The sequence below is a fragment of the Somniosus microcephalus genome, unplaced genomic scaffold, assembly GCF_052327205.1.
Source record: "Somniosus microcephalus isolate GS21.2 unplaced genomic scaffold, FLI_Smic_1.0 scaffold4, whole genome shotgun sequence".
In the NCBI taxonomy this organism is placed as follows: domain Eukaryota; kingdom Metazoa; phylum Chordata; class Chondrichthyes; order Squaliformes; family Somniosidae; genus Somniosus; species Somniosus microcephalus.
Window position 1 is genome coordinate 2,815,196 of NW_028225191.1, and position 288,358 is coordinate 3,103,553.

At 48.8% G+C, this 288,358-nt stretch overlaps 2 protein-coding genes and 1 pseudogene across 2 annotated transcripts; 1 reads left to right on the forward strand and 2 right to left on the reverse strand.

Moving 5' to 3' along the window:
- Positions 1-32,075: 32,075 nt before the first annotated feature.
- Positions 32,076-55,563, reverse strand: LOC147084056 (uncharacterized). The gene is made up of 3 exons (XM_085979944.1): positions 55,553-55,563; positions 48,415-49,924; positions 32,076-32,081 (listed from the first exon to the last, which is right to left on the reverse strand). The coding sequence occupies exons 1-3, from the start codon at positions 55,561-55,563 to the stop codon at positions 32,076-32,078; spliced, it is 1,527 nt and encodes a 508-aa protein (XP_085836070.1).
- Positions 55,564-60,703: 5,140 nt separating this feature from the next.
- Positions 60,704-179,680, forward strand: LOC147084057 (uncharacterized; annotated as a pseudogene).
- LOC147084058 (uncharacterized) lies at positions 97,831-99,306 on the reverse strand. The gene has a single exon (XM_085979958.1). It carries the CDS (start codon positions 99,218-99,220, stop codon positions 97,847-97,849), a length of 1,374 nt encoding a protein of 457 aa, XP_085836084.1. The 5' UTR covers positions 99,221-99,306; the 3' UTR covers positions 97,831-97,846.
- Positions 179,681-288,358: the final 108,678 nt, after the last annotated feature.

Here is a 288,358-nt window from a genome sequence, read left to right on the forward strand (position 1 = left end):
ATCCTCCCATTCCTTTCTCCCTCACGTGGCTTCCCCTTAAATGCATCTATGCTGTTCACCTCAACTACTCCCCGTGGTAGTGAGTTCCCCATTCTACCACTCTCTGGGTAAAGAAGTTTCTCCTGAATTCACTACTGGATTAATTAGTAACAGTTTTATATTTATGGCCCCATAACTATGATGAGATTCTGTTAAGCTGCCCAGTATGATGTTGTACTTTGTCTTTTTCTGATGAATGAAACATTACTGAGCCCCTGTACCCGTGTTATGGGATGAAGTGCCAGACAACTAAAGGCACAACGTCTGGGTGTGAATCTAATAATAACCTCACGGACCGTATAGGTGTGATAACCAGACGGACTTGTGGTTATAGTCTGGTCACAGATGGACTAAATTCCCTGAGTTAGCAGGAGTTCAGGAGGCGGTCAACAGACAGGTCCAAACAATCCCATTTCCTGAGCGGTAACCAAGCTTGTGTATAATAACAGGCCACTTAAGCCGTTGTCAGTTGGAACAGACTCGAGAAGGTCGCGCGTGAATCCACTGTACTTCTATTCTCCAGATTGAGGGAATTATCACCCGATCTGTGTTATGCAGTGCTCTTAATAAAGCTTGGAGAGACAATTTGTGTTCTTGTGAGTTTGATTATCTGGTATCCGAAACCCTGGGACTCCCGATCATTAGAGTCAACCTCAGTGTGTGGAAAGGGATTCCCTGGTGTATCCCACCCGCTGACACGCCAGAGTGTCCACATTGTGACTGCGGTGGGTCGATTCCACTGTTTCCGATGCCTTTAATCACATCCAGGACTGAACCATGTTAATTCAGGCAACTGGGACTTGTTAATGTTAAAACCCCAATTACTGGACTGGATTTTTATATTCTGTATCAATAAATCAGTTTCGTTAGAAACACAGTCGATTGAGTCCTTGTTTCTAAGATAAGTCGAGAGCCAATTGATTACTTGTTACAGACATTCCCTGTCCTCAATAACTGTGTCCAGGAGAGAAGCTGAGGGGCTTCTGCTACTTTTGTGGGGTGAATTTTTGTGCTCATCGAGATTCTGGATGTCATTATGGGGAAAGGAACATTTTAACATTCTCAGCACCTGGTGTCAACATCAAACACTCCGAGGGCAGGTACAGCATGGGTTAGATACAGAGTAAAGCTCCCTCTACACTGTCCCATCAAACACTCCCAGGGCAGGTACAGCACGGGTTAGATACAGAGTAAAGCCCCCTCTACACTTTCCCATCAAACAATCTCAGGACAGGTACAGCACAGGTTAGATACAGAGTAAAGCTCCGTCTACACTGTCCCATCAAACACTCCCAGGGCAGGTACTGCACAGGTTAGATACAGAGTAAAGCTCCCTCTAAACTGTCCCATCAATTACTCCCAGGGCAGGTACAGCATGGGTTAGACACAGAGTAAAGCTCCCTCTACACTGTCCCATCAAACACTCCCAGGGCAGATGCAGAATTGACGTTAAGATCTGACAGATCGCTCGATTCATCGGGACCTGAATATCATCGGCCTTTGTACACGGAAGGAGAGAGCAGCGATCACAGCGCGGACAAACTGCACACGTGTTCCGTGTGTGGACACGGATTCAGCCGATCGCCTGACCTGGCGAGACACGTGCACCGTCACACCAGAGAGAAACTGGAACTGGGTAAAGGTGGGGACGGCGGGAAGGGATTCAGTTCCCCGTCCGTCGGATGTTCATTGGTGCAGTCACACCGTGGACAGTCTGTTCACCTGCTCCGTGTGTGGGAAGGCATTTGTTTATTCATCCCACCTGCTGACACACCAGCGTGCTCACTCTGATGAGAGACTGTTTAAATGTTCTGACTGTGGGAAGAGCTTTGAAAGCACCGGGGAGATGAAGGGACACCAGCGAGTTCACACTGGAGAGAAACCCTTTAAATGTTCTGACTGTGGGAAGAGCTTTAAAAGCTCTAAGAGCCTGAAGAGACACCAGCGAGTTCACACTGTTCCTAGAATCTTACAGCACAGAAGGTTCTTGGGCCCATTGTGATGTGCCGGCTCTTTGAAAGAGCTGTTGAATTTAGTCCCACTCCCCTGCTTTATCCCCATAACCTCCAAACTAGTCCTCTTCAAGTACATGTCCAATTGACTTTGAAAGTTCCTATTGTACCACATAGAAGGCTGGTTAACAAAATTGAGGCTCATGGAATAGGTGGGTCAGTGTGTGGAGGTAGGAAGTCGCCAGGTAGCCGCAAGGTCTGCCCGTAGACTAACTCAGCTGATGAAGACTGAAGGTCCTCCTTGGGGGCCGTCCGGAGCCCTAACAGCACCCAGGGTAATCTGTCTACCCAGTTGGATCTGCGCAGGCTGGCACAAAGGGATGCCTTGAGCGACCGATGGAACCTTTCGCACAGGCCATTCACCTGCGGATGGTAGGCGGTAGTACGGTGCAGCTTGGTGGCCAAGCTGTGTGCAACGGCATTCCATAATTTGGAAGTGAATTGTGGACCTCGGTCCGATGAAATGTCGGATGGGACGCCGAAGTGAGCCACCCACGATGACAGGAACGCCCTGGAGACATCAGCTGCAGTGGTAGCGACCAATGGAATCGCCTCTGGCCACCTGGTGGTACGGTCCACTATTGTGAGGAGATGCGTAAAACCCCGTGAGGCGGGGAGAGGACCCACTAGGTCCACATGCACGTGGTCAAAACGTCGTTCTGGCACTGGAAACTCAGCCAATGGGGCTTTAACATGCCAGTTGACTTTCGCTTTCTGACAATCAATACAATTGTTTGTCCAATCTCGGACATCTAAGTGCATGCCTTTCCACACGAACTTGCAGGACATTAGACGTTGCGAAGCCCACATCCCTGGGTGCGACAACCCGTGTATTGCCTGAAAGACTTTCTTGCGCCATTCGACCAGCACTATGGGCCTAGGCACTCCCATGGACGTGTCGCACAAGAGGGTGGTTCCTGCTGACTGGAACTTAACGTCAGCGACTTGCCAACTGGAAGGCGTGGTCCGGTATGCTTGCACCTCAGGGTTTGCTAACTGCTCTTCCGCTAAGCCAGCGAAATCGATACCCAGGTGAACTGCCAGGACAGGAGCGCGGGAGAGGCAATCGGCCACGAGGTTGTCCTTGCCCGAGACATGTCGTAAATCGGTTGTGAATTCCGATATGAAGGTGAGGTGACGCTGTTGCCGAGCTGACTAAGGTTCAGACGTTTTGGCCATTGCAAAAGTGAGTGGTTTGTGGTCCACGAACGCGGTGAACGGGTGTCCTTCTAGCAGAAACTGAAAATGCCGAATGGCCAAAAACAAGGCCAGCAACTCCCTATCAAATGTGCTGTACTTGCGCTCGTTCTTGCGCAGTTGGCGGCTGAAAAAGGCCAGCGGCTGCCAAGTCCCGTTGACCCATTGTTCCTGCACCACCCCAATGGCATAGTCAGAGGCGTCTGTCGTGAGAGCGATGGTTACGCCCGGAATGGGGTGTGCCAGCATGGTTGTGTCTGCCAACACTGCTTTGGTATCCAGGAAAGCTTGGTCCATCTGGGGAGTCCAGTCGATGAGGTCTTTGCCCGATTTCGCTTTCAGTGCTTCATAGAGTGGTTGCATCAACTGAGCTGCCTTGGGGACAAAACGATGGTAAAAATTAACCATCCCCAGGAACTCCTGCAAGGACTTGACCATGAGAGGTTGTGGAAAAGCTGTAATGGCCTCTACCTTGGTGGCTAGTGGAACGGCGCCGCCCGAGGTGATCCTGTGCCCCAGGAAGTTGATGCTGGTAAGACCGAATTGGCATTTAGCTGGGTTGACGATGAGGCCATGTTGGCTTAACCGGGTGAAGAGCTTGCATAAATGCACCAAGTGTTCCTTGGAGTCTTTACTAGCGATGAGGATATCGTCTAGACATACAAAAAGAAAAGGTAAATCCCGTAGCACAGAGTCCATGAGCCACTGGAAAGCCTGCGCTGCATTTTTTAATCCGAAAGGCATTCAGAGAAATTCAAAAAGGCCAAACGGTGTGATGACCACCATCTTGGGAACGTCTTGGGGGTGCACCGGAACTTGGTGATACCCGTGGACGAGATCAACTTTTGAAAATATTGAGTTGCCAGCCAAACGGGCCAAGAAATCTTGGATATGAGGTATTGGATACCTGTCTGGTGTCGTGGCATCGTTCAGTCGTCTGTAATCACCGCAAGGCCACCACCCTCCACCTGGTTTAGGGACGATGTGCAGTGGAGATGACCAAGGACTGTCGGAGCATTGGATGATCCTGAGGCACTCCATTGTTTGGAATTCTGCTTTAGCCGCTGCGAGTTTGCCGGGTTCTAACCTGCGTGCCCGGGCGTAAACCGGTGAACCATTTGTGGTGATATGGTGTGCCACACCATGTTTCGTGACTGCTGCCGAGAAGGTAGGCCTGGTGAGCTCTGGAAACTCGCCGAATAGGCGTGTAAACCCATCTTGCACTGGTACCGCACAGGCAACCGACCAGGACACAGCAGTGCTGCAGTGGCAGGGCACCATGTGATAAGTGGACGCGTGAATGAGGTAGCAGTTTTTGACGTCGACAAGAAAGCCGTTTGCACAAAAGAAGTCGGCACCTAGTATGGCCTGTGACACTGTGGCAGTGATAAATTGCCAGAGGAACCGCTGACCGCCGAAGGTTACATTAACAGTCCGCTTTTCAAAAGTGTGGATAGCCGCGCCATTGGCTGCCTCGAGTGCAGGACCGCGACCGCCGGATTGTTGATCCAGCTTGGAAGCTGGCAGAATGCTGCACTGGGACCCAGTGTCGCACAGGAATCGTCTTCCTGTTGTGGAATCAGTAACATAAAGTAATTTCCCTGTTGAACCGACCGCCATGGCAAATTGAACATGTTTTTCAGGCCTTTTCGTCCCTTTTGAACAACGATGGCTTGTTGAAGGATTTTTTGGGGGGGGAGAAACTGCAGGGGGGCCGGCAGCATCGAGCTTTGGCGCCAAAACGGGCATGGTATGTGCACCAGCCTGCTGGAGGAGGGCTGGGCTTCGCACACGCAGGAGAAAGGTGCCTCGTGGCTGCACAGCACTGCTGCGTAACTGTAAAAATCTTGTCTGCCTCTGCCGCGAGCTCGGCACAATCAGTGATCTCAGAGTTGGCCAAGGCTGTCTGAACAGCTTCAGGTAGCTGGCAGAGGAAAAGTTCCCAGAATAAAAAACATTGGGCTTCCGAACCCAGCAGGGTGAGCATTTGGCTCATTAATTCCAAAGGTTTTGAGTCCCCGAGGCCTGGCATGGCAATAAGCCTGCGTGCGTGCTCCGACTTATTAAGGCCAAAAATTTGCAGCAAACGAGCTTTAAGAGCTAAATACTTGCCCTCGTCTGGTGGATTGCTCAGGAGGCTGAAAACCCTCGAGGCCGTGGTGCTGTCGAGAGCGGAGACCACGTAAAAATAACGAGTCAAATCCGCTGAGATATCCCGCAGGGTGAACTGTGCTTCCGTCTGGAGGAACCAAGCTTCTGGCTGCTGTTCCCAGAACTGAGGCAATTTGAGGGCGACGGCATTTGTGCTGATGTTGAATTCTCTTCGACGGTTGTTCGACGAGATCAGGGTCACCAATGTAGGAACGGAGGTTCCTAACTAAATAACTGAGTTCAACTCGATGAATCAAAAGACTGGAATTTAATAATAACAAAGTTAACTGGAAGATACAAGGAGGATCTCAATATATGTCTGCTCAGGATGCCAGGTAGTCGAAGACTGCTGGAAAGTTCTCTCGGCTGACGTCATGATGTCATCATGCTCTTCGCGCCACTGGCGGTCACGTGATCGGCATCATGATGTCACCACGCAGGATACAGGCAAGTACATACAGTAAAGGTAACAATCAGTTTAAAGGTGCAGTCCCTGGCTGCACTACAATGCAATTAAGGGGATTATTCTAAGTTACTCTGAGTCTCTTGTGGCTCCTCCACAGAGGGGTGATTTGATAGACGTGTACAAGATTATGACGGGTTTGGATGGGCTAGATGGGGAAAGGCTGTTCCCACTAGTTGATGGTACAAGGACTAGGGGACACAGATTTAAGGTTTTGGGCAAGAGATACAGGGGGGACGTGAGGAACAACTTTTTTACGCAGCGAGTGGTGAGGACCTGAAGTGGTGGAAGCGGAGACACACAATGTTTTCAAGGGGAGACTGGATAGGCACTTGAGGGAAATAAACTTGCAGGGCTACGGGGATAGAGCGGGGAATGGGACTGACTGGATTGCTCTACAGAGAGCCGGCACAGACTCGATGGGCCGAATGGCCTTTTTGTGCCGTTATGACTCTATGACCTCTACCAACCTAGAAGGACAAGGGCAGCAGGTGCATGGGAACGCCACCACCTCCAAGTTCCCCTCCAAGTCACACACCATCCTGACTTGGAAGTATATCGGCCGATCCTTCATCGTCACTGGGTCCAAATCCTGGAACTCCCTCCCGAACAGCACTGCGGGAGTACCTTCACCACACAGACTGCAGCGGTTCAAGAAGGCGGCTCCCCACCACTTTCTCCAGGGCAATTAGGGATGGGCAATAAATGCTGGCATTACCAGCGGCGCCCAGATCCCATGAACGAATAAAAAAAAACTACCTCCCTGATTTTGTCCATTTATTTTCCTTTCCTGCTCTTTCTCTTCTTGCCTTTCCTCTCCACATCTCTCTCTAATTGGCTGCTACATTACATTCCTACAAGACCACACTTCAGAAGTCCTGCAGTTGCTGCACAGCACTTGGAGATGTCCTGAAATTGTGAAAGGTGCTGTACATAGTCAAGATCTTTCTTTCTTCGTACTTATCTTCTCCTCTCCTGTCTCATTTTTGAAATGTCAATGTTTCTTATCATCACTCACTTTCTCCTCAAATTCTTTTCTTCTCATCTCCTTCGTTTGTCTCTTTCTTATTTTGATCTTTAGTTTTTTTCCCCTTGTCTCTCATTTATTTCTAATGTCCTGTTTCGCTTCCCTTATTACTCTCACTATTACCTCAATGCTAATCAATCGGGGGAAACTCTCCACTGGCTAGAGTCAGACCGAGCACAAAGGAAGATGGTTGTGGTGGTTGGAGGTCAATCATCACAGCCCCAGGATATCACTGCAGGTGTTCCTCAGGGCAGTGTCCTCGGCCCAACCATCTTCAACTGCTTCATCAGTGACCTTCCCTCCATCATAAGGTCAGAAGTAGGGATGTTCGCTGATAACTGCACAGTATTCAGTTCCATTTGCAACTCCTCAGATAATGAAACCGTCCATGCCCGCATGTAACAAGACCTGGACAACATTCAGGCTTGGTGTTGTGTATTTTGAATGTGTATTAGAATTGTCCCACATGGGATACCGTAGTGGTGATTTGCAATGCACTATGGGAAATGTAATGCATAGAGTGAAGAAGCACATTTTAAATAAAATGGCTGTTAACTAAACTCTCCACCCCGGAGTCCTCCTTATAATTGTTATATAGATAAGGGTATAAAACCCCTTGAGACACAACAAAACTGGCGACGAGGACGACGGACTTGTGCATCACTTTGCACTGGAATCGGTGATGTTTAAAGTAAGAAGTTCCTGTCTTTTCTTAATGGCGCGCCCGCAGTTTAGTGCTGATGCAATCGCCTCGTCAAGGTGGTGGTTCATGTGTTACACAAATAAGAAGGGGGAAAGTAACGATACAGTGAAACGAAGTGGAGGAAAAGGACTGTAAAAAAAAAAAAATGGCTATGCTAACCGGCGGAGCGTTTGGACCATTTGATGAAACCGCGGAGCAATGGAGTGCTTATACAGAGTGTTTCGGATTTTTCGCGACTGCAAATGGCATTAAAGATGACGTGAAAGTGGCGACGTTCCTCAGTGTGATCGGAGCAAAAACATTTGGCTTGTTACGGAGTTTGATGCACCCGGCTAAGCCCGGCGCTAAGACATATGGTCAGATTGTGGAAGTTTTGGAAACACATTTCGCACCCAAGCCGCTGCTGATTGCCGAGAGGTTCAGGTTTCACAAACGAAACCAAGGGGAGGGTGAGTCCATAACCGAATATGTTGCAGTGCTAAAGAAGCTAACTGAGCATTGTGAGTTTGGTGAAACTCTAAATGACACTGTCCGTGATAGGTTTGTGTGTGGATTAAGATGTGAAGCAACACAGAAGCGCTTGCTCACGCCTGACAAACTGACGCTTAAATCAGCAGTGGAGCTCGCTGTGTCTATGGAGTTAGCAGCTAAAGATGCACAGCTGTTGGGGGCTGCTACGAGAGCGCACAGGGTAGCAGCTACACCGGATAAGCATGCAAGGGGCGCCAGAGAGTGTTACAGATGTGGAAGGTCAGGTCATCAGCCATCTGACTGCTGGTGTAAAGACCTGACCTGTCGGAAATGTGAAAAGAAAGGACACATTGAACGTGTGTGTAAAGGGCAAAGCAAACAATCCTACACAGAGACACACAAAAACAAACAAGGAAACACATCCAACTGGCGTTCTAAAAAGAAAAACCTACACATGGTGAAACAAGTACAGGAAGACAGTGACACAGACTCTGATGGGGAGCTGAATCTCCATGTGTTAACGGTGAATGGAGGCTCATCAGGCTATGGAGTCACTCCACTACTAGAGGGAATACCGGTCAAAATGGAGCTGGATACGGGGGCCGCTGTTTCCTTGATCTCAGAGAAGCTATTCAAAGAAAAACTGAACCACCTGTCACTGACGCCGGCCAAGCTCATCTTAAAGACCTACACTGGGGAAACAGTCCCAATGCTGGGTAAGACGGAGGTCAAGGTGGAGCTTAATGGACAAACCGTGATGCTGCCAGTTTACATGGTCAAGGGTGACTATCCATCCCTGATGGGCAGGCCATGTTTGGAGAAAATTCATCTGGATTGGAAAAAAGTGAATACGGTGTCAGTCGAAGAGGCGGGGCTAGCGGCAGTGTTGACTAAGCATGCGGCTGTCTTTGACGGAGAATTGGGGAGTATGAAGGGGATTACGGTCAAACTCAAGGTGAAGCCTGACAACCAGCCACGATTCCTGAAGGCCAGGAACGTTCCCTATGCCCTCAGACCAAAGGTGGAGGCTGACCTGGAGCGTCTGGCCAAGATAGGGGTCCTGGTGCCGGTTTTGCGCAGTGAGTGGGCCACGCCCGTGGTACCAGTGATGAAGAGTGATGGCGCAGTTCGCTTATGTGGAGATTTCAAAGTAACAGTGAATCCTGTGCTCTCAGCTGAACAGTACCCCCTCCCCATCATTGAAGATCTTTTCGCGGGTCTAGCAGGCGGTCAGAAGTTTAGCAAGATTGATCTATGCCAAGCCTACTTGCAGATGCATGTAGAAGAGGACTCACAGAAGTACCTCACCATCACCACCCACAAGGGCCTCTACAGGTACTGCCGCCTACCCTTTGGTATAACGTCAGCACCAGCATTGTTTCAGCGGGCTATGGACCAGATCTTAAGCGGCATTCCAGGGGTACAATGTTATCTTGACGATATCCTTGTCACAGGAAAGGACGACAACGAGCATCTGCAGAACCTGACCAAGACACTGGGAAGACTTGAAGAATATGGCTTACGCGTTCGCAAGGAAAAATGCGAATTTTTCCAGCCATCAGTGGCGTACCTAGGCCATGTCATCGACGCGGACGGCCTACACACAGCACCGTCGAAAGTGAAAGCCATTGCCGACGCTCCTGCACCTACAAATGTCAGCCAGCTGCGGTCATTCTTAGGTCTCCTGAACTATTACGGAAAGTTTATTCCACAGCTGGCATCACTGTTGAAGCCATTACATGAGTTGCTGTATCAGGGCAAGGCCTGGACGTGGACGAAGGAGTGCGAAGCTGCATTCAAGAAAGCCAAAGCAGCTTTGACTGACCCCAGAGTGTTGACGCACTTTGACCCGTCGTTGCAGATTCAGCTGGCCTGTGACGCGTCGCCTTATGGCGTCGGCGCGGTCGTGTCCCACATCTTTCCCTCAGGCGAAGAGAAGCCGATTGCATTCGCGTCAAGGTCCCTGAGCAAGGCAGAGGTGAAATACCCGCAGATCGAAAAAGAGGCTTTGGGCATCATCTTTGGAATCAAAAAGTTCCATCACTACTTGTTCAGAAGGAAATTCACCTTGCTGACGGATCATCGTCCTCGGACATCGATCTTTGGTCCACACACAGGAATACCCTCCCTGGCAGCGTGCAGGATGCAGCGCTGGGCGCTGCTGTTAAGCGCTCACAATTACAACATCAAATACCGGAGGTCAGCAGCACATGGCAATGCGGATGGATTGTCAAGACTTCTGCTGCCTGTGCCCTCTGAAGGCTGTGAGCAGAAGATTGGACAAAGTCTGGACAAACCTTTCAGCCAATCCATTGGTGGCAGGATGGTATGGGGCGGACGTGTAGTGCTTAACCCCATTGTTTTTTAAGAACTTCCTGAATTCTTCAGACACAAATTGTGGTCCATTATCAGAACAGATCTGTTCAGGCAGCCCATTCCTGGCAAATATGGTCCTTAATACTGTGATGGTTTTTTCCGTGGTGGTGGAGGACATCTTTATTACCTCCGGCCACTTGGAGTGTGCATCAACCGCGATTAAGAACATTGAGTCCATAAATGGACCAGCAAAGTCAATGTGTACCCTTTGCCAAGGAGATGAGGGCCACTCCCATGGAGGTAGAGGGGCTTGTGGTGGAGCGTTTTGGACCTTCTGGCATCCTAGGCAGCTCTTGGTCATTTCTTCGATGTCTCCATCGATACCTGGCCACCATACAAACGCCCTGGCTAGGTTCTTCATTTTTACTCCACCCAGATGCCCCTCGTGAAGCTCCTTTAGAACTTTATCCTGGAGTTTGGGTGGAATCACCACTCTGGATCCACACATCAAGGTTCCTCGGCACACTGACAGCTGTTCTCTTCTTTGCGAGAATGCTGGCAACAGTGGTTCGCCATGTGCTGGCCATCCCTTCACTGTTAAATCGTAGACTCGTGAGAGAGTCAGGTCATTTCTAGTTTCCCTTTCAATGGCAGAATTTGTTACTGGTAGACATTCGACTATGGTAGAGTGGAAAATCTCCACTGGGTCTACGGTAGGTGCTTCTTCTACCGTTGGCAACGGTAGGCGCGATAAACCATCAGCATTACCATGCTGTTTTGATCCTTTGTATTCTATGTTATATTGGTGTGCCCCTAGAAAAAGGGGCCACCTCTGTAGCCTTTGCGCTGTCATAATGGGAACACCCTTTTTAGGGTTGAATATGGAGATGAGGGGTTGATGGTCAGTCAACAAGGTAAATTTTTGTCCGTGTAGGTAATGGTTGAATTTTTTCACTCCCCATACCAGGCGGAGTGCTTCCCTGTCGATTTGGGCATAGTTACGCTCAGCTGAGTTCAATGAGCATGACGCAAATGCTATCGGCCGTTCCGAGCCATCAGGGAATCTATGCGATAATACTGCTCCTATGCCATAAGGGGATGCATTGCACGCCAGTCTGATTGGCAGTGATGGGTTGTAATGAGCCAAAACTTCTTTGGACGTGATTAAGTCTTTGCATTTATGGAAGGCACGTTTACAGTCTTCGCTCCATTTCCAAATTACTCCTGTTTGTAGCAGTTCATTAAGAGGGTGTAGAAGAGTTGATAAGTTCGGTAAAAATTTATGACAGTAATTTATTAATCCCAGGAACGACCTTAATTGTGAAACATTTTCAGGTGCTGGGGCTTTTATGACCGCTTCAATTTTTTCAGGTGACTTATTAATTATGTGGCCACAATATGATATTTGATTCTGGAAAAATTCGCACTTGGGGCGATTTGCTCGTAGGCCCCGTTCTCTCAGCCTAGTGAGCACCTGCTCCAAGTTGGCATGGTGCTCGTTGTTGTTTTCTCCTGTTACAAGGATGTCGTCTAGGTAGCATTGAGTCCCCGGAATCCCTTGCAGGACTTGCTCCATAGCTCTTTGCCAGATAGCTGGAGCTGATGCTACTCCGAAAACCAGTCGATTGTACTGGTACAGGCCTTTGTGTGTATTTATCGTGAGATACTTTTTAGAGGCCTCTTCAACCTCCATCTGTAGATATGCCTGTGCCAAGTCAATTTTGGTGAAATGTTTCCCTCCGGATAGTGAGGCGAAAATATCTTCTATCCTCGGGAGAGGATACTGTACCGTGTGAAGGACCGGGTTTACAGTCACCTTGAAGTCTCCACAGATGCGAATTTTTCTCTGTTCTTCAGATTTATCATTATTCAACACTTTCTTCATGACTGGGACGATGGGTGTTGCCCACTCGCTCCAATCTATTTTGGATAATATGCCTGCCTTTTCCAAATTCTCCAGCTCTGCCTCGACTGCTGGACAAATTGCGTATGGCACTGGTCTTGCTTTAAAAAACTTGGGAATTGCCGCATCTTCCACTTTTATTGAGGCGGTGATGCCTTTCAAGGTTCCTGGTTTCTCTTGAAACACTTCTTTGGCGTTGGCCAAGATGTCTTTTAATCGTTCAGGTATGACATCATCATTGTTTTTTTCCTTACTGGTCACCGTCAGTGCCTGAATGGAGTGCCAGTCTAAACGTATTTTCCTGATCCATTCACGTCCCAACAACGGTGGACCACCATCTTGTAGAATGTATAAATACAACTTTTGTATTTCCTTGCCGTTGTATACAACAGGCACCCTTAATTTTTCCTTTGGGGTATACTTTCTGCCCCGTATATGTTTTCAAGATAATGGATGTGTTTTTTAAAGGTATATGCAGAAATAGCCGCTCGTAATCCCGTCGATTTATGATGGTCAGAGCTGACCCTGTATCTCGCTCCATTTTAACTGGGGACCCTGCTATCGTGAGGGTAACCCAAATGGTCTGGTAATCTTCTTTGGCAATTACATTATGTAATTTGAGACTGTGGTAAACCACTGTTGTTCACTTCACTGTTGTTCACTTCACTGTTGTTCACTCTTGCCCATTGTTGTACCTGTCTGTGCATGCCTCAGCTGGCTCCGCCCCTGGCTCCACCCATATGCATTGGTATAAAAGCGGCTGCTCTGCAGTTCCCCAGGCATTCAGGACCGGTCGACCACTAGAGGCATGCCTTCGTTCTTTAGCTAATAAAAGCCTGTTTGTTACTCTCTTAACTTCCAGTCTTTCTCAGTAATTGATAGCGCATCAATTTTATTAGCTAAACTTTTTTTCGATGGAGCAAATCCTCAAACCAGTACGCCTGGAACTAGACCCTCAAGAGACGGATTCATCTACCAAGTTCGCACACTGGCTGCGATGCTTCGAATTTTTCCTAGAAGCCTCCGTCGAAACTGTTCAAAACGATGGCGACAAACTAAGGGTTCTGACCTCCAAGGTGAACCACCAAGCTTATTCGCTCATCCAAGATGCGACTACCTACAAGGGTGCTCTCGACCTCCTTAAAGAACAGTACGCACGCCCGGTAAATGAGGTTTACGCCAGACACCACCTGGGGTCCCGCAAACAGCAACCCGGGGAATCAATGGAGATATACCTACGGGCGCTGAAGGTGCTCGGCCGGGCCTGCAAATGTAAAGAGGTGTCGGCCGCGGTGTACACGGAGGAACTTGTCCGGGACGCCTTCGTTGCGCTCAGGTCCAACTACACCCGGCAGAGACTGTTGGAGCAGGGCGAACTCGACCTGAAGAAGGCCACGGGCCTCGCACTCTCGCTAGACGTGGCCCACCGGAATATGGACGCCTACTCCCCTGACCGCGCGGCCGCACCGTGGATGGCGCGGGCGCCGCCATCCTGGGACACGGTAGGACTGCCACCCTGCACCGCGCCACCCCCGTTACATCCCGCCAATGGCCCAACTTCTGCAGCGATGTCCCGGGGCCCGAAGTGTTACTTCTGTGGCCAAGCCAAACACCCCAGAGCGCGCTGCCCGGCGAAAAACGCTACTTGCTCTGGTTGTGGGAAGAAAGGGCACTACGCCAGCGTCTGCAAGGCTAAACCTACCCCAAACTCCAGCAGTGCCGCGTGTGGGCCGAGCGGGCCGCCATCTTGGGCGCCGCCATCTTGGACGCCATCTTGTACGCCTCCAGCCGCGTGTGGATCATGGGCGCCGCCATCTTGGACACCATCTTGGACGCCTTCGACCATGGGTGATCCGTTCCGGCCGCCATTTTTGCAACGGGCCCCCGACTCACCCACCGCCTCACCTGATGACTGCAGCGACACGCCTGACCCTACGCTGGCCTCCGTTGCACTGGACCAATCTAGACCTCACCAACTAGCCAGGTCCATGATGGACATTAAGGTAAATGGCCGCGCCACGACCTGCCTTTTCGACTGTGGGAGCACGGAGAGCTTTATCCACCCCGACACGGTGCGGCGTTACTCTCTCCCAGTCCTGCCAGCGCGCCACCGGGTCTCTATGGCCTCCAAGTCCCATTCAGCGGATGTCGGCGGCTACTGCGTGGTGACCCTTTCGGTGAGGGGCACAGAGTCCTGCCACATCTCTGCGCTGCCGTTCTACTGGGGTTGGATTTTCAGTGCCACCTTAAGAGTGTCACGATGGCGTACGGTGGACCCCTTCCCCCACTCACAGTCTGCAACCAGCAGTTTTCAAATTGTCCGCCACGCACCTTTTGCAGCCTCTCCACGCTTAAAGTCACCCCGCCCCGTTGTTCGCCAACCTCGCCCACGACTGTAAGCCCATCGCCACCAAAAGCAGGCGATACAGCGCTGGTGACAGTTTTTTTATTAAATCTGAGGTGAAGCGGCTCCTGAAGGAGGGGATTATTGAAGCTAGCACCAGCCCCTGGCGAGCCCAGGTTGTGGTCGTCAAGACCGGCGAGAAGCAGCGCCTGGTCATTGACTACAGCCAAACAATTAATCGATATACCCAACTGGACGCATACCCCCTCCCCCGCATATCTGATATGGTCAATCAGATCGCACAATACCGCGTATTCTCCACCATTGACCTTAAGTCAGCATATCACCAACTCCCTATCCGCTATGAGGACCGCCAGTATACTGCCTTCGAGGCAAACGGCCGCCTCTACCACTTCCTTCGGGTTCCCTTCGGCGTCACCAACGGGGTCTCCGTTTTCCAAAGGGAGATGGGCCGGATGGTCGACCAGAATGCGTTGCAGGCCACTTTTCCCTACCTGGACAATGTGACCATCTGCGGCCATGACGCCAACCTCGACAAATTCCTCCGCACTGCCCGACTCCTAAACCTTACGTATAACAAGGAGAAGTGCATATTCCGCACAACCCGCCTCGCTATCCTTGGCTGTGTTGTGGAACACGGAGTCATCGGCCCCGACCCCGACCGGATGCGTCCCCTTATGGACCTTCCCCTGCCCCACTGCCTCAAGGCCCTGAAGAGATGCCTGGGGTTTTTCTCCTACTACGCCCAGTGGGTCCCTAATTATGCGGACAAAGCCCGTCCACTTATCAAGTCCACCTCTTTTCCCCTGGCGGCAGAGGCCGGCTTAGCCTTCCACCATATCAAAGAGGACATCGCTAAAGCCACCATGCACGTGGTGGACGAGTCCATCCCTTTCCAGGTGGAGAGCGATGCGTCCGACTTTGCCCTGGCCGCTACCCTTAACCAGGCGGGAAGGCCCGTGGCCTTCTTTTCACGAACCCTCCAAGGCTCCGAAATCAGACACTCCTCTGTCGAAAAGGAGGCCCAGGCCATTGTGGAAGCTGTGCGACATTGGAGGCATTACCTGGCCGGAAAACGATTCACCCTACTCACTGACCAGCGTTCAGTTGCTTTTATGTTTAATAACAAGCAGAGGGGCAAAATCAAAAATGACAAGATTTTGAGGTGGAGAATTGAACTTTCCACCTACAATTACGATATCTTGTACCGGCCCGGGAAACTCAATGAGCGCCCGGATGCTCTATCGCGTGGCACCTGCGCCAACGCACAGGTTGATAGACTGCGGGCCCTCCACAATGACCTCTGCCACCCGGGGGTCACCAGGTTCTTCCATTTCATCAAGGCCCGCAACCTGCCTTACTCCATTGAGGAGGTCAGGACCATGACCAGGAACTGCCAAGTCTGCGCTGAGTGCAAACCGCACTTTTATAGACCAGACAGGGCTCACCTGATAAAAGCCACTCGCCCCTTCGAGCGCCTGAGCGTTGATTTTAAAGGGCCTCTCCCCTCCTCCGACTGCAATGTGTACTTCCTCAACATTATTGATGAGTACTCCCGTTTCCCGTTCGCCATCCCCTGCCCGGACATGACCAGTGCCACGGTCATTAAAAGTCTGAACGACCTCTTCACCCTGTTCGGTTTCCCCAGCTATATCCATAGCGACCGGAGCTCATCGTTAATGAGCAATGAACTCCGTCAGTACCTGCTCGCTAGGGGTATTGCCACAAGCAGGACCACCAGTTACAACCCCCGGGGGAACGGACAGGTGGAAAGAGAGAATGTGACAGTTTGGAAGGCCGCCCTGTTAGCCTTAAAGTCTAGGGGCCTTCCGACCTCCCGCTGGCAGGATGTGCTCCCCGATGCGCTCCGCTCTATTCGGTCACTGCTCTACACTGCCACTAACTCCACCCCTCATGAGAAAATGTTTGTCTTCCCAAGGAAGTCCACATCGGGGACATCGCTACCGCCATGGCTGACGTCCCCAGGGCCGGTCCTACTGAGAAGACACGTGAGGACCCATAAAATGAACCCCCTGGTCGAGAGGGTCGACCTCCTCCACGCCAACCCCCAGTATGCTTACATTGCGTACCCGGACGGGCGGGAGGACACAGTCTCCATACGAGACCTCGCACCCTCGGGGGCCCCTGAAACCAACATCACCGCTACCCACAATGTACCGGTGGCAACGGACCCATACCTAACCCCTGTAGACGGCACGCCGTGGCCCCGTGACCCACCATTGATCGCCAACCAACTCAACACCCAGGAGGACGACACGCCACTGCTCCGGCCCACGCGGGACTCGGCGTCGGAAGCTTCACCACGACGATCACGACGGCATACAAGACCCCCAGAAAGACTTAATTATACGAACTTTTAATACACTTCACCCCGTCGGACTCATTTTTTAAGCAAGGGGTGAATGTGGTGAACCACTATTGTTCACTTCACTGTTGTTCACTTCACTCTTGCCCATTGTTGTACCTGTCTGTGCATGCCTCAGCTGGCTCCGCCCCTGGCTCCACCCATATGCCCTGGTATAAAGGCGGCTGCTCTGCAGTTCCCCAGGCATTTAGGACCGGTCGACCACTAGAGGCATGCTTTCGTTCTTTAGCTAATAAAAGCCTGTTTGTTACTCTCTTAACTTCCAGTCTTTCTCAGTAATTGATAGCGCATCAGAGACAGCTTAGTCTCTTGTTTTCGGAGTCGCTATTGCTCTTCTGGTCTTCGGAGCTACTGTCCGTCATCATTTGTACCTTTCTGTACTTTTCTTTATTGATTTTTTTTTCCTGTCCGTGGATTTTTTTTGTCTAGATCGGCATACCCGTGCAATGTGTCCAATCTTTCCGCATTGCCTGCATGCTTTGTCCTTGAACCAGCAGTCCCTCTGGTCATGGGTGGATCTGCCGCAGCGATAACATCTCTCGAAACCCTGTGTCATTTCATGGGTGCCGAAGTCCTGTGTCTTTTGTTGTATCTCTGCAGCTCCTCTTGCGGCTGCTTCGTATGATACAGCCATACTGAAAGCCTTGTCCAGTGTTAAATCTTTTTCAGAAAGCAGCCTTTTCTGTGTTCCTTCACTTAGGAGACTGCAGATGAATTTGTCTCGAAGATAATCTGCCAGTTCTGCCCCGAATTGGCAGTGTTTTGATAGCTTTCTTAATTTGGTGAGGTAATCAGCGTTACTTTCATTCTTGTGTTGATTCCTCTTGAAGAATTTGAATTGTTCTGCTATCAGCAGCGGTGTTGGGTTTAAGTGCTCCTGTAGGGTATCAACAATTTCTTTAAAATTCTTGTCCTTTGGTTTGGCTGGAGTGATTAAGTTTCGTAACAGCCCGTATGTCTTTGCGCCCATTAGATTTAGAAGTACTGACGCTTTTTTTTCATTTTCTATTCCATTTGCGGTGCAATATACCTCCACGCTTTCCACATATGTGGTCCAATCCTCTATCTCGTTATCAAAAGCATCAATATTGCCAGACTTAGGCATCCTAGAAAAAAAATGGCGCTTCCTGCGCTTTTCTTTCTTTTCTGCAGAAAAGATATGGCGCTTCCCCACTGCTGCTGCCGATGACAATGCTGTTTCCCGCGGGTTTCCCTTTTTATTTATTTATTTACAGGTGGAGACTCGTTCCCGCCGGACTCTCTCTCTAGGTCTGAACGCCGACCTGCTTGCAGTGCCGGCCGTCTCCCGAGTGCTCTCTCCCCGTCTGTTACTGCTTGCCTCTGCTTGGCCCAGCTGCAGAGCCAGCCGCTGGAGCCCCAGCCCGATGCCCAGGAAGGATTATTGCAGTACCTGCCACCAGCTCGGCTAGCTGGTGAAACCAAGCTTTTTCTTTTTCTTGATTTTCTTCGACTTTGGACGCCAGAGGAATCGATGTCCTTGAGGTGCTGCCGAATTGCAGGTAAGTCCGTTTCCAATTCGTCGCCACTGTTGTATCCATGTGTTAATAGAGACACTGAAGACAGTTCGTTTCACAGGTGTTTGTACTAACTGATACAACACAATATACAGGCTTATATAGCCCGAGTGGCCATTACCGGCATTACAATACACAGGGGGCTCTTAAAGGCACATACACTACAATTTGGAGTTCTACCATTCACTTACAAGATCCAGCTAAAGGAGGATGCTCAGCCAGTGGTACATGCTCCACGAAGAGTTCCAGCACCCCTGCGTGACCGGCTCAAGAATGAACTGGACAGAATGACCACACTAGGAGTCATCAGGAAAGTCGAAGAGCCAACAGACTGGGTTAACTCCATGGTATGTGTAAAGAAAAAGAACAATGATCTAAGAATATGCATGGATCCAAAGGACTTAAATGCAAACATAAAACGTGAACACTACCAGATTCCCAAGTGAGAAGAAATCACCAGTGAAATGTCAGGTGCCAGATACTTTACAAAGCTCGATGCCTCACAAGGATTTTGGCAACTAAAACTGGATGAAGAGAGCACCAAATACTATACCTTCAACACACCATTTGGCAGGTATTGTTTCCTCAGAATGCCTTTTGGGATAATATCTGCATCTGAAATCTTTCATAGAGCGATGGAACACATAATTGAAGGAGTTCGGGTCTATGTTGGTGACATCTTTCAGTGTGGAGCCCCAGATGATGAACACAATGAGAGACTGACTAAAGTGCTACAGAGCATACGCCGGAATGGACTGAAGCTCAACAAAGGCAAGTGTCAGTTTGACGTCCAGGAAGTCACTTTCCTAGGAGATAATCTATCTGGTAAAGGAATAGAGCCAGATATGGAACAAGTAAACGCCATACTCAAAATGCCCCGACCCACTGACAAAAAAGGAGTGTTACGCATCATGGGGATGATAAACTTCATTGGAAAGTTCATTCCTAACTTATCAGCCAAGACAGCCTGTCTGCGAGACCTGCTACATAAAACAAATGAGTTCGCATGGACAGAAAGACATGAACAAGAGTGGATAAACCTCAAAACAGTGCTGACAACCACACCTGTACTCACCTTCTTTGACCCAACAAAAAGAATCAAAGTGTTAGCAGATGCACTATCCCGAGCACCCACAATGAGTCATGTGAGCTCTACTGAAGAAGACGTGGATGTTCATGTGAGTATGGTCACTGCTGCACTGCCCGTGTCAGACACAAAATCAAAGCAAATAGCAGAAGAAACAGTAAAAGATAGTGTTACAAACAGTAATAGAGAACATTCATCATGGTTGGCCAAAAGGTTCCTGTCTAAAATATTTTCACATAAGGTCAGAATTGAGTGTCGCAAGTGGACTATTACTAAAACAGAACAGAATAGTCATTCCATAGGCTCTACGTCAAGACATGCTCAAAAGGATTCATGAGGGACACCTCGGAATTGAAAAATGCAAAAGGAGAGCAAGAGACACTGGCCTAGAAATTGAGTGGGGTTAGCGCCCATTTTGAGGCGCTAGAAGGCCGAGCGCCGCAAGTACAGCCGATTGAAAAATTCACTTGGGCGCTGCCATCGGCGTTAGCCGGTTGCGCTGCGCCGGCACCGATGACGTCATCGGTGTGCGCAGCGTCCCGGTTGCCGTGGCAACGCGCCCGAACGCCGAAATTGAGTTGCGGCCGCCTCGCCCGTGGCAGCCGCAACCAACGATTTTTCAAAAGTTCGCTACGGGTCTTAGCGCCGGCGCATTAAGGTCGCGCGGCGGCCGGCCGCTTTCCCGGCGGCCGCCTGCCCGCAGCTCCCTCCCCGGACTCCTCCAACACCCCCCCGCGGCACAGATGCGTGTGGGCCGCGAGCCCGGCACTTCTCCGAGGTGCCGGGCTCATTTTTCTCCACAGATCAACGGCCAGCGGTCGGGTGCAGGCAGCTCCTCCTTAACGGAAGGAGGAGGCCTGCACTTCCCCAGCCTGCCGCACCGCATCGGGTGCCGCAGCGGCGGATTAGCGCCGCAATGCGGCAGTCAGCGCCCATTGCGAGGCGCTGACACCCTCCAGTAGCGCCGGCAGCCGTCTGGGCGCGGCGCTACTGAATTTTTGGCGTGCGCAGGGGGACTTAGCGCCGGCGCTAAATTTCCAGCGCTAAAGCCCTGGCGCGGCGCCAACTCAATTTCTAGGCCACTGTTTATTGGCCTGGTTCATATATTATATAACATCAGCTTCTCTCTGCTCACTACTACTGAGAGAACAGGGAATAATCTTTAAATCCAGCCCAGTTACTGGGGGCTCTTAACATTAACAAGCCCCAGTTGCCTGAATTAACATGGTTCAGTCCTGGATGTGATTAAAGGCATCGGAAACAGTGGAATCGACCCACCGCAGTCACACTGTGGACACTCTGGTGTGTCAGCGGATGGGATACACCAGGGAATCCCTTTCCACACACTGAGGTTGACTCCAATGATCGGGAGTCCTAGGGTTTCGGATACCCAATAATCAAACTCACAAGAACACAAATTGTCTCTCTAGACTTTATTAAGAGCGCTGAATAACACAGGTCGGGTGATAATTCCCTCAATCTGGAGAATAGAAGTACAGTGGATTCACGTGCGATCTTCTCGAGTCTGTTCCAACTGACAACGGTTTAAGTGGCCTGTTCTTATACACAAGCTTGGTTACCGCTCAGGAAATGGGATTGTTTGGACCCGTCTGTTGACCGCCTCCTGAACTCCTGCTAATTCAGGGAATTTAGTCCATCTGTGACCAGACTATAACCACAAGCCCGTCTGGTTATCACACCTATACGGTCCATGAGGTTATTATCAGATTCACACCCAGACGTTGTGCCTTCACTTGTCTGGCACTTCATCCCATAAGACAGGTACAGGGGCTCAGTAATGTTTCATTCATCAGAAAAAGACAAAAGTACAACAACATACTGGTCAGCTTAACAAAATCTCATCATATTTATGTGGCTATAAATATAAAAGTCACTAATAAATCCAGGAGGGAATTCAGGAGAAACTTTTTTACCCAGAGAATGGTGAGAATGGGGAACTCGTTACCACAGGGAGTGGTTGAGGTGAATAACATAGATGCATTTATGAGGAAGCCACATGAGGGAGAAAGGAATGGGAGGAGATGTTGATCGAGTTAATTGAAGTAGGGTGGGTGTGGAGCATAAACACTGGCATGGACCAGTTGGGCCGAATGGCCTGTTTCTGTGCTGTACATTCTATGTAACACCATGAACAGTCAATCGAAGGGAATCATCAGCACAACAGTCCTAAAGATTAAACAGCAGTACAAGAATTTATAAAACATTCATCCATTCCATGTTCATGTCACCCCAGCTGTCTACGGGTCTCTGCGCTACAGAACAATGTGAATTCGCTGGTGTCTCAGTAGGTGGGATGACCGAGTGAATCCTTTGCCACACACAGAGCAGGTGAATGGCCTCTCCCCAGTGTGAACTCGCTGGTGTCCATTCAAAATCCCAGCACTTTTAAAGCTCATCCCACAGACAGAACATGTAAACAGTGTCTGATCGGAGTGAAGTCGCTTGTGTACCTTCAGATCCCCAGAGGTTTTAAACCTCTTCCCACAGTCAGAACATTTAAATGGTCTCTCATCAGTGTGATATCCCTGGTGTCTCAACAGGTGGGATGGCCGTGTGAATCCCTTCCCACACACGGAGCAAGTGAATGGTCTCTCCCCAGTGTGAACTCGCTGGTGTCCGTTCAGAATGCTGGAGCTTTTAAAGCTCATCCCACAGACAGAACATGTAAATGGTCTTTCATCGGTGTGAACTCGCTGGTGTTCCTTCAGATACCCAGAGGTTTTAAAGCTCATCCCACAAACAGAACATGTAAACGGTCTCTCATCGGTGTGAACTCGCTGGTGTCCCTTCAGATCCCCAGAGGTTTTAAAGCTCTTCCCACAGTCAGAACATTTAAACGGTCTCTCATCAGTGTGATATTGCTGGTGTCTCAACAGGTCGGATGACTGACTGAATCCCTTCCCACACACGGAGCAGGTGAATGGTCTCTCCCCAGTGTGAACTTGCTGGTGTCTCAACAGGTGGGATGACTGAGTGAATCCCTTCCCACACACAGAGCAGGTGAATGGCCTCTTTCCTGCTCTCTCCAGCTGGTGTCTCTTCAGCTCCTGGGACATTTTATAGCTTTTCCCACAGTCAGAATGTTTCATCGGCCTCATCCCAGTGTGAACTCGCTGGTGTGCCAGCAGATTCGAGGACCGAGTGAATCTCTTCCCACACACGGAGCAGGTGAACAGAATCTCTCCTGCTCTCTCCAGCTGGTGTCTCTTCAGGTCCTGGAACCTTTTAAATCTCTTCCCACAGTCAGAACGTTTAATCGGTCTCTCATCACTATGAACAAGCTGGTGTCTCAGGAGGGTGGCAGAATAAGAGAATTGCTTCAAAAACACGGAGCAGGTCTAAGGTCTCTCATCAATGTGGACAAGTTGGTGTCTCAGCAGCACGGAGGGTGCAATTAATCCCTTCCCACACACGGAGCGGGTTAAAGGTCTCTCCCTAGTGTGAATTTGCTGGTGTATCATCAGAGCGGATGGCTGAGTGAATCCCTTCCCACACACGGGGCCTGGGTTTCCCCCAGTGTGTGGCCACTGGTGTCGCTTCAGGTATTTGTAGATTTTGAAGCTCTTTCAGAACATTTAAAAGGTCTCTCCGCAGTGTGAACACACGGGTGTGCCAGCAGATTGAAGGAGCGACTGAATCAGGTCCTGAGGAATCACGTAACTCTGTCAGATCTTGAGGTGATGTTTGGTTTGAGCTTCCTGTCTGTAAATGCTCCACTTCTAAAACCCTGTAAAAGGAGTGTAGGAAGGATAAGGGGGGAAGCAGGAACTTTTTTGGCTTATTTTGCCTCAAAGAACAAACAGGGCAGAGCCGGTCCCACTGGTGTCCAGCCGTGCCCACAATAACCAGCGGGCCAGAAACAGCCCAATCCACCTCACTGACTTGGCCCTGAAGTCAAATCAAGTCTCATCAAATGACATCCTTTGTGACTGTGACAAAGGTAAACTATCCCTCCTCGTCCTTCCTGACTTGTCTGCAGCCTTTGACACGGTTGACCACTCCGTCCTTCTCCAACACCTCTCCACTGTCGTCCAGCTGGGTGGGACTGCACTCGCCTGGTTCCATTCTTATCTATCTAATCGTAGCCACAGAATCACCTGCAATGGCTTCTCTTCCCGCTCCCGCATCGTTACCTCTGGTTTCCCCCAAGGATCTATCCTTGGGCCCTTCCTATTTCTCATCTAAATGCGGCCCCTTGGTGACATCATCTGAAAACACAGCGTCAGTTTCCACATGTACGCTGACGACACCCATGTCGACCTCACCACCACTTCTCTCGACCCCTCCACGATGTCTAATCCGGTTCTGGGTGAGCAGAAATTTTCTCCAATTAAATATTGGGAAGACTGAAGCAATTGTTTTCGGTCCCTAGCCACTGACTCCATCCCTCTCCCTAACATCTCTCTGAGGCTGAACCACTCTATTTGCAACCTCCGTGTCATATCTGACCCTGAAATGAGGTTCCGACCGCATATCCACAGCATAACAAAGACCGCCTATTTCCTGGCACCAGTACTGGGACAGGAGAGAGCTGTTCCGTTGGGACGGAGTTATTCGATTCACCAGGATTCTAGTCCCAGCACTGGCCAAGTCAACTCTGTCCCAATGGCACAGCTCTCTCCTGTCCCAGTACTGGTGCCAGTGTCCCAAGAAGCAAAACCCATTTCTCCCACACCAGTCTTTGAGCCACGCATTTAACTCTCTGATTTTATTTACCCTAGCCAAATTTGCTCATGAGGGCAGGTAGAGTACGGGTTAGATACAGAGTAAAGCTCCCTCTACACTGTCCCAGGCAATCTTAGATCTGGTCCTGTGTAATGAGACAGGATTAATAAAAAATGTCCTAGTAAAAGATCCCCTTGGAATGAGTGACCATAACATGGTTGAATTCCAAATTCAGTTGGAGGGTGAGAGAGTTGGATCTCAAACCAGCGTACTAAGCTTAAATAAAGGAGACTATGAAGGTATGAGAGCAGAGTTGACTAAAGTGGACTGGGAAAATAGATTAAGGTGCAAGACGGTAAATGAGCAGTGGTCTACATTCAAGGAGATATTTCACAACTTTCAAGAAAATATATTCCACTGAGAAAATAGTGGCGTAAAAGAAAAGACAGCCATCCGTGGCTAAGTAAAGTAATAAAGGATAGTATCCGACTGAAAACAAGGGCATATAAAGTAGCCAAATCTAGTGGGAGGATAGAAGATTAGGAAGTATTTAAAAGCCAGCAAAGAATAACTAAAACATTAATTAAGAAAGGGAAGATAGATTATGAAAGTAAACTAGCAAAAAATATAAAAACAGATAGCAAGAGTTTCTACAGTTATATAAAAAGAAAAAGGGTGGCTAAAGTGAATGTTGGTACCTTAGAGGACGAGACTGGGAAGTCAGTAGTGGGGAACATGGAGATGGCAAATACGCTGAACAAATATTTTGTATCAGTCTTTACAGTAGAGGACACTAAAAATATCCCAACACTGGACAAACAGGGGGCTATGGGGGGGAGGAGCTAAACACGATTAAAATCACTAAGGAGATGGTACTCGGTAAGATAATGGGACTTTTGTTCCAATTTTTTTATTCATTGATGGGATGTGGGCGTCGCTGGCTGGCTAGGCCTGCATTTAGTGCCCATTCCTAATTGCCCTTGAGAAGATGGTGGTGAGCCGCCTTCTTGAACCGCTGCAGTCCATGTGGTGTAGGTACACCCACAATGCTGTTAGGAAGGGAGTTCCAGGATTTTGTCCCAGCGACAGTGAAGGAACGGCGATACAGGATCAAGTCAGGATGGTGTGTGGCTTGGAGGGGAACTTGTAGGTGGTGATGTTCCCATGCGTCTGCTGCCCTTGTCCTTCTAAGTGGTAGAGGTCGCAGGTTTGGAAGGTGCTGTTGAAGGAGCTTTGGCGAGTTGCTGCAGTGCATCTTGTAGATGGTACACACTGCAGCCACAGTGCGCCGGTGGTGGAGGGAGTGAATGTTGAAGGTGGTGGATGGAGTGCCAATCAAGCGGGCTGCTTTATCCTGAATGGTGTCGAGCTTCTTGAGTGTTGTTGGAGCTGCACTCAACCAGGCAAGTGGAGAGTATTCCATCACACTCCTGACTTGTGCCTTGTAGATGGTGGAAAGGCTTTGGGGAGTCAGGAGGTGAGACACTCGCTGCAGAATTCCCAGCCTCTGGCCTGCTCTTGTAGCCACAGTCTTTATATGGCTGGTCCAGTTCAGTTTCTGATCAATGGTAACCCCCAGGATGTTGATAGTGGGGGATTCAGCGATGGTAATGCCATTGAATGACTTAAGGTGGATAAATCCCCTGGACCTGATGGCTTACATCCTAGGGTCTTGAGAGAGGTAGCAGTGGGGATTGTGGATGCATTGGTGGTAATTTTCCAAAACTCCCTGGATTCAGGCAAGGTCCCAGCAGATTGGAAAACTGCTAATGTAATGCCCTTATTTAAAAAGGGAGGGAGACAAAAGGTTGGAAACTATTGACCAGTTAGCCTAACATCTGTGGTTGGTAAAATGTTGGAGTCCATTATTAAGGAAGCAGTAACAGGACATTTGGATAAGCATAATTTAATTGGACAGAGTCAGCATGGTTTTATAAAGGGAAAGTCATGTTTGACAAATTTGCTCGAATTCTTTGAGGATGTAACAAACAGGGTGGATAAAGGGGAACCAGTGGATGTGGTGTATTTGGACTTCCAAAAAGCATTTGACAAGGTGCCACACAAAAGATTACTACGCAAGATAAAAAATTATGGAATTGGGGGTAATATACTGGCATGGGTGGAAGATTGGCTATCTAACAGAAAACAGAGAGTTGGGATAAATGGTTCATTCTTGGGTTGGCAATCAGTAACTAGTGGTGTTCCGCAGGGGTCAGTGCTGGGACCCCAACTCTTTACAATCTGTATTAACGATTTGGAGGAGGGGACCGAGTGCAACATATCCAAGTTTGCCGACGATACAAAGATGGGAGGGAAAGCAGTGAGTGAGGAGGACATAAAAAACCTGCAAAAGGACATAGGCAGGCTAAGTGAGTGGGCAGAAATTTGGCAGATGGAATATAATGTTGGAAAGTGTGAGGTTATGCACCTTGGCAGAAAAAATCAAAGAGCAAGTTATTATCTAAATGGAGAGAAACTGCAAAGTGCTACAGTACAAAGGGATCTGGGGGTCCTGGTGCATGAAACACAGGTTAGTATGCAGGTACAGCAGGTGATCAGGAAGGCCAATGGAATCTTGGCTTTTATTGCAAGGGGGGTGGAGTATAAAAGCAGGGAAGTCTTGCTTCAGTTATACAGGGTACTGGTGAGGCCACACCTGGAATATTGCGTGCAGTTTTGGTTTCCATATTTAAGAAAAGATATACTTGCTCTCGAGGCAGTTCAGAGAAGGTTCACTCGGTTGATTCCGGAGATGAGGGGGTTGACTTATGAGGAAAGGTTGAGTAGGTTGGGCCTCTACTCATTGGAATTCAGAAGAATGAGAGGCGATCTTATCGAAACATATAAGATTGTGAGGGGGCTCGATCGGGTGGATGCAGAGAGAATGTTTCCACTGATGGGTGAGACTAGAACTAGGGGGCATAATCTTAGAATAAGGGGCTGCCGTTTCAAAACTGAGATGAGGAGAAACTTCTTCACTCAGAGGGTGGTAAATCTATGGAATTTGCTACCTGAGATAGTTGTGGAAGCTGCGACATTAAATAAATTTAAAACGGAGATAGACAGTTTCCTAACTGATAAGGGAATTAGGGGTTATGGGGAGCGGGCAGGGAAGTGGACGTGAGTCTAGGTTCGGATCAGCCATGATCCTATTGAATGGCGGAGCAGGCCCGAGGGGCCATATGGCCTACTTCTGCTCCTACTTCTTATGTTCTTTTTCTCTTCATATATCTATAAAAGCTTTTACAGTCAGTCAGTTTTTATGTTCCCTGAAAACTTACTCTCATATTCTATTTTCCCCTCCTTTGTTGAATCCTAAACTGCTCCGAATCCTCAGGTTTACTGTTTTTTCTGCCCAATTTATATGTCCTCTCCTTGGATCTTATGCTATCCCTAATTTCCCTTGTTAGCCACGGTTGAGTCACCTCTTTAGTTTTATTTTTATGCCAAACTGGGGTGAACAAATTCTGTAGTTCATCCATGCGGTCTTTGAATGTTTGCCATTGCCTATCCACCGTCAACCCTTTGAGTGACATTCCCCAATCAATCCCATCCAACTTGCTCCTCAGACCATCGTAGTTTCCTTTATTTAAATTTAGGACCCTAGTCTCCGAGTCAACAACTTGATTCTCCATCTTAATGAAGAATTCGATCATATTATGATAACTCCGACCCAAGGGGCCTCGTACAACAAGATTGCTAATTAATCCTTTCTCGTTACATAATACCCAGTCTAAGATGGCCTGATCTCTGGTTGGTTCCTCGACATATTGGTCCAGGAAACCATCCCGTAAACACTCAAGGAATTCCTCCTCCACAGTAGAGGACATGTGAGGGGGGGAGGGAGTCCCTTTAAATGTGGAGGAGGTGGGTGTCCCTTTAAATGTGGCGGGGTGGATGTCCCTTTAAATGTGGAGGTGGTGTGTGTCCCTTTAAATGTGGAGGTGGTGGGTGTCCCTTTAAATGTGGATGGGGTGGGTGTCCCTTTAAATGTGGACGGGGTGGGTGTCCCTTTAAATGTGGAGAGGCGGGGCCGCGCATGCTCATTCGGCCCCACCACAAAACGAGGCTGCCAGTGCGCCTGCGCGGGGCCTCTGGGGAGAAGACGGAAGTCGGCCCGGGAAAGAGGCGAAATCAGCGGCCGGGTAAAGTAAAGTGTTGGGGAATCGATTTAAATGGAGGTGAGGGGGGAGCGGAGAGCGAGATTATAAAGTAAAATACCAGAAAAAGCAAACCTGAGGGGCGGGCGGGACCTCCGTGGACGCCGAACGGAGCGGTTTGAACCGCGCGGAGTGAGCCGGAACATTGTGATTCTGACTGACGGGAGCTCTGACCAGTAGGAAGAGGGCTGAGCTGGGAGGACTGAACTGGGCGGCCTGGTCCTCCAACCAATGGCGGCGCGGCTAGGGGGCGGGACCTTCCCTCCCCGGCGCTGGGGCCTGGTTGTGACGTCATCACAGGAAGAGGCCATCCAGAGAAGGGGCTGCAGCCGCTCAATCCACTCCGCTCGGTGCCGGGAGGGTACGGTTTGTACTTTCTTTTTATTTATCTCCTCGCCCGCGCTTCTCTCCGCTATATATAAAAAAAACCTTCATAAAACTCACTTTCCGCCGGTGATCCGGACTCGCGGTTGCCCGGGCCGACCCAGAATCGGAGGCCCTGCGCGGTTCAACTTCGAGAGCTGGGCCCGGCGGCGCATGCGGAGTAGGAGGAGGGGCGGGGCCTGTTCATAGGGGGAGGATGATTGACAGAGGCCCAGGGGTTGTACTGAGCATGCGCGGTGCGGGCCGGTCGCCTGTGGAGCAGGAGAGGGCGGGGCCAGCTGCAACTTTAGAGTCACAAAGGGACCGAGTGTCTTCAAATCTCTCCCCTCCTCTTCTAATTTTCTGTAAAACCAGTTTATAAAAGTCATCACTGAAAGTACATAGAAGATTGGACCCGGGCCCAGTGCCTGATTGACGGGAGGTTCCGACCAATAGGGAGCGAGTGGGGCGGGGCTGGAGGAGCGAGCCGGCGGCGGGTCCTCCAACCAATCGGGGAGCCCGAGGGGCGGGACTTGTGCCGGCTGATTGGGACAGAGGAGACTGAAGGGAGATTTAATTTAAATGAATTTAATTTCCCGCCTGCTCCAACCGCCCACCCTGCCACGTCACGACGTCGCCGGCGTGCACTGACTGACACTGAGCTCTCCACCAATGAGCGAGGGGAGGCGGAGCCTGGAGGACCGACCGAGGGGCTTTGGTCCTCCAACCAATCGCGGCGAAGGAGGAGGAGGGACCTGGGATCGGCCCGCCGCCATTTTGTAAAACGGCCTGGTCAGAATCTGTGATCCTGGGAAAGTTTATTTTTAATGTTCCTTTACCATTTTACAGCTCAAACTAATTTTATTTTACAGAAGATACTTGTTTTAAACATGGAAACATGGAAGATAGGAGCAGGAGTCGGCCATTCGGCCCTTCGAGCCTGCTCCGCCATTCAATGCGATCATGGCTGATCGTAAAAAAAGCAGTTTGTTTTTAAATTGATGAAACAGAAACAAGAAACCCTGTGGAGCAAATGTGAGTGAAAATATTTTTTCTCCAATTTTCTGCGTTTTTAATTATTAATTTCAAGCACTTTAAGATAAATATGGGAGTGGTGGGGGTTCTCTTAAAGGGACAGGCACTCTCTTTTTCTATGAGATTTTCATTAAAGGGACCGCGTCCCCATGGATGACCGATTTTAAAGGGACATCGTCTCCCTTTTTATTAATGTATATGTAAGAGACTGACATTTAAAGTAGGGCTAATCCCCTGCTCCACTGAGTGCTTGGCGACAAAGCAGGTGCTGTTTGCACTCGCCCCCTCCCAATTTTCTGCCAAGGCACAGAAAGCAGAGAGTAGTGGTGAACGGTTGCTTTTCAGACTGGAGGGAGGTAAACAGTGATGTTGCCCAGGGGTCAGTATTAGGATCAATGTTCCCTCTTTTGTTTTGAGGTGCATGGCCCTTTTAACGGGCTGCGCGGCCCATTCAAATTTCCACGCATGCGCGTTTATTCCATTTATAGGGTGGTGAGCCGGCTGCGCGGGACCTCCAGACCGCTGCGCGGCCGTGCAACTTAACGTGAACATTGATTTGGACCACTGCTTTTTTTGATATATATTAATGACCTGGACTTGGGGATCCAGGGCAAAATTTCAAAATTTACAGACGACACGAAATTCGGAAATGTAGTAAACAATGAGGATAGTAACAGACTTCAGGAAGATGTAGCCAGACTGGTGAAATGGGCAGAAACGTGGCAGATTAAATTTAATGTAGAGAAGTGTGAAGTGATTCATTTTGGTAGGAAGAATGAGGAGAGGCAATATAAACTAAATGGTCCAGTTTTAAAGAGGGTGCAGGAACAGAGAGGCCTCGGGGGGTATGTACACAAATCTTAGAAGGTGGCAGGACAAGTTGAGAAGGCTGTTAAAAAGGCAGACAGGATCCTTGACTTTATTAATAGAGGAATAGAGTACAAAAGCAAGCAGGTTATGCTAAGCCTTTATAAAACACTGGCTAGGCTTCCGCTGGGCACCACACTTTAGGAAGGATGTCAAGGCCTAAGAGAGGGTGCAGAAGAAATTTACGAGAATGGGACCAGGGATGAGGAACTTGAGTTACGTGGAGAGACGGGAGAAGCTGGGGTTGTTCTCCTTAAGCAAAGAAGATTAAGAGGAGATTTGATAGAGTTGTTCAAAATCAGGATGGATTTTGAGAGAGTAAATAAGGAGAAACCGTTTCCAATGGCTGAAGGGACAGAAACCAGATTTAAGGCGATTGGCAAAAGAACCAGAGGTGACATGAGGAAACAGATTTTTACACCAAGTTGTTGTGATCTGGAATGCGCTGCCTGAAAGGGCGGTGGAAGCAGATTCGATATTATAATTCAAAAGAGACTGTGCTAAGTACTTGAAGGGAAAACATTTACAGGGCTTTGGGGAAAGAGCAGGGGGAGTGGGATTAATTGGATCGCTCTTTCAAAGAGCCAGCACAGGCACGATGGGCCGAATGGCCTCCTTCTGTGCGGCATCATTCTATGATGCTATTCTACACAGACACACATACATACGGTCACACAGACACAGATACTCACTAAAATACAGTCAGACACACACTCACATTTTTTCTGCATGAACTTTTATTATTAATTTCAAAGACTTTACCAAAAAGGTGGGAATGGTGGGCGGAGGGCTCTTAAAGGGACAGGGACTCTTCTTTTCAATGTGATTTTCATTAAAGGGACCGAGTCCCTCCTTGCCTGTGGAGGACCAATTTTAAAAGGACAGCGTCTCGAAATCAGGTGCTGTCTGCGTGTGTACCACCTCCTCCCAATTTCCTGCCGAGCGATCCCTGCGGGCACCACTCCACTCTAGGAGTGGCTCCTAGAATCATACAGCCCAGAAGGAGGCCATTCAGCCCATCGTGCCTGTGCCGGCTCTTTGAAAGAGCTCTCCATTTAGTCCCACTCCCCTGCTCTTTCCCCATAGCCCTGAAAATATTTCCCCTTCAAGTATTTATCCAATTCCCCAGTGAACGTTATTATTGACTCTGCTTCCACCGCCCTTTCAGGCAGCGCATTCCAGATCACAACAACTCGCTGCGTCAATAAAATTCTCCTCACCTCGCCTCTGGTTCTTTTGTCAATGACCTTAAATCTGTGTCCTCTGGTTACTGACCCTCCTGCCACTGGAAACAGTTTCTCCTTATAAGCTACAGCTATACAAAGCCCGGGTTAGAGCCCAGAGAGTCACAGAGTCATAACGGCACAGAAGGAGGCCATTCGGCCCATCGAGTCCGTGCCGGCTCTCTGTATACAATCCAGTCAGTCCCACTCCCCCGCTCTATCCCCGTAGCCCTGCAAGTTTATTTCCCTCAGCTGCCTATCCAGTCTCCCCTTGAAAACATTCAGTTTCTCCGCTTCCACCACTTCCATCGGCAGCGAGTTCCAGGTCATCACCACTCGCTGCGTAAAAAAGTTTTCCCTCACACCCCCCCTGTATCTCTTGCCCAAAACCTTAAATCTGTGTCCCCTAGTCCTTGTACCATCAACTAGTGGGAACAGCCTTTCCCCGTCTAGCCTATCCAAACCGGTCATAATCTTATCAAATCACCCCTCAACTTCCTTTGCTCTAATGAAAACAAATCCAGCTTCTCCAACCTGTCCTTGTAGCTAAGATCCCCCATCCCCAGAACCATTCTGGTAAATCTCCTCTGCACCCTCTCAAGGGCCTTCACATCCTTCCTAAAGTGTGGTGACCAGAACTGGACGCAATACGCCAGTTGTGGCCTAACCAGTGCTTTATAAAGGTTCAGCATAACTTCTCTACTTTTGTACTCAATTTATGAAGCCCAAGATCCCATATGCTTTGTTAACCACTCTCTCAATATGTCCTGCCACCTTCAGGGACCTACGCACATTAACTCCCAGGAACTCCCTGGAGCACTGTGTACAGTTCTGGGCACCGCACCTCAGAAAGGGTATATTGGCCTTGGAAGGAGTGCAGCACAGATTCACCAGAATGTTACCCGGGCTCCAAGGGTTAGATTATGAGGAGAGATTACATAAACTAGGCTTGTGTTCCCTGGAATCTAGAAGGTTAAGGAGTGATTGAGGATTTTAGGATTTTGAAAGGAATTGGTAGAGTAGATAGAGAGAAACTTTTTCCGCCGGTGGGGCAGTCGAGGACAAGGGGACATCACCTTTAAATCAGAGCCAGGCCATTCAGGAGAGAAGTTGGGAAACACTTCTTCACACAAAGGGTGGTAGAAGTGTGGAACCCTCTCCCACAGGAAGCAGTCGATGCCAGCTCAATAAATCATTTTAAATCCCAGAGCCATAGATTTTTGCTAGACAAGGGAGCAAAGGGATATGGAGCCAAGGCAGGTGGGTGGAGTTAAGACACAGATCGGCCATGATCTCATTGAATGGCGGAACAGGCCGGAGGGGCTGAATGGCCTCCTCCTGTTCCCATGCTCCTATTTACTCTATCAAAACCCTTCCTGTTTTGAACACCTCTATTAAATCTCCACTGCACCTTCTCTGCTCCAAGGAGAACAATCCCAGCTTCTCCAGTCTCTCCACATAACTGAAATCCTCTGTGTATTTGTCGTGGGGCAGCAGGCTATAGCAAACAGCTTTCTTAAGAACATAAGAAATAGGAGCAGGGCATTCGGCCCTTCGAGCCTGCTCCGCCATTCAATAAGATCATGGCTGATCTTCTACCTCATCCCCACCTTCCCGCCCGATCCCCATATCCCTTGATTCCCCATGAGTCCAAAAATCTATCGATCTCAGCCTTGATTATACTCAATGACTGAGCCTCCACAGCCCTCTGGGGCAGAGAATTCCAAAGATTCACCACCTTCTGAGTGAAGAAATTTCTCCTCATCTCAGTCCTAAATGGCCGACCCCTTATTCTGAGACTGTGACCCCTGGTTCTAGACTCCCCAGCCAGGGGAAACAGTCTCCCAGCATCTACCCTGTCAAACCCTGTAATAATTGTAGCTGTTTCAATGAGATCACCCCTCATTCTTCAAAATTCCTGGGAATATAGGCCCAGTCTCCTCAATCTCTCCTCATGGGACAATCCCCCCATCCCAGGAATCAGTCTGGTGAACCTTCGTTGCACTCCCTCTAAGGCAAGTATATCCTTCCTTAGGTAAGGAGACCAAAACTGTACACAGTACTCCAGGTGTGGTCTCACCAAGGCCCTATATAATTGCGGTGAGACTTTACTCTTATACTCCAATCCTCTTGTAATAAAGACTAACGTACCATTTGCTTTCCTAATTGCTTGCTGCACCTGCGTGTTAAGATGAGAAATGATAAAGGCAAGAAGTCACTTGTGGGAGTGGTGTACAGGCCCCCTGACAGTAACCACACGGTAGGATGGAGTATAAAGGAAGAAATAATGGGAGCTTGTCAGAAAGGTATGGCTATAATCATGGGGGATTTTAATCTACATATAGACTGGAAAAATCAGATGGGCAAAGGTAACCTAGATGAGGAGTTCATAGAATGTTTTCGGGATAGTTTCTTAGAACAGCACGTTCTGGAACCAACCAGAGAGCAGGCTATACTAGACCTGGTATTGTGCAATGAGATAGGATTAATTAATGACTTCATAGTGAAGGCACCCCTAGGTAGCAGCGATCATAATATGATTGAATTTTACCTTCAGTTTGAGGGAGAGAAGAATGGGTCCAAGACTAGTATTTTAAACTTAAATAAGGGCAATTAAGAGGGCATGAAAGCAGAGCTAGCTAAAGTGAACAGGCAAATTAGGTTAAGGGATAGGTCAATAGAGTCGCAGTGGCAGACATTTAAGGGGATATTTCAGAATACACAGAATAGATACATTCCAACGAGAAAGAAAATTTCCAAGGGGAGGACCCACCATCCGTGGTTAACTAAAAAAGTTAAAGATAGTATCAAACTTAGCATATAATTGTGCAAAGATGGCTGGCAGGTCAGAAGATTGGACAGAATATAAAAAACAGCAAAGAATGACTAAAAGATTAATAAGGAGAGAAAAATGAGAGTACCAGAGAAAGCTAGTTGGAAATATAAACACAGATAGTAAGAGTTTCTATAGATATTTTAAAAAGAAAAGAGTTAACAAAGTGAGCACTGGTCCTATAGAAAGTGAGACTGGGGAATTAATAATGGAAAATAATAATAATAATTCAACTTTATTGTCATTGTACAATGCACAAGTACATGAACAACGAAATGTGATCTTGCAAGCTCCCATGAGTCCAGTACAAATAACATTAACATTAAACGTAAATAGCACCGTCCTGGGAGAAGCAAAGCCGCTGCGTCTGTGCGCGCCGCCATTCCATTTCCACCATTCCTCCTGTCCGACAATCTTCAGCCCAACGCCCGGGCCTGCTCACCAGCCGCCCCTCCCGGGGCTCCTTCCGTGACCTTCTCACCAACCGCCCCTCCTCAGGGCTCCTTCCGTGACCTTCTGCACCTGGTCTTCCCTGATGGTCACCCCTCCAGGTACTAACCAGGCCTGGCTCTGCTTAGCTTCCAAGCCTTGCCAGTGACCCTGTCCCAAGGCCCAGGAATAAGGAGATGGCAGTTGAATTGAACAGGTATTTTGCATCAGTCTTCACTATAGAGGATTCAAGTAACATCCCAGAAATAGCTGTAAATCAGGAAATGGAAGGGAGGGAGGAACTCAAGAAAATTACAATCACCAGGGAAGTGGTACTGAGCAAATTGTTGGAGATGTGGGCTGACAAGTCCCCGGGTCCTGATGGACTTCATCCTAGGGTCTTAAAAGAAGTGGCTAGTGAGATAGTTGATGCATTGGTTTTAATTTTCCAAAATTCCCTAGATTTGGGGAAGGTTCCATTAGATTGGAAAATAGTGAATGTAACTCCTTTATTCAAAAAGGGAGGGAGACAGAAAGCAGGAAACTACAGGCCAGTTAGCTTAACATCTGTCATAGGAAAGATGTTAGAAGCTATTATTAAAGACGTTATAGCAGGGCACTTGGAAAAGTTCAAGGTAATCAGGCAGAGTCAACATGGTTTTGTGAAAGGGAAATCATGTTTAACCAATTTATTGGAGTTCTTTGAGGAAGTAACATGTGCTGTGGATAAAGGGGAACCGGTGGATGTACTGTACTTAGATTTCCAGAAGGCATTTGATGAAGTGCCACATCAAAGGTTATTGCGGAAAATAAAAGCTCATGGTTTAGAGAGTAACATATTGGCATGGCTAGAAGGTTGGCTAGCTAATAGGAAACAGAGAGTAGGCATAAATGGGTCATTTTCTAGTTGGCAAGATGTAACGAGTGGTGTGCCACAGGGATCAGTGCTGGGACCTCAACTTTTGACAATTTATATAAATGACTTGGATGAAGGGACCGAAGGCATGGTTGCTAAATTTGCTGATGACACAAAGATAGGTAGGAAAGTAAATTGTGAAGAGGACATAAGGAGGTTACAAAGGGATATAGATAAGTTAAGTGAGTGGGCAAAGATCTGGCAAATGGAGTATAATGTGTGAAAATGTGAAGTTGTCCATTTTGGCAGGAAGAATAAAAAAGAAGCATATTATCTAAATGGTGAGAGATTGCAGAGCTCTGAGATGCAGAGGGATCTGGGTGTCCTAATGCATGAATCGCAAAAGGTTAGTATTCAGGTACAACAAGTAATCAGGAAAGCTAAGAATGTTGTTGTTTATTGCGAGGGAAACTGAATACAAAAGTAGGGAGGTTATGCTTCAGTTATACAGGGCATTGGTGAGACCACATCTGGAGCACTGTGTACAGTATTGGTCTCCTTATTTAAGGAAGGATGTAAATGCGTTGGAAGCAGTTCAGAGAAGGTTTACTAGACTAATACCTGGAATGGGCGGGTTGTCTTATGAGGAAAGGTTGGACAGGCTAGGCTTGTATCCGCTGGAGTTTAGAAGAGTAAGAGGTGACTTGATTGAAACATATAAGATCCTGAGGGGTCTGGACAGGGTGGATGTGGAGAGGATGTTTCCTCTTGTGGGAGAATCTAGAACTAGGGGTCACTGTTTAAAAATAAGGGGTCGCCCATTTAAGACAGAGATGAGGAGAATTTATTTCTCAGAGGGTCGTGAGACTTTGGAACTCTCTTCCTCAGAGGGCGGTGGAAGCAGAGTCTTTGAATATTTTTAAGGCAGAGGTAGATAGATTCTTGATAAGCAAGGGGGTGAAAGGTTATCGGGGGTAGGTGGGAATGTGGAGTAATCAGATCAGCCATGATCTTATTGAATGGCGGAGCAGGCTCGAGGGGCCGAGTGGCCTACTCCTGCTCCTAATTCGTATGTTCGTATGTAACCTGTGCAGCAGCTGGGGTCTGAAAATCAGCTTCACTGCCCCTGGGCTGGGAAAGGGGGACATGAGGCAACATTCTCCCTCTTACGCCTTTCTACACTCCTTTTACAGGGTTTTAGAAGTGGAGCATTTACAGACAGGACGCTCAGACCGAACATCACGTCAAGAACAGACAGAGTCGCTCGATTCATCAGGACCTGATTCAGTCGCTCCTCCAATCTGCTGACACACCAGCGAGTCCACACTGATGAGAGACCTTTTAAATGTTCTGAGTGTGGGAAGAGCTTCAAAATATACAAGTACCTAAAGCAACAGCAGTGGCTACACACTGGGGAGAGCCCGTTCACCGGCCCCGTGTTCCAGAAGAGATTCACTCAGTCATCCACTCCGATGATACACCAACAAGATCACACTAGGGAGAGACCTTTAACCCGCTCCGTGTGTGGGAAGGGATTAATTGCACCCTCCGTGCTGCTGAGACACCAGCTTGTCCACACCAATGAGAGACCATTGACCTGCTCTGTGTTTTTGAAGCGATTCTCTCATTCTGCCACCCTCCTGAGACACCAGCTTGTTCACATTAAATGTTCTGACTGTGGGAAGAGATTTAAAACGTCCCAGGATCTGAAGAGACACCAGCTGGAGAGAGCAGGAGAGATTCTGTTCACCTGCTCCGTGTGTGGGAAGAGATTCACTCGGTCAGCCCACCTCCTGACACACCAGCGAGTTCACACTGATGAGAGACTATTTAAATGTTCTGCCTGTGGGAAGAGCTTTAAAAGCTCCGGGGAGCTGAAGCAACATCAGCGAGTTCACTCCGATCAGAGACCATTTACATGTTCTGTCTGTGGGAAGAGCTTTAAAAGCTCTGGGAATCTGAACAAACACCAGCCAGTTCACACTGGGAAGAGGCCATTCACCTGCTCCGTGTGTGGGAAGGGATTCACTCAGTCATCCAACCTGTTGAGACACCAGCAAGTTCACACTGATCAGAGACCATTTAAATGTTCTGACTGTGGGAAGAGCTTTAAAACCTCTGGGGATCTGAAGGAACACCAGCGAGTTCACACTGGTGAGAGGGTGTTCAGTGAGAGGGCGTTCACCTGCTCCGTGTGCGGGAAGGGATTCACTCGGTCATCCAACCTGCTGACACACCAGCAATATCACACTGATGAGAGACCATTTAAATGTTCTGACTGTGGGAAGAGCTTTAAAACCTCTAGGGATCTGAAGGGACACCAGTTGGTTCACACCGATGAGAGACCATTTAAATGCTCTGACTGTGGGAAAAGCTTTAAAACCTCTATCGATCTGAAGAAACACCAGCGATTTCACACTGGTGAGGGGGCGTTCACCTGCTCCGTGTGTGGGAAGGGATTCACTCAGTCATTCAACCTGTTGAGACACCAGCAAGTTCACACTGATGAGAGACCATTTAAATGTTCTGACTGTGGGAAGAGCTTTAAAACCTCTTGGAATCTGAAGGAACACCAGCGAGTTCACACTGGTGAGAGGACGTTCAGTGAGGGGGCGTTCACCTGCCCCGTGTGTGGGAAGGGATTCACTCGGTCATCCAACCTGCTGACACACCAGCAATATCACACTGATGAGAGAGCATTTAAATGTTCTGACTGTGGGAAGAGCTTTAAAACCTCTGGGAATCTGAAGGTGCACCAGTTGGTTCACACTGGGGAGTGGCCGTTCACCTGCTCAGTGTGTGGGAAGGGATTCACTCACTCATCCAACCTGCTGACACACCAGCTTGTTCACACTGATGAGAGACCATTTAAATGCTCTGACTGTGCTAAGAGCTTTAAAAGTTCCAGGGAGCTGAAGAGACACCAGCGAGTTCACACCGGGGAGAGGCCGTTCACCTGCTCCGTGTGGGAAGGGATTCACTCGGTCATCCCACCTGCTGAGACACCAACTTGTTCACACTGATGAGAGACCATTTAAATGCCCTGACTGTGCTAAGAGCTTTAAAAGCTCCGGGGAGCTGAAGAGACACCAGTGAGTTCACACTGTTCTGTAGCACAGGGCCCTGGAGACAGCTGGGGTGACATGAACATGGAATGGATGAATGTTTTATAAATTCTTGGACTGCTGTTTAATCTATCAATCTGTTGTGCTGATGATTCCCTTCGATTGATTGTTGATGGTGTTACATAGAATGTACAGCACAGAAACAGGCCATTCGGCCCAACTGGTCCATGCCGGTGTTTATGCTCCACACCCACTCTACTTCAATTAACCCGATCAACATATCCTCCCATTCCTTTCTCCCTTGTGTGGCTTCCCCATAAATCCATCTGTGCTGTTCATCTCAACTACTCCCTGTGGTAGCGAGTTCCCCATTCTCACCATTCTCTGGGTAAAGACACTTCTCCTGAATTCATTACTGGATTTATTAGTGACTATTTTAAGTTTGTGGCCTCATAAATATGATGAGACTCTGTTAAGCTGACCAGTATGTTGTTGTACTTTGTCTTTTTCTGATGAATTAAACATTACTGAGCCCTTGTACGCGTGTTATGGGATGAAGTTTTTTTTAAATTCATTCATGGGATGTGGGCTTCGCTGGCAAGGCCAGCATTTATTGCCCATGCCTAATTGCCCTTGAGAAGGTGGTGGTGAGCCGCCTTCTTGAACCGCTGCACTCCGTGTGGTGAAGGTACTCCCACAGTGCTGTCAGGGAGGGAGTTCCAGGACTTTGACCCAGTGACGATGAAGGAATGGCAATATACTTCCAAGTTAGAATGGTGTTTGACTTGGAGTTGGTGGTCATAGAGTCATAGAGTTATACAGCACAGAAAGAGGCCCTTCGGCCCATCGTGTCTACACCGGCCATCAAGCCCTGTCTATTCTAATCCCATTTTCCAGCACTTTGTCCGTAGCCTTGTATGCTATGGCGGTTCAAGTGCTCATCTAAATGCTTCTTGAATGTTGTGAGGGTTCCTGCCTCTACCACCCTTTCAGGCAGTGAGTTCCAGATTCCAACCACCCTCTGGGTGAAAAAGTTTTTCCTAAAATCCCCTCTAAACCTCCTGCCCCTTACCTTGAAACTATGCCCCCTGGTTATTGACCCCTCTACTAAGGGGAAAAGTTCCTTTCTATCTACCCTATCTATGCCCCTCATAATTTTGTGCACCTCAATCAGGTCCCCCCTCAGCCTTCTCTGCTCTAAGGAAAACAACCCCAGCCTGTCCAGTCTCTCTTCATAGCTGAAGTGCTCCAGTCCAGGTAACATCATGGTGAATCTCCTCTGCACCCTCTCCAATGCAATCACATCCTTCCTATAGTGTGGCGACCAGAACTGCACACAGTATTCAAGCTGTGGCCTAACTAGCGTTTTGTACAGCTCCATTATAACCTCCCTGCTCTTATATTCTATGCTTCAGCTAATGAAGGCAAGTATCCTATATGCCTTTTTAACCACCTCCTCTACCTGTCCTGCTGCCTTCAGGGATATGTGTATTCGATCAGGTGTTCCCCTGCACCTGCTGCCCTTGTCCTTCTAGGTAGAAGAGGTCGCGGGTTTGGGAGGTGCTGCCGAAGAAGCCTTGGCGAGTTGCTGCTGTACATCTTGTAGATGGTACACACTGCAGCCACGGTGCACCGGTGGTGGAGGGAGTGAATGTTTAAGGTGGTGGATGGGATGCCAATCAAGCGGGCTGCTTTGTCTTGGGTGGTGTCGAGCTTCTTGAGTGTTGTTGGAGCTGCACTCATCCAGACAAGTGGAGAGTATTCCATCACACTCCTGACGTGTGCCTTGTAGATGGTGGAAAGGCTTTGGGGAGTCAGGAGGTGAGACACTCGCCATGAATACCCAGCCTCTGACCTGCTCTTGTTGCCACAGTATTTATGTGGCTGGTCCAGTTAAGTTTCTGGTCAATGGTGACCCCCCAGGAAGTTGATGGTGGGGGATTCAGCGATGGTAATGCCGTTGAATGTCAAGGGGCGGTGGTTAGATGCTTGCTTGTCGGTGATAGTCATTGCCTGGCACTTGTGTGGTGCGAATGTTACCTGCCACTTATCAGCCCAAGTGTTGTGTCTCAAGGGGTTTTATACCCTTATCTATATAACAATTAAGAAGGACTCCGGGGTGGAGAGTTTAGTTAACGGCCATTTTATTTACAATGTGCTTCTTCACTCTATGCACTACATTTCCCATAGTGCATTGCAAATCACCACTACGGTATCCCATGTGGGCAATTCTAATACACATTCAAAATACACAACATATTTCCTCCCCCTTAAAATAGAATGTCCACAAAACAGAGTAACTGAAAATGACTATAACTTTGGAAGAGATGGTAGACTGCCTCTACACTCCGCTAACCCTGGGGATTATTCTGCCCCATACACACAGGTTAGCACTAACTGTAACTAAGGTGCTCTGGAGGCTGCCTTTCTCTTTGGGGGTAACGCCTAGTCTCAGGAGCAGGCTCTGGCTGGCTCTCCCATGACCCTGCAGGCGTGGCTTCCTCCCTCGATGGCACAAGAGTGGATGGTGCCACCATCTCGGTCAGACGACCAGTCCCGGCTGGAGCCCCCAGCAGGTCCTTGATCCTATGTTTCTTGGGTAACCTGTGGCGACTGTCTTGGCAGTAACTGGTCTACATGCCGTCTCCATGTTCGGTCGTCTCCGGTGCGGACTCGGTATGAAACGGGGCCCGTCTTTTGAATGACCGTAGCCGGGACCCACCACTCCGGGGTGGTGTAGTTATGCGCGAGGACTTTGCCCCCCACCACAAAGTGTCGTTCTTTGGACCTCTGAGCTCGTCTGCTGACTTGATCAAGGCGTGTCCATAGCTGCCTTCCCATGAGTAGGTAAGCAGGAGATGCTCTAGTCGTAGCATGAGGCGTGTTTCGGTATTTCAGCAAGAAAGCATTCAGGCGCTGCTTTAGAGGAGCATCACTTCTTGCAGCTTTCAACGCGCATTTCAGCGTTCTGACAAATCTCTCCGCCAATCCATTCATGGATGGATGATAAGGTGCGGAGAATGTGTGCTGGATTCCATTGCTCTTGAGGAGCTCCTCCATCTCCTGGGATGTGAACTGTGTTCCATTGTCGGTTACGATCTGCTCCGGCAGACCAAATCCCCCGAACATCTCTCTGAGTCTCGAGGGTTTTCTCCGTAGTGGTAGTGGACATTACTGCAACCTCCGGCCATTTGGAATGGGAGTCCACCGCGACCAGGAACATCGTTCCTTCCACTGGTCCTGCGAAGTCCAAATGGATCCGTTGCCACGGTGTCGCTGGCCATTCCCATGGATGCAGTGGCGCTGCTCTTGGCGTATCCCTGGTTGTCTCGCATGATGGGCATGATTTCGCTTCAACTTCAATTTCATGATCCAAACCGGACCACCAGAAGTAGCTTCGTGCCAGCTCCTTCATCCGGACAATACCACAATGTCCTGAGTGCAGCTCGTTGAGGACATGTTTCCGCAGCTTTGGTGGTATGATCACTCGCATGCCCCAAAGGAGGCATCCTGATGTGACAGACAGCTCCTTCCCTCTTGACAGGTAAGGTAGGAGCTTAGGTGGTGCGTCTGACACCCGTGATCCCGCGGCACTGGGCCCCAACTCCACTAGGTGTATCGAGGAGGCTCAAGCACATGGGGTGGTCCCGTCCGAACTGACCCCCGTTCAGACGGAATTCCTCATCAGCGCACGGCCCCAAAACCCCTCTCGGGAACCGGCGCCTCTCAACTTGAGCCATCTCAGGGAAATGCCCTCCGTGATGTTTAGTTCTGCGCGGAGGGGTTTCCTGTATGGGCTGCTCCTGCACACTCTCCACTTTGTCATCTTCGCCTGCTGTCCGGACACGCCTTGGCATGCCATCTTGCCGTCCAGCAGAGGCAGAGGTCCCCAATGGAGGGCTCTCTGTGCGGGAGTCCTCCCTTTATCTATTGGGGACTTGGCCTGGAGGGTGTTGCATGGAGCAGTCCCGTGCAATAAGATTTTGGATAAGTTCACAGACTCCCAGGCTGCTTGCTATTTCTGCGGCCTGGAGGAGTCCGTGTTCCATATTTATGTGGAATGTGAGAGGTTGCAGCCCCTCTTTCACTATTTGAAGGGGCTGCTCCTCGATTTTTGGCTGCACTTCAGTCCCATGCTCCTGATCTTTGGTCACCCGGTGCGGAGGGGAGTGGGCAGGGTGGAGGACCTCCTCATAGGACTGCTCCTGGGCCTGATGAAAGTGGCCATAAACAGGTCCAGGCAGCGGGCGGTCGAGGGGGTCCTTCGGCCTGATTGCCTGCCCCTCTTCCGTGGCCATGTTCATGCCCGGGTGGCCCTGGAGATGGAGCACGTGGTGTCTGCCGGCACACTTGAGACCTTCCGAGACCGGTGGGTGCTGCGGGGACTGGAGTGCATTGTCACCCTGGCCGGGGTGAATTTAATTTAATTTGATAAGTTTCAAAAATTAATTTAAGTTTTTAAATTTCATTACAGTCCACTTGTTCGGCCGGGAGAGCGAGAGGCTCCGCTCGGCGATGCAGAGAGCCCTGCAGATGGAGAAGAATGTCAACCAGAGTCTGCTGGATCTGCACAAACCCTCCACTGGGAGCGCCGACCCTCATCTGTGTGAATTCCTGGAGACCCATTATCCGGATGAACAAGTGAAGACGACCAAGAAGCTTGTAGAGACTGGGACCCCTGCCTTGTAAGCATGAGGGCTTGTGACTTTGTACAAAGAGCTGAGACCTGAGCTCTGTAAATGTCATTCACTGTAAATAAAATGTTCAATTTTACATTAAAAAAAATTTTTAAAAGATTATTTAAAGACAAATTTCCTCCAGTTTCAGACAGCCTTTGTCACTGCAATAATTTCTTAAATGTTTAATCATTAAATCAAAAGCATCAAAAAGGAAGAGAGTAGCAAAAGTAAAGAAAGACTTGCATTTCTATAGCGCCATTCACAACCACTGGATGTCTCAAAGCGCTTTACTTTTTGAAGTGTAGTCACTGTTGTAATGTGGGAAATGCAGCAGCTAATTTTCACTCAGCAAGCTCCCACAAACAGCAATGTGATAATGACCAGATAATCGGTTTTGTTATGTTGGTTGAGGGATAAATATTGGCCTGGACACCGGGGATAACTCCCCTGCTCTTCTTCACAATACTGCCATGGGATCTTTTACATCCACCCGAGAGAGCAGACGGGGCCTCGGTTTAAGGTCTCATCCGAAAGACGGCCCCTCCGACAGTGCCGCACTCCCTCAGCACTGCACTGGAGGGTCAGCCTAGCTTTATGTGCTCGAGTCTCTGGAGTGGGACTTGAACCCACCACCCTTTGACCCAGAGGCGAGTGAGCTGCCCACTGAGCCACAGCTGACAACGTTGGTCCCTTAGAGGTAGAGACAGGAGAAATTATTATGGGGAATAAGGAAATGGCAGAAACGATAAAACAAATATTTTGTATCTGTCTTCACAGTAGAAGACACAAAAGCATACCAAAGATGGTGGGGAACCGAGGGTTTAATGAGGGTGAGGAACTTAATGTAAAGTACTAGAGAAACTAATGGGACTAAAAGCCGACAAATCCCCTGGACCTGACGGCCTACATCCTAGGGTTCTAAAAGAGGTGGCTGAAGAGACAGTGGATGCATTGGTTTTGATCTTCCAAGATTCCCGAGATTCTAGAATGGTCCCAGCGGATTGGAAGGTCGCAAATGTAACACCGCTATTCAAGAAAGGAGGGAGAGAAAAAACAGGGAATGACGGGCCAGTTAGCGTGACATCAGTCGTTGGGAAAATGCTGGAATCCATTGTTACGGAAGGTGTATCAGGGCACTTAGAAAATCATAACATGGGTAGGCAGAGTCAACATGGTTTTATGGAAGGGAAATCGGGTTTGACAAATTTATTAGAGTTATCTGAGGATGTAACTAGCAGGGTAGATAAAGGGGAACCAGTGGATGCAGTATATTTGGATTTCCAAAGGGCATTCGACAAGGTGCCACATAAAAGATTATTACACAAGATTAGGGCTCACAGGGTTGGAGGTAATATAGTAACATGGATAGAGGATTGGTTAACGGACTGAAAACAGAGAGTAGGGATAAATGGATCTTTTTCAGGTTGGCAGGCTGTAACTAGTGGGGTGCCGCAAGGATCAGTGTTGGGGCCTCAGCTATTTACAATCTATATTAATGACCCAGATGAAGGGACCGAGTGTCATGTATCCAAGTTTGCTGATGATACAAAGCTAGGTGGGACAGTAAGCTGTGAGGAGAACACAGAGAGTCTGTAAAGGGATATAGATAGACTGAGTGAGTGGGCAGTAAGGTGGCAGATGGAGTATAATGTGGGGAAATGTGAGGTTATTCACTTTGGTAGGAAGAATAGAAAAACAGAATATTTTTTAAATGGTGAGAAACTTTCAAATGTTGGTGTTCAGAGAGATTTGGGTGTCCTCGTGCAAGAAACACAGAAAGCTAGCGTGCAGGTACAGCAAGCAATAAGGAAGGCAAATGGCATGTTGGCCTTTATTGCAAGGGGGTTGGAGTATAAGAGTAAGGAAGTCTTGCTACAATTGTACAGGGCCTTGGTGAGACCACACCTGGAGTACTGTGCACAGTTTTGGTCTCCTTATCTAAGGAAGGATATACTTGCCTTGGAGGCGGTGCAACAAAGGTTCACTAGATTGATTCCTGGGATGAGAGGGCTGTCCTGTGTGGAGAGATTGTGTAGAATGCGCCAATACTCTCTGGAGTTTAGAAGAATGAGAGGTGATCTCATTGAAACATACAAGATTCTGAAGGGGATTGACAGGGTGAATGCTGAGAGGTTGTTTCCCCTGGCTGGAGTGTCTAGAACTAGGGGTCATAGTCTCAGGATAAGGGGTCGGCCATTTAAGACTGAGATGAGGAGGAATTTCTTCACTCAGAGGGTTGTGAATCTTTGGAATTCTCTGCCCCAGAGGGCTGTGAATGCTGAGTCTTTGAGTATATTCAAGGCTGAGATCGATAGATTGTTGGACTCTAGGGGAATCAAGGGATATGGAGATCGGGCGGGAAAGTGGAGTTGAGGTCGATGATCAGCCATGATCTTATTGAATGGCGGAGCAGGCTCGAGGGGCCGTATGGCCCACTCCTGCTCCTATTTCTTATGTTCTTAAGGACTTTCAAAAGGCATTTGATAAAGTACCACACAAGAGACCTACTTGGAGAATAGAAGCACAGGGAATTAAAGGGCTGATGGTAATTTGGGTATATAATTGGCTGAGGGATAGGAGACAGTGAGCAGTGCTGAGGGATGTTTTTCTGACTGGAGGGAAGTATGCAGTGGGTTCCCCAGGGGTCGGGATTAGGACCATTGCTTTTCTTGTGATATATAACTGACCTGGACTTGGGTATAGGTGTACAAGTTTGAAGTTTACAGATGATACAAAACTTGGCAACGTAGTAAATAGTGAGCATAGTAGTAGCAGACTTCAGGAGGACAGAGACAGACTGTGAAATGAGCAGACACAAGGCAGATGGAATTAAATGAGGATAAGTGTGAAGTGATGCACTTTGGGAGAAACAACAGGGAGAGGCCGTATAATCTAAATGGGACTAGTTTGAGGGGGTGCAAGAGCAGAGGGACCTGGGGGTCCATGTTCACAAATCTTAGAAAGTGCCGCGGCAAGTTGGTGAGGCGGTTCAGAAAGTGTGTGGGATACTTGGCTTTGTAAATAGTGCCATTGAATACAAAAACAAGGAAGTTACACTAAACCTTTACAAATCACTAGTGAGAAACATAGGACAGGAGGAGGCCATTCAGCCCCTCAAGCCTGTTCCGCCATTCAATGAGATCATGGCTGATCTGTGATCTAACTCCATACACCCGCCTTTGGCCCATATCCCTTAATACCTTTGGGTAACAAAAACCTATCAATCTCAGATTTAAAATTAACAAATAATCTAACATCAATTGCCATTTGCGGAATGGAGTTCCAAACTTCTACCGCCCTTTGTGTGTAGAAGTGTTTCCTAATTTCACTCCTGAAAGATCTGGCTCTATTTTTAGACTATGCCCCAAGTCCTAGAATCCCCAACCAGCGGAAATAGTTTCTCTCTATCTACCCTATCTGTTCCCCTTAATATCCTGAAAACTTCGATCAGACGACCCCTTAACTTTCTAAATTCTAGGGATTACAACCCTAATTTGTGTAATCCCTCCTCGTAACTTAACCTTTGAAGTCCAGGTATCATTGTGGTAAACCTACGCTGCACTCCCTCCAAGGCCAATATATCTTTCCTAAGGTGTGATGCCCAGAACTGCTCACAGTGCTCCAGGTGTGGTCTAACCAGGGTTTTGTACAGCTGCAGGGTTTTGGCCTCAGCTGGAGTCTTGTGTACAGTTCTGGGCACCACACTTTAGGAAGGATGTCAAGGCCTTGGAGAGGGTACAGAGGAGGTTCACCAGGATGGTACCAGGGATGAGGGACTTCAGATATGTGGAGAGATTGGAGAAGCTGGGATTGTTCTCCTTAGAGCAGAGAAGGTTAAGAGGGGACCTAATAGAGGTGTTCAAAATGATGAGTGGTTTTGATCGAGCAAGTAGGGAGAAACTGTTCACTCTGGCAAGTGGGTCGGTAACCAAAGGTCACAGCTTTAAAATAGTTGCTAAAAGAACTAGAGGGAAATGAGGAGAATTGTTTTCACACAGAGGGTTGTTAAGATCTGGAACGCACCATCTGAAAGGATGCTGGAATCAGGTTCTACAGGAACTTTCAAACGGTAATTGTACACGTACTTGAAGAGGACTAGTTTGCAGAGTTCTGGGGATAAAGCTGGGGTTTGGGACTAAATTGGACAGCTCTTTCAAAGAGCCGGCACAGACAGGATGGGCCGAATCACCTCCTTCTGTGCTGTTAGATTCGATGATCAGTGTGAACACGCTGGTGTCTCTTAAGGCTCGTAGAGCTTTTAAAGCTCTTCCCACAGTCAGAACATTTAAAGGGTCTCGCGTCAGTGTGAACTCGCTGGTGTTCCTTCAGATCCCCGGAGCTTTTAAAGCTCTTCCCACAGTCAGAACACTGAAACGGTCTCTCGTCAGTGTGAACTCGCTGGTGTTCCTTCAGATCCCCGGAGCTTTTAAAGCTCTTCCCACAGTCAGAACACTGAAACGGTCTCTCGTCAGTGTGAACTCGCTGGTGTTCCTTCAGATCCCCAGAGCTTTTAAAGCTCTTCCCACAGTCAGAACACTGAAACGGTCTCTCGTCAGTGTGAACTCGCTGGTGTTCCTTCAGATCCCCGGAGCTTTTAAAGCTCTTCCCACAGTCAGAACATTTAAAGGGTCTCTTGTCAGTGTGAACACGCTGGTGTTTCTTCAGCTCCCGGGAGCATTTAAAGCTCTTCCCACAGTCAGAACATTTAAAGGGTCTCTCGTCAGTGTGAACAAGCTGGTGTGACAGGAGGGTGGATGACAGAGTGAATCCCTTCCCACACATGGAGCAGGTGAATGGCCTCTCTCCAGTGTGGAGGAGCCGGTGTCGCTTGAGCTCCGCGGAGCTTTTAAAACTCTTCCCACAGTCAGAACATTTAAAGGGTCTCTCGTCAGTGTGAACAAGCTGGTGTGTCTGCATGGTGGATGAATGAGTGAATCCCTTCCCACACATGGAGCAGGTGAATGGTCTCTCCCCAGTGTGAACTCGCTGGTGTGACAGGAGGTTGGATGAATGAGTGAATCCCTTCCCACACATGGAGCAGGTGAACGGGCTCTCCCCAGTGTGAACTCGCTGGTGTGACAGGAGGTTGAATGACTGAGTGAATCCCTTCCCACATTCGGAGCAGGTGAATGGTCTCTCATCAGTGTGAACAAGCTGGTGTCCCTTCAGACTCCCGGAGCTTTTAAAACTCTTCCCACAGTCAGAACATTTAAACGGCCTCTCATCAGTGTGAACAAGCTGGTGTAGCTTGAGCTCCCGGGGGATTTTAAAGCTCTTCCCACAGTTAGGACACTGAAATGGTCTCTCATCAGTGTGGACAAGTTGGTGTTGCTTCAGTTCCCTGGCGCTTTTAAAGCTCTTCCCACAGTCAGAGCATTGAAATGGTCTCTCATCAGTGTGAACAAGCTGGTGTCGCTTCAGATCCCCAGTGCTTTTAAAGCTTTTCCCACAGTCAGAACACTGAAATGGTCTCTCATCAGTGTGAACAAGCTGGTGTTCCTTCAGTTCCCCGGGGCTTTTAAAGCTCTTCCCACAGTCAGAACACTGAAATGGTCTCTCATCAGTGTGAATAAGCTGGTGTTCCTTCAGTTCCCTGGGGCTTTTAAAGCTCTTCCCACAGTCAGAACATTGAAATGGTCTCTCATCAGTGTGAACAAGCTGGTGTCGCTTCAGATCCCCAGTGCTTTTAAAGCTCTTCCCACAGTCAGAACACTGAAATGGTCTCTCATCAGTGTGAACAAGCTGGTGTTCCTTCAGTTCCCCAGGGCTTTTAAAGCTCTTCCCACAGTCAGAGCATTGAAATGGTCTCTCATCAGTGTGAACAAGCTGGTGTCGCTTCAGAACCCCAGTGCTTTTAAAGCTCTTCCCACAGTCAGAACACTGAAATGGTCTCTCATCAGTGTGAACAAGCTGGTGTTTCTTCAGATGCCCGGGGCTTTTAAAGCTCTTCCCACAGTCAGAACACTGAAATGGTCTCTCATCAGTGTGAACTCGCTGGTGTGTTTGCAGGTGGGATGAACAAACAAATCCCTTTCCACACACGGAGCAGGTGAACGGACTGTCCCTGGTGTGACTGCGCCGTTGAACTTCCAACGTAGACGGGGAACTGAATCCCTTCCCACCGTCCCCACCTTCACCCGGTTTCTCCCCGGTGTGACGGTGTATGTGTCTCGCCAGGTCAGGCGATCGGCTGAATCCTCGTCCACACACCGAACACTTGTGCGGTTTGTCATCGCTGCGATCGCTGCTTTCTCCTTCCATGTGCAAAGGCCGATGATATTCAGGTCCTGATGAATCGAGCGACTCTGTCAGATCTTGACGTGATGTTTGGTCTGAGCTTCCCGCCTGTAACTGCTCCACTTCTATAACCCTGTAAATTGAGATCAGAAAAGGATCAGAGGCAAACTGTTGTTTAATTTTCCCCTTTCTGACCCTAGGGGCAGTGAAGCTGATTTTCAGGCCCCAGCTGCTGCACAGGTTGTTTGAAAGGATCAGCAGTAATGGCGGCTGTAATACCCACAAGCCCCAATGCTCCAGAAAGCACTCTGTTGACTCTGAGTCCTGCACATGTGCTCATGGCCCCCGCGCTCTCCCTCCTGCTCCATAATCGCCCGTCCCAATCGGTCCACAACGCGCATGCTCAGCACACAAAACCCCGCGGTTGGAACATCGGGCGCGCATGCGGAGCCGCAACATCTGGTACGCGTGAGCGGCTCAGATGGGGACGAGTCGGTGTTTCGCCTCAGCCGCCAGGGAGGTGCGCATGCGCAGGACGACCCAACATTCCTCCTGTCAGCAATCACTCCCTCGTTTCTTCAATAAAAACAGAAAATGCTGGAAATACTCAGCAGGTCAGGCAGCATCTGTGGAGAGAGAAACAGAGTTAACGTTTCAGGTTGATGACCGTTCGTCAGAACTGCTTGTTCTTTAGTGTCAGCCAGTGACTCAGTGGGTAGCACTCTCGCCTCTGAGGCACAAGGTTGTGGGTTCAAGTCCCACTCCAGAAACTTGAACATTGAATGGCGGAGCAGGCTCGAGGGGCCAAATGGCCTACTCCTGCTCCTATCTTCTATGTTTCTATGTAAGTTTAGGGACCCTCCATGTTGACTTTGTCCGATCCTGTCACTTTTTTCCAAGTGCTCTGCTATTACATCCTTTATAATGGACTCTAGCATTTTCCCCACTACCGATGTCAGGCTTACCGGTCTGTAATTCCCCATTTTCTCTCTACCACCTTTTTTGAATAGTGGGCTAACATTAGCTACCTGCCAATCCATGGGTACTGTTCCAGAGTCTATCAAATTTTGGAAGAGGACCAGCAATGCATCTACTATTTCTAGGGCCACTTCCTTAAGTACCCTAGGATGTAGATTATCAGGCGCTGGGGATTTATCAGCCTTCAATCCCATCAATTTCCCTAACACCATTTCCCTACAAATACTGATTTCATTCAGTTCCTCCCTTTCATTAGACCCTATGTTCCCCGACATCTCTGGAAGGTTATTTGTGTCCTCCTTTGTGAAGACAGAACTAAAGTATGTATTTAGGACCAGTGCAAGAAAGATTAAGGCGATAATTAGTACAACTAAATCAGGAGGTACAAGCACTAAATAAAGTAGTAAGGAACCAACAACAGATTAAAGATCTAGAAAGGCAGAATGCTGGACTTAAACCAGACGAGTTGCCCAGAATAGGTCAACAAGTAATGACGCAAGTTATCGGAAGAAAGGGAATGGGGCCCGTTGGATGGGGCCATGTACTGTATTAATGACAAGTGATACGTGTGTTTGTCTACAGGAACCGATGGGTATGCCATGGAAGCAATGGACCCAGGTGAAACCATTTAACACTAAAGACCCCCATTCTACCCTCTCCTCTAGGGGAAAGAGCTCGGAAGACGACCAGACCTCTGTTTAAATTACAGATAAACATGGATCCAGTCGACCCTTTATATCAGAGGGTCCGTCTCAGGGAGAAGAAGCTCTCCCGGTTTACCCTTACACCCGAGAACTCATTTTTAATGTGGAAGCAAGTCATCCTCGGTTCCGAGGGACTGCCTAAGAAGAAGAAGATATAATTGGAGTAAGACTTCTTTACTCCTGTACTCAAATCCTCTTGTAATGAAGGCCAGCATACCATTTGCCTTTTTAACTGCCTTTCACGACCACCGGACGTCCCAAAGCACTTTACAGCCAATGAAGTACTTTTGAAGTGTAGTCACTGTTGTAATGTGGGAAACGCAGCAGCCAATTTGCGCACAGCAAGCTCCCACAAACAGCAATGTGATAATGACCAGATAATCTGTTTTTTCGTCATGTTGATTGAGGAATAAATATTGGGCTCAAAACACCGGGGATAACTTCTTCGAAATAGCACCATGGGATCTTTTACATCCACCTGAGGGGGCAGACGGGGGCCTCGGTTTAACATCTCATCCGTAGGACGGCACCTCTGACAGTGCGGCGCTCCTTCATTACTGCCCCTCCAACAGTGCGGCACTGCCGCAGCACTGTCCCTCCGACAGTGCGGCGCTCCCTCAGTACTGCCCCTCCGACAGTGCGGCGCTCCCTCAGTACTGCCCCTCCGACAGTGCACATCTCCCTCAGCACTGCCCCTCCGACAGTGCGGCACTCCCTCAGTACTGCCCCTCCGACAGTGCGGCGCTCCCTCAATAATGCCCCTCCGATGGAGCAGCGCTCCCTCAGCACCGCCCCTCCGACAGTGCAGTGCTCCCTCAGTACTGCCCCTCCGACAGTGCGGCACTCCCTCAGTACTGCCTCGCCGACAGTGCAGTGCTCCCTCAGTACTGCCCCTCCGACAGTGCACATCTCCCTCAGTACTGACCCTCCAACAGTGCGGCGCTCCCTCAGTACTGCCCCTCCGACAGTGCGGCGCTCCCTCGGTACTGCCCCTCCGACAGTGCGGCGCTCCCTCGGTACTGCCCCTCCGACAGTGCGGCGCTCCCTCGGTACTGTCCCTCCGACAGTGCAGCGCTCCCTCAGTACTGCCCCTCCGACAGTGCAGCGCTCCCTCAGTACTGCCCCTCTGACAGTGCGGCGCTCCCTCAGTACTGACCCTCCGAAAGTGCGGCGCTCCCTCAGTACTCCCCCTCCGACAGTGCGGCACTCCCTCAGTACTGCTCCGCCGACAGTGCAGCGCTCCCTCAGTACTGCCCCGCTGACAGTGCGGCGCTCCCTCAGTACTGCCCCGCCGACAGTGCGGCGCTCCCTCAGTACTGCCCCGCCGAGAGTGCAGTGCTCCCTCTGCACTGGCACTCCCACAGTGCAGCACTCCCTCAGTACTGCCCCTCCGACAGTGCGGCGCTCCCTCAGTACTGCTCCTCCGACAGTGCGGCGCTCCCTCAGTACTGCCCCTCCGACAGTGCAACGCTCCCTCAGTACTGTCGCTCCGACAGTATGGTGCTCCCTCAGTACTGCCCCTCCGACAGTGCGGCGCTCCCTCAGTACTGCCCCCCCGACAGTGCGGCGCTCCCTCAGTACTGCCCCTCCGACAGTGCGGCGCTCCCTCAGTATTCACCCTCCGACAGTGCGGCGCTCCCTCAGTACTGCCCCTCCGACAGAGCGGCGCTCCCTCAGCACTGCCCCTCCGACAGTGCGGCGCTCCCTTTGTACTGACCCTCCGGCAGTGCAGCGCTCCCTCAGTACTGCCCCTCTGACAGTGCGGCGCTCCCTCAGTACTGCCCCTCCGACAGAGCGGCGCTCCCTCAGCACTGCCCCTCCGACAGTGCGGCGCTCCCTTTGTACTGACCCTCCGGCAGTGCAGCGCTCCCTCAGTACTGCCCCTCTGACAGTGCGGCGCTCCCTCAGTACTGCCCCTCCGACAGAGCGGCGCTCCCTCAGCACTGCCCCTCCGACAGTGCGGCGCTCCCTTTGTACTGACCCTCCGGCAGTGCAGCGCTCCCTCAGTACTGCCCCTCTGACAGTGCGGCGCTCCCTCAGTACTGCCCCTCCGACAGTACGGCGCTCCCTCAGTATTCCCCCTCCGACAGTGCAGCACTCCCTCAGCACTGCCCCTCCGACAGTGCGGAGCTCCCTCAGTACTGCCCCTCCGACAGTGCGGCCCTCCCTCAGCACTGCCCCTCCGACAGTGCGGAGCTCCCTCAGTACTGCCCCTCCGACAGTGCAGCGCTCCCTCAGTACTCCCCCTCCGACAGTGCGGCACTCCCTCAGTACTGCTCCGCCGACAGTGCAGCGCTCCCTCAGCACTGCCCCTCCGACAGTGCAGCGCTCCCTCGGTACTGCCGCCCCGACAGTGCGGTGCTCCCTCAGCACTGCCCCTCCGACAGTGCGGCACTCCCTCAGTACTGCCGCTCCGACAGTGCGGCGCTCCCTCAGTATTCCCCCTCCGACAGTGCGGCGCTCCCTCAGTACTGCCCCTCCGACGGTGCAGCGCTCCTTCAGTACTGCCCCTCCGACAGTGCGGCGCGCCATCAGTACTGCCCCTCCGACAGTGCAGCGCTCCCTCAGTACTGCCCCTCCAACAGTGCGGCGCTCCCTCAGTATTCCCCCTCCAACAGTGCAGCGCTCCCTCAGTACTGCCCCTCCGACAGTGCGGTGCTCCCTCAGCACTGCCCCTCCGACAGTGCGGCACTCCCTCAGTACTGCCCCTCCGACAGTGCGGCGCTCCCTCAGTACTGCCCCTCCCACAGTGCGGTGCTCCCTCAGTACTGCCCCTCTGACAGTGCGGCGTTCCCTCAGTACTGCCCCTGCGACAGTGCGGCGCTCCCTTAGTACTGCCCCTCCGACAGTGCGGCGCTCCCTCAGCACTGCCCCTCCGACAGTGCGGCGCTCCCTCAGTACTGCCTCTCCGACAGTGCAGCGCTCCCTCAGTACCGCCCCTCCTACAGTGCGGCGCTCCCTCAGTACTGCCCCTCTGACCGTGCGGCGCTCCCACTGCCCCTCCGACACTGCGGCGCTCCCTCAGTACTGCCCCTCCGACAGTGCTGCGCTCCCTCAGCACTGCCCCTCCGACAGTGCGGCGCTCCCTCAGTACTGCCCCTCCGACAGTGCGGCGCTCCCTCAGTACTGCCCCTCCGACAGTGCGGCGCTCCCTCAGTACTGCCCCTCCGACAGTGCGGCGCTCCCTCAGCACCGCACTGGAGTGTCAGCCTCGCTTTATATGCTCAAGTCCCTGGAGCGGGACTTGAACCCACAACCTTCTGACTCTGCTATCTACTGAGCCACAGCTGACTCCAGTCTTTCACACAGTTTCATCATAACTTCCTTGCTTTTTGCACTCTACGCCTCTCCTAAAGCAGGGGAGTTATGATGAATTGTTAAACAGTGTTTTTTGCAGAGTGACCAAGGCTGTCTGTAGGAAACAATTGTGCATTTGAAAGCAGCTTGTATTGTGAAGCTTGTGCCCCTTTGCCAGGCCCGCTGCCTGTGGCCCCTCTCCCAGATTCCAGCCCCAGCTCTGTGCTGACTGAGCTGCTCTCACCTCGGGACAGCGCGTCACAATCGTCCCCAGCGCACCTGAGCTGGAGAGGCCCCGCCCCCTTGCCGCGCCGCCATTGGTTGGAGGACCAGGCCGCCCAGTTCAGTCCTCTTCCTATTGGTCAGAGCTCCCGTCAGTCACAGGCCCGGGCCGGCCTCCATCCACCTGACAGGCCTCTTCCTATGAAGACGTCACAATCGGGCCCGAGCCTCAGCGCCGGGGAAGGAAGGTCCCGCCCCCTTGCCGCGCCGCCATTGGTTGGCGGACCAGGCCGCCCAATTCAGTCCTTCCAGCTGAACCCTCTTCCTATTGGTCAGCGCTCCCGTCAGTCAGAATCACATTGCTCCGGCTCACTCCGCCACCCCGCGCAACTCAATCCGCTCCGTTCGATGTCCGCGGAGGTCCCGCCCGCCCGACTCTCAGGTTTGGTTTTTCTCGTATTTTACTTTATAATCTCGCTCTCCGCTACCCCCTCACCTCGATTTAAATCGATTCCTCAACACTTTACTTTACCCCGGCCGCTGATTCCGCCTCTTCCCCGGGCCCGGCCTTCCGTCTGCTGCTAGGAGGCCCTGGTCCCACCCCTTCCTGCACCTCATTGGCTGACACCACTGTCAATCGACACCACGAGGGGGAAGAGGGTAATTGACAGGCGGCGATTGATAGTAGCGCCTGCCCGCGCTGTGATTGGTGCAGGGGAAGGCAAGTGGGCGTGTCCGGCACCCGGGCCCACGTGGGGAGTCAAAGGCTGGCTGGAGCGCATGCGCAGCCCGCCTCGCACCGTTGGGAAGCTTTTCAAATATTTTTTTTTGCGAAACAAATTGAAAACACTCTTTAATTCCCCGAACCTCCTCCCCTCTAAAGTGCGATCATTATTATTATTCTTGCTTTTCCTCATTTGTGTGGGGTGTCTTTTTTTTACCTTGCGGTGGCGTGCGCCGATCCAAGCGACCCCTGGGCGTTGCGTGCTGGCGTCAGCGCGTAATCGGAGGGAGGGGTGATTGACGCGAGGCGCCCGCCAATCAGGAGCGCGGAAAACGCTGGGAGGACCGGGTGGGCTGACGGTCCTCCAACCAATGGCAGCGCGGGAGGGAGGGGGGCGGGACCTCGGTGGGCTGCAGGCCGCTTTCCTGCTTTCATTGTCTGCAGGAGCTGTTAAAGGGGAGGGGGTGGAAAAAACCCAGCTTGTGAGTGTTTATTCCTTTGCATTACCTTTATTGCAAGGCTATTCATCAACTGCATTCATTGAAAAATAAGTGAACCTTTTCTCTTTTCGACTTTTATCCAGAACAAAGAGCCCTGGTGCTGTGAACGTTTTGGTGGGCAGACACTTTTAAAGGGACAAAGACCAGCATTCTTCCTCCTCTCTCTCTCTCTCTCTCTCTCTTGTGAGTATTTGTGGTGGGTGGGTGAGAGAGAGGGAGGGGGGGGTGCTGAGTCAAAGGGGACTGCGGCCCCTTTTCAACAACAAAAAATGGCTTGGCCATTTAAAGGGGAATGGGTGCCCCCCAGGTATTTAAAGGGGCAGTGCCTCTCTCTGTATCATGTCAGAGCAGGGAGGTTCTGCTTCAACTGTACAAAACACCAGTTGGGCCACCGGCTAGTCCAAATCATCCTGTAGTTTCTCGGCATCCTCCTCACAGCACACACGCCCACCCAGCTTTGTGTCGTTTGCAAATTTGGAGATATTACATCTAGTTCCCTCGTCTAGATCATTAATATATATTGTGAATAGCTGGGGTCCAAGGACCGATCCCTGCGGTACCCCACTAGTCACTGCCCGCCACTTGGAAAAAGACCCGTTTATTCCAACTCTTTGCTTCCTGTCTGCCAACCAGTTCTCTATCCAAGTCAATACCTTGCCCCCCAATCCCATGTGCCTTAACTTTACACGCTAATCTCTTATGCGAGACCTTATCGAAAGCCTTCTAAAAGTCCAAATACACCACATCCACTGGTTCGCCCTTATCTATTTTACTCGTTACATCCTCAAAAAATTCCAGTAGATTAGTCAAGCACGATTTACCTTTTGTAAATCCATGTTGACTTTGTCCGATCCTGTCACTGTTTTCCAAGTGCTCTGCTATCACATCTTTTATAATGGACTCTAGCATTTTCCCCACTACTGATGTCAGGCTTACCGGTCTGTAATTCCCCGTTTTCTCTCTACCACCTTTTTTGAATAGTGGGGTAACATTAGCTACCCTCCAATTCATGGGTACTGTTCCAGATTCCATCGAAAACCCAGCAGCTTCTCCTCCATCTCCACTCCAGCTCAAACTGCTGTAACAAAAAGACCTACACAGGCGGCCAGGGACCGACTTCCGTCACCTGCAATAAAACTCTTCCCGACAGCCGCTGACTAATGGCGGCCGCAGCACCCACAATTCCCCGCGCCCCAGAAACTGCTCTATCCAACGCGCTGATTTACCTGCTGAGAGTGCGCATGCTCCCCGGGGCCACGGGCCATTCTGGGAGCCTGGCTCCTGTCCTTTGTCCCGAGTCTGACTCAGTGGAACCGGCTGAAGAAACCGGGAAGCGACGGCTCGGTTGGGGGAGGCACTGCACCTTGGGTTTCCTGGTGCCGGGGCTCTGGCCGCACGTCCGCCGGGCCCGGCCGCTCTGATTCTGATTGAGGTTTTTGATGAGGTAACAGAGAGGGTTGATGAGGGCAATGCGGTTAACGTGGTGTAGATGGATTTCCAAAAGGTGTTCGACAGCGTGTAAAGTTAAGACACATGGGATTGGGGCAAGGTATTGACTTGGATAGAGAACTGGTTGGCAGACAGAAAGCCAAGAGTTGGAATAAATGGGTCTTTTTCCAAATGGCAGGCAGTGACTAGTGGGGTACCGCAGGGATCGGTCCTTGGACCCCAGCTATTCACAATATATATTAATGATCTGGATGAGGGAACTAGATGTAATATCTCCAAGTTTGCAGACGACACAAAGCTGGGTGGGTGTGTGTGCTGTGAGGAGGATGCCGAGAAACTCCAGTATGATTTGGACAGGTTGGGTGATTGGGCAGAAGCATGGCAGATGCAATATAACATGGATAAATGCGAGGTTATCCACTTTGGTGGCAAAAACAGGAAGGCAGATTATTATCTGAATGGCAATAGATTGGGAGATGGGGAAGTGCAACGAAACCTGGGTGTCCTTGTGCACCAGTCGCTGAAGGTAAGCATGCAGGTGCAGCAGGCGGTTCAGAAGGCAAATGGTATATTGGCCTTCGTAGCGAGAGGTTTTGAGTACAGGAACAAGGATGTCTTCCTGCAGTTGTACAGGGCCTTGGTGAGACCACATCTTGAGTAGTGTGTGCAGTTTTGGTCGCCTTATCTGAGGAAGGATGTTCTTGCCATGGAAGGAGTGCAGCGAAGATTCACCAGGCTGATACCTGGGATGGCAGGAATGATGTATGAGGAGAGATTGGGTCGATTGGGGTTGTACTTGCTGGAGTTTAGAAGAATGAGAGGGGATCTCATTGAAACTTATAAAATTCTAACAGGACTACACAGACTAGATGCAGGAAGGATGTTCCCGATGGCCGGGGAGTCCAGAACCAGGGGTCACAGTCTAAGGATAAGGGGTAAGCCATTTAGGACAGAGATGAGGAGCAATTTCTTCACCCAGAGAGTGGTGAACCTGTGGAATTCTCTACCACAGAAGGCAGTAGAGGCCAATTCATTAAATATATTCAAGAAGGAGTTAGATATATTTCTTAAGGCTAAAGGGATCAAGGGATATGGGGAGAAGGCAGGGACAGGGTACTGAATTTGGATGATCAGCCATGATCTCATTGAATGGCGGAGCAGGCTCGAGGGGCCGAATGCTCCTATCTTCTATGTTTCTATGTTCAGCCTCAGACAAATGTTAGGGAGAGGGATGGAGTCAGTGGCTAGGGAACGGAGTTTGTGGGGTGTCTGTCCCTTTAACTACAATTCATAGAATTATAGAAATTTACAGCACAGAAGGAGGCCATTCTGCCCATCTTGTCCGTGCCGGCTGACCAAGAGCTCTCCACCCTAATCCCACTTTCCAGCACTTGGTCCGTAGCCTTGTAGGTTACGGCACTTCAAGTACTTTTTAAATGTGATGAGAGTTTCTGCCTCTACCACCCATTATGGCAGTGAGTTCCAGACCCCACCACCCTCTGGGTGAAGAAAGTTCCCCTCAACGCCCCTCTAAACCTCCGACCAATTACTTTAAATCTATGCCCCCTGGTTATTGATCTGTCTGCTAAGGGAAATACGTCCTTTGTATCCACTCTCTCTCTGCCCCTCATAATGTTATACACCTCAATCAGGTCTCCCCTCAGCCTCCTCTGTTCCAAAGAAAACAACCCCAGCCTCTCCAATCTTTCCTGGTAGCTAAAATTCTCTAGTCCTGGCAACATCCTCGTAAATCTCCCCTCTCGAGCAGTCACATCTTTCCTGCAATGGGGCGACCAGAACTGCATGCAGCACTCTAGCCGGTGGCCTAACTGGTGTTTTGTACAGTTCAAGCAGAACCTCCCTGCTCTTACATGAAAGAGAAAGAGAGAGGCACTGACATATGAGGAGAGATTGGGTCGATTGGGCTTATACTCGCTGGAGTTTAGAAGAATGAGAGGGGATCTCATTGAAACTTATAAAATTCTAACAGGACTAGACAGACTAGATGCAGGAAGGATGTTCCCGATGGTGGGGAGTCCAGAACCAGGGGTCACAGTCTAAGGATAAGGGGTAAGCCATTTAGGACAGAAATGAGGAGGAATTTCTTCACCCAGAGAGTGGTGAACCTGTGGAATTCTCTACCACAGAAGGCAGTAGAGGCCAATTCATTAAATATATTCAAGAAGGAGTTGGATATATTTCTTAAGGCTAAAGGGATATGGGGAGAAAGCAGGGACAGGTTACTGAATTTGGATGATCAGCCATGATCGCATTGAATGGCGGAGCAGGCTCGAGGGGCCGAATGACCTACTCCTGCTCCTATCTTCTATGTTTCCCTCACTGATCGTGGCTCTTCACCAACACCGACTTTACAAATAAAGCCCCGTGCGGCAGCCTGGAGCTCGGGCCCAGCGCGCAGGCGCGGGGGAGGATGATTGACAGGGGTCCAGGGTGTGTGCTGAGCATGCGCGGTGCGGGCCGGGCGCCTGTGGAGCAGGAGAGGGCGGGGCCATGGGGGCGCTGCGTGGTGTCAGCCACAACTCAGCGCGGTGGCTGGAGCACTTTCTGGAGCGCGGGGGCTTGTGGGAATTGCAGCCGCCATTACTGTTGATCCTTTCAACCAACCTGTGCAGCAGCTGGGGCCTGAAAATCAGCTTCACTGCCCCTGGGCTGGGAAAGGGGGACATGAGACAACATTTTCCCTCTTACCCCTTTCTACACTCCTTTTACAGGGTTTTAGAAATGGAGCATTTACAGACAGGAAGCTCAGACCAAACATCATGTCAGGATCTGACAGAGTCGCTCAATTCATCAGGACCTGAATATCATCGGCCTTTGCACATGGAAGGAGAGAGCAGCGATCGCAGCGCAGACAAACCGCACACGTGTTCCATGTGTGGACTCGGATTCAGCCGATCGCCTGACCTGGCGAGACACGTGCTCCGTCACACCGGGGAGAAACCGGGTAAAGGTGGGGACAGCGGGAAGGGATTCAGTTCCCCGTCTACATCAGACGTTCATCCGCACAGTCACCCTGGGGACAGTCCGTTCACCTGCTCCGTGTGTGGGAAGGGATTCACTTGCACATCCCACCTGCTGAGACACCAGAGAGTTCACACTGATGAGAGACCGTTTCAATGTTCCGACTGTGGGAAGAGCTTCAAATTCTCCAGGGATCTGAAGGAACACCAGCTTGTCCACACTGATGAAAGACCGTTTACATGTTCCAACTGTGGGAAGAGTTTTAAAAGCTCCAGGGTTCTGACCAGTCACCAGCGAGTTCACACCGGGGAGAGGCCATTTCCTTGCTCTGTGTGTGGGAAGGGATTCACTGATTCATCTACCCTGCTGACACACCAGCTTGTTCACACTGATGAGAAACCATTTAAATGTTCTGACTGTGGGAAGAGCTTTAAATGCCCCAGGGATCTGAAGGATCACCAGCTTGTTCACACCGATGAGAGACCGTTTACATGTTCTGACTGTGGGAAGAGTTTTAAAAGCTCCGGGGCTCTGACCAAACACCAGCGAGTTCACACTGGGGAGAGGCCATTTCCCTGCTCTGTGTGTGGGAAGGGATTCACTGATTCATCTAACTTGCTGACACACCAGCTTGTTCACACTGATGAGAGACCCTTTAAATGTTCTGACTGTGGGAAGAGCTTTAAAAGATCCGGGGCTCTGACTACACACCAGCTTGTTCACACTGATGAGAGGCCGTTTACATGTTCTGACTGTGGGAAGAGCTTTAAATACTCCCGGGACCTGAAGCAACACCAGCTTGTTCACACAGATCAGAGACCGTTTACATGTTCTGACTGTGGTAAGAGTTTTAAACGCTCCAGGGCTCTGACCAGACACCAGCAAGTTCACACTGGGGAGAGGCCATTTCCCTGCTCTGTGTGTGGGAAGGGATTCTTGCAGTCCACCAACCTGCTGGCACACCAGCTTGTTCACACTGATGAGAGCGTTTACATGTTCTGACTGTGGGAAGAGCTTTAAAAGCTCCAATGACCTGCTGAGACACCAGCGAGTTCACACTGTTCTGTAGCGCAGGGCCCTGCAGACAGCTGGGGTGACATGAACGTGGAATGGATGAATGTTTTATAAATTCTTGTACTGCTGTGTAATCTTTCAATCTGTTGTGCTGATGATTCCCTTGATTTGACTGTTAATGTTATTTTTGTTTTTCTCCTTATCACAGGCAATTGCCTATTAAAAGTCAACCATCACAACCAATAAAACCTGTAACATAACAAAAAAAGTTTAAAGGAAACTTAAATTAAATTAAAATTCTATTTTCGGTGGTGATGATACACGCCAGTCCCTCCGGTACCCACCGGTCACGGAAGGCCTCGAGCACGCCGGTGGACTGTTCATGTTATTACATCGAATGTACAGCACAGAAACAGGCCATTCGGCCCAACTGGTCCATGCCGGGGTTTATGCTCCACGCGAGCCTCCTATGTTTATCTGGCTTCTCCTTAAATACATCTATACCATTGGCCTCAACCACTCCCTGTGGTAGCGAGTTCCCCATTCTCACCATTCTCTGGGTAAAAAAGTTTCTCCTGAATTCCCTCCTGGATTTATTGGTGACTTTTATATTTATGGCCCCATAAATATGATGAGATTCTGTTAATCTGACCAGGATGTTGTTGTACTTTGTCTTTTTCTGATGAATGAAACATTACTGAGCCCCTGTACCCGTGTTATGGGATGAAGTGCCAGACAAGTGAAGGCACAACGTCTGGGTGTGAATCAAATAATAACCTCACGGACCGTATAGGTGTGATAACTGGACGGGCTTGTGGTTATAGTCTGGTCACAGATGGACTATATTCACTGAATTAGCAGGAGTTCAGGAGGCGGTCAACAGACGGGTCCAAACAATCCCATTTCCTGAGCGGTAACCAAGCTTGTGTATAAGAACAGGCCACTTAAGCCGTTGTCAGTTGGAACAGACTCGAGAAGATCGCGCGTGAATCCACTGTACTTCTATTCTCCAGATTGAGGGAATTATCACCCGATCTGTGTTATGCAGCGCTCTTAATAAAGTCTGGAGAGACAATTTGTGTTCTTCTGAGCTTGATTATCTGGTATCCGAAACCCTAGGACTCCCGATCATTAGAGTCAACCTCAGTGTCTGGAAAGGGATTCCCTGGTATATCCCACCCGCTGACACACCAGAGTGTCCACAGTGTGACTGCGGTGGGTCGATTCCACTGTTTCCGATGCCTTTAATCACATCCAGGACTGAAACGTGTTAATTCAGGCAACTGGGGCATATTAATGTTAAAACCCCAATAACTGGGCTGGATTTAAAGATTATTCCCTGTTCTCTCAGTACCCGTGAGCAGAGAGAAGCTGATGTTATAGAATCATAGAGCACAGTAGGATGCCTTTCGGCCCATCGTGCTGGTGCCGGCTCTCTGAAAGAGCGATGCAATTAGTCCCACTGCCCTGCTCTTTCATAAGAACATAAGAAATAGGAGCAGGAGTAGGCCATACGGCCCCTCGGGCCTGCTCTGCCATTCAATAAGATCATGGCTGATCTGAATCTACACTCACGTCCACTTCCCTGCCCTCTCCCTGTAACCCCTAATTCCCTTATCTGCTAGGAAACTGTCTATCTCCATTTTAAACGTATTTAATGTTGCAGCTTCCACAGCTCTCTGAGGTAGCAAATTCCATAGATTTACCACCCTCTGAGTGAAGAAGTTTCTCCTCATCTCAGTTTTGAAAGGGCAGCCCCTTATTCTAAGATTATGCCCCCTAGTTCTAATCTCACCCATCAGTGGAAACATCCTCCCCGCATCCACCCGGTCAAGCCCCCTCACAATCTTATATGTTTTGATAAGATCGCCTCTCATTCTTCTGAACTCCAATGAGTAGAGTCCCAACCTACTCAGCCTTTCCTCATACGTCAACCCCCTCATCTCCGGAATCAACCGAGTGAACCTTCTCTGAACCACCTCGACAGCAAGTATATCTTTTCTTAAATACGGAAACCAAAACTGCACGCAGTATTCCAGGTGTGGCCTCACCAGTACCCTGTATAACTGCAGCAAGACTTCCCTGTTTTTATACTCCATCCCCCTTGCAATAAAAGCCAAGATTCCATTGGCCTTCCTGATCACCTGCTGCACCTGCATACTAACTTTTTGGCCTAGAAATTCAGTTAGGGGCGCCCAGCTCGCCTGGGCGCCGGAATTACCGCTGCGCGCGGAGCCACTTGCGCCAGCGGGATATTCAGTTTCAGCGCCCCAAGTGGAAGCCGGGCGCTAAACAAGGGTTTCGGCGCTCCGCTTGGGGCGCTGAAACTGAATATCGGCGTGCAAAGTGCCGCAGCGCCACCCACTGCGGCACGGCAGCCTGCGGTACTGCAGGCCTTCCTCTCAGCCTTAAGGGGGAGGTGGCTGCAACAGCGCGATCCCCGCTCGCGAGTGCCGGCAAATGAGCCCGGCACCAAGGAGAAGTGCCGGGCTCTCTGGAAACAGCCGGCAATGCCGCGGGGGGGGGGCGGTGTAGGAGGCCGGGGACGGAGGTGCGGGCAGGCGGCCGCCCCGCACCTCCACCTTAATTTGCGCCACTACTGCCACAGGTAGGCCCCTGTGTACCGGTCGCTGTTTGCGGCCGGCACGGAGGAGGTGGCCGCAACCAAATATGGCCAGCGGGGCGCTGCGCACACCAATGATGTCATCGGTGGCGGCGCAGCGCTACAGTGTAACGCCGCCATTAGCGCCCCGCTAAATTTCGCTGGAGGTTCGGACACTGGCGCAAAAGCCCTCTTTGGGCGCAAACTTGTGGCGCAGGCCACTGATTTTCTAGGCCTTTGTGTTTCATGCACCAGGACCCCTAGATCCCTTTGTACTGTAGCACTTTGCAGTTTCTCTACATTTAGATAATAACTTGCTCTTTGATTTTTTCTGCCAAAGTGCATAACCTCACACTTTCCAACATTATATTGCATCTGCAAAATCTCTGCCCACTCACTTAGCCTGTCTATGTCCTTTTGCAGGTTTTTTATGTCCTCCTCACTCACTGCTTTCCCTCCCATCTTTGTATCATTGGCAACCTTGGATATGTTGCACTCGGTCCCCTCCTCCAAATCGTTAATATAGATTGTAAAGAGTTGGGGTCCCAGCACTGACCCCTGCGGAACACCACTAGTTACTGATTGCCAGCCCGAGAACGAACCATTTATCCCAACAGCCCTGCAAATTTCTGCCTTTAATATATATCCGATTCCCTTTTGACAGTTACTATTGAATCTGCTTCTACCTCCCATTCAGGCAGTGCATTCCAGATCATCACAATTCGCTGTGTAAAAAAAGTCTCATTTCCTCTCAAGATGCTTTTGCCAATGATCTGAAATCTGTGTCCTCTCGTTACCGACCCTCCTGCCAGTGACAACAGCTTCTCCTTGTTTGCTTGATCAAAACCCCTCATAATTTTGAGCACCTCGATCACAGCTCCACTTAACCGTCTCTGCTCCAAGTTATATTGCCATTGTTTTGTGAATTGTTGCTGTGATCGAGGTGCTGGATGTCCGTGCCTGGGGAATGGGACATTCTATCCTCGTGAGCACTGAGTGTCAGCATCCAGCAATCTCTGGTCAGGGGCTGTCTTTTTAAACTGCCTCACCTGAGCTTTTTGACTCCCTGATTACATTATTAAACATTTCAGTGTTTTTGCAGAGTGACCAAGGCTGAACAGATAAATGTGAGGTATTACATTTTGGGAGGAAGAATGGGGAGGTCACATCACTGGGAGGGTGCGAGTCTAGGTGAGGTAGAGTAACAAAGGGATCTCGGAGTACAAATACACAAATCACTAAAAGTTGCGACACAGGTTAGCAAGGCCATAAAAAAAGCAAACCAAGCACTAGGGTTTATTTCTAGAGGGATAGAATTGAAAAGTAGTGAAGTTATGCTAAACATAAGAACATAAGAAATAGGAGCAGGAGTAGGCCAATCGGCCCCTCGAGCCTGCTCCGCCATTCAATAAGATCATGGCTGATCTGATCCTAGCCGCCATTCTACTATCACAGAACCATCTCCTGAATCTAACAGAATTAGACACATGAAATAGGAGCAGGATCAGGCTACAAGGCCCCTGGGCCCGCTCCGCTACCCACAGGGCCATGTCCGATCCGAACCTAGACTCATGTCCAAATTCCTGCCCACTCCCCATAACCCTTAATTCCCTTTACTTCTAGGAAACTGTCTATTTCTGTTTTAAATTTATGTAATGATGTAGCTTCTACAGGTTTTTGGGGCAGCATATTCCATGGACCTACCACCCTCTGAGTGAAGTAGTTCCTCCTCATCTCAGTTTTGAAAGAGAAGCCCCTTATTCTAAGACTATGCCCACTAGTTCTAGTTTCACCCATCATCGGGAACATCCTCCCCGCATCCACCCGATCCAACCCCGTCACAATCTTATATGTTTCAATAAGATCGCCTCTCATTCTTCTGAACTCCAATGAGTAGAGTCCCAATCTACTCAACCTCTCCTCATATGTCCATCCCCTCATCCCCGGGATTAACCGAGTGAACCTTCTTTGTACTGACTCGAGAGCAAGTATATCTTTTCTTAAGTATGGACACCAAAACTGTAGTGTATGTACCCTTAAGAGGAACTATGTTTTTGAAGCCCCTGTATTCTGTAGTACCAGTAGTGACCACTCGGATATATAAGCCTGTGTAGCATCTTGTGTTGTTAGTTCACCTCCAGACTTTGTTCAGTAAACACTTGTTAAATCAACTTCTGCATTCCGTGTCTCCATTAACACACGGATCTAACAGTGGCGATGAGTTAGAAACGAACTTACCTGCAATTCGGCAGCACCTCAAGGGGATCGATTCCTCAGACGAAGGTCGAAGCCAGAAGCAAGAAAAAAAAAAAAAAAAACTGTGGTTTCCCCAGCTAAACGGGCTGGTGGCAGGTAGTGCACTGATCCTTCCTGGGCTGCGGCGGGCTAGAGCTCGATCGGGTGGCTCTGTAACAGGGCCGGGCAGCGAGTCGGGAAGCTGAAGCAAAGAGAGAGAGAGGGTGGAGCACTCAGGGCGCGGCCAGTGCTGCAAAGCAGGTCGGCGTTCGGACCGAGCAGAGGGAGGGGAAAGTCCCAGAGGGTCCGCTCCATGATGGGAATGGTTCTCCAAGTAACGGAGAAACTATTGAAGCGATATATAAAAAAAAATAGAAATACTGCGAAAAGCTGCAGGTCGCAACGGGAACCGCGGAGAACAGCGTTGGCAACAGCGGCAGTGGCGGGAAAGCACGGGAGGCACCATCTTAACTCGGCGGGGAAGAAAGAAAAGTGTGGGAGGCGCCATTTTGATCCATCGGGGACGGAGGAAAAGCACGGGAAGCGCCATTTTAGATTTTCAAGATGCCGAAGACTGGCAATATTACTGCTTTCGATAGTGATATAGAAGATTGGACCACATATGTGGAAAGGGTGGAGGTATATTGCAAGGAGAATGAAGTAGCGGATGATAAAAAGGCATCGGTACTTCTAAATCTGATGGGCGCAAGGACATACGGGCTGTTACGAAACTTGATCACTCCAGCCACGAAACTTGATCACTCCAGCCAAACCGATGGACAAGAATTTTAATGAGATTGTTGATACCTTAAAGGAGCACTTAAACCCAACAGCGCTGCTGATAGCGGAACGATTCAAATTCTTCAGGAGGAATCAGCACAAGAATGAAAGTAACGCTGATTACCTCACCGAATTACGAAAGCTGTCAAAGCACTGCCAATTCGGGGCAGGCCTGGCAGATTCTCTACAAGACAAATTCGTCTGCGGTCTCCTAAGCGAAGGAACACAGAAAAGACTACTTTCTGAGAAAGATTTAACACTGGACAAGGCTTTCAGTGTGACTGTATCATACGAAGCAGCAGCAAGATGAGCTGCAGAGATACAGCAAAAGCCACAGGACTTCGGCACCCATGAAATGACACGGGGTTTTGAGAGATGTTACCGCTGCGGCAGATCCACCCATGACCAGAAGGACTGCTGGTTCAAGGACAAAGCATGCAGGCAATGCGGAAAGATGGGACACATTGCACGTGTGTGCAGATCCGGAAAGAATCCGCTGACAGTAAAAAGGTCAATAAGGAAAAGTACAGAAAGGTACAAATGATGACGGACAGTAGCTCCGAAGACCAGAAGAGCGATAGCGACTCCGGAAACAAGAGACTAAGCTGTCTCAAATTACATAATGTAATTGCGAAAGAAGATTACCAGACCATTTGGGTTACCCTCACGATAGCGGGGTCCCCAGTCAAAATGGAGCTAGATACAGGATCAGCTCTGACCGTCATGAGTCAACGTGATTACGAGCGGCTATTTCCACATATACCTTTGAAAGACACATCCATTGTCTTGAAGACATATACGGGGTAGAAAGTATACCCCAGAGGGAAAATAAGGGTGCCTGTTGTATACAACGGCAAGGAAATACAGAAGTTGTATTTATACGTTCTGCAAGATGGTGGTCCACCGTTGTTGGGACGTGAATGGATCAGAAAGATAAGTTTAGACTGGCACTCCATTCAGGCACCGACGGTGACCAGTAAGAAAAAAAACGATGATGACGTCATACCTGGACGATTAAAAGAAATTTGGCTAACACCAAAGAAGTGTTTCAACAGGAACTAGGAACCCTGAAAGGCGCCACCGCCTCAATAAAAGTGGAAGATGCGGCAATTCCCAAGTTTTTTAAGGCAAGGCCGGTGCCATACGCAATTCGTCCAGCCATCGAGGCAGAGCTGGAGAATTTGGAAAAAGCAGGCGTGTTATCCAAGGTAGATTGGAGCGAGTGGGCAACACCCATCGTCCCGGTCATGAAGAAAACGTTGAATAATGATAAATCTGAAGAACAGAGAAAAGTTCGCATCTGTGGGGACTTCAAGGTGACTGTAAACCCGGTTCTTCACATGGTACAGTATCCTCTTCCGAGGATAGAAGATATTTTCGCCTCACTATCCGGAGGGAAACGTTTCACCAAAATTGACTTAGCACAGGCATATCTACAGATGGAGGTTGAGGAGGCCTCTAAAAAGTATCTCACAATAAACACACACAAAGGCCTGTACCAGTACAATTGACTGGTTTTCGGAGTGGCATCAGCTCCGGCTATCTGGCAAAGAGCTATGGAGCAAGTCCTGCAAGGGATTCCGGGGACTCAATGCTACCTAGACAACATCCTTGTAACAGGAGAAAACGACAACGAGCACCTTGCCAACTTGGAGCAGGTGCTCACGAGGCTGAGAGAACGGGGCCTACGAGCAAATCACCCCAAGTGCGAATTTTTCCAGAAACAAATATCATATTGTGGCCATGTCAATAACGAAGAAGGGTTGCATAAGTCACCTGAAAAAATCGAAGCAGTCGTAAAGGCCCCAGTGCCTGAAAATGTCTCACAATTAAGGTCGTTCCTGGGATTAGTAAATTACTATCATAAATTTTTACCAAACTTGTCGACGGTTCTGCACCCGCTTAACGCACTGCTACAAACGGGAGTAGTTTGGAAATGGAGCGAAGACTGTAAACGTGCCTTCCATAAATGCAAAGGCTTGATCACGTCCAGGGAAGTGTTGGCTCATTACAACCCATCACTGCCAATCAGACTGGCGTGCGATGCATCCCCTTACGGTGTGGGAGCGGTATTATCACATAGATTCCCTGATGGCTCAGAGCAGCCGATAGCTTTTGCGTCACGCTCATTGAACTCAGCTGAGCGTAACTATGCCCAGATCGACAGGGAGGCACTCAGCCTGGTGTGGGGGGGTGAAGAAATTCAACCATTACATACACGGACAAAAATTTACCTTGTTGACTGACCATCAACCCCTCGTCTCCATATTCAACCCTAAAAATGGTGTTCCCATTATGACAGCGCAAAGGCTGCAGAGGTGGTCCCTTTTCCTGGGGGCACACCAATATGACATAGAATACAAAGGAACAAAACAGCATGGGAATGCTGACGGATTATCGCGCCTACCATTGCCAACGGTGGAAGAGGCGCCTACAGTGGACCCAGTGGAGGTGTTCCACTCAACCATAGTGGAATGTCTACCGGTGACAAATTCTACCATTGAAAAGGAAACGCGAAATGACCCGACTCTCTCACGAGTCTACGATTTAACGGTGAATGGGTGGCCAGCACATGGCGAACCACTGTTGCCAGCATTCTCGCAAAGAAGAGAACAGCTGTCAGTGTACCGAGGAACCTTGATGTGTGGATCCAGAGTGGTGATTCCACCCAAACTCAAGGATAGAGTGCTAAAAGAGCTTCACGAGGGGCATCTGGGTGGAGTGAAAATGAAGAACTTAGCCAGAGCGTGTGTGTGGTGGCCAGGTACCGATGGAGACATCGAAGAAATGACCAAGAGCTGTCTAGGATGCCAGAAGGTCCAAAACGCCCCACCACAAGCCCCTCTACATCCATGAGAGTGGCCCTCATCTCCATGGCAAAGGGTACATATCGACTTTGCTGGTCCATTTATGGACTTAATGTTCTTAATCGCGGTGGATGCATACTCCAAGTGGCCGGAGGTAATAAAGATGTCCTCCAGCACCACGGAAAAAACCATCACAGTATTAAGGACCATATTCACCAGGAATGGGCTGCCTGAACAGATCTGTTCTGATAATGGACTGCAATTTGTGTCCGAAGAATTCAGGAAGTTCTTAAAAAACAATGGGGTTAAGCACTACACATCCGCCCCATACCATCCCGCCACCAATGGATTGGCTGAAAGGTTTGTCCAGACCTTCAAGAAGGCCTTAAAGGCCATGGGTAATGAAGACATAAATCTACAACATAAGGTAGATAACTTCTTGTTTGCATACAGGAATGCAACACATGTGGTTACAAACCAAACACCCGCCATGATGTTTCTCAATAGAAGCCTAAGATGCCGGCTGGATTTGGTCAAGCCAAACATCAGAAGGGACGTAGAGAACTGGCAATTTCAAAGCATGAATGAAAGGCCAACGAGAACCTTCCAGATAGGTCAACCAGTTTTGGCCCGGGACTACCGTATCGAGAAATGGCAGCCTGGAACTATTTGCACACGACTAGGACCACTGATGTATACCGTGGACATTGGAGAAAGCATAATAAGGCGCCATGCTGACCAGATCATAGAGTCATCCGAAAAAGGACAACCTGCACCACAACTCTATATGCCTAGTGATGAAGCAGAGATACCCATAGTATGTACCTCCGATCCGGTGATACTGGAACCAGATGAACCCGACACTGGCATTGAAGCCGAATCGACCTTGCCAAAAGAACCTACTACACCACCGAGGCATTATCCGGACCGAGTCAGGAAGCCTCCAGAGAGACTGAATTTGTAATTGATTAACTTCAGCAAATGTGTATATTATTGTTCTTGTAAAAATGTTATTTAATGATTACTTAAAATGTTATGAACTATTTATCTAAAAGGGGAGGAATTGTAGTGTATGTACCTTTAAGAGGAACTATGTTTTTGAAGCCACTGTATACTGTAGTACCAGTAGTGACCACTCGGGTATATAAGCCTGTGTAGCGTCTTGTGTTGTTAGTTCACCTCCAGACTTTGTTCAGTAAACACTTGTTAAATCAACTCCTGCATTCCGTGTCTCCATTAACACACGGATCTAACAAAAACTGTATGCAGTATTCCAGGTGAGGTCTCACCAATACCTTGTACAACTGAAGCAATACCTCCCTATTTTTATATTCTATCCCCCTAGCAATGAAAGCCAACATTCCATTGGCCTTCTTAATCACTTGCTGCACCTGCATACTAACCTTTTGAGTTTCGTGCACCAGGACCCCCAGATCCCTTTGTACTTCAGTACTTTCCAGTTTCTTGCCATTAAGATAATAACTTGCTCTACGATTTTTCCTGCCAAAGTGCATAACCTCACACTTTCCAGTATTGTATTCCATCTGCCAAATCTCTGCCCACTTACTTAGCCTGTCTATGTCCCCTTGCAGGTTTTTTATGTCCTCCTCACTCACTACTTTCCCTCCCATCTTAGTATCATCTGCAAACTTTGGTATGTTACACTCGGTCCCCTCCTCCAAATCGTTAATATAGATTGTAAAGAGTTGGGGACCCAGCACTGACCCCTGCGGAACACCACTAGTTACTGATTGCCAGTCTGATAATGAACCATTTATCCCAACTCTCTGCCTTCTGTTAGATAGCCAATCCTCTATCCATGCCAGAATATTACCCCCAATCCCGTGATTTCTTATCTTAAGCAATAATCTTTTGTGTGGCACCTTGTCAAATGCCTTTTGGAAGTCTAAATACACTACGTCCACTGGTTCCCCTTTATCCACCCTGTATGTTACTTCCTCAAAGAACTCCAACAAATTTGTCAAACATGACTTCCCCTTCATAAAACCATGCTGACTTTGTCCTATTAAATTATGATTATCCAAATGTCCTGTTACTGTCTCCTTAATAATGGACTCCAAAATTTTACCTACCACAGATGTTAGGCTAACCGGTCTATAGTTTCCAGCCTTCTATCTACTGCCCTTTTTAAATAAGGGTGTTACATTAGCAGTTTTCCAGTCTGCCAGGACCTTTGCTGAGTCCAGGGAGTTTTTCAAAATTATTACCAATGCATCCACAATCCCTACCGCCACGTCCCTCAAGACCCTAGGATGTAAACCATCAGGTCCAGGTGATTTATCCGCCTTGAGTCCCATTATTTTACCGAGTACCACTTCCTTAGTGATTTTGATCATGTTTAGCTCCTCCTCCGCTATAGCCCCCTGTTTGTCCAGTGTTGGGATATTTTTAGTGTCCTCTACTGTAAAGACTGATACAAAATATTCATTCAGTGTTTTTGCCATCTCCATATTTCCCACCATTAATTTCCCGGTCTCATCCTCTAAGGGACCAACATTTACTTTAGCCACCCTTTTTCTTTTTATATTTTTTGCTAATTTACTTTCATAATCTATCTTCCCTTTCTTAATCAATCTTTTTGTTATTTTTTGCTGTCTTTTAAAGTTTTCCCAATCCTCTGTCCTCCCACTAGATTTGCCTACCTTATATGCCCTTGTTTTTAGTCGAACACTATCCTTAATTTCTTTACTTAGCCATGGATGGCTGTCTTTTCTTTTACACCCTTTTCTTCTCAGAGGAATATATTTTTTTTGTAAGTTTAAAATAACTCCTTAAATGTACACCACTGATCATGTATCGTCTTACCCTTTAATCTATTTTCCCAATCCACTCTACTCAATTCCACTCTCATACCTTCATAGTCTCCTTTATTCAAGCTTAGCATGCTTGTTTGAGATCCAACCTTCTCACCCTCAACTTGTATCGAACCTTGGTTAGACCACACTTAGAGTACTGCGTACAGTTCTGGTCGCGATAATATAAAAAGGATATAGAGGCACTGGAGAGGGTGCAGAGAAGATTTACGAGTATCATACCAGAAATGCGAGGGTATACATATCAGGAAAGGATGAACAGGCTGGGTCTCTTTTCTCTTGAAAAAAGAAGGCTGAGGTGTGACCTAATAGAGGTCTTTAAAATTTTGAAACATTTTGATAGAGTGGATACAGAGAGAATGTTTCCACTTGTGGGGAAGAGCATAACTAGAGGCCTCAATATAAGATAGTCACCAAGAAATCCAATGGGGAATTCAGAAGAAACTTCTTTACCCAGAGAGTGGTGAGAATGTGGAACTCGCTGCCACAGGGAGTGGTTGAAGCGAATAGTATCGATACATTTAAGGGGAGGCTAGACAAGCATATGAGGGAGAAGGGAATCGAGGGTTATGCTGATAGATTTAGATGAGGAAAGACGGGAGGAGGCTCGAGTGGAGCATAAACACCGGCATGGACTGGTTGGGCCGAATGGCCTGTTTCTGTGCCGTATATCCGATGTAATCCTATGTCAAGTATCCCAGCTGGCTTAGCTCCAGGCACTTTAGCTCAGTGGGCAGCACTCTCACCTCTGAGTCAGAAGGTCGTGGGTTCAAGTCCCAGTCCAGAGACTTGAGCATAAAAATCTAGGCTGACACTCCAGTACTGAGAGAGTGCTGCACTGTCAGAGGTGCCGTCTTTCGGATGAGATGTTAAACCGAGGCCCCCGTCTGCTCTTTCAGGTGGATGTAAAAGATCCCATGGCACTACATTGAAGAAGAGCAGGGGAGTTCTCCCCGGTGTCCTGGGGCCAATATTTATCCCTCAATCAACATCACTGAAATAGATTATCTGGTCATTGTCACATTGCTGTTTGTGGGAGCTTGCTGTGCGCCAATTGGCTGCTGTGTTTCCTACATTACATCAGTGACTACACTTCAGTGGTTCTTCATTGGATGTAAAGCGCTCTGGGACGTCCTGAGGTTGAGGCGCTATATAAATGCAAGTCTTTCTTTCTCAGCAAGAGGGCGAGTGTCAGTGGTTGGAGGGAGGAGCTCAGTGTTGTCACTGGGTGGACACAGACAGATTGAAGCTAAAAGACAGAGAATGCTAAAGTTTGGAATGATAACACCCAAAGTCAGGAGTTGGGCCCTTTGCCTAGATATGGGAGCTGGTTGCTAAGAGACCCACAGACCTAATAACACTGCAAATTGCTCAGGCAGCAGACTTGTTGCAACATGTGAGGTCATTAGTGAGTTGGTGCCCAGACAACAGAGGCTTGCGCATTCCTGAGGGAGACAAACTGGTTCTGTAACCGGGAGAACAGGTTGAGGGACCACGATAGGGTTCCCCTTGTCCTCACCTTTCACCCCACCAGCCTCCACATTCAACGGATCATCCTCCGCCATTTCCGCTACCTCCAAAGTGATCCCACCACCAAACGCATCTTCCCCTCCCCTCCCCTTTCAGCATTCGGTAGGGACCGCTCCCTCCGAGACACCCTAGTCCACTCCTCTATCACCCCCAGCACCCGTTCCCCTTCGCCTGGCACCTGCCCGTGCAAGCGCAGGAGATGTAACACCTGCCCCTATACCTCCCCCCTTCCCACTGTCTGGGGCTCCAAACACCCCTTCCAGGTGAAACAGCGATTTACTTGTACTTCTTACAATCTAGTATACTGTATTCGCTGCTCACGATGTGGTCTCCTCTACATTGGGGAGACCAAACGCAGATTGGGTGACCGCTTTGCGGAACACTTCCGTTCAGTCCGTAAGGGGGACCCCGAGCTTCCGGTCGCCTGTCATTTTAATTCACCGCTCCATTCCCACTCGGACCTCACCGTCCTTGGCCTCTTGCATTGTCCCACGGAAGCTCAACGTAAACTCGAGGAACAGCACCTCATCTTCCGATTAGGCACTTTGCAGCCTTCCGGACTCGATATCGAGTTCAACAATTTCAGATCATAACCTCGGCCCCTATTACATTTTACTTATATTTTTTATCCACCCTTTGCGGTTTCTCCCTTCCCCCCCTTTCCTTTTTTCTCTCTCCCACATGGCAGCTGCCTCTCATTCTGCCAGAACATTTCACACCTAATCTGAGCCGTCTTTTGTCTCCACCATCACCATCTCGTCTGGTTTTGAATACCTCTTAATGTCTCTTCACTTCTTTTGTTCTGTCCCAGCCCTGCCTTTCGATCTATTTCATTTCCTTTCCAGTTTTGAAAAAGGGTTAGACCCGAAACATCGACAATTAATTTCTCTCCACGGATGTTGCCTGGCCTGCTGAGTTTTTCCAGCATTTTCTGTTGTTATTTCGGATTTCCAGCATCTGCAGTATTTTGCTATCGAACAGGTTGAGGGAGTCACCCTACGTGGGACGGCTCGTCCGAGGTGTTAACACAGAGTCAGCTTGGGAATGGGATGATCAATGAATCATAGAATCATAGAAATTTACAGCACAGAAGGAGGCCATTCGGCCCATCTTGTCTGTGCCGGCCGACAAAGAGCTATCCACCCTAATCCCACGTTCCAGCATTTGGTCCGTAGCCTTGTAGGTTACGGCACTTCAAGTACATATCCAAGTACTTTTTAATGTGATGAGGGTCTCTGCCTCTACCACCCTTTCAGGCAGTGAGTCCCAGACCCCCACCACCCTCTGGGTGAAAAAAATTCTCCTCAAATCCCCTCTAAACTTCCGACCAATTACTTTAAATCTGTGCCCCCTGGTTATTGACCTCCCTGCTAAGGGAAATAGGTCCTTCCTATCCACTCTATCTCGGCCCCTCATAATTTTATACACCTCAATTAAGTCTCCCCTCAGCCTCCTCTGTTCCAAAGAAAACAACCCCAGCCTATCCAATCTTTCCTCATAGATAAAATTCCCCAGCCCAGGCCACATCCTCGTAAATCTCCTCTGTACCCCCTCTAGTGCAATCACATCCTTCCTGTAATGTGGTGACCAGAACTGCACGCAGTGTTCTAGCTGTGGCCTAACTAGTGTTTTATACAGTTCAAGCATAACCTCCCTGCTCTTATATTCTGTGCCTCGGCTAATAAAGGCAAGTATCCCGTGTGCCTTCTTAACCACCTTATCTACCTGTCCTGCTACCTTCAGGGATCTGTGGACATGCACTCCAAGGTCCCTCTGATCTTCTGCACTTCTCAGTGTCCTACCATTTATAGTGTATTCCCTTGCCTTGTTAGCCCTCCCCAAATGCATTACCTCACACTTCTCCAGATTGAATTCCATTTGCCATTGTTCTGCCCACCTGACCAGTCCATTGATATCTTCCTGCAGTCTGCAGCTTTCTTCTTCATTATCAACCACACGGCCAACTTTTGCATCATCTGCAAACTTCTTAATCATACTTCCTACATTCAAGTCCAAATCATTGATTTATACCACAAAAAGCAAAGGACCTTGGAGTGCATGTCCACAGGTCCCTGAAGGTAGCAGGCCAGGCACATAAGGTGGTTAAGAAGGCTTACGGAATGCTTGCCTTTATTAGCCGTGGCATAGAATACAAGAGCAGGGAGGTTATGCTTCAACTGTATAAAACACTAGTTAGGCCTCAGCTAGAGAACAGCGTGCAGTTCTGGTCACCACATTACAGGAAGGATGTGATTGCACTAGAGAGGGTACAGAGCAGATTTACAAGGATGTTGCCGGGAGTGGAGAATCTTAGCTCTGAGGAAAGACTGGATAGGCTGGGTTTGTTTTCCTTAGAACAGAGGAGGCTGAGGGGGAGACCTTATTGAGATGTATAAATTTATGAGGGGCATAGATAAAGTGGATAGAAAGGACCTATTTCCCTTAGCAGAGGGGTCAAAAACTAGGAGGCACAGATTTAAAGTAATTGGGGGAAGGTTTAGAGGGGATTTGAGGGGAAATATCTTCACCCAGAGGGTTGTGGGGGTCTGGAACTCATTGCCTGAAAGGGTGGTAGAGGCAGGAACTCTAACCACGTTTAAAAAGTACTTGGATGTGCACTTGGGATGCTGTAACCTGCAGGGCTACGGACCAAGAGCTGGGAAGTGGGAATAGGCCGGATCGCTCTTTGTTGGCCGGCGCGGACACGATGGGCCGGAATGGCCTCCTTCCGTGCTGTAACTTTCTATGATTCTATGAAACGGCCCTCAACAGAAGTCACGAATTACATCCTCCGCGGTGGTAACCGGTGGACTATCTCTCTTCATCCTTCTCGACCTGTCTGCGAGCTTCACCACGGTTGATCACAGCATCCTCCTCCAACGCCTCTCCTCCATTGTTCAGCCCAGTGGGACTTGTTGGTGTGATTACAGGATAGTCGCTGAGCCAGACCCCCGAAACAAGCTCGTGGAACAGGAAACATTGAGATGTCTGATTGATAGACTTTATTTCACAAATCAATGGTAAAAGGTAGCTGTTGACAGTGGCAGAAGGTGGGTGGTGGTGGTCCACAAGGATCAGTGCTGGGTCCACTGTTGTTCACAACTTATATTAACGATTTAGACTTTGGAATCAAAAACACAATTTCTAAATTTGTGGATGACACCAACTTTGAGGAATAGTCAATATTGATGAGGACTGCAACAAATTACAGGAGGACATTAATAAACTTGCAGAATGGGTATATAATTGGCAAATGAAGTTCAACACAGATAAATGTGAGGTATTACATTTTGGTATGAAGAATGCGGAGGTCACTTATCACTTGGAGGGTGCGAGCCTAGGTGGGGTAGAGGAACAAAGGGATCTCGGAGTACAAATGCACAAATTACTAAAAGATGCACCACAGGTTAGCAAGGCCATAAAAAAAGCAAACCAAACACTTGGGTTTATTTCTTGAGGGATAGAATTGAAAAGTAGGGAAGTTATGCTAAACCTGTATCGAACCTTGGTTAGACCACACAGTTCTGATGAAGGGTCCCAGACCTGAAACGTTAACTCTGTTTCTCTCTCCACGGATGCTGCACTGGCCTGCTGAGTATTTCCAGCATTTTCTGTTGTTATTTCAGATTTCCAGCATCCACAGTATTTTGTTATTGAATTTAAGGGGAGGCTGGACAAGCATATGAGGGAGAATGGAATAGAGGGTTATGCTGATAGATTTAGATGAGGAATGACGGGAGGAGGCTCGAGTGGAGCTTGGACTGGTTGGGCCGAATGGCCTGTTTCTGTGCCGTATGTCCTATGTAATCCAATGTAACATAGTAAAAACATCCCAATCAGTTCACAGGAGCACCATCAGACCAAATTTAACACTGACTCTTATAAGGAGATATTAGGACAGGTGACCAAAAGCTTGGTGAAAGAAGTTGGGAACCTGTGCAGGGAGACAGAGGAAAGGGAAGCAAGGATAGAAGCAAAAGACAGGAAGGAGAAAAGCAAAAGTGGAAGTCAGAGAAATCAAGGGTGTAAATCAAACAGGGCCACAGTAAATAATAATTCTAAAAGGACTAAGAGTTAAAAAAATCAAGCCTGAAGGCTTTGTGTCTTAATGCGAGGAGCATTCGTAATAAGGTGGATGAATTAGCTGCGCAAATAGATGTAAACGGATATGATATAATTGGGATTACGGAGACATGGCTCCAGGATGACCAAGTCTGGGAATTCAACATCCAGGGGTATTCAATAATCAGGAAGGCATTGCTGGTTAAAGAGATTAACACAATAGTAAGGAAGGATATTAGCTCTGATGATGTGGAATCTGTATGGGCAGAGCTGAGAAATACCAAGGGGCAGAAAACGTTAGTGGGAGTTGTATACAGACCCCCAAACAGTAATGCTGAGGTTGGGGATGGTATTAAACGGGAAATTAGAGATGCGTGCAATAAGGGCACAGCAGTTATCATGGGTGACTTTAATCTACATATAGTTTGGGCTAACCAAATCAGTAACAATACTGTGGAGGAGGAATTCCTAGAGTGTATACGGGGTGGTTTCCTGAACCAATGTGTCGAGGAACCAACTAGAGATCAGGCCACCTTAGATTGGGTATTATGTAATGAGAAAGGATTAATTAGCAATCTTGTTGTGCGAGGCCCCTTGAGGAGGAGCGATCATAATATGATAGAATTCTTCATTAAAATGGAGAGTGAAGTAATTGACTCAGAGACTACGGTCCTGAATTTAAATAAAGGAAACTTGATGCGCTATCAATCACTCAAAAGACTGAGGTTAAGCGAGTAACTAACAGGCTTTTATTAACAAGAGAATGAAGGTGTGCCTCGAGTGGTCGACCAGTCCAGAATACAGAGGGACTGTGGAGCAGTCACCTTTATACCTGGACTCGTGGGAGGAGTCAGGCGAGGCATGTACAGACATGTACACAGTGGAATACAAACAGTGGTTTACCACATTCACCCCTTGTTTAAAAATGAGGCCGGCGGGGTGAAGTGTATTAAAAGTTTGTGTATTGGAGTCTCTCCAGAGGTTTTGTCTGCCGCTGTGATCGACGTGGCGACGGCAGGGGTAGTGAAGCTTCCGGCGTCGAGTCCCGCGTAGGCTGGGGCACTGGTGTGTAGTCCTCGTGGGTGTCGAGCGGGTCGCGGGGCCCAGGCGTGCCGTCTGCTGGGGTTGGATATTGGATCATGGGGGGGGGGTGGTAGTGGGTAGTGGGTTACTGGGGCCTCCGAGGGTGCGAGGTCTCGTATGGAGACTGTGTCCTCCCGCCCGTCCGGGTACGCAATGTAAGCATACTGGGGGTTGGCGTGGAGGAGGTTGACCCTCTCGACCAGGGGGTCCGTTTTATGGGTCCTCACGTGTCTTCTCAGTGGGACCGGCCCTGGGGACGTCAGCCATGGCGGTAGCGGTGTCCCCAATGTGGACTTCCTTGGGAAGACAAACATTTTCTCATGAGGGGTGGCGTTAGTGGCAGTGCAGAGCAGTGACCGAATAGAGTGGAGCGCATCGGGGAGCAGATCCTGCCAGCGGGAGGTTGGAAGGCCCCTAGACTTTAAGGCTAGCAGGGCGGCCTTCCAAACTGTCGCATTCTCTCTTTCCACCTGTCCGTTCCCCCGGGGGTTGTAACTGGTGGTCCTGCTTGTGGCAATACCCCTAGCGAGAAGGTACTGGCGGAGTTCGTTGCTCATAAACGATGAGCCCCGGTCGCTATGGATATAGCTGGGGAAACCGAACAGGGTGAAGAGGTCGTTCAGACATTTAATGACCGTGGCACTGGTCATGTCCGGGCAGGGGATGGCGAACGGGAAATGGGAGTACTCGTCAATGATGTTGAGGAAGTACACATTGTGGTCGGAGGAGGGGAGAGGCCCTTTAAAATCGACGCACAGGCGTTCGAAGGGGCGAGTGGCTTTTATCAGGTGAGCCCTGTCTGGTCTATAAAAGTGCGGTTTGCACTCAGTGCAGACTTGGCAGTTCCTGGTCATGGTCCTGACCTCCTCAATGGAGTAAGGCAGGTTGCGGGCCTTGATGAAGTGGAAGAACCTGGTGACCCCCGGGTGGCAGAGGTCATTGTGGAGGGCCCGCAGTCTATCGATCTGCGCGCTGGCGCAGGTGCCATGCGATAGAGCATCCGGGGGTTCATTTAGCTTCCCGGGCCGGTACAAGATCTCGTAATTGTAGATGGAAAGTTCGGTTCTCCACCTCAAGATCTTGTCGTTTTTGATTTTGCCCCTCTGCTTGTTGTTAAACATAAAAGCAACTGAACGCTGGTCAGTGAGCAGGGTAAATCGTTTTCCGGCCAGGTAGTGCCTCCAATGACGCACAGCCTCCACAATAGCCTGGGCCTCCTTCTCAACAGTGGAGTGTCTGGTCTCCGGGCCCTGGAGGGTTCGTGAAAAGGCAGCCACGGGTCTCCCCGCCTGATTAAGGGTAGCGGCCAGGGCAAAGTCGGACGCGTCGCTTTCCACCTGGAAGGGGATGGATTCGTCCACTGCATGCATGGTGGCTTTGGCAATGTCTTCCTTGATACGGTGGAAGGCTAAGCGGGCCTCTGCCGTCAAGGGAAAAGAGGTGGACTTGATCAGCGGACGGGCCTTGTCCGCATAGTAGGGGACCCACTGGGCGTAATAGGAGAAAAACCCTAGGCACATCTTCAGGGCCTTGAGGCAGTGGGGCAGTGGGAGTTCCATAAGGGGACGCATCCGGTCGGGGTCGGGACCGATGACTCCGTGTTCCACAACACAGCCAAGGATGGCGAGGCGGGTTGTGCGGAATATGCACTTCTCCTTGTTATACATCAGGTTCAGGAGTTGGGCGGTGCAGAGGAATTTTTTGAGGTTTGCGTCATGGTCCTGCAAGTCATGGCCGCAGATGGTCACATTGTCCAGATATGGGAAAGTGGCCTGCAACGCATTTTGATCGACCATCCGGTCCATCTCCCTTTGGAAGACAGAGACCCCGTTGGTGATGCCAAAGGGAACCCTAAGGAAGTGATAGAGGCGGCCGTTTGCCTCAAAGGCAGTATACTGGTGGTCCTCAGGGTGGATAGGGAGCTGGTGGTACGCTGATTTCAGGTCAATGGTCGAGAAGACGCAGTACTGCACGATCTGGTTGACCATATCAGCTATGCGGGGGAGTGGGTAAGCGTCCAGCAGGGTGTAGCGATTTATTGTCTGGCTGTAGTCGATGACCAGGCGCTGCTTCTCGCCGGTCTTAACAACCACAACCTGGGCTCGCCAGGGGCTGGTGCTGCCCTCAATAATCCCCTCCTTCAGGAGCCGCTCCACTTCGGTTTTAATGAAAACCCTGTCCCCGGCACTGTATCGCCTGCTCTTTGTGGCGATGGGCTTACAGTCGGGGGTGAGGTTAGCAAACAGTTGGGGGTGGGGGGTGACTCTGAGTGTGGAGAGGTTGCACCTGGTGCGCGGCGGGCAATTTGGAAGCTGCTGGCTGCGGACTGTGAGTGGGGGGAGGGGTCCACCGTACGCCATCGTAACACTTTTAAGGTGGCACTGAAAATCTAACCCCAGTAGAACGGCAGCGCAGAGGTGGGGCAGGACCAGAAGTTTAAAATTATCGTACACAGTCCCGTCTACTAAGAGTGTCACCACGCAGTAGCCGCCAATGTCCGCCGACTGGGACTCGGAGGCCATAGAAATCCGCTGGTGCGCAGGCAGGACTGGGAGAGAGCAACGCCGCACCGTGTCGGGGTGGATGAAGCTCTCCGTGCTCCCAGAGTCAAAAAGGCAGGTTGTTTCGTGACCATTTACCTTAATGTCCATTGTGGACCGGGCCAGTTGGTGCGGTCTCGCTTGGTCCAGCGTAACGGAGGCCAGCGTAGGGGTCGGTGTGTCGCTGCGGGTATCAGATGAGGTGGTGTTGGGGGCCTGCTGCGTCCCGGCTGGTGTCCAAGATGGCGGCGTCCATGATCCCCATGTGGCTGGAGGCATCCAAAATGGCTGCTGTTCCGGTGGTTTGCACATGGCTGGGGAGGCCCAAGATGGCGGCCCGCACGGCCCACACGCGGCGCTGCTGGGGTTCGGGGTGGCTTTGGCCCTGCAGACACTGGCGTAGTGTCCCTTCTTCCCGCAGCCCGAGCAGATCGCATTTTTCGCCGGGCAGCGCGCTCTGGGGTGTTTAGCCTGGCCACAGAAGTAGCATTTCTGGCCTTGGGACACTGCTGCGGTAGTTGGGCCGTGGCTGGGGTGGCACGGCGCTATGAGACGGTCCTACCGTGTCCCAGGCTGTCGTTCCCCGCGGCGTCCACGGTGCAGAGGAGTAGGCATCCATGCCCCGGTAGGCTGCGTCCAATGATAGTACGAGTTCAGAGGCCTTGTTGAGGTCGAGGTCACTCTGCTCCAACAGTCGCTGTCGGGTGTAATTGGACCTGTGGCCCGCCACAAAAGCATCCTGGATAAGTTCCTCTGTGTACACGGCGGCCTTTACATCCTTACAACCACAGGCCCGGCCAAGCACAGACAGTGCCTGAAGGTATTCTTCGGTCGATTCCCCAGGTTGTTGTTTACGACTCCCCAGGAGGTGCCTGGCGTACACCTCGTTCACTGGGCGCGTGTACTGGTCCTTGAGGAGCTTGAGAGCAGCCGTGTATGAGGTCGCGTCCTGGATGACCGAGTACGCTCGGTGGTTCACTTTGGAGATCAGGACATCCAGTTTGTCCTCATCCGATTTGACCGTTGCAGCGGAGGCGATCAGGAATTTTTCAAAGCACTTAAGCCGGTGAGCAAACTTGGTGGATGCGTCCGCCTCCCGATGGTCTAAGTCCAGGCATGCTGGTGTGAGGATCTTCTCCATTATAAAAAAATCTTGTTAATAAAATTGATGCGCTATCAATTACTCAAAAGACTGAGGTTAAGCGAGTAACTAACAGGCTTTTATTAACAAGAAAATGAAGGTGTGCCTCGAGTGGTCGACCAGTCCAGAATACAGAGGGACTGTGGAGCAGTCACCTTTATACCTGGACTCGTGGGAGGAGTCAGCCGAGGCATGTACAGACATGTACACAGTGGAATACAAACACACCCACAGGCAGGTATAACAGTGGTTTACCACACTGTCGATCTCCACCTTAAATGTATTTAATGACCCAGCCTCCACAGCTCTCTGGGGCAGAGAATCCCACAGATTTACGACCCTCTGAGAGAAGAAATTCCTCCTCATCTCAGTTCTAAAAGGGTGACCCTTTATTCTGAAACTGTGCCCCCGAGTTCTAGATTTCCCCACGAGGGGAAACATCCTCTCTGCATCCACCCTGTCGAGCCCCCTCAGTATCTTATATGTTTCAATAAAATCACCTCTCATTCTTCTAAATTCCAATGAGTATAGGCCCAACCTGCGCAACCTTTCCTCATAAGTCAACCCCCTCATCTCTGGAATTAACCCAGTGAATCGTCTCTGAACTGCCTCCAATGCAAGTATATCCTTCCTTAAATACGGAGACCAAAACTGTACGCAGTACTCCAGGTGTGGTCTCACCAATACCCTGTACAGTTGTAGCCGGACTTCCCTGCTTTTATACTCCAACCCTCTTTGGTAGGAAAAATAGAATAGCAGAGTATTTTTTAAATGGTGAGAGATTGGGAAATGTTGGTGTTCAGAGGGACCTGGGTGTCCTTGTACACCAGGCACTGAAAGTTAACATGCAGGTGCAGCAAGCAATTAGGAAAGCAAGTGGTACGTTAGTCTTTATTACAAGAGGATTGGAGTATAAGAGTAAAGTCTTACTGCAATTATACAGGGCCTTGGTGAGACCACACCTGGAGTATTGTGGACAGTTTTGGTCTCCTTACCTAAGGAAGGATATACTTGCCTTAGAGGGAGTGCAACGAAGGTTCACCAGACTGATTCCTGGGATGGGGGGATTGTCCTGTGAGGAGAGATTGAGGAGACTGGGCCTATATTCCCAGGAATTTTGAAGAATGAGAGGTGATGTCATTGAAACATCTACAATTCTTACAGGGCTTGACAGGGTAGATGCTGGGAGACTGTTTCCCCTGGCTGGGGAGTCTCGAACCAGGGGTCACAGTCTCAGAATAAGGGGTCGGCCATTTAGGACTGAGATGAGGAGAAATTTCTTCACTCAGAGGGTGGTGAATCTTTGGAATTCTCTGCCCCAGAGGGCTGTGGAGGCTCAGTCATTGAGTATAATCAAGGCTGAGATCGATAGATTTTTGGACTCATGGGGAATCAAGGGATTATGGGGATCGGGCGGGAAGGTGGGGATGAGGTAGAAGATCAGCCATGATCTTATTGAATGGCGGAGCAGGCTCGAAGGGCCGAATGGCCTGCTCCTGCTCCTATTTCTTATGTTCTTAAGAAAGCTGTTTGCTATAGCCTGCTGCCCCACGACAAATACACAGAGGATTTCAGTTACGTGGAGAGACTGGAGCAGCTGGGATTGTTCTCCTTGGAGCAGAGAAGGTGCAGCGGAGATTTAATGGAGGTGTTCAAAACATGAAGGGTTTTGATAGAGTAAATAGGAGCATGGGAACAGGAGGAGGCCATTCAGCCCCTCCAGCCTGTTCCGCCATTCAATGAGATCATGGCCGATCTGTGTCTAAACACCACCCACCTGCCTTGGCTCCATATCCTTTTGCTCCCTTGTCTAGCAAAAATCTATCGCTCTGGGATTTAAAATGATTAATTGAGCTGGCATCGACTGCTTTCTGTGGGAGAGGGTTCCACACTTCTACCACCCTTTGTGTGAAGAAGTGTTTCCCAACTTCTCTCCTGAATGGCCTGGCTCTGATTTTAAGGTAATGTCCCCTTGTCCTCGACTGCCCCACCGGCAGAAGAAGTTTCTCTCTATCTACTCTACCAATTCCTTTCAAAATCCTAAAATCCTCAATCACTCCTTAACCTTTTAGATTCCAGGGAACACAAGCCTAGTTTATGTAATCTCTCCTCATAATCTAACCCTTGGAGCCCGGGTAACATCCTGGTGAATCTGTGCTGCACTCCTTCCAAGGTCAGTATATCCTTTCTGAGGTGCGGTGCCCAGAACTGTACGCAGTGCTCCAGGGAGTTCCTGGGAGTTAATGTGTGTAGGTCCCTGAAGGTGGCAGGACATATTGAGAGAGTGGTTAACAAAGCATATGGGATCTTGGGCTTCATAAATAGAGGTATTGAGTACAAAAGTAGAGAAGTTATGCTGAACCTTTATAAAGCGCTGGTTAGGCCGCAACTGGAGTATTGCGTCCAGTTCTGGTCACCACACTTTAGGAAGGATGTGAAGGCCCTTGAGAGAGTGCAGAGGAGATTTACCAGAATGGTTCCAGGAATGGGGGATCTTAGCTACAAGGACAGGTTGGAGAAGCTGGATTTGTTTTCATTAGAGCAAAGGAATTTGAGGGGTGATTTGATAGAGGTGTACAAGATTATGGCGGGTTTGGATAGGCTAGACGGGGAAAGGCTGTTCCCACTAGTTGATGGTACAAGGACTAGGAGACACAGATTTAAGGTTTTGGGCAAGAGATACAGGTTGGACGTGAGGAAAAACTTTTTTGCGCAGCGAGTGGTGAGGACCTGGAACTCGCTGCCGACGGAAGTGGTGGAAGCGGAGACACTCAATGTTTTCAAGGGGAGACTGGATAGGCACTTGAGGGAAATAAACTTGCAGGGCTACGGGGATAGAGCGGGGGAATGGGACTGACTGGATTGCTCTACAGAGAGCCGGCTCGGACTTGATGGGCCGAATGGCCTCCTGTTGTGCCGTTATGACTCTCTGGGGTCTAACCAGGGCTTTGTATAGCTGTAGCTTATAAGGAGAAACTGTTTCCAGTGGCAGGAGGGTCGGTAACCAGAGGACACAGATATAAGGTCATTGACAAAAGAACCAGAGGCGAGGTGAGGAGAATTTTATTGACGCAGCGAGTTGTTGTGATCTGGAATGCGCTGCCTGAAAGGGCGGTGGAAGCAGAGTCAATAATAACGTTCACTGGGGAATTGGATAAATACTTGAAGGGGAAACATTTTCAGGGCTATGGGGACAGAGCAGAGGAGTGGGACTAAATGGAGAGCTCTTTCAAAGAGCCGGCACAGGCACAATGGGCTGAATGGCCTCCTTCTGTGCTGTATGATTCTAGGAGCCACTCCTAGAGTGGAGTGGTGCCCGCAGGGATCGCTTGGCAGGAAATTGGGAGGAGGTGGTTCACACGCAGACAGCACCTGATTTCAAGAGTCTGTCCTTTTAAAATTGGTCCTCCACAGGCAAGGAAGTACTCGGACCCTTTAATGAAAATCACACTGGAAAGAAGTGTCCCTGTCCCTTTAAGAGCCCTCCGCCCACCACTCCCACCTTTTTCGTAAAGTCTTTGAAATTAATAATAAAAGTTCATGCAGAAAAAATGTGAGTATGTGTCTGACTGTATTTTAGTGAGTATCTGTGTCTGTGTGTCTGTCTGACTGTATGTGTGTGTGTCTGTGTAGAACAGCATCATAGAATGATACAGCACAGAAGGAGGCCATTCGGCCCATCGTGTCTGTGCCGGCTCTTTGAAAGAGCGATCCAATTAATCCCACTCCCCCTGCTCTTTCCCCAAAGCCCTGTAAATGTTTTCCCTTCAAGTATTTATCTCAATCTCTTTTGAATTATAATATCGAATCTGCTTCCACCGCCCTTTCAGGCAGTGCATTCCAGATCACAACAACTTGGTGTAAAAATCTGTTTCCTCATGTCACCTCTGGTTCTTTTGCCAGTCGCCTTAAATCTGGTTTCTGTCCCTTCAGCCATTGGAAACGGTTTCTCCTTATTTACTCTCTCAAAATCCATCCTGATTTTGAACAACTCTATCAAATCTCCTCTTAATCTTCTTTGCTTAAGGAGAACAACCCCAGCTTCTCCCGTCTCTCCACGCAACTCAAGTCCCTCATCCCTGGTCCCATTCTAGTAAATTTCTTCGGCACCCTCTCTAAGGCCTTGACATCCTTCCTAAAGTGTGGTGCCCAGCGGAAGCCTAGCCAGTGTTTAATAAAGGCTTAGCATAACTTGCTTGCTTTTGTACTCTATTCCTCTATTAATAAAGTCAAGGATCCTGTATGCTTTTTTAACAGCCTTCTCAACTTGTCCTGCCACCTTCTAAGATTTGTGTACATACACCCCGAGGCCTCTCTGTTCCTGCACCCTCTTTAAAACTGGACCATTTAGTTTATATTGCCTCTCCTCATTCTTCCTACCAAAATGAATCACTTCACACTTCTCTACATTAAATTTAATCTGCCACGTTTCTGCCCATTTCACCAGTCTGGCTACATCCTCCTGAAGTCTGTTACTAGCCTCATTGTTTGCTATATTTCCGAGTTTCATGTCATCTGTAAATTTTGAAATTTTGCCCTGGATCCCCAAGTCCAGGTCATTAATATATATCAAAAAAAGCAGTGGTCCGAATCAATGTTCACGTTAAGTTGCGCGGCCACGCAGCGGTCTGGAGGTCCCGCGCAGCCGGCTCACCGCCCTATAAATGGAATAAACGCGCATGCGCGGAAATTTGAATGGGCCGTGCAGCCCGTTAAAGGGGCCACGCACCTCAAAAAAATAGAGGGAACATTGAACCTAATACCGACCCCTGGGGAACATCACTGTTTACCTCCCTCCAGTCTGAAAAGAAACCGTTCACCACTACTCTCTGCTTTCTGTCCCTTGGCAGAAAATTGGGCGGGGGCGAGAGCAAACAGCACCTGATTTCTCACCAAGCACTCAGGGGAGCAGGGGATTAGCCCCACTTTAAATGTCAGTCTCTTACATATACATTATAAAAAGGGAGATGCTGTCCCTTTAAAATCGGTCATCCACGGCGACACGGTCTCTTTAATGAAAATCTCATAGAAAAAGAGAGCGCCTGTCCCTTTAAGAGAACCCCCACCACTCCCATATTTCTCTTAAAGTGCTTGAAATTAATAATTAAAAACGCAGAAAATTAATATTTAAAAAATTAATTCAGGGAGAAAAAATATTTTAACTCCCATTTGCTCCACAGGGTTTCTTGTTTCTGTTTTATCAATTTAAAAACAAACTTTTTTTTTATGATCAGCCATGATCGCATTGAATGGCGGAGCAGGCTCGAGGGGCCGAATGGCCTACTCCTGCTCCTATCTTCTATGTTTCTATGTTTAAAACAAGTATCTTCTGTAAAATAAAATTAGTTTGAGCTGTAAAATGTGAAAGGAACGTTAAAAATAAACTTTCCCAGGATCACAGATTCTGACCAGGCCGCTTTACAAAATGGCGGCGGGCCGATCCCAGGTCCCGCCTCCTCCTTCGCCGCGATTGGTTGGAGGACCAAAGCCCCTCGGTCAGTCCTCCAGGCTCCGCCTCCCCTCGCTCTTTGGTGGAGAGCTCACTGTCAGTCAGTGCACGCCGGCGACGTCGTGACATTGCAGCGTGGGCGGTTGGAGCAGTCGGGAAATTAAATTAATTTAAATTAAACCTCCCGTCAGCCTCCTCTGTCCCAATCAGCCGGCGCAAGTCCCGCCCCTCGGGCTCCCCGATTGGTTGGTGGACCTGCCGCCGGCTCGCTCCTCCAGCCCCGCCCCGCTCGCTCCCTATTGGTCAGAAGCTCCCGTCAATCAGGCCCTGGGCCCGGGTCCTATCTTATATGTACTTTCAGTGATGACTTTATTAAACTGGTTTTACAGGAAATTGGAAGAGGAGGGGAGAGATTTGAAGACACTCGGTCCCTTTGTGACTCTAAGGTTGCAGCTAGCCCCGCGCATGCACCTCATGGCCCCGCCCTCTCCTGCTCCACAGGCGCCCGGCCCGCACCGCGCATGCTCAGCACACACCCTGGGCCCCTGTCAATCATCCTCACCCTCTGAACAGTCCCCGCCCCCTCCCCCTACTCCGCATGCGCCGCCAGGCCCCGCTCCCGAAGTTGAGCTTCTACCGCGCCTGCGCAGGGCCTCGCATTCTGGGGAAGGCTCGGGCAACCGCGAGAGTCCGGATCACTGGCGGAAAGTGAGTTTTATCAGGTTTTTTTTATATATAGCGGAGAGAAGCGCGGGCGGGGAGATAAATAAAAAGAAAATACAAACCGCACCGTCCCAGCGCCCTCCCGGCACCGAGCGGAGCGGATTGAGCGGCCGCAGCCCCTTGTCTTCTGCAGGGAGCCGGACTGGGGCACGTCATCAACTCCACGTCGGTGACTGACGGGAGCTCCGACCAATAGGGAGAGAGCGGGCGGAGCTGGGAGGACTGCACTGGGCGGCCTGGTCCTCCAACCAATCGGGGCGTGGCAAGGGGCGGGGCCTCCTCTCCAGCTCAGGTGCGCTGGGGCCGATTGTGACGCGCTGTCCCCAGGTGAGAGCAGCTCAGTCAGCACAGAGCTGGGGCTGGAATCTGGGAGAGGGGCCGCAGGCAGCGGGCCTGGCAAAGGGGCACAAGCTTCACAATACAAGCTTCTTTCAAATGCAAAATTGTTTCCTACCGACATCCTTGGTCACTGTGCAAAAAAAACTGTTTAACAATTCATCATAACTCCCCTGCTTTAGGAGAGGCGTAGAGTGCAAAAGCAAGGAAGTTATGATGAAACTGTGTAAAAGACTGGAGTCAGCTGTGGCTCAGTGGATAGCAGAGTCAGAAGGTTCTGGGTTCAAATCCCGCTCCAGGGACTTGAGCACATAAAGCGAGGCTGACACTCCAGTGCGGTGCTGAGGGAGCGCCGCACTGTCGGAGGGGCAGTGCTGAGGGAGCGCTGCACTGTCGGAGGGGCAGTACTGAGGGAGCACCGCACTGTCGGAGGGGCAGTACTGAGGGAGCGCCGCACTGTCGGAGGGGCAGTGCTGAGGGAGCGCCGCACTGTCGTTGGGGCAGTACTGAGGGAGCACCGCACTGTCGGAGGGGCAGTACTGAGGGAGCACCGCACTGTCGGAGGGGCAGTGCTGAGGGAGCTCCGCACTGTCGGAGGGGCAGTATTGAGGGAGCGTTACACTGTCAGCGGGACAGTGCTGAGGGAGCGGCGCACTGTCAGAGGGGCAGTACTGAGGGAGCGCTGCACTGTCGGAGGGGCAGTGCTGAGGGAGCGCCGCACTGTCAGAGGGGCAGTACTGAGGGAGCGCCGCACTGTCGGAGGGGCAGTACTGAGGGAGCGCCGCACTGTCCGAGGGGCAGTACTGAGGGAGCGCGGGACTGTCGGAGGGGCAGTACTGAGGGAGGGTCTCACTGTTGGAGGGGCAGTGCTGATGGAGCGCCGCACTGTCGGAGGGGCAGTGCTGAGGGAGCGCCGCACTGTCGGAGGGGCAGTACTGAGGGAGGGCCTCACTGTCGGAGGGGCAGTGCTGAGGGAGCGCCGCACTGTCGGCGGGGCAGTACTGAGGGAGCGTTGCACTGTCGGAGGGGCAGTACTGAGGGAGCGTTGCACTGTCGGAGGGGCAGTACTGAGGGAGCGCCGCATTGTCGGAGGGGCAGTAATGAAGGAGCGCTGCAGTGTTGGAGGTGCTGTCTTACGGATGAGATATTAAACCGAGGCCCCCGTCTGCCCCTCAGGTGGACGTAAAAGATCCCGTGGCACTATTTCGAAGAAGTTATCCCCGGTGTTTTGAGCCCAATATTTATCCCTCAATCAACATGACGAAAAAGCAGATTATCTGGTCATTATCACATTGCTGTTTGTGGGAGCTTGCTGTGTACAAATTGGCTGCCGCGTTTCCCACATTACAACAGTGACTACACTTCAAAAGTACTTCATTGGCTGTAAAGTGCTTTGGGACGTCCAGTGGTCATGAAAAGCAGTTAAGGCGGCAAATGGTATGCTGGCCTTCATTACAAGAGGATTTGAGTACAGGAGTAAAGAAGTCTTACTCCAATTATATCTTCTTAGGCAGTCCCTCGGAACCGAGGATGACTTGCTTACACGTTAAAAATGAGTTCTCAGGTGACTGATGAATCCAATGCCGGACCGACAGCCTCTGTCACAGGTGGGGCAGACGGTGGTTGAAGGGGCGGGTGGGTGGGGTGCTTGGGTTGACGTGCGCTCCTTGCGCTCCTTGCGTTTGGCTTCCCCTTTCTCCCGGCGGAGAGACTCGAGGTGTTCGGCGCCTTCCCGGATGCTTCTCCTCCACTTTGTGCGGTCTTGGGCCAGGGATTCCCAGGTGTCGGTGGGGATGTTGCACCTTTTCAAGGAGGCTTTGAGGGTGTCCTTGAAGCTTTTCCTCTGCCCACCTGGGGCTCTCTTGCCATGCCGGAGCTCCGAGTAGAGCGCTTGTTGTGGGAGTCTCGTATCGGGCATGCGGACGATGTGACCCATCCATCGGAGCTGATCAAGCGTGGTCAAAACTTCGATGCTGGGGATGTTGGCCTGAGCGAGAACACTGGCGTTGGTGCGTCTATCCTGCCAATAAATTTGCAGGATCTTGCGGAGGCAGCGTTGGTGGTACCTCTCCAGTGCACCTCAAATCACTGGAGAGGTACCACCAACGCTGCCTCCAATTATATAGGGCCTTGGTGAGACCACACCTGGAGTACTGTGTACAATTTTGGTCTCCTTACCGAACAAAGGATAAACTTGCCATAGAGGGAGTGCAACAAAGGTTCATGAGATTGATTCCTGGGATGGCGGGACTGTCGTATGAGGAGAGATTGAGTAAACTAGACGTGTATTCTCTTGAATTCAGAAGAATGAGAGGGGATCTCATTGAAGCATACAAAATTATTACAGGGCTTGATAGGGTGGATGCTGGGAGAATGTTTCCCTTGGCTGGGGAGTCCAGAACCAGGGGCCACAGCCTCAGAATAAAGGGTAGGCCATTCAGGACTGAGATGGGAAGAAATTTCTTCACAGAGGGTGGTGAATCTTTGGAATTCTCCACCCCAGAGGGCTGTGGAGGCTCAGTCATTGGGTATATTCAAAACAGAAGTCGATAGATTTCTGACCAGTAAGGGCATCAAGGGATATGGCGATAGGGCCGGTGAATGGAGTTGAGGCAGAAGATCAGCCATGATCTCATTGAATGGCGGAGCAGGCTCAAGGGGCCGAATGGCCGACTCCTGCTTCTATTTCTTATGTTCTTATAAATGCAAGTCTTTCTTTCTTATTGTGTCCAATTCTGGGCACCGCACTTTAGGAAGGATGTGAAGGCCTTAAAGAGGCTGCAGAAAAGATTTACCAGAATGGTTCCAGGAATGAGGGACTTCAGTTATGTGGAGAGACTGGAGAAGCTGGGGTTGTTCTCCTTCGAGCAGAGAAGGTTAAGGGGAGATTGACCAGAATGGTACCAGGGATGAGGGACTTCATTTATGTGGAGAGACAGGAGGAGCTGGGGTTGTTCTCATTAGAGCAGAGAAGGTTGAGAGGAGATTTGATGGAGGTGTTCAAAATCGTGAGGGGGTCTGGACAGAGTAGATAGAGAGAAACTGTTCCCATTGGCGGAAGGCTCGAGAACCAGAGGACACAGATTTAAGGTGATTGGCAGAAGGTCCAAAGGCTCCTCACAGCTTACTGTCCCACCTAGCTTTGTATCATTAGCAAACTTGGATACATTACACTCGGTCCCTTCATCTGGGTCATTAATATAGATTGTAAATAGCTGAGGCCCCAACACTGATCCACGCGGCACCCCACTAGATACAGCCTGCCAACCTGAAAAAGATCTGTTTATCCCTGCTCTCTGTTTTCAGTCCATTAACCAATCCTCTATCCATGCTACTATATTACCCCCAACCCCATGAGCCCTAATCTTGTGTAATAACCTTTTATGTGGCACCTTATCAAAAGCGTTTTGGAAATCCAAATATACTACATCCACTGGTTCCCCTCTATCTACCCTGCTAGTTACATCCTCAAAAAACTCTAATAAATTTGTCAAACACGATTTCCTTTTCATAAAACCATGTTGACTCTGCCTAATCATGTTATGATTTTCTAAGTGACTTGATACCACTTCCTTAACAATGGATTCCAGCATTTTCCCGATGACTGATGTAGCTTTCAAAAGCTCTTACAATAATGTGTCCCTGACTACACAAACCACTCTGGGTCCAGGTATATTGTGTATCAGTAAAACAGTCCGTGACTACACAAACCACTCTGGGTACAGGTATATTGTGTATCAGTAAAACAGTCCGTGACTACACAAACCACTCTGGGTACAGGTATATTGTGTATCAGTAGAACAGTCCGTGACTACACAAACCACTCTGGGTCCAGGTATATTGTGTATCAGTAAAACAGTCCGTGACTACACAAACCACTCTGGGTCCAGGTATATTGTGTATCAGTAAAACAGTCCGTGACTACACAAACCTCTCTGGGTCCAGGTATATTGTGTATCAGTAAAACAGTCCGTGACTACACAAACCACTATGGGTACAGGTATATTGTGTATCAGTAAAACAGTCAGTGACTACACAAACCACTCTGGGTACAGGTATATTGTGTATCAGTAAAACATTCCGTGACTACACAAACCACTCTGGGTCCAGGTATATTGTGTATCAGTAAAACAGTCCATGACTACACAAACCACTCTGGGTCCAGGTATATTGTGTATCAGTAAAACAGTCCGTGACTACACAAACCACTCTGGGTCCAGGTATATTGTGTATCAGTAAAACAGTCCGTGACTACACAAACCACTCTGGGTCCAGGTATATTGTGTATCAGTAAAACAGTCCGTGACTACACAAACCACTCTGGGTACAGGTATATTGTGTATCAGTAAAACAGTCCTTGACTACACAAACCACTCTGGGTACAGGTATATTGTATATCAGTAAAACAGTCCGTGACTACACAAACCACTCTGGGTCCAGGTATATTGTGTATCAGTAAAACAGTCCGTGACTACACAAACCACTCTGGGTCCAGGTATATTGTGTATCAGTAAAACAGTCCGTGACTACACAAACCACTCTGGGTCCAGGTATATTGTGTATCAGTAAAACAGTCCGTGACTACACAAACCTCTCTGGGTCCAGGTATATTGTGTATCAGTAAAACAGTCCGTGACTACACAAACCACTCTGGGTACAGGTATATTGTGTATCAGTAAAACAGTCAGTGACTACACAAACCACTCTGGGTCCAGGTATATTGTGTATCAGTAAAACATTCCGTGACTACACAAACCACTCTGGGTCCAGGTATATTGTGTATCAGTAAAACAGTCCATGACTACACAAACCACTCTGGGTCCAGGTATATTGTGTATCAGTAAAACAGTCCGTGACTACACAAACCACTCTGGGTCCAGGTATATTGTGTATCAGTAAAACAGTCCGTGACTACACAAACCACTCTGGGTCCAGGTATATTGTGTATCAGTAAAACAGTCCGTGACTACACAAACCACTCTGGGTACAGGTATATTGTGTATCAGTAAAACAGTCCTTGACTACACAAACCACTCTGGGTACAGGTATATTGTATATCAGTAAAACAGTCCGTGACTACACAAACCACTCTGGGTCCAGGTATATTGTATATCAGTAAAACAGTCCGTGACTACACAAACCGCTCTGGGTACAGGTATATTGTGTATCAGTAAAACAGTCCGTGACTACACAAACCACTCTGGGTCCAGGTATATTGTGTATCAGTAAAAGAGTCCGTGACTACACAAACCACTCTGGGTACAGGTATATTGTGTATCAGTAAAACAGTCCGTGACTACACAAACCACTCTGGGTACAGGTATACTGTGTATCAGTAAAACAGTCCGTGACTACACAAACCACTCTGGGTACAGGTATATTGTGTATCAGTAAAACAGTCTGTGACTACACAAACCACTCTGGGTACAGGTATATTGTGTATCAGTAAAACAGTCCGTGACTACACAAACCACTCTGGGTACAGGTATATTGTGTATCAGTAAAACAGTCCGTGACAACACAAACCACTCTGGGTACAGGTATATTGTGTATCAGTAAAACAGTCCGTGACTACACAAACCACTCTGGGTCCAGGTATATTGTGTATCAGTAAAACAGTCCGTGACTACACAAACCACTCTGGGTACAGGTATATTGTGTATCAGTAAAACAGTCCATGACTACACAAACCACTCTGGGTCCAGGTATATTGTATATATCAATAAAACAGGTTTATTAAGCATTAAACATCCGGTACAAAGAAGTAGTACTTAACAAGAAGATAGTCACAGTCTGTCCGTTCAAACCCCGGCGTTCCTTCCGAGTGTCTGCGGCGCAAGTCTCCTGATGTATCTTGCTGTGTTCCGTTGACCCATACGCGCTTCCTTGGGATCTTGCTGTGTTCTGTTGACCGAAGCTCCTATCAATCTCTGGTTACACGGTGCGCGCTTTCGATGTTCAAAACCTGTATCTTTATACCCCTTTTCCCATCTCGTTTTGCCTACGTGGCAGTAATTAACCCTCTAACACCTGGTAAAAAGTCTTGCTCCATCGTTACCCATCTTATGACCTTGTTTGATCCTTCTGACTTTTTCTCTCTACATTACAAAGTACCCTTATCTCAGATCTTCACTTTTCACAGAACACTTCCTAGAATGTTGACAAACAGTCTGTCCATCCTATAGCTGGACCAATGAAGGACGTCTCCAACTCTTATCTATCTCTCTAGTTTTTATCTCTTTAAACATAATATTGCTGAATTCCTCGTCTCCATAAACTTAGCACAACATTCCATTGCTTCAGTCATTTTAAACAGAGGTTTTTAGTCAAGTTGGCATTATCCCATCCTGCTTTGCTCTCAGTCATTCTCCATTTTATACAGGCTTTTAGGATCTTAACATACAATTTCACATATTATAGTTATATTAGAATGGTTATCGAATCTTAATAATGTTTACTAAATCCTACAGGTACACCCTATCCTACATATCCCTACCTTGAGGGCGAGGCATTTGCCGACCCCTCAAAACTAAAATCTTACATATGGATTATTTTTCTTCCGTTTATGTAACTCTAACATGTTCTGGGCTGTGATCATATTTAAATGTGATTGGGCATTGGACTTTAGGTGTTTCAGGTAGCAGGTGTAGAATAGTAAGCACATCATTACTACAAGTTGGGATATGACCAGTACATGGGAAATTATCCTAATCCAATGAGGAATTTCCATGTTTGTCCCTATGTTGTCTTATAAGTCCTAACAATTTTTGACTCCCTACCTTGTGACATTTGTGTTTAACTGGGTAGATCTCAAACAAACTTCTGATCTTACATAGTTCAAAGTTTTACTGCATGGGTTACATATCTCAAATACAAAATCATTACAAGTTGGAGAACAACCAGAGCGTGTGAAATAATACGAGCCTAAGGGCATGCTGATGTATTAAGCCCAATATCCCACCAGTGTGTGTTGTCCCTTCTGCTTTCAATTTCAATATCTATTCTCCAGTTGTCTTGCTCCAAAACATAAAAACTGCTTTAGGGAGGAGTTCAGTCGTATCATGAGCTCACTGAAACCCTCAACCAATAGGGGAATGTCGGGTCTGAATTGTGCCACATAACTGTGCAGCTCGTACTTAAAAACGTGTTGGTTGATGGGACAGGTCCTGTTAGACCCGTAAAGCATGGTAGTTGTGGTGGTAGTGACACAGGAGGCACCACCAAAATCACCTCATACTGGATTCGTACTGGTTTTTCCCCACGCTCTGTTACCTACAAAACACAATTATTACAGTCACAGTTAAATTCAGTCTTACAATCATTTCAAGCGACATTACAGTTTCACATCTACTTCCTGATCTTCCAAGTCGAGATCCTTTCTCCCTTCCGTTTTTCAAAATAGCGGCCACAGGATCTTTTACAACCAGCTGAGAGGGCAGACGGGGCAGCGGTTTAACATCGCATCCGAAAGATGGCATCTCTGACAGGGCAGCTCACCCTCAGTACTGCCCTGGAGTGTCAGCCAAGATTACTTGCTCAAGTCTCCAGAGTGGGACTCAAACCCACGACCTTCTGACTCTAGAGGTGAGAGTGTCGCTCACTGAGCCGAGGCTGACCCCTCTTAAACTCCAGCCTAGTTACTGGGGTTATTATCAGCATCTTCAAATGGCCCCCCACCCCCCCCCCCCCCACCCCGACCCCGTAATTGCCATTATTAACACAGAACAGACCTTCATGTGATTAACAGCAGAATGGGACCAGTGCGCTCAGGTGTGAACTCGCTGGTGTCTCAGCAGGTGAGATGACCTGGTGAATCGCTTTTCACACACTGAGCAGGGGAACGGCCTCTTCCCGGTGTGGGTGAACTGGTGTTTCCGAAGATCGGATGAGTGCCTAAACCTCTTCCCGCAGCGAGAGCAGCTGAACGGCCTCTCCCCGCTGTGGATGTGTCGATGCATCTTCAGGTCCTTTGAGCATTTGAAACTCTTGTCGCAGTCGGAACATTTAAACGGCCTCTTGTCAGTGTGAACCAGCTGGTGTTCCCGCAGAGTGGAGGGACGAGTGAATCCTTTCCCGCACTCGGAGCAGGAGAACGGCCTCTCGTCAGTGTGAACTCGTTGGTGTTCCCGCAGGGTGGAGGGACGAGCGAATCCTTTCCCGCACTCGGAGCAGGTGAATGGCCGCTCGTCATTGTGAACTCGCTGGTGCAGCCGCAGAGAGGAGGGATGAGTGAATCCTTTCCCGCACTCTGAGCAGGAGAACGGCCTCTCGTCAGTGTGAACCAGCTGGTGTCTCAGCAGGGTGGAGGAGAGAGTGAATCCCTTCCCACACACAGAGCAGGTGAACGGCCTCTCCCCGGTGTGAACACGCTCGTGTATCAACAGTTGGCAAGACTGGTTAAACCTCTTTTCACAGTGAGAGCAGGCGAATGGCTTCTCCCCGGTGTGAACTTGCCGGTGTCTCAGCAGGGCGGATTGTTGAGTGAATCCCTTCCCACACACGGAGCAGGTGAATGGCCTCTCCCCGGTGTGAACTCGCTGGTGTGTCTGCAGGGAGAATGAACGACTGAATCCCTTCCCGCACTCGGAGCAGGTGAACGGCCTCTCCCCGGTGTGAACTCGCTGGTGTGTCTGCAGGGCGGATTGTTGAGTGAATCCCTTCCCGCACACTGAGCAGGTGAACGACCTCTCCCCAGTGTGAACTCGCTGGTGTGTCAGCATGTTGGATGACTGAGTGAATCCCTTCCCGCACTCAGAGCAGGTGAACGGCCTCTCCCCGGTGTGAACTCGCTGGTGTGTCAGCAGGTCGGATTGTTGAGTGAATCGCTTCTCGCACACGGAGCAGGTGAACGGTCTCTCCCCGGTGTGAACTCGCTGGTGTGCCCGCAGGGAGCCTGAATGAGTGAATCTCTTCCCGCACACGGAGCAAGTGAACGGCCATTTCACAGAGTGACTGCGTTGATGAGTCTCCAGCTCGGAAAGGCAACTGAATCCCTTCCCACATTCCCGACATTTGCACGGATTCTCCTTGCTTTGTTTACACTTGTGCCTCCCCAGGCTGCACTTTCGGGTGAATCCACGTCCACACACAAGACACGTGTGCAGTTTGCCCGCATTCTGATTGCTGCTTTCCACTTCCATATGTCGATGATATTCAGGTCCTGATGAATCGAGTGACTCTGTCAGATCTTCGTGTGAAGTTTGCGTTAAGCTGCCCGACTGCAATTCCTCCCCTTGCAAGAGACAGTAAAACAAGTTTATATAAGTAATTAATGTAAATACAGGAGAGAAAATAAAGAAAGACTGGCCTTTACACAGCGCCTTTCACGATCAACGGTTTTACAGCCAATGAAGTACTTTTTGACGTGTAGTCGCTGTTGTAATGTGGGAAACACTGCAGCCAATTTGCATGATAAATAATGGCCAGGACACCAGGGATAACTCTCCTGCCCTTCTTCAAAATAGTGGGATCGTTTATGTCCACCTGAATGTCTCATCCGAAAGACGGATCACCGACAGTGCGGCATTCCCTCAGTACTGTCCCTCCGACAGTGCGGCGCTCCCTCAGTACTGCCCCTCCAACAGTGCGGCGCTCCCTCAGTACTGCCCCTCCCACAGTGCGGCGCTCCCTCAGTACGGCGCTCCCTCAGTACTGCCCCTCCGACAGTGAGGCGCTCCCTCAGTACTGCCTCTCCGACAGTGCGGCGCTCCCTCAGTACTGCCCCTCCGACAGTACGGCGCTCCCTCAGTACTGCTCTTCCGACAGTGTGGCGCTCCCTCAGTACTGCCCCTACGACAGTGCGGTGCTCCCTCAGTACTGTCACTCCGACAGGGCCGCGCTCCTTCGGCACTGTCCCGGAGTGTCAGCCTAGTATGTGCTCGAGTCCCTGGAGTGGGGACTTTGAACCCACAACTTTCTGACTCAGAGACGAGGGTGCTCCCAATGGAGCCACTGGCTGTCTCTCAAGGTCTTTCACATTCTTGCTAAAATGCGGTGGCCGGGGGAATTGTCACTGTCCCTTTAATCAGAAGAAAACACGAGAGGGGGGAGGGAGTCCCTTTAAATGTGGAGAGGCGGGGCCGCGCATGCTCATTTCCCCCCAAACGAATGCAAGGTTATCCACTTTGGTGGCAAAAACAGGATGGCAGATTATTATCTGAACGGTAATAGATTGGGAGAAGGGGAAATGCAACGAGACCTGGGTGTCCTTGTGCGCCAGTCACTGAAGGTAAGCATGCAGGTGCAGCAGGCGGTTAAGAAGGCAAATGGTATGTTGGCCTTTATAGCGAGAGGATTCGAGTACAGGAACAAGGATGTCTTGCTGCAGTTGTACAGGGCCTTGGTGAGACCACACCTCGAGTATTGTGTGCAGTTTTGGTCTCCATATCTGAGGAAGGATGTTCTTGCCATGGAGGGAGTGCAGCGAAGATTCACCAGACTGATACCTGGGATGGCAGGAATGACGTACGAGGAGAGATTGGGTCAATTAGGATTATATTCACTGGAGTTTAGAAGGATGAGAGGGGATCTCATTGAAACTTATAAAATTCTAACAGAACTAGACAGACTAGATGCAGGAAGGATGTTCCCGATGCCGGGGGAGTCCAGAACCAGGGGTCACAGTCGAAAGATAAGGGGTAAGCCATTTAGGACAGAGATGAGGAGGAATTTCTTCACGCAGAGAGTGGTGAACTTGTGGAATTCTCTGCCACAGAAGGCAGTTGAGGCCAATTCATTAAATATATTCAAGAAGGAGTTGGATATATTTCTTAAGGCTAAAGGGATCAAGGGATATGGGGAGAAGGCAGGGACAGGGTACTGAATTTGGATGATCAGCCATGATCTCATTGAATGGCGGAGCAGGCTCGAGGGGCCGAATGGCCTACTCCTGCTCCTATCTTCTATGTTTCTAAAAAGCTAGCCAATTCCTCCCACTCCCCGTACTCCCTTCCAATATTTTCAAGTCCTGGGTGCCAATATTTATCTGTCGATCAACATCACGAAAATCACATTATCTGGTCAGTGTCACATGGCTGTCTGTGGGAGTTTGCTGTGCGCAAATTGGCTGCCGCGTTTCCTACATTGCAGCAGTGACTACACATTGGCTGTAAAGCGCTTTGGGACGTCCTGAGGTCGTGAAAGGCACTATAGAAATGCAAGTTTTTCATTCTTTCCATTGAATCAGCTTCCACCGCCTTTTCAGGCAGTGCATTCCAGGCCACAACAACCCCCTTTAACCTTCTCTGCTCTAAGGGGAACAGCCTCACGTTCTGCAGTCTATCCACGCCATTGAAGTCCCTCATCTGCCAGTACCTGCACCCTCTCCAAGGCCTTGACATCCTTCCTAAAGTGTGGTGTCATAGAGTTATACAGCACAGAAAGAGGCTCTTCGGCCCATCGTGTCCACGCCGGCCATCAAGCCCTGTCTAATCTAATCCCATTTTCCAGCACTTGGTCCGTAGCCTTGTATGCTATGGCATTTCAAGTGCTCATCTAAATGCTTCTTGAATGTTGTGAGGGTTCCTGCCTCTACCACCCTTTCAGGCAGTGAGTTCCAGATTCCAACCACCCTCTGGGTGAAAAAGTTTTTCCTCAAATCCCCTCTAAACCTCCTGCCCCTTACCTTGAAACTATGCCCCCTGGTTATTGACCCCTCTACTAAGGGGAAAAGTTCCTTTCTATCTACCCTATCTATGCCCCTCATAATTTTGTACACCTCGATCAGGTCCCCCCCTCAGCCTTCTCTGCTCTAAGGAAAACAACCCCAGCCTGTCCGGTCTCTCTTCATAGCTGAAGCGCTGCAGCCCAGGTAACATCCTGGTGAATCTCCTCTGCACCCTCTCCAATGCAATCACATCCTTCCTATAGTGTGGCGACCAGAGCTGCACACAGTATTCCAGCTGTGGTCTAACTAGCATTTGTACAGCTCCATCATAACCTCCCTGCTCTTATATTCTGAAGTGGATTTTTAGAAATCATACTTAGTAGAAGTATAGCATTATGGGTAAGAATAAGTAGTCCAGGTATTTTTGCCTGACAACAGCAGGCTAAATGCATATAAGCTTTGCACACAGCTCAGCACGTAACCACAAAATGGGACAAAGATAGGAAAAGCAGAAGGAGACGTACGGAGACAACTCGCTTGACTGAAACTAGCTGTTGGGAGATTAGGGACGTCACCAGGTGGGCAACTGACGGTTCAACCACCACCTAGACTGTTAGGAGAATGTGGCAAGAAATAACTTGAATAACAAGTGACGTGAAAACATGTGATGTCACGCAAAAGTATGAATCATTGTGGTTTTAAGACATAAATACGGAAAGCTGTAAGCGTTCGGGGAGTCAGCCAGAAGTGAGTTGCAGGAACTCTAAGCTGTACTCCCTGATCAGCCCTTAGGTACCTCCGCGGACTGATTATCGTACTGTTGAATAATTTTGTGTTTTCGGTGTTTTCAATAAACTGCTTGGCTATTTTACCATTTACAGACTAGTGTGCAGATTTAATTAATTTTATTTCGCCACAACATATTCTATGCCTCGGCTAATGAAAGCAAGTATCCCATATGCCTTTTTAACCACCTTATCTATCTGTCTTGCTGCCTTCAGGGATCTATGTACATGCACACCAAGATCCCTCTGATCCTTTGTCCTTCCTAGGGTCCTACCATTCATTGGTGCCAAATTGAACACAATACTCCAGCCGAGGCCTAACCAGTGTTTTATAAAGGCCTAACATAACATCCTTGCTTTTATCCTCTATTCCTCTATCTGTAAAGCCAAGGATCCCATATGCTTTTATAGAGCGAGTGGGCGGGCGGGGGGTGGGGGGGAGTTCTCCCTGGTGTCCTGGGGCCAATATTTATCCCTCAATCAACATCGCTTAAAAAAACCCAGATGATCCAGTCATTATCACATTGCTTTTTTGCGGGAGTTTGCTGTGCGCAAATTGGCTGCCGCGTTTCCTACATTACAACAGTGACTACACTTCAAAAAGTGCTGCATTGGCTGTAAAGCGCTTTGGGACGTCTGGTGGTCGTGAAAGGCGCTATAGAAATGCAAGTTGTTCTTTGTGCGACTGTGCAGCGCTCCCGTCCCTGGAGTAGTGACTCGACAATAGCGCATTGATGATTACAATGAACTGCCGCATTTCACGAGTTTTTTCTGCCCATTTTTCCATGAATTGGAGAATAAGCTTTTTAAAGCAATAAATATTCACAAGTTTGGGGGTGGGGGGGGGTGGGAGAAAGACACCTAAACGAATGTCGGCTAATACATTCATTGAAATTGAAATGGACTATAATGTGGAGAAGTGTGAAGTTATCCACTTTGGTAGGAAAAACTAAAAAAAGCAGAGTATTTTTGAAATGGTGAGAGATTGGGAAATGTTGGTGTTCAGAGGGACCTGGGTGTCCTTGTACACAAATCACTGAAAGTTAACATGCAGGTACAGCAAGCAATTCGGAAAGCAAATGGTATGTTGGCCTTTATTACAAGGGGATTTGAGTATAAGAGTAAAGATATCTTACTGCAATTATATAGGGCCCTGGTGAGACCACACCTGGAGTATTGTGTGTAGTTTTACATAGAAACATAGAAGATAGGAGCTGGAGTAGGCCATTCGGCCCCTCGAGCCTCCTCCGCCATTCAATGAGATCATTGCTGATCATCCAAATTCAGTACCCTGTGATGCGCTATCAATTCTAATAAAAGGCTAGGCAGAGTTCAGAACAACAGGCTTTTATTAACTACTGAATTGCACTTCAGACAGATCAGGACTATGCCTCTAGTGGACGACCGAATGCCAGGAGCTGCCATGCGGCCGCTCTTATACTCGGTAGCCCAGGGGCGGAGTCAGCTGAGGCATAGTCAGGCACAACAGTGAAACAAGAGTGAACGACAACAACAACAACAACAACAGTGAACACAGTGAACTACAGTGGTTTACCACATTCACCCCTCGTTTAAAATTAAGTCCGGCGGGGTGAAGTGTATCAAAAGTTCGAGTAGGCGAGTCTGTCGGGCGGCCTCGTTTGCCGTCGAGATCTTCGTGGCGACGGTTGCGATGGTACAGCTTCCCACGACGCGTCTTTAGCGGGGTCCAGCACCGGCGTATCGTCCCCTTTGGTGTTGGGTGGGCGAGTGGGCTCCGGCTGGTCCTGGGGGCGCGGCATGCCGTCTACTGGGGTGGAATGGACAGGGGTGAGAATTGGGTCTACTGAATTTTGGGCCGTGTCGGAGGGGGTCGTGGTGGGGGGCAATGGTGGCGGGTCAGTGGACCCCGAGGGTGCCAGATCTCTAATGGAGACTGTGTCCTCCCGCCCGTCCGGGTATGCCACGTAGGCGTACTGGGGGTTGGCATGGAGGAGGTGAACCTTCTCTACCAGGGGAGCCGTTTTGTGGGACCTTACATGCTTCCTCAGCAGGACGGGCCCTGGGGACGTCAGCCAGTGTGGTAGTGAGTTACCGGATGTGGACCTCCGGGGAAAAACAAACATTCGCTCATGGGGGGTTGCGTTGGTGGCTGTACACAGCAGTGACCGGATGGAGTGGAGCGCATCGGGTAGGACATCCTGCCAACGGGAGGTCGGAAGGCCCCTAGATTTTAAGGCTAGGAGGGCCGCCTTCCAGACCGTCGCGTTCTCTCTTTCAACCTGTCCGTTCCCCCGGGGGTTGTAGCTGGTGGTCCGGCTTGAGGCAATACCTCTCATGAGCAGGTACTGACGGAGTTCGTCGCTCATGAAGGACGAGCCCCGGTCGCTATGAATATAGCTGGGAAAACCGAACAGAGCAAAGAGGTTGTGCAGGCATTTAATGACCGTAGCGGTGGTCGTGTCCGGGCAGGGGATGGCAAAAGGGAAACGGGAGTACTCATCAACTATGTTGAGGAAGTACACATTGCGGTCAGAGGAGGGGAGGGGCCCTTTAAAGTCGATACTCAGGCGCTCAAAAGGGCGGGTGGCCTTGATCAGGTTTGCTCTGTCAGGCGTATAGAAGTGCGGCTTGCACTCTGCACAGACTGGGCAGCTCCTGGTCATGGTCCTGACCTCCTCGATGGAGTAAGGCAGGTTGCGGCCCTTAATGAAATGGAAGAACCTGGTGACCCCCGGGTGGCAGAGGTCGTTGTGGAGGCCCCGTAGTCTATCGATCTGCGCAGCGTCTGAGGGTTCGTTGAGTTTCCCTGGCCGGTACAAGATGTCGTAATTGTAGGTGGAAAGTTCGATTCTCCACCTCAAAATCTTGTCATTTTTGATTTTACCCCTCTGCTTGTTGTTGAACATGAAAGCAACTGAACGCTGGTCAGTAAGCAGGGTAAATCGTTTTCCAGCCAGGTAGTGCCGCCAGTGGCGCACCGCCTCCACAATGGCCTGGGCCTCCTTTTCCACAGAGGAGTGTCTGAGTTCGGAGCCCTGGAGGGTTCGTGAAAAGAAGGCCACGGGTCTTCCCGCCTGGTTAAGGGTAGCGGCCAGGGCGAAGTCGGATGCATCGCTCTCCACCTGGAAGGGGATGGACTCGTCTACCGAGTGCATGGTGGCCTTGGCAATGTCATCTTTTATACGGTGAAAGGCTAAGTGGGCCTCCGCCGTCAGGGGGAAGGAAGTGGACTTGATAAGTGGACGGGCTTTGTCCGCATAATGAGGGACCCACTGGGCGTAATAGGAAAAGAAGCCCAGGCACCTTTTGAGGGCCTTGAGACAGTGGGGCAGGGGAAGTTCCATCAACGGGCGCATCCGGTCAGGGTCAGGACTGATGACTCCGTGTTTCACCATGCAACCAAGGATAGCGAGGCGGGCTGTGCGGAATATGCACTTTTCCTTGTTGTACGTGAGGTTTAGGAGTTGGGCCGTGCGGAGGAACTTATCAAGATTGGCGTCATGGTCCTGCAGGTCATGGCCGCAGATGGTCACGTTGTCTAGGTAGGGAAACGTGGCCTGTAACGCATTCTCGTCGACCATCCGGTCCATCTCCCTCTGGAAGACGGAGACACCGTTGGTGACGCCAAAAGGAACCCTGAGGAAGTGAAAAAGGCGGCCGTTTGCCTCGAAAGCTGTGTACTGGCAGTCCTCAGGGCGGATAGGGATTTGGTGGTATGCTGCCTTGAGGTCAATGGTCGAGAAAACGCGGTATTGCGCTATCTTATTAACCATGTCGGCTATGCGGGGGAGGGGGTGTGGTAAACCACTTTTATCGTTACACTATAGTTATCACTGTTGTATTGTTATCACCGTTATCACTGTTGTATCACGATACGAGGTCGCCTCTTGTCGCGCTGTTATACCTGGGCTGACCACCTCCGACTCCGCCCATGGCTCCACCTACCTGCCCAGGTATAAAGGTAGTCGACTGGCTGGTATTCCTCCTTGTTGGACCCGATCACCCACGAGGGTGGGCTCTGTTATTTAGTCAATAAAAACCTTTAGTTACGTTCCTAACTCGTCGCTTTTTATTGGACGAATTGATAGGTATATCAGGGGGTATGCGTCCAACTGGGTGTACTTGTTGATAGTCTGGCTGTAGTCGATGACTAGGCGCTGCTTGTTGCCAGTCTTAACGACTACCACCTGGGCTCGCTAGGGGCTGGTACTATCCTCAATAATCCCCTCTTTCAGGAGCCGCGTCACCTCAGATCTTATGAAGGATCTGTCCCCGGTGCTGTATCGCCTGCTCTTTGTGGCGATAGGCTTGCAGTCGCGGGTGAGGTTGGCGAACAGGGGGGGGGGGTGTGATTTTGAGGGTGGAGAGACTACAGGTGGGGCGTGGCGGGCAATTTAAAAACTGCTGGTTGCAGACAGTGAGTGGGGGAAAAGGTCCACCGTATGTCAAGGTGACACTCTTAAAGTGACAATGAAAGTCCAACCCCAGTAGAATGGCAGCGCAGAGATGTGGCAGGACGAAGAGCTTTACATTTTTATATACGGAGCCCTTCACCGAGAGGGTCACTACGCAGTAGCCGCCGACGTCTGCCGAGTGGGATTTCGAGGCCATGGAGATCCGATGGCGCGTTGGCCGGACCGAGAGAGAATAGCGCCGTACTGTATCAGGGTGTATGAAGCTCTCCGTGCTCCCGGAATCAAAAAGGCAAGTTGTGGCGCGGCCATTTACCTGGATGTCCATCGTGGACCTGGCTAGCTGATGGGGTCTGGATTGATCCAGTGTGATGGAGGCCGCTGTGAAGTCGGTAGCGTCGCTGTAGAACCCCGGTGAGGCGGCGGTGGTGGGTGAGTCGGGGGCCCGTTGGCAGAATGGCAGACAAGATGGCGGCGTCGGAGAGGAAGGACAAAATGGCGGCGCCCATGACGATCCCGATCCCCACGAGGCTGGAGGGAGGCAAGATGGCCGCTCCCACGAATCACACGCGGCGCTGCTGGAGGTAGGGGTCTTCTGGCTTCTGCAGACGCCAGCGTAGTGTCCCTTCTTACCGCAGGCAGAGCAGACCGCGTTTTTCGCCGGGCACCGCGCCCTGGGGTGTTTGGTTTGGCCACAGAAATAACATTTCTGGCTCGGGCGGGACATCGCTGCAGCAGTTGAGGCCAGGGCCCGTGGCGGCGCCGCGTCCCAAGGTGGCGGCGGCTGCGGCATCCATGAGGCGGCCGCGCGGTCCGGGGAGTAGGCCTCCATGTTCCGGTGGGCTACGTCCAACGAGAGGGTGAGTGAAATCGCCTTCTTCAGGTCGAGCTCGCTACTTTCCAGCAGTCGCTGCCGTGTGTGAGTGGACCTGAGGCCCGCCACGAGGGCGTCCCGGATGAGCTCCTCCGTATGTTCCGTGGCTGTTACTTGCTTGCATTCGCAGGCTCGGCCGAGTTCCTTCAGCGCCCGTATGTATGCTTCTGTGGGTTCCCCGGGCTGTTGTTTGCGAGACCCCAGGAGATGTCTTGCGTAAACATAGTTGACCGGGCGTGCGTATTGCTCCTTCAAGATGTCGATAGCCCCCTGGTAGCTCGTAGCGTCCCGGATAAGGGCAAAAGCTCGGTGGTTTACTTTAGAGTTCAGCACCCTGAGCTTGTCGGCATCGGCGGCGACGGTCTCGCCGGATGCAGTCAGAAAGGACTCAAAACAGTGCAGCCAGTGCGAGAACTTAGCAGTCGAGTCCGGTTCTTGCGGGTCGAGTTCCAGGCACTTGATCTTAAGAATCTGCAGCATCGTTTTTTTTTTCTTTTTCAGTAGTTAATAAAATTGATGCGCTATCAATTCTAATAAAAGGCTAGGCAGAGTTCAGAACAACAGGCTTTTATTAACTACTGAATTGCACTTCAGACAGATCAGGACTATGCCTCTAGTGGACGACCGAATGCCAGGAGCTGCCATGCGGCCGCTCTTATACTCGGTAGCCCAGGGGCGGAGTCAGCTGAGGCATAGTCAGGCACAACAGTGAAACAAGAGTGAACGACAACAACAACAACAACAGTGAACACAGTGAACTACAGTGGTTTACCACACCCTGTCCCTGCCTTCTCCCCATATCCCTTGATCCCTTTAGCCTTAAGAAATATATCCAACTCCATCTTGAATATATTTAATGAATTGGCCTCCACTGCCTTCTGTGGTAGAGAACTCCACAGGTTCACCACTCTCCGGGTGAAGAAATTCCTCCTCATCTCTGTCCTAAATGGCTTACCCCTTATCCTTAGACTGTGATCCCTGGTTCTGGACTCCCCCGCCATCGGGAACATCCTTCCTGCATCTAGTCTGTCTAGTCCTGTTAGAATTTTATAAGTTTCAATGAGATCCCCTCTCATTCTTCTAAACTCCAGCGAGTATAAGCCTAATCGATCCAATCTCTCCTCATACGTCATTCCTGCCATCCCAGGTATCAGTCTGGTGAATCTTCGCTGCACTCCCTCCATGGCAAGAACATCCTTCCTCAGATAAGGCGACCAAACTGCACCAAACTACCAAAAATGGTAGACCAATTAAATACATATTTTGGTTCTGTCTTCACAAAGGAGGACACAAATAACCTCCCAGAAATGTCAGGGAACATAGGGTCTGATGAAAGGGTGGAACTGAAAGAAATCAGTATTTGTAGGGAAATGGTGTTAGGGAAATTGATGGGATTGAAGGCCGATAAATCCCCAGGGCCTGATAATCTACATCCTAGGGTACTTAAGGAAGTGGCCCTAGAAATAGTAGATGCATTGCTGATCATCTTCCAACATTCGATGGAAGCTGGAACAGTACCCATGGATCAGAGGGTAGCTAATGTTACCCCACTATTCAAAAAAGGTGGTAGAGAGAAAACTGGGAATAACAGACCAGTAAGCCTGACATCGGTAGTGGGGGAAATGCTGGAGTCCATTATAAAAGATGTAACAGCAGGAATTTTCTGAGGATGTAACTAGTAAAATAGATAAGAGAGAACCAGTGGATGTGGTGTATTTGGACTTTCAGAAGGCTTTCGTGAAGGTCCCACAAAAGAGATTAGCGTGTAAAGTTAAGGCACATGGGATTGGGGGCAAGGTATTGACTTGGATAGAGAACTGGTTGGCAGATAGAAAGCAAAGAGTTGGAATAAACGGGTCTTTTTCCGAGTGGCAGGCAGTGACTTGTGGGGTACCGCAGGGATCGGTCCTTGGACCCCAGCTATTCACAATATATATTAATGATCTAGACAAGGGAACTAGATGTAATATCTCCAAATTTGCAGACGATACAAAGCTGGGTGGGCGTGTGTGCTGTGAGGAGGATGCCGAGAAACTACAGGATGATTTGGACAAGTTGGGTGATTGGGCAGAAGCATGGCAGAAGCAGTATAATGTGAGGTTATCCACTTTGGTGTCAAAAACAGGAAGGCAGATTATTCTCTGAATGGCAATAGATTAGGAGAAGGGGAAGTGCAACGAGACCTGGGTGTCCTTGTGCACCAGTCGCTGAATTTCAGCATGCAGGTGCAGCAGGCGGTTAAGAAGGCAAATGGTATGTTGGCCTTCGTAGCGAGAGGGTTTGAGCACGGGAACAAGGATGTCTTGCTGCAGTTGTACAGGGCCTTGGTGAGACCACATCTTGAGTATTGTGTGCAGTTTTGGTTGCCTTATCTGAGGAAGGATATTCTTGCCATGGAAGGAGTTCAGCGAAGATTCACCAGGATGATACCTGGGATGGTAGGAATGACGTATGAGGAGAGATTGGGTCGATTGGGCTTGTACTCGCTGGAGTTTAGAAGAATGAGAGTGGATCTCATTGAAACGTATAAAATTCTGGCAGGACTGGACAGACTAGATGCAGGGAGGTTGTTCCCGATGGTCGGGGAGTCCAGAACCAGGGGTCACAGTCTAAGGTTAAGGGGTCGGCCTTTTAGGACAGAAATGAGAAGGCAGGGACAGGGTACTGAACTTGGATGATCAGCCATGATCGCATTGAATGGCGGAGCAGGCTCGAGGGGCCGAATGGCCTACTCCTGCTCCTATCTTCTATGTTTCTATGTTTCTATCTCTTATGCGGGGCCTTATTGAAAGCCTTTTGAAAGTCCAAATACACCACATCCACTGGTTCTCCCTTATCTATTCTACCAGTTACATCCTCAAAAAATTCCAGTAGATTAGTCAAGCACGATTTACCTTTTGTAAATCCATGTTGACTTTGTCCGATCCGGTCACTGTTTTCCAAGTGCTCTGCTATTACATCTAGCATTTTCCCCACTACCGATGTCAGGCTTACCGGTGTATAATTTCCCATTTTCTCTCTACCACCTTTTTTGAACAGTGGGGTAACACTAGCTACCCGCCAATCCATGGGTACTGTTCCAGAGTCTATCAAATTTTGGAAGATGACCAGCAATGCATCTACTATTTCTAGGGCCACTTCCTTAAGTACCCAAGGATGTAGATTATCTTCTATGTATTCAATCTTTCCTTGTAGCTGAAATTCTCTAGTGCTGGCAACATCACTGGCATCTACCCGGCAATGTGGAAAATTGCCCAAGTATGTCCTGTCTACAAAAAGCAGGACAAATCCAACCCGGCCAATTACCGTCCCATTAGTCTACTCTCAATCATCAGCAAATTGATGGAAGGTGTCGTCGACAGTGCTATCAAGCCGCACTTACTCAGCAATAACCTGCTAACTGACGCCCAGTTTGGGTTCCGCCAGGGCCACTCAGCTCCTGACCTCATTACAGCCTTGGTCCAAACATTCAAGCATAACCTCCCTGCTCTTACATGATAGAGAAAGAGAGAGGCACTGACGTATGAGGAGAGATTAGGTCGATTGGGCTTATACTCGCTGGAGTTTAGAAGAAGGAGAGGGGATCTCATTGAAACTTATAAAATTCTAACAGGACTAGACAGATTAGATGCAGGATGTTCCCGATGGCGGGGGAGTCCAGAAGCAGGGGTCCCAGTCTAAGGATAAGGGGTAGGCCATTTAGGACAGAGATGAGGAGGAATTTCTTCCCCCAGAGAGTGGTGAACCTGTGGAATTCTCTACGACAGAAGGCAGTAGAGGCCAATTCATTAAATATATTCAAGAAGGAGTTAGATATATTTCTTAATGCTAAAGGGATAAAGGGATATGGGGAGAAAGCAGGGAGAGGGTACTGAATTTGGATGATCAGCCATGATCGCATTGAATGGCGGAGCAGGCTCGAGGGGCCGAATGGCCTACTCCTGCTCCTATCTTCTACGTATTCAATCTTTCCTTGTAGCTGAAATTCTCTAGTCCTGGCAACATCCTCGTAAATCTCCCGTCTGGAGCACAGTCACATCTTTCCTGCAATGGGGCGAGCAGAACTGCACGCAGCACTCTAGCCGGTGGCCTAACTGGTGTTTTTGTAAAGTTCAAGCAGAACCTCCCTGCTCTTACATGATACAGAAAGAAAGAGGCACTGCCCCTTTAAATACCTGGGGGGCACCCATTCCCCTTTAAATGGCCAAGCAATTTTTTTTTGTTGAAAAGGGGCCGCAGTCCCCTTTGACTCACCACCCCCCGCCGCCGCCTCTCACCCACCACAAATACTCACGAGAGAGAGAGAGAGGAGGAAGAATGCTGGTCTTTGTCCCTTTAAAAGTGGCTGCCCACCAAAATGTTCACAGCACCAGGGCTCTTTGTTCTGGATAAAAGTCAAAAAGAGAAAAGGTTCACTTATTTTTAAATGAATGCAATAAAGGTAATGCAAAGGAATAAACACTCACAAGCTGGGTTTTTTTCCACCCCGTCCTCCCCTTCCCTTTAACAGCTCCTGCAGACAATGAAAGCAGGAAAGCGGCCTGCAGCCCACCGAGGTCCCGGCCCCCTCTCTCCCTCCCGCGCCGCCATTGGTTGGAGGACCGTCAGCCCGCCCGGTCCTCCCAGCGTTTTCCGCGCTCCTGATTGGGGGGCGCCTCGCGTCAATCAATCCCTCCGATTACGCGCTGACGCCAGCACGCAACGCCAAAGGGTCGGTTGGATCGGCGCACGCCACCGCAAGGTAAAAAAAGGACACGCCACACAAATGAGGAAAAACAAAAATAATAATAATCGCACTTTAGAGGGGAGGAGGTTGGGGAATTAATGAGTGTTTTCAATTTGTTTCGCAAAAAAAAATATTTGAAAAGCTTCCCAACGGTGCGAGGCGGGCTGCGCATGCGCTCCAGCCAGCCTTTGACTCCCCCACGTGGGCCGGGGCCGGACACGCCCACTTGCCTTCCCCTGCACCAATCACAGCGCGGGCAGGCGCAACACGAGGCTTCCAGTGCGCCTGCGCGGGGCCTCCGGGAACGGAAGGCCGGGCCCGGGGAAGTGTTGGGGAATCGATTTAAATCGAGGTGAGGGGGGGAGCGGAGAGCGAGATTATAAAGTAAAATACCAGAAGAACCAAACCTGAGAGTCGGGCGGGGGGGCGGAGTGAGCCGGAACAGTGTGATTCTGACTGACGGGAGCGCTGACCAATAGGACGAGGGCTGAGCTGGGAGGACTGAACTGGGCGGCCTGGTCCTCCAACCAATGGCGGCGCGGCAAGGGGGCGGGGCCTCCTCTCCAGCTCAGGTGCGCTGGGGCCGATTGTGACGCGCTGTCCCCAGGTGAGAGCAGCTCAGTCAGCACAGAGCTGGGGCTGGAATCTGGGAGAGGGGCCGCAGGCAGCGGGCCTGGCAAAGGGGCACAAGCTTCACAATACAAGCTGCTTTCAAATGCACAATTGTTTCCTACACACAGCCTGGGTCACTCTGCAAAAAAAACACTTTAACAATTCATCATAACGCCCCTGCTTTAGGAGAGGCGCAGAGTGCAAAAAGCAAGGAAGTTATGATGAAACTGTGTAAAAGACTGGAGTCAGCTGTGGCTCAGTGGATAGTAGAGTCAGAAGGTTGTGGGTTCAAATCCCGCTCCAGGGACTTGAGCACATAAAGCGAGGCTGACACTCCAGTGCGGCGCTGAGGGAGCGGCGCACTGTCGGAGGGGCAGTACTGAGGGAGCGCCGCACTGTCGGAGGGGCAGTACTGAGGGAGCGCCGCACTGTCGGAGGGGCAGTACTGAGGGAGTGCTACACTGTCGGGGGGCAGTGCTGAGGGAGCACCGCACTGTGGGAGGGGCAGTACTGAGGGAGTGCTACACTGTTGGAGGGGCAGTACTGAGGGAGCACCGCACTGTGGGAGGGGCAGTACTGAGGGAGCGCCGCACTGTCGGAGGGGCAGTACTGAGGGAGCAGCGCACTGTCGGAGGGGCAGTACTGAGGGAGCAGCGCACTGTCGGAGGGGGCGTACTGAGGGACCGCAGCACTGTCGGAGGGGCAGTACTGAGGGACCGCCACACTGGCGGAAGGGCAGTGCTCAGGAAGCACCGCACTGTTGGAGGGGCAGTGCTCAGGGAGCGCTGCTTCATCGGAGTGGCAGTACTGCAGGAGCGCCGCACTGTCCGAGCAAGCAATGCTGTGGGAGAGCCGCATTGTCGGGGGGGCAGTAACGAAGGACCGCTGCAGTGTCGGAGGTGCGGTCTTATGGATGAGACGTTAAACCGAGGCCCCCGTCTGCCCCCTCAGGTGGTACTATTTCGAAGAAGTTATCCCCGGTGTTTTGAGCCCAATATTTATCCCTCAACAGGACGAAAAAACAGATTATCTGGCCCTTTTCACATTGCTGTTTGTGGAAGCTTGCTGTGCGCAAATTGGCTGCCGCGTTTCCCACATTACAACAGTGACTGCACTTTAAAAGTACTTCATTGGCTGTGAAGTGCTTTGGGACATCCGGTGGTCATGAATGGCGGTTAAGAAGGCAAATGGTATGCTGGCCTTCATTACAAGAGGATTTGAATACAGGAGTAAAGAAGTCTTACTCCAATTATATCTTCTTAGGCAGTCCTTCGGAACCAAGGATGATTTGCTTCCACATTAAAAATGAGTTCTCAGGTGACTGATGAGTCCAATGCGGGTCCGAGTCTCTGTCACAGGTGGGGCAGATGGTGGTTGAAGGGGCGGGTCGGTGGGGTGCTTGAGTTGATGTGCACTCCTTGCGCTTGGCTTCCCCTTGCTCCCGGCGAAGAGACTCGAGGTGTTCGGTGCCTTCCCGGATGCGTCTTCTCCACTTTGTGCGGTCTTGGGACAGGGATTCCCAGGTGTCAGTGGGGATGTTACACCTTTTCAAGGAGGCTTTGAGGGTGTCCTTGAAGCGTTTCCTCTGCCCACCTGGGGCTCTCTTGCCGTGCCGGAGCTCCGAGTAGAGTCCTTGTTTTGGGAGTCTCGTATCGGGTATGCGGACAATGTGACCCATCCATCGGAGCTGATTGAGTGTGGTCAAAGCTTCGATGCTGGGGATGTTGGCCTGAGTCAGAACACTGACGTCGGTGCATCTATCCTGCCAATGAATGTGCAGGATCTTGCGGAGGCAGCGTTGGTGGTACCTCTCCAGTGCACCTCAAAGCACTGGAGTGGTACCACCAACACTGCCTCCAGTTATATAGGGCCTTGGTGAGACCACACCTGGAGTACTGTGTACAATTTTGGTCTCCTTACCTAAGGAAGGATATACTTGCCATAGAGGGAGTGCAACGAAGGCTCAAGAGATTGATTCCTGGGATGGCGGGACTGTCGTATGAGAAGAGATTGAGTAAACTAGGACTGTATTCTCTTGAATTCAGAAGAATGAGAGGGGATCTCATTGAAGCATACAAAATTATTACAGGGTTTGATAGGGTGGATGCTGGGAGAATGTTTCCCTTGGCTGGGGAGTCTAGAACCAGGGGCCACAGCCTCAGGATAAAAGGTAGGTCATTCAGGACTGAGATGGGAAGAAATTTCTTCACACAGAGGGTGGTGAATCTTTGGAATTCGCTACCCCAGAGGGCTGTGGAGGCTCAGTCATTGGGTATATTCAAAACAGAAGTCGATAGATTTCTGACTAGTAAGGGCATCAAGGGATATGGCGATAGGGCCGGTGAATGGAGTTGAGGCAGAAGATCAGCCATGATCTCATTGAATGACGAGCAGGTTCGAAGGGCCGAATGGCCGACTCCTGCTCCTATTTCTTATGTTCTTATAAATACAAGTCTTTCTTTCTTTCTTATTGTGTCCAATTCTGGGCACCGCACTTTAGGAAGGATGTGAAGGCCTTGGAGAGGCTGCAGAAAAGATATACCAGAATGGTTCCAGGAATGAGGGACATCATTTATGTGGCGAGACTGGAGAAGCTGGGGTTGTTCTCCTTAGAGCAGAGAAGGTTAAGGGGAGATTGACCAGAATGGTACCAGGGATGAGGGACTTCAGTTATGTGGAGAGACTGGAGAAGCTGGGGTTGTTCTCCATAGAGCAGAGAAGGTTAAGGGGAGATTGACCAGAATGGTAACAGGGATGAGGGACTTCAGTTATGTGGAGAGACTGGAGAAGCTGGGGTTGTTCTCCTTAGAGCAGAGAAGGTTGAGAGGAGATTTGATGGAGGTGTTCAAAATCGGGAGGGGGTCTGGACAGAGTAGATAGAGAGAAACTGTTCCCATTGGCGGAAGGCTCGAGAACCAGAGGACACAGATTTAAGGTGATTGTCAGCAGGTCCAAAGGCTCCTCACAGCTTACTGTCCCACCTAGCTTTGTATCATCAGCAAACTTGGATATATTACACTCGGTCCCTTCATCTGGGTCATTAATATAGATTGTAAATAGCTGAGGCCCCAACACTGATCCACGCGGCACCCCACTAGATACAGCCTGCCAACCTGAAAAAGATCTGTTTATCCCTGCTCTCTGTTTTCAGTCCATTAACCAATCCTCTATCCATGCTACTATATTACCCCCAACCCCATGAGTCCTAATCTTGTGTAATAACCTTTTCTGTGGCACCTTATCGAATGCCTTTTGGAAATCCAAATATACTACATCCACTGGTTCCCCTCTATCTACCCTGCTAGTTACATCCTCAAAAAACTCTAATAAATTTGTCAAACACGATTTCCTTTTCATAAAACCATGTTGACTCTGCCTAATCATGTTATGATTTTCTAAGTGACTTGATACCACTTCCTTAACAATGGATTCCAGCATTTTCCCGATGACTGATGTAGCTTTCAAAAACTCTTATAATAATGTGTCTGTGACTACACAAACCGCTCTGGGTCCAGGTATATTGTGTATCAGTAAAACAGTCCATGACTACACAAACCACTCTGGGTCCAGGTATATTGTGTATCAGTAAAACAGTCTGTGACTACACAAACCACTCTGGGTCCAGGTATATTGTGTATCAGTAAAACAGTCCGTGACTACACAAACCACTCTGGGTCCAGGTATATTGTGTATCAGTAAAACAGTCCGTGACTACACAAACCACTCTGGGTACAGGTATATTGTGTATCAGTAAAACAGTCCGTGACTACACAAACCGCTCTGGGTACAGGTATATTGTGTATCAGGAAAACAGTCCGTGACTACACAAACCACTCTGGGTCCAGGTATATTGTGTATCAGTAAAACAGTCCGTGACTACACAAACCACTCTGGGTACAGGTATATTGTGTATCAGTAAAACAGTCCGTGACCACACAAACCACCCTGGGTACAGGTATATTGTGTATCAGTAAAACAGTCCGTGACTACACAAACCACTCTGGGTCCAGGTATATTGTGTATCAGTAAAACAGTCCGTGACTACACAAACCACTCTGGGTCCAGGTATATTGTGTATCAGTAAAACAGTCTGTGACTACACAAACCACTCTGGGTACAGGTATATTGTGTATCAGTAAAACAGTCCGTGACTACACAAACCACTCTGGGTCCAGGTATATTGTGTATCAGTAAAACAGTCAGTGACTACACAAACCACTCTGGGTCCAGGTATATTGTGTATCAGTAAAACAGTCTGTGACTACACAAACCACTCTGGGTACAGGTATATTGTGTATCAGTAAAACAGTCCGTGACTACACAAACCACTCTGGGTCCAGGTATATTGTGTATCAGTAAAACAGTCCGTGACCACACAAACCACCCTGGGTACAGGTATATTGTGTATCAGTAAAACAGTCCGTGACTACACAAACCACTCTGGGTCCAGGTATATTGTGTATCAGTAAAACAGTCCGTGACTACACAAACCACTCTGGGTCCAGGTATATTGTGTATCTGTAAAACAGTCAGTGACTACACAAACCACTCTGGGTCCAGGTATATTGTGTATCAGTAAAACAGTCCGTGACTACACAAACCACTCTGGGTCCAGGTATATTGTGTATCTGTAAAACAGTCAGTGACTACACAAACCACTCTGGGTCCAGGTATATTGTGTATCAGTAAAACAGTCCGTGACTACACAAACCACTCTGGGTCCAGGTATATTGTGTATCAGTAAAACAGTCAGTGACTACACAAACCACTCTGGGTCCAGGTATATTGTGTATCAGTAAAACAGTCCGTGACTACACAAACCACTCTGGGTCCAGGTATATTGTGTATCTGTAAAACAGTCAGTGACTACACAAACCACTCTGGGTCCAGGTATATTGTGTATCAGTAAAACAGTCCGTGACTACACAAACCACTCTGGGTCCAGGTATATTGTGTATCAGTAAAACAGTCCGTGACTACACAAACCACTCTGGGTACAGGTATATTGTGTATCAGTAAAACAGTCCGTGACTACACAAACCACTCTGGGTACAGGTATACTGTGTATCAGTAAAACAGTCCGTGACTACACAAACCACTCTGGGTACAGGTATATTGTGTATCAGTAAAACAGTCCGTGACTACACAAACCACTCTGGGTCCAGGTATACTGTGTATCAGTAAAACAGTCCGTGACTACACAAACCACTCTGGGTCCAGGTATATTGTGTATCAGTAAAACAGTCCGTGACTACACAAACCACTCTGGGTCCAGGTATATTGTGTATCAGTAAAACAGTCTGTGACTACACAAACCACTCTGGGTACAGGTATATTGTGTATCAGTAAAACAGTCCGTGACTACACAAACCACTCTGGGTACAGGTATATTGTGTATCAGTAAAACAGTCCGTGACTACACAAACCACTCTGGGTACAGGCATATTGTGTATCAGTAAAATAGTCTGTGACTACACAAACCACTCTGGGTCCAGGTATATTGTGTATCAGTAAAACAGTCCGTGACTACACAAACCACTCTGGGTCCAGGTATATTGTGTATCAGTAAAACAGTCCGTGACTACACAAACCACTCTGGGTACAGGTATATTGTGTATCAGTAAAACAGTCCGTGACTACACAAACCACTCTGGGTCCAGGTATACTGTGTATCAGTAAAACAGTCCGTGACTACACAAACCACTCTGGGTCCAGGTATATTGTGTATCAGTAAAACAGGTTTTATTAAACATTAAACATCCGGTACAACGAAGTAGTACTTAAGAAGATAGTCACAGTCTGTTCGTTCAAACCCCGGCGTTCCTTCCGAGTGTCCGCAGCGCAAGTCTCCTGATGTATCTTGCTGTGTTCCGTTGACCCATGCGCGCTTCCTTGGGATCTTGCTGTGTTCTGTTGACCAAAGCTCCTATCAATCTCTGGTTACACGGTGCACTGCTTTCGATGTTCAAAACCTGTATCTTTATACCCTTTTCCCTCTCGTTTTGCCTACGTGGCAGTAATTAACCCTCTAACACCTGGTAAAAAGTCTTGCTTCCCTCATTACCCATCTTATGACCTTGTTTGATCCTTCTGACTTTTTCTCCCTACATTACAAAGTACCCTTATCTCAGATGTTCACTTTTCACAGAACACTTCCTAGAATGTTGACAAACAGTCTGTCCATCCGATAGCTGGACCAATGAAGGACGTCTCCAACTCTTATCTATCTCTCTAGTTTTTATCTCTTTAAGCATAATATTGCTGAATTCCTCGTCTCCATAAACTTAGCACAACATTCCATTACTTCAGTAATTTTAAACAGGTTTTTAGTCAGGTTGGCATAATCCCATCCTGCTTTGCTCTCAGCCATTCTCCATTTTATACAGGCTTTTAGCATCTTAACATACAATTTCACATATTATAGTTATATTAGAATGGTTATCGAATCTTAATAATGTTTACTAAATCCTACAGGTGCACCCTATCCTATATATCCCGACCTTGAGGGCGAGGCATTTGCCGACCCCTCAAAACTAAAATCTTACATATGGATTATTTTTCTTCCGTTTGTGTAACTCTAACATGTTCTGGGCTGTGATCATATTTAAATGTGATTGGGCATTGGACTTTAGGTGTTTCAGGTAGCAGGTGTAGAATAGTAAGCACATCATTACTACAAGTTGGGATATGACCAGTACATGGGAAATTATCCTCATCCAATGAGGAATTTCCATGTTTGTCCCTATGTTGTCTTATTAGTCCTAACAATTTTTGACTCCCTACCTTGTGACATTTGTGTTTAACTGGGTAGATCTTAAACAAACTTCTGATCTTACATAGTTCAAAGTTTTACTACATGGGTTACATATCTCAAATACAAAATCATTACAAGTTGGAGAACAACCAGAGCATGTGAAATAATAGGAGCCTAAGGGCATGCTGATGTATTAAGCTCAATATCCCACCAGTGTGTGTTGTCCCATCTGCTTTCAATTTCAATATCTATTCTCCAGTTGTCTTGCTCCAAAACATAAAAAATGCTTTAGGGAGGAGTTCAGTCATATCATGAGCTCACTGAAACCCTCAAACAATAGGGGAATGTCGGGTCTGAATTGTGCCACATAACTGTGCAGCTCGTACTTAAAAACGTGTTGGTTGATGGGACAGGTCCTGTTAGACCCGTAAAGCGTGGTGGTAGTGACACAGGAGGCACCACCAAAATCACCTCATACTGGATTCGTACTGGTTTTTCCCACGCTCTGTTACCTACAAAAAACGATTATTACAGTCACAGTTAAATTCAGTCTTACAATCATTTCAAGCGACATTACAGTTTCACATCTACTTCCTGATCTTCCAAGTCGAGATCCTTTCTCCCTTCCGTTTTTCAAAATAGCGGCCACGGGATCTTTTACACCCACCTGAGAGGGCAGACGGGGCAGCGGTTTAACGTCACATCCGAAAGATGGCACCTCTGACAGGGCAGCTCTCCCTCAGTACTGCCCTGGAGTGTCAGCCAAGATTACGTGCTCAAGTCTCCAGAGTGGGACTCAAACCCACGACCTTCTGACTCGAGAGGTGGGAGTGTCGCTCACTGAGCCAAGGCTGACCCCTCTTAAACTCCAGCCTAGTTACTGGGGTTATTATCAGCGTTTTCAAACCGCCCCCCCCCCGACAACCCCGTAATTGCCATTATTAACACAGAACAGTCCTTCATGTGATTGACAGCAGAATGGGACCAGTGCGCTCAGGTGTGAACTCGCTGGTGTCTCAGCAGGTGAGTTGAAGTGGTGAATCCCTTTTCACACACTGAGCAGGGGAACGGCCTCTCCCCAGTGTGAGTGCGCTGGTGTATCTGAAGAGTGGATGAGTGCGTAAACCTCTTCCCGCAGTGAGAGCAGCTGAACGGCCTCTCCCCAGTGTGAGTGCGCTGGTGTATCCGAAGATTGGATGAGTGCTTAAACCTCTTCCCGCAGTGAGAGCAGCTGAACGGCCTCTCCCCAGTGTGAGTGCGCTGGTGTATCAGCAGGTGAGATGGACTGGTGAATCCCTTTTCACACACTGAGCAGGGGAACGGCCTCTTCCCGGTGTGGGTGAACTGGTGTCTCCAAAGATTGGATGAGTGCGTAAACCTCTTCCCGCAGTGAGAGCAGCTGAATGGCCTCTCCCCAGTGTGAGTGCGCTGGTGTGTCAGCAGGTGAGATGGACTGGTGAATCCCTTTTCACACACTGAGCAGGGGAACGGACTCTTCCCGGTGTGCGTGAACTGGTGTTTCCGAAGACTGGATGAGTGCGTAAACCTCTTCCCGCAGTGAGAGCAGCTGAACGGCCTCTCCCCGGTGTGGATGCGTCGATGCTTCTCCAGGATCTTGGAGCATTTGAAACTCTTGTCGCATTCGGAACATTTAAACGGCCTCTCATCAGTGTGAACCAGCTGGTGTTTCCGCAGAGTGGAGGGATGAGTGAATCCTTTCCCACACACGGAGCAGGTGAACGGCCATTTCAGGGAGTGACTGCGTTGATGAGCCTCCAGCTTGGAGAGGCAACTGAATCCCTTTCCGCATTCCCGACATTTGCACAGATTCTCCTCGCTTTGGTTACACTTGTGCCTCCCCAGGCTGCACCTTTGGTTGAATCCACGTCCACACACAAGACACGTGTGCAGTTTGCCCGCACTCTGATTGCTGCTTTCTGCTTCCATATGGCGATGATATTCAGGTCCTGATGAATCGAGTGACTCTGTCAGATCGTCGTGTGAAGTTTGCGTTAAGCTGCCCGTCTGCAATTCCTCCCCTTGCAAGAGACAGTAAAACAGGTTTATATAAATAATTAATGTAAATACAGCAGAGAAAATAAAGACTTCCAAAAGGCATTTGACAAGGTGCCACAGAAAAGATTACTGCACAAGATAAAAAAAACCACGGGATTGGGGGTAATATACTGGCATGGGTGGAAGATTGGCTCTCTAACAGAAAACAGAGTTGGGATAAACGGTTCATTCTCGGGTTGGCAATCAGTAACTAGTGGTGTTCGGCAGGGGTCAGTGCTGGGACCCCAACTCTTTACAATCTATATTAATGATTTGGAGGAAGGGACCGAGTGCAACATATCCAAGTTTGCCGACGATACAAAGATGGGAGGGAAAGCAGTGAGTGAGGAGGACATAAAAAACCTGCAAAAGGACATAGACAGGCTAGGTGAGTGGGCAGAGATTTGGCAGATGCAATATAATGTTGGCAAGTGTGAGGTTATGTACTTTGGCAGAAAAAATCAAAGAGCAAGTTATTATCTAAAGGGCGAGAAACTGCAAAGTGCTACAGTACAAAGGGATCTGGGGGTCCTGGTGCATGAAACACAGAAGGTTAGTATGCAGGTACAGCAGGTGATCAGGAAGGCCAATGGAATCTTGGCTGTTATTGCAAGGGGGATGGGGTATAAAAACAGGGAAGTCTTGCTTCAGTTATACAGGGTATTGGTGAGGCCACACCTGGAATATTGCATGCAGTTTTGCTTTCCATATTTAAGAAAAGATATACTTGCTCTCGAGGCGGTTCAGAGAAGGTTCACTCGGTTGATTCCAGGGATGAGGGGGTTGACGTATGAGGAAAGGTTGAGTAGGTTGGGCCTCTACTCATTGGAGTTCAGAAGAATGAGAGGCGATCTTATCGAAACATATAAGATTGTGAGGGGGCTTGATCGGGTGGATGCGGGGAGGATGTTTCCACTGATGGGTGAGATTAGAACTAGGGGGCATAATCTTAGAATAAGGGGCTGCGCTTTCAAAACTGAGATGAGGAGAAACTTCTTCACTCAGAGGGTAGTAAATCTATGGAATTTGCTACCCCAGAGAGCTGTGGAAGCTGCAACATTAAATAAATTTAAAATGGAGATAGACATTTTCCTAGCAGATAAGGGAATTAGGGGTTACGGGGAGAGGGCAGGGAAGTGGACGTGAGTCCAGATTCAGATCAGCCATGATCCTATTGAATGGCGGAGCAGGTCCGAGGGGCCGTATGGCCTACTCCTGCTACTATTTCTTATGTTCTTATGAAAGACTGGCCTTTATACAGCGCTTTTCACGACCAACGGTTTTACAGCCAATGAATTACTTTTTGAAGAGTAGTCGCTGTTGTAATGTGGGAAACACTGCAGCCAATTTGCATGATAAATAATGGCCAGGACACCGGGGATAACTCTCCTGCCCTTCTTCGAAATAATGGGATCTTTTATGTCCACCTGAACGTCTCTTCCGAAAGACGGCCCTCCGACAGTGCGGGGCTCCCTCAGTACTGCCCCTCCGACAGTGCGGGGCTCCCTCAGTACTGCCCCTCTGACAGTGCGGCACTCCCTCAGTACTGCCCTTCCGACAGGGCACCGCCCCTCCGACAGGGCGGCGCTCCTTCGGCACTGCCCCGGAGCGTCAGCCTAGGTTTATGTGCTCGAGTCCCTGGAGTGGGGACCTTCAACCCACAACTTTCTGACTGAGAGATGAGGGTGCTCTCAACTGAGCCACTAGCTGGCTCTCAAGGTCTTTCACATCCTTGCTAAAGTGCGGTGGTGGGGGGAATTGTCACAGACCCTTTAATCAGAAGAACACACGAGAGGGGGGAGGGAGTCCCTTTAAATATGGAGGGGGTGGGTGACCCTGTAAATGTGGAGGGGGTGGGTGACCCTTTAAATGTGGAGGGGGTGGGTGTCCCTTTAAATGTGGAGAGGGTGGGTGTCCCTTTAAATGTGGAGAGGCGGGGCCGCGCATACTCATTCGGGCCCACCACAAAACCAGACTGCCAGTGCACCTGCGCGGGGCCTCCGGGGAGCAGACGGAAGGCCGGGCCTGGGGAAGAGGCGGAATCAGCGGCCGGGGTAAAGTCAAGAAACGATAGCAAAATACTGCAAATGTTGGAAATCCGAAATAACAACAGAAAATGCTGGAAAAACTCAGCAGGTCAGGCAACATCCGTGGAGAGAAATTTGAGTTGACGCTTTAAATCGAGGTGAGGTGAGGGAGCGGAGCGCGAGATTATAAAGTAAAATACGAGAAAAACCAAACCTGAGAGTCGGGCGGGCGGGACCTCCGCGGACGCCGAACGGAGCGGATTGAGCCGCAGCAATGTGATTTTGACTGACGGGAGCGCTGACCAATAGGAAGAGAGCTGAACTGGGCGGCCTGGTCCTCCAACCAATGGCGGCGTGGCTAGGGGGCGGGACCTTCCCTCCCTCCCGGCGATGGTGGGCGGGGGCCCGATTCTGACGTCATCAACGGAAGAGGCCAATTCAGGTGGATGTAGGCCGGCCCGGGCCTCTGACTGACAGGAGCTCTGACCAATAGGAAGAGGGCTGAGGTGGGAGGACTGAACTGGGCGGCCTGGTCCTCCAACTAATGGCGGCGCGGCAAGGGGGCGGGGCCTCCTCTCCAGCTCAGGTGCGCTGGGGCCGATTGTGACGCGCTGTCCCCAGGTGAGAGCAGCTCAGTCAGCACAGAGCTGGGGCTGGAATCTGGGAGAGGGGCCGCAGGCAGCGGGCCTGGCAAAGGGGCACAAGCTTCACAATACAAGCTGCTTTCAAATGCACAATTGTATCCTACAGGCAGCCTTGGTCACTCTGCAAAAAAAACTGTTTAACAATTCATCATAACGCCCCTGCTTTAGGAGAGGCGTAGAGTGCAAAAGCAAGGAAGTTATGATGAAACTGTGTAAAAGACTGGAGTCAGCTGTGGCTCAGTGGATAGCAGAGTCAGAAGGTTGTGGGTTCAAGATAGACTTGCACTTATAAGAACATAAGAAATAGGAGCAGGAGTCGGCCATTCGGCCCCTCGAGCCTGCTCCGCCATTCAATGAGATCATGGCTGATCATCCAAATTCAGTACCCTGTCCCTGCCTTCTCCCCATATCCCTTGATCCCTTTAGCCTTAAGAAATATATCCAACTCTTTCCTGAATATATTTAATGAATTGGCCTCAACTGCCCAGTGTGGCAGAGAATTCCACAGGTTCACCACTCTCTGGGTGAAGTAATTCCTCCTCATCTCTGTCCTAAATGGCTTACCCCTTATCCTTAGACTGTGACCCCTGGTTCTGGACTCCCCGACCATCGGGAACATCCTTCCTGCATCTAGTCTGTCCAGTCCTGTTAGAATTTTATAAGTTTCAATGAGATCCCCTCTCATTCTTCTAAACCCCAGCGAGTATAAGCCCAATCGACCCAATCGAAGTGTGTGGTGATGCATTTTGGCAGAAGGAACAGGGAGAGGCAATATACACTTAATGGCACAGTTTTAAACAGTGTGCAGGGACAGAGGGATCTGGGAGTTCACAGAAATCACAGAAACCCCACAGTGCAGATAGAGGCCATTTTGGCCCATCGAGCCTGCACCGACACATATCCCACCCGATCCCCACGTATTTAATCCCCCTAACACTAAGGGTCAATTTATCATAGCCAATCAACCTAACCCGCACATCTTTGGACTGTGGGAGGAAACCGGAGCACCCGGAGGAAACCCACGCAAACACAGGGAGAATGTGCAAACTCCACGCAGTCACCCGAGGCCGGATTCGAACCCGGGTCCCTGGCGCTGTGAGGCAACAGTGCTAACCACTATGCCACCGAGTTAATGGGCATAGGTCACATACGAATTAGCAGCAGGAGTCGGCCACTCGGCCCCTCGAGCCTGCTCCGCCATTCAATAAGATCATGGCTGACCTGATTACTCCACATTCCCACCTACCCCCGATAACTTTTCACCCCCTTGCTTATCAAGAATCTATCTACCTCTGCCTTAAAAATATTCAAAGACTCTGCTTCCACCGCCCTCTGAGGAAGAGAGTTCCAAAGACTCACGGCCCTCTGAGAAAAAAATTCTCATCTCTGTCTAAAATGGGTGACCCCTTATTTTTAAACAGTGACCCCTAGTTCTAGATTCTCCCACAAGAGGAAACATCCTCTCCACATCCACCCTGTCCAGACCCCTCAGGATCTTATATGTTTCAATCAAGTCACCTCTTACTCTTCTAAACTCCAGCGGATACAAGCCTAGCCTGTCCAACCTTTCCTCATAAGACAACCCGCCCTCTGAAATGGCCCAGCAAGCCACTCAGTTGTAAACAACCGCTACGAAAAACAATAAGAATAAAACCGGACGGACCAACCGGCATCGACCTCGGAACCAGAAACGACAACAGCAAACCCAGCCCTGTCGACCCTGCAAAGTCCTCCTTACCAACATCTGGGGGCTTGTGCCAGAATTGGGAGAGCTGTCCCACAGACTAGTCAAGCAACAGCCTGACATAGTCATAATTACCGAATCATACCTTACAACCAATGTCCCAGACACCACCATCACCATCCCTGGGTATGTCCTGTCCCACCGGCAGGACAGACCCACCAGAGGTGGTGGCACCGTGGTATACAGTCGGGAGGGAGTAGCCCTGGGAGTCCTCAACATTTACTCAGGACCCCATGAGGTCTCATGGCATCAAATTAAACATGGGCAAGGAAACCTCCAGCTAATTACCACCTACCTCAGCTGATGAATCAGTACTCCTTCATGTTGAACACCACTTGGAAGAAGCACTGAGAGTAGCAAGGGCACAAAATGTCCTCTGGGTGGGGGACTTCAATGTCCATCACCAAGAGTGGCTCGGTAGCACCACAACTGACCGAGCTGGCCGAGTCCTAAAGGACATAGCTGCCAGACTGGGTCTGCGACAGGTGGTGAGGGAACCAACAAAAGGGAAAAACTTACTTGATCTCGTCCTCACCAATCTACCTGTTGCAGATGCATCTGTCCATGACAGCATTGGTGGAAGTGACCACCGCACAGTCCTTGTGGAGACGAAGTCCCGTCTTCATGTTGAGGATACCCTCCACCATGTTGTGTGGCACTACCACTGTGCTAAATGGGACAGATTTTGAACAGATCTGGCAACTCAAAACTGGGCATCCATGAGGCGCTGTGGGCCATCAGCAGCAGCAGAATTGTATTCAACCACAATCTGTAACCTCATGGCCCGGCATATCCCTCACTCTACCATTACCATCAAGCCGGGAGATCAACCCTGGTTTAACGAAGAGTGCAGGAGAGCATGCCGGGAACAGCACCAGGCATACCGAAAAATGAGGTGTCAACCTGGTGAGGCTACAACACAGGACTACTGGCATGCCAAACAACGGAAGCAACATGCGATAGACAGAGCTAAGCGATCTCACAACCATCGGATCAAATCAAAGCTCTGCAGTCCTGCTACATCCAGTCGTGAGTGGTGGTGGACAATTAAACAGTTAACAGGAGGAGGAGGCTCCAAAAATATCCCCATCCTCAATGATGGTGGAGCCCAGCACGTGAGTGCAAAAGACAAGGCTGAAGCATTTGCAACTATCTTCAGCCAGAAGTGCCGAGTGGATGATCCATCTTGGCCTCCTCCTGAGGTCCCCAGCATCACAGATGCCAGTCTTCAGCCCATTCAATTCACTCCACGTAATGTCAAGAAACGGCTGAAGACACTGGATACTGCAAAGGCTATGGGCCCTGACAACATTCCGGCAATAGTACTGAAGACTTGTGCTCCAGAACTAGCTGCGCCCCTAGCCAAGCTGTTCCAGTACAGCTACAACACTGGCATCTACCCGGCAATGTGGAAAATTGCCCAAGTATGTCCTGTCTACAAAAAGCAGGACAAATCCGACCCGGCCAATTACCGTCCCATCAGTCTACTCTCAATCATCAGCAAAGTGATGGAAGGTGTCGTCGACAGTGCTATCAAGCGGCACTTACTCAGCAATAACCTGCTAACTGACGCCCAGTTTGGGTTCCGCCAGGGCCACTCAGCTCCTGACCTCATTACAGCCTTGGTCCAAACATGGACAAAAGAGCTGAACTCAAGAGGTGAGGTGAGAGTGACTGCCCTTGACATCAAGGCAGCATTTGATCGAGTGTGGCATCAAGGAGCCCTAGCAAAACTGAAGTCAATGGGAATCCAGGGGAAAATTCTCCATTGGTTGGAATCATACCTAGCACAAAGGAAGTTGGCTGTGGTTGTTGGAGGTCATTCATCTTAATCACATGACATCACTGCAGGAGTTCCTCAGGGCAGTGTCCTAGGCCCAACCATCTTCAGCTGTTTCATCAATGACCTTCCCTCCATCATAAGGTCAGAAGTGGGGATGTTCGCTGATGATTGCACACTGTTCAGCACCATTCGAGACTCGTCAGATACTGACGCAGTCCGTGTCCATATGTAGCAAGACCTGGACAACATTCAGACTTGGGCTGACAAGTGGCAAGTAACATTCGCACCACACAAGTGCCAGGCAATGACCATCTCCAACAAGCGAGACTCTAACCATCTCCCCTTGACATTCAATGGCATTACCATCGCTGAATCCCCCACTATCAACATCCTGGGGGTTACCATTGATCAGAAACTGAACTGGACCAGCCATATAAATACTGTGGCTACAAGAGCAGGCCAGAGGCTGGGAATTCTGCGGCGAGTGTCTCACCTCCTGACTCCCCAAAGCCTTTCCACCATCTACAAGGCACAAGTCAGGAGTGTGATGGAATACTCTCCACTTGCCTGGATGAGTGCAGCTCCAACAACACTCAAGAAGCTCGACACCATTCAGGATAAAGCAGCCCGCTTGATTGGCACTCCATCCACCTTCAACATTCACTCCCTCCACCACTGGCGCACTGTGGCTGCAGTGTGTACCATCTACAAGATGCACTGCAGCAACTCGCCAAAGCTCCTTCAACAGCACCTTCCAAACCCGCGACCTCTACCACTTAGAAGGACAAGGGCAGCAGACACATGGGAACATCACCACCTACAAGTTCCCCTCCAAGCCACACACCATCCTGACTTGGACCTGTATCGCCGTTCCTTCACTGTCGCTGGGCCAAAATCCTGGAACTCCCTTCCTAACAGCATTGTGGGTGTACCTTCACCACACGGACTGCAGCGGTTCAAGAAGGCGGCTCACCACCACCTTCTCTAGGGCAATTAGGGATGGGCACTAAATGCAGGCCTAGCCAGCGATGCCCACATCCCATCAATGAATAAAAAAAAAGTTATGGAAAGGGACAAAATAAAATCAATGGTGAAAATGCCCAGCTGGAAGAGAGCCAGTTTCAGTGATTTGAGAAGGGATCGAGCACAGGTGGACTGGAAACAAAGATTGTCCAGGAAAACAGTGAATGACCAATGGCAGGCCTTCAAGGCTGAGATAGTTCAGGTACAAACCAAGCATATTCCCATAAGGAGGAACGATGGGCCATCCAAAGCAAGAGCTCCCGATGACAAAGGACATCGAGGTTAGAATAAAACAGAAAAAGGAGGTTTACGACAAATGTCAGGTACAGAATACAGTCAAAAACCAGGCAGAATACAGAGAGTGCGGGGGAAATTGAAACAGGATATAAGAAGGGCAAAGAGAATATGAGAAAAGATTAGGGGGTAATATAAAAGGGTACCCAAAAATTTTCAATAAACATATGAAAAGTAAAAGGAAAGTTAAAGGAATGGTGGGGCCGATTAGTGACCAAATAGGAGCTCATCATAAGAACATAAGAAATAGGAGCAGGAGTCGGCCATTTGGCCCCTCGAGTCTGCTCCGCCATTTAATGAGATCATGGCTGATCTGATCTTGGGCTCAGCTCCATTTCCCTGCCCGCTCCCCATAACCCTTCACTCCCTTATTGTTCAAATATCTGTCTCTCTCCACCTTAAATGTATTTAATGACCCAGCCTCCACAGCTCTCTGGGGCAGAGAATCCCACAGATTTACGACCCTCGGAGAGAAGAAATTCCTCCTCATCTCAGTTCTAAAAGGGCGACCCTTTATTCTGAAACTGTGCCCCCGAGTTCTAGATTTCCCCACGAGGGGAAACATCCTCTCTGCATCTACCCTGTCGAGCCCCCTCAGTATCTTACATGTTTCAATAAGATCACCTCTCATTCTTCTAAACTCCAATGAGTATCGGCCCAGCCTGCTCAACCTTTCCTCATAAGACAACCCCCTCACCCCAGGAATCAACCTCGTGAACCTTCTGTGAACTGCCTCCAATGCAAGTATATCCCTCCTTAAATAAGGAGACCAAAACTGTACGCAGTACTCCAGGTGTGGTCTCACCAATACCCTGTACAGATGTAGCAGGATTTTCCTGCTTTTATACTCCAGCCCCTTGCAATAAAGGCCAACATTTCATTTGCCTTCCTGATTACTTGCTATACCTGCATGCTAACTGTTTGTGTTTCATGAACAAGGACCCCCAGGTCACTCTACTGCAGAATTTTGTAATCTCTCTCCATTTAAATAATAATTTGCTTTTTTACTTTTCTTACAGTTTGCCAACCTGAAAATACATAGAAACATAGAAGATAGGAGCAGGAGTAGGCCATTCGGCCCCTCGAGCCCGCTCCGCCATTCAATGAGATCATGGCTGATCATCCAAATTCAGTACCCGGTCCCTGCCTTCTCCCCATATCCCTTGATCCCTTTAGCCTTAAGAAATATATCCAACTCCTTCTTGAATATATTTAATGAATTGGCCTCCACCGCCTTCTGTGGTAGAGAATTCCACAGGTTCACCACTCTCTGGGTGAAGAAATTCCTCCTCATCTCTGTCCTAAATGGCTTACCCCTTATCCTTAGACTATGACCCCTGGTTCTGGACTCCCCGGCCATCGGGAACATCCGTCCTGCATTTGACCCATTTATCCCGACTCTCTGTTTTCTGTTAGTTAGTCAATCCTCTATCCATGCTAATATATTACCCCCAACCCCGTGAGCTCTTATCGTGTGCAGTAACCTTTTATGTGGCACCTTATCGAATGCCCTCTGGAAATCCAAATGCACCACATCCGCTGGTTCCCCTTTATCCACCCTGCTCGTTACATCCTCAAAGAACTCCAGCAAATTTGTCAACATGATTTCCCTTTCATAAAACCATGCTGACTCTGCTTGACTGTATTATGATCATATGGAGGGAGAGGGTGTGGCTGAGGTACTGAATGAGTACTTTGCATCTGTCTCCACAAAAGAAGAGGATGAAGTTAATGTCGCAGTAGAGGAGGGGGGAGTAGAGAAATTGGATAAAAATGGATAGAAAGGAGGTGCTAAATAGGTTGTCATCACTCAAAGTTAACAAGTCACCCAGTCCAGATGCGATGCATCCTAGATTGCTGAGGGAAGCTAGGGTGGGAATAACAGAAGCTCCGACCACAATCTTTCAATCTCCCTCAGATATAGGGGAGTGGTGCCAGAAGACTGGAGGATTGCAAATGTTACACCCCTGTTTAAAAAAGGGGAGAGGGATAAACCTGGTAACTACAGGCCAATCAGTCTAATGTCAGTGGTGGGTGAACGACTAGAGACCATTGTCAAGGACAAAATTAATTCTCACTTGGAGAAGCATGGGTTAATAAGGGGCAGCCAGTGGATTTGCTAAAGGTAAATCATGTCTGACTAAACTGTTTGAGTTCTTTGATGAAGTAACAGAGGGTTACATAAGAACATAAGAAATAGGAGCAGGAGTAGGCCAATCGGCCCCTTGAGCCTGCTCCACCATTCAATAAGATCATGGCTGATCTGATCCTAACCTCAAATCTTCTATCACTCTGCATCCACCCGAACCCATGTGATCTCCCGGGAGAGGCGAAAAACCAGATAAAGACCCAATGGCCAATTAGGGAGAAAAAAATCTGGGAAATTCCTCTCCGACCCATCTAGGCGATCGAAATTCTTCCAGGAAATCACTCTGTCCCTATATTTTCTACAGTACTTACCTTCTGTAAAGGCGATCTCCACCCCAGCCAGGAACAGGAATAAAACCATCTCCTGAAATCTAACACAGAATTAGAACACAGTAGGAGCAGAACCAGGCTACACGGCCCCTGGGCCCACTCCACTACCCACAGGACCATGACCATTCCGAACCTAGACTCATGTCCAATTTCCTGCCCGCTCCCCGTAACCCTTAATTCCCTTTACTTCTAGGAAACTAACTATTTCTGTTTTAAATTTATTTAATGATGTAGCTTCCACAGGTTTCTGGGGCAGAAAATTCCACAAACCTACCACCCTCTGAGTGAAGAAGATTCTCCTCATCTCAGTTTTGAAAGAGCAGCCCCTTATTTTAAGATTATGCCCCCTAGTTCTAGTTTCACCCTTCATTGGGAACATCCTCACCGCAACCACCCGATCAAGCCCCTTCACAATCTTATATGTTTCAATAAGATCGCCTCTCATTCTTCTGAACTCCAATGAGTAGAGTCCCAATCTACTCAACCTCTCCTCATATGACCACCCCCTCATCCCCGGTATTAACCGAGTGAACCTTCTTTGTACTGACTCGAGAGCAAGTATGTCTTTTCTTAAGTATGGACACCAAAACTGTATGCAGTATTCCAGGTGCGGTCTCACCAATACCTTGTACAACTGCAGCAATACCTGCTTGTTTTTATATTCCATCCCCCTAGCAATAAAAGCCAACATTCCATTGGCCTTCTTGATCACTTGCTGCACCTGCATACTAACTTTTTGAGTTTCGTGCACCAGGTCCCCCAGATCCCTTTGTACTACAGTACTTTCCAGTTTCTTGCCATTAAGATAATAACTTGCTCTATGATTTTTCCTGCCAAAGTGCATAACCTCACACTTTCCAGTATTGTATTCCATCTGCCAAATCTCTGCCCACTTACTTAGATGTCTATGTCCCTTTGCAGGTTTTTTATGTCCTCCTCACTCACTACTTTCCGTCCCATCTTTGTATCATCTGCAAACTTTGATATGTTTCACTCGGTCCCCTCCTCCAAATCGTTAATATAGATTGTAAAGAGTTGGGGACCCAGCACTGACCCCTGCGGAACACCACTAGTTACTGGTTGCCAATCTGAGAATGAACCATTTATCCCAACTCTCTGCTTTCTGTTAGAGAGCCAATCCTCCACCCACGCCAGAATATTACCCCCAATCCCGTGATTTTTTATCTTGAGCAATAATCTTTTGTGTGGCACCTTGTCAAATGCCTTTTGGAAGTCTAAATACACTACGTCCACTGGTTCCCCTTTATCCACCCTGTATGTTACTTCCTCAAAAAACTCAAGCAAATTTGTCAAACATGACTTCCCCTTCATGAAACCATGCTGAGTTTGTCCTATTAAATTATGTTTATCCAAATGTCCCATTACTGTCTCCTTAATAATGGACTCTAACATTTTACCAACCACAGATGTTAGGCTAACAGGTCTATAGTTTCCAGCCTTCTGCCTACTACCCTTTTTAAATAAGGGTGTTACATTAGCAGTTTTCCAATCTGCCGGGACCTTTGCTGAGTCCAGTGAGTTTTGGAAAATTATTACCAATGCATCCACAATCCCTACCGCCACTTCCCTCAAGACCCTAGGATGCAAGCCATCGGGTCCAGGGGATTTATCCGCCTCGAGTCCCATTATTTTACCAAGTGATGAAGGTAGTGCAGTAGATGTTATACATATGGACTTTCAAAAGACATTTGATAAAGTACCACATAAAAGACTTATTTGGAGAATAGAAGCACATGGTATTAAAGGGCTGATGGTAATTTGGGTATATAATTGGCTGAGGGATAGGAGACAGTGAGCAGTGCTGAGGGATGTTTTTCTGACTGGAGGGAAGTATGCAGTGGGTTCCCCAGGGGTCGGGATTAGGACCATTGCTTTTCTTGTTATATATAACTGACCTGGACTTGGGTATAGGTGAACAAGTTTGAAGTTTACAGATGATACAAAACTTGGCAACGCAGTAAATAGTGAGCATAGTAGTAGCAGACTTCAGGAGGACAGAGACAGACTGTGAAATGAACAGACACAAGGCAGATGGAATTAAATGAGGATAAGTGTGAAGTGATGCACTTTGGGAGAAACAACAGGGAGAGGCCGTATAATCTAAATGGGACTATTTTGAGGGGGTGCAAGAGCAGAGGGACCTGGGGGTCCATAATCACAAATCTTAGAAAGTGCCCAGCAAGTTGGTGAGGCGGTTCAGAAAGTGTGTAGGATACTTGGCTTTGCAAATAATGCCATTGAATACAAAAACAAGGAAGTTACACTAAACCTTTACAAATCACTAGTGAGGAACATAGGACAGGAGGAGGCCATTCAGCCCCTCGAGCCTGTTCTACCATTCAATGAGATCATGGCTGATCTGCGATCTAACTCCATACACCCGCCTTTGGCCCATATCCCTTAATACCTTTGGGTAACAAAAACCTATCAATCTCAGATTTAAAATTAACAATTGATCTCGCATCAATTACCATTTGTGGAAGTGAGTTCCAAACTTCTACCACCCTTTGTGTGTAGAAGTGTTTCCTAATTTCACTCCTGAAAGGCCTGGCTCTAATTTTAGTCTATGCCTCCTAGTCCTAGAATCCCCAACCAGTGGAAATAGTTTCTCTCTATCTACCCTATCTGTTCCCCTTAATATCCTGAAAACTTCAATCAGATCACCCCTTAACTTTCTAAATTCTAGGGAATACAACCCTAATTTGTATAATCTCTCCTCGTAACTTAACCTTTGGAGTCCGGGTATCATTCTGGTAAACCTACGCTGCACTCCCTCCAAGGCCAATATATCCTTCCTAAGGTGTGATGCCCAGAACTGCTCACAGTGCTCCAGGTGTGGTCTAACCAGGGTTTTGTACAGCTGCAGGGTTTTGGCCTCAGCTGGAGTCTTGTGTACAGTTCTGGGCACCACACTTTAGGAAGGATGTCAAGGCCTTGGAGAGGGTACAGAGGAGGTTGACCAGGATTGTACCAGGGATGAGGGACTTCAGTTATGTGGAGAGATTGGAGAAGCTGGGATTGTTCCCCTTAGAGCAGAGAAGGTTAAGAGGAGACCTAATAGAGGTGTTCAAAATAATGAGGGGCTTTTGATCGAGCAAGTAGGGAGAAACTGTTCACTCTGGCAAGTGGGTCGGTAACCAAAGGTCACAGATTTAAAATAGTTGCTAAAAGAACTAGAGGGAAATGAGGAGAATTGTTTTCACACAGAGGGTTGTTAAGATCTGGGACGCACCATCTGAAAGGATGCTGGAATCAGGTTCCACAGGAACTTTCAAACAGTAATTGGACATGTACTTGAAGAGGACTAGTTTGCAGAGTTCTGGGGATAAAGCTGGGGTTTGGGACTAAATTGGACAGCTCTTTCAAAGAGCCGGCACAGACAGGATGGGCTGAATCACCTCCTTCTGTGCTGTTAGATTTGATGATCAGTGTGAACACGCTGGTGTCCCTTAAGGCTCTTAGAGCTTTTAAAGCTCTTCCCACAGTCAGAACACTTAAAGGGTCACTCGTCAGTGTGAACAAGCTGGTGTGCTAAGAGGGTGGAGGACCGAGTGAATCCCTTCCCACATTCAGAGCAGGTGGTTTCTCTCCAGTGTGTAGGTGTTGGTGTCTCTTCAGCTCCCTGGAGCTTTTAAAGATCTTCCCAGTCAGAACATTTAAAGGGTCTCTCTCCAGTGTGAACAAGCTGGTGTGCCAGCAGGTGGGATGACTCAGTGAATCCCTTCTCACACACGAAGCAGGTGAAAGGCCTCTCACCAGTGTGAACTCGCTGGTGTTTCTTCAGATCCCTGGATCTTTTAAAGCTCTTCCCACAGTCAGAACATTTAAACGGCCTCTCATCAGTGTGAGCTCGCTGGTGTTGCTTCAGATGCTGGGGGCTTTTAAAGCTCTTCCCACAGTTAGGACACTGAAATGGTCTCTCATCTTTGTGAACAAACTGGTGTTCCTTCAGTTCCCTGGCGCTTTTAAAGCTCTTCCCACAGTCAGAGCATTGAAATGGTCTCTCATCAGTATGAACAAGCTGGTGTCGCTTCAGATCCCCAGTGCTTTTAAAGCTCTTCCCACAGTCAGAACACTGAAAGGGTCTCTCCCCAGTGTGAACTCGCTGGTGTGTTTGCAGGGGGGATGAACAAACAAATCCCTTTCCACACACGGAGCAGGTGAACGGACTGTCCCTGGTGTGACTGCGCCGTTGAACTTCCAACGTAGACGGGGAACTGAATCCCTTCCCACCGTCCCCACCTTTACCCGGTTTCTCCCCGGTGTGACGGTGTATGTGTCTCGCCAGGTCAGGCGATCGGCTGAATCTGCGTCCACACACCGAACACATGTGCGGTTTGTCATCGCTGCGATCGCTGCTTTCTCCTTCCATGTGCAAAGGCCGATGATATTCAGGTCCTGATGAATCCAGCGACTCTGTCAGATGTTGACGTAATGTTTGGTCTGAGCTTCCCGCCTGTAACTGCTCCACTTCTATAACCCTGTAAATTGAGATCAGAAAAGGATCAGAGGCAAACTGTTGTTTAATTTTCCCCTTTCCGAACCTAGGGGCAGTGAAGCTGATTTTCAGGCTCCAGCTGCTGCACAGGTTGGTTGAAAGGATCAGCAGTGATGGTGGCTGTAATACCCACAAGCCCCCACGCTCCAGAAAACACTCTGTTGACTCCGAGTCCCGCGCATGTGCTCATGGCCCCCACGCTCTCCCTCCTGCTCCACAATCGCCCGTCCCGATCGGTCCGCAACGCGCATGCTCAGCGCACAAAACCCCGCGGTTGGAACATCGGGCGCACATGCGGAGCCGCAACATCTGGTACGCGTGAGCGGCTCAGGTGGGGGCGAGTCGGTGTTTCGCCTCAGCCGCCAGGGAGGTGCGCATGTGCAGGACGACCCACCATTCCTCCTGTCAGCAATCACTCCCTCGTTTCTTTAATAAAAACAGAAAATGCTGGAAATACTCAGCAGGTCAGGCAGCATCTGTGGAGAGAGAAACAGAGTTAACGTTTCAGGTCAATGACCTTTCGTCAGAACTGCTTGTTCTTTAGTGTCAGCCAGTGACTCAGTGGGTAGCACTCTCGCCTCTGAGGCACAAAGTTGTGGGTTCAAGTCTCACTCCAGAAACTTGAACATTGAATGGCGGAGCAGGCTCGAGGGGCCAAATGGCCTACTCCTGCTCCTATCTTCTATGTTTCTATGTAAGTTTAGGGACCCTCCATGTTGACTTTGTCCGATCCTGTCACTGTTTTCCAAGTGCTCTGCTATTACATCCTTTAAAATGGACTCTAGCATTTTCCCCACTACCGATGTCAGGCTTACCGGTCTATAATTCCCCATTTTCTCTCTACCACCTTTTTTGAACAGTGGGGTAACATTAGCTACCTGCCAATCCATGGGTACTGTTCCAGAGTCTATCGAAATTTGGAAGAGGACCAGCAATGCATCTACTATTTCTAGGGCCACTTCCTTCAGTACCCTAGGATGTAGATTATCAGGCCCTGGGGATTTATCAGCCTTCAATCCCATCAATTTCCCTAACACCATTTCCCTACAAATACTGATTTCATTCAGTTCCTCCCTTTCATCAGACCCTATGTTCCCTGACATCTCTGGGATGTTATTTGTGTCCTCCTTTGTGAAGACAGAACCAAAATATGTGTTTAAGACCAGGACCAGTGCAAGATAGATTAAGGCGATACTTAGTACAACTAAATCAGGAGGTACAAGCACTAAATAAAGTAGTAAGGAACCAACAACAGATTAAAGATCTAGAAAGGCAGAATGCTGGACTTAAACCAGACGAGTTGCCCAGAATCGGTCAACAAGTAATGACGCAAGTTATCGGAAGAAAGGGAATGGGGCCCGTTGGATGGGGCCATGTACTGTATTAATGACAAGTGATACGTGTGTTTGTCTACAGGAACCGATGGGTATGCGATGGAAGCAATGGACCCAGGTGAAACCATTTAACACTAAAGACCCCCATTCTACCCTCTCCTCTAGGGGAAAGAGCTCGGAAGACGACCAGACCTCTGTTTAAATTACAGATAAACATGGATCCAGTCGACCCTTTATATCAGAGGGTCCGTCTCGGGGAGTGTGGTAAACCACTGTTATACCTGTCTGTATGTGTATGTGTATTCCACTAGGTACAGGTCTGGACATGCCTCGGCTGACTCCTCCCACTATTCCAGGTATATAAGTGACTACCTCCCAGTCCCTTAGTATTCTGGACGGGTCGACCACTCGAGACTAGACCTTCATTCTTTAGTTAATAAAAGCCTGGTTGTTACTCGCTTAACCTCAGTCTTTTGAGTAATTGATGGCGCATCAATTTTATTAACTAGATTTTTTATAATGGAGAAGATCCTCACACCAGCATGCCTGGACCTGGACAGTCGGGAAGCGGACGCTTCCACCAAGTTTGCTCACTGGCTCATGTGCTTCGAGGCATTCCTGACTGCCTCCACTGCGGTCGTAACGGATGCGAACAAACTGTCTGTCCTGATCTCCAAGGTGAACCACCGAGCGTACTCAGTCATCCGGGACGCGACCTCGTACACAGCCGCCCTCCAGCTCCTCAAGGCCCAGTACACGCGCCCTGTGAACGAAGTTTACGCCAGGCACCTCCTGGGGAGTCGCAAGCAACAACCTGGGGAATCGACTGAGGAATACCTCCAAGCACTGTCCGTGCTTGGCCGGGCCTGTGGGTGTAAGGCGGTAACGCCCACTAAGTACACGGAGGAACTGATCCGGGATGCCTTCGTAGCAGGCCACAGGTCCAACTACACCCGACAGCGACTGCTGGAGCAGAGTGACCTCACCCTCGACAAAGCCTCCGAAATCGCACTAACGCTGGACGCAGCCTACTGGGGCATGGATGCCTACTCCTCTGCACCGTGGACGCCGCGGGGAACGACAACCTGGGACACGGTAGGACAGCCCCATAGCACCGTGCCACCCCAGCCACAGCCCAACAACGGCCCAACCACCGCAGCAGTGTCCCAAAGCCAGACAGCAGTATCCCAAGGCCAGAAATGCTACTTCTGTGGCCAGGCCAAACACCCCAGAGCGCGCTGCCCGGCGAAGAATGCGACCTGCTCGGGCTGCGGGAAAAAGGGACACTACGCTAGCGTCTGCAAGGCCAAAGCCACCCCGAACGCCAGCAGCGCCGCGTGTGGGCCGTGCGAGCCGCCATCTTGGGCCCTCAACAGCGCCGCGTGTGGGCCGTGCGGGCCGCCATCTTGGGCCTCCCCAGCCATGTGCGAACCACCGCAGCAGCAGCCATCTTGGACGACTCCAGCCACATGGGAATCATGGATGCCGCCATCTTGGACACCAGCCGGGACGCAGCAGGCCGCCAACCCCCCCCCATCTGATACCCGCAGCGACACACCGACCCCTACGCTGGCCTCTGTTACGCTGGACCAAACGAGACCGCACCAACTAGCTCGGTCCAAAATGGACGTTAAGGTAAACGGCCATGCAATAAACTGCCTTTTTGACTCCGGGAGCACAGAGAGCTTAATCCACCCCGACACGGTGCGGCGTTGCTCTCTCCCAGTCCTGCCTGCGCACCAGCGGATTTCTATGGCCGCCGAGTCCCAGTCAGCGGACATTGGCGGCTACTGCGCGGTGACACTAGTAGTAGACGGGACTGTGTTCAATAATTTTAAACTCCTGGTCCTGCCCCAACTTTGCGCTGCCGTTCTACTGGGGTTGGATTTCCAATGCCACCTCAAAAGCGTTACGATGGCGTACGGTGGCCCCCTCCCCCCACTCACAGTCCGCAGCCAGCAGCCTCCAAATTGCCCGCCGCGCACCAGATGCAACCTCTCCACACTCAGAGTCCCACCCCCACCCCCACTGTTTGCTAACCTCACCCCCGACTGTAAGCCCATCGCCACAAAGAGCAGGCGATACAGTGCTGGGGACAGGGTTTTCATCAAAACCGAAGTGGAGCGGCTCCTGAAGGAGGGGATTATTGAGGGCAGCTCCAGCCCCTGGCGAGCCCAGGTTGTGGTCGTTAAGACCGGCGAGAAGCAGCGCCTGGTCATCGACTACAGCCAAACAATAAAGCGCTACACCCTGCTGGACGCCTACCCACTCCCCCGCATAGCTGACATGGTCAACCAGATCGCGCAGTACCGCGTCTTTTCGACCATTGACCTGAAATCAGCGTACCACCAGCTCCCCATCCACCCCGAAGACCGCCAGTATACCGCTTTTGAGGCAAACGGCCGCCTCTATCACTTCCTTAGGGTTCCCTTTGGCGTTACCAACGGGGTCTCCGTCTTCCAAAGGGAGATGGACCGGATGGTCGATCAAAATGCGCTGCAGGCCACTTTCCCTTACCTAGACAATGTGACCATCTGCGGCCATGACTTGCAGGACCATGACGCAAACCTCGAGAAATTCCTCCGCACCGCCCAACTCCTGAACCTGACGTATAACAAGGAGAAGTGCATATTCCGCACAGACCGCCTCGCCAGCCTTGGCTGTGTTGTGGAACACGGAGTCATCGGTCCCGACCCCGACCGGATGCGTCCCCTTATGGAACTCCCACTGCCCCACTGCCTAAAAGCTCTGAAGAGGTGCCTAGGGTTTTTTTCCTACTACGCCCAGTGGGTCCCCTACTATGCAGACAAAGCCCGTCTGCTGATCAAATCCACCTCTTTTCCCCTGATGGCAGAGGCCCGCTCGGCCTTCCACCGTATCAAGGAGGACATTGCCAAAGCCACCATGCACGCAGTGGACGAATCCATCCCCTTCCAGGTGGAAAGCGGTGCGTCCGACTTCGCTCTGGCCGCCACCCTTAATCAGGCGGGGAGACCTGCGGCATTCTTCTCACGAACCCTCCAGGGCCCGGAGACCAGACACTCCGCGGTCGAGAAGGAGGCCCAGGCTATTGTGGAGGCTGTGCGTCATTGGAGGCACTACCTGGCCGGAAAACGATTTACCCTGCTCACTGACCAGCGTTCAGTTGCTTTTATGTTCAACAACAAGCAGAGGGGCAAAATCAAAAATGACAAGATCTTGAGGTGGAGAATCGGACTTTCCACCTACAATTACGAGATCTTGTACCGGCCTGGGAAGCTCAATGAACCCCCAGATGCCCTATCGCGTGGCACCTGCGCCAGCGCGCAGATCGATAGGCTGAGGGCCCTCCACAATGACCTCTGCCACCCGGGAGTCACCAGGTTCTTCCACTTCATCAAGGCCCGCAACCTGCCTTACTCCATTGAGGAGGTCAGGACCATGACCAAGAACTGCCAAGTCTGCGCTGAGTGCAAACCGCACTTTTATAGACCAGACAGAGCCCACCTGATAAAAGCCACTCGCCCTTTCGAACGCCTGAGCGTCGATTTTAAAGGGCCTCTTCCCCTCCTCCGACCGCAATGTGTACTTCCTCAACATCATTGACGAGTACTCCCGTTTCCCGTTCGCTATCCCCTGCCTGGACATGACCAGTGCCACGGTCATTAAATGTCTGAACAGCCTCTTCACCATGTTCGGTTTCCCCAGCTATATCCATAGCGACCGGGGCTCATCGTTTATGAGCGACGGACTCCGCCAGTACCTGCTTGCTAGGGGTATAGCCACAAGCAGGACCACCAGTTACAACCCCCGGGGGAACGGACAGGTGGAAAGAGAGAATGCAACAGTTTGGAAGGCCGCCCTACTAGCCTTAAAGTCTAGGGGCCTTCCGACCTCCCGCTGGCAGGAGGTGCTCCCCGATGCGCTCCACTCGATTCGGTCACTGCTCTGCACTGCCACCAATGCCACCCCTCACGAGAAAATGTTTGTCTTCCCAAGGAAGTCCACATCGGGGACAGCGTTACCGCCATGGCTGACGTCCCCAGGGCCGGTACAACTGAGAAGACACGTGAGGACCAATAAAATGGACCCCCTGGTCGAGAGGGTCGACCTCCTCCACGCCAACCCCCAGTACGCTTACACTGCATACCCAGACGGGCGGGAGGACACAGTCTCCATACGAGACCTCGCACCCTCGGGGACCGCTGTAACCCACTACCCATTACCACCCCACCCCCCACGACACCCTCGGGGACCGCTGTAACCCACTACCCATTACCACCCCCCCCACGACCTGATATCCAACCCCAGCAGCCGGCTCGCCTTGGACCGTCACCCACGAGGACTACACTCCAGTGCCCCAGCCTACACGGGACGCGACGCCGGAAGCTACACCACCCCTGCCGTCGCCACGTCGATCACAGCGGCAGACAAGACCTCCGGAGAGACTCCAATACACGAACTTTTAAATACACTTCACCCTGCCGGACTCATTTTTAAACAAGGGGTGAATGTGGTAAACCACTGTTATACCTGTCTGTATGTGTATGTGTATTCCACTAGGTACAGGTCTGGACATGCCTCGGCTGACTCCTCCCACTATTCCAGGTATATAAGTGGCTACCTCCCAGTCCCTTAGTATTCTGGACGGGTCGACCACTCGAGACTAGACCTTCATTCTTGAAGATATAATTGGAGTAAGACTTCTTTACTCCTGTACTCAAATCCTCTTGTATGAAGGCCAGCATAACATTTGCCTTCTTAACTGCCTTTCATGACCACCGGACGTCCCAAAGCGCTTTACAGCCAATGAAGTACTTTTGAAGTGTAGTCACTGTTGTAATGTGGGAAACGCGGCAGCCAATTTGCGCACAGCAAGCTCCCACAAGCAGCAATGTGATAATGACCAGATAATCTTTTTTCGTCATGTTGATTGAGGGATAAATATTGGGCACAAAACACCGGTGATAACTTCTTCGAAATAGCACCACGGGATCTTTTACGTCCACCTGAGGGGGCAGACGGGGGCCTCGGTTTAACGTCTTATCCGTAGGATGGCACCTCTGACACGGCAGCGCTCCTTCATTGTTGCCCTTCCGACAATGCGGCTCTCCCTCAGTACTGCCCCTCCGATGGAGCAGCGCTCCTTGAGCACTGCCCCTCCGACAGTGCGGCACTCCCTCAGTACTGACCCTCTTACAGTGCGGCGCTCCCTCAGTACTGACCCTCCGACAGTGTAGCACTCCCTCAGTACTGCCCCTCTGGTGGAGCAGCGCTCCCTGAGCACTGCCCCTCCGACAGTGCGGCGCTCCCTCAGTACTGCCCCGACAGTGCGGCGCTCCCTCAGTGCTGCCCCCCCGACAGTGCGGCGCTCCATCAGTACTGCCCCTCCGACAGGGTGGCACTCCCTCAGTACCGACCCTCCGACACCGCGATGCTCCCTTAGTACTGCCCCTCCGACAGTGTGGCACTCCCTCAGTACCGACCCTCCGACACCGCGATGCTCCCTTAGTACTGCCCCTCCGACAGTGTGGCACTCCCTCAGTACTGCACCCCCGACAGTGCGGCGCTCCCTCAGCACTGCCCCTCTGACAGGGCGGCGCTCCCTCAGTACTGCCCCTCTGACAGGGCGGCGCTCCCTCAGTACTGACCCTCCGACAGTGCGGCGCTCCCTCAGTACTGCCCCTCCGACAATGTGGCGCTCCCTCAGTATTCGGCCTCCCGGCTGCAGCGCTCCCTCAGCACTGCTCCTCCGACAGTACAGCGCTCCCTCAGCACTGCCCTACCGACAGTGCGGCGCTCACTCAGCTCTGCCCCCCCGACAGTGCGGCGCTCTCTCATTACTGCCCCTACGACAATGCGGCGCTCCCTCTGTACTGCCCCTCCGACAGTGCGGCGCTCCCTCAGTACTGCCCCTTCGACAGTGCAGTGCTCCCTCAGTACTGCCCCTTCGACAGTGCAGCGCTCCCTCTGTACTGCCCCCCCGACAGTGCGGCGCTCCCTCAGTGCTGCCCCTCTGACAGTTCAGTGCTCCCTCAGTACTGCCCCTCCAACAGTGCAGTGCTCCCTCAGTACTGCTTCTCCGACAGTGCAGCGCTCCCTCAGTACTGCTCCACCGACAGTGGAGCTCTCCCTCAGTACTGCCCCTCCGACAGGGCGGCGCTCCCTCAGTACTGCCTCTCCGACAGTGTGGCGCTCCCTCAGTACTGCCCCTACGACAGTGTGGCACTCCCTCAGTACTGACCCTCCGACAGTGCGGCGCTCCCTCAGTACTGCCCCTCCGACAGTGCGGCGCTCCCTCAGTACTGCCCCGCCTACAGTGCAGCACTCCCTCAGTATTGCCCCCCCCCCGACAGTGCGGCGCTCCCTCAGTACTGCCCCTCTGACAGTTCAGTGCTCCCTCAGTACTGCCCCTCCGACAGTGCGGCACTCCCTCAGTACTGCCCCGCCGACAGTGCAGCGCTCCCTCAGTACTGCTCCTCCGACAGTGCAGCGCTCCCTCAGTACTGCTCCTCCGACAGTGCAGCTCTTCCTCAGTACTGCCCCTCCGACAGGGCGGTGCTCCCTCAGTACTGCCCCTCCGACAGTGTGGCGCTCCCTCAGTACTGCCCCTCCAACAGTGCAGCGCTCCCTCAGTACTGCTCCTCCGACAGTGCAGCTCTCCCTCAGTACTGCCCCTCCGACAGGGCGGCACTCCCTCAGTACTGCCCCTCCGACAGTGTGGCGCTCCCTCAGTACTGCCCCTACGACAGTGTGGCACTCCCTCAGTACTGCCCCTCCGACAGGGTGGCGCTCCCTCAGCACTGCCCCTGGAATACTGCATACAGTTTTGGTGTCCATACTTAAGACATACTTGCTCTCGAGTCAGTACAAAGAAGGTTCACTCGGTTAATCCCGGGGATGAGGGGGTGGTCATATGAGCAGAGGTTGAGTAGATTGTGACTCTACTCATTGGAGTTCAGAAGAATGAGAGGCGATCTTATTGAAACATATAAGATTGTGAAGGGGCTTGATCGGGTGGATGCGGGGAGGATGTTCCCAATGATGGGTGAAACTAGAACTAGGGGGCATAATCTTAGAATAAGGGGCTGCTCTTTCAAAACTGAAATGAGGAGAAACTTCTTCACTCAGAGGGTGGTAGGTTTGTGGAATTTGCTGCCCCAGAAAGCTGTGGATGCTACATCATTAAATAAATTTAAAACAGTAATAGGTAGTTTCCTAGAAGTAAAGGGAATTAAGAGTTACGGGGAGCGGGCAGGAAATTGGACATGAGTCTAGGTTCGGAATGGTCATGGCCCTGTGGGTAGTGGAGTGGGCCCAGGGGCCGTGTAGCCTGGTTCTGCTCCTACTTCTTGTGTTCTAATTCTGTGTTAGATTTCAGGAGATGATTTTATTCCTGTTCCTGGCTGGGGTGGAGATCGCCTTTACAGAAGGTAAGTACTGTAGAAAATATAGGGACAGAGTGATCTCCTGGACGAGTTTCGATCGCCTAGATGGGTCGGAGAGGAATTTCCCAGATTTTTCCTCCCAAATTGGCCATTGGGTTTTTTATCTGGTTTTTCGCCTCTCCCGGGAGATCACATGGGTTCGGGTGGATGCAGAGTGATAGTAGATTTGAGGTTAGGATCAGATCAGCCATGATCTTATTGAATGGTGGAGCAGGCTCGAGGGGCTGAATGGCCTACTCCTGCTCCTATTTCTTATGTTCTTATGTAACAGTGCGGCGCTCCCTCAGTACTGCCCCCCGACTGTGCAGCGTTCCCTCAGCACTGCTCCTCCGACAGTGCGGCGCTCCCTCAGCACTGCCCCACTGACAGTGCAGCGCTCCCTCAGCACTGCCCCTCTGACAGTGCAGCGCTCCCTCAGCACTGCCCCTCTGACAGTGCGGCGCTCCCTCAGTACTGCCCCTCCGACAGTGCGGTGCTCCCTCAGTTCTGCCCCTCCGACAGTGCGGCGCTCCCTCAGTTCTGCCCCTCCAACTGTGCGGCGCTCCCTCAGTACTGACCCTATGACACTGCGGCGCTCCCTCAGAACTGCCCCTCCCTCAGTACTGCCCATCCAACAGTGCAGCGCTCCCTCAGTACTGCCCCTCCGACAGTGTGGCGCTCCCTCAGTACTGCCCCACCGACAGTGCGGCGCTCCCTCAGTACTGCCCCTCCGACAGTGCGGTGCTCCCTCAGTACTGCCCCTCCGGCAGTGCGGCGCTCCCTCAGCACCGCCCCTCCGACAGTGCGGCACTCCCTCAGTACTGCCCCTCCGACAGTGCGGCGCTCCCTCAGTACTGCCCCTCCGACAGTGCGGTGCTCCCTCAGTACTGCCCCTCCGGCAGTGCGGCGCTCCCTCAGCACCGCCCCTCCGACAGTGCGGCACTCCCTCAGTACTGCCCCTCCGACAGTGCGGCGCTCCCTCAGTACTGCCCCTCCGACAGTGCGGTGCTCCCTCAGTACTGCCCCTCCGACAGTGCGGCGCTCCCTCAGTACTGCCCCTCCGACAGTGCGGTGCTCCCTCAGCACCGCACTGGAGTGTCAGCCTCACTTTATGTGCTCAAGTCCCTGGAGCGGGATTTGAACCCACAACCTTCTGACTCTGCTATCCACTGAGCCACAGCTGACTCCAGTCTTTTACACAGTTTCATCATAACTTCCTTGCTTTTGCACTCTACCCCTCTGCAAATGCAAGGGAGTTATGATGAATTGTTAAACAGTTTTTTTTGCAGAGTGACCAAGGCTGTCTGTAGGAATCAATTTTGCATTTGAAAGAAGCTTGTATTGTAAAGCTTGTGCGAGAATTGGCGGGAATCGCGGGCTGAGCGGCTGTATAAAGGCTCCCGAGACCCAGGTAAGGCCTCAGTGCGAGAATTGGCGGGGATCGCGGGCTGAGCGGCTGTATAAAGGCTCCCGAGACCCAGGTAAGGCCTCAGTGCGAGAATTGGCGGGGATCGCGGGCTGAGCGGCTGTATAAAGGCTCCCGAGACCCAGGTAAGGCCTCAGTGCGAGAATCAGCGGGAATCGCGGGCTGAGCGGCTGTATAAAGGCTCCCGAGACCCAGGTAAGGCCTCAGTGCGAGAATTGGCGGGGATCGCGGGCTGAGCGGCTGTATAAAGGCTCCCGAGACCCAGGTAAGGCCTCAGTGCGAGAATCAGCGGGAATCGCGGGCTGAGCGGCTGTATAAAGGCTCCCGAGACCCAGGTAAGGCCTCAGTGCGAGAATCGGCGGGGATCGCGGGCTGAGCGGCTGTATAAAGGCTCCCGAGACCCAGGTAAGGTCTCAGTGCGAGAATCAGCGGGAATCGCGGGCTGAGCGGCTGTATAAAGGCTCCCGAGACCCAGGTAAGGTCTCAGTGCGAGAATCAGCGGGAATCGCGGGCTGAGCGGCTGTATAAAGGCTCCCGAGACCCAGGTAAGGCCTCAGTGTGAGAATCGGCGGGAATCGCAGGCAGAGCGGCTGTATAAAGGCTCCAGAGACCCAGGTAAGGCCTCAATGCGAGAATCGGCGGGAATCGTGGGCTGAGCGGCTGTATAAAGGCTCCCGAGACCCAGGTAAGGCCTCAATGTGAGAATCGGCGGGAATCGTGGGCTGAGCGGCTGTATAAAGGCTCCAGAGACCCAGGTAAGGTCTCAGTACGAGAATCGGTGGGAATCGCGGGCTGAGCGGCTGTATAAAGGCCCCAGAGACCCAGGTAAGGCCTCAGTGCGAGAATCGCGGGCTGAGCGGATGTATAAAGGCTCCAGAGACCCAGGTAAGGCCTCAGTGCGAGAATCGCGGGCTGAGCGGCTGTATAAAGGCTCCCGAGACCCAGGTAAGGTCTGAGTGCGAGAATCAGCGGGAATCGCGGGCTGAGCGGCTGTATAAAGGCTCCCGAGGCCCAGGTAAGGTCTCAGTGCGAGAATCGGCGGGAATCGCGGGCTGAGCGGCTGTATAAAGGCCCCAGAGACCCAGGTAAGGTCTCAGTGCGAGAATCAGCGGGAATCGCGGGCTGAGTGGCTGTATAAAGGCTCCAGAGACCCAGGTAAGGTCTCAGTGTGAGAATCGGTGGGAATCGTGGGCTGAGCGGCTGTATAAAGGCTCCAGAGACCCAGGTAAGGCCTCAGTGCGAGAATCGGCGGGGATTGCGGGCTGAGCGGCTGTATAATGTCCCAGAGACCAGGTAAGTTTTACCAATCTCCAGTCTCGGACCTCAGAGGGAAGGAGAGAGGTAAAAAGTAATCCAAGTGTGACGTCACCAGAAAGCGGGTAAGTGATTGGTTGGTGAGTATTTCTCTCGTTTTTAAGCTTAAACTCTGTGGTTCATAGTTTCTAAGGTGCGATATTCATCATCTAGAATCGGGGCAGAGGGTATTTAAGAATATTAATAAATGTAATTAATTACATAGAATGGGAGATCAGGTGATGTGTTGCTGCTGCAATATGTGGGAGCTGGTGAACACCATTGATGCTCACAGTGATCACATTTGCAGTAAGTGTTGGCTGCTCGAGGAATTCCGGCTCCGTGTTGAAGAGCTGGAGTCCGAGCTTCAAACACTGAGACACATCAGGGAGGGGGAGAGTTACCTGGACTCTCTGTATCAGGAGGTAGTCACACCAATTAGATTAATTAATTCAGATGTAGTCCGTGGCCAGGGTCAGGATGGTGTGACTATGAGTAAGGCAGGTACGGGGATCCAGGAGGTAGTGTCGGAGGAGCCGCAGCCCTTGCACTTGTCCAACAGGTTCGAGGCTCTTACTCCCTGTGAGGATGGGAACGGGGACTGCGGGGAGGATGAGCAACCTGGCCACCGCACCATGGAGCGGGGGGCCATTCAAGTGGGGGGAGTTAAAAGAAATGTTGTAGTGGTAGGGGATAGTATCGTTAGGAGGATAGATAGAGTTCTTTGCAGCCGAGAGCGAGAGTCCCGAAGGCTGTGTTGCCTGCCCGGTGCCAGGGTTAAGGACATCTCCTCTGGGCTGGAGAGAAACTTGGAGTGGGAGGGGGAGGATCCGGTTGTCTTGGTCTATGTTGGTACCAACGACATAGATAGGACAAGGAAGGAGGTTCTGCTGAGGGAGTTTGAGCAGCTAGGGGCCAAATTAAAAAGCAGAACCACAAGGGTAATAATCTCTGGATTATTACCTGAGCCACGTGCAAATTTGGCTAGGGTAAATAAAATTAGAGAGTTAAATGCGTGGCTCAAAGCCTGGTGTGGGAGAAATGGGTTTTGCTTCCTGGGACACTGGCTTCAGTACTGAGACAGGAGAGAGCTGTTCTGTTGGGACGGACTTCACTTGGCCAGTGCTGGGACTAGAGTCCTGGTGAATCGAATAACTAGGGCTGTAGAGAGGGCTTTAAACTAATTAGTGGGGGGGGGGGGTTTTAAGAGAGCGAAAAATAAAAATGACAGCGGAGAAGGCAATCGAGCAAGGTAGCAGTGGGGGAATTAAAAACCAGAGTGTGTCAGGAAGGGACAGAATGTATAATGATAAAGGTAAAGTAGTAAAAGGGGTAACAGCAGGAATAAATTGTCAGAAAACATATTTGAAAGTTCTTTATCTGAATGCATGCAGCATTTGTAACAAAATTGACGAGTTGACGGTACAAATAACTACACATGGGTATGATCTGGTGGCCATTACGGAAACATGGCTGCAAGATAATCATGACTGGGAACTAAACATACAAGGGTATTTGACAATTAGGAAGGACAGACAGGAAGGAAAGGGAGGTGGGGTTGCTATGTTAATCAAGGATGGAATTACTGCAATAGTCAGAAATGATATTGGGTTAAAGGATCAGGATAGGGAAACAGTTTGGGTGGAGATAAGGAATAATAAGGGGAATAAGTCACTAGTGGGCGTAGTCTAACAGTTGCAAATCTGTTGGTCGGAGTATAAATCAGGAAATAGTTGGGGCTTGTAATAAGGGAACAGCTATAATCATGGGGGATTTTAACTTTCATATTGACTGGACTAATCAAATTGGGCATGGCAGCATTGAGGAAGAGTTCATAGAGTGTATTAGGGATGGGTTCCTTGAGCAGTATGTAACTGAACCAACCAGGGGGCAGGCAATCTTAGATCTGGTCCTGTGTAATGAGACAGGATTAATAAAAAATGTCCTAGTAAAGGATCCCCTTGGAATGAGTGACCATAATATGGTTGAATTCCAAACTCAGTTTGAGGGTGAGAGAGTTGGATCTCAAACCAGCGTACTGAGCTTAAATAAAGGAGACTATGAAGGTATGAGAGTAGAATTGACTAAAGTGGACTGGGAAAACAGATTAAAGTGTAAGACGGTACAAGAGCAGTGGTCTACATTCAAGGAGATATTTCACATCTTTCAAGATAAATATATTCCACTGAGGAAAAAGGGGAGTAAAAGAAAAGACAGCCATCCGTGGCTTAGTAAAGTAATAAAGGATAGTATTCGACTGAAAACAAGGGCATATAAAGTAGCCAAATCTAGTGGGAGGATAGAAGATTGGGAAGCATTTAAAAGCCAGCAAACAATAACTAAAAGATTAATTAAGAAAGGGAAGATAGATTATGAAAGTAAACTAGCAAAATATATAAAAACAGATAGCAAGAGTTTCTACAGCTATATAAAAAGAAAAAGGGTGGCTAAAGTGAACGTTGGTCCCTTAGAGGATGGGACCGGGAAACTCGTGGTGGGGAACATGGAGATGGCAAAGACGCTGAACAAATATTTTGAATCAGTCTTTACAGTAGAGGACACTAAAAATATCCCAACACTGGACAAACAGGGGGCAATGGGGGGGGGAGGAGCTAAACACGATTAAAATCACTAAGGAGATGGTACTCAGTAAAATAATGGGACTTAAGGCGGATAAATCCCCCTGACCTGATGGCCTACATCCTAAGGTCTTGAGAGAAGTGGCGGTAGGGATTGTGGATGCATTGGTGATCATTTTCCAGAACTCCCTGGACTCAGGAAAGGTCCCGGCAGATTGGAAAACTGCTAATGTAACACCCTTATTTAAGAAGGGAAGTAGACAAAAAGCTGGAAACTATAGACCAGTTAGCCTAACATCTGTGGTTGGCAAAATGTTGGAGTCAATGATTAAGGAAACAGTAACAGAGCATTTGGATAAACATAATTTAATAGGACAGAGTCAGCATGGTTTTCCGAAGGGGAAGTCATGTTTGACAAATTTGCTCGAATTCTTTGAGGATGTAACATACAGGGTGGATAAAGGGGTGTAGTGTATGTGCCTTTAAGAGCCCCATGTGTACTGTAATGCCGGTAATGGCCACTCAGGCTATATAAGCCTGAGTATTGTGTTGTATCAGTTAGTACCCCTCCAGACTTTGTTTAGTAAACACCTATCAAACCAACTCCTGTCTTCAGTGTCTCTATCAACACACAGACACAACAGTGGCGACGAAGTGGAAACGGACTGACCTACAATTCAGCAGCACCTCAAGGACATCGATTCTTCTGGCGTCCAGAAGAATCAAGAAGTGAAAGAAGCTGTTGTTTCACCAGCTGGCCAAGCTGGTGGCAGGTACTGCGGTAATCCTTCCTGGGCGTCAGGCTGGGGCTCCAGCGGCTGGCTCTACAGCTGGGCCAAGCAGCGAAAGCGGAGGCAAGCAGTAACAGACGGGGAGGGAGCACTCGGGAGACGGCCGCGGCTGCAAGCAGGTCGGCGTTCAGACCTAGAGAGAGAGTCCGGCGGGAACGAGTCTCCAACTGTAAAGAAAGAAAGAAAGAAAAAAAGAACGGAAACCGCGGGAAACAGCGTTGTCATCGGCAGCAGCAGTGGGAAAGCGCGGGAAACACCATATCTTTTCTGCAGAAAAGAAAGAAAAGCGCGGGACGCGCCATATCTTTTCTAAGATGCCTAATTCTGGCAATATTGATGCTTTTGATAACAAGATAGAGGATTGGACCACATATGTGGAAAGAGTGGAGGTATATTGCACCGCAAATGGAATAGAAGATGAAAAAAAAGCTTCAGTACTTCTAAATCTAATGGGCGCAAAGACATACAAGCTGTTACGAAGCTTAATCACTCCAGCCGAACCGATGGACAAGAATTTTAAGGAGATTGTTGATACCCTACACTGCCAATTCGAGGCAGGACTGGCAGATTCTCTACGAGACAAATTCGTCTGCGTTCTCCTAAGTGTAGGAACACAAAAAAGGCTATTTTCTGAAAAAGATTTAACACTGGACAAGGCTTTCAGTGCAAGAGGAGCTGCAGAGATACAGCAAAAGCCACAGGACTTTGGCACCCATGAAATGACACGGGGTTTCGAGAGATGTTATCGCTGCGGCAGATCCACCCATGACCAGAGGGACTGCTGGTTCAAGGACAAAGCATGCAGGCAATGCGGAAAGATGGGACACATTACACGTGTATGCCGATCTGGAAACAAAAAATCCATTAACAGGAAAAAAATCAATAAGGAAAAGCACAGAAACGTACAAATGATGACGGACAGTAGCTCCGAAGACCGGAAGAGCGATAGCGACTCCGGGAACAAGAGACTAAGCTCTCTCAAATTACATAATGTAATTGCCAAAGAAGATTACCAGACCATTTGGGTTACCCTCACAATAGCAGGGTCCCCAGTTAAAATGGAGCTAGATACAGGATCAGCTCTGACCGTCATAAATCGACGAGATTACGAGCGGCTATTTCCGCATATACCTTTAAAAGACACATCCATTATCTTGAAAACATATACGGGGCAGAAAGTATACCCCAAAGGAAAAATAAGGGTGCCTGTTGTATACAACGGCAAGGAAATACAGAAGTTGTATTTATACGTTCTACAAGATGGTGGTCCACCGCTGTTGGGACGTGAATGGATAAGGAAGATACGTTTAGACTGGCACTCCATTCAGGCACTGACGGTGACCAGTAAGGAAAAAAACGATGATGATGTCATACCTGAACGATTAAAAGACATCTTGGCCAACGCCAAAGAAGTGTTTCAAGAGAAACTAGGAACCTTGAAAGGCATCACCGCCTCAATAAAAGTGGAAGATGCAGCAATTCCCAAGTTTTTTAAGGCAAGACCGGTGCCATACGCAATTCGTCCAGCAGTCGAGGCAGAACTGGAGAATTTGGAAAAGGCAGGCGTATTATCTAAAATAGATTGGAGCGAGTGGGCAACATCCATCGTCCCAGTCATGAAGAAAGCATTGAAGAATGATAAATCTGAAGAACAGAGAAAAATTCGCATCTGTGGAGACTTCAAGGTGACTGTAAACCCGGTCCTTCACACGGTACAGTATCCTCTTCCGAGGATAGAAGATATTTTCGCCTCACTATCCGGAGGGAAACGTTTCACCAAAATTGACTTGGCACAGGCATATCTACAGATGGAGGTTGAAGAGGCCTCTAAAAAAAATATCTCACGATAAATACACACAAAGGTCTGTACCAGTACAATCGACTGGTTTTCGGAGTAGCATCCGCTCCAGCTATCTGGCAAAGAGCTATGGAGCAAGTCCTCCAAGGGATTCCGGGGACTCAATGCTACCTAGACGACATCCTTGTAACAGGAGAAAACGACAACGAGCACCGTGCCAATTTGGAGCAGGTGCTCACTCGGCTGAGAGAACGGGGCCTACGAGCAAATCGCCCCAAGTGCGAATTTTTCCAAAATCAAATATCATATTGTGGCCACATAATAAGGAAGGGTTGCATAAGTCACCTGAAAAAATTGAAGCGGTCATAAAAGCCCCAGCACCTGAAAATGTTTCACAATTAAGGTCGTTCCTGGGATTAATAAATTACTATCATAAATTTTTACTGAACTTATCAACTCTTCTACACCCTCTTAATAAACTGCAACAAACTGGAGTAATTTGGAAATGGAGCGAAGACTGTAAGCGTGTCTTCCATAAATGCAAAGACTTAATCACGTCCAAAGAAGTTTTGGCTCATTACAACCCATCACTGCCAATCAGACTGGCGTGCGATGCATCCCCTTACAGCATAGGAGCAGTATTATCGCATAAATTACCTGATGGCTCGGAACGGCCGATAGCTTTTGCGTCACGCTCATTGAACTCAGCTGAGCGTAACTATGCCCAAATCGACAGGGAAGCACTCAGCCTGGTATGGGGAGTGAAGAAATTCAACCATTACCTACACGGACAAAAATTTACCTTGTTGACTGACCATCAACCCCTCATCTCCATATTCAATCCTAAAAAGGGTGTTCCCATTATGACAGCGCAAAGGCTACAGAGGTGGTCCCTTTTTCTAGGGGCACACCAATACAACATAGAATACAAAGGATCAAAACAGCATGGGAATGCTGACGGTTTATCACGCCTACCGTTGCCAACGGTAGAAGAGGCACCAACAGTAGACCCAGTGGAGATGTTCCACTCAACCATAGTGGAATGTCTACCAGTGACAAATTCTGCCATTGAAAAGGAAACGAGAAATGACCCTACTCTCTCACGGGTCTACGATTTAACAATGAAGGGATGGCCAGCACATGGCGAACCACTGTTGCCAGCATTCTCGCAAAGAAGAGAACAGCTGTCAGTGTGCCGAGGAACCTTGATGTGTGGATCCAGAGTGGTGATTCCACCCAAACTCCAGGATAAAGCGCTAAAGGAGCTTCACGAGGGGCATCTGGGTGGAGTGAAAATGAAGAACCTAGCCAGAGCGTTTGTACGGTGGCCAGGTATCGATGGAGACAGCGAAGAAATGACCAAGAGCTGCCTAGGATGCCAGAAGGTCCAAAACGCTCCACCCCAAGCCCCTCTACATCCATGGGAGTGGCCCTCATCTCCCTGGCAAAGGGTACACATCGACTTTGCTGGTCCATTTATGGACTCAATGTTCTTAATCGCAGTTGATGCACACTCCAAGTGGCCGGAGGTAATCAAGATGTCCTCCACCACCACGGAAAAAACCATCACAGTATTAAGGGCCATATTTGCCAGGAATGGGCTGCCGGAACAGATCTGTTCTGATAATGGACCGCAATTTGTGTCCGAAGAATTCAGGAAGTTCTTAAAAAACAATGGGGTTAAGCACTACACGTCCGCCCCATACCATCCCGCCACCAATGGATTGGCTGAAAGGTTTGTCCAGACCTTCAAGAAGGCCATAAAGGCCATGGGTAATGAAGACATAAAACTTCAGCACAAGGTGGATAACTTCTTGTTCGCATACAGGAATGCAACACATATGGTTACAAACCAAACTCCCGCCATGATGTTTTTCAATAGAAGCCTAAGATGCCAGCTGGATTTGATCAAGCCCAACATCAGAAGGGACGTGGAGAACCGGCAATTTCAAGGCATGAATGAAAGGCCAACTAGAACCTTCCAGATAGGTCAACAAGTTTTGTCCCGGGACTACCGTACCGAGAAATGGCAGCCTGGAACTATCTGCACACGACTAGGACCGCTGATGTATACCGTGGACATCGGAGAAAGCATAATAAGGCGCCATGCTGACCAAATCATAAGAGTCATCCGAAAAGGGACAACCTACACCACAACTCTATACGCCTAACGATGAAGTAGAGATACCTATATCTACCTCCGATCCGGTGATACTGGAACCCGATGAACCCGACACTGGCATTCAAGCCGAATCAGCTTTGCCAAAAGAACCTACTACACGACCAGAAACTACTACACCACCGAGGCGTTATCTGGACCGAGTCAGGAAGCCTCCAGAGAGACTGACTTATAATTAATTAACTGCAGCAATGTATAGATTATTTTTCTTGTAACATGTAATTAATAATTACTTAAAATATTATGTACTGGTTAGCTAAAAGGAGAGGAATTGTAGTGTATGTGCCTTTAAGAGCCCCATGTGTACTGTAATGCCGGTAATGGCCACTCGGGCTATATAAGCCTGAGTATTGTGTTGTATCCGTTAGTTCCCCTCCAGACTTTGTTCAGTAAACACCTATCAAACCAACTCCTGTCTTCAGTGTCTCTATCAACACACAGACACAACAAGGGGAACCAGTGGATGTAGTGTATTTGGACTTCCAAAAGGCATTTGACAAGGTTCCACATAAAAGATTACTGATCAAGATAAAAAATCACGGGATTGGGGGTAATATACTGGCATGGGTGGAAGACTGGCTATCTAACAGAAAACAAAGAGTTGGGATAAATGGTTCGTTCTCGGGCTGGCAATCAGTAACTAGTGGTGTTCCGCAGGGGTCAGTGCTGGGACCCCAAACTCTTTACAATCTATATTAACGATTTGGAGGAAGGGACCGAGTGTAACATATCCAAGTTTGCCGACGATACAAAGATGGGAGGGAAAGCAGTGAGTGAGGAGGACATAAAAAACCTGCAAAAGGACAGACAGGCTAAGTGAGTGGGCAGAGATTTGGCAGATGCAATATAATGTTGGAAAGTGAGGTTATGCACTTTGGCAGAAAAAATCGAAGAGCAACTTATTATCTAAATGGAGAGAAACTGCAAAGTGCTACAGTACAAAGGGATCTGGGGGTCCTGGTGCATTAAACACAAAAAGTTAGTATGCAGGTGCAGCAGGTGATCAGGAAGGCCAATGGAATCTTGGCTTTTATTGCAAGGGGGATGGAGTATAAAAACAGGGAGGTCTTGCTGCAGTTATACAGGGTACTGGTGAGGCCACACCTGGAATACTGCGTGCAGTTTTGGTTTCCATATTTAAGAAAAGATATACTTGCTGTCGAGGCGGTTCAGAGAAGGTTCACTCGGTTGATTCCGGAGATGAGGGGGTTGACGTATGAGGAAAGGTTGAGTAGGTTGGGCCTCTACTCATTGGAGTTCAGAAGAATGAGAGGCGATCTTATCGAAACATATAAGATTGTGAGGGGGCTTGATCGGGTGGATGTGGTGAGGATGTTTCCACTGATGGGTGAGACTAGAACTAGGGGGCATAATCTTAGAATAAGGGGCTGCCGTTTCAAAACTGAGATGAGGAGAAACTTCTTCACTCAGAGGGTAGTAAATCTATGGAATTTGCTACCCCAGAGAGCTGTGGAAGCTGCAACATTAAATAAATTTAAAATGGAGATAGACATTTTCCTAGCAGATAAGGGAATTAGGGGTTACGGGGAGAGGGCAGGGAAGTGGACGTGAGTCTCGATTCAGATCAGCCATGATCCTATTGAATGGCGGAGCAGGCCCGAGGGGCCGTATGGCCTACTCCTATTTCTTATGTTCTTCTTATGTCCTTATGATGGGACAGTGTAGAGGGAGCTTTACTCTGTACCTAACCTGTGCTGCACCTGCCCTGGGAGTGTTTGATGAGACAGTGTAGAGGGAGCTTTACTCTGTATCTTCCCTGTGCTGTACCTGCCCTGGGAGTGTTTAATGGGACAGTGCAGAGGGAGCTTTACTCTGTATCTAACCCGTGCTGTACCTGCCCTGGGAGTGTTTGATGGGACAGTGTGGAGGGAGCTTTACTCTGTATCTAACCCGTGCTGTGCCTGCCCTGGGAGTGCTTGATGGGACAGTGTAGAGGGAGCTTTACTCTGTATCTAACCTGTGCTGTACCTGCCCCGGGAGTGTTTGATGAGAAAGTGTAGAGGGAGCTTTACTCTGTATCTTCCCTGTGCTGTACCTGCCCTGGGAGTGTTTAATGGGACAGTGTAGAGGGAGCTTTACTCTGTGTCTAACCCGTGCTGTACCTGCCCTGGGAGTGTTTGATGGGACAGTGTGGAGGGAGCTTTACTCTGTATCTAACCCGTGCTGTGCCTGCCCTGGGAGTGTTTGATGGGATAGTGTAGAGGGAGCATTACTCTGTATCTAACCCGTGCTGTACCTGCCCCGGGAGTCACAGAAATCACAGAAACCCCACAGTACAGATAGAGGCCATTTCGGCCCATCGAGCCTGCACCGACACATATCCCACCCGATCCCCGTAACCCCATGTATTTAATCCCCCTAACACTAAGGGTCAATTTATCACAGCCAATCAACCTAACCCGCACATGTTTGATGAGACAGTGTAGAGGGAGCTTCACTCTGTATCTAACCCATGCTGTCCCTGCCCTGGGAGTGTTTGATGGAACAGTGTAGAGAAACATAGAAACATTGAAGATAGGAGCAGGAGTAGGCCATTTGGCCCCTCGAGCCTGCTCCGCCATTCAATGTGATCATGGCTGATCATCCAAATTCAGTACCCTGTCCCTGCCTTCTCCCCATATCCCTTGATCCATTTAGCCTCAAGAAATATATCCAACTCTTTCTTGAATATATTTAATGAACTGGCCTCCACTGCCCTCTGTGGTAGAGAATTCCACAGGTTCACCACTCTCTGGGTGAAGAAATTCCTCCTCATTTCAGTCCTAAATGGCTTACCCCTTATCCTTAGACTATGGCCTCTGGTTCTGGACTCCCCGGCCATCAGAAACATCCTTCCTGCATCTAGTCTGTCCAGACCTGACAGAATTTTATAGGTTTCAATGAGATCTCCTCTCAATCTTCTAAACTCCAGTGAGTATAAGCCCAATCGACACAATCTTTCCTCCAACTTCATTCTTGCCATCCCAGGTATCAGCCTGGTGAATCTTCGCTGCACTCCCTCCACGGCAAAAACGTCTTTCCTCAGGTAAGGTGACTAAAACTGTACACAATACTCAAGGTGTGGTCTCACCAAGGCCCTGTACAACTGTAGCAAGACATCCTTGTTCCAGTATTCGAACCCTCTCACTACGCAGGCCAACATACCATTTGCCTTCTTAACCGCCTGCTGCACCTGCATGCTTACCTTCAGCGAGTGGTGCACAATAACACCCGGGTCTCTTTGCACTTCCCCTTCTCCCAATCTATTGCCATTCAAATAATAATCTTTGCTTTACTCTGTATCTAACCCATGCTGCACCTGCCCTGGGAGTGTTTGATGGGACAGTGTAGAAGAAGGTTCACTCTGTATCTAACCCGTGCTGTACCTGTCCTGGGAGTGTTTGATGGGACAGTGTAGAGGGAGCTTTACTCTGTATCTAACCAGTGCTGTACCTGTCCTGGGAGTGTTTGATGGGACAGTGTAGAGGGAGCTTTACTCTGTATCTAACCCGTGCTGTACCTGCCCTGGGAGTGTTTGATGGGACAGTGCAGAGGGAGAATTACTCTGTATCTAACCCGTGCTGTACCTGCCCTGGGAGTGTTTGATGGGACAGTGTACAGGAAGCTTTACTCTGTATCTAACCCATGCTGTACCTGCCCTGGGAGTGTTTGATGGGACAGTGTAGAGGGAGCTTTACTCTGTATCTAACCCGTGCTGTACTTGCCATGGGAGTGTTTGATGGGACAGTGTACAGGGAGCTTTACTCTGTATCTAACCCGTGCTGTACCTGCCCTGGGGGTGTTTGATGGGACAGTGTAGAGGGAGCTTTACTCTGTATCTAACCCGTGCTGTGCCTGCCCTGGGGGTGTTTGATGGGACAGTGTAGAGGGAGATTTACTCTGTATCTAACCCGTGCTGTACCTGCCCTCACGAGCAAATTTGGCTAGGGTAAATAAAATCAGAGAGTTAAATGCGTGGCTCAAAGCCTGGTGTGGGAGAAACGGGTTTTGCTTCCTGGGACACTGGCACCAGTGCTGGGACAGGAGAGAGCTGTTCCGTTGGGACGGACTTCACTTGGCCAGTGCTGGGACTAGAATCCTGGCGAATCGAATAACTAGTGGTGTAGAGAGGGCTTCAAACTAATTAGTGGGGGGGAGGTTTCAAGAGAGCGAAAAATAAAAATGTCAGCGGAGAAGGCAATAGAGCAAGGTAGCAGTGGGGGAATTAAAAACCAGAGCATGTCAGGAAGGGACAGAATATATAAAGATAAAGGTAAAGTCGTAAAGGGGGTAAAAGCAGGAATAAATTGTCACAAAACATATTTAAAAGTTCTTTATCTGAATGCACGCAGCATTCGTAACAAAATAGACGCGTTGACGGTACAAATAACTACACATGGGTATGATCTGGTGGCCATTACGGAGACATGGCTGCAGGGTGACCATGACTGGGAACTAAACATCCAGGGGTATTTGACTATTGGAAGGACAGCCAGGAAGGAAAAGGAGGTGGGGTGGCTGTGTTAATAAAGGATGGAATCACTGCAATAGTGAGAAATGATATTGGGTCAAAGGATCAGGATAGTGAAACGGTTTGGGTGGAAATAAGGAATAATAAGGGGAAAAAGTCACTAGTGGGCGTAGTCTATAGGCCTCCTAACAGTTGCAACTCTATTGGTCGGAGTATAAATCAGGAAATAGTTGGGGCTTGTAATAAGGGAACAGCTATAATCATGGGAGATTTTAACTTTCATAGTGACTGAACAAATCAAATTGGGCAGGGCAGCCTTGAGGAAGAGTTCATCGAGTGCATTAGCGACGGGTTCCTTGAGCAGTATGTTACTGAACCAACCAGGTTCTCTTGAAACCTCCTCGCCACTAATTAGTTTAAAGCCCTCTCTACAGCCCTAGTTATTCGATTCGCCAGGATTCTAATTGGAGGGTGAGAGAGTTGGATCTCAAACCAGCGTACTAAGCTTAAATAAAGGAGACTATGAAGGTATGAGAGCAGAGTTGACTAAAGTGGACTCGGAAAATAGATTAAGGTGCAAGACGGTAAATGAGCAGTGGTGTACATTCAGGGAGATATTTCACAACTTTCAAGAAAAATATATTCCACTGAGGAAAAAGGGGTGTAAAAGAAAAGACAGCCATCCGTGGCTAAGTAAAGTAATAAAGGATAGTATCCGACTGAAAACAAGGGCTTATAAAGTAGCCAAATCTAGTGGGAGGATAGAAGATTAGGAAGTATTTAAAAGCCAGCAAAGAATAACTAAAACATTAATTAAGAAAGGGAAGATAGATTACGAAAGTAAACTAGCAAAAAATATAAAAACAGATAGCAAGAGTTTCAACAGTTATATAAAAAGAAAAAGGGTCGCTAAAGTGAATGTTGGTCCCTTAGAGGACGAGACTGGGAAGTCAGTAGTGGGGAACATGGAGATGGCAAACACGCTTAACAAATATTTTGTATCAGTCTTTACAGTAGAGGACACTAAAAATATCCCAACACTGGACAAACAGGGGGCTATGGGGGGAGGAGCTAAACACGATTAAAATCACTGAGGAGATGGTACTCAGTAAGATAATGGGACTTAAAAAAAAAAAAATTATTCATTGATGGGATGTGGGCGTCGCTGGCTGGCTAGGCCTGCATTTAGTGCCCATCCCTAATTGCCCTAGAGAAGATGGTGGTGAGCCGCCTTCTTGAACCGCTGCAGTCCATATGGTGTAGGTACACCCACAATGCTGTTAGGGAGTTCCAGGATTTTGGCCCAGCGACAGTGAAGGAACGGCGATACAGGTCCAAGTCAGGATGGTGTGTGGCTTGGAGGGGAACTTGTAGGTGATGATGTTCCCATGCGTCTGCTGCCCTTGTCCTTCTAAGTGGTAGAGGTCGCGGGTTTGGAAGGTGCTGTTGAAGGAGCTTTGGCGAGTTGCTGCAGTGCATCTTGTAGATGGTACACACTGCAGCCACAGTGCGCCGGTGGTGGAGGGAGTGAATGTTGAAGATGGTGGATGAAGTGCCAATCAAGCGGGCTGCTTTATCCTGAATGGTGTCGAGCTTCTTGAGTGTTGTTGGAGCTGCACTCATCCAGGCAAGTGGAGAGTATTCCATCACACTCCTGACTTGTGCCCTGTAGATGGTGGAAAGGCTTTGGGGAGTCAGGAGGTGAGACACTCGCCGCAGAATTCCCAGCCTCTGATCTGCTCTTGTAGCCACAGTATTTATACGGCTGGTCCAGTTCAGTTTCTGATCAATGGTAACCCCCAGGATGTTGATAGTGGGGGATTCAGCGATGGTAATGCCATTAAATGACTTAAGGTGGATAAATCCCCTGGACCTGATGGCTTACATCCTAGGGTCTTGAGAGAGGTAGCAGTGGGGATTGTGGATGCATTGGTGGTAATTTTCCAAAACTCCCTGGATTCAGGCAAGGTCCCAGCAGATTGGAAAACTGCTAATGTAATGCCCTTATTTAAAAAGGGAGGGAGACAAAAGGTTGGAAACTATTGACCAGTTAGCCTAACATCTGTGGTTGGTAAAATGTTGGAGTCCATTATTAAGGAAGCAGTAACAGGACATTTGGATAAGCATAATTTAATCGGACAGAGTCAGCATGGTTTTATAAAGGGGAAGTCATGTTTGACAAATTTGCTCGAATTCTTTGAGGATGCAACAAACAGGGTGGATAAAGGGGAACCAGTGGATGTGGTGTATTTGGACTTCCAAAAGGCATTTGACAAGGTGCCACACAAAAGATTACTACGCAAGATAAAAAAGCATGGGATTGGGGGTAATATATTGGCATGGGTGGAAGATTGGCTATCTAACAGAAAACAGAGAGTTGGGATAAATGGTTCATTCTCGGGTTGGCAATCAGTAACTAGTGGTGTTCCGCAGGGGTCAGTGCTGGGAACCCAACTCTTTACAATCTATATTAACGATTTGGAGGAGGGGACCGAGTGCAACATATCCAAGTTTACCGACGATACAAAGATGGGAGGGAAAGCAGTGAGTGAGGAGGACATAAAAAACCTGCAAAAGGACATAGACAGGCTAAGTGAGTGGGCAGAGATTTGGCAGATGGAATATAATGTTGGAAAGTGTGAGGTTATGCACCTTGGCAGAAAAAATCAAAGAGCAAGTTATTATCTAAATGGAGAGAAACTGCAAAGTGCTGCAGTACAAAGGGATCTGGGGGTCCTGGTGCATGAAACACAAAAAGTTAGTATGCAGGTACAGCAGGTGATCAGGAAGGCCAATGGAATCTTGGCTTTTATTGCAAGGGGGATGGAGTATAAAAGCAGGGAAGTCTTGCTTCAGTTATACAGGGGACTGGTGAGGCCACGCCTGGAATATTGCGTGCAGTTTTGTTTTTCATATTTAAGAAAAGATATACTTGCTCTCGAGGCAGTTCAGAGAAGGTTCACTCGGTTATTCCGGAGATGAGGGGGTTGACTTATGAGGAAAGGTTGAGTAGGTTGGGCCTCTACTCATTGGAATTCAGAAGAATGAGAGGCGATCTTATCGAAACATATAAGATTGTGAGGGGGCTTGATCGGGTGGATGCAGAGAGAATGTTTCCACTGCTGGGTGAGACTAGAACTAGGGGGCTTAATCTTAGAATAAGGGGCTGCCGTTTTAAAACTGAGATGAGGAGAAACTTCTTCACTCAGAGGGTGGTAAATCTATGGAATTTGCTACCTCAGATAGCTGTGGAAGCTGCAACATTAAATAAATTTAAAACGGAGGTAGACAGTTTCCTAGCTGATAAGGGAATTAGGATTTATGGGGAGCGGGCAGGGAAGTGGACGTGAGTCTAGGTTCGGATCAGCCATGATCCTACTGAATATCGGAGTAGGCCCGAGGGGCCATATGGCCTACTTCTGCTCCAACTTATTATGTTCTTTTTCTCTTCGCATATCTATAAAAGCTTTTACAGTCAGTTTTTATGTTCCCTGAAAACTTACTCTCATATTCTATTTTCCCCTTCTTAATTAATCCCTTCGTCCTCCTTTGTTGAATCCTAAACTGCTCCCAATCCTCAGGTTTACTGTTTTTTCTGGCCAATTTATATGTCCTCTCCTTGGATCTTATGCTATCCCTAATTTCCCTTGTTCGCCACGGTTGGGTCACCTCTTTCGTTTTATTTTTATGCCAAACTGGGATGGACAAATTCTGTAGTTCATCCATGCGGTCTTTGAATGTTTGCCATTGCCTATCCACCGTCAACCCTTTGAGTGACATTCCCCAATCAATCCGACTCACTTGCTCCTCAGACCATCGTAGTTTCCTTTATTTAAATTTAGGACCCTAGTCTCTGAGTCAACAACTTGATTCTCCATCTTAATGAAGATTTCGATCATATTATGATCACTGCGACCCAAGGGGCCTCGTACAACAAGATTGCTAATTAATCCTTTCTCGTTACATAATACCCAGTCTAAGATGGCCTGATCTCTGGTTGGTTCCTCGACATATTGGTCCAGGAAACCATCCCGTAAACACTCCAGGAATTCCTCCTCCACAGTAGCGGACATGAGGTGGGGGGGGGAGGGAGTCCCTTTAAATGTGGAGGAGGTGGGTGTCCCTTTAAATGTAGAGGTGGTGGTGTCCCTTTAAATGTGGACGGGGTGGGTGTCCCTTTAAATGTGGAGGGGGTGGGGGTCCCTTTAAATGTGGAGAGGTGGGGCCGCACATGTTCATTCGGCCCCACCACGAAACGAGGCTGCCAGTGCGCGTGTGTGGGGTCTCAGGGGAGCAGACGGAAGGCCGGGCCCGGGGAAGAAGCGAAATCAGCGGCCGGGGTAAAGTTGGGGAATCGATTTAAATCGAGGTGAGGCGGAGAGCGAGATTATAAAGTAAAATACGAGAAAAACCAAACCTGAGAGTCGGGCGGGACCTCCGCGGACACCGAACGGAGCGGATTGAGGTGCGCGGGGTGGCGGAGTGAGCCGGAGCAATGTGATTCTGACTGACGGGAGCGCGGACCAATAGGACGAGGGCTGAGCTGGGAGGACTGAACTGGGCGGCCTGGTCCTCCAAGCAATGGCGGCGCGGCAAGGGGGCGGGGCCTTCTCCAGCTCGGGTGCGCTGGGGCCGATTGTGACGCGCTGTCCCCAGGTGAGAGCAGCTCAGTCAGCACAGAGCTGGGGCTGGAATCTGGGAGAGGGGCCGCAGGCAGCGGGCCTGGCAAAGGGGCACAAGCTTCACAATACAAGCTGCTTTCAAATGTACAATTGTGACGTCATCACAGGAAGAGCCCATTCGGACAAGGGGCGGCGGCCGCTCAATCCGCTCCGCTCGCTGCCGGGAGGGCGCTGGGACGGTCCGGTTTGTATTTTCTTTTTATTTATCTCCCCGCCCGCGCTTCTCTCCGCTATATATAAAAAACCCTGATAAAACTCACTTTCCGCCGGTGATCCGGACCCTCGTGGTTGCCCGGGCCTTCCCCAGAATGCGAGGCCCTGCGAAGGCGCGGTAGCGGCTCATCCTCGGGAGCGGGGCCCGGCGGCGCATGCGGAGTAGGGGAGGGGGCGGGGCCTGTTCAGAGGGGGAGGATGATTGACAGGGGCCCAGGGTGTGTGCTGAGCATGCGCGGTGCGGGCCGGGCGCCTGTGGAGCAGGAGGGGGCGGGGCCATGAGGCGCATGCGCGGGGTCAGCTGCAACTTTAGCGTCACCAAGGGACCGAGTGTCTTCAAATCTCTCCCCCCCTCTTCTAATTTCCTGTAAAACCAGTTTATAAAAGTCATCACTGAAAGTACATAGAAGATAGGACCCGGGCCCAGGGCCTGATTGACGGCAGTTTCCGACCAATAGGGAGCGAGCGGGGCGGGGCTGGAGGAGCGAGCCGGCGGCGGGTCTTCCAACCAATCGGGGAGCCCGAGGGGCGGGACTTGCGCCGGCTGATTGGGACAGAGGAGGCTGAGGGGAGATTTAATTTAAATGAATTTAATTTCCCGCCTGCTCCAACCGCCCACCCTGCAACGTCACGACGTCGCCGGCGTGCACTGACTGACACTGAGCTCTCCACCAATGAGCGAGGGGAGGCGGAGCTTGGAGGACTGACCGAGGGGCTTTGGTCCTCCAACCAATCGCGGCGAAGGAGGTGGCAGGACCTGGGATTGGCCCGCCGCCATTTTGTAAAGCGGCCTGGTCAGAAGCTGTGATCCTGGGAAAGTTTATTTTTAATGTTCCTTTCCGATTTTACAGCTCAAACTAATTTTATTTTACAGAAGATACTTGTTTTAAACATAGAAACATTGAAGATAGGAGCAGGAGTAGGCCATTCGGCCCCTCGAGCCTGCTCCGCCATTCAATGCGATCATGGCTGATCATAAAAAAAGCAGTTCGTTTTTAAATTGATGAAACAGAAACAAGAAACCCTGGGGAGTAAATGTGAGTAAAAATATTTTTTCCCCCTGAATTAATTTTTTTAATACTAATTTTCTGCGTTTTTAATTATTAATTTCAAGCACTTTAAGAAAAATATGGGAGTGGTGGGGGTTCTCTTAAAGGGACAGGCGCACTCTTTTTCCATGAGATTTTCATTAAAGGGACCGCGTCCCCGTGGATGACCGATTTTAAAGGGACAGCGTCTCCCTTTTTATAATGTATATGTAAGAGACGGCCATTTAAAGTAGGGCTAATCCCCTGCTTCCCTGAGTGCTTGGCGAGAAATCAGGTGCTGTTTGCACTCGCCCCCTCCCAATTTTCTGCCAAGGGACAGAAAGCAGAGAGTAGTGCTGAACGGTTGCTTTTCAGACTGGAGGGAGGTAAACGGTGATGTTCCCCAGGGGTCGGTATTAGGATCAATGTTCCCTCTTTTTTTGAGGTGTGTGGCCCCTTTAACATGCTGCACGGCCCATTCAAATTTCCACGCATGCGCGTTTATTCCATTTATCGGGCGGTGAGCCGGCTGCGTGGGACCTCCAGACTGCTGCGTGGCCGCGCAATTTAACGTGAACATTGATTCAGACCACTGCTTTTTTTTTTATATATATCAATGACCTGGACTTGGGGATCCAGGGCAAAATTTCAAAATTTACAGATGATACGAAACTCAGAAATGTAGCAAACAATGAGGATAGTAACAGACTTCAGGAGGATGTAGCCAGACTGGTGAAATGGGCAGAAACGTGGCAGATTAAATTTAATGTAGAGAAGTGTGAAGTGATTCATTTTGGTAGGAAGAATGAGGAGAGGCAATATAAACTAAATGGTCCAGTTTTAAAGAGGGTGCAGGAACAGAGAGGCCTCGGGGTGTATGTACACAAATCTTAGAAGGTGGCAGGACAAGTTGAGAAGGCTGTTAAAAAGCATACATGATCCTTGACTTTATTAATAGAGGAATAGAGTACAAATGCAAGCAGGTTATGCTAAGCCTTTATAAAACACTGGCTAGGCTTCCGCTGGGCACCACACTTTAGGAAGGATAGAGTCATAGAATTATACAGCACAGAAAGAGGCCCTTCGGCCCATCGTGTCTGCGCCGTCCATCAATCCCTGTCCAGTCTAATCCCATTTTCCAGCATTTGGCCCATAGCCTTGTATGCAATGGCATTTCAAGTGCTCATCCAAATGCTTTTTGAATGTTGAGGGTTCCTGCCTCTACCACCCTTTCAGGCAGTGAGTTCCAGATTCCAACCACCCTCTGAGTGAAAAAGTTCCTCCTCAAATCCCCTCTAAACCTCCTGCCCCTTACCCTGAATCTATGCCCCCTTGTTATTGACCCCCCTACTAAGGGGAAAAGTTCCTCTTTATCTACCCTATCTATGCCCCTCATCATTTTGTACACCTCAATCAGGTCCCCCCTCAGCTTTTTTTGCTCCAAGGAAAACAACCCCAGCCTGTGTAGTCTTTCTTCATAGCTGAGGCGCTCCATCCCAGGTAACATCCTGGTGAATCTTCTCTGCACCCACTCCAAAGCAATCACATCCTTCCTATAGTGAGGCGACCAGAACTGCACACAGTACTCCAGCTGTGGCCTCACCAGCGTTTTGTACAGCTCCATCATAACCTCCCTGCTCTTATATTCTATGCCTCGGCTAATGAAGGCAAGTATCCCATATGCCTTTTTAACCACCTTAGATCCCTGAAGGCAGCGGAACAGGTAGATATGTACATGTACACCAAGGTCCCTCTGTACTTCCTAGGGTCCTACCACTCATTGTGTATTCCCTTGCCTTATTTGTCCGTCCAAAATGCATCACCTCGCACTTTTCAGGGTTAAATTCCATTTGCCACTTTTCCGCCCATCTGACCAACCTGTTTATATCGTCCTGTAGCCTGAGGCTTTCCTCCTCGCAATTTACCACCCCACCAATTTTCGTGTCATCTGCGAACTTACTGATCATACCTTTTACATTCTCATCCAAATCATTTATGTAGATCACAAACAGCAAGGGACCCAGCACCGATCCCTGAGGTACCCCACTGGACACAGGCTTCCAGTCACAAAAGCATCCTTCGACCATCACCCTCTGCCTCCTGCCACTCAGCCAGTTTAGGATCCAAGGCACCCTGGATCCCATGGGCTCTTACCTTCTTGACCAGTCTCCTATGCGGGACTTTGTCAAAAGCTTTACTGAAGTCCATGTAAACCACATCCACAGCATTTCCCTCATCCACACACCTAGTCACCCCCTCTCAAAATTCAATCAGATTGGTCAGGCATGATTTACCCTTGACAAAGCCATGCTGACTATCCCCGATTAATCCTTGCCTCTCCAAGTGGAGACTAATTTTGTCCCTCAGAATTTTTTCCAATAATTTCCCTACCACAGATGTTAGGCTCACTGGCCTGTAATTCCCTGGTTTATCCCTGTTACCCTTCTTGAATAATGGTACTACGTTAGCTGTTCTCCAGTCCTCTGGTACATCCCCTGTGGCCAGAGAGGTTCTGAAAATTTGTGTCAGAGCCCCTGCAATCTCCTCCTTTGCCTCACACAACAGCCTGGGATACATCTCGTCCGGGCCTGGGGATTTATCCACTTTTTGGCCTGCTAAAACCGCTAGTACCTCCTCCCTCTCGATGCTGATATGTTCAAGTATGTCACAGTCCCCTTGCCCGATTTCTATGTCTGCATCGTCTTTCTCCATAGTGAACACAGATGCAAAAAATTCATTTAAAACCCCGCCTACATCATCTGGCTCTACACACAGATTGCCACTTTGGTCCCTAATGGGCCCTACCCTTTCCCTGGTTATCCTCTTGCCCTTAATATACTTATAAAACATCTTAGGATTTTCCTTTATTTTGCTCGCCAGTGTTATTTCATGGCCCCTCCTCGCTCTCCTAATTTCTTTTTTCAGTATGCCCCTGCACTTTTTGTACTCCTCTAGGGCTTCCTCCGTCTTTAGTCTTTTGTAACTGCCAAAAGCCCCCCTTTTTTTCCAAATGCATTTTTATATATCCCTTGTCATCCAAGGTTCCCTTTGCTTGTTGGTCCCACCCTTGACCTTTACAGGAACATGTTGGCGTTGTACTCTCTCTATTTCCCTTCTGAAAGTCTCCCACTGCTTTGATGTGGATTTTCCTATAAGTAGCTGCTCCCAGTCCACTTTGGCCAGATCCTGCCTTATCATATTAAAATCGGCCTTCCCCCAATTTAGAACCCTTATTTCCGGGCCGTCTTTGTCTTTTTCCATGACCACCTTAAATCTCACCGAATTATGGTCACTGTCGCCAAAATGCTCTCCTACTGACACTTCCACCACTTGCCCGGCTACATTCCCTAGAATTAGGTCCAGTACCGCCCCCTCTCTTGTAGGACTTTCTACATGCTGGCTCAAAAAGCTCTCCTGGATGCACTTTAAGAATTCTGCACCCTCTAAGCCTTTCACACTCTGACTATCCCAATTAATTTGGGGAAGTTGAAATCCCCCACTATTATTACCCTATTATTTTCGCACTTCTCTGAGATTTGCCTACATATCTGTTCCTCTATCTCTCCCTGACTGTTTGGGCAAATGTAAGAAATCACACAACACCAGGTTATAGTCCAACAGCTTTATTTGAAATCACAAGCTTTCGGAGCGCTGCTCCTTCTTCAGGTGAAGTGGAGAAATGCATAAAGACACAGCTTATATAGTCAGAGAATCATGTCAGATGTTTACAGGTAACCTTTCCAACTGCCATTTATCACACCTCGGCAGAGAGATAATCACAGCAGTCAAAGGTGTGAATGGTGTCCAAACAGGTCAGTCAGGAAAACATTACATCAAAGAACAATGAGGTGGGGTCACAAGGGGTCAAATATTGCAGATGCTGGGGTCTGTATGAAAAACAAAAAAAGACAAAAAACATTTTTTTTGGCTGGAAATCACAGCAGGTCCAGCCGCATCTGTGTAGAGAGAACAAGCCAATGTCGACTCGAGTCTGGATGACCCTGCATCAGGTGGGGTTACATGTAGCGTGACATGAACCCAAGATCTCGGTTAAGGCCGTCCTCATGGGTGCGGAACTTGGCTATCAGTTTCTGCTCGACGATTTTGCGTTGTCGTGTGTCTCGAAGGCCGCCTTGGAGAATGCTTACCCGAAGATCGGAGGCTGAATGTCCTTGACTGCTGAAGTGTTCCCCGACTGGGAGGGAACACTCCTGCCTGGTGATTGTTGCGCGCCCACTCTGTATCCCATCCCCCTGCCAAGTTAGTTTAAACCCCCCCCAGCAGTGCTAGCAAACCTCCCCGCAAGGATATTGGCCCCCCTCTGGTTCAGGTGTAAACCGTCCGACTTGTACAAGTCCCACCTTTCCCAGAAGCAGACCCAGTGATCCAGGAAACTAAAGCCCTCCCTCCTGCACCATCCCTTTAGCCACGCATTCATCTGTTCTATCTTCCTATTCCTATACTCACTAGCACGTGGCAACGGGAGTAATCCAGAGATTACAACCTTTGAGGTCCTGCTCTTTAATCTTCCACCTAGCTCCCTAAATTCTTGCTGCAGGACCTCATCCCTCTTTTTACCCATGTCGTTGGTACCAATGTGGACCACGACCTCTGGCTGTTCACCCTCCCCCTCCAGAATGCCCTGCAGCCGCTGCGTCAATAAAATTCTCCTCACCTCGCCTCTGGTTCTTTTGTCAATGACCTTATATCTGTGTCCTCTGGTTACCGACCCTCCTGCCACTGGAAACAGTTTCTCCTTATAAGCTACAGCTATACAAAGCCCTGGTTAGACCCCAGAGAGTCATAACGGTACAACAGGAGGCCATTCGGCCCATCGAGTCCGTGCCGACTCTCTGTAGAGCAATCCAGTCAGTCCCATTCCCCCGCTCTATCCCCGTAGCCCTGTAAGTTTATTTCCCCCAAGTGCCTATCCAGTCTCCCCTTGAAAACATTGAGTGTCTCCGCTTCCACCACTTCCGTCGGCAGCGAATTCCAGGTCATCACCACTCGCTGTGTAAAAAAGTTTTTCCTCACATCCCCCCTGTATCTCTTGCCCAAAACCTTAAATCTGTGTCCCCTAGTCCTTGTACCATCAACTAGTGGGCACAGCCTTTCCCCGTCTAGCCTATCCAAACCCGTCATAATCTTGTACACCTCTTATCAAATCACCCCTCAACCTCCTTTGCTCTAATGAAAACAAATCCAGCTTCCCCAACCTGTCCTTGTAGCTAAGATCCTCCACCCCCGGAACCATTCTGGTAAATCTCCTCTGCACCCTCTCAAGGGCCTTCACATCCTTCCTAAAGTGTGGTGACCAGAACTGGACGCAATACTCCAGTTGTGGCCTAACCAGCGCTTTATAAAGGTTCAGCATAACTTCTCTACTTTTGTACTCAATACCTCTATTTATGAAGCCCAAGATCCCATATGCTTTGTTAACCACTCTCTCAATATGTCCCGCCACCTTCAGGGACCTACGCACATTAACTCCCAGCAACTCCCTGGAGCACTGTGTACAGTTCTGGGCACCGCACCTCAGAAAGGATATACTGACCTTGGAAGGAGTGCAGCACAGATTCACCAGAATGTTACCCGGGCTCCAAGGGTTAGATTATGAGGGAGAGATTACATAAACTAGGCTTGTGTTCCCTGGAATCTAGAAGGTTAGGGAGTGATTGAGGATTTTAGGATTTTGAAAGGAATTGGTAGAGTAGATAGAGAGAAACTTTTTCCGCCGGTGGGGGAGTCGAGGACAAGGGGACATCACCTTAAAATCAGAGCCAGGCCATTCAGGAGAGAAGTTGGGAAACACTTCTTCACACAAAGGGTGGTAGAAGTGTGGAACCCTCTCCCACAGGAAGCAGTCGATGCCAGCTCAATTAATCATTTTAAATCCCAGAGCCATAGATTCTTGCTGGACAAGGGAGCAAAGGGATATGGAGCCAAGGCAGGTGGGTGGAGTTAAGACACAGATCGGCCATGATCTCATTGAATGGCGGAACAGGCTGGAGGGGCTGAATGGCCTCCTCCTGTTCCCATGCTCCTATTTACTCTATCAAAACCCTTCCTGTTTTGAACACCTCTATTAAATCTCCGCTGCACCTTCTCTGCTCCAAGGAGAACAATCCCAGCTTCTCCAGTCTCTCCACGTAACTGAAATCCTCTGTGTATTTGTCGTGGTGCAGCAGGCTATAGCAAACAGCTTTCTTAAGAACATAAGAAATAGGAGCAGGAGCAGGCCATTCGGCCCTTCGAGCCTGCTCCGCCATTCAATAAGATCATGGCTGATCTTCTACCTCATCTCTACCTTCCCAACCGATCCCCATATCCCTTGATTCCCCATGAGTCCCAAAATCTATCGATCTCAGCCTTGATTATACTCAATGACTGAGCCTCCACAGCCCTCTGGGGCAGAGAATTCCAAAGATTCACCACCCTCTGAGTGAAGAAATTTCTCCTCATCTCAGTCCTAAATGGCTGACTCCTTATTCTGAGACTGTGACCCCTGGTTCTCGACTCCCCAGCCAGGGGAAACAGTCTCCCAGCATCTACCCTGTCAAACCCTGTAAGAATTGTAGATGTTTCAATGAGATCACCTCTCATTCTTCAAAATTCATGGGAATATAGGCCCAGTCTCCTCAATCTCTCCTCACAGGACAATCCCCCCATCCCAGGAATCAGTCTGGTGAACCTTTGTTGCACTCCCTCTAAGGCAAGTATATCCTTCCTTAGGTAAGGAGACCAAAACTGTACACAATACCCCACAAGGGTGTGTGCTGAGCCCCCTCCTCTACTCCCTCTTCACCCACGACTGTGTGGCTGTTCATGGTTCCAACACCATCATCAAGTTTGTGGATGATACCACGGTAGTAGGCCAGATCACCAACAATGATGAGTCAGCCTACAGGGAGGAGGTCCAGCATCTCGTGAAGTGGTGCGCCGATAACAACCTGGCCCTTAACATCAGGAAAACCAAAGAAATCATTGTGGACTTCAGGAAGTCTAAAGGCGGAAGTCACACCCCCATCCACATTCATGGGGCTGTGGTGGAAAGGGTGGCCAGCTTTAAGTTCCTTGGAGTCCACATCACGGAAGACCTCTCCTGGTCCCCCAATACCTCCTCTCTGGTGAAGAAGGCCCAGCAGCGCCTATATTTCCTAAGGAGGCTGAAGGGATGTAACCTGTCACCCCTGATCCTCTCTAACTTTTACCGCTGCACAATTGAGAGCATCCTGACGAACTGTATCACAGTATGGTATGGCAGCTGTCGCTACTATGACCGGAAAGCCCTGCAGCGGGTAGTCAAAACTGCCCAACGCATTACCGGCACCCGGCTACCGACCATAGAGCACATATACCAGAAACGCTGTTTACGGAGGTCACAGACCATCATCAAAGACCCTACCCACCCCAGCCACAGTCTGTTCGCCCTCCTGCCATCTGGGAGACGCTACAGATGCATTCGCACCCGTATCACCAGATTTAGGAACAGCTTCTTTCCCAGGGCTGTCATCCTACTGAACTCCACAAATAAACTCTAAAGCCTGCACATCTGCCAATGCACTTTATTATGGTTATGTTTATGTTAATGTATTACAAGCCAAATGTATGTTGAATGTTTAAATGTCTTAATCTAAATGTACACTCTCGGGAGCCGCAAGCCTACATTTCGTTGTACTGCACTTGTGCATTAACAATGACAATAAAGTTGATTATGATTATTATTATTATTAGGTGTGGTCTCACCAAGGCTCTGTATATTTGCAGTAAGACTTCTTTACTCTTATACGCCAATCATAAGAACATAAGAAGTAGGAGCAGGAGTAGGCCATACGGCCCCTCGGGCCTGCTCCGCCATTCAATAGGATCATGGCTGATCCGAATCTAGACTCACGTCCACTTCCCTGCCCTCTCCCCGTAACCCCTAATTCCCTTATCTGCTAGGAAACTGTCTACCTCCATTTTAAATGTATTTAATGTTGCAGCTTCCACAGCTTTCTGGGGTAGCAAATTCCATAGATTTACTACCCTCTGAGTGAAGAAGTTTCTCCTCATCTCAGTTTTGAAAGCGCAGCCCCTTATTCTTAGATTATGCCCCCTAGTTCTAGTCTCACCCATCAGTGGAAACATCCTCACCGCATCCACCCGATCAAGCCCCCTCACAATCTTATATGATTCAATAAGATCGCCTCTCATTCTTCTGAACTCCAATGAGTAGAGGCCCAACCTACTCAACCTTTCCTCATACGTCAACCCCCTCATCTCCGGAATCAACCGAGTGAACCTTCTCTGAACCGCCTCGAGAGCAAATACATCTTTTCTTAAATATGGAAACCAAAACTGCACGCAGTATTCCAGGTGTGGCCTCACCAATACCCTGTATAACTGCAGCAAGACCTCCCTGTTTTTATACTCCATCCCCCTTGCAATAAAAGCCAAGATTCCATTGGCCTTCCTGATCACCTGCTGCACCTGCATACTAACCTTCTGTGTTTCATACACCAGGACCCCCAGATCCCTTTGTACTGTAGCACTTTGCAGTTTCTCTCCATTTAGATAATAACTTGCTCTTTGATTTTTTCTGCCAAAGTGCATAACCTCACACTTTCCAACATTATATTCCATCTGCCAAATCTCTGCCCACTCACTTAGCCTGTCTATGTCCTTTTGCAGGTTTTTTATGTCATCCTCACTCATTGCTTTCCCTCCCATCTTTGTATCGTCAGCAAACTTGGATATGTTGCACTTGGTCCCTTCCTCCAAATCGTTAATATAGATTGTAAAGAGTTGGGGTCCCAGCACTGACCCCTGCGGAACACCACTAGTTACTGATTGCCAGCCCGAGAATGAACCATTTATCCCAACTCTTTGTTTTCTGTTAGATAGCCAATCTTCCACCCATGCCAGTATATTACCCCCAATCCCATGATTTCTTATCTTGATCAGTAATCTTTTGTGTGGAACCTTGTCAAATGCCTTTTGGAAGTCCAAATACAACACATCCACTGGTTCCCCTTTATCCACCCTGTATGTTACATCCTCAAAGAATTCGAGCAAATTTGTCAAACATGACTTCCCCTTCATAAAACCATGCTGACTCTGTCCTATTAAATTATGTTTATCCAAATGCTCTGTTACTGTTTCCTTAATAATGGACTCCAACATTTTGCCAACCACAGATGTTAGGCGAACTGGTCTATAGTTTCCAGCTTTTTGTCTACTTCCCTTCTTAAATAAGGGTGTTACATTAGCAGTTTTCCAATCTGCCGGGACCTTTCCTGAGTCCAGGGATTTCTGGAAAATAATCACCAATGCATCCACAATCCCTACCGCCACTTCTCTCAAGACCCTAGGATGTAGGCCATCAGGTCTGGGGGATTTATCCGCCTTAAGTCCCTACAATCCTTTTGTAATAAAGACTAACGTACCATTTGCTTTCCTAATTGCTTGCTGCACCAACGTGTTAAGATGAGAAATGATAAAGGCAAGAAGTCACTTGTGGGAGTGGTGTACAGGCCCCCTGACAGTAACCACACGGTAGGATGGAGTATAAAGGAAGAAATAATGGGAGCTTGTCAGAAAGGTATGGCAATAATCATGGGGGATTTTAATCTACATATAGACTGGAAAAATCAGATGGGCAAAGGTAACCTAGATGAGGAGTTCATAGAATGTTTCTTAGAACAGCACGTTCTGGAACCAACCAGAGAGCAGGCTATACTAGACCTGGTATTGTGCAGTGAGATAGGATTAATTAATGACCTCATAGTGAAGGCACCCCTAGGTAGCAGCGATCATAATATGATTGAATTTTACATTCAGTTTGAGGGAGAGAAGAGTGGGTCCAAGACTAGTATTTTAAACTTAAATAAGGGCAATTATGAGGGCATGAAAGCAGAGCTAGCTAAAGTGAACTGGCAAATTAGGTTAAGGGAGCGGTCAATCGAGTTGCAGTGGCAGACATTTAAGGGGATATTTCAGAATACACAGAATAGATACATTCCAACGAGAAAGAAAATTTCCAAGGGGAGGACCCACCATCCGTGGTTAACTAAAAAAGTTAATGATGGTATCAAACTTAAAGAAAAAGCATATAATTGTGCAAAGATGGCTGGGAGGTCAGAAGATTGGACAGAATATAAAAAACAGCAAAGAATGACTAAAAGATTAATAAGGAGAGAAAAATGAGAGTACCAGAGAAAGCTAGCTAGAAATATAAACACAGATAGTAAGAGTTTCTATAGATATTTAAAAAAGAAAAGAGTTAACAAAGTGAGCATTGGTCCTATAGAAAGTGAGTCTGGGGAATTAATAATGGAAAATAAGGAGATGGCAGTTGAATTGAACAGGTATTTTGCATCGGTCTTCACTATAGAGGATTCAAGTAACATCCCAGAAATAGCTGTAAATCAGGAAATGGAAGGGAGGGAGGAACTGAAGAAAATTACAATCACCAGGGAAGTGGTACTGAGCAAATTGTTGGAGCTGTGGGCTGACAAGTCCCCGGGTCCTGATGGACTTCATCCTAGGGTCTTAAAAGAAGTGGCGAGTGAGATAGTTGATGCGTTGGTTTAAATTTTCCAAAATTCCCTAGATTTGGGGAAGGTTCCATTAGATTGGAAAATAGCGAATGTAACTCCTTTACTCAAAGGGAGGGAGACAGAAAGCAGGAAACTACAGGCCAGTTAGCTTAACATCTGTCATAGGGAAGATGTTAGAAGCTATTATTAAAGACGTTATAGCAGGGCACTTGGAAAAGTTCAAGGTAATCAGGCAGAGTCAACATGGTTTTGTGAAAGGGAAATCATGTTTAACCAATTTATTGGAGTTCTTTGAGGAAGTAACATGTGCTGTGGATAAAGGGGAACTGGTGGATGTACTGTACTTAGATTTCCAGAAGGCATTTGCTAAGGTGCCACATCAAAGACTATTGCGGAAAATAAAAGCTCATGTTGTACGGGGTAACATGTTGGCATGGCTAGAAGATTGGCTAGCTAATAGGAAACAGAGAGTCGGCATAAATGGGTCATTTTCTGGTTGGCAAGATGTAACGAGTGGTGTGCCACAGGGATCAGTGCTGGGACCTCAACTTTTTACAATTTATATAAATGACTTGGATGAAGGGACCGAAGGCATGGTTGCTAAATTTGCTGATGACGCAAAGATAGGTAGGAAAGTAAATTGTGAAGAGGACATAAGGAGGCTACAAAGTGATATAGATAAGTTAAGTGAGTGGGCAAAGATCTGGCAAATGGAGTATAATGTGGGAAAATGTGAAGTTGTCCATTTTGGCAGGAAGTATAAAAAAGCATATTATCTAAATGGTGAGAGATTGCAGAGCTCTGAGATGCAGAGGGATCTGGGTGTCCTAATGCATGAATCACAAAAGGTTAGTATTCAGGTACAACAAGTAATCAGGAAAGCTAAGAATGTTATTGTTTATTGCGAGGGAAACTGAATACAAAGGTAGGGAGGTTATGCTTCAGTTATACAGGGCATTGGTGAGACCACATCTGGAGCACTGTGTACAGTATTGGTCTCCTTATTTAAGGAAGGATGTAAATGCATTGGAAGCAGTTCAGAGAAGGTTTACTAGACTAATACCTGGAATGGGCAGGTTGTCTTGTGAGGAAAGGTTGGACAGGCTAGGCTTGTATCCGCTGGAGTTTAGAAGAGTAAGAGGTGACTTGATTGAAACATATAAGATCCTGAGGGGTCTGGACAGGGTGGATGTGGAGAGGATGTTTCCTCTTGTGGGAGAATCTAGAACTAGGGGTCACGGTTTAAAAATAAGGGGTCGCCCATTTAAGACAGAGATGAGGAGAAATCTTTTCTCACACAGGGTCGTGAGACTTTGGAACTCTCTTCCTCAGAGAGCGGTGGAAGCAGAGTCTTTGAATATTTTTAAGGCAGAGGTAGATAGATTCTTGATAAGCAAGGGGGTGAAAGGTTATCGGGGGTAGGTGGGAATGTGGAGTAATCAGGTCAGCCATGATCTTATTGAATGGCGGAGCAGGCTCGAGGGGCCGAGTGGCCGACTCCTGCTCCTAATTCGTATGTTCGTATGTAACCTGTGCAGCAGCTGGGGCCTGAAAATCAACTTCACTGCCCCTGGGCTGGGAAAGGGGGACATGAGGTAACATTCTCCCTCTTACCCCTTTCTACACTTCTTTTACAGGGTTTTAGAAGTGGAGCATTTACAGACAGGAAGCTCAGACCGAACATCACGTCAAGATCAGACAGTCACTCGATTCATCAGGACCTGATTCAGTCGCTCCTCCAATCTGCTGGCACACCAGCGTGTTCACACTAATGAAAGACCTTTTAAATGTTCTGAGTGTGGGAAGAGATTTAAAGGGTCCCAGGACCTGAACAGGCACCAGCTGGAGAGAGCAGGAGAGATTATGTTCACCTGCTCAGTGTGTGGGAAGGAATTCACTCGGTCCTCGAATCTGCTGGCACACCAACGAGTTCACACTGGGGAGAGGCTGGTGAAACATTCTGACTGTGGGAAAAGCTTTAAAATCTCCCAGAAGCTGAAGGGACACCAGCTGGAGAGAGCAGGAAAGAGGCCATTCACCTGCTGCGTGTGTGGGATGGGATTCACTCGGTCATTCAATCTGCTGAGACACCAGCAAGTTCACACTGATGAGAGACCATTTAAGTGTTCTGACTGTGGGAAGAGCTTTAAAAGCTCTGGGGATCTGAAAGAACACCAGCGAGCTCACACTGATGAGAGACTATTTAAATGTTCTGACTGTGGGAAGAGCTTTAAACGCTCTGGACATTTGACGGCACACCAGCGAGTTCACACTGGGGAGTGACTGTTCACCTGCTCCGTGTGTGGGCAGGGATTCACTCGGTCCTCAACACTGCTAGAACACCAACAAGTTCACACCGGGGAGCGGCCTTTCACCTGCTCTGTGTGTGGGAAGGGATTCACTCAGTCATCCCACCTGCTGCCACACCAGCGAGTTCACACTGGGGAGAGGCCGTTCACCTGCTCTGTGTGTGGGAAGGGATTCACTCAGTCATCCCACCTGCTGAGACACCAGCGAGGTCACACTAATGAAAGGCCTTTCACCTGCTCTGTGTGTGGGAAGGGATTCACTCAGTCATCCCACCTGCTGACACACCAGCGAGTTCACACTGGGGAGAGGTCGTTCACCTGCTCTGTGTGTGGGAAGGGATTCACTCAGTTATCCCACCTGCTGACACACCAGCGAGTTCACACTGGGGAGAGGCCTTTCACCTGCTCTGTGTGTGGGAAGGGATTCACTCAGTCATCCCACCTGCTGACACACCAGCGAGTTCACACTGGGGAGAGGCCTTTCACCTGCTCTGTGTGTGGGAAGGGATTCACTCAGTCATCCCACCTGCTGACACACCAGCGAGTTCACACTAATGAAAGGCCTTTCACCTGCTCTGTGTGTGGGAAGGGATTCACTCAGTCATCCCACCTGCTGACACACCAGCGAGTTCACACTGGGGAGAGGCCTTTCACCTGCTCTGTGTGTGGGAAGGGATTCACTCATTCATCCCACCTGCTGACACACCAGCGAGTTCACACTAATGAAAGGCCTTTCACCTGCTCTGTGTGTGGGAAGGGATTCACTCAGTCATCCCACCTGCTGAGACACCAACGAGTTCACACTGTTCTGTAGCTGGGGCGACATGAACATGGAATGGATGAATGTTTTAGAAATTCTTGGACTGCTGTTTAATCTTTAAGATTTTTGTGCTGATGATTCCCTTTGTTTGACTGTTGATGGTGTTACATAGAATGTACAGCACAGAAACAGGCCATTCGGCCCAACTGGTCCATGCCAGTGTTTATGCCCCACACCCACCCTACTTCAATTAACCCGATCAACACATCCTCCCATTCCTTTCTCCCTTGTGGGGCTTCCCCATAAATCCATCTGTGCTGTTCACCTCAACTACTCCCTGTGGTAGCGAGTTCCCCATTCTCACCACTCTCTAGGTAAAGACATTTCTCCTGAATTCCCTACTTGATCTGTCAGAGACTATTTTATATTGATGGCCCCTTAAATATGATGAGATTCTGTTAAGCTGACCAGTATGTTGTTGTACTTTGTCTTTTTCTGATGGATGAAACATTACTGAGCCCCTGTACCCGTGTTATGGGATGAAGTGCCAGACAAGTGAAGGCACAACGTCTGGGTTTGAATCTAATAATAACCTCACGGACCGTATAGTTGTGATAACCCGACGGTCTTGTGGTTATAGTCTGGTCACAGATGGACTAAATTCCCTGAATTAGCAGGAGTTCAGGAGGCAGTCAACAGACGGGTCCAAACAATCTCATTTCCTGAGCGGTAACCAAGCTTGTGTATAAGAACAGGCCACTTAAGCCATTGTCAGTTGGAACAGACTCGAGAAGGTCCTAGTAAAGGACCTAGAAAATGTCCTAGTAAAGGATCCCCTTGGAATGAGTGACCATAACATGGTTGAATTCCATATTCAATTAGAGGGTGAGAAGGTTGGCTCTCAAACAAGCGTGCTAAGCTTGAATAAAGGAGACTATGAAGGTATGAGAGCGGAATTGAATAGAGTGGATTGGGAAAATAGATTAAAGGGTAAGACGATACATGATCAGTGGTGTACATTTAAGGAGTTATTTTACAACTTCCAAAAAATATATATTCCACTGAGAAGAAAAGGGTGTAAAAGAAAAGACAGCCATCCATGGATAAGTAAGGAAATTAAGGATAGCATTCGACTATAAACAAGGGCATATAAGGTAGCCAAATCTAGTGGGAGGATCGAGGATTGAGAAAACTTTAAAAGACAGCAAAAAATAACAAACATTGATTAAGAAAGGGAAGATAGATTATGAAAGTAAATTAGCAAAAAATATAAAAACAGATAGTAAGAGTTTTTATAGTTATATAAAAAGAAAAAGGGTGGCTAAAGTAAATGTTGGCCCCTTAGAGGATGAGACCGGGGAATTAATGGTGGGAAATATGGAGATGGCAAAAACACTGAATGAATATTTTGTATCAGTCTTTACAGTAGAAGACACTAAGAATATCCCAACACTGGACAAACAGGGGGCTATAGGGGGGGAGGAGCTAAACACGATCAAAATCACTAAGGAAGTGGTACTCGGTAAAATAATGGGACTCAAGGCGGATAAATCACCTGGACCTGATGGCTTACATCCTAGGGTCTTAAGGGAAGTGGCGGTAGGGATTGTGGATGCATTGGTAATAATTTTCCAAAACTCCCTGGACTCCGCAAAGGTCCCAGCAGACTGGAAAACTGCTAATGTAACGCCCTTATTTAAAAAGGGCAGTAGACGGAAGGCTGGAAACTATAGCCTAACATCTGTGGTAGGTAAAATATTGGAGTCCATTATTAAGGAGACAGTAACAGGACATTTGGATAATCATAATTTAATAGGACAAAGTCAGCATGGTTTTATGAAGGGGAAGTCATGTTTGACAAATTTGCTGGAGTTCTTTGAGGAAGTAACATATAGGGTGGATAAAGGGGAACCAGTGGACGTAGTGTATTTAGACTTCCAAAAAGGCATTTGACAAGGTGCCACACAAAAGATTATTGCTTAAGATAAAAAATCATGGGATTGGGGGTAATATTCTGGCATGGATAGAGGATTGGCTATCTAACAGAAGGCAGAGAGTTGGGATAAATGGTTCATTCTCGGACTGGCAATCAGTAACTAGTGGTGTTCCACAGGGTTCAGTGCTGGGTCCCCAACTCTTTACAATCTATATTAACGAATTGGAGGAGGGGACTGAGTGTAACATATCAAAGTTTGCAGATGATACTAAGATGGGAGGGAAAGTAGTGAGTGAGGAGGACATAAAAAACCTGCAAGGGGACATAGACAGGCTAAGTAAGTGGGCAGAGATTTGGCAGATGGAATACAATACTGGAAAGTGTGAGGTTATGCACTTTGGCAGGAAAAATCGTAGAGCAAGTTATTATCTTAATGGCAAGAAACTGGAAAGTACTGAAGTACAAAGGGATCTGGGGGTCCTGGTGCACGAAACTCAAAAGGTTAGTATGCAGGTGCAGCAAGTGATTAAGAAGGCCAATGGAATGTTGGCTTTCATTGCTAGGGGGATAGAATATAAAAATAGGGAGGTATTGCTTCAGTTGTACAAGGTATTGGTGAGACCGCACCTGGAATACTGCATACAGTTTTGGTGTCCATACTTAAGAAAAGACATACTTGCTCGCGAGTCAGTACAAAGAAGGTTCACTCGGTTAATCCCGGGGATGAGGGGATGGACATATGAGGAGAGGTTGAGTCGATTGGGACTCTACTCATTGGAGTTCAGAAGGATGAGAGGCGATCTTATTGAAACATACAAGATTGTGAAGGGGTTGGATCGGGTGGATGCGGGGAGGATGTTCCCGATGATGGGTGAAACTAGAACTAGGGGGCATAGTCTTAGAATAAGGGGCTGCTCTTTCAAAACTGAGATGAGGAGGAACTACTTCACTCAGAGGGTGGTAGGTCCATGGAATATGCTGCCCCAAAAAGCTGTAGAAGCTACATCATTACATAAATTTAAAACAGAAATAGACAGTTTCCTAGAAGTAAAGGGAATAAAGGGTTATGGGGAGCGGGCAGGAATTTGGACATGAGTCTAGGTTCGGATCGGTCATGGCCCTGTGGGTAGCGGAGTGGGCCCAGGGGCCGTGTAGCCTGATCCTGCTCCTAATTCTGTTAGATTCAGGAGATGGTTCTGTGATAGTAGATTGGCGGTTAGGATCAGATCAGCCATGATCTTATTGAATGGCGGAGCAGGCTCGAGGGGCCGATTGGCCTACTCCTGCTTCTATTTCTTATGTTCTTAAGATCGCGCGTGAATCCACTGTACTTCTATTCTCCAGATTGAGGGCATTATCACCTGATCTGTGTTATGCAGCGCTCTTAATAAAGCCTGGAGAGACAATTTGTGTTCTTGTGAGCTTGATTATCTGGTGTCCGAAACCCTGGGACTCCCGCTCATTTGTCAACCTCAGTGTGTGGAAAGGGATTCCCTGGTGTATCCCACCCGCTGACACACCAGCGTGTCCACATTGTGACTGCGGTGGGTCGATTCCACTGTATCCGATGCCTTTAATCACATCCAGGACTGAACCATGTTAATTCAGGCAACTGGGGCTTGTTAATGTTAAGAGCCCCCAATAACTGGGCTGGATTTAAAGATTTTCCCGGCTCTCTCAGTACTAGTGAGCAGAGAGAAGCTGATGTTATAGAATCATAGAGCACAGTAGGATGCCTTTCGGCCCATCGTGCTGGTGCTGACTCTCTGCAAGAGCGATGCAATTAGTCCCACTGCCCTGCTCTTTCCCCACAGCCCTGCAAATTTCTGCTTTTAGTATATATCCAATTCCCTTTTGAAAGTTACGATTGAATCTGCTTCCACCTCCCATTCAGGCAGCGCATTCCAGATCATCACAATTCGCTGGGTAAAAAAAGTCTCCTCATTTCCTCTCTAGATTCTTTTGCCAATGATCTGAAATCTGTGTCCTCTCGTTACCGACCCTCCTCCCAGTGACAACAGCTTCTTCTTGTTTGCTCGATCAAAACCCCTCATAATTTTGAGCACCTTGATCACAGCTCCACTTAACCATCTCTGCTCCAAGTTATATTGCCATTGTTTTGTGAATTGTTGCTGTGATCGAGGTGCTGGATGTCCGTGCCTGGGGAATGGGACATTCTATCCTCGTGAGCACCGAGTGTCAGCATCCAGCAATCTCTGGTCAGGGACTGTCTTTTTAAACTGCCTCACCTGAGCTTTTTGACTCCCTGATTTCATTATTAAACATTTCAGAGTTTTTGCAGAGTGACCAAGGCTGAACAGATAAATGTGAGGTATTACATTTTGGGAGGAAGAATGGGGAGGTCACTTATCACTGGGAGGGTGCGAGTCTAGGTGGGGTAGAGGAACAAAGGGATCTCGGAGTACAAATACACAAATCACTAAAAGTTGCGACACAGGTTAGCAAGGCCATAAAAAAGCAAACCAAGCACTAGGGTTTATTTCTAGAGGGATAGAATTGAAAAGTAGTGAAGTTATGCTAAACCTGTATCGAACCTTGGTTAGACCACACTTGGAGTACTGCGTACAGTTCTGGTCACCATATTATAAAAAGGATATAGAGGCACTGGAGAGGGTGCAGAGAAGATTTACAAGGATGATACCAGAAATGCGAGGGTATACATATCAGGAAAGGATGAACAGGCTGGGTCTCTTTTCTCTTGAAAACAGAAGGCTGAGGGGTGACCTAATAGAGGTCTTTAAAATTATGAAAAAAGTGGATAGAGTGGATACAGAGAGAATGTTTCCACTTGTGGGGAAGAGCATAACTAGAGGCCATCAATATAAGATAGTCACCAAGAAATCCAATAGGGAATTGAGAAGAAACTTCTTTACCCAGAGAGGGGTGAGAATGTGGAACTCGCTGCCACAGGGAGTGGTTGAAGCGAATAGTATCGATGCATTTAAGGGGAGGCTAGACAAGCATATGAGGGAGAAGGGAATCGAGGGTTATGCTGATAGATTTAGATGAGGAAAGACGGGAGGAGGCTCGAGTGGAGCATAAACACCGGCATGGACTGGTTGGGCCGAATGGCCTGTTTCTGTGCCGTATATCCGATGTAATCCTATGTCAAGTATCCCAGCTGGCTTAGCTCCAGGCACTTTAGCTCAGTGGGCAGCACTCTCACCTCTGAGTCAGAAGGTCGTGGGTTCAAGTCCCAGTCCAGAGACTTGAGCATAAAAATCTAGGCTGACACTCCAGTACTGAGGGAGTGCTGCGCTGTCAGAGGTGCCGTCTTTCGGATGAGATGTTAAACCGAGGCCCCCGTCTGCTCTTTCAGGTGGATGTAAAAGATCCCATGGCACTACATTGAAGAAGAGCAGGGGAGTTCTCCCCGGTGTCCTGGGGCAATATTTATCCCTCAATCAACATCACTGAAATAGATTATCTGGTCATTGTCACATTGCTGTTTGTGGGAGCTTGCTGTGCACCAATTGGCTGCTGCGTTTCCTACATTACAACAGTGACTACACTTCAGAAGTTCTTCATTGGCTGTAAAGCGCTCTGGAACATCCTGATGTTGTGAAAGGCGCTATATAAATGCAAGTCTTTCTTTCTCAGCAAGAGGGCGAGTGTCAGTGGTTGGAGGGAGGGGCTCAGTGTTGTCACTGGGTGGACACAGACAGATTGAAGCTAAAAGACAGAGAATGCTGAAGTTTGGAATGATAACAGCCAAAGTCAGGAGATGAGCCCTTTGCTTAGATAAGGGAGGTGGTTGCTAAGAGACCCACAGACCTAATAAACACTGCAAACTGCTCAGGCAGCAGACTTGTTGCAACATGTGAGGTCACGAGTGAGTTGGTGCCCAGGCAACAGAGCCTTGGGCATTCCTGAGAGAGACAAACTGGTTCTGTAACCGGGAGAACAGGTTGAGGGAGTCACCCTACGTGGGACGGCTCGTCCGAGGTGTTAACACAGAGTCAGCTTGGGAATGGGATGATCAATGAATCATAGAAATTTACAGCACAGAATGAGGCCATTCGGCCCATCTTGTCTGTGCATGCCAACAAAGAGCTATCCTCCCTAATCCCACTTTCCAGCACTTGGTCCGTAGCCTTGTAGGTTACGGCACTTCAAGTACATATCTGTTAGGGTGAAAATTATACAGCTTAAAGCAGCAACATAAACATAGAAACATAGAAGATAGGAGCAGGAGTAGGCCATTCGGCCCTTCGAGCCCGCTCCGACATTCATTGAGATCATGGCTGATCATCCAAATTCAGTACCCTGTCCCTGCCTTCTCCCCATGTCCCTTGATCCCTTTAGCCTTAAGAAATATATCCAACTCTTTTTTGAATATATTTAATGAATTGGCCTCCACCGTCCTCTGTGGCAGAGAATTCCACAGGTTCACCACTCGCTGGGTGAAGAAATTCCTCCTCATTTCAGTCCTAAATGGCTTACCACTTATCCTTAGACTATGACCCCTGGTTCTGGACTCCCCAGCCATCATAAACATCCTTCCTGCATCTAGTCTGTACAGGCCTGACAGAATTTTATAGGTTTCGATGAGATCCCCTCTCAATCTTCTAAACTCCAGTGAGTATAAGCCCAATCGACACACTCTCTCCTCATACGTCATTCCTGCCATCCCAGGTATCAGCCTGGTGAATCTTCGCTGCACTCTTTCCATGGAAAGAACGTCCTTCCTCAGGTAAGGCGACCAAAACTGCACACAATACTCAAGGTGTGGTCTCACCAAGGCCCTGTACAACTGTAGCAAGACATCCTTGTTCCTGTACTCGAACCCTCTTGCTATGAAGGCCAACATGCCATTTGCCTTCTTAACCGCCTGCTGCACCTGCATGCTTACCTTCAGCGACTGGTGCACAAGAACACCTAGGTCTCTTTGCACTTCCCCTTCTCCCAATCTATTGCCATTCAAATAATAATCTGCCTTCCTGTTTTTGCCACCAAAGTGGATAAGCTCACATTTATCCACATTACAGTGCATTTGACATGTTTCTGCCCTGTAGTGTCCGTGTGTAGATAAAGACACTGAAGACAGGAGTTGGTTCATAGGTATTTACTAAGCAAGTCTGGGGGGGGGGTTCTAAAGGATATACACAATACACAGGCTTATATAGCCCAAGTGGCAATTACCGGCATTACGCACACCTGGGGCTCTTAAAGGCACATACACCACATGCCCAATCACCCAATCTGTCCAAATCGTACTGGAGTTTCACGACATCCTCCTCACATCTTACCCTCCCACCCAACTTTGTGTCGTCTGCAAATTTGGAGATATTACATCCAATTCCCTCGTCCAGATCATTAATATATATTGTGAACAGCTGGGGTCCTAGGACCGATCCTTGCGGTACCCCACTAGTCACTGCCTGCCACTCGGAAAACGACCCGTTTATTCCAACTCTTTGCTTTCTGCCCGCCAACCAGTTCTCTATCCAAGTCAATATCTTGCCCCTAATCCCATGTGCCTTAATTTTGCATGCTAATCTCTTATGTGGGACCATATCGAAAGCCTTCTGAAAGTCCAAATACACCGCATCCACTGGCTCTCCCTTATCTATTTCATCAGTTACATCCTCAAAAAATTCCAGTAGATTAGTCAAGCATGATTTACCTTTTGTAAATCCATGTTGACTTTGTCCGATCCTGTCACTGCTTACCAAGTGCTCTGCTATTACATCTTTTATAATAGATTCTAGCATTTTCCCCACTACCGATGTCAGGCTTACCGGTGTTTATAATTCCCCGCTTTTTCTCGACCACCTTTTTTGAATAGTGGGGTAACATTAGCTACCCTCCAATCCATGGGTACTGTTCCAGAGTCTATCGAGTTCTGGAAGATGACCAGCAATGCATCTACTATTTCTCGGGCCACTTCCTTAAGTACCCTGGGATGTAGATTATCAGGCCCTGGGGATTTATCGGCCTTCAGTCCCATCAATTTTCCTAACACCATTTCCCTACAAATACTGATTTCTTTCAGTTCCACCCTTTCATCAGGCCCTATGTTCCCCGGCATCTCTGGGAGGTTATTTGTGTCCTCCTTTGTGAAGACAGAACCAAAGTATGAATTTAGTTGGTCTGCCATTTCTTTGTTTCCCATTATAAATTCCCCTGATTCTGACTGCAAGGGACCTACGCTTGACTTCACCAATCTTTTTCTCTTCACATATCTATAAAAGCTTTTACAGTCAGTTTTTATGTTCCATGCAAGCTTACTCTCATATTCTATTTTCCCTTTCTTAATTAATCCCTTTGTCCTCCTTTGTTGAATCCTAAACTGCTCCCAATCCTCAGGATTATTGCTTTTTCTGGCCAATTTATATGTCGTCTCCTTGGATCTTATGCTATCCCTAATTTCCCTTGTTAGCCATGGTTGAGTCACCTTTTTTGTTTTATTTTTATGCCAAACTGGGATGAACAAATTCTGTAGCTCATCCATTCGGTCTTTGAATGTTTGCCATTGCCTATCCACCGTCAACCCTTTGAGTGCCATTCCCCAATCAATCCTACCCAACTCATTCCTCAGAGCATCATAGTTTCCTTTATTTAAATTGAGGACCCTAGTCTCTGAGTCAACTACTTCATTCTCCATCTTAATGAAGAATTCGATCATATTATGATCGCTCAGACCCAAAGGGCCTCGTACAACAAGATTGCTAATTAATCCTTTCTCGTTACATAATACCCAGTCTAAGATGGCCTGATCTCTGGTTGGTTCCTCGACATATTGGTCCAGGAAACCATCCCGTAAACACTTCAGGAATTCCTCCTCCACAGTATTGTTACTAATTTGGTTGGCCCAATCTATATGTAGATTAAAGTCACCCATGATGACTGCTGTGCCCTTATTGCACGCTTCTTTAATTTCCCTTTTAATGCCATCCCCAACCTTCGCCTTACTGTTTGGAGGTCTATATACCACTCCCACTAATGTTTTTTCCCCTTAGTATTTCTCAATTCTACCCATACAGATTCCACATCATCAGCGCTAATATCCTTCATTACAATTGTATTAATCCCTTCTTTAACCAGTAATGCTACCCCATCTCCCTTTCCTTTTTGAATATCTTTCCTGAATATCGAATACCCCTGGACGTTGAGTTCCCAGTCTTGGCCATGAGCCACATTTCCATAATCCCAACCAAATCATATTCGTTTACCTCTATTTGCACAGCCAATTCGTCCACCTTATTACAAATGCTCCTTCCATTAAGACACAAAGCCTTCAGGCTTGTTTTTTTAACGCTCTTAGACCTATTAGAATTATTATTTACTGTGGCCACGTTTGATTTAAACCGTTGATTTCTCTGACTGCCACTTTTGTTTTTCTCCTTCCTATCTTTTGCTTTTATCCCTTTTTCCCTTTCCTCTGTCTCCCTGCTCAGGTTCCCAACCCCCTGCCATTTTAGTTTAAACCCCCCCGAACAGTGCTAGCAAACCTCCCCACAAGGATATTTGTCCCGCTCTGGTTCAGGTGCAACCCATCCGACTTGTACAAGTCCCACCTTCCCCAGAAGCAGGCCCAGTGATCCAGGAAACTAAAGCCCTCCCTCCTGCACCAACTCTTTAGCCACGCATTCATCTGCTCTATCCTCCTATTCCTGTACTCACTAGCACGTGGCACCGGGAGTAATCCAGAGATTACAACCTTTGAGTTCCTGCTCTTTAATCTGCTACCTAGCTCCCTAAATTCTTGCTGCAGGACCTCATCCCTCTTCCTACCCATGTCATTGGTCCCAATGTGAACCACGACCTCTGACTGTTCACCCTCCCCCTTCAGAATGCCCTGCAGCCGTTCAGTGACATCCTTGACCCTGACACGAGGGAGGCAACAAACCATCCTGGAGTCACGTCTACGGCCACAGAAGCACCTATCTGTTCCCCTTACGATAGAATCCCCTACCACTATTGCTCTCCCACTCTTTTTCCTCCCTTCCTGAGCAGCAGCAGCACCTCTGGTGCCGGGAAGTTGGCTGCTGATGCCTTCCTCTGCTAAGTCATCCCCCTCAACAGTATCCAAATTGGTATACCTGTTTGAGAGGGGTATGGCCACAGGGGTCCCCTGCACTACCTGCCTGCCTCTACTGCTCTGCCTGATGGTCACCCATTTCCCTTCTGCCTGTGCAGCCCTTACCTGCGGTGTGACCACCTCATCAAATGTGTTATCCATGACCCTCTCAGCATCGTGAATGCTCCAAAGCCCATCCATCCGCAGCTCCAGCACCGCAATGCGGTCTGCTAGTAGCCGCAGCTGGATGCATTTCTGGCACACGTGGTCATCAGGGACACCAGCAGTGTCCCTGAATTCCCACATAGAGCAAGAGGAGCATAACACGGGGCTGGGTTCTCTTGGCATGACTTACCCTTTAATTAATTTAAATTAATTCACGATCACCAATTAAAGATAAACTCTAAGGCGCTTGTATGGTTTACCAACAGTCCCCGCCACACCAGGAAAGACCTTAGCAACTAAAAACCACAGAGTTAAAGTTTAAAAAAGAGAAATACTCACCAACCAATCACTTACCTGCTCCCTGGTGACGTCACACTCGTTACTTTTTACCTCTCTCCCCGCTGCTGAGTTGGTAAGCCTCGCTGCTCGCACCGGTTTTTATACCGGGCTCCTCCTCGCCTCACTGCTCCCTGGAACTGGTCGGGCCTCGCGCCAGTTTTTATACCGGGCTCCTCCTCGCCTCACTGCTCCCTGGAACTGGTCGGGCCTCGGTGCTCGCGCCGGTTTTTATACCGGGCTCCTCCTCGCCTCACTGCTCCCTGGAACTGGTCGGGCCTCGGTGCTCGCGCCGGTTTTTATACCGGGCTCCTCCTCGCCTCACTGCTCCCTGGAACTGGTCGGGCCTCGGTGCTCGCGCCGGTTTTTATACCGGGCTCCTCCTCGCCTCACTGCTCCCTGGAACTGGTCGGGCCTCGGTGCTCGCGCCGGTTTTTATACCGGGCTCCTCCTCGCCTCACTGCTCCCTGGAACTGGTCGGGCCTCGGTGCTCGCGCCGGTTTTTATACCGGGCTCCTCCTCGCCTCACTGCTCCCTGGGACTGGTCGGGCCTCGCTGCTCACGCCGGTTTTTATACCGGGCTCCTCCTCGCCTCACTGCTCCCTGGAACTGGTCGGGCCTCGGTGCTCGCGCCGGATTTTATACCGGGCTCCTCCTCGCCTCACTGTTCCCTGGAACTTGCCGGGCCTCGGTGCTCGCGCCGGTTTTTATACCGGGCTCCTCCTCGCCTCGCTGCTCCCTGGAACTGGTCGGGCCTCGGTGCTCGCGCCGGTTTTTATACCGGGCTCCTCCTCGCCTCGCTGCTCCCTGGAACTGGTCGGGCCTCGGTGCTCGCGCCGGTTTTTATACCGGGCTCCTCCTCACCTCACTGCTCCCTGGAACTGGTCGGGCCTCGGTGCTCGTGCCGGTTTTTATACCGGGCTCCTCCTCGCCTCACTGCTCCCTGGAACTGGTCGGGCCTCGGTGCTCGCGCCAGTTTTTATACCGGGCTCCTCCTCGCCTCACTGCTCCCTGGGACTGGTCGGGCCTCGGTGCTCGTGCCGGTTTTTATACTGGGCTCCTCCTCGCCTCACTGCTCCCTGGAACTGGTCGGGCCTCGGTGTTCGCGCCGGTTTTTATACCGGGCTCCTCCTCGCCTCACTGCTCCCTGGAAATGGTCGGGCCTCGGTGCTCGCGCCGGTTTTTATACCGGGCTCCTCCTCGCCTCACTGCTCCCTGGAACTTGCCGGGCCTCGGTGCTCGCGCTGGTTTTTATACCGGGCTCCTCCTCACCTCACTGCTCCCTGGAACTTGCCGGGCCTCGGTGCTCGCGCTGGTTTTTATACCGGGCTCCTCCTCACCTCACTGCTCCCTGGAACTGGTTGGGCCTCGCTGCTTGCGCCGGTTTTTATACCGGGCTCCTCCTCGCCTCGCTGCTCCCTGATCCAAACTGGTCGGGCCTCAGTGCTCGCGCCGGTTTATATGCCGGGCTCCTCCTCGCCTTGCTGCTCCCTGATCCGAACTGGTCGGGCCTCGGTGCTCGCGCCGGTTTTTATGCCGGGCTCCTCCTCGCCTCGCTGCTCCCTGATCCGAACTGGTCGGGTCTCGGTGCTCGTGCCGGTTTTTATGCCGGGCTCCTCCTCGCCTCGCTGCTCCCTGATCCGAACTGGTCAGGCCTCAGTGCTCGCGCCGGTTTTTATACCGGGCTCCTCCTCGCCTCGCTGCTCCCTGATCCGAACTGGTCGGGCCTCGGTGCTCGTGCCAGTTTTTATGCCGGGCTCCTCCTCGCCTCGCTGCTCCCTGATCTGAACTAAAGAATTAAAGAATGTATTGTAAGAAGTGAACTTGTAAATAAGAAACAAGACTAAACAAACTCAGCTTAAGACGGGGCGGCTCAGCTCGGGACACAAACTGTAATTCCCCCTTAGGCTTTACAACATTCGCTGCCCCCATTTTGTGTTAAATTCACAAAGCTTCCATCTTTGTCCCATGAGGATTCCCCATAGTATGTCTAAGTGCTGTTGTGGTGGGCAAGGGGCAGGAATTAACTGTTTGTGTCTGTTCCCATTAAAACCATTGTGCTTGACATTAATTGAATTGAGGAATAGTCGACATTTTTAAGTAGTTTCTTGCCAGATTGAGGGTAGGCAAGATAATTGATAGAAGGCCTCCAATCAAATTACATCAGTGCCCTTCAGCCAGTCAGATTAATGTGTTCAAATGAGGCAAAATAAAATGAACAGTTATTGAATGTGGGAAACACTAAATATTTCACATTTATTCAGTGGTGCAGCCTTCTGCAAACTACTTGCTGGAAGCCCTTTGGATCTATTAATGTAATTCTACTATTCTATAATGCAAAGTCGATGAATCAGAATTGTGAGTATTGATGAGTTACAGTAATTGGTAGCTGCAAAACTGCCCATTTTGTAATTAACCATTAAAAAGTGCCCAAAGTTCTGGAAGGTTCCATATCATTTTATGTTGCCAAACTAGTATCCTGTGAGGACCGGGGAGTTGTTGCTGGGGGAGCGAGATTGGTTGAAGACACCTGTGTGTAATATTTTGCGAGAATGTATAAAAGAAGTTTCAATACCTTGTTGCGAAGGGAACGTGATTGGGTGAGGACAGGAGAATTGTTGCTGGGGGAGAATGTTGTCCATTTCTGTCCTGGACTCTCGGTGATGGCTTTTGGAAACTCCTTTCACCGGCTGTGAGAAGGGCAGGATTGACAGACGGGGAAACTCAAACCAAACTTCACATCAAGATCTCAGAGAGTCACTCCATTCGTCAGGACCTGAAATTCATCGGCCTTTTGAGTGTGGAAGGGGAAATGTTTGGGAGGTAAGTAGCATGGAGTCCAGTTCTACGGAGTACGGCTTCTACAGAGTGCTTAACTCGGGAATTGGGTGAGTGAGCGAATTCGATGAGGTGGGGGTAAGAGGGGCTGCTTGATACGTGAAAAAATATAAACAACTAGGGTTTAATTAGGACTGTGGGCTAAGTTACAGTAAAGACCTAAAGCATATAGCTAAATGTTATAAATTAAACAAGGTTTTTACCGAGATTAAAAACTATTAATAGACAATTGGGTATTTCAAAACTTGGAAACCTAATTAGTTAAATAAAATACAATAGAGATGGCCGGGCAGGTGATGTGTTGCAGCTGTAGCATGTGGGAGCTGGTGGACCCCAGTGTGATCCACAGCAACCACATAGAGTCATAGAGGCACAGAAGGAGGCCATTCGGCCCATCGAGTCCGTGCCAGCTCTCTGTAGAACAATCCAGTCAGTCCCACTCCCCCGCTCTATCCCCGTAGCCCTGCAAGTTTATTTCCCCCAAGTGCCTATCCAGTCTCCCCTTGAAAACATCGAGTGTCTCCGCTTCCACCACTTCCGTCGGCAGCGAGTTCCAGGTCCTCACCACTCACTGCGTAAAAAAGTTTTTCCTCACGTCCAACCTGTATCTCTTGCCCAAAACCTTAAATCTGTGTCCCCTAGTCCTTGTACCATCAACTAGTGGGAACAGCCTTTCACCGTCTAGCCTATCCAAACCCGTCATAATCTTGTACACCTGTCAAATCACCCCTCAACCTCCTTTGCCCTAATGAAAACAAATCCAGCTTCTCCAGCCTGTCCTTGTAGCTAAGATCCCCCATCCCCGGAACCATTCTGGTAAACCTCCTCTGCACCCTCTCAAGGGGCTTCACATCCTTCCTAAAGTGTGGTGACCAGAAGTGTCTGCAACTCGAGGAACTTCGGCTCAGAGTTAGAGTCATTGATTTATACAGCACAGAAAGAGGCCCTTCGGCCCATCGTGTCCGCACCGGCCATCAAGCCCTCTCTATTCTAATCCCATTTTCCAGCACTTGGTCCGTAGCCTTGTATGCTATGGCGTTTCAAGTGCTCATCTAAATGCTTCTTGAATGTTGTGAGGGTTCCTGCCTCTACCACCCTTTCAGGTAGTGATTTCCAGATTCCAACCACCCTCTGGGTGAAAAAGTTTTTCCTCAAATCCCCTCTAAGCCGCCTGTCCCTTACTTTGAAACTATGCCCCTGGTTATTGACCCCTCTACTAAGGGGAAAAGTTCCTTTCTATCTACCCTATCTATGCCCCTCATAATTTTGTACACCTCAATCAGGTCCCCCTCGGCCTTCTCTGCTCGAAGGAAAACAACCCCAGCCTGTCCAGTCTCTCTTTATAGCTGAAGCGCTCCAGCCCAGGTAACATCCTGGTGAATCTCCTCTGCACCCTCTCCAATGCAATCACATCCCTCCTATAGTGTGGCGACCAGAACTGCACACAGTATTCCAGCTGAGGCCTAACTAGCGTTTTGTACAGCTCCATCATAACCTCCCTGCTCTTATATTCTATGCCTCGGCTATTGAAACCAAGTATCCCATAAGCCTTTTTAACCCCCTTATCTACCTGTCCTGCTGCCTTCAGGGATCTATGTACATGCACACCAAGGTCCCTCTGATCCTCTGTCCTTCCTAAGGTCCTACCATTCATTGTGTATTCCCTTGCCTTGTTAGTCCTCCCAAAATGCATCACCTCACACATTTCAGGGTTAAATTCCATTTGCCACTGTTCTGCCCATCTGACCAACCCGTCTATATTGTCCTGTAGCCTGAGGCTTCCCTCCTCGCTATTTATCACTCCACCAATTTTCGTGTCATCTGCGAACTTACTGATCATACCTCCTACATTGATATCTAAATCATTAATGTACACTACAAACAGCAAAGGACCCAGCAGCGATCCCTGCGGTACACCACTGGACACAGGCTTCCAGTCACAAAAACAACCTTCCACCATCACCCTCTACCTCCTGCCACGAAGACAATTTTGGATCCAATGTGCCAAATTGCCCTGGCGTGAAACTCCAGTATAATTTGGACAGGTTGGGTGATTGGGCAGAAACATGGCAAATGCACTATAATGTGGATAAATGTGAGGTTATCCACTTTGGTGGCAAAAACAGGAAGGCAGATTATTATTTGAATGGCAATAGATTGGGAGAAGGGGAAGTGCAACGAGACCTGGGTGTTCTTGTGCACCAGTCGCTGAAGGTAAGCATGCAGGTGCAGCAGGCGGTTAAGAAGGCAAATGGTATGTTGGCCTTCGTAGCGAGAGGGTTCGAGTACAGGAACAAGGATGTCTTGCTGCAGTTGTACAGGGCCTTGGTGAGACCACACCTTGAGTATTGTGTGCAGTTTTGGTCGCCTTACCTGAGGAAGGACGTTCTTGCCATGGAAGGAGTGCAGCGAAGATTCACCAGGCTGATACCTGGGATGGCAGGAATGACGTATGAGGAGAGATTGTGTCGATTGTGCTTATACTCACTGGAGTTTAGAAGATTGAGAGGGGATCTCATCGAAACCTATAAAATTCTGTCAGGCCTGGACAGACTAGATGCAGGAAGGCTGTTTCTGATGGCCGGGGAGTCCACAACCAGGGGTCATAGTCTAAGGATAAGGGGTAAGCCATTTAACACTGAAATGAGGAGGAATTTCTTCACCCAGAGAGTGGTGGACCTGTGGAATTCTCTGCCACAGAGGGCGGTGGAGGCCACTTCATTAAATATATTCAAGAAAGAGTTGGATATATTTCTTAAGGCTAAAGGGATCAAGGGATATGGGGAGAAGGCAGGGACAGGGTACTGAATTTGAATGATCAGCCATGATCTCATTGAATGGCGGAGCAGGCTCGAAGGGCCGAATGGCCTACTCCTGCTCCTATCTTCTATGTTTCTATGGATCCCATGGGTTCTTACCTTCTTGACCAATCTCCCATGTGGGACTTTGTCAAAAGCCTTTCTGAAGTCCATGTAGACTACTTCAACTGCACTACCCTCATCCACACACCTAGTCACCCCCTCTCAAAATTCAATCAAATTGGTTAGACATGATCTCCCCCTGACAAAGCCATGCTGACTATCCTTGATTAATCCTTGCCTCTCTAAGTGGAGACTAATTCTGTCCCTCAGAATTTTTTCCAATAATTTCCCTACCACTGATGTTCGGCTCACTGGCCTGTAATTTCCTGGTTTATCCCTACTACCCTTGTTGAATAATAGTACTACGTTAGCTGTCCTCCGGCACCTCCACTGTGGCCAGAGAGGTTCTGAAAATTTGTGTCAGAGCCCCTGCAATCTCCTCCCTTGCCTCACACAGCAGCCTGGAATACATCTTGTCTGGGCCTGGGGACTTATCCACTTTTAAGCCTGCTAAAACCACTAGTACCTCCTCCCTCTTGATAATAATTTGTTCAAGTGTTTCACAATCCCCTTGCCTGATTTCTATGCCTACATCGTCGTTCTCCATAGTGAACACAGATGCAAAATATTCATTTAAAACCCCACCTATATCTTCTGGCTCTATGCACAGATTGCCACTTTGGTCCCTAATGGGCCCTGTTCTTTCCATGGTTATCCTCTTGCCCTTAATATACTTATAAAACACCTTGGGATTTTCCTTTATTTTGCCCACCAGTGTTATTTCATGCCCCCTCTTTGCTCTCCGAATTTCTTTTTTAAGTATCCCCCCGGCACTTTCTATACTCCTCGAGGGCTTCCACTGTTTTTAGTCCTTTGTATCTGCCAAAAGCCTCCCTTTTTTTCCTAATCCATTCTTGTATATCCCTTGACATCCAGGGTTCCCTGGGCTTGTTGGTCCCACCCTTGACCTTTACGGGAACATGTTGCCATTGTACTCTCTCAATTTCCTTTCTGAAAGACTCCCATTGCTCCGATGTGGATTTTCCTACAAGTAGCTGATCCCAGTCCACTTTGGCCAGATCCTGCCGTATCATATTAAAATCAGCCTTCGCCCAATTTAGAACCTTTATTTCTGGTCCATCTCTGTCCTTTTCCATGACTACCTTAAATCTCACCGAATTATGGTCACTGTCACCAAAATGCGCTCCTACTAACACTTCTACCACTTGCCCGGCCACATTCCCTAGAATTAGGTCCAGTACCGCCCCCTCTCTTGTATGACTTTCTACATGCTGGCTCAAAAAGTTCTCCTGGATGCACTTTAAGAATTCCGCACCCTCTGAGCCTTTCACACAGATGAATGCTGGAGGAGGGGTGTGTCTGAACTAAAAAGGGCGGAGATTGTGAATATTTATTTTATATTTAATCATATTTTCTAAAGTATTGTCTTATTTTAAATTAAATTGAAAAGGGTTTATTTTTTGCTTTGAGGTGCCTGCTGTACATGGTCCATGTCTCTGAGGCATACAGGAGGGCAGGTATCACTACTGCTCTGTAGACCATGAGCTTGGTGCCGGGTTTGAGGTCCTGGTCTTCAAACACTCTCTTCCTCAGGCGACCGAAGGCTGCACTGGCACACTGAAGGCGGTGTTGGACTTTGTCGTCGACGTGTGCCCTTGTTGACAGTAGGCTGCCGAGGTATGGAAAGTGGTCCACGTTGTCCAAGGCCTTGTCGTGGATTTTGATAATCGGGGGGCAGCACTGCATGGCGGGGGCAGGTTGGTAGAGGACCTTTGTCTTACGGGTGCGCTCTGCCAAATTGAAGAAGCTCCGCTCGGGGCCCGGATCCACGGACTCTCAGGTTTGGATTCCCCTTTATTCTCTCCCCCACTCTGATCTCAATCGGATCTGGGGGAAAACTTACTTTCCCTCACTGATTGCGGCTCTTCACCAACACCGACTTTACAAAGAAAGCCCCACGCGGCAGCCTGGAGCTCGGGCCCAGTGCACAGGCGCGGGGGAGGATGATTGACAGGGGCCCAGGGTGTGTGCTGAGCATGCGCGGTGCGGGCCGGGCGCCTGTGGAGCAGGAGAGGGCGGGGCCATGGGGCGCATGTGTGGGGTCAGCCACAACTCAGCGCGGCGGCCGGAGCGCTTTCTGGAGCGCGGGGGCTTGTGGGGATTGCAGCCGCCATTACTGCTGATCCTTTCAACCAACCTGTGCAGCAGCTGGGGCCTGAAAATCAGCTTCACTGCCCCTGGGCTGGGACAAGGGGGACATGAGTACAGGTACCGTACCACAGTGGTTATGTTACTGGACTAGTGATGTGGAGAAGTGAGTTCAAGTGAGAACTATATCTAACTCCTTCTTGAATATATTTAACAATTCATTAAATATATTCAAGAAGGACTTAGATATATTTCTTAAGGCTAAAGGGATCAAGGGATATGGGGAGAAGGCAGGGACAGGGTACTGAATTTGGATGATCAGCCATGATCTCATTGAATGGCGGAGCAGGCTCGAGGGGCCGAATGGCCTACTCCAGCTCCTATCTTCTATGTTTCTATGTAATCCCAGCACGGCAGCTGCAGAACTTAAATTCAGTTAATTAAATAAATCTGGAATTAAAAGGCTATTAATGGTGACCATGAAACCGTCGTTAAAAACCCATCTGGTTCACTAATCTGACTGGCTTAGATGTGACTTCAGACTCACAGCAATGTGGTTGTCTCTTCACTGCCCTCTGAAGCGGCCTAGCAAGCCCCTCAGTTGTACCAAACCACTGCAAAGAAGTGTAACCGCACTGTGGGAGCACCTTCACCACACGGACTGCAGCGGTTCAAGGCGGCGGCTCGCCACCACCTTCTCAAGGGCAACTAGAGATGGGCAATAAATGCTGGTGTTGCCAGCGACGTCCACATCCCGTGAAGGCTAAAGGGATCAATAGAATGGCGGAGCAGGCTCGAGGGGCCGAATGGCCGACTCCTGCTCCTATCTTCTATGTTTCTATGAATGATTATATTTAAAAAATTGAGACCACATTCTCCATCTTACCCCTTTCTACACTCCTTTCACAGGGCTTTAGAAGTGGAGCCTTTACAGACAGGAGGCTGAGACCAAACATCACGTCAAGATCTGACAGAGTTACAGGATTCGTCAGGACCTGATGCAATCGGTCCTCCAATCTGCTGGCACATCAGTGAACCAGCGAGTTCACACTGATGAGAGACCTTTTAAATGTTCTGAGTGTGGGAAGAGCTTCAAGAACTACAAGCACCTGAAGCGACACCAGTGGCTACACATTGGGGAGAGCCCGTTCACCGGCCCCGTGTTCCAGAAGGGATTCACTCAGCCATCCGCTCCGATGATACACCAGCAAGATCACACGAGGGAGAGACCTTTAACTCGCTCCGTGTGTGGGATGGGATTAATTGCACCCTCCGTGCTGCTGAGACACCAGCTTGTCCACACCGATGTGAAACCATTGACCTGCTCCGTGTTTTTGAATCGATTCTCTCATTCTGCCACCCTCCTGAGACACCAGCTTGTTCACAGTGATGAGAGACCGATTAAATGTTCTGACTGTGGGAAGAGATTTAAAAGGTCCCAGGATTTGAAGAGACACCAGCTGGAGAGAGCAGGAGAGATTCTGTTCACCTGCTCCGTGTGTGGGAAGAGATTCATTCGGTCCTCGAATCTGCTGGCTCACCAGCGAGTTCACACTGGGGAGAGACCGGTGAAACAGTCCGACTGTGGGAAAAGCTTTAAAAGGTCCCAGGAGCTGAAGGGACACCAGCTGGAGAGAGCAGGAAAGAGGCTGTTCACCTGCTCCGTGTGTGGGAAGGGATTCACTCAGTCATCCCACCTACTGACACACCAGCAAGTTCACACTGATGAGAGACCGTTTAAATGTTCTGTCTGTGGGAAGAGCTTTAAAAGCTCCGTGGAACTGAAGTTACACCAGCGAGTTCACACTGATGAGAGACCATTTACATGTTCTGCCTGTGGGAAGAGCTTTAAAACCTCTGGGGATCTGAAGCAACACCAGCAAGTTCACTCCGATCAAAGACCATTTACATGTTCTGTCTGTGGGATGAGCTTTACAAGCTCCAGGAATCTGAACGGACACCAGCGAGTTCACACTGGGAAGAGGCCATTCACCTGCTCCGTGTGTGGGAAGGGATTCACTCAGTCAGCCCACCTGTTGACACACCAGCGAATTCACACTGATGAGAGACCGTTCACCTGCTCCGTGTGTGGGAAGGGATTCACTCAGTCATCCCACCTGGTGAGACACCAGCGAGTTCACACTGATGAGAGACCATTTACATGTTCTGCCTGTGGGAAGAGCTTTAAAACCTCTCGGGATCTGAAGCAACACCAGCTTGTTCACACTGATGCGAGACCATTTAAATGTTCTGCCTGTGGGAAGAGCTTTAAAACCTCTGGGGATCTGAAGCAACACCAGCGAGTTCACTCCGATCAGAGACCTTTTACATGTTCTGTCTGTGGGATGAGCTTTAAAAGCTCCAGGAATCTGAACGGACACCAGCGAGTTCACACTGGGAAGAGGCCATTCACCTGCTCCGTGTGTGGGAAGGGATTCACTCGGTCCTCGAATCTGCTGAAACACCAGCGAGTTCACATTGATCTGTAGTGCAGGGCCCTGTAGAAAGCTGGGGTGACATGAACATGGAATGGATGAATGTTTTATAAATCTTGTACTGCTGTTTAATCTTTAAGACTGTTGTGCTGATGATTCCCTTTGATTGACTGTTCATGGTGTTACATAGAATGTACAGCACAGAAACAGGCCATTCGGCCCAACTGGTCCATGCCGGTGTTTATGCCCCACACCCACCCTACTTCAATTAACCCGATCAACAGATCCTCCCATTCCTTTCTCCCTCATGTGGCTTCCTCATAAATGCATCTGTGCTGTTCACCTCAACCACTCCTTGTGGTAACGAGTTCCCCATTCTACCACTCTCTGGGTAAAGATATTTCTCCTGAATTCACTACTGGATTTCTTAGTGCCTTTTATATTTATAGACACATAAATATGATGAGATTTTGTTAAGCTGCCCAGTATGTTGTTGTACTTTGTCTTTTTCTGATGAATGAAACATTACTGAGCCCCTGTACCCGTGTTATGGGATGAAGTGCCAGACAAGTAAAGACACAACGTCTGGGTGTGAATCGAATAATAACCTCACGGACCGTATACGTGTGATAACCAGATGGGCTTGTGGTTATAGTCTGGTCACAGATGGATTAAATTCCCTGAAATAGCAGGAGTTCAGGAGGCGGTCAACGGAAACAATCCCATTTCCTGAGCGGTAACCAAACTTGTGTATAAGAACAGGCCACTTAAGCCGTTGTCAGTTGGAACAGACTCGAAGGTCGCACGCGAATCCACTGTACTTCCATTCTCCAGATTGAGGGAATTATCACCCGATCTGTGTTATGCAGCGCTCTTAATAAAGTCTGGAGAGACAATTTGTGTTCTTGTGAGCTTGATTATCTGGTATCCGAAACCCTGGGACTCCCGATCAATAGAGTCAACCTCAGTGTGTGGAAAGGGATTTCCTGGTGTATCCCACCCGCTGACACACCAGAGTGTCCACAGTGTGACTGCGGTGGGTCGATTCCACTGTTTCCGATGCCTTCAATCACAGGCATGTGCGGCGCAGTTAAAGGGACATCGACCGTCACATCCTCTTCCCTCGGAGTATTGGTGTCAGTTAAAGAGTCTGCGATCTTTCTGTCTTCTCCTTTGTAACTAAAGGGACAATGTGTCTCCTTACCTCAGCGTAACACCTCGATATTTAAAGGGACATTGTCTCTCTGTATTCATAGAATCACAGAATAGCACAGAAGGAGGCCATTCGGCCCATCGAGTCTGCGCCGGCTCTTTCGAAGAGCAATCCAGTTAGTCCCACTCCTCCGCTCTTTCCCCATATCCCTGCAATTTATTTCAGTTCAAGTATTTATCCCGTCCCCTTTTGAAGGCTCCTGTTGAATCTGCTTCCACCGCCCTATCAGGCAGCGCGTTCCCCATCACAACAACTCGCTGTGGAAAAAAAGTTTCCTCGTGTCACCTCTGGTTCTTTTGCCAATCACCTTAAATCTGTGTCCTCTGGTTAACGACCCTTCCTCCACTGCAACAGTTTCTCCTTATTTACTCTATCCAAACCCTTCATGATTTTTAACACCTCTATCAAATCTCCCCTTAGCCTTCTCTGCTCCAAGGAGAACAACCCCAGCTTCTCCAGTCTCTCCACATTACTGAAGTCCCTCATCCCCGGTACCATTCTAGTAAATCGCCCCTTAACCTTCTCTGCTCCAAGGAGAACAACCCCAGCTTCTCCCGTCTCTCCACATAACAAGTCCCTCATCCCTGGTACCATTCTAGTTAATCTCCCCTTAACCTTCTCTGCTCCAAGGAGAACAACCCCAGCTTCTCCAGTCTCTCCACATAACTGAAGTCCCTCATCCCTGGTACCATTCTGGTCAATCTCCCCTTAACCTTCTCTGCTCCAAGGAGAACAATCCCAGCTTCTCCCGTCTCTACACATAACTGAAGTCCCTCATCCCTGGTACCATTCTGGTCAATCTCCCCTTAACTTTCTCTGCTCTAAGGAGAACAATCCCAGCTTCTCCAGTCTCTCCACATCACTGAAGTCCCTCATCCCCGGTACCATTCTCGTAAATCTCCCCTTAACCTTCTCTGCTCCAAGGAGAACAATCCCAGCTTCTCCAGTCTCTCCACATAACTGAAGTCTCTCATCCCTGGTACCATTCTAGTAAATCTCCTCTGCACCCTCTCCAAGGCCTTGACATCCTTCCTCTAGGAAAGAGTGGTCATAGCATGGCTGAATTTAACATTCAGTTGGAGGGTGAGGAAGTTGTATCTCAAACCAGTATCCTGATCTTAAACAAAGGCAATTACACTGGCTAAAGTGGACTGGAAAAACAAATTAAAGGGTACAGGCTATATTGGACTGGGTACTGTGCAATGAGAAGGGACTAATCAGTAATCTTGTTGTACGGGGACCCTTGGGTCAGAGCGATCATAACATGATCGATTTCTCACTCGAAATGGAGAGCGAAGAAATTGACTCAGAGACTAAGGTCCTGAATTTAAACAAGGGGAATTATGATGCCATGAGACGGGAACTGAGTAGGTCTGATTGGACAACGTTCCTGGGAGGACTGGAGGTAGATAAACAATGGCAAACATTTAAAGATAGAATGACAAAATTGCAAAAATTGTTTATACCAATCTGGCATAAAAGGAAATCTAAAAAGGTGACTCAACCGTGGATAACAGGGGAAATTAGAGACAGCATAAAATCCAAAGATAGGGCGTATAAAATAGCCAAAAAAAGCGCCAGAGCGGAAGATTGGGAACAGTTTAAGATAGAGCAAAGGAGGGCAAAGGGCATAATCAAGAGGGGCAAAATAGCTTACGAAAACAAGCTGGCGGAAAATATAAAAACTAACTCCAAAAGCTTTTATAAGTATATCAAAAGGAAAAGACTGGTGAAAACCAAAGTTGGTCCATTGCAGTCAGATACGGGGGAATATATAATGGGAAATAAGGAAATGGCAGATCAACTAAATGCATACTTTGGGTCAGTCTTTACGAAGGAAGACACAAAAAACCTCCCTGGGATATCGGGAAAAATAGGGACATTGGCAAAGGAGGAACTGACGCAAATCAATATCTCTAAGGATATGGTGTTAAGGAAGCTAAAGGGATTGAAGGTGGACAAATCCCCAGGGCCTGATAACATGCATCCTAGGGTACTGAAGGAGGTGGCCCTAGAGATAGCGGATGCACTAAGGATGATTTTTCAGAATTCATTAGACTCGGGAACAGTGCCGATGGATTGGAGGGTAGCTAACGTTACCCCACTATTCAAAAAGGGGGGTAGGGAAAAAGCAGGTAATTACAGACCTGTAAGCCTTACATCAGTTGTGGGCAAAATGCTGGAGTCCATCATTAAGGATGAAATAGCGGAGCACTTAGCAAATGGGGACAGGATAGGACAGAGTCAACATGGATTTACAAAGGGTAAATCGTGCTTGACTAATCTATTGGAATTTTTTGAGGGAGTAACTGGTAGAATAGATGGGGGAGAGCCAGTAGATGTGGTGTACCTGGACTTCCAAAAGGCCTTCGATAAGGTCCCACATAAAAGATTAGCATGGAAAATTGAGGCTCATGGGATAAAGGGGAAAGTTTTGGCGTGGATAGGGAACTGGCTGTCAGATAGAAAACAGAGAGTTGGAATAAACGGCTCATTTTCTGAATGGCAGGCAGTAACAAGTGGGGTACCACAGGGATCTGTCCTGGGCCCCCAGCTGTTCACAATTTACATTAATGACCTGGATCAGGGAGTCGGATGCAGCATTTCCAAATTTGCAGACGACACTAAACTAGGAGGGGGGGTGGGCTCAGAGGAAGAGACCAGAAAGCTCCAGAGCGATTTGGACAGACTGGGCGATTGGGCGGATAAATGGCAGATGCACTATAATGTGGACAAGTGCGAAGTTATCCACCTTGGGTGCAGGAACGGGAGGGCAAATTATTATTTAAATGGCAATAGATTGGGAGAGGGGGAAGTACAGAGAGACCTGGGTGTTCTTGTACACCAGTCACTGAAGGCGAGCATGCAGGTGCAACAGGCGGTCAAGAAGGCAAACGGTATGCTGGCCTTCATAGCAAAAGGGTTAGAATACAGGAACAGGGATACCTTGCTGCAGCTGTACAGGGCACTGGTGAGACCACACCTCGAGTACTGTGTACAGTTTTGGTCGCCTCATCTGAGGAAGGATGTTCTTGCCATGGAGGGGGTGCAGCGGCGATTCACCAGGCTGATACCAGGAATGGCGGGAATGACCTATGAGGAGAGACTATGTAGTTTAGGGATGTACACACTGGAGTTTAGAAGATTGAGAGGGGACCTCATAGAAGTGTATAAAATTCTGACAGGTCTAGACAGACTGGATGCAGAAGGAATGTTTCCCTTGGCGGGTGAGAACAGAACTAGAGGACATAATTTAAGGATAAGGGCTAAACCATTTAGGACAGAGATGAGGGGGAATTTCTTCACTCAGAGAGTGGTGAACCTGTGGAACTCATTGCCACAGAGGGCAGTGTATGCCAGCTCATTAAATATATTTAAGAGGGAATTAGATATATTTCTACGGGCAAAAGGGGTTAAGGGTTACGGAGAGAAGGCGGGGACGGGATACTGAATTAAAGGATCAGCCATGATCTCATTAAATGGCGGAGCAGGCACGAAGGGCCGAATGGCCTACTCCTGCTCCTATCTTCTATGTATCTATGTATAGTTGACATGCAGTGGCGGACATTCAAGGAGATATTTCATAACTCTCCAAAAAATATATTCCAGTGAGAAAGAAAGATTTTAAGAGAAGGGAGCACCATCCGTTGCTAACTAAGGAAGTAAAGATTGGTATCAAATTGGAAACGAAAGCATACAATGGCCCAGTAATTCCGTTCCAAATGCGTGAGTACGGTCGGGGTACTGATGCGCTATCAATTACTCATAAAAGACTGAGAGTTAAGAGAGTAACTAAAGGCTTTTATTAACAAAAGAATGAAGGTCTGCCTCGAGTGGTCGACCGGTCCAGGATACAAAGGGCTGTGGAGCAGTCACCTTTATACTAGGACTTGTGGGAGGAGTCAGCCGAGGCATGTCCAGGCATGTACACAGTGGAATACAAACAGTGGTTTACCACATTCACCCCTTGTTTAAAATTGAGTCCGGCGGGGTGAAGTGTATTAAAAGATAGTGTATTGGAGTCTCTCCGGAGGTCTTGTCTGCCGCTGTGATCGACGTGGCGACGGCAGGGGTAGTGAAGCTTCCGGCGTCGAGTCCAGCGTAGGCTGTGGCACAGGCGTGTCGTCCTCGTAGATGTCGAGCGGGTCATGGGGCCCAGGCCTGCCGTCTGCTGGGGCTGGATATCGGATCGTGGGGGGGGTGGTAGTGAGTAGTGGGTTACTGCGGCCCCCGAGGGTGCAAGGTCTCTTATGGAGACTGTGTCCTCCCGCCCGTCCGGGTATGCAATGTAAGCATACTGGGGGTTGGCGTGGAGGAGGTCGACCCTCTCGACCAGGGGGTCCGTTTTATGGGTCCTCACGTGTCTTCTCAGTAGGACCGGCCCTGGGGACGTCAGCCATGGCGGTAGCGATGTCCCCGATGTGGACTTCCTTGGGAAGACAAACATTTTCTCATGAGGGGTGGTGTTAGTGGCAGTGCAGAGCAGTGACCGAATAGAGTGGAGTGCATCGGGGAGCACATCCTGCCAGCGGGAGGTTGGAAGGCCCCTAGACTTTAAGGCTAGCAGGATGGCCTTCCAAACTGTCGCATTTTCTCTTTCCACCTGTCCGTTCCCCCGGGGGTTGTAACTGGTGGTCCTGCTTGTGGCAATACCCCTAGTTAGCAGGTACTGACGGAGTTCGTCGCTCATAAACGATGAGCCCCGGTCGCTATGGATATAGCTGGGGAAGCCGAACAGGGTGAAGAGGTCGTTCAGACATTTAATGACCGTGGCACTGGTCATGTCCGGGCAGGGGAAGGCGAACGGGAAATGGGAGTACTCATCAATAATATTGAGGAAGTACACATTGCGGTCGGAGGAGGGGAGAGGCCCTTTAAAATCAACGCTCAGGCGCTCGAAGGGGCGAGTGGCTTTTATCAGGTGGGCCCTGTCTGGTCTATAAAAGTGCGGTTTGCACTCAGCGCAGACTTGGCAGTTCCTGGTCATGGTCCTGACCTCCTCAATAGAGTAAGGCAGGTTGCGGGCCTTGATGAGGTGGAAGAACCTGGTGACCCCCGGGTGGCAGAGGTCATTGTGGAGGGCCCGCAGTCTATCGATCTGCGCACTGGCGCAGGTGCCACGCGATAGCGCATCCGGGGGTTCATTTAGCTTCCCGGGCCGGTACAAGATCTCGTAGTTGTCTGTGGAAAGTTCGATTCTCCACCTCAAGATCTTGTCATTTTTGATTTTGCCCCTCTGCTTGTTGTTAAACATAAAAGCAACTGAACGCTGGTCAGTGAGCAGGGTAAATCGTTTTCCGGCCAGGTAGTGCCTCCAATGACGCAAAGCCTCCACAATCGCCTGGGCCTCCTTCTCAACAGCGGAGTGTCTGGTCTCCGGGCCTTGGAGGGTTTGTGAAAAGAAGGCCACGGGTCTCCCCGCCTGATTGAGGGTAGCGGCCAGGGCAAAGTCGGACGCGTCGCTTTCCACCTGGAAGGGGATGGATTCATCCACTGCGTGCATGGTGGCTTTGGCAATGTCCTCCTTGATACGGTGGAAGGCTAAGCGGGCCTCTGCCGTCAAGGGAAAAGAGGTGGACTTGATCAGCGGACGGGCCTTGTCCGCATAGTAGGGGACCCACTGGGCGTAATAGGAGAAAAACCCTAGGCACCTCTTCAGGGCCTTGGGGCAGTGGGAGTTCCATAAGGGGACGCATCCGGTCGGGGTTGGGGCCGATGACTCCGTGTTCCACAACACAGCCAAGGATGGCGAGGCGGTTTGTGCGGAATATGCACTTCTCCTTGTTATATGTCAGGTTTAGGAGTTGGGCGGTGCGGAGGAATTTTTCGAGGTTTGCGTCATGGTCCTGCAAGTCACGGCCGCAGATGGTCACATTGTCCAGATATGGGAAAGTGGCCTGCAACGCATTTTGATCTACCATCCGGTCCATCTCCCTTTGGAAGACGGAGACCCCGTTGGTGACGCCAAAGGGAACTCTAAGGAAGTGATAGAGGTGGCCATTTGCCTCAAAGGCAGTGTACTGGCGGTCCTCAGGGCGGATGGGGAGCTGGTGGTACGCTGATTTCAGGTCAATGGTCGAGAAGACGTGGTACTGCGCGATCTGGTTGACCATATCAGCTATGCGGGGGAGTGGGTAGGCGTCCAGCAGGGTGTAGCGATTTATTGTCTGGCTGTAGTCGATGACCAGGCGCTGCTTCTCGCCGGTCTTAACGACCACAACCTGGGCTCGCCAGGGGCTGGTGCTGCCCTCAATAATCCCTTCCTTCAGGAGCCGCTCCACTTCGGTTTTAATGAAAACCCTGTCCCCGGCACTGTATCGCCTGCTCTTTGTGGCGATGGGCTTACAGTCGGGGGTAAGGTTAGCAAACAGTGGGGGGGGGGACTCTGAGTGTGGAGAGGTTGCACCTGGTGTGCGGCGGGCAATTTGGAAGCTGCTGGCTGCGGACTGTGAGTGGGGGTAGGGGTCCACCGTACGCCATCGTAACACTTTTAAGGTGGCACTGAAAATCTAACCCCAGCAGGACGGCAGCACAGAGGTCGGGCAGGACCAGGAGTTTAAAATGATCGTACACAGTCCCGTCTACTACGAGTGTCACCACGCAGTAGCCGCCGATGTCCGCCGACTGGGACTCGGAGGCCATAGAAATCCACTGGTGCGCAGGCAGGACTGGGAGAGAGCAACGCCGCACCGTGTCGGGGTGGATGAAGCTCTCCGTGCTCCCAGAGTCAAAAAGGCAGATTGTATCGTGACCATTTACCTTAATGTCCATTGTGGAGCTGGCCAGCTGGTGCGGTCTCGCTTGGTCCAGTGTAACGGATGCCAGCGTAGGGGTTGGTGTGTCGCTGCGGGTATCAGATGAGGCGGTGTTGGGGGCCTGCTGCGTTCTGGCTGTCATCCAAGATGGCGGCGTCCATGATCCCCATGTGGCTGGAGGCGTCCAAAATGGCTGCTGTACCGGTGGTTCGCACATGGCCGGGGAGGCCCAAGATGGCGGCCCGCATGGCCCACATGCGGCGCTGCTGGGGTTCGGGGTGGCTTTGGCCCTGCAGACGCTAGTGTAGTGTCCCTTCTTCCCGCAGCCCGAGCAGGTCGCGTTTTTCGCCGGGCAGCGCGCTCTGGGGTGTTTTGCCTGGCCACAGAAGTAGCATTTCTGGCCTTGGGGCACTGCTGTCTGGCCTTGGGACACTGCTGCGGTAGTTGGGCCATTGCTGGGGTGTGGCTGGGGTGGCACGGTGCTATGAGACGGTCCTACCGTGTCCCAGGCTGTCATTCCCCGCGGTGTCCACAGTGCAGAGGAGTAGGCATCCATGCCCTGGTAGGCTGCATCCAATGAAAGTGCGAGTTCAGAGGCCTTGTTGAGATTGAGGTCACTCTGCTCCAACAGTCGCTGTCGGGTGTAGTTGGACCTGTGGCCCGCTACAAAAGCGTCCCGGATAAGTTCCTCTGTGTACACGGCGGCCTTTACATCCTTACAACCACAGGCCCGGCCAAGCACAGACAGTGCCTGAAGGTATTCCACGGTCGATTCCCCAGGTTGTTGTTTACGACTCCCCAGAAGGTGCCGGGCGTACACTTCGTTCACTGGGCGCGTGTACTGGTCCTTGAGGAGCTTGATGGCGTCCGCGTACGAGGTCGCGTCTTGGATGACCGAGTACACTCGGTGGTTCACTTTGGAGGTCAGGACATCCAGTTTGTCCTCGTCCGATTTGACCGTTGCAGCGGAGGCGATCAGGAATTTTTCGAAACACTTAAGCCAGTGAGTAAACTTGGTGGATGAGTCCGCCTCCCGATGATCTAAGTCCAGGCATGCTGGTGTGAGGATCTTCTCCATTATAAAAATTTTGTTAATAAAATTGATGCGCTATCAATTACTCATAAAAGACTGAGAGTTAAGAGAGTAACTAAAGGCTTTTATTAACAAAAGAATGAAGGTCTGCCTCGAGTGGTCGACCGGTCCAGGATACAAAGGGCTGGGGAGCAGTCACCTTTATACTAGGACTTGTGGGAGGAGTCAGCCGAGGCATGTCCAGGCATGTACACAGTGGAATACAAACAGTGGTTTACCACAGGTACTCACACGTCTGGCCGGAGGAAATGCCGGTTTTCAGCATGCACAGCGCATGCGGGGAAAACCGGCATTTCCTGTCCTCTGAACGAAGGGGTTCAGAGGCACAGCGCATGCGACTGCACAGGCAGCGCGTGCGCAGTGAACTTCCTCAATTTCATTCATGGATTCAGTGAGGTTAAGTCCTTACAACTTACACATGAAAAAAGCATGTGTAAAGTTGCTCCAGAGGCGGCGGAGGAAGATATATTTTATCGTGGAGCTTCTGAAAGGAATATTTTTGTTTGGGAAAGGGAGGAAAGTTATTTTAAGAAATGATGAGGTAAGCTTTAAAGTTTAATTTTTTTTTTTTAACGTGTTTTCAGTACTGTAGGTAGAAGGAGCAATTGTGGCTGTGTGAATTGAATTTGCTGTGTTTATTAAATGTGAAAATGACTGTTCTAAAATGAGTAATGTAACATTTCCAACATTTTTAAGAAAGAAACTTTTCATCAGTAATATATTCTTTTAAGTAATTATGTATGTATGTTCGTATATATTCCTTTACGTATATGTATATATTCCTTTACTTATGTGTATGAATGTATGTATTTAATTATGATTTTCCAATATGTTACTTTCTCTGAAAGTCATAATTAAATACATACATTCATACACATAAGTAAAGGAATATATACATACATACATATATGCAAAGGAATATATACAGACATACATACATAATTACTTAAAAGAATATATTGCTGATGAAAAGTTTCTTTCTTAAAAATGTTGGAGTCATTTTCACATTTAATAAACACAGCAAATTCAATTCACATAGCCACAATTGCTCCTTCTACCTACAGTACTGAAAACCCGTTTTAAAAAACAAAAATAAACTTTAAAACTTACCTCAGCATTTCTTAAAATAACTTTCCTCCCTTTCCCAAACAAAAATATTGCCTTTCAGAAGCTCCACGATAAAATATATCTTCCTCCGCAGCCTCTGGAGCAACTGTACTCATGCTTTTTTCATGTGTAAGTTGTAAGGACTTAACCTCACCGAAAGCATGAATGAAACCGGCGAATTTTACTGCGCACGCGCTGCCTGTGCAGTCGCACACGTTCTGCCTCTGAACCCCTTCGTTCAGAGGACAGGAAATGCCGGTTTTCCCCGCATGCGCTGTGCATGCTGAAAACCGGCATTTCCTCCGGCCAGACGCGTGAGTACCCCGACCGTACTCACGCGTTTGGAATGGAATTACTGGGCCACCATTTTACATGTCAATAAAATGAAAAATGTAACAATTGCACGATTTGCCCCCTCGCATCTGCGACTGAGGGTCCAAGGAGGTGCATTGCGCAAGAGGTCATCGTCGTACGTATCCTCACACTGTTCCCTTTCGGGAACTGTATGAAGTGGTGGAAGGATTTCTGGCCACGTTAACGCTCCTTCCGTGACCAGAACCATCTTCATACCAGCCATTAGGGTGGTTAGTCCTATGGCGTGAGGGTTTTACGGGCTCCCACAACCCATCTGAGGGGGGGGCCACCCACACCCGCGGACGCAAGTATCCCGCTGGATATCCACCCAGAATTTATAGTTGGAGCTCCGACTCCACTTGCCGGGACAGTCTGGAGCGGGGTTCAAAACCCTACTCCTTCTGGCCCAGCGGCGGGGATGCTTACTGCTACGCAAAAGGCCCACTCCGCGCAAAAGGTGACACCCATACGTTTCCTGCGCCTTTTCCCTCCCCGTGACTGGAGCCCTATGCTGCCACTTGAAAGACAAGCTATCATCTGTCCTTTTTGCGGCGCCTTTGACTTCTCATTACCAATGATGAGCAGGCGCTGCGCCTCCACCTCGTTGAGGAGATTGCTGAGGTCATCATCAGTTCAATTGTGTGTTCTTTTAATGCCGTGAATTGTGCTCATTCCAGCCATTTCATGTTGCTAATCAGAGTGGGCCTTTGGCGTAGTGGTAGGATCCCCGCCGCTGGGCGAGACGGGGTAGGGTTTCGAACCCCGCTCCAGACAGTCCCGGCAAGTGGAGTCGGAGCTCCGGCTCTAAATTCTGGGTTGACATCCAGTGGGATATTTGCATCCGTGGGTGTGGGTGGCCCCCCCTCCTCGTATAGCTTGTGGGAGCCCGTAAAACCCTCCCGCCATAGGACTAACCACCCTAATGGCTGGTTCAAAGATGGTTACGGTCACGGAATGAGCGTTAATCACGGCCATAAATCCTTCCACCACTTCATACAGTTCCCCAAAGGGAACAGTGTGAAGACACGTATGACGACGACGTTGCTAAATAAATAAATGGAATGAAAAAAATTATTTCAGGGCTTTTAAAAGTCTTTAAATTGCTTTAATTCTGTTTAAAACTACTTCAGATTCTTCAAAATAATGTAAACATTTTTAAAAGTTTATAAAAGTTACCAAAAGCTTCATAAAAATACCAAAAACCTATTTGAAATGCTGCTCTCCATGTAAAAATACTTTGCAGCTTGTGAGAAACATTGGGGGCGTGTCCTATTAAACTGAGACCTCAAGGGGCGTGTCCTATTAAACCGAGACCTCAAGGGGCGTGTCTCAGTTGCACTGCGCGCTCCAGGCTTCGCGCTGGCTGCACTCCTGGGCGGCGTGACGTCAGACGCTGCCCGGGATTCTTCTGTTTCAAAAAGGAATTCCAGGCGTCCCTGGAGATGAACGGCAGGCGCGTCGGGTAAGTGCAGATCGGGGGCTTGCATGCGCGGCAAGCCCCCGATCCGAATTTCTGCCCCAATGTTGCCAAGATTGGTGGGAGACCAGAGGATTGGGAAATTTTTAAAAACCAGCAAAGGATGACTAAAAAAATAATAAAGAGAGAGAAGATGAATTATGAGAGTAAACTGGCAAGAAACATTAAAACAGATAGTAAGAGCTTCTACAGGTATATAAAAAGGAAGAGGGTAGCTAAAGTAAATGTTGGTCCCTTAGAGGATGAGACTGGGGAATTAATAATGGGGAACGGAGAAATGGCAGAGACTCTGAACAAATATTTTGTATCTGTCTTCACGGTAGAAGACACTAACAACATCCCAATAATGGATATACAAGGGGCCACAGGGAGGGGGGAACTAAACACAATCACTATCACTAAGAAACATAGAAGATAGGAGCAGGAATAGGCCATTCGACCCCTCGAGCCTGCTCCGCCATTCAATGAGATCATGGCTGATCATCCAAATTCAGTACCCTGTCCCTGCCTTCTCCCCATATCCCTTGATCCCTTTAGCCTTAAGAAATATATCGAACTCCTTCTTGAATATATTTAATGAATTGGCCTCAACTGCCTTCTGTGGTAGAGAATTCCACAGGTTCACCACTCTCTGGGTGAAGAAATTCCTCCTCATCTCTGTCCTAAATGGCTTACCCCTTATCTTTAGACTGTGACCCCTGGTTCTGGACTCCCCAGCCATCGGGAACATCCTTCCTGCATCTAATCTGTCTAGTGCTGTTCGAATTTTATAAGTTTCAATGGCCAATTATATGTCCTCTCCTTGGATCTTATGCTATCCCTAATTTCCCTTGTTAGCCACAGTTGAGTCACCTTTATTGTTTTATTTTTATGCCAAACTGGGATGAACAAATTCTGTAGTTCATCCATGCGGTCTTTGAATGTTTGCCATTGCCTATCCACCATCAACCCTTTGTGTGACATTCCCCAATCAATCCTACCCAATTCGCGCCTCACACCATCGTAGTTTCCTTTATTTAATCCTTTCTCGTATTCTCTCTTTGTCCTTCTTATATCCTGTTTCAATTTCCCCACACTCTCTGTATTCTGCCTGTTCTTTGACTGTATTCTGTACCTGACATTTGTCGTAAAGCTCCTTTTTCTGTCTTATTTTTACCTCTATATCCTTTCTAATCCAGGGAGCTCCAGTGTTGGATGCCCCATCTTTTCTCCTTATATGGGAATATGCTCGGTTTGTACCTGAACTATCTCAGCCTTGAAGGCCTGCCATTGCTCATTCACTGTTTTCCTTTCCATAACTACTTTAAACCTAATGATATTGTGACCACTGTTAACCAGATCCCTCCTGCCCCAGAACCAATGAGAGACCCTTTAAATGTTTTGACTGTGCGATGAGGTTTCAGAGCTCATCCCATCTGCTGAGTCACCAGCCTGTTCACACACATCCTCAAAAAAGGAAATTGCTGGCGGCACTAAAGATTCCTCACCATCTCAGAGTACTGACCCTTTAATTACAATCTTGCAGAACAAGGAGAATCACTTCTGTTAACTATCACAAATCCCTGTGTGGAGGAGAGGGGAGATACAGTCTGTCCCAGTAACTGTCGCACAACAGAATTAGTGACCCTGTCCCATAAAGGCTTGACCCTCCCCCACTCCCTGCTTTTCCTCAAGTGTCTCATCCTTAAAATTCTCATCCTTGTTTTCAAATCCCTCCGTGGCCCCGCCCCTCCCTATCTCTGGAATCTCTTCCAGCCCCTACAACCTTCCGAGATATCTGCGCTTCTCTAATGCCTCTTGAGCATCCCCGATTTTAATCACTCCACCATTGGCGGCCGTGCCTTCAGCTGCCTGGGCCCTAAGCTCTGGAATTCCCTCCCTAAACCTCTCCATCTCTCTACCTGTCTCTCCTTCTTTAAGATGCTCCTTAAAACCTACTTCTTTGACCAAGCTTTTGGTCATCTGCCCGAATATCTCCTTATGTGGCTCGGTGTCAAATTTTGTTTTCTAACGCTCCTGTGACGAACCTTGGGACGTTTTACTACATTAAAGGTGCTTTATAAATACAAGTGGTTGTTGTTGTTTCCTGAAACTAATAACAGATTCCCCAGAGGGGAAAAAACTTGTACTTTTACTCCCAAATGTTAGAAAGTTTGTGCCACAGAAGCACGGGGTTTATCTGCTTTTATTCGTGAATTTAAAAAGTCTGTATTGCAATCTGAGCCCGTGGGTTGTGAGCCAAAGAGCCTTGTGTCCAATGAGGGGAATAAAGGCCCACAGCCTCCCCTGGCCCCGGGCCCTGAACAAGGGACTGGAGAAACTCGCTGCCCTGCGGATCAGACAATCAGCCAGCGCTAGTCCCGCCCCTCGGGCTCCCCGATTGGTTGGAGGACCCGCTGGCGGCTCGCTCCTCCAGCCGCGCCCACTCCCTATTGGTCGGAAGCTCCCGTCAATCAGGCCGCGGGCCCGGGTCACGTGTCCCTCACCGACTTTACAAAGAAAGCCCCGCGCGGTCGCCGGGAGCGGGGTCGGGAGATTAATAAACTGCAGGTAGGCCCCGGGCCCCATTATTAAAACACTCAACATTATCCGCTTCAAAAACGCCCGGTGTGGGCCTCAGGCCCCGAACAAGAGCCTCCGGGCCGGGCGTTTGCCCTGCGCGGGGTGGCAGCTGCGGGGCTTTAGAAACATAGAAACATCGAAGATAGGAGCAGGAGTAGGCCATTCGGCCCTTCGAGCCTGCTCCGCCATTCAATGAGATCATGGCTGATCATCCAAATTCAGTACCCTGTCCCTGCCTTCTGCCCATATCCCTTAATCCCTTTAGCCTTAAGAAATATATCCAACTCTCTTTTGAATATATTTAATGAACTGGCCTCCACCGCCCTCTGTGGCAGAGAATTCCACAGGTTCACCACTCTCTGGGTGAAGAAATTCCTCCTCATTTCAGTCCTAAATGGCTTACCCCTTATCCTTAGACTGTGACCCCTGGTTCTGGACTCCCCGGCCATCAGGAACATCCTTCCTGCATCTAGTCTGTCCAGTCCTGACAGAATTTTATAAGTTTCGATAAGATCCCCTCTCAATCTTCTAAACTCCAGTGAGTATAAGCCCAATCGACACAATCTCTCCTCATATGTCATTCCTGCCATCCCAGGTATCAGCCTGGTGAATCTTCGCTGCACTCCTTCCATGGCAAGAACGTCCTTCCTCAGATAAGGCGACCAAAACTGCACACAATACTCAAGGTGCGGTCTCACCAAGGCCCTGTACAACTGTAGCAAGACATCCTTGTCCCTGTACTCGAACCCTCTTGCTACGAAGGCCAACATACCATTTGCCTTCTTAACTGCCTGCTGCACCTGCATGCTTACCTTCAGCGATTGGTGCACAAGAACACCCAGGTCTCTTTGCACTTCCCCTTCTCCCAATCTATTGCCATTCAAATAATAATCTGCCTTCCTGTTTTTGCCACCAAAGTGGATAACCTCACATTTATCCACATCATAGTGCATTTGCCATGTTTCTGCCCAATCACCCAATCTGTCCAAATCGTACTGGAGTTTCACGAGATCCTCCTCACAGCTTACCCTCCCACCCAGCTTTGTGTCGTCTGCAAATTTGGAGAGATTACATCCAATTCCCTCGTCCAGATCATTAATATATATTGTGAACAGCTGGGGTCCTAGGACCGATCCTTGTGGTACCCCACTAGTCACTGCCTGCCACTCGGAAAACGACCCGTTTATTCCAACTCTTTGCTTTCTGTCCGCCAACCAACTTTGCTTTCTCCCGGTGACAGGCCCGGGGTAACGGCCGCCATCTTGAGAGGCTCAGGGGGCAGCAGGGCAAATGCACGGCCCCCTTGGCCAGGAACCAGGAGGAGAGAAACTTGTCAATTTCTATCCTGGACTCACAGTGATGGCTTTTGTAAACTCCTTTTACAGGCTGTGAGAAGGGCAGCATTTACACACCGCAAACTCAGACCAACAACTACTTACCTTTATATGGCACCTTTAAAATGTCACACTAGTGCAGTCAGACAATAATTGACAAACATACTATGTTTGTGGTCCAGTTCCTTCACAACTGTAACAATTTTATTCCGGTTGCTGTGAAGGCTGCGCTCATTCTGCTCGTACACCTGGTCTCCAAAGGAGGCAAAACAGGACTAATGCTGCCGAGCTCAGCTCTCCATGTCTCTCCAGTGGCTGAAGGGTCTGTGATGGGCCTTCAATGACCACAAAACTAGAAGTTATAGACTTAAACAAGTTGGCTTTTAATCACTAAGATCAGAGCTAACATCTCAACACGCCGACTGGTTCACAGGAATGAGTCATACAGATCCTGGGATCTTTATGTAAGAGAAGTCAGGGGCGGAGCCAAGAGCCAAGACCTGGAACCTCCCAGGTTAGTCGGGAAAGAGGAAGTGAAACTATACACAGTGGGGGAGGGTAATATACATGAGTGCAAAACGAATACTGGATCAAGACAAACAGATTTCATTACATTCACCCCTTCTATAGATTTAGTCCATCGGGGTGATGTTTCTTAAAAGTTGGTATAAGTGAGTCTGTCAGGAGGTTTTGCAGTTCTCAGTGATCGGCGCAAAGCTGGTTGGGGTGCCTCTAGGGGAGTGGATTCTGGTTCCTCCGCTGTCCGTGCCTCCGCAGTGTCTTTCAGGTTATCTGCAGTGTCTTCCAGGTTAAAGTTGGGTATTGATACCTCTGGGCGTCCTGTCTCTTTGTAGTGTAGGTCTTCATCGGGTAGTCTCCCATCGTTCTCTCCGCTCCCCAAGGGAGCGAGGTCTTTTATGGAAACAGTGTCCTCTCGCCCGTCAGAGTATTTGATATAGGCGTACTGAGGGTTTGCATGGAGGAGCTGTACCTTTTCCACAAGGGGGTCCATTTTATGGCCTCTCACGTGCTTCTGCAATAGTACTGTCCCCGGAGACGTCAGCCACGTGGGTAGAGATATGCCCGAGGTGGATTTCCGGGGGAAAACGAACATCTTTTCATGAGGGGTAGCGTTAGTGGCAGTACATAACAGAGACCTTATGGAGTGGAGCACGTCTGGGAGGACTTCCTGCCAGCGGGAGGTCGGAAGGCCTTTTGACTTTAAGGCTAACGTGACAGCCTTCCAAACAGTAGCATTCTCCCTTTCCACTTGCCCATTACCCCGGGGGTTGTAGCTAGTGGTTCTGCTAGTGGCTATCCCCTTCGAGAGCAAGAACTGGCGCAGCTCGTCACTCATGAATGATGTCCCACTATCACTGTGTATGTAGTTCGGCATGCCAAACATGCAGAATAGATTACAGAGACACTTGATGACCGTGGCACTGTTCATGTCTGGGCAGGGAATGGCGAAGGGGAAGTGGGAATAATCATCAATGATATTGAGGAAGTATACGTTACGGTCGGCAGAGGGAAGGGGTCCCTTGAAGTCCAGACTTAGGCGCTCGAATGGCCGTGTGGCTTTGATAAGGTGTGCATGGTCAGGCCTGTAGAAACGAGGCTTGCATTCCGCACAGATGCGGCAGGCTCTGGTCATTGCCCTGACCTCCTCGATGGAGTGGAACAGATTGCGGGACTTTATAAAATGGTATAGTTGGGTGACCCCTGGGTGACAGAGGTCGTTGTGGAGACCCTGTAATTTGTCCGTATGAATGCTGGCACACATTCCCCGCGATAGGGCATCTGGGGGTTCATTAAGGGCTCCTGGCCTGTACACAATATCATAGTCGAACGTGGATAGTTCGATCCTCCACCTGAGTATTTTGTCATTCTTGATTTTCCCCCTTTGTTTGTTATTAAGCATGAAAGCCACCGACCGCTGGTCGGTGAGCAGGGTGAAACGTTTGCCGGCTAGGTAGTGTCTCCAGTGCCGCACTGCCTCCACTATAGCCTGTGCCTCCTTCTCGACAGAAGAGTGCCTGATTTCAGGTCCCTGAAGGGTTCAGGAGAAGAAGGCCACAGGTCTCCCAGCCTGATTGAGGGTCGCAGCTAAGGCAAAGTCTGACGCATCACTTTCTACTTGAAAGGGAATGCATTCGTCCACTGCACACACTGCAGCCCTTTCAATGTCCTGTTTAATACTGGTGAAAGCCTCCCGAGCTTCAGCTGATAGTGGGAAGGACGTCGATTTAATGAGGGGTCGGGCCTTATCAGAGTAATTGGGCACCCATTGGGCATAATACGAAAAAAATCCCAGGCACCTTTTTAAAGCTTTGGGATTGTGTGGCAGGGGCAGTTCCTTTAGGGGGCGTAATCAGTCAGGGTCCGGTCCAATTACCCCATCTTCCACCACACAGCCGAGGATACAGAGACGGGTTGTGTTGAAGACACATTTGTCTTCGTTGTAGGTTAGATTCAGCTTTAGGGCAGTTTTAAAAAATCTCGCAAGATTTAGGTCGTGGTCTTGCTGGTTGTGCCCGCAGATAGTGACATTGTCCAGATAGGGGTAGGTAGCTTGTAGTTTATTCTCGTCAACCATGCGGCCCATCTCACGTTGGAAGACCGAGACCCCATTTGTTACCCCGAAGGGCACTCTGAGAAAATGGTAGAGGCGCCCGTTCACCTCGAAGGCGGTGTATGGGCGGTCCTCCATTCTAATGGGGAGCTGGTGATACGCGGATTTGAGGTCGATAGTCGAGAAGACTCGGTATTGCGCAATCTGGTTGACCATTTCTGATATGCGGGGTAAAGGGTAGGCGTCCAGCTGGGTATAAATATTAACAGTCTGGCTGTAGTCAATTACCATCCGTTTCTTTTCGCTATTTTTAACTATGACTACTTGGGCACGCCACGGGCTGGTACTGCATTCAATAATGCCTTCCCGCAGGAGTCTGTCCACTTCCGCCTTGATAAAGTGTCTGTCTTCCAGACTGTACCATCTACTTTTGGTCGCTATGGGCCTACAGTTCGGAGCGAGATTAGCGAATAAAGAGGGCGGGCTGATTTTTAAGGTTGATAGGCCACAGACTGTGAGTGGCGGCTGGGACCCGCCATATGCTAGCGTGACACTTTCGTGGTGGCACTGGAAGTCCAGGCCCAAGATTACATTAACACAGAGTTCTGGCATCACGAGGAGTTTAAAATCCTTGTAGTCCGTGCCTTTTACAGTCAGTGTTACCACACAGTAGCCCAAAATGTCCGAAGTGTGGGGCTTAGCAGCCATAGCAATTCTGCTCCGTGTAGGGGTTACCGTTAATGAGTGCCACCGTACCAGGCTAGGGTGGATAAAACTCTTGGTACTCCCACAGTCAATTAAACATTTCGTTAAATTCCCGTTTACCTGTATGTCCATGATGGATTTTGTCAATGGGTGTGGCCTGGATTGATCCATCGTGATCGAAGCCACTGTTGGGCCCTGGGCGGCCGTTGAGTTGGGAAAAGATGGCGGATCCCAAGATGGCGGCACGCACGAGGCGGTGACGATGTTGGAAAACGGATTCCCCCTGCAGACTTTGCTAAAATGCCCCTTTTTCTTACATTTGAAGCATGTAGCGTCCTTCGCTGGGCATCGTTGTCCGGGGTGCTTGGCCTGGCCGCAGAAGTAGCATTTCGGGCCTCGAGACATTGCCGCTGTAGTAGGACTCCTGGGTGAACTTCTGTGTGGGGACTCCGGTGGCGTAGAGCTGGTCTGAGACCTGGATGGGGAAGATGGCTGATTCCAAGATGGCGGCCCCCTCGGCGCGCACGAGGCGGTGAGGGCCGCATGGCCGGAAGAATAAGAGTCAGAGTTTTTCTGGGCCACGTCCAGCGATCACGCAGTGGCCACTGCCTTTTTTAAGTTCAGGACCTCCTTCTCCAGCAGTCTCTGCCGGATATAATTCGATTTGAGGCCCGTGATGAAGGAATCGCGGACCAATTCATCAGAGTACGCGTTGGCCGTCACGGCCTTGCAGTTACAGTCCCGGACCAGGTCCTTTAGGCCCTGTAAGAAATCGTCCATTGATTCCTCTGGTCGCTGCCTGCGTGTAGCCAGCAGATGTCTGGCGTACACTTCGTTTACCGGCCTCTGGTATTGGGCCTTCAGGATAGTGATGGCCTCCGTGTAAGAGGTGGCATCCCGGATGAACGAATAAATCCGATGACTTACGCGAGTAGTCAGTAGACTCAGTTTATCTACCTCGCTAGCGGATGAGGCCCCCGCGAAGAGTTCGAAGCATTTGAGCCAGTGTCCAAATTGATTTGATGCTTCAGCAGAATGTGGAGCCAAGTCCAGACGCTCTGGTTTTAGGAGTCGATCCATCCTAGTATTCTTTAGTGATTAAAATTGATGGGCCTTCAATAACCACAAAACTAGAAGTTATAGACTTAAACAAGTTGGCTTTTAATCACTAAGATCAGAGCTAACATCTCAACACGCCGACTGGTTCACAGGAATGAGTCATACAAATCCTGGGATCTTTATGTAAGAGAAGTCAGGGGCGGAGCCAAGAGCCAAGACCTGGAACCTCCCAGGTTAGTCGGGAAAGAGGAAGTGAAACTATACACAGTGGGGGAGGGTAATATACATGAGTGCAAAACGAATACAGGATCAAGACGAACAGATTTCATTACAGTACCCGAACCAGCTCCTCTTTGAAGGCCTCCCATTGTTCATTTTCTGTTTTGCCTCCCAATTTTTGACTCCAATCCACCTGGGCCAGATCCCTTTTCCTCTCACTGCAGTTAGCCCTCCTCCAGTTAAAATATTTTTACGCTTGATTGTTCCTTGTCCTTTTCTATAACTATTTTAAACCTGATGATATTATGATCACTGTTCCCCTAAATACACTCCCACTGAAACACGCTCCACGCACCCCACTTCATTCCCCAGAACTAGACCCAGCACTGCTTCCTTCCTCCTTTGGCTGGAAACACACTGATCCAGAAAGTTCTCTTGTACACATTTCAGGGATTCCTCCCCAATTTGCCCTTTACACTGTTACTATCTATATTCACATAATTGAAGTCCCCCATTATCACTACTCTTGGAGACCGATAAATCCCCAGGGCCTGATAATCTATATCCTAGGGTACTTAAGGAAGTGGCCCTAGAAATAGTAGATGCTTTGCTAATCATCTTCCAACATTCGATGGAATCTGGAACAGTTCCAATGGATTGGAGGGTAGCTAATGTAACCCCACTATTCAAAAAAGGTGGTTGAGAGAAAATGGGGAATTACAGACCTGTAAGCCTGACATCGGTCGTGGGAAAAATGCTAGTGTCCATTATAAAAGATGTAATAGCAGAACACTTGGAAAACAGTGACAGGATCAGACAAAGTCAACATGGATTTACAAAAGGTAAATCGTGCTTGACTAATCTACTGGAATTTTTTGAGGATGTAACTGGTAAAATAGATAAGGGAGAACCAGTGGATGTGGTGTATTTGGACTTTCAGAAGGTTTTTGATAAGGTCCCGCATAAGAGATTAGCGTGTAAAGTTAAGGCACGTGGGATTGGGGGCAAGGTATTGACTTGGATAGAGAACTGGTTGGCAGACAGAAGCAAAGATTTGGAATAAACGGGTCTTTTTCCGAGTGGCAGGCAGTGACTAGTGGGGTACCACAGGAATCGGTCCTAGGACCCCAGCTATTCACAATATATATTAATGATCCAGACAAGGGAACTAGATGTAATATCTCCAAATTTGCAGACGACACAAAGCTGGGTGGGCGTGTGTGTTGTGAGGAGGATGCCGAGAAACTCCAGTATGATTTGGACAGGTTGGGTGATTGGGCAAAAGCATGGCAGATGCAATATAACGTGGATAAATGTGAGGTTATCCACTTTGGTGGCAAAAACAGGAAGGCAGATTATTATCTGAATGGCAATAGATTGGGAGAAGGGGAAGTGCAACGAGACCTGGGTGTCCTTGTGCACCAGTCGCTGAAGGTAAGCATGCAGGTGCAGCAGGCGGTTAAGAAGGGAAATGGTATGTTGGCCTTCGTAGCGAGAGGGTTCGAGTACAGGAACAAGGATGTCTTGCTGCAGTTGTACAGGGCCTTGGTGAGACCACATCTTGAGTATTGTGTGCAGTTTTGGTCACCTTATCTGAGGAAGGATGTTCTTGCCATGGAAGGAATTCAGCGAAGATTCACCAGGCTGATACCTGGGATGGCAGGAATGACGTATGAGGAGAGATTGGGACGATTGGGCTTGTACTCGCTGGAGTTTGGAAGAATGAGAGGGGATCTTATTGAAACTTATAAAATTCTGACAGGACTGGACAGACTAGATGCAGGAAGGATGTTCCTGATGGTCAGGGAGTCCAGAAACAGGGGTCACAGTCTAAGGATAAGGGGTAGGCCATTTAGGACAGAAATGAGGAGGAATTTCTTCACCCAGAGAGTCGTGAACCTGTGGAATTCTCTGCCACAGAAGGCAGTAGAGGCCAATTCATTAAATATATTCAAGAAGGAGTTGGATATATTTCTTAAGGCTAAAGGGATCAAGGGGTATGGGGAGAAAGCAGGGACCGGGTACTGAATTTGGATGATCAGCCATGATCGCATTGAATGGCGGAGCAGGCTCGAGGGGCCGAATGGCCTACTCCTGCTCCTATCTTCTATGTTTCTATGTTCTTGCATCTTTCTGTAATTTGCCTGCAAATCTGCTCCTCTATCTCCTCCCCACTATTTGGTGGCCTGTAGTAAACACCCAGCAGTGTAATCGCTCCTCTATCTCCTCCCCACTATTTGGTGGCCTGTAGTAAACACCCAGCAGTGTAATCGCTCCTCCATTGTTCCTGAATTCAAACCAATCTTTGCTCCCTCGAATACATCACCCTCTCCAGCGCTGTAACAGTTTAGTTCATCAATACTGCCACCCCTTCTCTTTTTCATTCTCTATCTTTCCTGAATACCTAGTAGCGAGGAATATTAAGATCCCAATCCTCCCCTTCTTTGAGTCTGGTCTCTGTTATTGCCCCTATATCAGAGTCCCCTGTGGCACCTTGTGCCTGCAGCTCACCAACCTTATTTACCAGGCTATGTACATTTACACACATGCACTCCAAACACATCTTAGTCTGCCTTGCTTTTGCCCAGTCTGATTCCTCCTATTTCTGAACTTTTCTTTACTCTGGTGCTATTTCTCTCTCTTATATATATTATATCTATGACAGCTAGTTCTGGTCCCCCCCGACAAGTAGAAACATTTTCTCCACGTCTACTCTATCAAACCCTTTCATAATCTAATGACCTCTATCTGGTCACCCCTCAGCCTTCTCTTTTCCAGAGAAATGAGCCCCCAGCCTGTTCAGCCTTTCCTGATCGGTATATCCTCCCAGTTCTGGTGTCATTCTTGTGAATCTTTTTTGCACGTACTACTGATGTCAGGCTAACTGGCCCAGGGGTCCTTGTTTTCTCTCACCCTCCTTTCTTGAACGCCGGGGTTACATTTGATACCTTCCGATCCCCAGGGACCATTCTAGAATCTAAGGAATTCTGGAAGATCATAACCAAGACTCGAGGAGTTATTGATAAACTCCTGGAGTCTGTAATATGGGATAAAGTTAATTACAAACTCGCAGAACAAGGAGAATTGCTGTCCCTTTAACCAGCACAAATCCCTGTGTGGAGGAGAGGGGGAGATACAGTCTGTCCCAGGAACTGTCCCACAACAGAATGAGAGATCCTGTCCCTTTGATTCATGAATTTAAAAAGTCTGTATTGCAATCTGAGCCCGTGTGTTGTGAGCCAAAGTGCCTTGTGTCCAATGAGGGGAATAAAGGCCCACAGCCTCCCCTGGCCCCGGGCCCTGAACAAGGGACTGGAGAAACTCGCTGCCCTGCGGATCAGACAATCAGCCGGCGCAAGTCCCGCTCCTCAGGCTCCCCGATTAGCCGCAGGCTCGCTCCTCCAGCCCCGCCCCACTTGCTCCCTATTGGTCGGTAGCTCCCGTCAATCAGGCCCTGGGCCACGTGTCACTGGAGCGCGCTCCGCCAAACTGAAGAAGCTCTGCTCGGGGCCCGGATCCGCGGACTCTCAGGTTTGGATTCCCCTTAATTCTCTCCCCTCCTCTGATCTCAATCGGATCTGGGGGAAAACTCACTTTCCCTCACTGATTGCGGCTCTTCACCAACACCAACTTTACAAAGAAAGCCCCGCGCAGCAGCCTGGAGCTCAGGGGCCCAGCGCGCAGGCGCGGGGTAGGATGATTGACAGGGGCCCAGGGTGTGTGATTAGCATGCGCGGTGCAGGCTGGGCGCCTGTGGAGCAGGAGAGGGCGGGGCCATGGGGCGCATGCGCAGGGTCAGCCACAACTCAGCGCGGTGGCCGGAGCGCTTTCTGGAGCACGGGGGCTTGTGGGGATTGCAGCCACCATTACTGTTGATTCTTTCAACCAACCTGTGCAGCAACAGGGGCCTGAAAATCAGCTTCTCCATCTCCGCTGTGTCTGTTCTGACGATGCCACCTTCCATACTAGTGCTTCCGCCATGTCTATAATAGCAAAATACTGCAGATGCTGGAAATCTGAAATAACGACAGAAAATGCTGGAAATACTCAGCAGGCCAGGCAGCAAACGTGGAGAGAGAAACAGAGTTAACGTTTCAGGTCTGTGACCCTTCATCAGAACTGGAAAAAGCTGGAGATGTAACAGATATTAAGCAGGTGCAGAGACAGGGAGGGGGGGGGGTTAGGAGGGGAGGAAGAAATAGAAAGAACATCCTGTACTTTTGTAAGAGGCAGGAAAGATAAAATGTTGCAAATGGGAGTGGCAAAAATCATACTGCATGAAAAATAGGGGCAGGGATAATTACAGCCTGCCGGACTCAACATCGAGGTCAACAATTTCAGATAATTACCCCTGCCCCCATTTTTCATGCAGTATGATTTTTGCCATTCCCATTTGCAACATTTTATCTTTCCTGCCTCTTACAAAAGTACAGGATATTCTTTCTACTCCTTCCTCTCCTCCTAAACCCCCCCCCCCCATGTCACTGCACCTGCTTAATATCTGTTACATCTCCAGCTTTTTCCAGTTCTGATGAAGGGTCCCAGACCTGAAACGTTAACTCTGTTTCTCTCTCCACGGATGCTGCCTGGCCTGCTGAGTATTTCCAGCATTTTCTGTTGCCCTCCTGTTCCGTTCTGGGCCCCGCCCCTCAGGAAGGATACACTGGCCTTGGAGGGACGCAGCACAGATTCACCAGAATGATACCGGAGCTGATAGGGTTAAATTACGAGGACAGGTTGCCCAGACTGGGCTGGTATTCCCTCGAGTATAGGAGATTAAGGGGTGATCTAGTTGTGGTGTTTAGGATGACTAAAGGACTTGATAGGGTCGAGAGAAACTATTTCCTCTGGTGGAGCTGCGGGGAGTCCAGAACAAGGGGGCACAACCTTAAAATTAGAGCTAAGCCCTTCAGGGGTGATGTCAAGAAGCACTTCTTCACACACAGGGTAGTGGAAATCTGGATCACACTCCCACAAAAAGCTGTTGAGGCTGGGGGTCAACTGAAAATATCAAAATGGAGAATGATAGAATTTGTTGGTTATGGGTATTAAGGATTACGGAACCAAGGTGGGTAGATGGAGTGAGATACGGATTAGCCGTGATCTGATTGAATGGCGGAATAGGCTCGAAGGGCAGAGTGGCCTCGTCCTGTTCCGAGGTTCCTTCCCCACCCTGTGCAGATTGTGAATCTCCATCACCTGTTGTAGAGGTGAGTAAAGGGGATTTAGTCCATCTGTGACCAGACCATAACCACAAGCCCGTCTGGGTATCACACCTATACGGTCCGTGAGGTTATTATTAGATTCACACCCAGACGTTGTGCCTTTACTCGTCGACCTATTCTATGTGATAAAATGAACAGTCCACCGGCGCACTGGAGGCCTTCCACGACCGGTGGGTACCGGAGGGACTGGCGTGCATCATCACCACCGAAAATAGAATTTTAATTTCATTTGTTAAGTTCCCTTTAAACTTTTTTTTGTTATGTTACAGGTTTTATTGGTTGTGCCCCTTTAAAAAGGGGGCACATGGTTGACTTTTAATAGGCAATTGCCTGTGATAAGGGAAAAAAAATAACATGAACAGTCAAATCAACAGACTCATCAGCACAACAGTTAGAAAGATTAAACAATAGTACAGGAATTTATAAAACATTCATCCATTCCACGTTCATGTCACCCCAGCTGTCTGCAGGGCCATGCACTGCAGAACAGTGTGAACTTGCTGGTGTCTCAGCAGGTGATTGGAGTATTTAAAGCTCTTCCCACAGTCAGAACATGTAAACGCTCTCTCATCAGTGTGAACAAGCTGGTGTCTCAGCAGTTTATTGGAGTATTTAAAGCTCTTCCCACAGTCAGAACATGTAAAGGGTCTCTCATCAGTGTGAACTCGCTGGTGTATCAGCAAGTTAGATCAATCAGTGAATCCCTTTCCACACACAGAGCAGGTGAATGGCCTCTCCCCGGTGTGAACTCGCTGGTGTCTGGTCAGAACCCTGGACCTTTTAAAACTCTTCCCACAGTCGGAACATGTAAACGGTCTCTCATCGGTGTGAACAAGCTGGTGTTCCTTCAGATCCCCAGAGCTTTTAAAGCTCTTCCCACAGTCAGGACATTGAAACGGTCTCTCATCAGTGTGAACAAGCTGGTGTCTCAGTAGGTTGGATGGATCAGTGAATCCCTTTCCACACACGGAGCAGGTGAACGGCCTCTCCCCAGTGTGAATTCGCTGGTGTGTGGTCAGAGCCCAGCGGCTTTTAAAGCTCTTCCCACAGTCAGAACATGTAAACGGTCTCTCATCGGTGTGAACAAGCTGGTGTTCCTTCAGATCCCTGGAGCATTTAAAGCTCTTCCCACAGTTGGAACATTGAAATGCTCTCTCGTCAGTGTGAACTCGTTGGTGTCTGGTCAGAGCCCTGGAGCTTTTCAAGCTCTTCCCACAGTCGGAACATTTAAAGGGTCTCTCCCCAGTGTGGACAAGCTGGTGTCTCAGCAGGTGGGATGTGCAAGTGAATCCCTTCCCACACACGGAGCAGGTGAATGGACTGTCCCCGGGGTGACTGTGCGGATGAACTTCTGACGTAGACGGGCAACTGAATCCATTCACACCATCCCCACCTTTACCCGGTTTCTCCCCGGTGTGACGGTGCATGTGTCTCGCCAGGTCAGGCGATCAGCTGAAGGCGAGTCCACACACGGAACACGTGTGCGGTTTGTCTGCGCTGTGATCGCTGCTCTCTCCTTCCATGTGCAAAGGCCGATGATATTCAGGTCCTGATGAATTGAGCGACTCTGTCAGATCTTGACGTGATGTTTAGTTTGAGCTTCCTGTCTGTAAATGCTCCACTTCTAAAACCCTGTAAAAGGAGTGTAGAAAGGGGTAAGAGGGAGAATGTTGTCTCATGTCCCCCTTTCCCAGCCCAGGGGCAGTGAAGCTGATTTTCAGGCCCCAGCTGCTGCACAAGTTGGTTAGCCTACCATCAGTAGTAGGGAAATGCTAAAGAGTATTATAAAGGATGTGATAACAGGACACTTAGAAAATATCAACAGGATTAGACAAAGTCAGCACGGATTTATGAAAGGGAAATCGTGTTTGACAAACCTGCTGGAGCCTTTTGAGGATGTAACTGGTAGACTAGATAATGGAGAACCGGTGGATGTGGTGTATTTGGATTTTCAGAAAGGCCTTTGATAAAGTCCCACAAGAGGTTAGTGTGCAAAATTAAGGCAATGGGATTGGGGGTAATATACTGGCATGGATTGAAAATTGGTTAACAGACAGGAAACAGAGAGTAGGAATAAATGGGTCTTTTTCAGGGTGGCAGGCGGTGACTAGTGGGGTACCGCAGGGATCAGTGCTTGGGCCCCAGCTATTCACAATATATAGCAATGATTTGGATGAGGGAACCAAATGTAATATTTCCAAGTTTGCTGACGACACAAAACTAGGTGGGATTGTGAGTTGTGAGGAGGATGCAAAGAGGCTTCAAGGCGATTTAGACAAGTTGAGTGAGTGGGCAAATACATGACAGATACAGTATAAAGTGGATAAATGTGAAGTTATCCACTTCGGTAGGAAAAACAGAAAGGCAGAGTATTATTTAAATGGTGATAGATTGGGAAATGTTGATGTACAAAGGGACCTGGGTGTCCTTGTACACCAGTCACTGAAAGCAAACATGCAGGTGCAGCAAGCAGTTAGGAAGGCAAGTGGTATGTTGGCCTTCATTGCAAGAGGATTTGAGTACAGGAGAAAGGATGTCTTACTACAGTTATACAGGGCCTTGGTGAGACCACACCTGGAGTACTGTGTGCACTTTTGGTCTCCTTACCTAGGAAAGGATATACTTGCCATAGAGGGAGTGCAGCGAAGGCTCACCAGACTGATTCCTGGGTTGGCAGGACTGTCGCATGAGGAGACATTGGGTCGACTAGGCTTGTATTCACTAGAGTTTAGAAGAATGAGAGGGGATCTCATTGAAACGTATACATTTCTGACAGGACTAGACAGACAGGATGCAGAGAGGATGTTTCCCCTGGCTGGGGGCTCTAGAATGAGGGGTCACAGTCTCAGGATACGGGGTAGGACATTTAGGACTGAGATGCGGAGAAATTTCTTCACTCGGAGGGTGGTGAACCTGTGGAATTCTCTACCACAGAAGGCTGTGGAGGCCAAGTCACTGAATATATTTAAGAAGGAGTTGGATAGATTTCTAGACACAAAAGGTATCAAGGGGTATGGGGAGAGAGCGGGAATATGGTATTGAGATAGAGGAACAGCCATGATCATATTGAACGGTGGAGCAGGCTCGAGGGGCTGAATGGCCTACTCCTGCTCCTATTTTTCTATGTTTCTCTGCACTGCATCTAATGCAAGTACACCCTTCCCTAAATATGGAGACCAAAACTGTACGCAGTACTCCAGGTGTGGTCTCACCAGCGCCCTGTAAAGTTGCATGAAAACTTCCCTACTTTTATACTCCATACCCCTTGCAATAAAGGCAATTCCATTTGCCTTTCTAATTACTTGCTGTACCTGCATGCTAACTTTCAGAAGTTAGCATGCAGAAGCAACAATAAGGAGGCACATTCATAGGACAGAAACATAGAAACATAGAAGATAGGAGCAGGAGTAGGCCATTCGGCCCCTTGAGCCTGCTCCACCATTCAATGAGACCATGGCTGATCATCCAAATTCAGTACCCTGTCCCTGCTTTCTCCCCATACCCCTTGATCCCTTTAGCCTTAAGAAATATATCTAACTCCTTCTTGAATATATTTAATGAATTGGCCTCTACTGCCTTCTGTGGTAGAGAATTCCACAGGTTCACCACTCTCTGGGTGAATAAATTCCTCCTCATCTCTGTCCTAAATGGCTTACCCCTTATCCTTAGACTGTGACCCCTGGTTCTGGAATCCCTGACCATCGGGAACATCCTTCCTGCATCTAGTCTGTCTAGTGCTGTTAGAATTTTATAAGTTTCAATGAGATCCCCTCTCATTCTTCTAAACTCCAGCAAGTACAAGTCCAATCGACCCAATCTCTCCTCATACGTCATTCCTGCTATCCCAGGTATCAGCCTGGTGAATCTTCGCTGCACTCCTTCCATGGCAAGAACATCCTTCCTCAGATAAGGCGACCAAAACTGCACACAATACTCAAGATGTGGTCTCACCAAGGCCCTGTACAACTGCAGCAAGACATCCTTGTTCCTGTACTCGAACCCTCTCGCTACGAAGGCCAACATACCATTTGCCTTCTTAACTGCCTGCTGCACCTGCATGCTTACCTTCAGCGACTGGTGCACAAGGACACCCAGGTCTCGTTGCACTTCCCCCTTCTCCCAATCTATTACCATTCAGATAATAATCTGCCTTCCTGTTTTTGACACCAAAGTGGATAACCTCGCATTTATCCACATTATATTGCATCTGCCATACTTCTGGCCAATCACCCAACCTGTCCAAATCATACTGGAGTTTCTCGGCATCCTCCTCACCGCACACACGCCCACCCAGCTTTGTGTCGTCTGCAAACTTGGAGATATTACATCTAGTTCCCTCATCCAGATCATTAATATATATTGTGAATAGCTGGGGTCCATGGACCGATCCCTGCGGTATCCCACTAGTCACTGCCTGCCACTCGGAAAAAGACCCGTTTATTCCAACTCTTGGCTTTCTGTCTGCCAACCAGTTCTCTATCCAAGTCAATACCTTGCCCCCAATCCCATGTGCCTTAACTTTACACGCTGTCGAATGCCTTTTGGAAAACCATGTACTCCACGTTAATCTCATTGCCCTCATCAACCCTCTGTTACCTCATCAAAAACCTCAATCAGAATCAGAGCGGCCGGGCCTGGCGGACGTGCGGCCAGAGCCCCGGCACCAGAAAACACAGGGTGCAGCGCCTCCCTCATCCGAGCCGCCGCTTCCCGGTTTATTCAGCCGGTTCCACCGAATCTGACTCGGGACAAAGGAGAGGAGCCAGGCTCCCAGAATGGCCCGTGGCCCCGGGGAGCATGCGCACTCTCAGCGGGGAAATCAGCGCATTGGATAGAGTGGTTTATGGGGCGCGGGGAATTGTGGTGCTGCGGCCGCCATTAGTCAGCGGCTGTCGGGAAGAGTTTTATTGCAGGTGATGGAAGTCGGTCCCTGGCCGCCTGTGTAGGTCTTTTTGTTGCAGCAGTTTGAGCTGGAGTGGAGATGGAGGAGAAGCTGCTGGGTTTTCGATAGACTCTGGAAGCGTACCCATGGATTGGAGGGTAGCTAATGTTACCCCACTATTCAAAAAAGGTGGTAGAGAGAAAACGGGGAATTATAGACCGGTAAGCCTGACATCGGTAGTGGGGAAAATGCTAGAGTCCATTATAAAAGATGTAATAGCAGAGCACTTGGAAAACAGTGACAGGATCGGACAAAGTCAACATGGATTTACAAAAGGTAAATCGTGCTTGACTAATCTACTGAAATTTTTTGAGATGTAACCAGTAAAATAGATAAGGGCAAACCAGTGGATGTGGTGTATTTGGACTTTCAGAAGGCTTTCGATAAGGTCCCGCATAAGAGATTAGCGTGTAAAGTTAAGGCACATGGGATTGGTGGCAAGGTATTGAGTTGGATAGAGAACTGGTTGGCAGACAGGAAGCAAAGAGTTGGAATAAACGGGTCTTTTTCCGAGTGGCAGGCAGTGACTAGTGGGGTACCGCAGGGATTGGTCCTTGGACCCCAGTTATTCACAATATATATTAATGATCTAGACAAGGGAACCAGATGTAATATCTCCAAATTTGCAGTTGACACAAAGCTGGGTGGGCGTGTGTGCTGTGAGGAGGATGCTGAGAAACTACAGGATGATTTGGACAGGTTGGGCGATTGGGCAGAAGCATGGCAGATGCAATATAATGTGGATAAATGTGAGGTTATCCACTTTGGTGTCAAAAACAGGAAGGCAGATTATTATCTGAATGGCAATAGATTGGGAGAAGGGGAAGTGCAACGAGACCTGGGTGTCCTTGTGCACCAGTCGCTGAAGGTAAGCATGCAGGTGCAGCAGGCGGGTTAGAAGGCAAATGGTATGTTGGCCTTCGTAGCGAGAGGGTTCGAGTACAGGAACAAGGATGTCTTGCTGCAGTTGTGCAGGGCCTTGGTGAGAGCACATCTGAGTATTGGGTGCAGTTTTGGTCGCCTTATCTGAGGAAGGATATTCTTGCCATGTAAGGAGTCCAGCCAAGATTCACCAGGCTGATACCTGGGATGGCAGGAATGATGTATGAGGAGAGATTGGGTCGATTTGGCTTGTACTCGCTGGAGTTTAGAAGAATGAGAGGGGATCTCATTGAAACTTATAAAATTCTGGCAGGACTGGACACACTAGATGCAGGGAGGATGTTCCCGATGGTCGGGGAATCCAGAACCAGGGGTCACAGTCTAAGGATAAGGGGTAGGCCTTTTAGGACAGAAATGAGGAGGAATTTCTTCACTCAGAGAGTGGTGAACCTGTGGAATTCTCTACCACAGAAGGCAGTAGAGGCCAATTCATTAAATATATTCAAGAAGGAGTTGGATATATTTCTTAAGGCTAAAGGGATCAAGGGCTATGGGGAGAAAGCAGGGACCGGGTACTGAACTTGGATGATCAGCCATGATCGCATTGAATGGCGGAGCAGGCTCGAGGGGCCGAATGGCTTACTCCTGCTCCTATCTTCTATGTTTCTATCTCTTATGCGGGACCTTATCGAAAGCCTTTTGAAAGTCCAAATACACCACATCCACTGGTTCTCCCTTATCTATTTTACCAGTTACACCTTCAAAAAAATTCCAGTAGATTAGTCAAGCACGATTTACCTTTTGTAAATCCATGTTAACTTTGTCCGATTCGGTCACTGTTTTCCAAGTGCTCTGCTATTACGTCTTTTATAATGGACTCTAGCATTTTCCCCACTACCGATGTCAGACTTACCGGTCTGCAATTCCCCGTTTTCTCTGTACCACCTTTTTTGAACAGTGGGGTAACATTAGCTACCCTCCAATCCATGGGTACTGTTCCAGAGTCTATCGAATTTTGGAAGATGACCAGCAATGCATCTACTATTTCTAGGGCCACTTCCTTAAGTACCCTGGGATGTAGGTTATCTTCTATGTTTCTATGTATTCAATCTTTCCTTGTAGCTGAAATTCTCTAGTTCTGGCAACATCCTCGTAAATCTCCCGTCTCGAGCAGTCACATCTTTCCTGCAACGGCGCGAGCAGAACTGCACGCAGCACCATAGCCGGTGGCCTAACTGGTGTTTTGTACATTTCAAGCAGAACCTCCCTGCTCTTACAGGATACAGAAAGGGAGAGGCACTGCCCCTTTAAATACCTGGGGGGCACCCATTCCCCTTTAAATGGCCAAGCAATTTCTTTTGTTGAAAAGGGGCCGCAGTCCCCTTTGACTCACCCCCCCACCCCCCTCTCTCACCCACCACAAATACTCACAAGGGAGAGAGAGAGGAAGAATGCTGGTCTTTGTCCCTTTAAAAGTGGCTGCCCACCAAAATGTTCACAGCACCAGGGCTCTTTGTTCTGGATAAAAGTCGAAAAGAGAAAAGGTTCACTTATTTTTAAACGTATGCAATTGATGAATAGCCTTGCAATAAAGGTAATGCAAAGGAACAAACACTCACAAGCTGGGGTTCCCCCCCCCCGCTTCCCTTTAACAGCTCCTGCAGACAATGAAAGCAGGAAAGCGGCCTGCAGCCCACCGAGGTCCCGCCCCCCTCCCTCCCGCGCCGCCATTGGTTGGAGGACCGTCAGCCCGCCCGGTCCTCCCAGCGTTTTCCGCGCTCCTGATTGGCGGGCGCCTCGCGTCAATCACCCACCCTCCGATTACGCGCTGACGCCAGCACGCAACGCCCTGGTGTCGGTTGGATCGGCGCACGCCACCGCAAGGTAAAAAAAAGACACCCCACACAAATGAGGAAAAACAGTAATAATAATAATCGCACTTTAGAGGGGAGGAGGTTGGGGGAATTAATGAGTGTTTTCAATTTGTTTCGCAAAAAAAAATATTTGAAAAGCTTCCCAACGGTGCGAGGCGGGCTGCGCATGCGCTCCAGCCAGCCTTTGACTCCCCCACGTGGGCCCGGGGGCCGGACACGCCCACTTGCCTTCCCCTGCACCAATCACAGCGCGGGCAGGCGGAACACGAGGCTGCCAGTGCGCCTGCGCGGGGCCTCCGTGGAGCAAACGGTAGGCCGGGCCCGGGGAAGAGGTGGAATCAGCGGCCGGGGTAAAGTCACGTGTTGGGGAATCGATTTAAATCGAGGTGAGGGCGGAGCGGAGAGCGAGATTATAAAGTAAAATACCAGAAAAACCAAACCTGAGAGTCGGGCGGGCGGGACCTCCGCGGACACCGAACGGAGCGGATTGAGCCGGGGGGGGGGGGAGTGAGCCGGAGCAATGTGATTATGACTGACGGCAGCTCTGACCAATAGGAAGAGGGCTGAGGTGGGAGGTATGAACTGGGCGGCCTGGTCCTCCAACCAATGGCGGCGCGGCAAGGGGGCGGGGCCTCCTTTCCAGCTCAGGTGCGCTGGGGCCGATTGTGACGCGCTGTCCCCAGGTGAGAGCAGCTCAGTCAGCACAGAGCTGGGGCTGGAATCTGGGAGAGGGGCCGCTCCAGGGAATTGAGCACATAAAGCGAGGCTAAAACTCCAGTGTGGTGCTGAGGGAGCTCTGCACTGTCGGAGGGGAAGTACTGAGGGAGCGCCGCACTGTCGGAGGGGAAGTACTGAGGGAGCTCTGCACTGTTGGAGGGGCAGTACTGAGGGAGCTCTGCACTGTCGGAGGGGAAGTACTGAGGGAGCTCTGCACTGTCGGAGGGGCAGTACTGAGGGAGCTCTGCACTGTCGGAGGGGAAGTACTGAGGGAGCGCCACACTGTCGGAGGGGAAGTACTGAGGGAGCGCCGCACTGTCGGAGGGGAAGTACTGAGGGAGCTCTGCACTGTCGGAGGGGCAGTACTGAGGGAGGTCCGCACTGTCGGAGGGGGAATACTGAGGGAGCTCTGCACTGTCGGAGGGTCAGTACTGAGGGAGCTCTGCACTGTCGGAGGGGCAGTACTGAGGGAGCTCTGCACTGTCGGAGGGGCAGTACTGAGGGAGGTCCGCACTGTCGGAGGGGGAATACTGAGGGAGCTCTGCACTGTCGGAGGGGCAGTACTGAGGGAGCGCCGCACTGTCGGAGGGGCAGTACTGAGGGAGCGCCGCACTGTCGGAGGGGGAATACTGAGGGAGCTCTGCACTGTCGGAGGGGCAGTACTGAGGGAGCTCTGCACTGTCGGAGGGTCAGTACTGAGGGAGCTCTGCACTGTCGGAGGAGCAGTACTGAGGGAGGTCCGCACTGTCGGAGGGGAAGTACTGAGGGAGCGCCGCACTGTCGGAGGGTCAGTACTGAGGGAGCTCTGCACTGTCGGAGGGTCAGTACTGAGGGAGCTCTGCACTGTCGGAGGAGCAGTACTGAGGGAGCTCTGCACTGTCGGAGGGTCAGTACTGAGGGAGCTCTGCACTGTCGGAGGGGAAGTACTGAGGGAGCGCCGCACTGTCGGAGGGGCAGTACTGAGGGAGCTCTGCACTGTCGGAGGGTCAGTACTGAGGGAGCTCTGCACTGTCGGAGGAGCAGTACTGAGGGAGCTCTGCACTGTCGGAGGGTCAGTACTGAGGGAGCTCTGCACTGTCGGAGGAGCAGTACTGAGGGAGCTCTGCACTGTCGGAGGGGAAGTACTGAGGGAGCTCTGCACTGTCGGAGGGGCAGTACTGAGGGAGCTCTGCACTGTCGGAGGGGCAGTACTGAGGGAGCTCTGCACTGTCGGAGGGGCAGTACTGAGGGAGGTCCGCACTGTCGGAGGGGGAATACTGAGGGAGCTCTGCACTGTCGGAGGGGCAGTACTGAGGGAGCGCCGCACTGTCGGAGGGGGAATACTGAGGGAGCTCTGCACTGTCGGAGGGGAAGTACTGAGGGAGCTCCGCACTGTCGGAGGGGCAGTACGGGCTCCGCACTGTCGGAGGGGCAGTACTGAGGGAGGTCCGCACTGTCGGAGGGGCAGTACTGAGGGAGCACCGCACTGTCGGAGGGGCAGTACTGAGGGAGGTCCGCACTGTCGGAGGGGCAGTACTGAGGGAGGTCCGCACTGTCGGAGGGGCAGTACTGAGGGAGCGCCGCACTGTCGGAGGGGCAGTACTGAGGGAGGTCCGCACTGTCGGAGGGGCAGTGCTGCGGGTGCGCTGCATTGTCGGAGGGTCAGTACTGAGGGAGTGCCGCGCTGTCGGAGGGGCAGTACTGAGGGAGCTCCGCGCTGTTGGAGGGGCAGTAGTGAGGGAGTGCCGCACTGTCGGAGGGGCAGTACTGAGGGAGCTCTGCACTGTCGGAGGGGAAGTACTGAAGGAGCTCCGCACTGTCGGAGGGGCAGTACTGAGGGAGCGCCGCACTGTCGGAGGGGAAGTACTGAAGGAGCTCCGCACTGTCGGAGGGGCAGTACGGGCTCCGCACTGTCGGAGAGGCAGTACTGAGGGAGCGCCGCACTGTCAGAGGGGCAGTACTGAGGGAACGCCACACTGTCGGAGGGCAGTACTGAGGGAGTGCCGCACTGTCGGAGGGGCAGTACTGAGGGAACGCCACACTGTCGGAGGGGCAGTGCTGAGGGAACGCCGCACTGTCGGAGGGGCAGTACTGAGGGAGGGGCAGTACTGAGGGAGCTCCGCGCTGTCGGAGGGGTAGTACTGAGAGAGCGCAGCACTGTCGGCGGGGCAGTGCTGCGGGTGCGCTGCATTGTCGGAGGGTCAGTACTGAGGGAGTGCCGCGCTGTCGGAGCGGCAGTACTGAGGGAGCTCCGCGCTGTTGGAGGGGCAGTAGTGAGGGAGCGCCGCACTGTCGGAGGGGCAGTACTGAGGGAGCGCTGCAGTGTCGGAGGTGCCGTCCTACGGATGAGACGTTAAACCGAGGCCCCCGTCTGCACCCTCAGGTGGACGTAAAAGATCTCGTGGTGCTATTTCTAAGAAGTTATCCCCGGTGTTTTGAGCCCAATATTTATCCCTCAATCAACATAATGAAAAAACATTATCTGGTCATTATCACATTGCTGTTTGTGGGAGCTTGCTGTGCGCCAATTGGCTGCTGCGTTTCCCACATTACAACAGTGACTACACTTCAAAAGTACTTCATTGGCTGTAAAGCGCTTTGGGACATCTGGTGGTCGTGAAAGGCAGTTAAGAAGGCAAATGGTATGCTGGCCTTCATTACAAGAGGATTTGAGTACAGGAGTAAAGAAGTCTTACTCCAATTATATCTTATTCTTTCTTCTTAGGCAGTCCCTCGGAACCGAGGATGACTTGCTTCCACATTAAAAATGAGTTCTCAAGTGTAAGGGTAAACCGGGAGAGCTGCTCCTCCCCGAGACGGACCCTCTGATATAAAGGGTCGACTGGATCCATGTTTATCTGTAATTTAAACAGAGGTCTGGTCGTGTTCCGAGCTCTTTCCCCTAGAGGAGAGGGTAGAATGGGGGTCTTTAGTGTTAAATGGTTTCACCTGGGTCCATTGCTTCCATCGCATACCCATCGGTTCCTGTAGACAATCACACGTATCACTTGTCATTAATACAGTACATGGCCCCATCCAACGGGCCCCATTCCCTGTCTTCCGATAAATTGCGTCATTACTTGTTGACCTATTCTGGGCAACTCGTCTGGTTTAAGTCCAGCATTCTGCCTTTCTACATCTTTAATCTTTTGTTGGTTCCTTACATCTTTATTTAGTGCTTGTACCTCCTGATTTAGTTGTACTAAGTATCGCCTTAATTTATCTTGTACTGGTCCTGGTTCACCAGTCGCTGAAGGTAAGCATGCAGGTGAAGCAGGCGGTTAAGAAGGCAAATGGTATGTTGGCCTTCGTAGCGAGAGGGTTTGCGTACAGGAACAAGGATGTCTTGCTGCAGTTGTACAGGGCCTTGGTGAGACCACACCTTGAGTATTGTGTGCAGTTTTGTTTGCCTTATCTGAGGAAGGATATTCTTGCCATGGAGGGAGTGCAGCGAAGATTCACCAGGCTGATACCTGGGATAGCAGGAATGACGTATGAGGAGAGATTGGGTCGATTGGACTTATTCGCTGGAGTTTAGAAGAATGAGAGGGGATCTCATTGAAACTTATAAAATTCTAACAGGACTAGACAGACGAGATGCAGGAAGGATGTTCCCGATGGTCGGGGAGTCCAGGACCAGGGGTCACAGTCTAGGATAAGGGGTAGGCCATTTAGGACTTTTTTTTAAATTCATTGATGGGATGTGGGCGTCGCTGGCTGGCTAGGCCTGCATTTAGTGCCCATCCCTAATTGCCCTTGAGAAGATGGTGGTGAGCTGCCTTCTTGAACCGCTGCAGTCCATATGATGTAGGTACACCCACAATGCTGTTAGGAAGGGAGTTCCAGGATTTTGGCCCAGCGACAGTGAAGGAACGTCGATACAGGTCCAAGTCAGGATGGTGTGTGGCTTGGAGGGGAACTTGTAGGTGGTGATGTTCCCATGCATCTGCTGCCCTTGTCCTTCTAAGTGGTAGAGGTCGCGAGTTTGGAAGGTGCTGTTGAAGGAGCTTTGGCGAGTTGCTGCAGTGCATCTTGTAGATGGTACACACTGCAGCCACAGTGCGCCGGTGGTGGAGGGAGTGAATGTTGAAGGTGGTGGATGGGGTGCCAATCAAGCGGGCTGCTTTATCCTGAATGGTGTCGAGCTTCTTGAGTGTTGTTGGAGCTGCACTCATCCAGGCAAGTGGAGAGTATTCCATCACACTCCTGACTTTTTTTTTTACAGAATTACAGAAACCCCACAGTGCAGATAGAGGCCATTTCGGCCCATCGAGCCTGCACCGACACATATCCCACCCAATCCCCGTAACCCCTACACCAACACATATCCCACCCTATCCCCACGTATTTAATCCCCCTAACACTAAGGGTCAATTTATCATAGCCAATCAACCTAACCCGCACATCTTTGGACTGTGGGAGGAAACCGGAGCACCCGGAGGAAACCCACGCAAACACGGGGAGAATGTGCAAACTCCACACAGACAGTCACCCGAGGCCGGATTCGAACCCGGGTCCCTGGCGCTGTGAGGCAACAGTGCTAACCACTATGCCACCGTGCTGCCCTGTGCATCTTGTGCTTGACTTGTGCCTTGTAGATGGTGGAAAGGCTTTGGGGAGTCAGGAGGTGAGACACTCGCCGCAGAATTCCCAGCCTCTGGCCTGCTCTTGTAGCCACAGTATTTATATGGCTGGTCCAGTTCAGTTTCTGATCAATGGTAACCCCCAGGATGTTGATCGTGGGGGTTTCAGCGATGGTAATGCCATTGAATGTCAAGGGGAGATGGTTAGAGTCTCGCTTGTTGGAGATGGTCATTGCCTGGCACTTGTGTGGTGCGAATGTTACTTGTCAGCCCAAGTCTGAATGTTGTCCAGGTCTTGCTGCATATGGGGAATGAGGAAGATGAGATGAGGAAGAATTTCTTCACCCAGAGAGTGGTGAACCTGTGGAATTCTCTACCACAGAAGGCAGTAGAGGCCAATTGATTAAATATATTCAAGAAGGAATTGGATATATTTCTTAAGGCTAAAGGGATCAAGGGATATGGAGAGAAGGCAGGGACAGGTCACTGAATTTGGATGATCAGCCATGATCTCATTAAATGGCGGAGCAGGCTCAAGGGGCCGAATGGCCTACTCCTATCTTCTATGTTTCTATGTTTCTAACTCTTTGCTTCCTGTCTGCCAACCAGTTCTTTATCCAAGTCAATACCTTGCCCCCAATCCCATGTGCTTTAACTTTACACACTAATCTCTTATGTGGGACCTTATCAGAAGCCTTCTGAAAGTCCAAATACACCACATCTACTGGTTCTTCCTTATCTATTCTACCAGTTACATCCTCAAAAAATTCCAGTAGATTAGTCAAGCACGATTTACCTTTTGTAAATCCATGTTGACTTTGTCCGATCCTGTCACTGTTTTCCAAGTGCTCTGCTATTACATCTTTTATAATGGACTCTAGCATTTTCCCCACTACCGATGTCAGACCTACCGGTCTGTAATTCCCCGTTTTCTCTCTACCACCTTTTTTGAACAGTGGGGTAACATTAGCTACCCGCCAATCCATGGGTACTGTTCCAGAGTCTATCGAATTTTGGAAGATGACCAGGAATTCTGTCCCTCTAGTGCTACTTGTCTCTCCCAGTCCTCTCTTCACCTTGTTTCTCCTCTCTAATGTTTCATCCTGGTGCCCATCCCCCTGTCTAATTAATTTAAACCCTCCCCCACAGCACTAGTTAACCGTCCCATGAGGACATTGGTCCCAGCTCTGTTGAGGTGCAACCTGTCCACCTTGGACAGGTCCCTCGTGCCCCAGAACTGGTCCCTCCTGCCCCAGGAATCTGAAGTCCTGCAATATTTCTCTTTCAGGTACTTATCCAATTCCCTTTTGAAAGCGGTGATTGAATCTGCCTCCACCATCCTCTCAGGCAGTGCATTCCAGATCCTAACCACTCGCTGCGTAAAAAAGTTTTTCCTCATGTCGCCTTTGGTCCTTTTGTCAATCACCTTAAATCTGTGTCCTCTGGTTCTCGACCCCTCTGCCAATTGGAAGAGTTTCTCTCTATCTACTCTGTCCAGACCCCTCTTGATTTTGAACACCTCTGTCAAATCTCCTCTCAATCTTCTCTGCTCCAAGGAGAACAACACCAGCTTCTCCAATCTATCAATGTAACTGAAGCCCCTCATCCCTGGAATCATTCTCGTAAATCTTTTCTGCACCCTCTCTAAGCCCTTCACATCCTTCCTAAAGTGCGGTGCCCAGGATTGGACACAATACTCCAGTTGAGGCCAAACTAGTGTTTTATACAGTTTCATCATAATTTCACACTTTTGTACTCTATACCTCTATTCATGAAGCCCAGGTTCCCGTAGGCTTTTTTAACTGCTTTCTCAACCTGACCTGCCACCTTCAATGATTTGTGCACATATACCCCCAGGTCTCTCTGTTCATGCACCCACTTTAGGATTGTACCCTTTAGTTTATATTTCCTCTCCTCATTCTTTCTACCAAAATGTATCACTTCACACTTTTCTGCATTAAATTTAATCTGCCACGTGTCCGCCCATTCCACCAGCCTGTCTATGTCCACTTGAAGTCTATCACTATCTTCCTCACTGTTCACTATACTTCCAAGTTCTGTGTCATCTGCAAATTTTGAAATTGTGCCTTGTACACCCACATCCAAGTCTTTAATATAGATCAAGAAAAGCAGTGGCCCTAGAACCGACCCCTGGGAAACACCACTGTGTAACTTCCTCCAGTCTGAAAAACAACCGTTCACCACTACTCACTGTTTCCTGTCACTTAGCCAATTCCCTATCCATGCAGCCACTGTCCCTTTTACTCCATGGGCTTCAACTTTGCTGGTAAGCCTATTATGTGGCACTTTGTCGAACGCCTTTTGGAAACTCATGCACACCACGTCAACCGCATTGCCCTCATCAACCCTCTCTGTTACCTCATCAAAAAACTCCATCAAGTTGGTGTAGTGTGTGTGCCTTTAAGAGCCCCAGGTGTGCTGTAATGCCAGTAATGGCCACTCGGGCTATATAAGCCTGTATATTGTGTATATCCGTTAGAACCCCCCCCCCAGACTTTGCTTACTAAACACCTATGAACCAACTCCTGTCTTCAGTGTCTTTATCAACACACGGACACTACAGTGGCGACGAAGTGGAAACGGACTTACCTGCAATTCGGCAGCACCTCAAGGACATCGATTCCTCGGGCGTCCAGAAGACTCAAGAAAGTGAGAGAAGCTGTGGTTTCACCAGCGGACCAAACTGGTGTCAGGTACTGCGCTAATCCTTCCTGGGCGTCAGGCTGGGGCTCCAGCGGCTGGCTCTACAGCTGAGACAGGCAGCAAAATCGGAGGCAAGCAATAACGGACTGGGAGGGAGCACTCGGGAGATGGCCGGCGCGACAAGCAGGTCAGCGTTCAGACCTGGAGAGAAAGTTCCGCGGGAACGAGTCTCCAACTGTAAATAAATTTTTTAAAAAAGAACGGGAACCGCGGGAAACAGCGTTGTCATCGGCAGCAGCGGCGGGAAAGTGCGGGAAACGCCATATCTTTGCTGCAGAAAAGAAAGAAAAGCGCGGGAAGCGCCATATCTTTTCTGAAATGCCTAAGTCTGGCAATATTGATGCTTTTGATAGTGAAATAGAGGATTGGACCACATACGTGGAAAGAGTAGAGGTATATTGCACTGCAAATGGAATAGAAGATGAAAAAAAGCTTCAGTACTGCTGAACCTAATGGGCGCAAAGACATACGGGCTGTTACGAAATTTAATCACTCCAGCCAAACCAAAGGACAAGAATTTTAAATAAATTGTTGATACCCTGCAGGAGCACTTAAACCCAACACCGCTGCTGATAGCGGAACGATTCAAATTCTTCAAGAGAAATCAACACAAGAATGAAAGTAATGCTGATTACCTGACCGAATTAAGAAAGCTATCAAAGTACTGCCAATTCAGGGCAGGACTAGCAGATTATCTTCGAGACAAATTCGTTTGCGGTCTCTTAAGTGAAGGAACACAAAAAAGGCTGCTTTCTGAAAAAGATTCAGCATTGGACAAAGCTTTCAGTATGGCTGTATCATACGAAGCAGCAGCAAGAGGAGCTGCAGAGATACAACAAAACACACACGACTTCGGCACCCATGAAATGACACAGCGTTTCGAAAGATGTTATCGCTGCGGCAGATCCACCCATAACCAGAAGGACTGCTGGTTCAAGGACAAAGCATGCAGGCAATGCGGAAAGATTGGACACATTGCACGGGTATGCCGATCTGGGCAAAATAAATCCACGGACAGAAAAAAAAAAATCAATAAAGGAAAGTACAGGAAGGTACAAATGATGACGGACAGTAGCTCCGAAGACCAGAAGAGCGATCGCGACTCCGAAAACAAGAGACTAAGCTGTCTCAAATTACATAATGTACTTGCCAAAGATGATTACCAAACCATTTGGGTTACCCTCATGATAGCAGGGTCCCCAGTTAAAATGTAGCTAGATACAGGATCAGCTCTAACCGTAATAAATCGACGGGATTACGAGAGGCTATTTTCACATATACCTCTAAAAGACACATCCATTATCTTAAAAACATATACGGGGCAGAAAGTATACCCCAAAGGAAAAATAAGGGTGCCTGTTGTATACAACGGCAAAGAAATACAAAAGTTGTATTTATACATTCTACAAGATGGTGGTCCACCGTTGTTGGGACGTGAATGGATCAGAAAGATACGTTTAGACTGGCACTCCATTCAGGCACTGACGGTGACCAGTAAGAAAAAAAACTGATGACATCATACCTGAATGATTAAAAGACATCTTGGCCAACGCCAAAGAAGTGTTTCAGGAGAAACTAGGAACCTTGAAAGGCATCACCGCCTCAATAAAAGTGGAAGATGCAGCAATTCCCAATTTTTTTAAGGCAAGACCGGTGCCATACGCAATTCGTCCAGCAGTCGAGGCAGAGCTGGAGAATTTGGAAAAGGCAGGCGTATTATCCACAATAGATTGGAGCGAGTGGGCAACACCCATCGTTCCAGTCATGAAAAAAGCATTGAATAATGATAAATCTGAAGAACAGAGAAAAATTCGCATCTGTGGAGACTTCAAGGTGACTGTAAACCCGGTCCTTCACACAGTACAGTATCCTCTTCCAAGGATAGAAGATATTTTTGCCTCACTATCCGGAGGGAAACGTTTCACCAAAATTGACTTGGCACAGGCATATCTACAGATGGAGGTTGAGGAGGCCTCTAAAAAGTATCTCACGATAAACACACACAAAGGCATGTACCAGTACAATCGACTGGTTTTTGGAGTAGCATCAGTTCCAGCTATCTGGCAAAGAGCTATGGAGCAAGTCCTGCAAGGGATTCTGGGGACTCAATGCTACCTAGATGACATCCTTGTAACAGGAGAAAACGACAACGAGCACCTTGCCAATTTGGAGCAGGTGCTCACTAGGCTGAAAGAACGGGGCCTACGAGCAAATCGCCCCAAGTGCGAATTTTTCCAAAATCAGATATATTGTGGCCACATAATTAATAATGAAGGGTTGCATAAGTCACCTGAAAAAATTGAAGCGGTCATAAAAGCCCCAGCACCTGAAAATGTTTCACAATTAAGGTCGTTCCTGGGATTAATAAATCATAAATTTTTACCGAACTTATGAACTCTTCTACACCCTCTTAATGAACTTCTACAAACAGGAGTGATTGGGAAATGGAACGAAGACTGTAAACATGCCTTCCATAAATGCAAAGACTTAATCACATCCGAAGAAGTTTTGGCTCATTACAACCCATCACTGCCAATCAGACTGGCATGCGATGCATCCCCTTACGGCATAGGAGCAGTATTATCCCATAAATTCCCTGATGGCTCAGAACGGCCGATAGCTTTTGCGTCACGCTCATTAAACTCAGCTGAGCGTAACTATGCCCAAATCAACAGGGAAGCACTCAGCCTGGTATGGGGAGTGAAGAAATTCAACCATTACCTACACGGACAAAAATTTACCTTGTTGACTGACCATCAACCCCTCGTCTCCATATTCAACCCTAAAAAGGGTGTTCCCATTATGACAGCGCAAAGGCTACAGAGGTGGTCCCTTTTTCTAGGGGCACACCAATACAACATAGAATACAAAGGATCAAAACAGCATGGGAATGCTGACAGTTTATCGCGCCTACCGTTGCCAACGGTAGAAGAGGCACCTACAGTAGACCCAGTAGAGATGTTCCACTCTACCATAGTGGAATGTCTACTAGTAACAAATTCTGCCATTGAAAGGGAGACGAGAAATGACCCGACTCTCTCACGGGTCTACGATTTAACAGTGAAGGGATGGCCAGCACATGGCGAACTACTGTTGTCAGCATTCTCGCAAAGAAGAGAACAGCTGTCAGTATGCCGAGGAACCTTGATGTGTGGATTCAGAGTGGTGATTCCACCCAAACTCCAGGATAAAGTGCTAAAGGTGCTTCACGAGGGGCATCTGGGTGGAGTGAAAATGAAGAACCTAGCCAGGGCGTTTGTATGGTGGCCAGGTATCGATGGAGACATCGAAGAAATGACCAAGAGCTGCCTAGGATGCCAGAAGGTCCAAAACGCTCCACCACAAGCCCCTCTACATCCATGGGAGTGGCCCTCATCTCTCTGGAAAAGGGTACACATCGACTTTGCTGGTCCATTTATGGACTCAATGTTCTTAATCGCGGTTGATGCACACTCCAAGTGGCCGGAAGTAATAAAGATGTCCTCCACCACCACGGAAAAAACCATCACAGTATTAACAACCATATTTGCCAGGAATGGGCTGCCGGAACAGATCTGTTCTGATAATGGACTGCAATTTGTGTCCGAAGAATTCAGGAAGTTCTTAAAAAAACAATGGGGTTAAGCACTACACGTCCGCCCCATACCATCCCGCCAGCAATGGATTGGCTGAAAGGTTTGTCCAGACATTCAAGAAGGCCATAAAGGCCATGGGTAATGAAGACATAAAACTTCAGCACAAGGTGGATAACTTCTTGTTCGCATACAGGAATGCAACACATATGGTTACCAACCAAACTCCCGCCATGATGTTCTTCAATAGAAACCTAAGATGCCGGCTGGATTTGTTCAAGCCCAACATCAGAAGGGACGTGGAGAACCGGCAGTTTCAAGGCATGAATGAAAGGCCAACTAGAACCTTCCAGATAGGTCAACAAGTTTTGGCCCGGGACTACCGTACCGAGAAATGGCAGCCTGGAACAATCTGCACACGACTAGGACCACTGATGTATACCGTGGACATCGGAGAAAGCATAATAAGGCGCCATGCTGACCAAATCATAGAGTCATCCGAAAAGGGACAACCTACACCACAACTCTATACGCCTAACGATGAAGTAGAGATACCCATATCTACCTCCGATCCGGTGATACTGGAACCCGATGAACCCGACACTGGCATTCAAGCCGAATCAACCTTGCCAAAAGAACCTACTACACCACTGAGGCATTATCCAGACCGAGTCAGGAAGCCTCCAGAGAGACTGACTTATAATTAATTAACTACAGCAATGTGTATATTATTTTTCTTATAATATGTAATTAATAATTACTTAAAATATGATGTACTGGTTAGCTAAAAGGGGAGGAATTGTAGTGTATGTGCCTTTAAGAGCCCCATGTGTGCTGTAATGCCGGTAATGGCCACTCGGGCTATATAAGCCTGTATATTGTGTTATATCCGTTAGTACCCCTCCAGACTTTGCTTAGTAAACACCTATGAACCAACTCCTGTCTTCTGTGTCTCCATCAACACACAGACACTACAATTGTGAAGGGGTTGGATCGGGTGGATGTGGGGAGGATGTTCCCGATGATGGGTGAAACTAGAACTAGGGGGCATAGTCTTAGAATAAGGGGCTGCTCTTTCAAAACTGAGATGAGGAGGAACTACTTCACTCAGAGGGTGGTAGGTCCATGGAATATGCTGCCCCAAAAAGCTGTAGAAGCTACATCATTACATAAATTTAAAACAGAAATAGACAGTTTCCTAGAAGTAAAGGGAATTAAGGGTTACGGGGAGCGGGCAGGAATTTGGACATGAGTCTAGGTTCGGATCGGTCATGGCCCTGTGGGTAGCGGAGCGGGCCCAGGGGCCGTGTAGCCTGATCCTGCTCCTATTTCGTGTGTCTAATTCTGTTAGATTCAGGAGATGGTTCTGTGATAGTAGATTGGCGGTTAGGATCAGATCAGCCATGATCTTATTGAATGGCGGAGCAGGCTCGAGGGGCCGATTGGCCTACTCCTGCTCCTATTTCTTATGTTCTTATGTTCTGTATCTAACCCGTGCTGTACCTGCCCTGGGAGTGTTTGATGGGACAGTGTAGAGGGCGCTTTACTCTGTATCTAACCCGTGCTGTACCTGCCCTGGGAGTGTTTGATGGGAAAGTGTAGAGGGAGCTTTACTCTGTATCTAACCCGTGCTGTACCTGCCCTGGGAGTGTTTGATGGGACAGTTTAGAGGGAGCTTTACTCTGTATCTAACCCATGCTGTACCTGCCCTGGGAGTGTTTGATGGGAAAGTGTAGAGGGAGCTTTACTCTGTATCTGACCTGTGCTGTACCTGCCCTGAGAGTGTTTGATGGGACAGTGTAGAGGGAGCTTTATTGTATATCTAACCTGTGCTGTACCTGCCCTGGGAGTGTTTGATGGGACAGTGTAGAGGGAGCTTTACTCTGTATCTAACCCGTGCTGTACCTGCCCTCACAAGCAAATTTAGCTAGGGTAAGTAAATCAGAGTTAAATGCGTGGCTCAAAGACTGGTGTGGGAGAAATGGGTTTTGCTTCTTGGGACACTGGCACCAGTACTGGGACAGGAGAGAGCTGTTCCTTTGGGATGGACTTCACTTGGCCAGTGCTGGGACTAGAATCCTGGTGAATCAAATAACTAGGGCTGTAGAGAGGGCTTTAAACTAATTAGTGGCGGGGGGGGGGGAGGTTTCACGAGAACAAAAAATAAAAATGTCAGCGGAGAAGGCAATAGAGCAAGGTAGCAGTGGGGGAATTAAAAACCAGAGCGTGTCAGGGACAGAATATATAAAGATAATAAAGATAAAGTAGCAAAGGGGGTAAAAGCAGGAATAAATTGTCACAAAACATATTTAAAAGTTCTTTATCTGAATGCACGCAGCATTCATAACAAAATAGATGAGTTGACGGTACAAATAACTACACATGGGTATGATCTGGTGGCCATTACGGAGACATGGCTGCAGGGTGAACATGACTGGGAACTAAACATCCAGGGGTATTTGACTATTAGGAAGGACAGACAGGAAGGAAAAGGAGGTGGGGTGGCTGTGTTAATAAAGGATGGAATCACTGCAATAGTGAGAAATGATATTGGGTCAAAGGATCAGGATAGTGAAACGGTTTGGGTGGAAATAAGGAATAATAAGGGGAAAAAGTCACTAGTGGGTGCAGTCGATAGGCCTCCTAACAGGTCCAACTCTATTGGTCGGAGTATAAATCAGGAAATAGTTGGGGCTTGTAATAAGGGAACAGCTATAATCATGGGAGATTTTAACTTTCATATTGACTGGACAAATCAAATTGGGCAGGGCAGCCTTGAGGAAGAGTTCATAGAGTGCATTAGGGACGGGTTCCTTGAGCAGTATGTTACTGAACCAACCAGGGGCAGGCAATCTTAGATCTGGTCCTGTGTAATGAGACAGGATTAATAAAAAATGTCCTAGTAAAGGATCCCCTTGGAATGAGTGACCATAACATGGTTGAATTCCAAATTCAGTTGGAGGGTGAGAAAGTTGGATCTCAAACCAGCGTACTAAGCTTAAATAAAAGGAGACTATGAAGGTATGAGAGCAGAGTTGACTAAAGTGGACTGGGAAAATAGATTAAGGTGTAAAACGGTACAGGAGCAGTGGTGTACATTCAAGGAGATATTTCACAACTTTCAAGAAAAATATATTCCACTGAGGAAAAAGGGGCATAAAAGAAAAGACAGCCATCCGTGGCTAAGTAAAGTAAGAAAGGATAGTATCTGACTGAAAACAAGAGCATATAAAGTAGCCAAATCTAGTGGGAGGATAGAAGAGTGGGAAGCATTTAAAAGCCAGCAAAGAATAACTAAAAGATTAATTAAGAAAGGGAAGATAGATTATGAAAGTAAACTAGCAAAAAATATAAAAACAGATAGCAAGTGTTTCTACAGTTATATAAAAAGAAAAAGGGTGGCTAAAGTGAATGTTGGTCCCTTAGAGGACGAGACCGGGAAATTAGTAGTGGGGAACATGGAGATGGCAAATACGCTGAAGAAATATTTTGTATCAGTCTTTACAGTAGAGGACACTAAAAATATCCCAATACTGGACAAACAGGGGGCTATGGGGGGGAGGGGGGAAGGAGCTAAACACGAATAAAATCACTAAGGAGGTGGTACTCGGTAAGATAATGGGACTTAAGGCAGATAAGTCCCCTGGACCTGATGGCTTACATCCTAGGGTCTTGAAAGAAGTAGTGGTAGGGATTGCGGATGCATTGGTGGTAATTTTCCAAAACTCCCTGGATTCAGAAAAGGTCCCAGCAGATTGGAAAACTGCTAATGTAATGCCCTTATTTAAAAAGGGAGGTAGACAAAAGGCTGGAAACAATAGACCAGTTAGCCTAACATCTGTGGTTGGTAAAATGTTGGAGTCCATTATTAAGGAAGCAGTAACAGGATATTTGGATAAGCATAATTTAATCTGACAGTCAGCATGGTTTTATGAAGGGGAAATCATGTTTGACAAATTTGCTCGTATTCTTTGAGGACGTAACAAACAGGGTGGATAAAGGGGAACCAGTGGATGTGGTGTATTTGGACTTCAAAAAGGCATTTGACAAGGTGCCACACAAAAGATTACTGCACAAGGTAAAAAATCACAGGATTGGGGGTAACGTACTGGCATGGGTGGAAGATTGGCTATCTAACAGAAAACAGAGAGTTGGGATAAATGGTTCATTCTCGGGTTGGCAATCAGTAACTGGTGGTGTTCCGCAGGGGTCAGTGCTGGGACCCCAACTCTTTACAATCTATATTAACGATTTGGAGGAGGGGACCAAGTGCAACGTATCCAAATTTGCCAACAATACAAAGATGGGAGGGAAAGCAGTGAGTGAGGAGGACATAAAAAACCTGCAAAAGGACATAGACAGGCTAAGTGAGTGGGCAGAAATTTGGCAGATGGAATATAATGTTGGAAAGTGTGAGGTTATGCACTTTGGCAGAAAAAATCAAAGAGCAAGTTATTATCTAAATGGAAAAAAAACTGCAAAGTGCAACAGTACAAAGGGATCTGGGGGTCCTGGTGCATGAAACACAGAAGGTTAGTATGCAGGTACAGCAGGTGATCAGGAAGGCCAATGGAATCTTGGCTTTTATTGCAAGGGGGATGGAGTATAAAAGCAGGTAAGTCTTGCTTCAGTTATACAGGGTACTGGTGAGGCCACACCTGGAATATTGCGTACAGTTTTGCTTTCCATATTTAAGAAAACATATACTTGCTCTCGCAGTAGTTCAGAGAAGGTTCACTCGGTTGATTCCGGAGATGAGGGGGTTGACTTATGAGGAAAGGTTGAGTAGGTTGGGAGGCACGGTGGCATAGTGGTTAGCACTGTTGCCTCACAGCGCCAGGGACCCGGGTTCAAATCTGGCCTCGGGCGACTGTCTGTGTGGAGTTTGCACATTCTCCCTGTGTCTGCGTGGGTTTCCTCCGGGTGCTCCGGTTTCCTCCCACAGTCCAAAGATGTGCAGGTTAGGTTGATTTGGCTACGATAAATTGACCCTTAGTGTTAGGGGATTAAATACGTGGGGTTACGGGGATAGGGTGGGATATGTGTTGGTGCAGGCTCGATGGGCCAAAATGGCCTCTATCTGCACTGTAGATTCTGTGATAGATTCTGTGATTCTGAGGTTGGGCCTCTACTCATTGGAATTCAGAAGAATGAGAGGCGATCTTATCGAAACATATAAGATTGTGAGGGGGCTTGATCGGGTGGATGCGGTGAGGATGTTTCCACTGAGGGGTGAGACTCGAACTAGGGGGCATAATCTTAGAATAAGGGGCTGCCCTTTCAAAACTGAGATGAGGAGAAACTTCTTCACTCGGAGGGTAGTAAATCTATGGAATTTGCTACCCCAGAGAGCTGTGGAAGCTGCGACATTAAATAAATTTAAAACAGAGATAGACAGTTTCCTAACTGATAAGGGAATTAGGGGTTACGGGGAGAGGGCAGGGAAGTGGACGTGAGTCTAGGTTCGGATCAGCCATGATCCTATTGAATGGCGGAGCAGGCCCAAGGGGCCGTATGTCCTACTCCTTATGTTCTTATGTTTGGACCCGTCTGTTGACCGCCTCCTGAACTCTTGCTAATTCAGGGAATTTAGTCCATCTGTGACCAGACTATAACCACAAGCCCGTCTGGTTATCACACCTATATGGTCCGTGAGGTTATTATTAGATTCACAACCAGACGTTGTGCCTTCACTTGTCTGGCACTTCATCCCATAACACGGGTACAGGGGCTCAGTAATGTTTCATTCATCAGAAAAAGACAAAGTACAACAACATACTGGTCAGATTAACAGAATCTCATCATAGTTATGGGGCCATCAATATAATAGTCATTAATAAATCCAGGAGGGAATTCAGGAGAAACTTCTTTACCCAGTGAGTGATGAGAATGTGGAACTCGCTACCACAGGGAGTAGTTGAGGTGAATGGAATAGATGTATTTAAGACGAAGCCAGATAAACATAGGAGAATATGTTGGAGGAGGCTCGTGTGGAGCATAAACCCCGACATGGACCAGTTGGGCCGAATGGCCTGTTTCTGTGCTGTACATTCGATGTAATAACATGAACAGTCCACCGGCGCGCTCGAGGCCTTCCGTGACCGGTGGGTACCGGAGGGACTGGCGTGCATCATCACCACCGAAAATAGAATTTTAATTTCATTTAAGTTTCCTTTAAACTTTTTTTTGTTATGTTACAGGTTTTATTGGTTGTGATGGTTGACTTTTAATAGGCAATTGCCTGTGATAAGGAGAAAAACAAAAATAACATTAACAGTCAAATCAAGGGAATCATCAGCACCACAGATTGAAAGATTAAACAGCAGTACAAGAATTTATAAAACATTCATCCATTCCACGTTCCTGTCACCCCAGCTGTCAACAGGACCCTGCGCTAAAGAACAGTGTGAACTCGCTGGTGTCTCAGCAGGTCATTGGAGCTTTTAAAGCTCTTCCCACAGTCAGAACATGTAAACGCTCTCTCATCAGTGTGAACTCGCTGGTGTTGCTTCAGGTCCCCGGATCTTTTAAAGCTCTTCCCACAGTCAGAACATTTAAATGATTTCTCATCAGTGTGAACAAGACGGTGTCGCTTCAGGGCCCCGGAGTATTTAAAGCTCTTCTGACAGACAGAACATTTAAATGGTTTCTCATCAGTGTGAACAAGCTGGTGTCTGGTCAGAGCCCCGGAGCATTTAAAGCTCTTCCCACAGTCAGAACATGTAAACGCTCTCTCATCAGTGTGAACAAGCTGGTGTCTCAGCAGGTTGGTGGACTGCAAGAATCCCTTCCCACACACAGAGCAGGTGAACTGCTTCTCCCCAGTGTGAACTTGCTGGTGTGTGGTCAGAGCCCCAGAGCTTTTAAAGCTCTTCCCACAGTCAGAACATGTAAATGGTCTCTCATCAGTGTGAACAAGATGGTGTCGCTTCAGGTCCCCGGCGTATTTAAAACTCTTTTGACACACAGAACATTTAAAGGCTCTCTCATCAGTGTGAACAAGCTGGTGTCTCAGCAATTTGGATGAAACAGAGAATCCCTTCCCACACACAGAGCAGGGAAATGGCCTCGCCCCAGTGTGAACTCGCTGGTGTTCCTTCAGAACCCCGGAGCTTTTAAAACTCTTCCCGCAGTCAGAACATTTAAACGCTCTCTCATCAGAGTGAGCTTGCTGGTGTTTCAGCAGGTGGGATGGATGAACAAATCCCTTCCCACACACGGAGCAGGTGAATGGACTGTCCCCGGTGTGACTGCGCCGATGAACATCTGACGCAGATGGGGAACTGAATCTCTTCCCGCTGTCCCCACCTTTACCCGGTTTCTCCCCGGTGTGACGGTGCACGTGTCTCGCCAGGTCAGGCAATCGGCTGAAGGCGAGTCCACACACGGAACACGTGTGCGGTTTGTCTGTGCTGCGATCGCTGCTCTCTCCTTCCATGTGCAAAGGCCGATGATATTCAGGTCCTGATGAATCGAGTGACTCTGTCTGATCCTGAGGTGATGTTTGGTCTGAGCTTCCTGTCTGTAAATGCTCCATTTCTGAAACCCTGTAAAAGGAGTGTAGAAAGTAGTAAGAGGGAGAATGTTGTTTCATGTCGCTCTTTCCCAGCCCAGGGGCAGTGAAGCTGATTTTCAGGCTCCAGTTGCTGTCCCCAGGTGAGAGCAGCTCAGTCAGCACAGAGCTGGGGCTGGAATCTGGGAGAGGGGCCGCAGGCAGTGGGCCTGGCAAAGGGGCAATCACTGATTGAATAATAAACAGGGGTAAGGGGACACTAACCTCACATCAGATATATCTATAGCTTAAGTAGATAGATTTTAAGCCAAACGATGGGACCGATGGCTGCAATTCCTGTGCCATGTGGGAACTCCAGGATGCTTCATGTGTCCTGGTGAACCGCGTGTGCAGGAAGCGCCTCCCGTGGCTGGAACTCGAGCTCGGGGTCTCTGAGCTTGGGGAGCGGCTGGAGTCACTGCCGGGCAGACGGGAGGCTGAGAGTTTCCTGGAGCGCATGTTCCAGGAGGTGATCACCCCACAGCAAGTTCGTGGGAATTGGGATGGCAGGAATGACGTATGAGGAGAGATTGGGACGATTGGGCTTATACTCGCTGGAGTTTAGAAGAATGAGAGGGGATCTTATTGAAACTTATAAAATTCTAACAGGACTGGACAGACTAGATGCAGGAAGAATGATCCCGATGGCGAGGGAGTCCAGAACCAGGGGTCACAGTCTAAGGATAAGGGGTAAGCCATTTAGGACAGAGATGAGGAGGAATTTCTTCACCCAGAGAGTGGTGAACCTGTGGAATTCTCTACCACAGAAGGCAGTTGAGGCCAATTCATTAAATATATTCAAGAAGCAGTTAGATATATTTCTTAAGGCTAAAGGGATCAAGGGATATGGGGAGAAGGCAGGGACAGGGTACTGAATTTGGATGATCAGCCATGATCTCATTGAATGGCGGAGCAGGCTCGAGGGGCCGAATGGCCGACTCCTGCTCCTATTTACTATGTTTCTATGCAATTTAACTGGGTGGCCGCCCAGCAGGGTTTGAGGAGGCAAGGCAGTGCAGGAATCCCCCGGGAGTGCAGCGCTCTCAAACCGGTTTTCAGTGCTGAATCCCGGTGAGGGTGACGACACCTCGGGGGGAGAGTGCAGTCTAGAGCGCATCCACTGCACTGTGGGGCAAGGCCAATTTCAGTGGGATGAGAATGGATCTGGCCCGGGTAAATTGGAATCAAAGATTGGCAGGAAAAACTGTAGAGGAACAATGGGCTGCCTTTAAAGAGGAAATAATTCGGGTACAGTCGAGGTACATTCCCACTAAGGGGAAATGTCGGGCAACTAAAGTCAGAGCTCCCTGGATGATGAAAGAGATAGAGAGTAAGATGAAGCAGAAAAAGAGCGTGTATGACAGATGTCAGGTCGAGAATACATCTGAGAATCAGGCTAAATATAGAAAGTTCAGAGGAGAAGTGAAAAAGAAAATACGAGGGGCAAAGAGAGGGTATGGCTGGCTGTGCGAGGCTGTGTCATCGCACCAATGCTCTTATCAATATTCCTTGCTGCAATGCTCCATCTCACCCTCCGTAAGCTCCCCACTGGAGTGGAGCTAATTTACAGGACAAACGGGAAACTGTTCAACCTCCGTCGCCTCCAGTCCCGATCCAAGGTTGTCCCATCCTCTCTCATCGAATTACAGTATGCAGACGATGCTTGCGTCTGCGCTCACTCGGAGGTCGAACTCCAAACCATTGTCAACACCTTCACCGAAGCATACGAGAGCATGGGCCTTACACTAAACATCCGTAAGACAAAGGTCCTCTACCAACCTGCCCCCACCACACAGTGCTGCCCCCCGATTATCAAAATCCACGACAAGGCCTTGGATAACGTGGACCACATTCCATACCTCGGGAGCCTACGGCCAACAAGGGCAGACGTCGACGACGAAGTCCAACACCGCCTTCAGTGTGCCAGTGCAGCCTTCGGTCGCCTGAGGAAGAGAGTGTTTGAAGACCAGGACCTCAAACCCGGCACTAAGCTCATGGTCTACAGGGCAGCAGTGATACCTGCCCTGCTGTATGCCTCAGAGACATGGACCATGTACAGCAGGTACCTCAAAGCACTGGAGAGGTACCACCAACGCTGCCTCCGCAAGATCCTGCAAATCCATTGGCAGGATAGGCGCACCAACGTCAGTGTTCTTACTCAGGCCAACATCCCCAGCATCGAAGCTCTGACCACGCTCAATCAGCTCCGATGGACGGGTCACATTGTCCGCAGGCCCGATAGAGGTGTTCAAAATCAAGAGGGGTCTGGACAGAGTAGATAGCGAGAGTGGAGTGCCTCTGCAAATTGACTCAGACAATGGCACTCATTTCACCGGTAAAATAATGAAAGAAATCTGTAAGCTGCTACATGTGACACAAAAATATCACATACCATATCACCCCCAGAGCCCGGGGATGGTAGAAAGAATGAATAGGACACTGAAAAACGCGCTGACAAAAGTCATCCAAGAAACAGGGAAGGGATGGTCGGAATTATTACCCAGCATACCAATGAGGCTGCGAGCCACCCCAGGACGAACGACTGGACTGACCCCCTATGAATTAATGACAGGACGAGCTATGAGACTATCAGAGGATTTGGCTGGAGGGGTGGGAGAACCAGGAACAGTACAAGTTAGATTAAGGCAATACTTAGTACAACGGGTCAAGGATGTCTCGGAGCGGGTGCAGAGCATTCTGAAGGGGGAGGGGGATCAGCCAGTTGTCGTGGTACATGTAGGTACCAACGATGTAGGTAAAAAGAGGGAGGAGGTCCTACAAGCTGAATTTAGGGAGTTAGGAGCTAAATTGAAAAGTAGGACCTCAAAGGTAGTAATCTCTGGATTGCTACCAGTGCCACGAGCTAATAAGTTTAGAGAGAGTAAGATAGATAAGCTAAATACGTGGCTTGAGCAGTGGTGCAAGGGAGAGGGATTTAAATTCTTGAGGCATTGGAACCAGTTCTTGGGGAGGAGTGACCTGTACCAAGGGGACGGTTTACACCTGAACTGTGAGGGAGCCGATGTCCTCGGGGTAATATTTTCTAGGGCGGTTCGGGAGGATTTAAACTAATTTGGCAGGGGGATGGGAACCTAGGTAGTGGAAAAGAGGGAAGTCATATGAAGTCAGAAATAGATGGTAGAAAGGTGAGAAGCAATAAGCAAAGGAGAGAAACACAAAGGGCCAAACTAATTCATAATGAGTGTGAAAAAAGCAAGCCTGAAGGCTTTGTATCTTAATGCTAGAAGCATTAGGAACAAGGTGGATGAATTAGTTGTGGAAATAGAGGTAAACAAGTATGATTTGATTGGGATTACAGAAACGTGGCTGCAGGGTGGGCAAGGCTGGGAACTTAACATCCAGGGATATACAATATTTAGGAAGGATCGGCAAAAAGGTAGGGGAGGTGGGGTAGCATTGCTGGTAAAGGAGGGGATTAATGCAATGGAAAGGAAGGATATTAACTCGGATGAAACGGAATCTGTATGGGTAGAAATGAGAAATAGCAAGGGGAGGAAAACGTTAGTGGGTGTGATATATAGGCCTCCAAATAGTAATATGGAGGTGAGGGAAGGCATAAAAAGGGAAATTAGAGAAGCGTGCGATAAGAGCACAGCTGTCATCATGGGTGACTTTAATTTACATATTGATTGGACTACCCAAATTAGTAAAAATTCTGAGGAGGAGGAATTCCTGGAATGTTTTCGGGACGGTTATCTGGACCAATATGTCGAGGAGCCGACTCGAGATCAGGCCATTTTAGACTGGGTATTGTGCAATGAGAAGGGACTTATCAGCAATCTTCTTGTACGAGGCCCCTTGGGTCAGAGCGATCATAATATGATCGAGCTCTCAGTCGAGATGGAGAGTGAGGAAATTGAATCAGAGACTAAGGTCCAGAACTTAAATAAAGGGAATTACGAGGGTATGAGACGGGAATTGGGTAAGATTGATTGGGTGGTGTTTCTGGGGGGATTGACAGTGGATAGACAATGGCAAGCATTCAAAGATAGAATGGAAGAATTCCAGAACATGTTTATACCGGTTTGGCATAAAAATAAACCTAAAAAGGTGACTCAACCGTGGATAACGAGGGAAATTAGGGACAGCATAAAATCAAAAAAAAGGGCATATCAACTGGCAAAAAAAAGCACCAGACCGGAAGATTGGGGGCAGTACAGGATACAGCAAAAGAGGACAAAGGGATTAATCAGGAAGGGGAAAATAGAATACGAAAGTAAACTTGCAGCAAACATAAAGACAGACTGCAAAAGCTTTTATCGGTATATCAGGAGGAAAAGACTGGTAAAATCCCAAGTCGGTCCCTTGCAGTCCGATTCGGGAGAATATATAATGGAGAATAAGGAAATGGCAGACCAATTAAACTCATACTTTGGTTCTGTATTCACAAAGGAGGACACAAATAACCTCCCAGGAATATCGGCAAACATAGGGACTAATGAGAGGGAGGAGCTGACAGAAATTAGTATCTCTAGGGATATGGTGTTGGGTAAGTTGAGGGGACTGAAGGCCGACAAATCCCCGGGGCCTGATAAACTACATCCTAGGGTACTTAAGGAGGTGGCCCTGGAGATAGCAGATGCTCTAAGGATCATCTTCCGGAACTCCATTGACTCGGGAACAGTACCCGTGGATTGGAGGGTAGCTAATGTTACCCCAATATTTAAAAAGGGGGGTAGAGAGAAAGCAGGGAATTATAGACCAGTAAGCCTTACATCGGTTGTGGGCAAAATGCTAGAGTCCATTATTAAGGATAAAATAGCGGAGCACTTGACAAATGGGGAAAGGATCGGACAGAGTCAACATGGATTTACAAAGGGTAAATCGTGTTTGACTAATCTGCTGGAATTTTTTGAGGAAGTAACTGGTAAAATAGATGGGGGAGAGCCAGTGGATGTGGTGTACCTTGACTTCCAGAAAGCCTTCGATAAGGTTCCACACAAAAGATTATCATGCAAAATTAAGGCTCATGGGATTGGGGGCAAAGTATTAACGTGGATAGAGAACTGGCTGGCGGATAGAAAACAGAGAGTTGGAATAAACGGCTCGTTTTCGGAGTGTCAGGCAGTGACCAGCGGGGTGCCGCAAGGATCTGTCCTGGGACCCCAGCTGTTCACAATATATATAAATGATCTGGATCAGGGAATTGGATGCAATATTTCCAAATTCGCTGACGACACTAAACTAGGAGGAGGGGTGGGCTCTGATGAGGATGTCAGGAGGCTACAGTGCGATTTGGACAGGTTGGGGGAATGGGCGGATACGTGGCAGATGCACTATAATGTGGATAAATGCGAGGTTATCCACTTTGGGGGTAAAAACAGGAGGGTGGATTATTATCTAAATGGCAATAGATTGGGAGATGGGGAAGTGCAGAGGGACCTGGGTGTTCTTGTGCACCAGTCACTGAAGGAGAGCATGCAGGTGCAACAGGCGATTAAGAAGGCAAATGGTATGTTGGCCTTCATATCAAGGGGGTTCGAGTATAGGAATAGGGATACCTTACTACAGCTGTACAAGGTGCTGGTGAGACCGCATCTGGAGTATTGTGTACAGTTTTGGTCGCCCCATCTGCGGAAGGATGTTCTTGCCATGGAAAGAGTGCAGCGGCGATTCACCAGGCTGATACCTGGAATGGCGGGAATGACCTACGAGGAGAGATTGAATAGTTTGGGCTTGTACTCACTGGAGTTTAGAAGATTGAGAGGGGATCTCATCGAAACATATAAAATTATGGCAGGCCTGGACAGGCTGAATTCAGAGAGAATGTTTCCAATGGCAGGGGAGCACAGAACCAGGGGCCACAGTCTAAAAATAGCGGGCAAATCATTTAAAACAGAGATGAGGAAGAATTTCTTCACTCAAAGAGTGGTGAGCCTGTGGAATTCCCTGCCACAGAGGGCTGTGAAGGCTAATTCAATAAATATTTTCAAGAGAGAATTGGATATATTTCTGAAGGCTAAGGGGATTAAGGGTTACGGAGAAAAGGCGGGGACGGGGTACTGAACTGGTAAGATCAGCTATGATCTCAGACGAAGATCAGCCATGATCTCATTGAATGGCGGAGCAGGCTCGAAGGGCCGAATGGCCTACTCCTGTTCCTATCTCTATGTTTCTATGTTTCTTGACCAGTCTCCTGTGCGGGACTTTATCGAAGGCCTTACTGAAATCCATATATACCACATCCACTGCATTACCCTCATCCACACACCTAGTCACCCCCTCAAAAAATTCAATCAAATTAGTCAGACATGATCTTCCCTTGACAAAGCCATGTTGACTATCCCTGATTAATCCTTGCCTCTCCAAGTGGAGACAAATTTTGTCCCTCAGAATTTTTTCCAATAATTTTCCTACCACTGATGTTAGGCTCACTGGCCTGTAGTTCCCCGGTTTTTCCCTACTTCCCTTCTTGAATAATGGTACTACATTAGCGGTTCTCCAGTCCTCTGGCACATCCCCTGTGGCCAGAGAGGTCCTGAATATATGTGTTAGAGCCCCCGCAATCTCTTCCTTTGCCTCACACAGCAGCCTGGGATACATTTCATCTGGGCCTGGGGATTTATCCATTTTTAGGCCAGCTAAAACCGCCAATACCTCCTCCCTCTCGATGTGAATATGTTCAAGCATATCACAGTCCCCCCGCCCTATTTCTATGTCTACATCGTCCTTCTCCATAGTGAAAACAGATGCAAAAAATTCATTTAGAACCCCTCCTACATCTTCCAGCTCCACACACAGATTGCCACTTTTGTCCCTAATGGGCCCTATTTTTTCCCTAGTTATCCTCTTACCCTTAATATACTTATAAAACATCTTAGGATTTTCCTTTATTTTGCTCGCCAGTGTTATTTCATGGCCCCTCCTTGATCTCCTAATTTCTTTTTTAAGTATCCCCCTGCACTTTTTGTACTCCTCTAGGGCTTCCTCCGTCTTTATCCTTTTGTATCTGCCAAAAGCCCTCCTTTTTTTCCTAATCCATTCTCGTATATCCCCTGACATCCAAGGTTCCCTGTGGTTTTTGGAACCACCCTTGACCTTTACGGGAACATGTTGCCATTGTATGATCTCAATCTCCCTTCTGAACGTCTCCCATTGCTCTGATGCGGATTTTCCTACAAGTAGCTGATCCCAGTCTATTTTGGCCAGATCCTGCCTTATCCTATTAAAATCGGCCTTCCCCCAATTTAGAACCTTTATTTCCGGCCCATCCCTGTCCTTTTCCATGACCACCTTAAATCTTACCATATTATGGTCACTGTCACCAAAGTGCTCACCTACTAGCACTTTTTCCACTTGGCCGGCCACATTCCCTAGAATTAGGTCCAGTACCGCCCCCTCTCTTGTAGGACTTTCTACATGCTGGCTCAAAAAGCTCTCCTGGATGCACTTTAAGAATTCTACACCCTCTGAGCCTTTCACACTCTGACTATCCCAGTTAATATTGGGGAAGTTGAAATCCCCCATTATTATTACCCTATTATTTGCACGTTTCTCTGAGATTTGCCTACATATCTGTTCCTCTATCTCCCCCTGACTGTTTGGAGGCCTATAGTACACTCCCATCAAAGTGCTTGCCCCCTTTTTGTTTTTAAGCTCCACCCATATGGCCTCATTAGAGGAACCTGCTAATATATCATCCCTCCTTACTGCAGTAATTGACTCCTTAATTAACATTGTGACACCCCCTCCTCTTATACCTCCCCCTCTGTCTCGCCTGAAGATTCTGTACCCCGGAATATTGAGCTGCCAGTCCTGCCCCTCCCTCAACCACGTCTCCATGATAGCAACAATATCGTACTCCCATGTGTTTATCAACACCTTCAGTTCATCCACCTTATTTGCAAGACTCCTTGCATTAAAATAGATGCCATCCAGCCTTGCCCTTATATATTTGCCCTGTCTACCAAGCTGACTTGTTTTTTTCTCTATAATTGGCAGCACATCACCCCCTATTTCAGCTCCCCTCTGTATCCCATCCCCCTGCCAAGTAAGTTTAAACCCCCCCCAACAGTGCAAGCAAACCTCCCCGCAAGGATATTTGTCCCGCTCTGGTTCAGGTGCAACCCGTCCAACTTGTACAAGTCCCACCTTTCCCAGAAGCAGGCCCAGTGATCCAGGAAAGTAGAACCCTCCCCCCTACACCAACTCTTTAGCCACGCATTCATCTGCTCTATCCTCCCATTCCTATACTCACTAGCACGTGGCACTGGGAGTAATCCAGAGATTACAACCTTTGAGGTCCTGCTCTTTAATCTGTTACCTAGCTCCCTAAATTCTTGATGCAGGACCACATCCCCCTTCCTACCTATGTCGTTGGTCCCAATGTGGACCACGACCTCTGCCTGCTCACCCTCCCCCTTAAAAATGCCCTGTAGCCGCTCAGTGACATCCCTGACCCTGGCCCCAGGGAGGCAACAAACCATCCTGGAGTCACATTTGCGGCCACAGAAATGCCTATCTGTTCCCCTTACGATAGAATCCCCTACCACTATTGCTCTCCCACTCTTTTTCCTCCCTTCCTGAGCAGCAGAAGCGTCCCTGGTGCCAGGAAGCTGGCTGCTGCTGCCTTCCCCTGGTGAGTCATCCCCCTCAACAGTATCCAACTTGGTATACCTGTTTGAAAGGGGGATGTCCACAGGGGGTCCCTGCACTACCTGCCTGCCTTTGTTGCTCCGCCTGATGGTCACCCCCTGTGCTGCCCTACCCTGAGGCGTGAACAACTCGCTAAACATGCTATCCACGACCCTCTCAGCATCGCGCATGCTCCAAAATTCATCCACCCACAGCTCGAGCGCCGCAATGCAGTCTACAAGTAGCTGCAGCTGGATGCATTTCCTAGAGAGCAAATAATAAAAATGACAACAGAGAAGGTCATAGACTTAGGTAGCAGTGGGGAAATTAAAAACCAGAGCGTGTCAGGAAGGGGAAGAAGGTATGGAGTAAAGGTAAAGTAATAAAAAGGGCAAAAGCAGGAAATAAGTGTCACAAAACATATTTGAAAGTTCTCTATCTGAATGCATGTAGCATTCGTAACAAAATAGACGAGTTAATGGCACAAATAACTACATATGGGTATGATCTTGTGGCCATTACAGAAACATGGCTGCAGGGTGACAATGCCTGGGAATTAAACATACCAGGTTATTTAACGATCAGGAAGGACAGGCAGGAAGGAAGGGGAGGTGGGGTGGCTATGTTAATAAAGGAAGGAATCACTAATACAGAGAAATGATATTGGGTCAAAAGATCAGGATAATGAATCAGTTTGGGTGGAGGTAAGGAACAATAAGGGGGAAAAAAACACTAGTGGGTGTAGTCTATAGGCCTCCGAACAGTTGCAACTATGTTGGATGGAGTATCAATCAGGAAATAGTTGAGGCTTGTAATAAGGGAACATCTATAATTATGGGGGATTTTAACTATCATATTAATTGGACAAATCAAATTGGGCAGGGCTGCCTTGAGGATGAGTTCATTGAGTGTATTAGGGATGGGTTTCTTGAGCAGTATGTAACTGAACCGGCCAGGGGGCAAGCAACCTTAGATCTGGTCCTGTGTAATGAGACAAGATTAATTAAAAATGTCCTAGTAAAGGATCCCCTTGGAATGAGTGACCATAACATGGTTGAATTCCATATTCAATTAGAGGGTGAGAAGGTTGGATCTCAAACAAGCGTGCTAAGCTTGAATAAAGGAGACTATGAAGGTATGAGAGCAGAATTGAGTAGAGTGGATTGGGAAAATAGATTAAAGGGTAAGATGATACATGATCAGTGGTGTACATTTAAGGAGTTATTTTACAACATGCAAAAAAAATATATTCCACTGAGAAGAAAAGGGTGTAAAAGAAGACAGCCATCCGTGGCTAAGTAAAGAAATTAAGGATAGTATTCGACTAAAAACAAGGGCATATAAGGTAGCCAAATCTAGTGGGAGGATAGAGGATTCGGAAAACTTTAAAAGACAGCAAAAAATAACAAAAAGATTAAGAAAGGGAAGATAGATTATGAAAGTAAATTAGCAAAAAATATAAAAACAGATATTAAGAGTTTTTATAGTTATATAAAAAGAAAAAGGGTGGCTAATGTAAATGTTGGTCCCTTAGAGGATGAGACCGTGAAATTAATGGTGGGAAATATGGAGATGGCAAAAACACTGAATGAATATTTTGTATCAGTCTTTACAGTAGAAGACACTAAGAATATCCCAACACTGGACAAACAGGGGGCTATAGGGGGGGGGAGGAGCTAAACACAATCAAAATCACTAAGGAAGTGGTACTCGGTAAAATAATGGGACTCAAGGCGGATAAATCACCTGGACCTGATGGCTTACATCCTAGGGTCTTGAGGGAAGTGGCAGTAGGGATTGTGGATGCATTGGTAATAATTTTCCAAAACTCCCTGGACTCAGCTAAGGTTCCGGCAGAGTGGAAAACTGCTAATGTAACACCCTTATTTAAAAAGGGCAGCAGACAGAAGGCTGGAAACTATAGACCGGTTAGCCTAACATCTGTGGTAGGTAAAATTTTGGAGTCCATTATTAAGGAGACAATAACAGGACATTTGGATAATCATCATTTAATAGGACAAAGTCAGCATGGTTTTATGAAGGGGAAGTCATGTTTGACAAATTTGCTGGAGTTCTTTGAGGAAGTAACATATAGGGTGGATAAAGGGGAACCAGTGGACGTAGTGTATTTAGACTTCCAAAAGGCATTTGACAAGGTGCCACACAAAAGATTATTGCTTAAGATAAAAAATCACGGGATTGGGGGTAATATTCTGGCATGGATAGAGGATTGGCTATCTAACAGAAGGCAGAGAGTTGGGATAAATGGTTCATTCTCAGAATGGCAATCAGTAACTAGTGGTGTTCCACAGGGGTCAGTGCTGGGTCCCCAACTCTTTACAATCTATATTAACGATTTGGAGGAGGGGACCGAGTGTAACATATCAAAGTTTGCAGATGATACTAAGATGGGAGGGAAAGTAGTGAGTGAGGAGGACATAAAAAACCTGCAAGGGGACATAGACAGGCTAAGTAAGTGGGCAGAGATTTGGCAGATGGAATACAATACTGGAAAGTGTGAGGTTATGCACTTTGGCAGGAAAAATCATAGAGCAAGCTATTATCTGAATGGCAAGAAACTGGAAAGTACTGAAGTGCAAAGGGATCTGGGGGTCCTGGTGCACGGAACTCAAAAAGTTAGTATGCAGGTGCAGCAAGTGATTAAGAAGGCCAATGGAATGTTGGCTTTCATTGCTAGGGGGATAGAATATAAAAATAGGGAGGTATTGCTTCAGTTGTACAAGGTATTGGTGAGACCGCACCTGGAATACTGCGTACAGTTTTGGTGTCCATACTTAAGAAAAGCCATGATCTTATTGAATGGCGGAGCAGGCTCGAGGGGCCGATTGGCCTACTCCTGCTCCTATTTCTTATGTTCTTATGAACAGGATCCACACGGACGGGAGGCACGGGCAGTTAGGGCAAGGCAACACCGTCTCGTGTCCACCGCCCCCTTTGGAATCAAAGAACTAAAAGGTTTGAATGGATAAGTCAAGCGGTCTTGGGGTTAGGATGAAATGTGTGGAAGTATAGGCGTGGTATGAGTTGCAAGTAGTGCATTAACTTTGGAGTAAAAGTCTAAAGCATACCTCTGACAATTTGAAGTTGCAGGTAGTTCTAAGCATACCTCTGACAATTCGCCAGAACAAAATTGTTGCAAGTACTGTCTCACTCTGCGAGAGTAAAGTAAGGGACGTACCGCTGACAACTGTGGTTACAAGTACCGTCTCACTCTGCGAGAGTAAAGTAAGGGGCGTACCGCTGACAACTGTGGTTACAAGTACTGTCTCACTCTGCGAGAGTAAAGTAAGGGAGGTAACGCTGACAACCGTGGTTACAAGTACCGTCTCACTCTGCGAGAGTAAAGTAAGGGACGTACCGCTGACAACTGGGGTTACAAGTACCGTCTCACTCTGCGAGAGTAAAGTAAGGGACTTACCGCTGACAACTGTGGCTACAAGTACTGTCTCACTCTGCGAGAGTAAAGTAAGGGACGTACCGCTGACAACTGGGGTTACAAGTACCGTCTCACTCTGCGAGAGTAAAGTAAGGGACTTACCGCTGACAACTGTGGCTACAAGTACTGTCTCACTCTGCGAGAGTAAAGTAAGGGACGTACCGCTGACAACTGTGGTTACAAGTACCGTCTCACTCTGCGAGAGTAAAGTAAGGGAGGTAACGCTGACAACCGTGGTTACAAGTACTGTCTCACTCTGCGAGAGTAAAGTAAGGGACTTACCGCTGACAACTGTGGCTACAAGTACTGTCTCACTCTGCGAGAGTAAAGTAAGGGACGTACCTCTCACAATAATTAACCATGGGAAGTGAGAAACTCGAGTGGGGACCGGTGGGGTCTCTGACACACTATTTAGCGACCAAAAATAAAAGATGAATTGATAAAATGGTTAAAAACGATTGGCAACTGAATGACCCACCAGCCAAGCAAAGAGAATGGTGGGCTAAAGAAACAAAATTAAAGGAAGAAAAAGCCATCATTTTAGTGGCTCGCACATATTATGAGTTGAGTAGACGTACTCGAATTTGGACCAAAAACGGGTGCCAAAATTGTAACCGAGTACCAGTAATTTAAGAAAGTGAATAAGGAAAAAATTTAAGTTTTATCGACACAGATCAGTTTCTGTCCAAAACAAGTAAAATCCAGGATTTGCTGAGTGAAAGGAATCTTAAAAGGAATGCTGGAATCTCAGTTTGTGTGAAAGTGAGTGTTAAAAGTGTGGAAGTTTTCTGTCTTTGAAAAGAAAATATCTGTCGTGTTTGTTTTAGCTCCACCCACTCTTTTGTACAGAGAGCTAAAAGCTGTTTAACCCTTTGAAGACTTGTCTTGAATGATGGACAAGCGTGTGATGTTTTAAGTTTGTTAATTGTTTTACAAAAGATAAGCTTCAGCCTTGAAGTCACAGTCTCCAATGTGCCTGGAAGAAAATGAAGCTCTGGTTTCTTTCTTTTCCAAGTGATACTGGTTAGTTAAAAAAAATTGATTGGAGTTATTGAGGTTAATTAACCTATTAAAACCAGACTTTTATTGTGGCCACGGTGAAATTCTGGTTGGTGTAAATTTGTGTAGACCGCATTGAATAAGATATTTAATGGTCTGAAACCAGACTTTAAAATATTTACAGTCTTGGATATAGCGAACGGGTTCTGGTCCATACCATTGGTAGAGGAATCACAAGGGAAATTCACCTTTACTGTCGGGGATAGACAGTATACATGGACCAGGGTCCCGCAGGGTTCCACAATAGTCCAAATATATTCCACCGCGTACTGAGTCAAGCCTTAGACAAGTTAGACCTATCAAAGTACCAGAGCACCCTACTCCAATATGTCGATGACATAATGATTGCATCAGAGGATGCCAAAGGACACATGGGAGCATTACTAGACACCCTCCAGACATTTAAGAAGGCTGCCTTTAAATTGAACTCCAAAAAAGCACAGGTTGGACTGTCCAAAGTAAAGTATCCAGGGCACAAAATTAGCCAGGGGTATAAGGCACTCCCGCAGGAATGAAAGGCAGCCATAAAAGACATGTCAAGGCCAGTGACCGTCCGGGGAGTGAGGAAAGTGTTGGGACTATTTAATTACTGCAGGAATTTTATATCAGACTTTGCAGGGAAAACAGAGCCGATTCAACGGTTAGTTAAAGGGGGAGACCCACCACGGATAGGATAGAATGGGAATCGGAGCAGGACGAGGCTTATGCAAAATTAAAAGCAGCCCTGACATCCGCACCCGCACTAGGATTGCCAAATATAGTCAAACCATTCCATATATATATATATATATATATATATAGACAGGAACTTCTATAATGCTGTAGTCACCCAAGAGTACGGGGGAGATATGAGGCCAATTGCCTATTACTCCACCCAAAGGGCAGCACGGTGGCATAGTGGTTAGCACTGTTGCCTCACAGCGCCAGAGATCCGGGTTCGAATCGGGCGACTGTCTGTGTGGAGTTTGCATATTCTCCCCGTGTTTGCGTGGGTTTTCTCCGGGTGCTCCGGTTTCCTCCCACAGTCCAAAGATATGCAGGTTAGGTTGATTGGCTATGATAAATTGACCCTTAGTGTTAGGGGGATTAAATACGTGGGGTTACAGGGATAGGGTGGGATATGTGTCGGTGTAGGCTCGATGGGCCGAAATGGCCTCTATCTGCACTGTGGGGTTTCTGTGATTCTGTGAAACCCCCGTGGCTAAAGGAATGGTGAGATGCATGGCGGCCCTCGACTGCACCGCATGGGCGGTGCGGATATGCGAGCCCGTCACTATGTCAGGAGAGCTGATATTACACACACAACACACAGTGGTGGACCTACTAAACACAGGCAAAATGAAGGCTGTATCAGACAGGAGGGTGGCTTGGGAAGCAGTATTGATACCCAAAAACAGATCAGTCCAGATTATAAGGGAAGATAGCATTCCCTCTGCGGGGTTGACTCTATCAGAGGGCGAGGCACTCGAGTATCAGTTAGTATTCAAAGAAGAGGTCAGAGGAACCGTATCAGAATCGCCCCTTGAAAATCCCGAAAACACCTTTTATGTAGACGGATCTCACCGATATATAAATGGGGAGCCACCCACTGGTTGGGCAGTAGTATCCGAGAACGGAGAAACAGTCGCAAAGGGAGGGCTTGAAGGAGGGACCTCAGCGCAGGTAGCAGAATTAGTGGCTCTCACGGAAGGATTGAAATTGGCAAAAGGAAAACACAGTAAATATATACACGGATAGTAGATATGCATTTGGGGTAGTGCATGATTATATGATAGCGTGGAATAGGAGAGGATATGTAACCTCCGGAGGAGGACAAATACAGCATGAGGAGGTAGTGAGAGACCTAGTAGAAGCGGTAAAGGGAGCAGAAGAGGTAACAGTGATTAAAATAAAGGAAATGTGTTAGCTGATCAGGCAGCAAGAGCAGCGGTGGACACAGAGATGCCTACACCAATAGCAGTAGGTAGAATAACAGCAGAGGGAAGAAATACTGCCTAGTGATCATAGACCAGTTTACAAGGTGGGTGGAAGCATTCCCTACCAGAGACTGCAGTGCTCAGACTGTGGCCCGAATATTTGCATACGACGTGATACCGAGATGAGGGGTCCCGTTGCAAATAGATTCAGATCAAGGTACCCACTTTACAGGAAAGGTAATGAAAGAAGCTTGTAAGCTACTAGGAGTAAGGCAGAAGTTCCATATCCTCTATCATCCGCAAAGCTCAGGCATGGTGGAGCGAATGAACAGAACCCTGAAAATAGCCTTAAGGCCATAGCCGAAACTGGACAGGGATGGATGGATGTCCTTCCATGTATCCTGATGAGGCTGAGAGCCAACTCAAACAGGATGACCGGACTGACACCATATGAACTCATGACTGGACGAGCAATGTGTCTGCCGGAAGGAGTAGCATCTGGTAGCGAGGGACGAGGACCCTTAAAAGATAACATTAGGAAATACGTACAAACATTGGATAATCAATTGAAAGAGCTCAAACAAGAAGTTAAAGAACAACAAGACATCAGAGATAAAAAATACACAAAAGCAGGGGGCCTCAGAGCCCCTACCCAAGGTGGGTGAGCAGGTATTTGTTAAAATATTGCCAGAGAGATCGGGATTCTCACCTAGATGGACTGGACCATTTGAGGTTATCATGACCAGCGATACATGTGCATATATATGAGGGGAAAGGGTAGATGTAAACATTGGACCCAATTAAAACAATAAAGCAATAACCCACCTGATCTTAAATCCCACAGGATCAATGGAATAAACACCAGAGATAAACTAACCTCTGGTGACGACCAGGCTTCTGCTTAATTTACAGGGAAACTTCAGCATAAAGGTGGGATTACTGCTGCGACATGAAATAAGCAAAGGGACATCCCACATTACATGACAAGTACATGATGAGAAAGCACCATGTTTTAATGGAACAATCACATTCGGAGTCTCATTCACGGCTCCCAATACACAGAAAGAAGAGGCAAGCGAACCGAGGATGCTACAATGTCCAGATATGAAACCTGGACCCATGAATGGACGAGTATTATTTACCGAGGGAGAACAATTGTATGATAACGTGAGACACGAAATTGTACCGGTACTAATGAACTTAACCATGTTACAGTGGCCAGGATATTGTGAAAGGGGACACTGAAAGAGTTAAAAGGGCTAAAATAAGGGAATTGAGGAACCGAGCATATATCCAACCATATAAGGAGTTGTTATGTACATGTCCCAGAGGGAGGTATGGTGAAATGTGGTCAAATAGTCAAACTGTCAGTTGCTACTTGAATAATGTGCACAAACCGTTAGTTACTAATTGAGGAATGTGGTAAAGATAACATATGGGGCCACAGAACTATGTAAACAGTCAAAATGTGCACACGGGTCGCAAGAATTTGCACCCAAAATCAATTGTATGATGTAAGCCATGACTTAGAACAAAAACCTGTATATAAGGCAGGGGATCTTAGCGATTAGAGAGCATTCATCCCAAGATGAATGCCTCCCCTGTCGACTTGTAAAATAAAGTTGATTTACTGAACGAACCTCCGGACTCCGTGTGATTGATTGGGAATAAGGCGGAGGTCGACCCTTTATATCAGAGGGTCTGTCTCGGGGAGAAGAAGCTCTTCTGGTTACCCTTACAGAGAGAGAACCTGTCGGGGAATTGAAGACTCACCACTATACTATCAAGGACATGGTAAAGGAAGTAGCTATTCAGTGCTTGATACAAAGACTGAAACACACACACACACACAGAGATTCACATACAGACACACGCATACACAGAGAGACAGACACACACATAGACAAACACATATATTCACAATCAGACGCACAGACACAAAGAGTGACTAAGATATACAGAGAGACAGACTGTCGGTAATTTGTCTGATTTTTGTTGTATTGCTGCCATAGATTTCGTCAAATCCTGCCGATCAATCCAAAAGTCGAGTTGTTACAATCCGTGGAATTTTAATTCCTGTAACTCCCGATTAATCCTACTGGGAGTTTGTTGTATTTTGAAAGGCCGCCCAGTTAACATCGCAATGGCCCATCGCTCGACACCAGAGGGGCACCCAGACTCCAGCCTCCAAACAGATTCTAAAAGTGAAATTGTTTTCTGTTCTACTTTTTCGAGGAGGATTTTTAGGAGCTGCCCAAAATTTTAAAATTCAAGATGTTAAAAGCCATCTTCCCCGTCGGGGAATTGAACCCCGGTCTCCCACGTGACAGGCGGGGACACTCACCACTACACTAATGCAGAACTGACAGGTGCAAAATCTGTCAGAGCAACAGTCGAGCTGTGACAGGCGGGGACACTCACCACTATACTAATGCAGAACTGACAGGTGCAAAATCTGTCAGAGCAACAGTCGAGCTGTGAACAGAACTGGACTGACTGAGAAAAAGGAGAGAGGGACAGACAGAGAGATTGAAAGAGGAAGACAGAGAGAGAGAGAGAGGCAAAAGGAGGCTTTGGACAAATGTGTGACAGAGAGAGAGAGAGAGAGAGAATGACAGTGAGACAGAGATTGAGGTGGCGACTGAAAGGTATAGATACATTTCACAATTCCAACTCCTTGTTAGTTGAGAGTGACAGAGAGTTAGAGAAAAATGCAGATTCAGCAGATGCCAAAATACCATCTTAAGAATTACATATAAATATGAAATCATTCTTTCCATATCTATAAACATCTCATTGATTGTTTGATGGAGATTCAGCAGATGACAAGCGAGTGTCACTGAGCAGGATGAAAAGAAATGGGTCTTCAATTAATGAGCTACCAGGAGTGGGGTTCCCACCCACATGGGTATAAACCCATTGGATGTTAAGTCCAGCGGCTGAACCACTCGGTCATCCTGGGGCTGGTATTTCTCAGAAACTGTCTCTTTGAGATTCTGGGATTAAAGCCCCACCCTGCCACAGAGTTGAGCAGAGCAGAGCTTCCTAAGGTGGCAGGACAGGTTAACAAAGCAGTTAACAAAGCAGATGGGATCCTGGGCTTTATCAATAGAGGCACAGAGTACACAGGCCAGGAAGTTATGCTACACCTGTATAAAAATGAGTTCGGCCCCAGCTGGAGTATTGTGACTAATTCTAGGTCGCTACACTTTAGGGAGGACATGAAGTCTTTGGAGAGGGTGCAGAGATATTTACTAGAATGGTTCCAGGGCTGAGTAATTACAGTTACGTGGAGAGACTGGAGAAGCTGGGATTGTTCTCCTTGGAGCAGAGAAGGTTATGGGGAGATTGACCAGAACGGTACCGGGGATGAGGGATGTCAGTTATGTGGAGAGACTGGAGAAGCTGGGATTGTTCTCCTTAGAGCAGAGAAGGTTATGGGGAGATTGACCAGAACGGTACCGGGGATGAGGGATGTCAGTTATGTGGAGAGACTGGAGAAGGTGGGATTGTTCTACTTGGAGCAGAGAAGGTTATGGGGAGATTGACCAGAACGGTACCGGGGATGAGGGATGTCAGTTATGTGGAGAGACTGGAGAAGCTGGGATTGTTCTCCTTGGAGCAGAGAAGATTATGGGGAGATTGACCAGAACGGTACCGGGGATGAGGGATGTCAGTTATGTGGAGAGACTGGAGAAGGTGGGATTGTTCTACTTGGAGCAGAGAAGGTTATGGGGAGATTGACCAGAACGGTACCGGGGATGAGGGACGTCAGTTATGTGGAGAGACTGGAGAAGCTGGGGTTGTTCTCCTTTGAGCAGAGAAGGTGAAGAGGAGATTTAATGGTGGTGTTCAAAATCAAGAAGTGTTTCAATAGAGTAAATAAAGAGAAACTGTTTCCACTGGCTGGAGCGTTGATAACAAGAGGACACAGATTTAAGCTGATTGGCAAAGACGGGCAGGAAAAAAATACTGATAAAAGTTAACCTGCAGTTTCCCACTTTCCCAAAATTAATTTCACTGATATTACAGCGATTTTCAGCTCTCGCTTCTCTGGCTCACTCGGGCCTTTGCATCCGATCCCACCCTTCAAAAAACCTACGCTTGACACCTCTGTCCTTGCAAACCATCGCCCCAGCTCCAACCTCCTTTTCCTCTCCAGTTCTTGAACGTGATGTCGCCTCTCAAAACAGCAACCATCCTTCAATGAACTCCAAATTTGAACCTCTCCAACCTGGTTTCCACCTCTGCCCCAGCAGTGACACGGCTCTCAACAAAAGTCACGAATTACATCCTCCGCGGCGGTAACTGGTTGACTATCTCTCTTCATCCTTCTCGACCTGTCTGCGAGCGTCACCACGGTTGATCACACCATCCTCCTCCAACGCCTCTCCTCCATTGTTCAGCTCAGTGGGACTTGTTGGTGTGATTACAGGATAGTCGCTGAGCCAGACCCCCGAAACAAGCTCGTGGAACAGGAAACATTGAGACGTCTGATTGATACACTTTATTTCACAAATCAATGACATAACCCATTACACGCAGTGACCGTGAGACTGGTACCCAAAGAAATAGGCTCTTCACCAGGCCTGATCTCATCCTGGTGAACAGGCGGAAAAAACAAGTTTATATAAGTAATTACTTTCAATACAGGAGAGAGAAAAAGAAAGATTGCATTTATATAGCGCCTTTCATGACCACCGGCTTTAGAAAGATAGAAGATAGGAGCAGGAGTTGGCCATTCGGTCCCTCGAGCCTGCTCCGCTATTTAATGAGATCATGGCTGATCATCCAAATTCAGTACCCTGTCCCTGCCTTCTCCCCATATCCCTTGATCCCTTTAGCCTTAAAAAATATATCTAACTCCTTCTTGAATATATTTAATGAATTGGCCTCCACTGCCTTCTGTGGTAGAGAATTCGACAGGTTCACCACTCTCTGGGTAAAGAAATTCCTCCTTATCTCAGTCCTAAATGGCTTACCCCTTATCCTTAGACTGTGACCCCTGGTTCTGGACTCCCCGGCCATCTGGAACATCCTTCCTGCATCTAGTCTGTCTAGTCCTGTTAGAATTTTATAAGTTTCAATGAGATCCCCTCTCATTCTTCTAAACTCCAGCGAGTATAAGCCCAATTGACCCAATCTCTCCACATACGTCATTCCTGCCATCCCAGGTATCAGCCTGGTGAATCTTCGCTGCACTCCCTCCATGGCAAGAACATCCTTCCTCAGATAAGGCTACCAAAACTGCACACAATACTCAAGGTGTTGTCTCACCAAGGCCCTGTAAACTGCAGCAAGACATCCTTGTTCCTCTACTCGAACCCTCTCGCTACGAAGGCTAACATACCATTTGCCTTCTTAACCGCCTGCTGCACCTGCATGCTTACCTTCAGCGACTGGTGCACAAGGACACCCAGGTCTCGTTGCACTTTCCCTTCTCCCAATCTATTGCCGTTCAGATAATAATCTGCCTTCCTGTTTTTGCCACCAAAGTGGATAACCTCGCATTTATCCACATTATCCTGCATCTGCCATGCTTCTGCCCTATCACCCAACCTGTCCAAATCATACTGGAGTTTCTCGGCATCCTCCTCACAGCACACATGCCCACCCAGCTTTGTGTCATCTGCAAACCTGGAGATATTACATCTAGTTCCCTCGTCTAGATCATTTATATATATTGTGAATAGCTGGGGTCCAAGGACAGATCCCTGTGGTACCCCACTAGTCATTGCCTGCCACTTGGAAAAAGAGCCGTTTATTCCAACTCTTTGTGTCAGCCTAGATTACTTGCTCAGGTCTCCAGAGTGGGACTTAAACCCACGACCTTCTGACTCTAGAGGTAAGAGTGTCACCCACTGAGCCAAGACTGACCCCTCTTAAACTCCAGCCTAGTTACTGGGGTTATCAGCATCTTCAAACCGCCCCCTGCCCCCCCGACCCTGTAATTGCCATTATTAACACAGAATAGTCCTTCATGTGATTAACAGCAGAATGGGACCAGTGCGCTCAGGTGTGAACTCGCTGGTGTCTCAGCAGGTGAGATGAACTGGTGAATCCCTTTTCACACACTGAGCAGGGGAACGGCATCTTCCCGGTGTGGGTGAACTGGTGATTCTGAAGAGAATATGAGTGCTTAAACCTCTTCCCACAGTGAGAGCAGCTGAACGGTCTCTCCCCGGTGTGGATACGTCGATGCATCTTCAGGCCCTTGGAGCATTTGAAACTCTTGTCGCAGTCGGAACATTTAAACGGCCTCTCGTTAGTGTGAACCAGCTGGTGTTCCCGCAGAGAGGTGAGACGAGTGAATCCTTTCCCGCACTCGGAGCAGGAGAACGGCCTCTCGTCAGTGTGAACCAGCTGGTGTTCGCGCAGAAAGGAGGGACGAGTGAATCCTTTCCCGCACTTGGAGCAAGAGAATGGCCTCTCGTCAGTGTGAAGCAGCTGGTGTTCCCGCAGAGAGGAGAGACGAGTGAATCTTTTCCCGCATTCGGAGCAGGAGAACGGCCTCTCGTCAGTGTGAACCAGCTGGTGTTCCCGCAGAAAGGAGGGACGAGTGAATCCTTTCCCGCACTCGGAGCAGGAGAACGGCCTCTCGTCAGTGTGAACCAGCTGGTGTTCCCGCAGAGAGGAGGGACGAGTGAATCTTTTCCCACACTCGGAGCAGGAGAACGGCCTCTCGTCAGTGTGAACCAGCTGGTGTTTCCGCAGAGAGGAGGGACGAGTGAATCCTTTCCCGCACACGGAGCAGGTGAATGGCCTCTCGTCAGTGTGAACCAGCTGGTGTTCCCGCAGAGAGGAGGGACGAGTGAATCCTTTCCCGCACTCAGAGCAGGAGAACGGCCTCTCGTCAGTGTGAACCAGCTGGTGTTCCCGCAGAGAGGAGGGACGAGGGAAACTTTTCCCGCACACGGAGCAGGTGAACGGCCTCTCCCCGGTGTGCAGTCGCTGGTGTCTCACCAGGTTCGATGACTTAGCAAACCTCTTTCCACAGTGAGAGCAGCTGAACGGCCTCTCCCCGGTGTGAACCAGCTGGTGTCTCAGCAGGTTCGATGACTTAACAAACCTCTTTCCGCAGTGAGAGCAGCTGAACGGGCTCCCCCCGGTGTGAATGCGTTGATGCTCGTTCAGATCCTCGGCGCTTTTAAAGCTTTTCTCACAGTCAGGGCACTTACAGGGTCTCTCGTCAGTGTGAACTCGCTGGTGCACCCGCAGAGAGTAAGAATGGCTGAATCCCTTCTCGCACACGGAGCAGGTGAACGGGCTCTCCCCAGTGTGAGCTCGCTGGTGTATCAGCAGGGTGGAGGAGAGAGTGAATCCCTTCCCACACACGGAGCAGGCGAACGGCCATTTCACGGAGTGACTGCGTTGATGAGTCTCCAGCTCGGAGAGGCAACTGAATCCCTTCCCGCATTCCTGACATTTGCACGGACTCTCCTCGCTTTGGTTACACTTGTGGCTCCCCAGGCTGCACCTTCGGTTAAATCCACGTCCACACACAAGACACGTGTACAGTTTGCCCGCACTCTGATTGCTGCTTTCCGCTTCCATATGTCGATGATATTCAGGTCCTGATGAATCGAGTGACTCTGTCAGATCTTCGTGTGAAGTTTGCGTTAAGCTGCCCGTCTGCAATTCCTCCCCTTGCAAGAGACGGTAAAAGAGGTTTATATAAGTAATTAATGTAAATACAGGAGAGAAAATAAAGAAAGACTGGCCTTTATACAGCGCTTTTCACGACCAACGGTTTTACAGCCAATGAAGTACTTTTTGAAGTGTAGTCGCTGTTGTCAACATTGATTTACAAAAGGTAAATCATGCTTGACTAATCTACTGGAATTTTTTGAGTATGTAACTGGTAAAATAGATAAGGGAGAACCAGTGGATGTGGTGTATTTGGACTTTCAGAAGGCTTTCGATAATGTCCCACATAAGAGATTAGTGTGCAAAATTAAGGCACATGGGATTGGGGGCAAGGTATTGACTTGGATAGACAACTGGTTGGCGGACAGAAAGCAAAGAGTTGGAATAGACGGGTCGTTTTCCGAGTGGCAGGCAGTGACTAGTGGGGTACCGCAAGGATCGGTCCTAGGACCCCAGCTGTTTACAATATATATTAATGATCTGGACAAGGGAATTGGATGTAATATCTCCAAATTTGCAGATGACACAAAGCTGGGTGGGAGGGTAAGCTGTGAGGAGGATGTCATGAAACTCCAGTACGATTTGGAGAGGTTGGGTGATTGGGCAGAAACATGGCAAATGCACTATAATGTGGATAAATGTGAGGTTATCTACTTTGGTGGCAAAAACAGGAAGGCAGATTATTATTTGAACGGCAATAGATTGGGAGAAGGGGAAGTGCAACGAGACCTGGGTGTTCTTGTGCACCAGTCGCTGAAGGTAAGCATGCAGGTGCAGCAGGCGGTTAAGAAGGGAAATGGTATGTTGGCCTTCGTAGCAAGAGGGTTCGAGTACAGGAACAAGGATGTCTTGCTACAGTTGTACAGGGCCTTGGTGAGACCACACCTTGAGTATTGTGTGCAGTTTTGGTCGCCTTACCTGAGGAAGGGTGTTCTTGCCATGGAGGGAGTGCAGCGAAGATTCACCAGGCTGATACCTGGGATGGCAGGAATGACGTATGAGGAGAGATTGTGTCGATTGGGCTTATACTCACTGGAGTTTAAAGATTGAGAGGGGATCTCATCGAAACCTATAAAATTCTGTCAGGCCTGGACAGACTAGATGCAGGAAGGATGTTTCTGATGGCCGGGGAGTCCAGAACCAGGGGTCACAGTCTAAGGATAAGGGGTAAGCCATTTAGGACTGAAATGAGGAGGAATTTCTTCACCCAGAGAGTGGTGAACCTGTGGAATTCTCTGCCACAGAGGGCGGTGGAGGCCAGTTCATTAAATATATTCAAGAAAGAGTTGGATATATTTCTTAAGGCTAAAGGGATCAAGGGATATGGGGGAGAAGGCAGGGACAGGGTACTGAATTTGGATGATCAGCCATGATCTCATTGAATGGCGGAGCAGGCTCGAAGGGCCGAATGGCCTACTGCTGCTCCTATCTTCTGTGTTTCTATGTTTCTGTAGCCCACCGAGGTCCCGCCCCCCTCCCTCCCGCGCCGCCATTGGTTGGAGGACCATCAGCCCGCCCGGTCCTCCCAGCGTTTTCCGCGTTCCTGATTGGCGGGCGCGTCGCCTCAATCAACCACCCCCTCCGCTTACGCACTGACGCATGCACGCAACGCCCAGGAGGTCGGTTAGATCGGCGCACGCAGCCCACCGAGGTCTCGCTCCCCTCCCGCGCCGCTATTGGTTGGAGGACCGTCAGCCCACCCGGTCCTCCCAGCGTTTTCCTCGCTCCTGATTGGCGCGCGCCTCGCGTTAATCACCCCCCTCTGATTACGCGCTGACGCCAGCACGCAACGCCAAGGGGTCGGTTGGATCGGCGCACGCCACTGGAAGTAAAAAAAAAAAGACACCCCACACAAATGAGGAAAAGCAAGAATAATAATAATCGCACTTTAGAGGGGAGGAGGTTGGGGGAATTAATGAGTCTTTTCAATTTGTTTTGCAAAAAAAAATATTTGAAAAGCTTCCCAACGGTGCGAGGCGGGCTGCGCACGCGCTCCAGCCAGCCTCTGACTCACCCACGTGGGCTGCGCCCGGACACGCCCACTTGCCTTCCCCTGCACCAATCACAGCGCGGGCAGGCGCTTCTATCAATCGTCATCTGTCAATCACCCTCCCTTCCCTTCCCCCTCGTGGTGTCGATTGACAGCGGTGTCAGCCAATGAGGTGCAGGAAGGGGCGGGACCAGGACAAACAGCAAGCCTGAACTAACTCAATTAAATACCTGCATGCAGCCAAAATTTTTTTTTAATATAGTCAGCCAAAAAACAGCAAAGCAAGCAAAGTCTATTTTAGAAACATAGAAGATAGGAGCAGGAGTAGGCCATTCGGCCCCTCGAGCCTGCTCCGCCATTCAATGCGATCATGGCTGATCATCCAAATTCATATCCCTTGATCCCTTTAGCCTTAAGAAATATATCCAACTCCTTCTTGAATATATTTAATGAATTGGCCTCCACTGCCTTCTGTGGTGGAGAATTCCACAGGTTCACCACTCTCTGGGTGAAGAAATTCCTCCTCATCTCAGTCCTAAGTGGATTACCCCTTATCATTAGACTGTGACCCCTGGTTCTGGACTCCCCGGCCATCGGGAACATCCTTCCCGCATCTAGTCTGTCTAGTCCTGTTAGAATTTTATAAGTTTCAATGAGATCCCCTCTCATTCTTCTAAACTCCAGTGAGTACAAGCCCAATCGACCCAATCTCTCCTCATACATCATTCCTGCCATCCCAGGTATCAGCCTGGTGAATCTTCACTGCACTCCCTCCATGGCAAGAACATCCTTCCTCAGATAAGGCAACCAAAACTACACACAATACTCAAGGTGTGGTCTCACCAAGGCCCTGTACAACTGCAGCAAGACATCCTTGTTCCTGTACTCAAACCCTCTCACTACAAAGGCCAACATACCATTTGCCTTCTTAACTGCCTGCTGCACCTGCATGCTTACCTTCAGCGACTGGTGCACAAGGACACCCAGGTTTCGTTGCACTTCCCCTTCTCCCAATCTATTGCCATTCAGATAATAATCTGCCTTCCTGTTTTTGACACCAAAGTGGATAACCTCGTTATATCCACGTTCTTTTGCATCTGCCATGCTTCTGCCCAATCACCCAACCTGTCCAAATCATACTGGAGTTTCTCGGCATCCTCCTCACAGTACACACGCCCACCCAGCTTTGTGTCATCTGCAATCTTGGAGGTGTTACCCCTAGTTCCCTTGTCCAGATCATTAATATATATTGTGAATAGCTGGAGTCCAAGGACCGATCCCTGCGGTACCCCACTAGTCACTGCCTGCCACTCGGAAAAAGACCCGTTTATTCCAACTCTTGCCTTTCTGTCTGCCAACCAGTTCTCTATCCAAGTCAAAACCTTGCCCCCAATCCCATGTGCCTTAACTTTACATGCTGTCGAACGCCTTTTGGAAATCCATGTACACCACGTTAACCTCATTGCCATCATCAACCCTCTCTGTTACCTCATCAAAAACCTCAATCAGAATCAGAGCGGCCGGGCCCGGCGGACGTGCGGCCAGAGCCCCGGCACCAGGAAACCCAGGGTGCAGTGCCTCCCCGATCCGAGCCGCCGCTTCCCGGTTTGTTCAGCCGGCTCAACCGAGTCCGACTCGGGACAGAGGACAGGAGCCAGGCTCCCAGAATGGCCCACGGCCCCGGGGTGCATGCGCACTTTCAGCGGGGAAATCAGCGCGTTGGATAGAGCGGTTTCTGGGGCGCCGGGAATTGTGGGTGCTGCGGCCGCCATTAGTCAGCGGCTGTCGGGAAGAGTTTTATTGCAGATAACGGAAGTCGGTCCCTGGCCGCCTGTGTAGGTCTTTTTGTTGCAGCAGTTTGAGCTGGAGTGGAGATGGATGAGAAGCTGCTGGGTTTTCGATGGAATCTGGAACAGTACCCATGGATTAGAGGGTAGCTAATGTTACCCCATTATTCAAAAAAGGTGGTAGAGAGAAAACGGGGAATTACATCGGTAGTGGGGAAAATGCTAGAGTCCATTATAAAAGGTGTAATAGATAGCAGAGCACTTGGAAAACAGTGACAAGATCGGAAAAGTCGACATGGATTTACAAAAGGTAAATCGTGCTTGACTAATCTACTGGAATTTTTTGAGGATGTAACTCGTAAAATAGATAAGGGCGAACCAGTGGATGTGGTGTATTTGGACTTTCAGAAGGCTGTTGATAACGTCCCACATAAGAGATTAGCATGTAAAGTTAAGGCACATGGGATTGGGGGGCAAGGTATTGACTTGGATAGAGAACTGGTTGGCAGACAGGAAGCAAAGAGTTGGAATAAACGGGTCTTTTTCCGAGTGGCAGGCAGTGACTAGTGGGGTACCGCAGGGATCGGTCCTTGGGCCCCAGCTATTCACAATATATATTAATGATCTAGACAAGGGAACTAGATGTAATATCTCCAAATTTGCAGACGACACAAAGCTGGGTGGGCGTGTGTGCTGTGAGGAGGATGCCGAGAAACTACAGGATGATTTGGACAGGTTGGGTGATTGGGCAGAAGGATGGCAGATGCAGTATAATGTGGATAAATGCGAGGTTATCCACTTTGGTGCCAAAAACAGGAAGGCAGATTATTATCTGAATGGCAATAGATTGGGAGAAGGGGAAGTGCAACGAGACCTGGGTGTCCTTGTGCACCAGTCGCTGAAGGTAAGTATGCAGGTGCAGCAGGCGGTTATGAAGGCAAATGGTATGTTGGCCTTCATAGTGGGAGGGTTTGAGTACAGGAACAAGGATGTCTTGCTACAGTTGTGCAGGGCCTTGGTGAGACCACATCTTGAGTATTGTGTGCAGTTTTGGTCACCTTATCTGAGGAAGGATATTCTTGCCATGGAAGAAGTCCAGCCAAGATTCACCAGGCTGATACCTGGGATGGCAGGAATGATGTATGAGGAGAGATTGGGTCGATTGGGCTTGTACTCGCTGGGGTTTAGAAGAATGAGAGGGGATCTCATTGAAACTTATAAAATTCTGGCAGGACTGGACACACTAGGTGCAGGGAGGATGTTCCTGATGGTCAGGGAATCCAGAACCAGGGGTCACAGTCTAAGGATAAGGGGTAGGCCTTTTAGGACAGAAATGAGGAGGAATTTCTTCACCCAGAGAGTGGTGAACCTGTGGAATTCTCTGCCACAGAAGGCAGTAGAGGCCAATTCATTAAATATCTTCAAAGAGTTGGATATATTTGTTACGGCTAAAGGGTTCAAGGGGTATGGGGAGAAAGCAGGGACCGGGTACTGAACTTGGATGATGAAAAGGGGACCACCACCACCACCACTCACAAGAGAAAGAGAGAGAGAGAGAGAGAGAGGAGGAAGAATGCTGGTCTTTGTCCCTTTAAAAGTGGCTGCCCACCAAAATGTTCACAACACCAGGGCTCTTTGTTCTGGATAAAAGTCAAAAAGGTTCAGTTATTTTTAAATGAATGCAGTTGATGAATAGCCTTGCAATAAAGGTAATGCAAAGAAATAAACACTCACAAGCTGGGGTTTTTTCCACCCCCTCCTCCCCTTCCCTTTAACAGCTCCTGCAGACAATGAAAGCAGGAAAGCGGCCTACAGCCCACCGAGATCCCGTCCCGCCCCCCTCCCTCCCGCGCCGCCATTGGTTGGAGGACCGTCAGCCCGCCCGGTCCTCCCAGCGTTTTCCGCGCGCCTGATTGGCGGGCGCCTCGCGTCAATCAACCCCCCCTCCGATTACGCGCTGACGCCAGCACGCAACGCCAAAGGGGCGGTTGGATCGGCGCACGCCACCGCAAGGTAAAAAAAAGACACCCCACACAAATGAGGAAAAACACGAATAATAATAATCGCACTTTAGAGGGGAGGAGGTTGGGGGAATTAATGAGTGTTTTCAATTTGTTTCGCAAAAAAAAATTTGAAAAGCTTCCCAACGGTGCGAAGCGTGCTGCGCATGCGCTCCAGCCAGCCTTTGACTCCCCCACGTGGGCCCGGGGCCGGACACGCCCACTTGCCTTCCCCTGCACCAATCACAGCGCGGGCAGGCGCTTCTATCAATCGTCACCTGTCAATCACCCTCCCTTCCCCTTCCCCTCGTGGTGTCGATTGACAGCGGTTTCAGCCAATGAGGTGCAGGAAGGGGCGGGACCAGGGCCTTCCAGCAGAAGACGGAAGGCCGGGCCCGGGAAAGAGGCGGAATCAGCGGCCGGGGTGAAGTAAAGTGTTGGGGAATCCATTTAAATCGAGGTGAGGGGGGAGCGGAGAGCGAGATTATAAAGTAAAATACGAGAAAAACCAAACCTGAGAGTCGGGCGGGACCTCCGCGGACGCTGAACGGAGCGGATTGAGCCGCGCAGGGTGGCGGAGTGAGCCGAAGCAATGTGATTTTGACTGACGGGAGCGCGGACCAATAGGAAGAGGGTTGAGCTGGGAGGACTGAACTGAGCGGCCTGGTCCTCCAACCAATGGCGGCGCGGCTAGGGGGCGGGGCCTCCTCTCCAGCTCAGGTGCGCTGGGGCCGATTGTGACGCGCTGTCCCCAGGTGAGAGCAGCTCAGTCAGCACAGAGCTGGGGCTGGAATCTGGGAGAGGGGCCGCAGGCAGCGGGCCTGGCAAAGGGGCGCAAGCTTCACAATACAAGCTGCTTTCAAATGCACAATTGTTTCCTACACACAGCCTGGGTCACTCTGCAAAAAAAACTGTTTAACAATTCATCATAACTCCCCTGCTTTAGGAGAGGCGTAGAGTGCAAAAGCAAGGAAGTTATGATGAAACTGTGTGAAAGACTGGAGTCAGCTGTGGCTCAGTGGATAGCAGAGTCAGAAGGTTGTGGGTTCAAATCCCGCTCCAGGGACTTGAGCGTATAAAGCGAGGCTGACACTCCAGTGCGGTGCTGAGGGAGCGCCGCACTGTCGGAGGGGCAGTACTGAGGGAGTGCCGCACTGTCGGAGGGGCAGTACTGAGGGAGCGCCGCACTGTCGGAGGGGCAGTACTGAGGGAGCACTGAACTGTCGGAGGGGCAGTACTGAGGGAGTGCCGCACTGTCGGAGGGGCAGTACTGAGGGAGCGCCGCACTGTCGGAGGGGCAGTACTGAGGGAGCACTGAACTGTCGGAGGGGCAGTGCTGAGGGAGCGCCGCACTGTCGGAGGAGCAGTGCTAAGTAGCACGGAGTCCAGTTCTACGGAGTACTGCTTCTACAGAGTACTTAACTCGGAGATTGGGTGAGTGAGCAATTTCGATGCGGTGGGGGTAAGAGGTGCTGCTTGATACGTAAAAAAAATAAACAACCAGAATTTAATTAGGACTGTGGGCTAAGTTACAGTAAAGATCTAAAGCATATAACTAAATGTAGTAAATTGAAGAAGGTTATATCCAGAAGGTAGCATTGGAGGAGCCTCAGCCCTTGCACTTGTCTAACAGGTACGAGGTTCTTGCAGCCTGTGTGGACGAGAGCAGGGACTGCAGGGAGGATGAGCAAACTGACCACAGCACCGTGGTACAGGGGGCCATTCAAGTAGCGGGAGTAAAAAGGAATGTAGTAGTGGTAGGAGACAGTATAGTTAGGGGGATAGATACTGTTCTCTGTAGCTGAGAGCGTGAGTCCCGAAGGCTATGTTGCCTGCCCGGTGCCAGGGTTAAGGACATCTCCTCTGGGCTGGAGAGGAACTTGGAGTGGGAGGGGAAGGATCCAGTTGTCGTGGTCCACACAGGTACCAAGGACATAGGTAGGACTAAGAAAGAGGTTCTACTGAGTGAATATGAGCAGCTAGGGGCTAAATTAAAAAGCAGAACCACAAAGTAATCTCTGGATTACTACGTGAGCCACGAGCAAATTGGCATCGGGTCAATAAGATCAGAGAGTTGAATGCGTGGCTCACGGATTGGTGTGGGAGAAATAGGTTTCAATTCATGGGGCTCTGGCACCACTACTGGGGAAAGAGGGAGCTGTTCCGTTGGGACGGGCTTCACTTGAAGTGTGCGGGGACCAGTGTCCTGGCGAATCGAATAACTAGGGCTGTAGATAGGGCTTTAAACTAAATATTGGGGGGGGGGTGGGTTCAGGTGAGGTGGAACCTAGTAATTTAAAGAGAAAGGACAAGGCAATAGTGCAGGGTAGCGATAGGGGTAATGATAACCAGAGTGTGACAGGAAGGGACAGAGCGTACAAGCATAAGAGTGTACCAGCAAATAAGGTCAGAGTAGGGAAAAATGGTAAAAAGATAAAATTAAAGGCTCTTTATCTGAATGCACGCAGCATTCGTAACAAGATAGATGAGTTGACGGCACAAATAGAAATAAATGGTTATAATCTGATCGCCATTACAGAGACGTGGTTACAAGGTGACCAAGGCTGGGAACTGAATATTCAGGAGTATTTGACATTTTGGAAGGATAGGCAGAAAGGAAAAGGAGGTGGGGTAGCTCTGTTAATAAAGGATGAGATCAGTACAGTGGTGAGAAATGATCTTGGCTCGGGAGATCAAGATGTAGAATCAGTTTGGGTGGAGATAAGAAATAATAAGGGAAAGAAGTCACTGGTGGGAGTAGCTACACTGTGGGACAGAGTATAAATCAAGAAATAATGGGGGCTTGTAAGAAAGGTCCTGCAATAATCGTGGGCGATTTTAATCTTCATATCAAATTGGCAAAGGTAGCCTTGAGGACGAGTTCATAGAGTGTATTCAGGACAAATTCTTGGAACAATATGTTGTGGAACCCACCAGGGAACAGGCTATTTTAGATCTGGTAATGTGTAATGAAACAGGATTAGTGAATGATTTCATAGTAAAGGATCCTCCAGGGAACCTGCTCATTACATGATAGAATTTCAAATTTAAGTTGAGGGTCAGAAACTTGGGCCTGAAACTAGTGTCTTAAACTTAAATAAAGGATATTACAAGGGTATGAAGACAGAGTTGGGTAAAGTGGACTGGGAAAATAGATTAAAAGTTAAGACGGTAGATAAGCAGTGGCAGACTTTTAAGGAGATATTTCATAACTCTCAGCAAAGATATATTCCAGTGAGAAAGACTGAGAAGGATGAACTAAGGAAATTAAGGAGGGTATCAATTTGAATGAAAAGGCATACAATGTTGTGAAGATTAGTGGTAGGCCAGAAGATTGGGAAATTTTTTAGAGACTTGCAAAGGATGACTAAAAAAATAATGGAGGGAGAATAATAGAGGGAGAAAATTGATTGAGAGTAAACTAGCAAGAAATATAAAAACAGGCAGTAAGAGCTTCTACAAGTATATAAAAAGGAAGAGAGTAGCTAAAGTAAACGTTGGTCCCTTAGAGGATAAGACTGGGGAATTAATAATGGGAAACAAGGAAATGGCAGAGACTTTGAACAAATATTTTGTATCTGTCTTCATGGGAGAAGACACTAAAAGCATCCCAATAATAGTGGAAAATCAAGGGGCAAAAGGGAGGGAGGAACTTAAAACAATCACTATCACTAGAGAAAAAGTATCAGGCAAACTAATGGGACTACAGGCTGACAAGTCCCCTGGACCTGATGGCCTGCATCCTGGGGTCTTAAAAGAAGTGGCTGCAGAGATAGTGGATACATTGGTTGTAATCTTCCAAAATTCCCTAGACCCTGGAAAGGTTCCAGCAGATTGGAAAACTGCAAATGTAATGCCCATATTGAAGAAAGGAGGGAGACAGATAGCAGGAAACTATAGGCCAGTTAGCCTAACATCTGTCATTGGGAAGATGCTGGAATCCATGATTCAGGAAGTAGTAGCAGGACATTTAGAAAATCATAATACAATCAAGCAGAGTCAACATGGTTTTATGAAAGGGAAATCGTGTTTGACAAATTTATTAGAGTTCTTTGAGGATGTAACGAGCAGGGTGGATAAAGGGGAACCAGTAGATGTCGTGTAGTCCATTCTATTTCCCTCACTTCTGCTCTCACCCCTTCCCCTCCCTCCCAGAACCACGATAGGGTTCCCCTTGTGCTCACCTTTCACCCCACCAACCTCCGCATTTAACGGATCATCCTCCGCCATTTCCGCCACCTCCAGCGTGATCCCACCACCAAACACATCTTCCCCTCACCTCACCTTTCAGCATTCCGAAGGGACCGCTCCCTCCGCGACACCCTGGTCCACTCCTCTATCACCCCCAACACCCCTTCCCCTTCACCCGGCATGTTCCTGTGCAAGCGCAGGAGATGCAACACCTGCCCTTTTACCTCCTCCCTTCCCACTGTCCAGGGCCCCAAACACTCCTTCCAGGTGAAACAGCGATTTACTTGTACTTCTTGCAATTTAGTAAACTGTATTCACTGCTCACGATACGGTCTCATAGAGTCATAACGGCACAGTAGGCCATTCGGCCCATCGAGTCCGTGCGAGCTTTCTGTAGAGCAATCCAGTCAGTTCCATTCCCCCGCTCTATCCCCGTAGTCCTGCAAGTTTATTTCCCTCAAGTGCCTATCCAGTCTCCCCTTGAAAACATTGAGTGTCTCCGCTTCCACCACTTCCGTCGGCAGCGAGTTCCAGGTCATCACCACTCGCTGCGTAAAAAAGTTTTTCCTCACATCCCCCCTGTATCTCTTGCCCAAAACCTTAAATCTGTGTCCCCTAGTCCTTGTACCATCAACTGGTGGGAACAGCCTTTCCCCGTCTAGCCTATCCAAACCCGTCATAATCTTGTACACCTCTATCAAATCACCCCGCAACCTCCTTTGCTCTAATGAAAACAAATCCAGCTTCTCCAACCTGTCCTTGTAGCTAAGATCCCCCATCCCCGGAACCATTCTGGTAAATCTCCTCTGCACCCTCTCAAGGGCCTTCACATCCTTCCTAAAGTGTGGTGACCAGAACTGGACCCAATACTCCAGTTGTGGCCTAACCAGCACTTTATAAAGGTTCAGCATAACTTCTCTACTTTTGTACTCAATACCTCTATTTATGAAGCCCAAGATCCCATATGCTTTGTTAACCACTCTCTCAATATGTCCTGCCACCTTCAGGGACCTATGCACATTAACTCCCAGGTCCCTCTGTCCCTGCACACTCTTTAAAACTGTGTCATTAAGTGTATATTGCCTCTCCCTGTTCCTTCTGCCAAAATGCATCACCTCACACTTCTCTGTATTAAATTCCATCTGCCACTTGTCTGCCCATTCTGCTCGCCTTTCCATGTCCTGTTACAGTCGATTGGTATCACCCTCACTGTCTGCCCATTCTGCTCGCCTTTCCATGTCCTGTTGCAGTCGATTGGTATCACCCTCACTGTCTGCCCATTCTGCTAGCCTTTCCATGTCCTGTTGCAGTTGATTGGTATCATCCTCACTGTTTGCCACACCCCCAAGTTTGGTGTCATCGGCAAATTTAGAAATTCTACTCTGTATTCCAATATCCAGGTCATTTATATCTATCAAAAAAAGCAGTGGCCCCAGCACTGACCCTTGGGGAACACCAGTGTCTACCATCCTCCAGTTTGAAAAACAGCCATTTACCACAACTCACTGTTTTCTGTCCTTAAGCCAATTCCTTATCCAAGCTGCCACTGACCCACCTATTCCATGAGCCTCAATTTTGTTAACCAGCCTTCTATGTGGTACTTTGTCAAATGCCTTCCTAAAATCCATGTGGACAACATCCATTGCATTCCCTTCATCAATCCTCCCTGTTACTTCATCAAAAAATTTCAATTAGATTAGTCTGTCACTTTAATTCTCCTCTACATTGGGAGACCAAACGCAGATTGGGCGACCGCTTTGCAGATCACCTCCGTTCAGTCGGTAAGGGTGACCCCGAGCTTCCGGTCGCCTGTCACTAATTCTCCGCTCCACTCCCACTCTGACCTCTCTGTCCTCGCCCTCTTACACTGTTCCAATGAGGCTCAACGTAAGCTCGAGGAACAGCACCTCATCTTTCGATTAGGCACTTTACAGCTTTCTGGACTCAACATCGAGTTCAACAATTTCAGACTATAACCTCAGCCCCGATCTCTCTCTTTCATTTTTTGTCTCTCACATGGCAGCTGCCATTTCCGTTTACACTTCATCTCGTGTCATCTTTTGTTTCTGAACTTGTCCCATTAAGGAAGTGATAGCAGGGCATTTAGAAAATCATGATATAGTCAAGCAGAGTCAGCCTGGTTTTATGAAAGGGAAATCATGTTTGACAAATTTGTTAGAGTTCTTTGAGGATGTAACGAGCAGGGTGGATAAAGGGGAACCAGTGGATGTAGTGTATTTGGATTTCCAGAAGGCATTCGATAAGGTAAACATAGAAACATAGAAGATAGGAGCAGGAGTCGGCCATTCAGCCCCTCGAGCCTGCTCCGCCATTCAATGCGATCATGGCTGATCATCCAAATTCAGTACCTTGTCCCTGCCTTCTCCCCATATCCCTTGATCCCTTTAGCCTTAAGAAATATATCCAACTCCTTCTTGAATATATTTAATGAATTGGCCTCCACTGCCTTCTGTGGTAGAGAATTCCACAGGTTCACCGCTCTCTCGGTGAAGAAATTCCTCCTCATCTCTGTCCTAAATGGCTTACCCCTTATCCTTAGACTGTGACCCCTGGTTCTGGACTCCCCGACCATCGGGAACATCCTTCCTCAAATAAGGCAACCAAAACTGCACACAATACTCAAGATGTGGTCTCACCAAGGCCCTGTACTACTGCAGCAAGACATCCTTGTTCCTGTACTCAAACCCTCTCGCTATGAAGGCCAACATGCCATTTGCCTTCTTAACCGCCTGCTGCACCTGCATGCTTACCTTCAGCGACTGGTGCACAAGGACACCCAGGTCTCGTTGCACTTCCCCTTCTCCCAATCTATTGCCATTCAGATAATAATCTGCCTTTCTGTTTTTGCCACCAAAGTGGATAACCTCGCATTTATCCACGTTATATTGCATCTGCCATGCTTTTGCCCAATCACCCAACCTGTCCAAATCATCCTGGAGTTTCTCGGCACCCTCCTCACAGCACACACGCCCACCGAGCTTTGTGTCGTCTGCAAACTTGGAGATATTACATCTAGTTCCCTTGTCTAGATCATTAATATATATTGTGAATAGCTGGGGCCCAAGGACCAATCCCTGCGATACCCCACCAGTCACTGCCTGCCACTCGGAAAAAGACCCGCTTATTCCAACTCTTTGCTTTCTGTCTGCTAACCGGTTCTCTATCCAAGTCAATACCTTGCCCCCAATCCCATGTGCCTTAACT

Bases quoted from the DNA above. Each gene is read 5' to 3' on its own strand.
- LOC147084058 (XM_085979958.1), bottom strand. From the start codon at position 99,220: ATGGAAGTGGAAAGCAGCAATCAGAATGCGGGCAAACTGCACACGTGT.